The sequence below is a fragment of the Sphaerodactylus townsendi genome, linkage group LG03 (genome assembly GCF_021028975.2).
Source record: "Sphaerodactylus townsendi isolate TG3544 linkage group LG03, MPM_Stown_v2.3, whole genome shotgun sequence".
Lineage (NCBI taxonomy): Eukaryota > Metazoa > Chordata > Lepidosauria > Squamata > Sphaerodactylidae > Sphaerodactylus > Sphaerodactylus townsendi.
The window spans coordinates 14,434,851-14,717,615 of NC_059427.1; the positions used below are offsets into that span (position 1 = coordinate 14,434,851).

The 282,765-nt window shown below is 48.7% G+C and overlaps 10 protein-coding genes, 2 non-coding genes and 1 pseudogene across 16 annotated transcripts; 9 read left to right on the forward strand and 4 right to left on the reverse strand.

The window, feature by feature from the left end:
• Positions 1–2,281: 2,281 nt before the first annotated feature.
• On the reverse strand, positions 2,282–15,574 carry DXO (decapping exoribonuclease). 2 transcript variants are annotated; one of them, XM_048489403.1, is made up of 8 exons: positions 15,423–15,570; positions 13,221–13,304; positions 11,386–11,786; positions 10,646–10,875; positions 8,572–8,791; positions 4,639–4,774; positions 4,022–4,116; positions 2,282–2,630 (listed from the first exon to the last, which is right to left on the reverse strand). In XM_048489403.1, exons 3-8 carry the CDS (start codon positions 11,778–11,780, stop codon positions 2,489–2,491), a joined length of 1,218 nt encoding a protein of 405 aa, XP_048345360.1. In that variant the 5' UTR covers positions 11,781–11,786; positions 13,221–13,304; positions 15,423–15,570; the 3' UTR covers positions 2,282–2,488. The 2 variants fall into 2 exon arrangements, with proteins under 2 accessions (XP_048345360.1, XP_048345359.1); XM_048489402.1 differs by lacking the exon at positions 13,221–13,304 and having other exon boundaries at positions 15,423–15,574.
• Positions 15,575–19,108: 3,534 nt separating this feature from the next.
• Positions 19,109–33,248, forward strand: STK19 (serine/threonine kinase 19). Of its 3 annotated transcripts, XM_048489522.1 has the most exons (9): positions 19,111–19,283; positions 21,818–21,948; positions 22,384–22,485; positions 22,628–22,773; positions 24,251–24,346; positions 24,439–24,578; positions 26,520–26,617; positions 30,488–30,635; positions 32,724–33,248. In XM_048489522.1, exons 3-9 carry the CDS (start codon positions 22,401–22,403, stop codon positions 32,767–32,769), a joined length of 759 nt encoding a protein of 252 aa, XP_048345479.1. In that variant the 5' UTR covers positions 19,111–19,283; positions 21,818–21,948; positions 22,384–22,400; the 3' UTR covers positions 32,770–33,248. The 3 variants fall into 3 exon arrangements, with proteins under 3 accessions (XP_048345481.1, XP_048345479.1, XP_048345478.1); XM_048489521.1 differs by lacking the exon at positions 21,818–21,948; XM_048489524.1 differs by lacking the exons at positions 21,818–21,948; positions 30,488–30,635 and having other exon boundaries at positions 19,109–19,283.
• Positions 33,249–39,871: 6,623 nt separating this feature from the next.
• Positions 39,872–61,627, forward strand: NEU1 (neuraminidase 1). Its single transcript, XM_048489427.1, has 6 exons — positions 39,872–40,180; positions 53,511–53,703; positions 55,001–55,263; positions 56,946–57,131; positions 59,502–59,721; positions 60,855–61,627. Exons 1-6 carry the CDS (start codon positions 40,040–40,042, stop codon positions 61,079–61,081), a joined length of 1,230 nt encoding a protein of 409 aa, XP_048345384.1. The 5' UTR covers positions 39,872–40,039; the 3' UTR covers positions 61,082–61,627.
• A 5,853-nt stretch (positions 61,628–67,480) lies between these two features.
• Positions 67,481–77,451, forward strand: ATP6V1G2 (ATPase H+ transporting V1 subunit G2). Its single transcript, XM_048489579.1, has 3 exons — positions 67,481–67,652; positions 67,868–67,968; positions 76,583–77,451. Exons 1-3 carry the CDS (start codon positions 67,571–67,573, stop codon positions 76,754–76,756), a joined length of 357 nt encoding a protein of 118 aa, XP_048345536.1. The 5' UTR covers positions 67,481–67,570; the 3' UTR covers positions 76,757–77,451.
• A 3,551-nt stretch (positions 77,452–81,002) lies between these two features.
• DDX39B (DExD-box helicase 39B) lies at positions 81,003–93,571 on the forward strand. 2 transcript variants are annotated; one of them, XM_048489411.1, is made up of 11 exons: positions 81,003–81,072; positions 83,989–84,224; positions 84,351–84,478; positions 84,632–84,724; positions 85,246–85,429; positions 87,361–87,479; positions 89,407–89,538; positions 91,240–91,349; positions 91,611–91,755; positions 92,081–92,228; positions 92,776–93,571. In XM_048489411.1, exons 2-11 carry the CDS (start codon positions 84,014–84,016, stop codon positions 92,790–92,792), a joined length of 1,287 nt encoding a protein of 428 aa, XP_048345368.1. In that variant the 5' UTR covers positions 81,003–81,072; positions 83,989–84,013; the 3' UTR covers positions 92,793–93,571. The 2 variants fall into 2 exon arrangements, with proteins under 2 accessions (XP_048345368.1, XP_048345369.1); XM_048489412.1 differs by having other exon boundaries at positions 81,050–81,166.
• Positions 91,405–91,472, forward strand: LOC125430348. Its single transcript, XR_007244135.1, has one exon. It is a non-coding gene; the product is annotated as a small nucleolar RNA SNORD52 (small nucleolar RNA).
• LOC125430347 lies at positions 91,845–91,911 on the forward strand. Its single transcript, XR_007244134.1, has one exon. It is a non-coding gene; the product is annotated as a small nucleolar RNA SNORD52 (small nucleolar RNA).
• Positions 93,572–103,642: 10,071 nt separating the features above from the next.
• Positions 103,643–115,846, forward strand: LG03H6orf47 (linkage group 03 C6orf47 homolog). Its single transcript, XM_048489553.1, has 3 exons — positions 103,643–103,980; positions 111,506–113,685; positions 113,878–115,846. The coding sequence occupies exon 2, from the start codon at positions 112,116–112,118 to the stop codon at positions 112,728–112,730; it is 615 nt and encodes a 204-aa protein (XP_048345510.1). The 5' UTR covers positions 103,643–103,980; positions 111,506–112,115; the 3' UTR covers positions 112,731–113,685; positions 113,878–115,846.
• A 4,197-nt stretch (positions 115,847–120,043) lies between these two features.
• APOM (apolipoprotein M) lies at positions 120,044–140,398 on the reverse strand. The gene is made up of 7 exons (XM_048489557.1): positions 140,228–140,398; positions 133,033–133,175; positions 128,690–128,763; positions 124,433–124,531; positions 124,218–124,316; positions 122,276–122,316; positions 120,044–120,159 (listed from the first exon to the last, which is right to left on the reverse strand). The coding sequence occupies exons 1-6, from the start codon at positions 140,336–140,338 to the stop codon at positions 122,276–122,278; spliced, it is 567 nt and encodes a 188-aa protein (XP_048345514.1). The 5' UTR covers positions 140,339–140,398; the 3' UTR covers positions 120,044–120,159.
• Positions 140,399–142,524: 2,126 nt separating this feature from the next.
• BAG6 (BAG cochaperone 6) lies at positions 142,525–177,692 on the forward strand. The gene is given in 27 exon segments (XM_048489584.1): positions 142,525–142,893; positions 148,183–148,291; positions 149,784–149,901; positions 150,124–150,314; positions 152,855–152,908; positions 153,930–154,004; positions 154,095–154,270; positions 154,482–154,611; positions 155,806–156,003; positions 156,651–156,939; positions 159,273–159,350; positions 159,498–159,605; positions 159,776–159,894; positions 160,056–160,140; positions 162,131–162,160; positions 162,163–162,431; positions 164,957–165,281; positions 167,431–167,600; positions 167,710–167,763; positions 171,357–171,459; positions 171,572–171,696; positions 173,443–173,589; positions 174,400–174,459; positions 175,556–175,702; positions 175,800–175,907; positions 177,119–177,265; positions 177,378–177,692. Coding segments are annotated over 26 exon segments (3,483 nt in total). The 5' UTR covers positions 142,525–142,893; positions 148,183–148,213; the 3' UTR covers positions 177,477–177,692.
• LOC125430368 lies at positions 155,370–155,485 on the forward strand (annotated as a pseudogene).
• Positions 177,693–180,239: 2,547 nt separating the features above from the next.
• PRRC2A (proline rich coiled-coil 2A) lies at positions 180,240–207,919 on the reverse strand. The gene is given in 33 exon segments (XM_048489583.1): positions 180,240–180,959; positions 181,083–181,176; positions 181,750–181,838; positions 181,926–182,138; positions 182,243–182,341; positions 184,086–184,344; positions 184,584–184,681; positions 185,813–185,865; positions 185,952–186,123; positions 187,100–187,177; positions 187,309–187,494; positions 189,203–189,445; positions 189,572–189,657; positions 190,373–190,502; positions 190,903–191,030; positions 191,237–191,440; positions 195,189–195,200; positions 197,018–197,034; positions 197,373–197,583; positions 197,924–198,275; positions 198,523–198,740; positions 200,302–200,689; positions 202,496–202,724; positions 203,169–203,259; positions 203,499–203,638; positions 204,555–204,634; positions 204,899–205,035; positions 205,192–205,201; positions 205,203–205,339; positions 205,746–205,818; positions 207,123–207,222; positions 207,332–207,509; positions 207,800–207,919. Coding segments are annotated over 33 exon segments (4,755 nt in total). The 5' UTR covers positions 207,912–207,919; the 3' UTR covers positions 180,240–180,821.
• Positions 207,920–226,447: 18,528 nt separating this feature from the next.
• AIF1 (allograft inflammatory factor 1) lies at positions 226,448–242,862 on the reverse strand. The gene is made up of 6 exons (XM_048489574.1): positions 242,760–242,862; positions 237,420–237,481; positions 233,105–233,171; positions 229,198–229,239; positions 226,883–227,045; positions 226,448–226,779 (listed from the first exon to the last, which is right to left on the reverse strand). Exons 1-6 carry the CDS (start codon positions 242,770–242,772, stop codon positions 226,692–226,694), a joined length of 435 nt encoding a protein of 144 aa, XP_048345531.1. The 5' UTR covers positions 242,773–242,862; the 3' UTR covers positions 226,448–226,691.
• Positions 242,863–282,765: the final 39,903 nt, after the last annotated feature.

Consider the following 282,765-nt stretch of genomic DNA (forward strand, 5'->3'; position numbering starts at 1 on the left):
CTCCTGATCTCCACAATGCCAGCATTTAGGGCTGAGTCCTTTAATCATATATGCTAGTTGTTTTGGTGTTCGATACCATTTCAATATGTTTCTGAATCATTCTGAATAAGTTGAGGTCACTGCCCACCTGAATCCAGGTCATTTATGGACAAATTAAAATGCACCATACCTGATACGGGTGAGAGGGGGCTGTCTGTTGCCCTATTTTTCTGGCAACAAATGCTGTTGATCAGTGAGTGTCATTGATGTAACACCTGAAGGTGGGACAGCTGGTATCCCAGGGAGGGGCCCTGAATATGATACCAACTTTAACCGCCTGGTTGTGATTTGTCAGCAGAAGGATACCTTCTAGCAAGAGGTTTTCAGAGCTGTACAATTTGTCTCAGAAAAAGATGTCGGTATGGTTGCATATTCCTCTGCCACAGAACTCAATATGCCAGATCTTCTTTGTTGTGGAACGATGCTCTGCCTGCATCCTGACGCCTGCCTAGTCCTGCTCCCCTCCCCATCCCTATGGATAATGCAGTTTGCAAAAGGCAAGTATTGGTGATAGTCATTCAATGAACTATAAGCAGTGGCGTAGGAGGTTAAGAGCTCGCGTATCTAATCTGGAGGAACCGGGTTTGATTCCCGGCTCTGCCGCCTGAGCTGCGGAGGCTTCTCTGGGGGATTCAGATCAGCCTGTGCACTCCCACACACGCCAGCTGGGTGACCTTGGGTGAGTCACAGCTTCTGGGAGCTCTCTCAGCCCCACCTGCCTCACAGGGTGTTTGTTGTGAGAGGGGAAGGGCAAGGAGATTGTCAGCCCCTTTGAGGGATATAAATCCAAACTCCTCTTCTTCTATAAACGGTCTTGTATCACAGTACGATTTTATCACAAATAATTGGCTAAGGGTTCGGATGTCGAATAAACCCTGAGCCAATTGCTGTGCAGGACGCATACCTGCCCAAGCCCTGTGCATCCTGTGTGGCCATTGGCCTGCGCTCAGCCCAACTCCTTGTAAACCTGCCTCCCCGGGCTTTGCATCAGTGGCCGGGAAAGCTTCTGTGGCAGGTGCCCTGTAGGGCACACCTGAAGCCAGCCATGGTTGCCCGCGGCCCACCTGAAGCCTCCACAGCAGCCCAGGGCTCACCTGAAGTCTGCTGCAACAGCCCTGGGCTCGCTGGGCACCTGCTGTGGCCGCCCTGGCCTGCAGTGTGGCTGCCCGGGGCCAACCTGCTGCAGCTACCTGGAGGGCCCAGCAAAGACTCTCCGCCTCCCCCTACCATCCCAATTCCACCCTCCCCCACCCCAATATTCACCTCCCAGCCATCCTCTACCCCAGTACTCACCTTGTACCCCTCTTCACCTCTAGGCACACCTTCCAACCCTCCCCTACCCCAAGCCTCATCTTGCCCCACCAGAACCCTCAGCTTTCTGCCCTCCCCTACCCCAAATCTCTCTGTTCCATCCTCCACCCCAACCCTCACCTTGCTGCCTTCCACCCCGCGCCAAGCCACTCCTCTCCAGCCTCCCCCTATCCTCACCTTCCGACCTAACTCAAACCACACCTCTCCAGCCTCTCACGCCCCCAGCTGCAGACCCGGCACGAGGTAAGGATCATGCCGAGGGAGGGGGGACACTGCAGCTCCAGTAAATCCCACTGGGGGGGGGGGAGATATTTCCTCTTCCACTCTTTGATAGGGTCCATTGCATCTTTCTCACAATGGGCTTCGCTGCTAGCGTTCAATCATGCACCCAATAATGGTTTTGATGAAGGCAGCGTGTAAAAATGATAATTCATTAATTCAGGAGGAAAATTGATTGTCAGCCACTTCGAGACTCTTTCTGGTAGAGGAAAATGGAATATGCTGCCACAGGAGGTGGTGATGGCCACTAACCTGGATAGCTTTAAAAGGGGCTTGGACAGATTTATGGAGGAGAAGTCGATTTATGGCTACCAATCTTGATCCTCTTTGATCTGAGATTGCAAATGCTTTAACAGTCCAGGTGCTTGGGAGCAACAGCCGCAGAAGGCCATTGCTTTCACATCCTGCAAGTGAGCTCCCAATGGCACCTGGTGGGCCGCTGCGAGTAGCAGAGAGCTGGACTAGATGGACTCTGGTCTGATCCAGCTGGCATGTTCTTAAAATAGCGTACAAAGACCAACTCCTCTTCTACAGGGGCAAGCGAGCTATTCAATGTAGTGATGGCTCATAGCCACTGACTGGACAACCTACTCCGACAAACTAAGCCAAAGCGTTGTTTTAAAGTCATTAATGAGACACAGAGAGAAGGATCTTAGTGGGAAACAAAGCACATTTTATTGTCCTGCTCCTTTTTCATCCTGACCGGGGAAGGAGGGGCTGTGGTAGAGGCACCCCCCCCCCCCCCCCCCAATCATCCAACCATCAACCGCCCTTCATTCTCCCCTGGCTCTCCCACCTTGAGTTTCTTTGCCACCAGCTCTCAGTCCAAAAACCAGCTTTCCCCCCAAGGTGGAGCTCATCAGTCTGGGATCTGGGGCGTAGGGGGCTTCTCTGAGCTCAGAGCTTCCACATACCAGTCGGGCAGGAAGGTGTACTCGGAATCGTGGTGCACGCTGAAGGAAACGGGGTGCCCTGGCTCCCAAGCGAAGAGATGAACCAGCCTGTGTGTGAGAAGCAAAGGCTGCGTCAGAAAACCTGGAAGAAAAAAGCTCTGAGCCGAGAGGCAGTTCTCGCTCTGAATTATTCCGAGTCGCACGTCACCTTTTAGGTTCCAGTGTCAATGGACTTGTGTTAACTGCGACCGCACTTGGAGTGCTGTGTTCAGTTCTGGTCGCCACATCTCAAAAAGGATATCGAAGAGATAGAAAAAGTGCAGAGAAGGGCAACGAGGATGATTGAGGGACTGGAGCACCTTCCCTATGAGGAGAGGCTGCAGCGTTTGGGACTCTTTAGTTTGGAGAGGAGACGTCTGAGGGGGGATATGATTGAAGTCTATAAAATTATGCATGGGGTAGAAAATGCTGACAGAGAGAAATTTTTCCTCTCTTTCTGCGCCAATACCTAGAATCGAGGGGCATTCATTGAAAATGCTGGGGGGAAGAATTAGGACTAATAAAAGGAAACCCTTCTTCACACAACGTATGATTGGTGTTTGGAATATGCTGCCACAGGAGGTGGTGATGGCCACTAACCTGGTTAGCTTTAAAAGGGGCTTGGACAGATTTATGGAGGAGAAGTCGATTTATGGCTACCAATCTTGATCCTCTTTGATCTGAGATTGCAAAGGCCTTAGCAGACCAGGTGCTCAGGAGCAGCAGCAGCAGAAGGCCATTGCTTTCACATCCTGCACGTGAGCTCCCAAAGGCACCTGGTGGGCCACTGCGAGTAGCAGAGTGCTGGACTAGATGGACTCTGGTCTGATCCAGCAGGCTAGTTCTTATGTTCTTATGTCACTCCTTTCTCTTCACCCTCCTACCTTCCTGTGCTCCTTTCATTGTGCTATAATGCCAGGCGCCATATACCGAGGTCTGTTCTTTTCTCACACATATCTGTTTTCTATTATAACACTTTCACTTAGGGTTTCCTTTCCCACTAGAAACTGTATGGCTTCATCCACCTCCAAATTTGATTTTTGTAAACCTCTCTCATAAAGCTGCCGTATACGAAGTCAGAGCACTAGACCTCCTATCTCAGGGGAATTTTTTCCCTATGTTTGTTTAACCAAAGCTGCCAGGGATCGAATTTGGGTTCTTTGGAGTGGAAACTGCTAAACCGCAGTCCCTCCTTGGATTATTGAAACAGCAATCTGAAATGGACTCACTCAAAAGAAAGAAGTCCCATTTCAGTCAATGGAGCTTACTCAGAGGAAAGTGTTCTGAGGATCGCAGCCTTAACATGCTTGTTTGCTTATGATCCCTCTTCTAAGTTTCTCAAATTGCCTTCTGTTAGGTTTACTTCAGACTGTAAGCTGGAGAGAGAGATAATCGGGGCAAGGCTGCCTGTTTGCAAAGCAAGACCTTCTGTGGTTGCAGGATGTTTGACTAGTACTCACTTTGGATTGTCCTCTGTCACCACTTTCTTGACAAAGCTGAGAAAGGCTGCGCAGAAATTCATGCACACAGCCGGCTTCCAGCAGCCTGGGTCTTCCTGCCAGAAAAAGAAAAGGAAGCAGAGCATTGTATTGTTGGAGGCTTCCACGGCCGGATTCAACTGGTTGTGGTGGGTTTTCCGGGCTGTGTGGCCATGGTCTGGTGGATCTTGTTCCTAATGTTTCGCCTGCATCTGAGGCTGGCATCTTCAGAGGTGTATCACAGAGGGAAGTCTGTTACACAGACACTGGGCACAGTGTGTAACAGACTTCCCCTCTGTGATACACCTCTGAAGATGCCAGCCACGGATGCAGGCAAAACGTTAGGAACAAGAGCCACCAGACCACAGCCACATAGCCCGGAAATAAAGCATTGTTTAGTGCCAGGTATATCCACCCATTTCAGCCCAATTTATGCCCTTAAATAAATACAGAAAACAGCTTAACATGGTTGAATGGCTGCAATTTCAACAGACTGTGCAATGGAGGTCTGTCTTTCCTAAATCCAAGATGGCAGCCGCAAGTCTCCATGAAGCTTCAACAGAAATGGCGCCATCAGCTGCATTCAAGGTCAGACTCACCCTGATGAGCTGAAATATTTTCATGGTCTCGAAGGTCTCCAGTTCCACCACGCTGCCGTCTGGTCCCCGATAACCAGCCACGATCCGTGACACGCCGGGCAAAAAGGACTGGGCCCACCATTTGATCATCTTGTGCCTAGGAATTAAAGAGGCAATGGCGGAATTAAAGAGGCAATGGCCTTTCCTGAGGGCAAAACATAGTCTTCCATCTCTCCTGCCTGAGAATTAATGAGTCCCATTCCTGTCTTGATTACAGTATCTGACCACACTTGTCCAGCCACAAAGCAGCTCAGTGGCTGAGTCGCTGATCTGCCTGCAGAAGGTGCCAGGTTCAATCACACCGTCGCCAGCTAATTGAGTCATGCAGTTCATAATGTGAAAGACCTTTGCCTGCATCCTAGGAGAGAGCTGCCGCCAGTCAAAGTAGATGATATTGACCTTGGTAGTCCACAGGTCTGGTTCAGCGCAAGACAATTTCATATGGTTCTGGTGGGTTTTCCGGGCTGTGGCGCAGGAGGTTAAGAGCTCCTGTATCTAATCTGGAGGAACCGGGTTTGATTCCCCGCTCTGAGCTGTGGAGGCTTATCTGGGGAATTCAGATTAGTCTGTGCACTCCCACACACACCAGCTGGGTGACCTTGGACTAGTCGCAGCTTCTCGGAGCTCTCTCAGCCCCACCTACCTCACAGGGTGTTTGTTGTGAGGGGGGAAGGGCAAGGATATTGTAAGCCCCTTTGAGTCTCTTGCAGGAGAGAAAGGGGGGATATAAATCCAAACTCTTCTTCTTCTTCTTCTGTGTGGCCGTGGTCTGGTGATCTTGTTCCTAACGTTTCGCCTGCATCTGCGGCTAGCATCTTCAGCGGTGTATCACAAAGGCCCCTTCCGCACACGCAAAATAATGCATTTTCAAACCACTTTCACAACTGTTTGCAAGTGGATTTTGCTCTTCCGCACAGCTTTAAAGAGCACTGAAAGCAGTTTGAAAGTGCATTATTCTGCATGTGCGGAATGAGCCAAAGAGAAGCCTGTTACACACTGTGTCTAGTGAGAAGGGAAAGTTTAGCGGTGTATATATTGTCCATGTCCCAGGGTGGGGAACCTTCACCCTCCTACCTTGTAGGAACTTGCTGTGCAATATATATGCAGGCGAAACGTTAGGAACGAGATCCACCAGACCACGGCCACACAGCCCAGAAAACCCACCAGAACCAGTTGAATCCGGCCGTGAAAGCCTTGGACAATACAATTTCATATGTTCTTCGGGGATGATCCCATTTGGTCCCTGAGAGGACCCAGTGGGGACTTGGATGGGACAACACACACAACTTGGGAGGTACTCTGAGGCCGTGCGTGACGACATTCCTGCCATTCTGCACACCTGTGAGGTGGGGATGTTTTTAAAGAGTGGTTGGGAACATGTGGTCAGATCAGTGATGCACAGTGGCTCTTTTGAGCACCATTCTCCAGTGTAACACCTGCCCCGCTTTTAAAAAAACAAACAGGCAAGGCCTTTGCTCAGTGGGACCTTGTGGTGGGCAGGTGGGTCTCACCTGGAAACAACAGCCACTGAAGGAAAGGGAAAGCTGCGAGGGTCCCTGAAATGCAGGCCTTACACCAGGGTTTGACGTTGATGCGACTCGTTTGGTTGGTAACTGCAGATGTGGCTCTCCACAGAGTGAGTACCGGTGAGACTAGAGCACTCACCTGGGACATGGGGGAGACGCACGTTGAAATCCCTCAGGAAAGAAACTTGCGAAATAAAAACTCACGGACCCAACAACCTTCTTTATACGCACTGAAATATTTTGCCTCCTCAACCTCAAAAACACGGAAGTACTGGCGGCTCTCTCAAGAGAGCCAATTATTACAAGTACTGTTATTGTCTGTGAAATAACTATATTGGCGGTGTGTGATTACACAGCCCCCGACCAAACTTCGGATGAGAGGAAAATTAACAGATGGAGGAGGATGGAAAACTGAAAACAAAGATGAAACGCCAAGCCAGAAGTCTAAGGAACGAAGGAGTCGCCGGCGGACCCCGAAATGGAAAGAGTTACATTAAGGGAATGAGTGGCCGATAGAGGTACATAAGCTTAACAGTGGTCATTAAGTCTAGCACAATTAAATTATGTAGGCCAGTGGCATCCAGAACATTTTACAAGAAGAAGAAAATACCACTTCCCATAACAAACAGGCTTGTTGAGGAACCCCTGGGTGCTTCGCAGAGTTCTGAGGGACAGGTTAGTGCCTCAGGATGTGCACAGTCCACAAGGAGTGTGGTCCAGGCCTGTTGGGTCGCCCTGCCACCACCTGCATGTTGCAGGAAGCCACCTGAACGGGGTGAACAGGCTGTTTTGAGACACAATGGTAGCTAAGGGGAAGAAATCACTTCAGGACCGCATCTCTCTGCCTTTCTAGTTTAATAAACCTGTCGGACGCCACTTATATTTATACTTGTATTTATTATATTTATTATACTTAGCTTTTATTGTTTCTATCGCTGCTTTTAAAGGTTTTTAGCTATCTTATGATTGTACTATGTTTATATGTTGTGCACCACCCGGAGCCCCTCAGGGATAGGGCGGTATAAAAGTCTAAAGAATAAATAAAAATAAATAAAAAATAAACCACTTTGGCCCAAAAGAGGTCTGAAGCTAAACTATACGCCCCCTTTCACCTACAAAAAAAGCAACTTACAGTTCATTTCCTTGGAACTGTAAATGTAACATTCTGGGCGATTCCGCACACGAGTAAAATAGGTTCGACCCAGTTCCCTGAGAAGGGTACTAACCTAGGTCGAAGCCATTGTTGTTCCCCACTGCAACCAGCTTGATCCCAGCTCAGAGGGCGGAATCATCCTGTGCCTCTTCGCTGCTCCGTTCCGATTGGCTACTGTTCTACGGCCATGTTCCGTCTATCCCCACACACGTTATAAAAAAAACTGCCAGAGGAATGGAGGGACGAAGGTGGCGTTTTTTGATTGGCCAGCTGTACGCATGCCCGAAACACTCAGCTGTGATTGGCTGAATGGGGGACTCCTGGCACCAGAGATTCCGCACTTTACTGGAATCGAAGGCTGGCGAAAGAAGGTTCGAGTCGCTGGTTCCCCTTGAAAAGTAGTAGTTCCCAACTGAAGTCGGACATTTGACCATTACATGGGGCGAAGCTGGTACAAAACCACGTCGATCCCAGTGGTTGCGCGGAACACTTAGGTCGAACGCAGCTCGAACTTAGGTCGATAACCCAAGTGCGGAATCGACCTCTGAGAAACTTTAAGACCCTGTGTGTGCAGATCTCACATTCTGCTAAACGCCTCCACAAATCAACCTAGCCTGAAACACCCTCAAGAAAGTCCCCCAAAAGATACCTCGTGCAGAGCCTAGGCTCAGTCCCACCTCTTTAGACTAGCAGCAGCTCTCTAGGGCCAGAGAAAGGGTCTTCCCAACCCCTCTCAACTGAGATGTGTGTTAGCTGGAGTGCAACGACCCTGTGGCCTACAGAATACAAAGCAGGTGAAACTGCCTTGCACGGAATCAAGCCACTGGTCCATCACATTCAACACTGTCTACTCAGACTGAGTCTCAGGCAAAGATCCCTACTACCTGGAGATACCGGGGCTTGAACCCATAACCTTCTGCATGCCAAGCGGATGTTCAGCCACTGAGGCACGGCCCCTCTCAACACTGAGCCTCCTGGTAGAAGTTCTAGTTCTGTCTCTCACCCCTTTCCAAATGCAGCCCGCTGGACTCCGTTTCCCTGCCAAGCATCCAAAATGGGTCCCCTCCCCCTGCAGCCTAAAAATTGTACTTCCTGTCCAAATAGATGGAGAAACGGGGTGAGGATTTCACGGCAGAGTAGACCCACTGCTAGCCACTTGCAATGAACAGGTGAACACAGGAAGAAGAATCTCCGTTGCTTCTCCCTCCTGCTTACCTGTAAAAACTCCTCCTCTGAGCAGGGCTATGCATGACCTTGCTGGTCTTTAGCTCCACGTAACAGCTCGGCGGGTCAGGCCAGGGGCTTCGAGGGTCCGTACAATCCACCTCGCCCGAGAACAGAAGCGAGTGCGTTCCCAACCGGGTCCGGATAACTGTGCAGAAGCCCTCATTCGTATTCACCACCCTAGTCGGGTCAGGAATCCCATCAGGGGTATCTGGGATGGAAAGAGACGTTTAGCGTACGCAGCTCTGCTGAGCAAAGGATACAGGTGAGGGCAGGAGAGAGAGGAGGCTACGACCACGGCATCAGCTTTTGCAAAGGACGGCACAGCTGGTTACAAGATTCAAAAGGGAAGGAATCAAAATATCTTAGGCTCATTCCGCACATGCAGAATAATGCACTTTCAAACTGCTTTCAGTGCTCTTTGAAGCTGTGCGGAATGGCAAAATCCACTTGCAAACAGCTGTGAAAGTGGTTTGAAAACGCATTATTTTGCGTGCGTGGAAGGGGCCTTAGAGACTGGGAGCAAGAAGTTCCAATTCTAACAAATACTTCAATTGATCCAGTAGATTCTTGGCTAAAAATTTTCAGTTGGGGCCCCCAGGGAGGGAGGGCAGCGTAGTACAGCCCCACCTCAGAAGCTAAGCAAGGTCAGTACTTTGAGGGAAGACCTCCAAATAAAACTCTGAAGAGGAAGGCAATGGTAAACCCTCTCTGCTTTTCGCTGCCCTGTTTCCCTGAAAATAAGCCCTAGCATGATTTTTTGGGATTTTTGGAGGATGATTGAAATACAAGCCCTGCTTCAAAAATAAGCCCTAGTTACAGATTCCCAGGCACAACTGATCTGGTCACATGGGGGGTGCAAAATTATGGGGGGGGGGGGAATAAGACATCCCCTGAAAATAAGCCCTAACACATCTTTTGGAGCAAAAATTAATATAAGACCCTGTCTTATTTTTGGGGAAACACGGTAGCCTTGAAGGCCTTTTGCTGGGATTGCCAGAACTTGATGGCATTTTACACACATAGGTGCCCTTGATTAACTGTGCCGCATATCTGTTAAAAGTTAGTCTAAGAAAGCATTGTCATAAAAGAGGCATTCTCTCCCAGATCGGGGATGCCTCTTCTGGGGGATACTTTCTACAACATATATATGCGTCGGGGAGAGAAAAAGGTTTCACTCCAAGCTATTGTTTTTATTCATATTAAATAGTTCAACGCATCGGTCAACTATAAGCCACACCACAAAGATTTATGAAAACGGGTGACGGTTCGAATTGTTATGATGTCGAACAGGGTTTTGTGGGTGAATCAAGGGAGGTTTCAGGTCCTCAGATAGCCATTAAAAAGTGGTCCATGGGGATCTCCAGCCCTCCCCTTTTACTACACTGCTCACTAGTCACACATGGCACGTCAACACTCTAGAGCACAGGTGTCAAATTCGCGGCCCTCCAGATGTTATGGACGACAGTTCCCATAATCCCCTGCGAGCATCATGTAGTCCATAACATCTGGAGGGCCGCAAGTTTGACACCTATGAGTTAGAGCATAGGTGTCAAACTCAGGCCCTTCAGGGGTTCATGGACTACAATTCCCATCAGCCCATGCCAGCAGGGCCAATTGGCCATGCTAACAGGGGCTGCTGGGAGTGGTAGTCCATGAACATCTGGACGGCCTGAGTCTGACACCTATGCTCTAGAGCCACTATTCTTCCTGGTTGCTCCAAGGCGATCTTTATCCACAATGGGCGACTGGGCAAATAAGCAGCAGCTTCTATTTCTGGGCGAGAAGTCAGGCTGGCCCCTGGATCCTCTGAGAGGAGGTTTTAGAGCACAGGTGTCAAACTCGCGGCCCTCCAGATGTTATGGACTACAGTTCCCATCATCCCCTGCCAGCATCATGCTGGCAGGCATCATGCTGGCAGGGGATTATGGGAACTGTAGTCCATAACATCTGGAGGGCCGCAAGTTTGACACCTGTGTTTTAGAGGACAGGGGTCAACAGGAACTCCTGAGAGGGCGGGAACTGCAAGGCTCAGGACCGAGGGAGCTTTCCTGGGGAGGCTCACCAGCGCACATGTACTGCTCGAACTTGTAGCCCATGTAGGTGAGCTCCTTCAGCAGTTCCGAGCGCTGCTCCCGCTGCCTCTTGGCAGACTCGGTCTCAAACTCGCTGACGTAGAGGGTCCCGCGGAAGAGGCTGACCGCCAGAAGCCACCCGTCCTGCTTTTCGTAGGGGGTGGTGAGCACTTTTGTGAGATGCCCCCGCCACGTCACAAAGTCCGTGTTCAGCAGCTGTCTGCAGAGTGGGGAGAGACAGGAGGTTAAAGGAAAACAAGAGAAGGGGAAAGGAAGAGCCTCAGCGCCGGCGGTCGAGTCCGTCCTGGGCACGCACGTCCTGCGGGAGTCACTCTCCAACACTTCCTGTCAACGGGATCTGAGGTTGCAGCCTTCATAACGTCAAAGAGGGCAGGATAACGTGCAAGGGCTTGAGGGAACAAGAGTCACAGCCTTGGCTAAGGTGGGGAACAGATTTTGGAGGTCCGCAAAATCCAGCAGTGACCCATTTTTATTTGGCAGGAATCAAACTAAGTGGGATTTTTGCACGGGGACATTCTGCGATTGCGCCCTACAGTCCTTGCTCACAATCCGTGCCCGCTGCGAACGAGCGGCTAATTCTGCATCTCGTTTAGAGGCTTCTTTTCATTGCTGTCTCTGGGGATTTTCACTGGTTTAGGGTTTCGGTTTTTACGGGACAGGCTCGCTCCTTTTCCTCTCTCTCGGCCAACTCCATCTTGCTTTTCCTCACCCTTTCTCCTCGGCACCCTGCAGCTGCTTCCGGTTCTGAGCGACCCACTGCAGCAAGTGATCCAGTCCCTCGCGGACGTTTTCACTTCGCTGCACGTAGCGATCGAGGTAGCCGTCGCGCAGGTCGAATCCGGGGACGGGGCCTTCCATCGGAGGCGGGGCGTAATAGCGGAGCTGCTGAGCGCTGCCGTGGTAACGGCGCTGGGAGTCCAAGGAAAAGCGTCCCACTTCAGCCGGCCTCCGATAAAAGGGGAAAGGGGCGTCGTACCGAGATGGGGTAACAGGCAGCGTGAGGGGGGGCTTAGCATTGCTCTTTTGGCTCTTGACGGCTCTGTCTTCGGGGGTGTCCTTTTCGTCCCCTCGGTCTCGCTTCTTGAAGCAGACGCCGGGCTCCATTGGTGACTGTGAGCAACAAGGGAAAGGGACTGTGAACTTGGGACAACCAAAACCACATCTTCTACCAGAAAACACTTTACCAGCTAAGATACATTCACAACTGTACCCAGGGCACAGTGAACCATGCCCTTATTTTCCCTGGTTCTTTCAGTCAGAAGAACAGACACATAGATCAACTTCATTACCTGTTGTAGTCGCTCTACAGCAGGGGTCTGCAACCTGCGGCTCCCCAGATGTTCATGAACTACAATTCCCATCAGCCCCTGTCAGCATGGCCAATTGGCAGGGTCTGATGGGAATTGTGGTTCATGAACATCTGGAGCGCCGCAGGTTGCAGACCCCTGCTCTATAGGAAAGGGGCTGTGGCTCAGTGGCCGAGAACCCACTCTGAGGTAGTGCATTCCACTGTTGAACAGCCCTTACAGTCAAGGTGTTTTTCCTAATGTTTAGGTGGAATCTCTTTTCCTGAACTTTGAATCCATTACTCTTTGTTCGAGTCTCTGGACCAACGGAAGACAGGCTTGCTCCCTCACCAACATGACATCCCTTCAAATATCTAAACATGGCTACCATGTCACCTCTCAACTTTCTCTTCACCAAACTAAACATAGCCTCGTAGGCCCCTTCTGCACAGGCAAAATAATGTGTTTTCAAACCACTTTCACAACTGCTTGCAAGTGGATTTTGCTATTCTGCACTGCTTCAAAGAGCACTGAAAGCAGTTTGAAAGTGCATTATTCTGCATGTGCGGAAGGAGCCTAAGTCTTTCCTCATAGGGCATGGATTCCAGATCTTTTACCATTTTGGTTGCCCTCTTCTGGACACGCTCAAGTTGGAATTTTAGATTCTTGACTGATACTCTATCCACAAAATGAAGCGTTTCGCATACCGATTTTTGTCCTGATACTGGAAATGATACGCTTTCTTCTCATATTCTGCTTCAACTGTTTCAGAAAAAATACAACAACCTTAGAACTGATTTGAGAACTGTATTACCAACAGGATTTATGCTCCTTTCTGATAAGATAAAAATGGCCAAGCTTCTAAATAACTCTAATGTTGAAATCTCTGACGCTGTTGCTATATTTTTACTCTGTGTACCGCAAGTTGTGAAATAATGACCTTCTTATTGTATTGGGAATTCTTGACACACAACGGTTTTATGCCTAATAAAGGTTTTGGATTTGGACTGATACGCTAACCACTGCACACACATCCTAATCTGTAATGTGGCATTAATAATACTGATCTACCTTAGAGGGCTGGTGTGTGGATTAAAGAAATAATACACCAGACACTTTTGGGATTCAGAAGGTCTTATAAAATGGTAAAGTAGCGTTTCAAGCACCCACATGAACAGTTTTAACACAGAATACACCTGGGGGAAATGGGGAAGAAGGAACATATTTTGAGATCAATCTGTTTCACTGGGATACTTACTATTTATTGCAGCATGTGATGCAGGCAGACTTGCAAAGATCAAACCAGGCTTAAACACTGAACTTTCCTCCTCTATTTAAACGCCTGGAACCAGCCCCAGTTATATTAAGAGAGAAGAACGCAAGTAAGAGCAAGACCTTTATCGCAAGCATTTTTTAAAAAAAGGAAACGAGTACAATTGTACATGAAAGGCTGTCAGAGATCAGCTTTGGATATTCAAGAACTCCTAGCTCAAGTTATATATCTATCCCAGAGGTGGGATGCAGCCTATTCGCACCTATTCGGTAGAACCGGTTACTAAAATTTTCTCAGTTCGGAGAACCGGTTATTAATGATTAACTCCACTAGGGACAAGGGGGTAATCTCTGTCCCTGGGTACAACAAATCTCATCAAGTGGGGGATGCAAAATCGCCCCCCAGGGCCTCCTGCGCCCCCCCGGCACCCCCCCATGTGTGTATGAACTGTATGAAATAATACTATATATAGTAATTCCATTTTTTTGTTGTTCATTGGTATAACAGTTGGGAAAGTATTATAGGTAAAGATTTTTCATTTTCTTTTTTTCCCCTTGAAATTTATATTGGAAAGAGAGGAGTTGTAACTACTCTTTTAGATTAAGGATTTTGGATCTCTCCCTCTGTTAGTTTTCTTTCAAGTGGAATAGATAAAGTAGTTATAGGAATCTGAAGGGGAACTAGAAAGTAGGGAGGGAAATATGGGAAGGAGGGAGGCAATATAGGATGTTTTAGTTGGGGGGTTGAGAGAGATAGACAATTAGATATGTTTCTAATATGTTTCTAATATGTTTCTAATATGTTTATTATTATTATTATTATTATTATTATTATTATTATTATTATTATTATTATTAATTGGGTTTATAGACCGCCCTCCCCCGGAGGGCTCAGGGCGGTGAACAACATATAAATGGAGCACAATATCAGGTTAAAATTCAATAAATATAAGTTAATACGGCTCTAATAAAAATAAACCCTTCCCCATTAAAATGCAGCACTATTAAATTAACATTTAATGTAACAATTGTAAACAGTTTTTGGTTTCTCTCCTTATGTTATTATTTAAAATCAATCAATATAATTATATAAAAAAGAAATAATACACTACCATACGGTTTATTGCTTTTGTAATACTTTAAACAGTCATTATTTGAATCTAGAGGCGGGGCGAAGGGGAACTGCACCTGGGGTGTGCGCGCCCTGTGTCCTTGCCACAGCCCCGCCCAGGAATGCCCCACCCCTGGAATGCTTGGCCACGCCCCGTCATGCCCCGCCCAGCCCCATTGGCGCTACGCCACTGTTTGAATCCCACCACCATCGGAACCTGTTACTAAAATTTTTGAATCCCACCACTGATCTATCCTCTATCCCCATGATCACTCTGCCACATATGGCCTGTTCTGATGGTGCAAGACAGTCTCCTTGCAGTTAGCTAAGCAGGCATATGGATCTGGTCAGTGCCTGGATGGGAGATCCACCTGGGAACCCTCCCTATGTAAACTGTCTTGAGCTGAGCTGCAGGATGGGGAAAAGACGGGATTTCAATGCCATGCAACACATGTGCTTCCCCTTTAATATTAGCAACGCACCAAGAGCGCGCAGCTCACCAGTACTGTGAAAGGTCACTTTGTAGACCCGTTGATCCACTATGGAACAAAACCTTCCGTTATGAGCCAATAGATAGTCCAGGGCCAGACAGGGCCCTTCTGCACATGCAGAATAATGCACTTTCAATTCACTTTCAATGCACTATGCAGCTGGATTTTGCTATGAGGAATAGCAAAATCCCCTTGCAAACAATTGTGAAGGTGGATTGAAAGTGCATTATTCTGCATGAGGGACCCCCGTACTGGACTGTAATTTGATGTAGCTCCTCAATTTCCTGCTGTAACTCTCGGATAATCAGACCTGTTGCATCAACAATCTTTTCGATCCGACAAGTTAACCCCAATGTACTTGGTCGATTCTCTTGTGCAATAATCCCTGGGTAATTTCAAGGGTTGAAACCCTGTAACAGACCCACTGCAGGTGATGCTGAACCCCAGCCCGTGGACTGACACTCCTTCCTCCCTTCCAAGGCTCTGGAGAGGGCTATACCATCACTGTCCCTTCCAAAGGCCCGCAGCCAATCAGAGGCGAGAGAATCCCCAAATCCCCAGCTCCCGATCCGAACGCTCTACTTACCTGAGGTGACGTCATCGACGCGCGCCGCCGATTCGCGCTCGAAAACGGTGCAGGGTCGGAGCAAAGGTGCTGCGAGGTTGGCGGGTTCAACTCAAGCCTCCTTTGTGTCCTCATCAAGCCGCGACCGAAGCGAGACTGCGCCGAATTGCGCTTCTGAGGCCGGATCGTGGTGACGTCATCTCAAGGCACCGGTTAAGAAGAGGAACCCGCTGCCCTTCCCTGTTCTGGGGAGCTTGCTCATAGAGGTCAAGGCACAGCCAGTAGATGGCGCTCGCGGCCCATTTTTTTTTAGACTGGGCTTAACTGGACGCTTTATTCATTTATTTATTTCTACCCCGCCAATCTCCCAAGGCCGCTTACATGTAAAAACCTATAAAAATAATACAACAGTATAAATAATATAAAAGTATAAACATTAAAACCAATTCCAACAAGATGGCATAGAAAAAACCTACATGGACACGTAGAAGACAGATGTGTGCATGGGTTCCACCCCTTGCAGTTCCAAGACATACTAAACATGGCAAAACTCAGTGGGACCTTGAAGCTTCATTGGATGGCGTACAGAAGGATAGGGGTGCCAACTCCAAGTTGGGCATGCCTGGAGATTGGTGTGTGTGTGTGTGTATGTGTATGTGTTTGTGCGCGCGCGCGTGCACGCGCTTGCAGACGCAGAGTTTGGGGCTGGGAGAGCTCAATGAGATGTAATGCCATAGACTCCATCCTCCAAATCAGCCTTTTTCTCCAGGGGACTGATCTCTACGGGAAATCTGGCATCTGTTATCTGCGTATTTTGCAGAGAAAGATAAATAGATTGAGGGCTGGAGCTGCCGACGCTGAATTGAAAAATTCCTGGACATTTGGTGGTGGAGACAAGAGAGAGTGAAGTTTGGGTAGGGTTGCCAGCTCCGGGTTGGAAAATACATGGAGATTTGGGGGTGGAATTTGAGAAGGCAGTGGTGTAGTGCCAAGGGGTTAGGGGGGGACGTGTGCGTTGGTGCGAGGGCGTGGCAGGGGCGTGGGCTGCATATGTGCCCCGGGCGCAGATCCTCGTTACTCTGGCCCTGTGAGAAGGTCATGGTTTAGGGAGGGAAGGGACTTTAATGAGATATAATGCCACATGGGGCACCCTCAAGAGCAACCATTTTCTCTAGGAGAACTGATCTCTGTTGCCTGAAGATCCATTGTAATAGCAACTGAACTGACAACACTACATTTTGAAAAAGGAGAGACCTCAGTGGGTATATGATGTCAATCTCTTGCAAATAATTTTTATGAATTGTCGAAGGCTTTCACGGCTGGATTCAACTGGTTTTGGTGGGTTTTCTGGGCTGTGTGGCCGTAGTCTTTGTGGATCTTGTTCCTAACATTTCGCCTGCATCTGTGGCTGGCATCTTCAGAGGTGCATCACATAGGGTAACACAGAGGTGTATACACAGTGTGTAACAGACTTCCCTCTGTGATACAACCTCTTTGTTTAGTTTTGCTTGTCTAAAGGCTTATAGGATGCTGGAGAAATCTGTCAAACAAACAAAGTCTATTGTCTGTTCTAATCAGAGTTTATTTAAATAGGTGAGTCAGGTTGCTGAGCTCTTGCAGTCCTTTGAAGAGAGATTGTTCCCTCTCTTCTTGTGAAAGTCACTCTCCCTGATGTCTAGAGGTGACGCCACTGCTGGTTGAGAGACACTGGGGCATTAGCTGAGAAACCGCTAAACAGTCCCTCTTCATGAAACCACAGACCATGGCCCAAGAACCCAAATCGTTTCTGGCGGCATAGCTTGCGAAGCCATTTGTTCACCTCCACTGTTCTTCTTTCTCTCCATGAACCATGTCCTTCAACGGGGAGTAGAGATGAAACGACAACCTGTGCATCCAGATCCTTCAGCTTCCTTCCCAGAGCCTCAAAATCCCTCCTGAAATCTCGAAAGCTACATCTAGCTGTGTCGTTTGTTCCCACGTGGATCAAAAGGAAGGGGTCATGGTCAGTGGGCTTAACAAGTCTTGTCAGACTCTCAGGGACATCATAGATTTTTGCCCCAGAGAGGCAGCATACCTCTTGTGACATCTTGTCAGGCCTGCAACTCGCTGCTTCTGTTCCCCTCAGCAGGGAGTCCCCAACCACCAGTGGCGTAATCCATTTGAGGCAAACTGGAGCCCTGAGTTTGATGCCCCAGTCTGCGTGCCCGGTGCAACGCGCACCCCCCCGGTCCCCTTGTAGCTACGCCCAGTGGCGTATCTAGGCAAACTGGAGTTTGGCGCCCCCCCATGGGCAGCTGCCCTCCCCCACCGTGACCAAGCAATGATTTTTTACACCAGTCGTTTCAAAGTCACCATCACATTATAGAACATGCCCCAACTCACAGCAATGGGCCATGCCACACAGCAGAAATAATAAAAAAAAACATTTTCAAAATGCTTTCAAAATGTTTTATTACAGCTATGAAAACATTTTATGGTGTTGTATCCAGTCCCCCCCCCCCCAAAATTGGGGGAAACAGCATCGCTTTCAATGTTATTTAAACTGGGTGGATTTAAAAGGAGAATCTGGGCTCCCAATGGCCCTTGTGGTTTCTTCCAACTTTATGATTCTATGGTCTCTAGATATACAAATACCACAAACATTAAACCAACAATAGATTAAAACATGGGTCTCCAACTGGGTACTAGGGCACCTGCTGACAACTTTTCAGTTACCTACCAACTGGGGTGTATCTACAGAAAATGGCATTTGGGGCAAGCAGTTCAATCCCACCCCCACCCCAAAAAACTCCCACCAGGGTTGGATTCACCTCAGTCCCAATCTGGCCTGGCGAGCCACCTCACCAGTCCAGGCCCACTCCCCACCCTGCTCCTGAGCTGGCCTAGTGAGTCCACTGCTTGTTTGCCAGTCCCACCCCAATCCCAATCTGGCCGGGCAAACCTGCTGCAGGCTCCCCAGTCTTCACAAACTGGCTATGATAATAAAAAATACTACTGGAGCTGACCTCTGGTGAGCTTGATCTGGGACCAGAGATTATACCCTGGCTGCAGTACATGTTTTATTCTATTAGTACAGAATGCCAGAGTGATTGCAGAGGTAGTCACCTGCAATAAAAAACACAACCCCCCCCCCAAAATCTTACAAGACAAATGTCACTGTGTCACAATGGGATGAAATTCTGACCCTGCCACTATTAATATTCTCCCCTCTAAACTTGGCACGCTGCTTGGACGAACTGAGCTATAGTCCGCCAACCCTTCTGCCGTCACAAATCTTCTAAAAATCTCACAAGATTCCTTGTCATTCTTGTTTTCCCCACTTTCATTCATTCATTCATTCATCATTCATTCATTCATTCTATCAAACTTATATGCCGCTCTCCCCATAGGGCTCAGAGTGGTTTATATTCATGATTAGAACAAATCACATCAATAAAATATATTAAAATTCAGATTAAAATAAATACAGTACCATAAAATACATTAAAATCAAATGCAGTAAAATACAGCACACTATTAAAATCAGTACACTGAAATACATCCCTGCTTGCCCACAACCAAAATGGCCGCCAGGACGGCTTCAATTCCATTTTAGCCATTTCCTGAACAAAAGAGGGCGGCGCTAACCAGGGGAAAAACTCATTGGTTTACGCAGCAATAACGTGATCCGAAAGGAAGACAAATAGGGAAGAGAAAGGGGTGGGCGGTGTCACGTTCCAGCCAGGGGCCAGAGGCATGTTTTGGCGAGACGGGTAACAATTGACAAGCGGTGTGTGTTTGTGTGTGTGTGTGGTCGATGTCATTTCCGGCTGCCAAAAGGGATGGGCGTTCTTGAGAAGGCAGAGGAGGAGAGGACCTGGTAGAAAATCACACAGCCTGTCGGTGAGTGATGGAGGAAATTTATATGATGGAAATGTGGGTTTGAGTAGGAAAGTCTAGGAATGTGGATGGTGGGAAAGCAGAGGGGTCTGGTTGTCCCAGGAAGTCAAGGGGAATGTGCAGAGGAAGGGAGGCTAACCCAAGACCCGATAGACACATTTATTTGTTCGACTGTTTGTTTTCGAGAGGCTCTTTTCATGGAGTGACTGTGTGACACAGTGTTGGACTGAAAAGGCTGGGGTTCAGATGCCTTACCTGCCCTGCTCTTTGTGGCTTTGGAACAGTCACTTTCTCTCAGTCCTACCTTAGAAGGGCGTTGTGAGTGACAGCAGCTGCGGAGCCAGTATTCACAGGCATTGCTGAAAACAGTGCAAATGCATACAGAATCTCAGGAAATTAAGGGACTGTGTTATCGATATGAGTGTCCTTGGCTTCTGATTCTTTTTTGCTAGTCTTGATCTGTGGGTTTGCCTCTTTGCAAGTTCTGACAGGCAGAAATCAGATAGCTGGTGCTTTTCCTGGCATGGAGATGCAATGGTTGGGGAAAGCCTTCTCTGCTTGCCGTTTGGACTAGTGTAGAAGGAGGAGGAGGAGGAGGAGGAGGAAGAGGAGTTTGGATTTATATCCCCCCTTTCTCTTCTGCAGGAGACTCAAAGGGGCTTACAATCTCCTTGTCCTTCCCCCCCTCACAACAAACACCCTGTGAGGTAGGTGGGGCTGAGAGAGCTCCGAGAAGCTGTGACTAGCCCAAGGTCACCCAGCTGGCGTGTGTGGGAGTGCACAGGCTAATCTGAATTCACCAGATAAGCCTCCACAGCTCAGGCAGCAGAGCGGAGAATCAAACCCGGTTCCTCCAGATTAGACACACGAGCTCTTAACCTCCTACGCCACTGCTGCTCACTGGAAACCTGGGGAAGCAAAGGACCTGCGGAAGCAAAGACAAAAATCTGGCAACCCTAAACATGTGTCGTGAGTGAGAGTATATAGCTCCTGCGACTCCATGTGGGTGTTCTTAATATAAGAGGATTGAAGAACATTGGCTAGAGGCCAACAGGATGGAATACAATAATAATGGGAGTACGATCTTGTTCAGGGCACATCCATATAATTAGTTCCAAATGTCCCCCTGAAAGCAGGGTGGTCAGAAAAATGGTCTGGTCCTTTAATAGTGGTTTAATGGGATGTTGTTTGCCAGAGGATGTTGCTTGCCTTTGTGCCCTGGAAAGTTTTACCTGTCTAATTCCACTAATTCAGCCTCTGTTAAAAGGGAAGGACGTTTTTCTCCAGGGCGGCCAAATCCCTGATGCTCCTGTGTTTGAAGTTATCACTGGCAACAGAGGAAAAACTTCTGGCTGTGACCCCAGAGGAGTGCTGCCAGTCAGGGTAAAAAGCACTGAGCTAGATGCTTTGACTTGGGAAGAGGCACCTTTTTATGATCAAGGAATAGATGGATCTCAGGAAGGAGAATGAGTGGGTTGAAGAATTGAAGTGACCTCTGGCCCTTTCCCAACAAAACTGGCTTTAGGTCAGTTGTTTGTTTGTTTGTTTTCTATACCGCCCTGTCCCCGGAGGGCTCTGGGCAGTGTACGACAGAATTCAACAAGGAAATTATAATAACATAAGCACTATCCATTCAGTAAAACACTTTAAAAACAGCAGTTAATACAGTGGATTAAAGTAAAGGCGCCCAGCGGAACCCAAATTTAAAACCTCCCCAAAAGGGAAACGGTTTTATTGATGGGACCCTGATATAAAAAGAGCAGGAGCAGAAGGGGGGGGGCACCACTCAGCAGCTGGCCACTCCAAAGGCCATAAAGCAGTGATGGCGAACCTTTTTGAGACCGAGTGCCCAAACTGCAACCCAAAACCCACTTATTTATCGCAAAGTGCCAACACGGCAATTTAACCTGAATAGTGAGGTTTTAGTTTAGAAAAAGTGGATGGCTCTGAGGCGTGCGTTACTCGGAAGCAAGCTTGGTGGTAGAAGGTGGCTTTGCTTTGAAGCAACCATGCAACTCTTTGGACGGATAAATCACAACCCTAGGAGAGGTTTAATACTCCAAAAGCAAAGCTCTCCCATTGCCTTAGCAACCGAGCTTTACTCCCCAGGTAAAGGATGCGTGGCTTTAGTTCTTTGCACTTGAAAATCAGTGGGGTTTTAACAGTGCTTAACAGGGGTTACCTACACTGCTTCCCCAAAACTAGGTCTTTAGGTTTAATGCCCCAATAATTGAGCCCTATGGCCCAGAGCCAGCCCTAGGATGTGTGTGTGTGTGTGGGGGCGATTTCCCCACCACCACCACATGATGAACTCTGTTTGTGCGTGCCCACAGAGAGGGCTCAGAGTGCCACCTCTGGCACCCGTGCCATAGGTTCGCCATCTACTGCTGCATAAAGAGGTATAGTAAACCAATCATAAAAACCCTCACAGTGATCCAAGAATTCTACATAGATTAAAGAAAACCTGGCTAAAATGGCACTCAGATAATGAAAAAATCCCTCTTATATTGTCCCTCTTATATTGTTATTCCCCATAGGAGGGGGATTGTCCTCCCATGAGTAGAAGTTCCCAAGACTAAGTACTGACATCAAGGGACATCTGGTAGAGACATCAAGGCACCTCTGGTAGGGTCCAGCAAGGAAGGCCAATTGATGTAAAACCACCCAGGTGAGGAGACTGCGAGTTGGAATATTCTTTTGCATAAATATATTCTCCCTGCACATAGAAAACCAGCGTGACAGGCCCATGGCTAGACTGGAACCCTCTCCCCTGTGATCTGGTCTCTTGTCTGGAGGGGGTGTTCTATACAGAGGAATGTTCCATCTCTTTAGAATGAAGGGGGTTGCAAACCCTGATACAGACTTGCTGCCACAGGAAAGCCTGGCCTTGAGGTTGTTTGAAGGAGGGGAGAAAGATCTTGGAGTGCAAGCATCTAGGGAAGGTGAATCTAGTTGAAGGTTGTGTGAAAAATGGAAGACTTTTGGAGAGAGGGATGGAGGAGAATTGGCAGAAATAAAAGCAGGGCAAGGGGAGGTGGAAACACATCAGATAGGCATTAGAAGAAAACGCAGGCCAAGCATTCACCTATTTTTCAATTTGCAGCCCGGTTTTCCAGCCCCATGAAGAGGAAACATCAGCTCATCTCAGATGCTTTCAAGGCCAAGAAGCCAAGGTTGGCTGTAGGTCCAGAGCCGGAGGAAAAAGGTGAGAATGGAGGGCATCTGAGGATATCCCAAGACATTAGCGCTGAATGAGAACTTCTGAGAACGCAATTAGGGTGTTGGAGCAGGAGGGTTGCTAGAAGTCATGACTCGTGGGTTGCAATGCCTTCCGCTTCTTTTCCTAGAGGGCCCCGAAGCAGTGGAATCTGCGCTCCAGTACTTGGCATCTCTCTTCCCTCGCAAATTATTTGAGGATGCGCTGCCGCCCTTGATCCTGAGACACCAGATCTACAGCCTCGTCAAAGACCGCACCACTGTTGATAGATGTCTGGTAGGAAACTCCCATTTTCAGTTCTGATATCTTACTCTGCTGTCCTGACCTTACAGAGCCATTCAATTTGAAAACAGCTACCGTATATACTCGTGTATAAGTCGACCCGCATATAAGTCGAGGCGCCTAATTTTACCACAAAAAACTGGGAAAACGTGTATTAACTCGTGTATTAACTCGTTTATAAGTAGAGGGTGGGAAATTCAGCAGCTACTGGTAAACCCTGATTCTCCCTTTAAATCCACTCAGAAAGGGGGGGTGATTTAAAGGGAGAATCTGGGGAAAATTTGAGGGTGCCTGTCAGGGGAGGAATGTTTATGTTAGAAGTACCAACATTTCAGAGTATCTTTAGGAGACACCCTCCCCCCCCCCCCCGCCCCGATGATACCACCCAGGTTTGGTGAAGGTTGGTTCAGGGGGTCCAAAGTTACGGACTTTCAAAAGGGTAGCCCCATCTACTATCAGCTTCCATTGGAAACAATGGGGGATGGGAGCACCCACTTTGTGGATCCATAACTTTGGACCCCCTGAACCAAACCTCACCAAACTTGACTGGTATGAGCAAGAGATTATCCTGATTATACCACCCAGGTTTAGTGAAGTTTGATTAAGGGGGTCCAAAGTTATGACCCCCAAAATGTAGCCTTTACTATTAGCTCCCATTGGAAACAATGGGGGATGGGGCATTCCCTTTGGGGGTCCATAACTTTGGACCCCCTGAACCAAACTTTACCAAACATGGCTGGTATCATTAGGAGTGTCACCTGATGGTAGCCTGAAATTTTGGTGCTGCCAGCCTAAAAACTGCGCCCCCTGGAGGCCAACAAAGTAAAAACCCTAAAATATTTTTTAAATAAACCTCACTCGCATATTTATTTTATTTATTTATTTATATTTTAGATTTATAGGCCGCCTCTTCCCCGAAGGGCTCGAGGGGGGCTTTTTCAGTCGAGGGGGGCTTTTTCAGCTTTTTCAGTGCTGAAAAAGTCGACTTATATGCAAGTATATACGGTATGTCTGTGGCAGTGATTGGTGCTTGTCTGGGTGGCTCAGAGGCTTGTGTTGAAAAATACAAAATATGGGAGCGGGGAATAAAAATGCATAGGGTTGCATCCTGCCAGCTTTCCTGCTCTTGCCTGATTCCCCTCCTCCCTGCAGCCTCTGTCCCTTGTGGTTTTTGTCCATGTAGTTCCCCCACATGCCCACTTTTCTCTGCATTATTTCATGGCGCGTCTTTGGAGCACAGTTCCACATGTACCTCACCTCCCCCAGTTATCTTCAGGAATTAAAAGGTATGTTTCCAGGACTGATGGAAGAGAAGTGCAGCCTTTATCGGCCTTAAGGAGGAGCGGATCCTGCAAAATGGTGTTTTCTAGCATGGGTTATATGCCTCTATGTCCCTCTCTTTTTACCCAAGGCAAGGCTTTCCACCAGCAGTTTGTTTACAAACTCATGCGTCAAACTCTTTTCTGCGCAGAGCCAACTGAAAGATGAAGGACGGATCCGAATGTTCCAGCAGGGTTTTGATGTAGACAATCTTGTGGTGGCGTTCACGGACAGCTATAGGGCTAAGGTTGGTGTCTGTGTGTACGGCTTGTGAGTTGAGCTAAAACACAGAAGAACTGGTGAGGTTGCAACCGTTCTCTCTTCTTCCTCCTCTCGCAGGTGCTGGAGTTTGTGTCTGGGAAAGAGCTTGCCCGGACAGTGAGGAAGTTCTTGGACTCTGTCCTCCCCTCCTGCACCGATATCAGTTTTGACAAGAAGCGGATGCTGAGAGAATTTGGCTTCAGTGACACCGAGATCACGTGAGCAAATGCAACGTTGCACACAGCCCTTTGGGGGTCCTTGTACAGACAGCCCTTTTTGGTTGCTGATTCTCAGCAGTGGGTTGTTAAAACGAATCCTCGTTCATATAATGGCATGAGATTTAATTGAGCCAATCTATGGATTTTTAATTATTAATTCGTGGTCAGGAGGAAGAAGTGATTATTGAGGCATACCTGCATCACTGGAGTAATGGTCTTAAGCTGTAGTCCCCTGTGTGAATAAGGGAGGAGGGAATACCTCTCCCAAGATGGTGCTCATTGTTGTAAAAAGTACTGGAATTGAACATTTATTTATTTGTTTGTTTATTTATTTATTTTATGTACTGCCCTACCCCCAAAGGGCTCTGGGTGGCGTACAACATAATATATGACAATGAAACAAATAGGACACATAAACAAATACAAATTATAAAATAAACAATATAGGCTCCAATGACCAAAATATTAAAACCCATTAAAAGCAGCATTCAGTACAAAAAAATCAGCATCCAGCATTTAAAACTCACAATAAAACCCTCCCAGAAAAAGAAAAAGAGGGGGAACGGTGGGTCCCATTGGTGTTAGGGGACCCAAGATGTAAGGGAGACCAAACAGAACTTGTTTCGCAAGTTCTTAGAACGCCAGTTCTGTTTGGCTCCAAAGATCAGGAGCCAGGTGGGTTGACAACTGCGGGCCGTTTCCTCCCGTCGTAGCCTCCCACTTTGCTCCTGTGTTGCTTCTGAGGGTCTTCTGATTCTCCCCTGACCAAAAATTCAGGAGGCTTAGTGGGCTGCAGCTGGAGTGGGGAAGGGAGGGGGGAAATCCCCTGTGTGAGTTGATCTAATCGGATACGACCCACTGCTTTAATCTAGCAAAATATTTTTTTTTAATGTTGACTATTAAAAAGGTTGAAGCTGCGCTCAGAGCACTAAATCAGCAGAACAAAATTGAGGGTCCAACAACAACCTGTTGTGCTGTAGACAACTGAATGCTTGACAGTCCATTGTTTATGCAGTTTGAGGTGGGTTGATTGAACTCTGGTGGGCTGCTGAAATTGGCCGGGCAGGGGGTTTATCTTGGTGAGTAACCCACCTTGCACATTGTGGAGATCTTAGCCTGGGTTATATGCCCCTTTGGGTCACAACCTTCCTTTCAATCCCAGGACCTCAAAGCGTGTTTGTTTTATGTATTGTCGAAGGCTTTCACGGCCGGATTCACTGGGGTGCTGTGTGGTTTCCGGGCTGTATGGCCGTGTTGTAGCAGCATTTTCTCCTGACGTTTTGCCTGCATCTGTGGCTGGCATCTTCAGAGGATCTGATGGTAGGAATGGAAAGCAAGTGGAGTATATATACTGTGAGGTCAAAAGGTGAGGCTACAGACATGCTACAGACTTCTTTGTGACTCACATGCCAGGATACTTTTAACAGACCAGGTGATCGGGAGCAACAGCCGCAGAAGGCCATTGCGTTCACATCCTGCATGTGAGCTCCCAAAGGCACCTGGTGGGCCACTGCGAGTAGCAGAGAGCTGGACTAGATGGACTCTGGTCTGATCCAGCTGGCTTGTTCTTATGTTCTTATGTTCTTATACTTCTATTCAGATCCATTCACCTATTGACCTTGCTATCTTCATTGTTACTCACATGCTACAGACTTCTTTGTTACGCACATGCCAGGCTACTCCATTCAGATGGCCTCACCTTTTGACCTCACAGTATATATACTCCACTTGCTTTCCATTCCTACTATCAGATCCTCTGAAGATGCCAGCCACAGATGCAGGCGAAATGTCAGGAGAGAATGCTGCTAGAACACGGCCATACAGCCCGGAAACCACACAGCACCCCCGTGTTTGTTTTCCCCTGAAATCACTGCTAAAGGAACAAGACCTAATAAGGAACTCTGCTCTCCCCCGCCCCTTTCTTCACTATGTTGTATTCAGGCAGCTGGTAAACGCAGGAGTCCTGACTGTCCGTGATGCTGGGAGCTGGTGGCTGGCTGTACCTGGAGCTGGCCGCTTCGTGAAATACTTCATCAAAGGTTCGTTTGCTTCTTGGGGAATAGGGCTGTGGAGATGGGAAGAACTGCAACGCTGTCTAAATTTCACATTCAGTTTGGTGCCAGGTCTAATCTTTTATTCCCACACAGGCCTATATAGGGCCGTTTTGAATTCAAGATCATGATCAAGCAGCTAGGACAGTGGTGGCGAACCTATGGCACGCGTAGGAGGTGGCGTAGGAGGTTAAGAGCTCATGTATCCAATCTGGAGGAACCGGGTTTGATTCCCCGCTCTGCCGCCTGAGCTGTGAAGGCTTATCTGGGGAATTCAGATTAGCCTGTATACTCCCACACATGCCAGCTGGGTGACCTTGGGCTAGTCACAGCTTCTCGGAGCTCTCTCAGCCCCACCCACCTCACAGGGTTTTTGTTGTGAGGGGGGAAGGGCAAGGAGATTGTCAGCCCCTTTGAGTCTCCTGCGGGAGAGAAAGGGGGGATATAAATCCAAACTCTTCTTCTTCCTAGGGTCGTGATTCATCCATTCGAAGCATTGCATGGATTTTTCACCAAGCTTACTCCCAAGTAATGCGTGCCTCAGAGCAAGCCGTTTTTTCTAAACTAAAACCTCAGTTTTCAGGTTAAATTGCCATGTTGGCACTTTGCGATAAATAAGTGGGTTTTGGGTTGCAGTTTGGGCACTCGGTCTCGAAAAGGTTCGCCATCACTGAGCTAGGAAGTCCTCCCTCCCCCAGCCAGAGAGTATAGCCGAAACTCCCAACTCCCCACACAGATCAGCCTATGCCATTGGGCATCCACAAGGAGTACCAGAAGGATTTTCTGGGTTCCATGGTACAGCATAAGAACAAGCGAGCTGGATCAGACCAGAGTCCATCTAGTCCAGCACTCTGCTACTCGCAGTGGCCCACCAGGTGCCTTTGGGAGCTCACATGCAGGAGGTGAAAGCAATGGACTTCTGCTGCTGCTGCTGCTCCTGAGCACCTGGACTGTTAAGGCACTTGCAATCTCAGATCAAAGAGGATCAAGATTGGTAGTCATAAATCGACTTCTCCTCCATAAATCTGTCCAAGCCCCTTTTAAAGCTAAGCCCCTTTTAAAGCATGCAGAAGGTCCCTGGTTCAATTCTCAAGAAGAAGAGTTGGATTATATCCCGCTTTTCTCCTCCACAAGGAGTCTCAAAGGGACTCCACAAGGAGTCTCAAACTTACAAACTTACAAATCCTTTCCCTTCAAGCTTCATGTGTAGGAGCCAGGGGAAAAAATCCAGTTCACCAGATAAGAATCCACTGCTCGTGTGGTAGGGCGGGGAGTCAAATCTGGTTCTCCGGGTTAAAGTCCGCTGCTGAGAAACCTGAACATACTCCCAGCTTTTGATGACTCCTTTAACTAGGGTAAAAAACAGGTTCAACTGCCTACTACAGTGCCGGGTGTTTGTTCACCCGTATTACCTCAGGGAGGGGCTGCCGCTCTTTCGGAACGTTTCAGTCTCTGCTGCTGCAAGTCCAGAGGTCTTGAACTTCTGTTGGAAAAAGCCACTTCTGTGGCTGAGGCCTTGGAGAGCCTCAGCTGCACAGAGTTAAGTTAGGCAGGTAAAAGTCCCATTTCACGGGTTCCTGGTGGGGAGGCCTTTGTGGAAATCAAACTGGGCGTGAGTCTGCACTGCCCAGCCCTGCAGTGTGTTTTTTAATCACGCTGGAGTTAAGTTGGTAAACAGGAAGTCAGCTGTGTCTTACGAAGATACAGCAAAAGAACCAAGGTGATGCTGTCTACTAAAGGCATTTAGAAGAAGAAGAGTTTGGATTTATATCCCCCCCTTTCTCTCCTGCAGGAGACTCAAAGGGGCTGACAATCTCCTTGCCCTTCCCCCCTCACAACAAACACCCTGTGAGGTGGGTGGGGCTGAGAGAGCTCCGACAAGCTGTGACTAGCCCAAGGTCACCCGCTGGCATGTGTGGGAGTGCCCAGGCTAATCTGAATTCCCCAGAGAAGCCTCCACAGCTCAGGTGGCAGAGCTGGGAATCAAACCCGGTTCCTCCAGATTAGATACATGAGCTCTTAACCTCCTACGCCACTGCTGCTCCCTTTAGGCTTATGTGCAAGGTTGGGCTAGATCAGTGGTTCTCAACCTTCCTAATGCCGCGACCCTTTAATACAGTTCCTCGTGTTGTGGTGACCCCCAACCCTAACATTTATCCATTTTACAGATGGAGAACACTGATGCAGAGAGTCTTGGGCGACCCCTGTGAAAGGGTCGTTCGACCCCCAAAGGGGTCCCGACCCCCAGATTGAGAACCATTGGGATCGATGGTTCTCAATCTTCCTAATGGCACGACCCTTTAATACAGTTCCTCGTGTTGTGGTGACCCCCAACCCTAACATTTATCCATTTTACAGATGGAGAACACTGATGCAGAGAGTCTTGGGTGACCCCTGTGAAAGGGTCGTTCGACCCCCAAAGGGGTCCCGACCCACAGGTTGAGAACCACTAGAATATTATTTTTTTATTTTTTAATTTATGATTAAACTTATAGACCGCCCTCCCCTGGAGGGCTCAGGGCGGTTTACAACAACAAATAACTAATAAATTATTGAGAAGCGTTGCTTTTTGTACCTCACCTTTTCTCTGCTTTTAAGGAGTATCAGAGTGGCTTACAATGACTCCCCTCCCCACAAGTCATTTTGTGGAGCCAATAGAGTTCTGAGAGAACTGTGACCAGCCAAGGTCACTCAGTGGGCTTCATGGGCAGGAGCAGGGAAACCAATCCAGTTTGCCAGATAAGAGTTTGCTGCTCGTGTGGTGGAGTGGGGGAATCAAACCCAGTTCTCCAGATTAGAGTCCGCTGCTCTTAACCACTACACCACGCTGGTGTGAAAGACTTTGGCCTGAGACCCTGGGCGGCTGCTGCCCATCGGAGCAAAGAACACTTAGCTTGATAGACCATAGGTTGGTATAAGGCAGTTTTAAGTGTTTGAGGGGAGGGAGCAATTTGGGAATACCCCCCAAATCTCCCTGTTCACAGTCCCCTAAGCTTTCTGGGACTCTCTCGCTTCTGATTCATTGCTGCTCTCAACTGTTTGTTCCTTTGAGCATTTTCAGCTCTCATCAGGCTGATTGCTTTGAGGCGCCGCCCCCCACCCTGCCCCGGTCGGTTTTCAAGATCATATTTTTCACCATAGCTGGGGACAGAGGTGGGATCCAGCAGGTTCTCACCAGTTTCCGAGAGTGGGTTACTAATTATTTGTGTGTGCCGAGAGGGGGTTACTAATTGGGTCCGCTTTTCCGTTAGAAATTCCATTAGGTCCAAAAATCATCAAGTCCTGTTGTTTCCTATGTGGCTGGTTAGCGAAGGTAGAAAACGGGATAATTCTCCCTGTTGGGCTGTTTTAAAAACACGTTTTAGTAATATGGTAAAGTTCCTTGTTTAAGGAAAGTATCCTTCTTTTGATTTCTAGAAACAAAATTAAGTATTTGAAAGTATTAAGTATTTGACAGGCAGTCTGGCAGTAGACGACAGGACTTGCTATAATGAGTTTAAATTATGGACAGAAAGATACCAGCTGGAAATTAGGAACTTTTTTTTTACAGTAAGAGTTGTTTACAATAACAGAGAAATTATTAATGCCCCGCCCCCGGAATGCCCGGCCACGCCCCCGTCGAGCCCCGCCCAGCCCCATTGGCGCTTTGAATCCCACCACCATGGGGACCTGTTACTAAAATTTTTGGATCCCACCACTGGCTGGGGATGTTTCTTGTATCCACACTCTGGTGCCCCCTGATGCACTCCTTCCGTTATCTATGTAAGGGCGATCCAATTTACTTTGAAGCAGAGTTATGCTCAAGACTGGAACGCCCCGGGACAGAGCACCCCCTGACCTGTCACGCTGTCTTCCCAGGAAGGAAAGCCGTGCTGGGCATGATCCAGAAGGCCAGGTACAAGGAAGTTCTGTTGTCAGATTTGCAGACCCGCCGAGCACCAGCCAGTGTCAAACTGGGACTCCCCTACCACATACATGACATCATTGGAGCTCAGTTAGTCGACTGGTATGTTACCTCCTGTTCCTTTACTGTCTTTGTGGCCTTCCCGGGTCAAGTGATGGACCTACCTTCCTTCCTCCCAAGAGACCTAACCAACTTGGATTATCCCTGTCCTAGAACCTTCCTTCAAAATAATACCACTGAACACCATGGGAATTCTGAGTCATCATGCTTAGGATTATTCGTTGTGTCCTGAATTCCATTCCCAAGGGTTTTGGTTGCCTCTCCTCCAGAACTGAGGGATGGGGGTGTAGCTTAGGTCAGTGTTTCCCAACCTTTCCGATGTCGCTGCACCTTTGACCTCGCTCTTCATATCTCAGGGTACCCTTGAAGTTCATTTGATTTTTTTATGCATTTTTAAGGGTTTTTTCCATTTTTGGCCTGTAGTTGGGGGGAGTGGCAATCAGGGGGAGGGGAGGGAAAACCAGCGTTGACAGCCGTGTTGTTTGTTTGCCTAAATTTGGCATGGATTGGGGGATTTAAAGGGAGAGCTCCCTTTAAATCTACCCCCCTCCAATCTGCACCGAATTTAGGCAGATAAAACAATGCTGTTTTTCAATGTTGTTTAAAGGGAGCCCATGAGACTTCCAACCCCCCCTTCAAAATCCATTTGATTCCGGGGGGGGGGCAGGCAGTATCATAGTCGTGGTACCCCTGGGACGTGCTCATGGTACCCCAGGGTACCACGGAACCCTGGTTGGGAATCACTGGCTTAGGTCCTAAGGCCGTGGTGGCAAACCTTTGGCACTCCAGGTGTTACGGACTACAATTCCCATCAGCCCCTGCCAGCATTGCCAATTGGCCATGCTGGCAGGGGCTGATGGGAATTGTAGTCCATAACATCTGGAGTGCCAAAGGTTCGCCACCTCTGTCCTAAGGGCATGAGGTGCTGGAGAATTCAGAGTTCAGATCTTGCCTCTGCTATGAATTTGGCTGATGGCTTTGAATAAGCTGTTTTGTGGCCTCAATCCTTCTCAGAGGTGGGATCCAGCAGGTTCTCACAGGTTCCCGAGAGTAGGTTACTAATTACTTGTGTGTGCCGAGAGGGGGTTACTAATTGGTGATTTTGCCACGTGATTTTTGCCTTAGTTACGCTCCTCCTCTCAGCAGTAGCGCGCAGAACTTGAAGCAGTCTAGCAGGAGGTGCACCGGCGTGCGTGGCAGCCTGCGCCTGCGTGGATTCGTTTCCCGCCCAAGGACCAGCGCAGCGGCTGCGTCCTTGCCACAGCCCCGCCCAGGAATGCCCCGCCCCCGAAATGCCCGGCCACGCCCCTTTCGTGCCCCGCCCAGCCCCATTGGCGCTACGCCACAGTTTGAATCCCACCACCATGGGAACCTGTTACTAAAATTTTTGGATCCCACGACTGGTCCTTCTGTACGCAACATTTTATTTTATTTATTTATTTATTTCATTTTTAAACCGCCCTCCCCCGAAGGGCTCAGGGCGGTGTACATCAGCATAATAATACAAATATAAAACAATCTATAACAATTTTAAATTAATAGAATTTAAACAGTTTAAAATTTACAATTTACAGATGGCGACTTATCCCAACCCCATTCCCGCCCACGGGAGACCAAGATGGTATGGGGGTCAGATGGTCATCCCGGCTGGCCAAAAGCCTGGCGGAACAGGTCCGTTTTACAGGCCCTGCATTCAGTGTCAGCTTCAAGCCATTGGTCTGACTATGTCTGGATGTGTGGAATGAAGGTCAGAAAGGACAAAAAAACATGTTTTGATCACACCACACCTCAGCCGTATGCCATTTCCCAGCCAGGACTATAACAGATGCCCTTCCAAAGGAGGTATTTTGAACAGTCCTTATGTAGAATACAGACTAAAATTTTGCTTGCCGTTAACTGAGGAATCTCTAACATGGGGATAAAGATATTGTCCTGCTTCATAGAGTTGGTCCTAAGGATTAAGGCCTAGTCCGTAGGACTCCAGGGATGGCCTTCCCCTGTATCAGCTTATCAAAATTGCCACTTTGCATGCAGGGAAAACATACCGCTGCCTTTCCAGAGTTCCAAGGAGCCTCAGTTATTGGTTCTCTCTGTCTTTTAACCTGACAGTTTCTTTCTCGCTCCTTGTAGCATACCAACAAGCTCCGGCACCCTTCTGCGACTGTCTGAAGATTAAGTGTTGCTTCACCATCCTGGAGGAGACTTGTGCCTAAAGTGAACTGTGACCCCTCCTGTAGATCTTAAATGATCCCTTTTTATTGCACAGCCACCAGCATCTGCAAGAGCACGAGAAACTTTTTATTTACGGACCAATCTACTTTGAGCTCGCGATACGTGAGAGAACCAGCAGGACTAGTCACTATTGTGACCGGACTGTGATGTGACTTTATGGATTCTGGGAGTTGGATTTTGGATATGTCTTATGGAATGGGACACTGAAGTTTACTCCTGTGGGGTAAGATTATCCCAAGCCAAATATGCCTCCTGGGGGCATCTTAATTCTTAAATGACTCAGGTTGCCTGTTCTGGAGAGGCAGCAAAGATTATTTCCCCCCCTAATTTATTTCTTGTTTGTTCTTTCTGATCTCCTGTCATCTATGCCTTGAAACGTAATTAAAAAACAGCGCCCTTCTGGCTCCGTGGCTTTTTGCTCGAGATGCAGGTGCCTTCTGTCTTTTTTTCCCCCTCTGGCAATAAGAGTGTCCTTGCATGAACAGAAGCAAGTGGTCCTAAGAGTTATGAAAAGCAGGGCACGCTGGCTGTGTGTGTCATTCATGCGACTCTTTAAAATATTCACAAGGCTGGATTTGTTCCATGTTTGCGGAAGTATCTCAGATTGCTTCTCGACTCTCGTGGAGCCAGTGTGGCGTAGCGAGTTCGACTAACGTCTGGGAGACCTAAGTTCGAATCTCTACTTTGCCAAGGAAACTTGCTGGTTGACCTTGGGCCAGTCACATGCTCTCAGCTTAACCTACTTCACGGGGTTGTTGTGATGATAAGATGAAGGAGGGGAGAACGATGGAAGCGGCTTTGGGTCCCCGCTGGGGTGAAAGGTCCCCGAATATAAGCGAAGCAAATAATAAAAATCCTGCTTTGTACAGTCTAGGTCCGTGGTGGCGAACCTTTGGCACTCCAGATGTTGTTGTTGTTGTTGTTGTTATTTATTCAATTTGGTATACCGCCCTATCCCCGAAGGGCTCAGGGCGGTGAACAACATAAAATCATATATAAAACATACTATAAAATAATTAAATTCTAAAACAGGAGCCCCACGAAATCCATATACAACCCTCCCCAGAAAAGGAATGGGTCCCAATGATGTTAGGGCTCTGTAAACAGAGAGGGCCCTGTAAGCGGGGGGGGGGGGCGGGGCGTGGAGGTGTAACCTCAGCTTGTGGGTTCTGTGGGGCAATACTTGGAAGGAGTTGCAAAGAACCAAATTTAAACAAAACAGTTTACTTCTCTTTACAAATAACATTAAACATCAACATTTAACATTACAATTCAAGGTCCTGTTCAGGTTGCATTTCAAGTCCTTCTAGTTACAGTCTACTGATACTGCCAAGTCCAATTCTTCTTTGCAAGGGGGTTGGCTCCTGAAGACTCCAAGGGCTTGATGAACAGGATGCAACATGATGAAGGTTTCCAGGAGAACTCTCACCCATTACAACCACAAAAAGAAACCCTTAACAAGGTGTCAAGGGCTTATACAACCAAGGTCCGAGTCTGGTAGCCTTGTCTTCTCCAAAGAGCTCTGCAGCCTTTCTGCTGCTCTGAGTCTCCACCCCCTTACTGGTTCAACCCATTCTGGGCATGGGGGTTACATAGGCACTATCAGCGGCTGGTCTCTCCAAAGGCCCGGTGGAACAATTCGGTCTTACAGGCCCTGTGGAATTACAATTTGGTCTTACAGGCCCATGCTGGCAGGGGCTGATGGGAATTGTAGTCCATAACATCTGGAGTGCCAAAGGTTCGCCACCACTGGTCTAGGTTGTCTTGCTGTCTCTGTGGCAGACGGAGGTGTTCGGCCAGTGAGAAGAGCAGACTCACCCCCTGTGGTTTTTGCAAACATCGTTGATGCCAGAATTGGAGTCCTTTTAAGGAACAGCCTTTCTCATCCTCACTCTTCTCAGTGTGAGCAAGACAGAAGCGGAAAAGATGTGTTGTCGAGTGGTGTGAACATGGCCAGGGCGGGGTGAAGTATTGAAAATGCCACTGATTTCAGGCATCTGTTTTCATTGGCATCCAATCATCACTATGTCAAACGAAGCAGCCGTGTCAGTCGTGAAACGAGTGTGATTGGACCATTCACGGACAAGGTCTTTATACTTTTGGACTTCCTAGTGGTGGGGGGGAAGAATATAATGTTAAAAAGTGGGGAGGGGCCCTAAAGGCCTGATGAGGACTGAATATGCTGCAGGGGGCACAGAGGGGGCAGTCAGGTGGAAAAAGGGGAAGGGGGCCATTAGCCTCTGGAAATCTTGGAAGCTTAGAAAATCCTAGAGCGGGAGGTCTGGCAGAAAGTGTGCGGAGGTGGGATTTCCCAATTGTTCCTCCTTCCCACAATTCTTTGTGGGCTCCTATCTTGCGATGTATAGATAAGCACACGAGCAGGTCTGTCCTCGGAGGGGGGATATGATTGAAGTCTATAAAATTATGCATGGGGTAGAAAATGTTGACAGAGAGAAATTTTTATCTCTTTCTCACAATACTAGAACCAGGGGGCATTCATTGAAAATGCTGGGGGGAAGAATTAGAACTAATAAAAGGAAACACTTCTTCACGCAACGTGTGATTGGTGTTTGGAATATGCTGCCACAGGAGGTGGTGATGGCCACTAACCTGGATAGCTTTAAAGGGGGCTTGGACAGATTTAGGGAGGAGAAGTCGATTTATGGCTACCAATCTTGATCCTCCTCCTTGATCTGAGATTGCAAATGCCTTAACAGACCAGGTGCTCAGGAGCAACAGCCACAGAAGGCCATTGCTTTCACATCCTGCATGTGAGCTCCCAAAGGCACCTGGTGGGCCACTGCGAGTACCAGAGTACTGGACAAGATGGATTCTGGTCTGATCCAGCAGGCTACTTCTTATGTTCTTACACTTGGACGACAGACGGGGTTGGGTGCATGCATGCACTTTCAGGAGCGTCAACTCCTGCGCTTTTATTATCTTCCACTGGGCTGAGCGGCGGCCGTTCACTTCAAATGGGAAACAATAAAAGGTAATGTTTGAGAAGAGCCTTAGCTGAGAAACCTACACATATGCCCTGCTTTTGATGTCCCCTTTAACTAGGGCAAGAGGCAGGCTCAACTGCCAGCAAAAGTGCGAGGTTTTTATTCACCCCTATAACTTCAGGGAACAGCTGTGGCATATTCAAAACCGGGTTTCAGACACTTCTGCTTGCCTGTGCGAATTACGACAAGCAGGAAGCGCTCTAATCCCGCCCCCTTCCATCTGCCATTGTGGTGTATTCCCCAGGCGGCCATTAGAGCGAATTCTCTAATAGGCAGCCGCCATGTTGTGCTGTAGGTAGTTAGATGGGATTCTTGGCTGCACAGTTAACAGGGAAACACCGTATTTCCCGTGCAAGCCACGTCACCTCCTGCCACTGGGATCCCAATAATCCTGGCTGGCACTCACCAAAGTGGCTGCACAGGTAATATGGGTTCTTTTAGTGTTGTCTGTGCAGAGTTAAGCTAGGCAGGGAAGAAGAAGAAGAGGAGTTTGGATTTATATCCCCCCTTTCTCTCCTATAGGAGACTCAAAGGGGCTGACAATCTCCTTGCCCTCCCCCCTCACAACAAACATCCTGTGAGGTAGGTGGGGCTGAGAGAGCTCCGAGAAGCTGTGACTAGCCCAAGGTCACCCAGCTGGCGTGTGTGCGAGTGCACAGGCTAATCTGAATTCCCCAGAGAAGCCTCCACAGCTCAGGCGGCAGAGCTGGGAATCAAACCCGGTTCCTCCAAACTAGTGTGCAGAATTAAGCTAGGCAGGTAAAAGTTCATTTCACAGGTCCTTAATGGGGAAATTAAGCTGGCCGTGAGTGCATTGCCCAACCCTGCAGTGTGTTTTTTAAAATCACACTGGAGTTAAGTTGGTAAACAGGAAGTCGGTTGTGTCTTATCAAGATGTGGCAAAAGAACTAAAGCAATGCTGTCCACTAAAGACATTTAGGCTTGTGTGCAAGGTTGGGCTAGAATATTGTTGAAGAAGCGTTGGTTTTTATACCAGACTTTTTCTCTACTTTTAAGGAGTCTCAGAGTGGCTTACAACCACCTTCCCTTCCCCTCCTCACAGCAGACACCATGTCAGGCAGAGGGGGCTGAGAGAGTTCTGAGAGAACTGTGACTAGCCCAAGGTCCCTCAGTGACCTTCTTGTGGAGGAATCAAACCCAGTTCTCCAGATTAGAGTCTTCTGCTCTTAACCTCTACTCCATACTGAACTTTGGGGGATTGGACTCAAGGTGGTGTGTGTGTGTGTGTTTTTCCTCTTCCCCGGCGAGGTAGATTGATAGCGAACCCAGGATCTCTTCAGCTATCTTTGTGACCAAGTCGGGGTTTTGACCTGCGTTTGATCAGAGCCCAACGCTTATTTGCTGTCTCTGCCCATGAATAGATTGTGGCCTAATCTAGTTTTTTTTAAAGCTTTTTGACTACAGTTTAGGCTTCTTGACCTGAGAATATCTAACCTGATTAAATCAGAGACATTCGTTGATAATTTAGGATAGAGGTCTGTCCTCAGAGCAACAAGGAGGTTGCTGTGTACACAAACTCAGACCATAGTCCCGTGGTGGCGAACCTTTGGCACTCCAGATGTTATGGACTACAGTTCCCATCAGCCCCTGCCAGCACGGCCAATTGCTGGCAGGGGCTAATGGGAATTGTAGTCCATAACATCTGGAGTGCCAAAGGTTCGGCACCACTGAAGTCTGTAACATGCTAAAATGTCTACGTCAGCTGCCCCCTCCAAGATGCCTGCTGACACTTTCCTTGATGCCCACCAGATGTTTTTAGAATGTGGGTGGGGCCAGGTGGGCATCTTACCAACAGCGCTTCTGATTGGCCACTGAAGTTCCAATTGGCTATGAAGATTACAATGTTTCCGTGGCAGCAGCTGCGACGGTGTTTTATTCTCTCTCGCACATCTCCCACGGTGCTTAAAAAAAAAAAATTACCCCTCCTCACCCAGCATTTGTATTGGTGTTTGGTGATGACTCCCGTGGCAACCATTTTGCGCATGCCACCATGTCAGGATTCCAAAGGTGCCCGAAGGTTTGAAAAGGTTTGGGACTCCTGGTCTAAATGAGACTTGCCGTATCAGTTTCTGCCAAGGTAACATCTTAAAAGGATTTCAGTTGAACCTGAAGTTGAAGCAATATCTGATAGTGAGGCCTCAATTATGCAAAACAGTTTGCCTCAGGGTTCCTTCTGCTTTAGACTGCTACTGATACAGAAGTTCTTGCTAATTGTAATCACAGATAAAGCAGGAAATCTAAAAATCAGCACGAAAGGGAGAAAATTGAGGGCAGAAACCTAGAACCCGAATTCTAGGTTTGAACTCAGAAAAAGACAAAAAGGGAGGGGCAGTCTAGAAATTCAATACACAGTAATAATATAGGCAGGAGATTACTTAATGTATTGTCTTAAAAGGATAGAGATATAGGGCTAATAATTTAGGGCCTTGGTTCCTTACAGCTTGATCCTGTGCATAGATCACGTTAGTCTGAAGCAGTAGAGAAGAGCAAGAGTCCGGAAGCCCCTCACAGACTACCAAAATTTCTGACAGGGCTTTTGAGAGCCACTTCTTCAGGTACCTCTTCAAGCATGATCCAAGTGCATGTTTGTTTGGAAGGGACATTTGATTCAATGGCTCTGAAAAACGCGTGCCCTAAACTGTGGTCTTCATAATCCCTGATGCTAGATCTTGTCTAGAGTCCTGCTTTCCAGTAGCATAACCAGCTGGGAAGTTTATGGAAGAACACTGTACTGTCCAGTCTCAAGTGACGTTTCCTCAGTGCATTAAGAACATAAGAACAAGCCAGCTGGATCAGACCAGAGTCCATCTAGTCCAGCACTCTGCTACTCGCAGTGGCCCACCAGGTGCCTTTGGGAGCTCACATGCAGGAGGTGAAAGCAATGGCCTTCTGCTGCTGCTCCCCCCGAGCACCTGGTCTGTTAAGGCATTTGCAATCTCAGATCAAGGAGGATCAAGATTGGTAGCCATAGATCAGGGGTAGGGAACCTTTAACACTCAAAGAGCCATTTGGACCCGTTTTCCATGGGAAAAGAAAACACTTGGAGCCGCAAATAATTTTTGACATTTAAAATAAAGATAACACTATATATATAGGGTTTTTTTTACCTTTTACTGAGAAGCACATGGATGCGTCCGACCTGCTGCCTGCAGGGTGGGCAAGGATGGGGCCAGCAGCTTGGCCTCGCCGGCCGCCGGGAAAGCGCCCACCCCACTCCAATGGGGCAGGCGAGAGGGGAAGCCCGCAGTGCTGCCCAGCCGGCCGTGGACAGTTGTTGCGCCCACTCTGCTGCCTGCAGGGCGGGCAAGGATGGGGCCAGCGGCTTGGCTCGTGGAGCCGCAGTGCAAGGGCAGAAGAGCCGCATGCGGCTCTCGAGCCGCAGGTTCCCTACCCCTGCCATAGATCAACTTCTCCTCCATAAACCTGTCCAAGCCCCTTTTAAAGCTATCCAGGTTAGTGGCCATCACCGCCTCCTGTGGCAGCATATTCCAAACACCAATCACACGTTGCATGAAGAAGTGTTTCCTTTTATTAGTATGTCCCCTGTTTCTAGTATTGTGAGAAAGAGAGAATTCCAGGTATCAGATGAGCAGAGGTGGTTTGCAATTGCTTGCTGCTACATAGCAACTCTGGTCTTCCTTGACAGTCTCCCATCACTGCCAAGCTCGGGCCAAGCAGGGCATAATTACAGCAAGACTCTTCTCTGCTTGTACCATGATGGACACACTTAGCATTCAGCAGAGCACTGCCCCTAAGCCTGGAGGTTCCACTTAGCTGTTGATGCATCTGTCTTCCCGCAGTTACACTCCCATTTCCCTTTTTTGTTTTCCCTTAAGGTCAATTTAACAAGAACGGGGCTTTGGGGTATCCGTTTCTGCTAATAATTTCCTGTCAGCTCATGTCTTGCTTTCTTCGGTATTGCCCTTTTAAGGGTCAGTCCGGTGGGCGGGGCTAGTAGAACGCCTCGGGTTTTGTTTCCTCGTTTTTTGTCATGTGATCCGTTGAAGCGGACCTCGTCCGTCTCAGCCAATCGGGGACTTGCTGCACAGACCGACCGACCCGGGAGATCCCAAAGGATCTTGACACTTCAAAGCGAACTGGAGCTTAGAGAGGGGGAGTCAAGGGGCAGCTTTTAAAGGGGAAGCGACCCTGGTCGATGCGGGAAACGGGATCCAGGCGGGCGAAGCTATGAAGTCCGGAGTTGATCCCTGGAGGAGATCCCACCTCCGGCATAGGCGACCCTGGGCACGGGGGAATCTCCGTTTCTGGGCTCTGCTGTCTTTGGGCCTCTGCTGCGGGAAGGTGACTGGGATGGCAACACCTGATCAGGTAAGGGGTTGATTTTGTGGGATCTTCCCCCTCCCCGCTAAACCGGGGGCAAAGCATGACCCTCGCAATCCCCTCACCGATCCCCATTTTTAAGGTGGCGAGATGCTCTCTGTCCCCAAATCCTTCCTGGAGGAGGAAAACAGTTCGAAATCAATATTATCCAAAAGGGACAGCTACGACCCAGTAGGGTTTCCAAGGCAGGAGATGTTCAGAGGGGGTTTGCCGTCGCCTGCCTGCCTGCCTCTGCAAAGTGGCATTTCTTGGGGGGTCTCCATCCAAAGAGTGACCGGAGCTGACCCTGTTTAACTGCTAAGATTTGATGAGATCAGGTTGTCCAGATCAGGACTGTCAGTACCTACTACCTGATCTTTTAAAATGGAAAAGCCGGTGATTGGACTTGAGACTTTCTGCCATGAATCGCACAGCCCATCTCCATAAACAAAAGACATTTTAAGAGTTTCAATTTAGCATAACTTTTTTATCCCGCCCTGCCTTTCCTCCTAGGACAAGGGTGGCGAACCTATGGCACGGGTGCCAGAGGTGGCACTCAGAGCCCTTTCTGTGGGCACGCGTCCACAGAGTTCATCATGTGGGGGGAGCGGAAAATCACCCCACACACACACATCTAGGCTGGCCTGGGCACGATCCTTTACCTGGGAGTAAGCTCGGTTGCTGGCAATGGGGCTTGCTTCTGCGTAAACCCTCCTAGGGTCGTTATTCACCCATTTGAAGCGTTGCACAGTTGCTTCACCAAGCTTACTCCCGAGTAACGCGCGCCTCGGAGCCAACTGTTTTTTTTAAACTAAAACCTCCGTATTCACATTGTCGTGTTGGCACTTTGCGATAAATGAGTGGGTTTGGGGTTGCAATTTGGGCACTCGGTCTCAAAAAGGTTGACCATCACTATCCTAGGAGCATGGGGCAGTGTACAGCATTGCCTCTGCTATTTTACCCTCACAACAACCTTGTAAGATGATCGGTTAGTTTGACTGACAGCATGACAGGCCCAATATCACTTTAAGGAACAAAGAGTTTGTGCGCTGTATAAAGAGGTCACCTAAGGGTGCACACTCGACATCTTGAGTACAGGAAAGGGAAAAAGCAGGGGTATGTCTAGCAAAATGATAGGTGCTTGTTGCAGGTTGCTTCTTGTGTGTCCCATTTCTCGTTAGAAGAAGAAGAAGAGTTTGGATTTATATCCCCCCTTTCTCTCCTGCAGGAGACTCAAAGGGGCTGACAATCTCCTTGCCCTTCCCCCCTCACAACAAACACCCTGTGAGGTAGGTGGGGCTGAGAGAGGTCCCGAAGAACTGTGACTAGCCCAAGGTCACCCAGCTGGCATGTGTGGGAGTGCACAGGCTAATCTGAATTCCCCAGAGAAGCCTCCACAGCTCAGGCGGCAGAGCTGGGAATCAAACCCGGTTCCTCCAGATTAGATACACGAGCTTTTAACCTCCTACGCCACTGCTGTTAGGCTAATTGTGAAAGGCGGACTGCCCTTTTGAAAACGCTTCTCCCTCTCCAGATTGCCCCCCCACACACAATGGAACCTGAGGGAACGTGGCAAATCCCATTTGTGCCCATGGAACCAGAGGGAGCGTGGCAGAAACGTGGTGGCACAAAAGTGATGATTTTTGAAAATGGGTTAAAAAAAAATGAACTAGCACATATAATACAACGAGGAAACCATGCCCGTGGATGAAAAGCAGGCTATCACTAAAACTAGCTGTGTGCTGGCTTACATATAAAATGTCCTCTTTTCTCTGAGCAACTGAGCATGTCGGGTGAGAAGCTGTCTTTCAAGTAAGGGCTCTAGATTTTTGTGGGTGAGGGCGAGATTGAGTTAAGATTGGACAACCCTTATCTACCCACAGGCAGGTAAACAAGATTCCGGACTGCCTGTTCTTTATGAAGGCAGAAAAAAATTCCATCCATCTGGCGGGAGCTTAGACGGTTTTTCCGTTTGCACCCAAGGTGTGTTTCTGGAAAGACAAGTTTCCTTGTCTTGTGACTGGTGCACTTCAGTCTGTCATGCAGCTGAGTAAGTGTGTCCGGCAGAGGATGCAAAGCTCACTTCCCCCCCCCCCCTCCAGCAACCAGGGACAGGGGTCAGAAGAGTGTGATTGACGGCTACTTGGGCCACCTGAAAGGGTCAGCTAGATTTGGGTTCAGTAGCTCCCTTCCTCAGTTACCAGGTCATATAAATCTGCATATGAAGTCATATGTTCTGTTAAAGGGTGGAATGCCAATTTCATGCTAATTTTGGGGAACATGTTTTTGTTTTGAATAGAACTGTAGGCAGTGCTTTAACCGTAGTTTAATTATAATGTAGCCGTAGTTATAATGTCATAAATTAAATGTATACAGTATCTTCCTCTATAGACTCAGTGTCCTATGAGCCAATTTGTGGTTTTTCTTTCTCTCCACCACATCCCCTTTACCCTCTCAACTGCTGAGGTAGATTAGGCTGAAATAAAGTGACTGACAAAGGCCGATGACACACAAGGTGTTTGCTGCATGGTGGAGGCGAATATCTGCCGTGGGAAGATTTCTTGTATGGACGTATTTCCTTGAGCCCCGCTTTCATTTTCCACTCTCTCTGCAGCAAGCAAATCCACTTATAGCACAATTTTAACTTTGCTTTGCTGCCAGAGTAAGACAGATTTGCCAGTGGCCGTAGCTTTGCCTTGCCAAGTCTTACCCCTCACTCCCTTGCGCTGTTTTGCATGCTTCCCCCTCGCTCTCCTCCCTGTTGCCGACTACTTCTTTCCTTTTGTCCTGCTGTATAATTTCTATTGCTCATGGCCTCCCTGCTCCTGCATATTTTTAGATCTGTAGATTTAAAAAATAACCATATCAATAGATCGATAAATCAATGCTAACGCTACAAAAAGTAAAAATAATAAGGCTAGTCAATCAATCCAAACATGCAATTTTTTTCCTGAATTTGATCATCAAACTGGGACGTCTCTAGCCTCGTAGTTTTATACACAAGAAATTTCCACACCAGGAAAAGGCCATTGGTCTTGACACTTGGGTTTACAGCACATTGGGAGATGGATGATCGTGAACCTGGGAAGCTTTGCTAACGGCAGTTCACGTTGTCGTTTTGCAGTTTGCATGCCGCCATTACTCCCCCCGGGCCCTCACTTCCCACGATAAAAGACCATCAGTGTTCAGGCAAATTGTACAGATGCCGTATTTAAGACTTTTATTTAATAGTTCGCCTATTCTGTGTCGATCTATAGATTTCATAGATTGATATATCAATCTGTTGATAAGATTAAAGATACAAAATTACAGCTCACATGCGCGATAGAGAACCCGTGAAACGTCCCCCCCCCCCCCCCCCCCGGATGCAAGCAAAAAGCTAGCTGATGGGTAATTCCTGCCCTGCCACAAACAGGGCAGTGGGTAATAATGCTGAACATCCCCTGAAACAAAGACCGCCGGTCAATTCTCTCCGAAATCGTGGGAACCTCACTGTGTAATTTGCGTAACCGACCAATGACATTCAGGGCTGAACAGATATTTGACCTCAGGGTTTGGTTCTACACAGAGATGATTTTCTATTGCTGCTGCAAACTTTCACAGTGGCAATGGAAAAAAAACACAACAGTTTTTATCGCATTTGTTGTTATTCCTCCTCAGCTGTAATTTCTTTCCCTTGTACTGAAGGGTTTTTTAAAAAAAATTGGGATCAGGTAGATGTAACACTATAGAAATCTAAAGAAATTATCTGCTAGTTACCAAATTTTATTTTTTCTTAAAAGTATCCAAACCTTTCCCTTAAATAGTTATAAGGAGAAAGGTGCAGACTGCAGTTTCCCTTTAACTCACCCATTAAAAGGGCTCTATTTTTTTTTAAAAAATGAGCAGTAGTAGATTGCAATTGTATTAGGGTAATCTGTTGAAATAATGGATAAAACAGTTTTAATCCTCATTTGCGATCCCCCCCACACTCCCGCGCGCGCGCTCTCTCTCTCTGTGTTTCAGGTAAAGTGACATGGATACTCCTGAAAACACCACTGCTCTAAGCTAGGAAGGCATCTCCATGTGGACACAGACCAGTTCTCAGATCCAGTGCCTACTTCCTATGCTATACTGGCTCTCAAGTTTGAAAGGATCTTCTTCGTAATGCATAATTTGCAGATAAATTGCAACCCGGTCCTTATCTCATGCTCTCCACAATCCTCTTTAGCGCCTAAAATCAGTCCCTTTCCCACAAGTCTCAGGGATTTTCACTGTTTACTTTTCCCTTCACTGCTTCTGTCTTATCCATCAGAGCAGGACATTTCCTGCTAATTCTCATCCTGTCTCCTGGTGCTGGAATTGTCTTAGAATTGTCACACTAGATAATCTTTGGAGATAGATTTCAGTCTACCACTTACCCTCCATCGCTCCTGCTGACAGAGCCCTGTACCCATTAACCTCACTACTGATTAATCCATACAGGGAGCAAGGATGAGTGTGCTTGCCGGAGCCATTACTATAAGCTGCAGGACTCTGCTGTTGGTTATGGGCTTTCCCCCCCAGTCTGTTTGGTTCCTTTAAATGGGGAACAACAGTGAGGCGAAAGGGTTTACATGGCTTCAATGTAGCCTCAAGTTAGCTAGAAGTTGATGATTCATGTGTATGAGGGGAAAGGGAGTGTCCGTGTACTTATTGTGGGTTGGCTGCCTCTCAAAGCCATTGTATTCTACCGGGTTTAGCTTAACCAAGTTAGGATGTTTTTTATCATTTGATGTGTCATGGTAAGACTTTGCTTCAGATCTGTTTTCAGATATCTGATTGATTCTACAACCTGAATCCTGTTGTATTGTTTACTGAATACTCCATCCTGTCAATTGTTTTGACTCAGTCTGTCTCATCTGGCCTGAGTCCAAGTAAGAGGGGCAGACTAAATGGCATAAGGAGCAGCAGTGGCGTAGGAGGTTAAGAGCTCGTGTATCTAATCTGGAGGAACCGGGTTTGATTCCCAGCTCTGCCGCCTGAGCTGTGGAGGCTTATCTGGGGAATTCAGATTAGCCTGTACACTCGCACACACGCCAGCTGGGTGACCTTGGGCTAGTCACAGCTTCTCAGAGCTCTCTCAGCCCCACCTACCTCATAGGGTGTTTGTTGTGAGGGGGGGAAGGGCAAGGAGATTGTCAGCCCCTTTGAGTCTCCTGCAGGAGAGAAAGGGGGGATATAAATCCAAACTACTCCTGCTCCTCCTGCTCCTGCTCCTCCTCCTCCTCTTCTTCTTCTTCTTCTTCTTCTTCTTCTTCTTCTTCTTCTTCTTCTTCTTCTTCTTCTTCTTCTTCTTCTTCTTCTTCTTCTTCTTCTTCTTCTTCTTCTTCTTCTTCTTCTTCTTCTTCTTCTTCTTCTTCTTCTTCATAAAGAAGTCTCAAACATTTTTCCGCTGCTTCAAACCAACAGAGCTACCCACCTGAATGAATGAATGTGGCAGCCATGTCCCACTAATATTTCCTACATCAAGGGTAAATTCTCTAAACGTTCAGAGAAATTTCCCGGGAGCCACAGTCTGTATAATTTATAATTCATTTAAATATATTCTGATTTTCTCAGCTCTTTGCAAACCCAAATGCAGGGCCTGCCAGGCTTTTATGAAACACCTCCTATTTATTTGAGGTAACAAAAGCCAGTTAGTTTACACTGAGTGAGGACACAAATGGGCAGTAGGAGCCCATTGTTGGGATTGCTGGTTGGAGTTGGGGGGGCCTGGAGGCTTTGAGAGTGGAGCTTGGGGAGGTGGGGCAGAGTCAGTGGCGTTCCTGCCTAGGGACAGGGGGTACCCTCTGTCCCCGGGCGCCCCTCATTTGGTCACATGGGGGGGCGGCAGCATTTCAGGGTCGTTTGTGGGTTTTTTAAGTTTTTAAAGTGTTTTTTCACGTTCCGGCCTGCAGGGGGCGCATTTCTAGGACTAGCAACACCAAAATTTCAGGGTACCATCCAGAGACTGTCCTGATGATACTATCCGAATTTGGTGATGTTTGGTTTAGGGGCAGCAAAGTTATGGACCCCCAAAGGGGGTGACCTCAACCCCATTGTTTTCAATGGGAGCTAACCTGAGATGGGGGCTACCCATTTGGGGGCTCATAACATTGGTCCCCCTGAACATAACTTCACCAAACTTGGGTGGCATCATAAGAATAGTTAACAGATGATACCCTGAAATTTTGGTGTCACTAGCTTTAAAGATACACTTCTTCCAGGCACCCCAAGAAATGTGCCCAAGATTCTTTGTTTTGCAGTGACTTTGCTCCATTGTAGCCAATGGGGAATTTCTGAGTGTGTAGGCAGGCTGCACATTTTTGAAGATAGAGGCACCAGACTTTCAGGATGGCTCCAGGAGGGCCTCCTGGTAATAGCATCCAGGTTTGGAGACCTTTACTTCTGGGGGTTCAATTTTATGGGCCCCCAAAAGGCTTATTTTGTTTCCCCGCTCCTGCACGTGAAAGCCTGTGGCCTGAGTTCTCTCAGAACTATCTCAACTCGCCCCCCACCCCCCACTCCAGAAGCAAAGCTCACCAAGCTTGGATGCTATTACCAGGAGGCCCTCCTGGAGCCACTTTGAAAGTCTGGCGCCTCTATCTTCAAAAATGTGCAGCCTGCCTCAGAAATTCCTCATTAGCTACAATGGAGCAAAGTCACTGCAAAACAAAGAATCTTGGGCAAATTTCTTGGGGTGCCTGGAAGGGGTGTATTTTTAAAGCTAGTGACACCAAAATTTCAGTGTATCATCTATTAACTATTCTTATGATGCTACCCAAGTTTGGTGAAGTCATGTTCAGGGGGACCAAAGTTATGGTCCCTCAAATGGGTAGCCCCAATCTCAGGTTAGCTCCCATTGAAAACAATGCGGATGGGGGCATTCCATTTGAGGGACCATAACTTTGGTCCCCCTGAAACAAACATCGCCAAACTCAGGTGGTATCATCAGAGCAGTCTCTGGATGATGCCCTGAAATCATGGTGCCGTTAGCTTTAAAAATGTGCTCCCTGCAGGCCAAAAAAACACCAAAAATACCTCCCCCCCCAACCCAAATACCTTGCATTTGCATTTTGTTTCATATTTGGGCAGGATTACATGTCGGACAATTTTTTGTCCGGAAGCGTACTAAATTTGCCCAGATTCCAGCTGAATCTGCTATTTGTTTCCATCTGAATCTCCAACTCTCCAAAGAGTGATGCTGTTTCAGGGTGGGGGAGAATCCAACCCCAAACAGCATCACTTTCAATTTTGTTTTAACTGGGGACCCCTGATTCTCCCTTTAAGGTAGGTTGAAAAGAAGAATCTGAGCTCCCTAGTTTAAACACCATTGAAAGTGATGCTGTTTGTGGGTGGATTCAACTGGAGGTGTTTTGTGAGAGATGATGCTGACATTTGTTTGGTAAATGTTTTGCTGGGGGTGATTTGTGAGAGATTTACATGCTTAATACCCACTTGCACTGGCTTGGAGTTGTTTCTCAGGTTAACAACCTACCTCATAGGGTTGTTGTGATTAGGAAATTAGGAAAAGAGTTGGTGGGGAGAGAGCCATGTATGTTTTGACGGGAGGGGGAGGTGTTTTGTGAGCTGGTACAAAAAAATCATTGTTTGGTCATGGTGGGGGAGGGTGGCAGCCCATACGCCGGGCGGGGAGGGGGGCGCCAAACTCAGGTTTTGTCCCCGGGCGCCAGTTTGCCTAGGTACGCCCCTGGGCAGAGTATAAGTATAATGCCATAGAGTCCCCCTCAGAAGGAACCATTTTCTCCGGAGGGTCTGATCTCTGTTGGCAGGAGTAGTAATGCTGAGAGGGCTCAGTGGCGCATTTGGAGATTGGCAACCCAATCTATTTGAAGGGTGAACATAAGAACATAAGAACGAGCCTGCTGGATCAGACCAGAGTCCATCTAGTCCAGCACTCTGCTACTCGCAGTGGCCCACCAGGTGCCTTTGGGAGCTCACGTGCAAGAGGTGAAAGCAATGGCCTGCTGCTGCTGCTGCTGCTCCTGAGCACCTGGTCTGCTAAGGCATTTGCAATCTGAGATCAAGGAGGATCAAGATTGGTAGCCATAGATCAGTGATGGCGAACCTTTTCGAGACCGAGTGCCCAAATTGCAACCCAAAACCCACTTATTTATCGCAAAGTGCCAACACGGCAATTTAACCCCAATACTGAGGTTTTAGTTTAGAAAAAACGGTTGGCTCCGAGGTACGTGTTACTCAGGAGTAAGCTTGGTGAAGCAACCATGCAACACTTCGAATGGGTGAATCACGACCCTAGGAGGGTTTACTCAGAAGCAAACCCCATTGCCAGCAACCGAGCTTACTCCCAGGTAAAGGATTGTGCCCAGGCTAGCTTAGATGTGTGTTTGGGGGGTGATTTTCCGCCCCCCCACATGGTGAGCTCTGGGCTCGCATGCCCACAGAGAGGGCTCTGAGTGCCACCTCTGGCACCCGTGCCATAGGTTCGCCATCACTGCCATAGATCGACTTCTCCATAAATCTGTCCAAGCCCCTTTTAAAGCTATCCAGGTTAGTGGCCATCACCACCTCCTGTGGCAGCATATTCCAAACACCAATCGCGCGTTGCATGAAGGAATGTTTCCTTTTATTAGACCTAATTCTTCCCCCCAGCATTTTCAGGTGTGATGAAGACTAATTTGGGTGGGCCGAATAAATCCTCACTCCTCCCATGAAGCTCACAGACTGAGTCATCCTCTCTTAGCCTTACAATGTTATGCGAATAGCGGGGGGGGGGGGGGCACATAGAGAGCTGCATACATTTGAAGAAGTGGGGTGGGATACATATTATATAAACAGATGGCATCAAAATTTTACATTAAAATGTGATCCGTCAGACCTAAAATTATTCATTAGTTCCGTTTTTAAAAAGTGAAATAGACATACCACCAGCCCAATGCCTCTTTTTTGACAGAGATCCAGAAAACAGAAAGCTTTCTGGATTAAAATGGCAGTGCCATCTTAATGCGTGGGCACGCTGGGCAGTGGCCTGGGGAGCCCCATGCTTATCTATGTACATTGTGACTTGCTGGCAATACATAAATACTATAAACTATAAATGTTTTGTTATTGCAAAATGCATATTGAGCATGTGTTTTATTAAATATAATGAACAATATTAATGTTAGTTTTTGTGATAACAATTGGACATTCGCCTCTGATTTAGTATCACAGTCGCCTCTGCAACCACACGCCCCTGTATGTGTTTATATCTCATGCACTGCTTTGCCCCAGGGTCCTGTAATGCTGTTAAGACGTCCCTGTGAAAGGGTTTTATACCTTTTTTGCTTCCCTAAACATCAGCAATGAGAACACTTCCTCCTTCCTTGGCAAGTGTCTCTTCTTACAGTTTGGTTACGACTGAATTTGGCTGATGATAGTCATTCTGGGATAGTTTATGTATTGTACTTTACGCACACGTTCTGGGATAGTTGATGTATTGTACTTTGCACAAAGAGAAGAGAGGTGGGGTATGTTTTGTTTGTATGTGCTGGTACACATACACCCTGCAAGTCAACCAGACTTAGATTTTGTTTTTTTGAGCCGGCAGCGAAAAATGTCCCCATTCGTCTCTTTCATCTTTCCCTGGGAGGGAAGGTCTGGCAACTTCCACTTCCTCGTGCCTTCAGATCTTGCCAATATGGCTCCTGGTGTGGGTTTTCTTTTGGTTGCCACATCAGTCATTTGGTCTGCCCTGCAGCCAAAACTGCTTCCTGATGGCTGAGAACGTGAGAAATAAAGAAGCTGTGCCTAGAGATCTGTGTAATCCTTTTTCAGAGTTCCCCTGACCTCAGATTTGGAGTTACCCTTGGGGCTAGCATATCCACTGTCGCTGTTGACTGAATCTAGGCCCTACCAAAAGGCTGTTTGGAAGATTTTTATTTCTTTATTGCACTTCCTCCACATAGCTGAGAGGAGAATAATAAAATCTTTGACCCTATTTTTCATTGCTTTCTCAAGGCACATAGTCCTAGTTTTCTCAAGGCACAATACACTGTCCTAGTCCCTCCCACCCACATTTGCAAAGAGTTCTGTCTACCAGACCTGTGTTAGCGGTTCTGTGCTTATAACTGAACTCACAGGTACAAGAAGAAGAGTTTGGATTTATATCCCCCCTTTCTCTCCTGCAGGAGACTCAAAGGGGCTGACAATCTCCTTGCCCTTCCCCCCTCACAACAAACACCCTGTGAGGTGGGTGGGGCTGAGAGAGCTCCGAGAAGCTGTGACTAGCCCAAGGCCACCCAGCTGGCGTGTGTGGGAGTGTACAAGCTAATCTGAATTCCCCAGATAAGCCTCCACAACTCAAGCGGCAGAGTGGGGAATCAAACCCGGTTCCTCCACGAGCTCTTAACCTCCTACGCCACTGCTGCTCCTAGCATTGAGCTTTTGGGGAGAGGGAGAGGCAACATGGTGTAGTGGTTAAGAGTAGCAGACTCTAATCTGGAGAACTGGGTTTGATTCCCCTGTCGTCCACATGAGCAGTGGAGAACTGGGTTTGTTTACTCACTCCTCCACATGAGGCCTACTGAGTGACCTTGGGCCAGTCACAGTTCTCTCAGAACTCTCTCAGCCCCACCTATCTCAAAAGGTGTCTGTTGTGGGGAGGGGAAGGAAAGGTGACTGTAAACTGCTTTGAGCCTCCTTAAAGGGTGAGAAAAGCAAGGTATAAAAGCAATCTGTTCGTAATAGTTTTAAATTCTCCCCGGAAATCATTTCTTCCATCCTGAAGCAGAATTAAGGACGTAAGAAGAGCCTTGCCGGATGCCAGAAAAGGCCCATCAAGTCCCGCATTTTGTTCAGCCAGTGACCAGCTAACTATCTCTAGCATGCTCACAAACAGGAATATCGCAACAGAGTCATCTGCCTGTGCCTCTTCAGCAACTGATACATAGTGGAATACCAGCTCTGCTAGTGGACGAAGCGGATAACCAACATGACTAGTAGTCATGGTGACTAGTGGCCATTCATAGCCTCATCTATGAATATTTCCATTCCCCTTTTCGAGTCTTCCGAGTGGGCGGACATCACCACAGCCTGTAGCCTAGGCTGACCAGACGTCCCGCTTTTGGCGGTACCGTCACGCCTTTAAACAATTTGTCCTGCGTCCCGCGGGTTCTTCAAATTGTCCCGATTTTGGGGAGGCTGCCGCACTGCCTTCTGGGGCGCAAGGCAGTGCGGCAGCCTCCCGCGCGCCCGGCCGCAGGAGCACACTGCCTTCTGGGGCTTGCCGTTTGCCACTCTGTGACAGGGCGGGAAACGGCAAGCCCCAGAAGGCACTGTCTTGCCTGTATTATCTATTACAGCTGCTCTTGCTGCCTGTCTTGTAGCCGACCCGCCCTCCCTCGATCCCCGGATCACAAAGGTGACCATCTGGTCACCTTACTGTAGCCGCAAGTTCCACAATTTCACTTTGCCTTGTCTCTGTGCCTGTTCCGAATCTCCCACACTTCAGCTTCTAGTATTATGGGGAAGAAGAAAAGTCCCTTACTGTCCACTAGTGTGTAGAGTAGGCCCTACATTGGAGTAGTGGGCCTATCAGTATACATAAAAGCACAAGTCTCTGAAGTTGTTTCAGGTCAGGAAAATGGCACAGGACTACCAGCTTCAAGATAGGGTCTGGCATTCTCCTGGAATTACAACTGATCTGCAGACTACTGAGCCATCTGTTCATCTTCTGGAAGAAATGACATCTTTGTAGGGTGGATGAGATGAAGGATTGAAGATGGCCTCCCTGCTGAAACTGAGAGTGCGCTTCACAGTCCCTTGTACTTCAACATCCTGTGGTGATATCTGCCGCAGGTTTACTAGTGGAAAAATCAGGGGGCTGCGGCCTTGGTTAAGCTCCTCGCCTGCTGCTAGTGGCCATCTGTTCCCCTCCCCCACATATACTTGCCTTTCCACCCGCTTCCTGTTTTCTTCTATGCTGAATTATATGTGGGAATGGAAATGTCATGCTCTGAATACTCTGTTTCCTTGCATGTGGCTAAGCTTTTCAAGGCCAACACTGCACAACAGAGCAGAACATCTTCTCATATGAGTTACTGCCATTTTTCAAGAATTCATGGTTTAATACAGAGGCTGGGGTGGATGGCATTACATTGAAAGCCACTGTTTGTGGCAAATACAGGCTGGCTGGGCTTCAAAAGATTTCTGGATTGAACGTAGACCGCTTAATTCAGCTTGGTGAACTATGCCCACATTTTTGCAGAACAGATCACACCGATCACAAAGAGCCGGGTTGCACGGCTGTTTCTTTATTGCACTGTAATATGATTAGAGAAAATAAACCCCAGGATTGGATTCTGCAAACCAGGGGGAATGATTAGTTCTGAGTGGTTTCTACTGACCTTCCACAGGAAAAAATAGGTTAAGGCACAGTTGCAAGGGAAACAGCAAATGTCATATCACCCCCCATCTGATTCTTTGGACTCGAGCACAAGAGATTGAATCTAGGACTTCCTGGATGCAAATCAGATGGACTATCATGGAACGATGGCCCTTCCCCTGGCAAAATCTCTGTGCCACCCCAAATTCTTAAATCAATGACTGAAATTATCTTTAATGTAATTTACGTTTGGCTGTGTCTTAAGCTATATACCCACACACACAGGTGGGATCCAGCAGGTTCTCACAGGTTCTCGAGAGTAGGTTACTAATTATTTGTGTGTGCCGAGAGGGGGTTACTAATTGGTGATTTTGCCCTGTGATTTTTGCCTTAGTTACGCCCCTCCTCCACTCCTCAGCAGTAGCGCGCAGAACTTGAAGCAGTCTAGCAGGAGGTGCACTGGTGTGCGTGGCAGCCTGCGCCTGCGTGCATTCGTTTCCCGCCCAAGGACCAGCGCAGCGGCTGCGTCCTTGCCACAGCCCCGCCCAGGAATGCCCCGCCCCCAGAATGCCTGGCCACACCCCCATCACGCCCCGCCCAGCCCCATTGGCACTACGCCACTGTTTGAATCCCACCACCATGGGAACCTGTTACTAAAATTTTTGGGTCCCACCACTGCCCCCCCACACACATACACACACACACACAAACACACACACGGGGGGGGGGAGAGAGAGAGAGAGAGCGGAGAATGAAAAACTTATTGCATTCTGGAATGAGAAAATAAGTTATGAAACCCATCAGTTTGCTTTTTATTAAACTTTGTAAATTACAAATAATGTCTTTGGGTGGGGAGTTGTTCCTCTTTTGTATACAAATTTGTATAAAATCATGTCTAAAACATTCATCAGCTCTGCAAAGGTGTTTTCTCCCCTTTTCACAATTTACCTCCCAGCAGTTGCCTAACAAACCTTTCTGGCTTTTTCTTGGTAGGTGAAACCAATCATCACCATGGAGCAGTTACTGTGGGTGAGCGGCGGCGTGATCGGGGAGGTGAACACGTTCAGGATACCCCTCATCGCAGCGACGCCTCGGGGCACCCTTCTGGCCTTTTCTGAGGCCCGGAAGCACTCTGCCTATGACACCGGAGCTAAATTTATCGCCCTCCGCAGATCGCAAGACAAAGGTTGGAGAAACTGTGGGTTGTGAGGGAGAAATGAATTGTGCCTGTGTGTAAAATGGAGGGAGCTTTAGCAGACCTTGAGGTGGAAAAATATGGCAGATTCAAAAATATGGTGATTCAGAACAGAAGGAACTGTATTTTCTCTATTAACTTGTAGACTGGTGATTACAGGGCAAGGAATTGATTCTTCATCCTATGGGGCTCCTAGTTTGAGGCAGGCAGCCTCTTCAATGATAAACTACATGCACGCTCTATGACCTTGATTTTGAGTAGACACGTATCAGATTGTGCTGCGTGTCAAAATAAACATGTAACATAGCCACGTAGCCTTAATCTCAAGCACTCAGAGCCAGCTCAGTCAAGGTAGTTAGGTTTCAACTTCTGGAAGATTCTTAGGGGCTTTGGTGAATCTAAGGGGAGGAGGAATTCCATGACTGTTTAGCATTTTGGGGGCTTTCCAGAAACTGCTACATTCCCTTGACTGCCTAGTTGGGCGAAAAGAAAAATGAAGATGCTTGTTGCTAGGCAACGGGTGTACTTCTCTTGGTACATCCAGGTGCCAGGGTTGCTGGTTGTTGCCAATGGGGCAAAGCTGCTCGGGAGACCAGGGTTTAAATCTGCACTCTGTCATGAGGTTCACTAACAGGGCCATCCTAAGAACACTTTCTGGGGAGTAAACTTCAGTGGGTAGGGCCAAGACGGGTTATGAGTAGGCCTGTTTTGGATCGGTCTCTGTGTGACCGACTAGGGCCAGTCTTTCAGCCAAACCCACCTAACAGAGATCAAGAGGGTAGGCATAAGATGGGGAGGACCCACCAGAGTGCTTTGAAAGGAAGTCAGGATAAAAAATAAAACCAATAATAACAACAACAATCACTACCTGACCAGGAGAACCTTGCTGTCATGGCTGACTTGGCCTACAGCAGCAGCTTGTCGTTCAGAAATCAGCAGTTGAAGCTTTTCACACTGAGGAAATAAGTGTCATCGCTTGTTGCTATCTGCAGCTCAAGCTGCTGGTGTAGGCACAGGAGAAAGACCAGTATAAAAAGTTGGCAACCCTATTCCAAATGTGGAAGCCATGATGAGAGAGTTGAAGGGGATATTTAGAGTCACGTTCAGACACCGTGTTCTTCCCTGCTCTGAAGAGACTTTCTGAAGAGAGGCAGAACCCACAGTGACATGGGAGTGTGTTTTCAGGGCAGGCCTGTCTTGCCCGCGACACCAGACTGGAAGGCCTTTCTGCTTTCCTCAGCTATCCCGAGGAGTACGCTGCTCCTGACCGTTTGTGTATCTTTCCCAGGGGCCACGTGGAGCCCTACGTCGTTCATAGTTGATGATGGTTCCCTGGTGGACGGTCTCAACCTTGGGGCTGTGGTGGTTGACTCAGAAGAAGACATTGTGTTCCTGATCTACACGCTCTGTGCCCACTACATCCACTGCCCTGTCTCGAGCACCATGATCATTCGCAGCCGTGACGATGGGGTCACGTGGAGCGTTCCCAGGAACCTCTCTGAGGAGATTGGCACGACCATGTTTGCCCCGGGGCCAGGCTACGGCATCCAAGTGAGTTTGCATTGTGCCAGATATGGGGACTTTTTTTAAAAAGTATTTATTTATTTGCCATTTTTCTTATGACCAGGGCTATATGATTCTGCAGAGGTATGGGGAAAATATGATTCTGCAGAGGTATGGGGAAAATTCAAACATGTGGTATCTGGGGCAGAATGTAAGCTTTCATTTGAGCAAAGAACCAAGTTTCTAGCCCACGTGTCTGTGAAGATGTGCTCAAAAGCCTGTGAGCAAAACCTGCTGATATCTGAGTGGTCCGAGGAGTGAAAACCCATGGGTCTTTGGGGTTCTGCACAGAACTTCCTGCCCTTCCCTGTGACTATGCAAAGCATCAAAAGGCTGGTGATTTTGTTATGAAGAGGGGAGGGGAAAATATGCAAATAGCCTCGATTTACACTAATCAGACAGGTCAGAAAATCCAGCTTTGTGCATCTGTGTGTATAGACTTTTCATTTATTTTAGTGTGGCACACATGCAGCCCTAAAACCCCAAGTAGCAGACAAGACGAGACAAAAATGAAACCTGACAGTTTACAAATCAATACCACTTTAAAGAAGTCTATAAATGCTATATTTGCTAGCTGCCACCCAGAAATATTAAAAGCTTCCCCTCAAAAAGGTTGGTAACAAGAGAGTGTGTGTGTGTGTGTGTGTGTGTGTGTGTGTGTGTGTGTGTGTGTGTGTGTGTGTGTGTGTGTGAGTGAGAGAGAGAGAGAGAGAGAGAAGGGCTGTCAGGTCACAGCTGACTTATGGTAAGGTGACCAGCCGTCCCGCTTTTGGCGGGACACTCACGCTTTTCCGCAATGTGTCCCGCGTCCTGCAGGGTTTTAAAATTGTCCCGATTAGGCAATGCGCTCCTGTGGCCGTATGCGCCTCCTGTGCTGCCGCACTGCCTTTTGGGGCGCTTCCCTGTTTCCTGACCAGGGAGCACCGCAAAAGGCAGTGTGCTCCTGCGGCCTCGCGGGTGCACACGCCCCGCGTTACAGGAGTAAAAATCTGGTCACCTTTAACTTATGGTTAGTCCAGCAAGTAGCTTTGAAGGTAAGTGAGAAGCAGGAATGGTTTGCCCCTGTCTTCTTCTGCAGAGCCTTTTTTGGAGGTCTCCCTTCCAAGTATTGACCCTGCTTAGTTTCCAAGATTTGACAAATTCAGGCCACATGAGGCCTCCTTCCTTCCTGGTAATAACTGTAATATTAATTTCTTACAAAATGCTGCAGTAGTTAGCTGCTGTGTCATTGCTGTATTAAAAACCACCGTCCAGATCATAGCAATAGATCATTATAACATTATAATACTATAGCAATCTGGCAGTAATTGACAAAGGCCTTGGTGGTGCAGATGGGAAACGGCAGCCGCAAAAGAAGTAATATAAGGGAAGTTTGGGGAAAACTGCCTTTTGGGCACACCGCTGCCCCACTGTGAATTACAGAGATAACAAAAGCTACAGATAATTATTATCTCCTTGTGGATGTGTCTAGAATTAGGCATCTATCGGTTCCCATAGGGAGGGAATTCCATAAAACCAGGTCAGTTGCTTCTAACTTCGCCAAATGTTGCTTCTCTCAGTTACAGATCAAAAGCAGGGACATCCCTGTTGCTCTTAACTGAGCAGAAGGGATCCTACAGCAGAATGCACGGACAGGGAGTCTCATTTTGAGTCATTTCTCTCGGTTGCAGAAACGTCACGAGCCCAAGAAGGGCCGCTTGATTGTCTGTGGCCACGGGACGATATCCCGGGACGGGATCTCCTGTCTCCTTAGTGACGACCACGGCTCGACATGGCAGTACGGGCGGCAGCCCCTGCATGGGATCCCTTTTGGTGGAATCAAACTTCCCAGTGACTTCAATCCTGATGAATGCCAGGTGGGTGTGATCCCAAATGCAGGATGATTTGGAGTAAGGAAAGCTCAGGCCAGTCCATCTTTGTATTATTGTGAATTGTTCACCATGATAAATGCACATTAATGGGTGTGCTGAGCGATTGAGAGTCTTGTTGCCATTTAGAGGAAATGTTGATTTACTGCCTTCTTTCCAGAAGGCAAGAATTTGGCTTCTGGCGACATCTGACCCTAGCTTCCTGTCCATTCCAGGTGGCAAGGCATTTCTGAATAAACCTTTGATCGGTCCTTGTTCCAAGGAGAGGAGAGGCTTTCATTACAGATTTTCTTATAACTTTGGGATCATAATTGCACAACGACAAAATTATAATTTAAAAAAATTTATTAACAAAGAAGGAGTTTCAATAACGAGAAAAGTAGTAATTAATCAGTTCTCCTCCTCCACTCCCCAGCAGAAAGGGAACTGTTTGTAAATCAGTTCGGGAACGCCATGTAAGTGCCCAAGAAGTAATTTATTAATTAAGCACATAGAAGCAGGAGGAGCTTAAGATTTGTGCCACGTCCCTCACCAGAGAAGGGTGGACTAAAAAAAATGATTTAAATAAATTTAGAGTGGGGGGAAGAAATGGGGCTTTGGGCCACTGTGAGTCTTTAAGCCCTAACCCTGTTAAGGATTTCCTCTAGGTTCTCTCTCATACCACCTAAATCCAACCCGAACATCATTGTCCAGCGCAATGGATACCCAGGGTGACTGAAGTGCCTGGAATTTTGATCCCCTGTACACTCCTCTTAGCAACCTTAATGTAAGGTGACCAGATGGTCACCTTTGTGAACCGGGATGGGGGGGTAAGCGGCTGCGTGCGCGCGCATGCACACGCAGCCACAGGAGCACACGGCCTTCTGGGGCTTGCCATTTCCTGCCCTATGACAGGGCGGGAAACGGCAAGCCCCAAAAGGCTGTGCTCCTGCGGCCGCGCGCACATGTGCGAATGGCAACGCCCCCTCCCCAATGGACAGAGGCGCCTTCAGCTCCCGGGCCGCTCCCCCCACGGACAATTTGTCCCGCGGGTTATTTTAATTGTTCCGATTTTTGGGAGGCTGCCACACTGCCTTGTGCCCCAGAAGGCAGTGCGGCAGCCTCCCAAAAATCGGGACAATTGTCAGCTCTTTCCGTGAGGCACTGGGGCTAAGTGTTTGGCCGGGGACTGTCCATGTAAAGTGGGACGTCTGGTCAGCCTGCCCTAATCAGGCAGCTCTTGATTCCAAGGAATCATAACCGGAGGATTTTGCTAGTGGGGACGGGCACTGATGTATTTAATGGGGAATAGTAAATCACTGGGCAGAATGCTGTTTTGCCATCAGCTGCAAACAGATCTGGAAACATCCCTCCACCCAGCAAAATTCTCCAGTTTTGTTTCCTTAAGCATCACTACAGGTGTATAATATGAAAGCAAAAGGACTGGATATGATTTTTTTAATGAATGCTGCTCATTCAAAAAGGAGCCTGGGATAGCCTTAAGCAGAGCATCGGCCTCTCTTGTCTCCACCTTGTTTATATGTCACTTTTTAGAATTCAAGAGTTCAAGAATCCAAGACACCCCCCCATCCCAAAGTAGGTTATGGTATCTTCCATGTTTACATGCTAAGTAGCATAAGGAAAAGAAGTGTGGGGAGAACAGACCAAAGGAACATTTGTACTTGCTTCACCTACCGTATATACTCGTGTATAAGTCGATCCGTGTATAAGTCAGGGCACCTAATTTTACTACCAAAAAATGGGAAAGCTTATTGACTTGTGTATTAATCTAGGGTGGTAACTCCAAAGCAAACGGGGGCAGGGAAGAGCCAGGGTGCCCACTCCCCAGCGGATCACTCCCCCCCCCTGCCACCTCCCGGATCCCGACAGCAGCCCCAGCCCTTGGCTGCTCTGGCATTTCCTTGCTTGCAAGACAGAGCATTCGCTTAAGCCAGTGGTGGTGAACTTTGGCACTCCAGATGTTATGGACTACAATTCCCATCAGCCCCTGAAAGCATGGCCAATTGGGAGGGGCTGATGGGAATTGTAGTCCATAACATCTGGAGTGCCAAAGGTTCGCCACCACGGGCTTAAGCAATCTTTGGAGCATTGCCCTTTTAAGAAAATCATAGAGACACCCTGCCCGAGTGGCAGCTTCCCTGAAGCCAAGCCTCAGAGCCTGCAGGGAAAGGAAAAGAAGGAAAAAATGAGTGGGTGAGTGAGGGGGACGACTGGCGGCAGCGGCGGAGGGTGGCTTGCGTATAAGTCGAGGAGGGCTTTTTCGGCACAAAAAATGTGCTGTAAAAGTCGACTTATACGCAAGTATCTATGGTAAATCTTATCCCTGCACCCAAATCTTACCCCTACATCTTCTTCCAGCCCTACGAGTTGCCAGATGGATCTGTGGTGATCAATGCCCGCAACCAGAACTTCTACCACTGCAGTTGCCGGATTGTGGTGCACAGCTATGATGCCTGTGACACCCTTCCGCTGGAGAACGTGACCTTTGACCAGACGTTGGTGGACCCGGCTGTGGCTGCGGGGGCCCTCGTCAAATCCGGCCTTGTCTTCTTCACCAACCCGGCCCACGAGAAAGAAAGTGAGTACGAAATCGGGTACAGGGGAGTGGGGGGTGGACTGCATTTGGTCATGAGCAATAGCCACTGGTGGTCACAAATAATACAAGGCTACAGAGAAGAGTATTTATTTATTTTATTTATTTATTTCTTAGACTTTTATACCGCCCTGTCCCCAGGGGGCTCCGGGCGGTGTACAACATATAGATATAATACAATATAGGATAGCTAAAACCTTTAAAAGCAGAGATAAAAACAATGAAAACTAACTCTAATAAATATGCAATAAATACTAGTAAAAATATGAGTGGCATCCAGCATTCTATTTTCAAAGTCCTCTCCCCAAAAGGGAGGGATGGCGAGTTCCGTTGGATGACAGACGGCCCGGATGTCAGGGGCCAAAGGGGGGGGGGGGCACCATCAGCGGCCGGTTCCTCCAAAGGCCTGGCGGAACAACTTCGTCTTACAGGCCCTGCGGAACTCACCAAGGTCCCGCAGGGCCCGGACAGTCGGAGGGAGAGCGTTCCACCAGGCCGGGGCCAGAGCCGTAAAGGCCCTGGCCCGCGTGGAGGCCAGCCGCATCACCGAGGGGCCGGGAACCACTAGTAGATTGGCCTCGACTGATCGAAGACTTATTGACTTATATACGCATAAGTGCCATCAAGTTGTAACCGTGGCAAGGGGCTTATAAGGCAAGGAAGAAGCCAAGGTAGTTTGCTATTGCCTTTCTCTGCAGAATCTTCTCTGCTGGTCTCTCATCCAAGTACCAATCCTGCTTACCTTCTGAATGTATTTATATACCACAGAATTCACACTTCTAAGGAAAGTTGTAACCAGGACTGTTCTGGTAGCTTGTCAGGAAGAAGAGTTTTGATTGGTTGGCCTATATAGATGGCTGCTTGTTGCCTAGACAACAGAGAGTTTGCCCTTGCTCCTGACCCAGCATTAGTGCCCATTGGTGCAGGAATCTTCTCCGCTCTTCTTCTCAAGCTTTCCATCCTGTGGTTGATTTTTCTGATAGTGAACCTTGGACTGGCTGCAACAAGGGTTGCCAATTCTAGGTTGGGAAATTCATGGACTGTCCCCGCTTAGATGTGATCAGCCTAAGCTGGGCTAGGCCTTCATGAATGTGACTCTGTAATGTCTCCCAACCCAGGGGTTAACATGACACTGCGCTGGAGTTTCACCAATGGCTCATCGTGGTGGAAAGAGGCCTTGCAGATCTGGGGGCCCGGCATGTGGTTACTCCCTCCATGGCCAGTTAGAAGCGGGGCGGACACCGGCTTGGCCGCCCACAGCGTCTTCGTCATTTACGAGAAGGGCCGGGTCGAGAGCACCGAAAGCATCTCTGTGGCCAAGATCAGCATCAACGGGAAGCTGTGACCGCACGGGGTATCCTCCACCAGATCCTCTTTCCCATGTGCCTTTTCCACTCCTGACCCTCGGCAGGGCTAGGACAGAAGGGAATCTGAACTGGAAGTAGGGGAGAGCCCCGCCCCCCCCAGTTCGATGGGGATTCTCTGACCAGGGCTGTAGGGAGGGTGAAAAAGACATTGGCAGCTCGTGAGACCACCACCAGCAGCAGGGGGAGAAGCCAAAGGGGCTCGCGAGTCTGTCCTCCGGTGGTGCCCTCTGTTCTCTGTGGTCCTCCCTGTAGCGACGTCACGACGCTAGCCTTTCCCTCGCCCCTCCCCCATGATACCGAGGCGGCCAGTCTACCTCAGAATCTCTCCTGACTTTAGATGCTGCTATTGAGTTTTTGGGTAGAGGGGCAGAAGCGAAGGGTGGGGCAAACGAGAGATAAGAGGAAGACAATCCGACGACCAGGAGCAAATAGCTGTTCAGCCTGGATTTGCTTATCATAGGTAGAATCAAAACAGCAAGAACTCTGTGAAGATTTGTAATGAATAAACTGATTACGCACTTTTATTTTCTCTTGTGTATGTTTTTTTTTTTAGGAAGCTATCAGAATTAACTTGCTGGCTCAGACCGCTTAATCAGTTAGATCCCTTTGGGAGTTCACCAGCAAGGTGTGATAGGAGCAGAGGTGGGATCCAGCAGGTTCTCACCAGTTCCCGAGAGTGGGTGACTAATTATTTGTGTGTGCCGAGAGGGGGTTACTAATTGGGTCTGCTTTTCCGTTAGAAATTCCATTAGGTCCAAAAATCATAAAGCCCTGTTGTTTTCTATGTGGCTGGTTAGCGAAGGTAGAAAATGGGATAATTCTCCCTGTTGGGCTGTTTTAGAAACATGTTTTAGAAATATGGTAAAGTTCCTTGTTTAAGAAAAGCATCCTTCTTTTGATTTCTAGAAACAAAATGAAGTATTTGAAAGTATGAAGTATTTGACAGGCAGTCAATTAGAGGAGAAGTAGTTGTTTCTGTTGGCAGTAGACGATAGGACTTGCTGTAATGAGTTTAAATTATGGACAGAAAGATACCAGCTGGAAATTAGGAACTTTTTTTTTACAGTAAGAGTTTTTTTACAGTAACAGAGAAATGATTAATGCCCCGCCCCCAGAATGCCCGGCCATGCCCCCGTCGTGCCCCGCCCAGCCCCGTTGGCGCTACGCCACTGTTTGAATCCCACCACCATGGGAACCTGTTACTAAAATTTTTGGATCCCACCACTGGATAGGAGGTAATGATTTGGCGGGCTGAAGAGCTCTTGTTCGCTCCCTCCTCAACTTACCAAGAGCCAAAACACTCCCCGCACAGCGGTTTCAGCTTTTTAAAAGGTGCCGGGGGGGGGGGGGGCAAGCACACTGGACTGTGAACCCTATGTGGGTCAGGCCTTTGAGGCATTTTAAAATCACCTAAAAATGGAATCAGCATCCCTGTGGCGGCCACAAGGACGCCATCTCGTCTCGTCCTAATTTAGTTGGCTTTAAAAAGCGATTGTTTCACTCAGGGCGAAGTCCAGGGCTGCCACCCATCTGCTCGGCTTCTTAGCTAATTATTCCAAGACTCAGCCATGTAGGCTATCTAGCTGTTTTTCTGCCTCATGACATTGAACACACATGAACCCAGTCACTGGGAGGGCTGCTAAAGCCACCCAGGATTACACAATGTTTCCCCCCTGGTTGTCTTTCTCACTTCTTGCTCCATTTCAAGATCACCCTGATATTTGGGGTCAGGTGAGTGACAGATACAGTGGAACCTCGGTTTTCATTGCCTTCGGTTTTCATCGGTTTCGGTTTTCATCAATTTTTTTCAGTGAAAAATTTGTCTCGGTTTTCATTGATTTGCAGTCAGGTGCAGGGGTTTGTGGAGAAAAATCACCCGGACAAAGCTGTTGCAGGCCGTGTGTGCAACTTGTTTAATGACAATGTCTTGCCCCATTTCAGACAAATCTTAAAGAGGCGTCAGAAACAGACCTCTTGGGACAGCTTTCTGGTGCGACGTTGGTCCACTGGCTCTGAAGCTGGTCCTACTGTTATTGTTTGTTCCTGTTTTCAGCATTAAACACTATGTTTATTCGCCAAAAATGTGTTTTTGGTATGGTTTTATTTGAGTGCTTGGAACGGATTAATTGGATTTACATTGATTCCTATGGAAACGTTTGCCTCGGTTTTCATCGGTTTCAGTTTTCATCGATTATTTTCGGACGGATTACCAATGAAAACCAAGGTTCCACTGTACTATGTTCCCAGCACTTTTATTTTTTGGAGATGATATTTCCACCCCTATCTATTTGGTGAGGAAGTTACATTCCTCTTTATTAGACACAATGTCCTGGCTGATATCCATAACCACTGTACCTTGCTTCCTGCCCAGATGTCCTTCCTACACAGTTTATATGCAGGGCTAGGCATATCCCATTTGCCATGCTGACTTGGGGTAAGGTGGGGGAGCTCTTATTTTTTAAAACAAGAAGCTGTTCCCAGCAACTGCTATGCAGGTGCAGGGAACAAGATTTTGGTCTGGGAAACCCAGACCCAGCTCTTTGAAAACTGTAACTTGTTCCCAAGGCTCCACACTAGGATTATACTGTCGTGGATGATCGCAGTGTCATCATGCCCTGGTACAGCTGAATCGTTGCTTAGCAACCCAATTCTCTTCAGAATCCCTCCAAGGACATAAATTTGTCTGTTTGACAACAGAACGAGAGAAATAGGTGCGCATGAAACATTGCATCAAGATTCACCCTGCTCAAAAACAGACAGGTACCTCGTAAGGGAAATTAATTACACAAAACTTGTTGCTCAAGTCTCACATTTTAAAACATTAGAATGACCCTTCTGGACAAGGCCAAAAGTCTATTGGGTATTTTATTTCCCAACCAGATGCTCCCAGAAGGTTTACAAGTGAGGTATGGAGATCTAAGCTTCCACTATTGTCCCCCCGCCCCCCTAGGAACTAGCATTCAGAAGAGGTACACTTTCTCTGATCATGGAGGTTCTGCAGAAGAATATTTGTTTTAGCCGTGCCCCAAGGTCACCCAGAATTGAAGGAAAAATCTGGTTCACCCCATTCGAGTCCATCGCTGTTAACCACTACACCACGCTAGCTCTGATGTGGTTAAAACAGGAGGGGAGGAGGAGGAGGAGGAGGAGGAGAAGCCGTTGCCTTTGCCGCCGCTGCCGCTATCCAGGAGTTTGGATTTATACCCCACCATTCTTTCCTGTAAGGAGACTCAAGGTGGTCTTCAAACTCCTTTCCCTTCCTCTCCCCACAACAGATGCCTGGTGAGGTAGGTGGGGCTGAGAGAGTTCTGAGAGAACTGTGACTAGCCCAAGGTCACCCAGCAGGAATGTAGGAGTGCAGAAACACATTGGTTCACCAGATAAGCCTCTGCCACTCAGGTGGAGGAGTGAAGAATAAAACCCGGTTCTCCAGATTAGAATCCACCTGCTCTTAACCACTACACCACACTGGAAGAGCCAGACCTTCCGATCCACCTGGTTTCCACCCTGGCTTTGCTGTGACCTTTCTCTACACATCACAACAAAGCAGGTATGGAGAAAAAAACATGCAGGAAAACATGCATTGGGGGAAAACAAAGAGGTATACAGAAGAATTATCATTAGGGCTGCCAGGTCTGGGTTGGTAAATACCTGAAGATTTGGGGTTTGGGGAGAGACCTCAGCTGGGCACAATGCCACAGAGTACAGTACACCATCCAAAGTGGCCATTTTCTCCTGGTGAACTGATCTCAGTCAGTCACCAGATCACTTGTAATCCCAGGAGATCTCCAGCAGCCACCTGCAGGTTCACAACTCATGAAAAAAACAGGAAGAAACCTCAAACACAACTTCAGCCTCTCTTTCCTTGTCCTCGAAAACCCAGCCTCCAGAAGAGTTCTGTGCAACGTTGAAGCTTGCAACCGGCATTTGAAACGTTGCCTTTCAGTGCAATCCTATGAAGAGTTACTTCAATCCAAGCCCACTGCAATCGGCAGGCTCTGACCGAAAGAACTCTGCATATGATTACGTTGCTCTATTTGCCCTGCTGGTTCTGTGAGCTCAGCTGCTTCCGTCCCCGTTTTACAAGCAGCATAAGAGGAGGGAGTGATCTGGACCACTCTCCGAAATTTACAGTGCAATCCTACGAAGAGATGCTCAAGCATCTGTCAGAACATGTGTAAATGTTTAGATGAGCAAAATCTAAATGACAGCTGGACCCTCCTAACAGGTGCCACGTGCAGATTAGGACCGAGTGCACAGCTTGTACCGTGTACAAACCTGATAAGGTGAGGGCACCTGATTGGTACCACTTTTGTATATAGTTAGCACAGACAGCAGAGTGATGTGTGCCTGAAAACACCTGTGGTCTGGCGAAGCACTTTGTCAGTAGATAGCAATAAATAGAACTGCACTGGTGACTGTGTGTCTGTCAGTTCTTGTCTACATTGCGTCCTGCAAGGTGGTCTACTCTGAGTAAATCCGCTGCTTCAACAGCATCACTGAAATCAAGGGCCTTAGACTGAAGTAACTCTGTCCAGGATTGTACAGTTAGTCTGTTTGGATGTGGACGTCTGTCTGTTTGTCTAGTGCATGTTTGATCCCACCCTCCCTCCAAGGTGCTCTGGGTGGAACACATACTTTCCTTCCTTGATTTTATGCTTACACAACCCAGTGAGAAAGAGGAGGCTTACAGAACGTGACTGCCCCCTACGGTTACCAAGCAAGGTTCCATGGTGTCTCTCAGATCCTAGTATGGTGGAGTGGTCAGACTGCCTCAGAAGAGTTGCAAGGAAATGGGAATAACAACCTGGAACGTGATGGAAGAGAAGGACTTTGCGCTGTTTTCTGCCTCGACCCACAAAGGGGGCTTTACTAGATAGTCAGTGGCTAGATAGGGACCTAGAGATTGATACCTTTACTCTATTTATTTATTTATTATTTATTTATTATTTGAATTTTTATACCGCCCCATCCCCAGGGGCTCTAGGCGGTGTACAACAAAACTAATACAACGAAACCAGGAGTGAACAATAATTAAAACAACAACAATCCATAAGGCTCCATCATTAAAACATATTAAAACATACTAAATTTTTGTTAAAACAGTGGTAATCATAATAAAAATCTATCATGCTGGTTCCTTCCGCCTTCTTCTTGCACTCTTCTCCATCTTACTTTCCCCATGTCTAGAGGGAGGACGGGTGCTCCGTGCATCCATCACCATCCAGCTAGATTAGGATAGATTAGTGAACCTTTCTATCCAGAATGGAGTTCACTAATAAAGACTCTTTTTATTAGCTTAGAAACTCCAACTGACTCCAACTTTCTTTTGCAAGCTTGCACGCACATGGGATCTTCACACGCACAAACACGAGGTAAGGCTTCTGCTGTGCTCTCAGCCTACCGTGCACTCTGCTCGATGTGAACAGAAATAATCTCCATTATCAAGAGTTATTATTCCAACAGAATGTATCTGGGTGAACATAAGAACATAAGAACATAAGAACAAGCCAGCTGGATCAGACCAGAGTCCATCTAGTCCAGCTCTTTGCTACCCTGTTTCCCCGAATATAAGACATCCCCGGAAAATAAGACGTAGAAGAGGTTTTGCTGAAGTGCGAAATATAAGGCAGGCAGTAACCCCCAAAGAGTAAAGATTGACAGCCAAAGAGTTTTTTTTGTTTGGAAGCATGCCCGATGAACAGAAAACAAAAAATATAAGACATCACCTGAAAATAAGACATAGCGCATCTTTGGGAGCAAAAATTAATATAAGACACTGTCTTATATTTGGGGAAACACGGTACTCGCAGTGGCCCACCAAGTGCCTTTGGGAGCTCACGTGCAGGATGTGAAAGCAATGGCCTCCTGCGGCTGTTGCTCCCGAGCACCTGGTCTGTTAAGGCATTTGCAATCTCAGATCAAAGAGGATCAAGATTAGTAGCCATAGATTGACTTCTCTGCCATAAATCTGTCCAAGCCCCTTTTAAAGCTATCCAGGTTAGTGGCCATCACCCCCTCCTGTGGCAGCATATTCCAAACACCAATCACACGTTGCGTGAAGAAGTGTTTCCTTTTATTAGTCCTAATTCTTCCCCCCAGCATTTTCAATGGATGCCCCCTGGTTCTAGTATTGTGAGAAAGAGAGAAAGGGAGCAGATACAAGAGATGATGTTCTATTGTTATCTTTAGTAGCCGAAGCAGGAATTTTGGCAGGGGCAGCTTCTCTCAGCATCGCAGGATAAGTTGGCGGCTGCCGAAATTCTCTTTGCCGCCCAACAATGACAGTTACACAGGAAACCTTGTGTCCTACTGAATCTGGTTGTTCACAAGCACGCTGTGGAACACTGACAGAACAAGGAAGACGAGGGGCACTAGGACCTTGGGCTGCCTCTGGAAGGATGTGGTACCCAGGTTCGGGGGATGCAGGAGCGTTAGTTGGCTTGGAGCATCCTTGCTAAGCAACCATGGCCAGCCAGACCCAGGGAATCCAGCAGCTGCTGCAGGCTGAGAAGAGGGCTGCGGAAAAGGTGGCCGAGGCCCGAAAACGTGAGCCAAAGTCTCTTGTTATTTATGGGATTGTAATAGCCAGCGGAGGGGGAGAAGGGCAGGGAGCCAGCGCTCCTCTGGAAAAGAAATGTGGAGTCATAGGCTGCAACAGAGGGGAGGAAAAACATGGCTGGGGATGCAGTAGAAGCATACTGATAAGGAAATCTCTTTCTTTCTCTGCCCCTCTTCTGTCTGCCCTCCACCCCACACCCCAGGAAAGGCACGGAGGCTGAAGCAAGCCAAGGAGGAGGCCCAGGCTGAAATTGAGCAGTACCGTTTGGAGCGTGAAAGAGAGTTCCAGCACAAGCAGCAAGCGGTGAGATGCTGGGTTCTAAGCGGAGGCCGGGTCCTGTAAGGGAGAAACAAGAAGGGAACCAGTAAAGCTGGGTCATTTTATTCAGAGATATTTAAGAATGCCCGATAGGAACAGAGGGGTGGGGAGAGACAAGAGAAAGACAGTGAGGATTGGAGACCTAGGAAGAGAGGGGATCACACAGTTCCTCACTCTTTGCTTTTCCCTTTAAGAGATTAAAGGTTTGTTGTTTTATTTGGGGTTTTTTAAACTGAAACTGTTAGGGCAAGCTGCCTTGAACTACAAGGCAAGATAGGATATTTATGTGTTAATAAATAAAAATAGTACTTGTGATTGGAGTAGCAGAGGCCTATGGGAAATGGCCCCACCCTTCGAATAGAGGCCAAAAGGGCAGCTGCACCTTTTCACAGCATGGAGGTCACCTGGCAAATAACATCACATTAAACATTGGAGTGCAGTGTGGTTTCCGGGCTGTATGGCCGTGTTCTAGCAGCATTCTCTCCTGACGTTTCGCCTGCATCTGTGGCTGGCATTTTCAGAGGATCAGATCCTCTGAAGATGCCAGCCACAGATGCAGGCGAAACGTCAGGAGAGAATGCCGTCTAGAATGCAACCCTTATCTCAGGCTCTAACACAATAATAAATTCCGGCCGTGAAAGCCTTCGATAATACATTAACATTGATTAAAGGACCGGGACATATTTTTTTCCTGAAGGTTTCTTGGCACATCTAGAATCCAGCTGAGATATTTGTGTAAAGCAGGAACCTTCCAAGGTAACTCGGGGGTCAGTAGGGTGGTAAGAACCACAAAGGATTGCAAAGAGCTCCAAGTGGACCTTGATAAATTAGGTGAGTGGGCTAAGAAATGGCAAATGCAGTTCAATGTAGCAAAATGTAAAGTGATGCACATAGGGGCAAAAAATCCAAACTTCACATACACGCTACAGGGGTCAGTGCTATCAGTCACAGACCAGGAAAGGGATTTGGGCGTCTTAGTTGATAGTTCCATGGGAATGTCAACTCAATGCATGGCAGCTGTGAAAAAGGCAAACTCTATGCTGGGGATCATTAGGAAAGGAGTTGATAATAAAACTGCAAGGATTGTCATGCCCTTATATAAAGCAGTGGTGCGACCGCACTTGGAGTACTGTGTTCAGTTCTGGTCGCCACATCTCAAAAAAGGATATCGAAGAGATAGAAAAAAGAAGTGCAGAGAGCTGAACAATGAGGATGATTGGAGGATCGATGCACCTTCCTTATGAGGAGAGGCGGCAGCGTTTGGGACTCTTTAGTTTGGAGAGGAGACGTCTGAGGGGGGATATGATTGGGGAAGTCCTATAAAATTATGCATGGGGTAGAAAATGTTGACAGAGAGAAATTTTTCTCTCTTTCTCACAATACTAGAACCAGGGGCATTCATTGAAAATGCTGGGGGGGAAGAATTGGGACTAATAAAGGAAACACTTCTTCACGCATAGCGTGTGAGTTGGTGTTTGGAATATGCTGCCACAGGAGGTGGTGATGGCCACTAACCTGGATAGCTTTAAAAAGGGCTTGGGCAGATTTATGGAGGAGAAGTCGATTTATGGCTACCAATCTTGATCCTCCTTGATCTCAGATTGCAAATGCCTTAGCAGACCAGGTGCTCAGGAGCGGCAGCAGCAGCAGAAGGCCATTGCTTTCACCTCCTGCATGTGAGCTCCCAAAGGCACCTGGTGGGCCACTGCGAGTAGCAGAATGCTGGACTAGATGGACTCTGGTCTGATCCAGCAGGCTAGTTCTTATGTTCTTAGTGCGCTGTTGAGGCCAGAATACAAATCTCTGTTCAACTCACAAGACTGGCAGCAGTTGCCAACCTCCAGGTGAGCCTGGAGATCCCTGGCAATTACAATTGATTTCCAGACTACAGAGAACAGTTCTTTTTTGGGGGGGGGGGGGATGGCTGCTTTGGAGGGTAGACTGCATGTTATACCCCACTGACGGCATCTCTCCCCACCCCCTACCCGGCCTTCCCCAGACTCTCCACAAATTTCCTAACCTGCAGTTGACCTAACCTGGTGCTGATCTTGTGATGGTCACAGGTTGCTTGGTGGTTTTAGGCAAGGTACTCCTTTGATGTATTGTTGAAGGCTTTCATGGCCGGATTCAACTGGTTGTGGTGGGTTTTCCGGGCTGTGTGGCCGTAGGTCTGGTGGATCTACCAGACCACGGCCACACAGCCCGGAAAACCCACCACAACCAGTACTCCTTTCACTTGACTGACCTCTCAAGGTTGTTTTCAGGATAAGATAAAGATTCCTTGCAACCTACCATAAGCCCCTCGGATGGGTTAATGTTTAAGAATGCTCCCTGGCCCTTTTGCTCCCTATCTTTTATAATTTATTTTTGCATATTTATTGTTATTTTCAGGGAGGAGTCCGGCCGCTCCCTTCTTTTTGGGGTGGTTTTAAAGGAATTGGGTTATGGGACGCCATTACTATTGTTATTGTTTTTGACCGCTGTTTAAATGGTTTAAATGGTTTTAATGGATTTTAGTGTATATGGTCACTATTGTGACCCTTGTTATATATTGTATATAGATTAGTGTTGTGCACCGCCCAGAGCCCCTTGGGGATTGGGCGGACTATAAATTTAAATAATAAAAATAAATAAGTAAATAAATAAATAAATAAATAAAATATTAACTATATCCTTGGTTTCATGAGCCACAGTGAGGAGCAAAGGATGTAATCCAAGGATATTGTATTGCATTTATTTCTTTACCTTTTAACCTCTTGCTCAGCGGGGGTCAGGTGCTAAACCATAAATACCATAAAACTGTTATTGGCCCTCATCCATGGTTGTGCCAAGTGCATTTTTGAGTTATTTTACATATACTTTATCTTAAATGCATTTTAACGTTGGGATGCTTGCCGCCTTGCAGACTCAATTTGAATGGAAAGGTGACATAGAATTTTAAAAAAATAAATACATACAAAATTACATAATTTGTCAAATAATAAAATCTATGAATATACATAGTTTTTCTACAATCATTGTGAAATTGCTTACATTTGTTATTGTCTCATTTTACAACATCTTAAGACTCAAAAAAACTTTTGAAATTCAGGCTGAGTAGTTTTTCTTTATTCAGATATTTACAATCTCAAATTATCCAGATCATTAGTTTGATGGTTATATAACTAAGTCATTGATTTAAGCCATCCCAAAAAACTTCCCATCTTCATTCCTACTCTGTGGAAAGTCTGTTACGAACCAGTGATGTTAGCTTTGCCATTGTTGAATATTCTATTAACTTCTTCACCTACTCCTAGAGGTCTGGATATATTTGGTCATTGACCGTAAATAAAGTATTCTATTCTATTCTATTCTAGAGGTCTAGGGTGACAGTCAGCTTTCCATCAAAATTGATTAACATTCATTTGAACATTTCAGTAAAAAGATCAACTTCAACTGACCTTTATTAGGCATATCAGTAAAAATAAAACAAGATACAGGACAGAGCGGGTGTTAAAACAAGACATAAAACCAGACAAAGTGTAACCTACTTATCCTTGACCACATCAATCTCCATTGGAGACTTAGGAAATAATATATGACAGCACCCTGTGGCTTAACAAACAAATATGAAATTGGTCGAACAAATTAACAAACCTTTAATCTTAACACAACTTTCTATCACTTAAGGATAAATAATAGTGAATATATATATGTGTGTGTGTGTGTGTGTGTGTGTGTGTATGCAGCACAACTCAATTGTACAAAATCTGCAGTGCATTTTTAAGGAAAAGCACTCAGAGCAGTTACCACCACTAACAGTGTCCAATAATGAAAGAATAGCAAGAAAGTCCAAACTATTAATCAAGCAGGGCGTCTTTCTCTCTTCTGGCCTTCTGCATCTGATGTAGCTGCTGCAGGTCTTTCCTCAATTTGGGCCTGTAAAAAATAAGTAATTCCCTCAATTGAGCTGTAGGCCTTCCTTCAACTGCAGGCCAGATCAACTCAGGAGGGTGGAGCTCTTGCAGTTGGTAATAAGTAAGCAAGCTTGTTACCAACTGCACATGCTCAGTGAGCTCTTATCCCCTGGGCCCTAAGGCCCCTTCTGCACAAGCAAAATAATGCGTTTTCAAACCACTTTCACAACTGTTTGCAAGTGGATTTTGCTATTCTGCACAGCTTCAAAGAGCACTGAAAGCAGTTGCATTATTCTGCATTATTCTGCATGTGCAGAATGTGCCCAAGATCCAAACAAAACAAGAAGGCTAAAATGGCATGGGTTACATAAGGTTGGTAAGGAAAAGGTGATCAAGCAATAAAAAGATCGCTGAAAGAAGTGGTTTGTTTCTTTTACTGTCTTCTGTTGTCAGGTTACTTTTGGGAAGGTAGTTTCAGAAGGTAGCTGTGTTGGTAGAACAGCTAGACCACAGAGCCCAACAAAATGTTTAGGGTATGATTTCAAAAGTCAAAGCTTTCTTCTTGACACAAGAGTAGAGTAGGAAGGGTTGGAATGGAGATCTGAGTCCTTTTATCCCAGCCTGAAAGGGAAAGTCCAAGGGATGTTGCAAGGAATACTTGTCAAGGATGCAAAGGTAAAATGCCAATTGTAATCAGCTTGATTAGATCAGAGGGGAAATGCTTGGGGTAGAAAATTAGCCTCTGTCCTGAGATAAGAATCCTGGCTATCCCGCTCTTCAACCCTGGAGGAGAGGGGCGTCCATTGTTCTGAACCTGTGAATGAACTCAGCTTCAACAATCTCATGTTGTAATTTCCCCTTCAATTTTTTTTTATTAAAGGACTCCCACTCTTAGGTAGGCAATGGAATGGCCTGGAAGACTAAAATATTCTCCCGCTGTTTTTTGAGAGTCGTGGTTTTTAATGCAGGATTTTATGTCCATTTATTCTTTTGCGCAGGGACTGATCTGTTTGTCAATGTGGAGAGTGGAAGGGCATTGCTGACATTTCATTGGGAAGGTGTTGATAATGCTTTGCCAGTGGTTTTTTTTAAAAACAAAATAGATATATTTTGTAGTACTCCTTGAGCCTCACCGAGAAAGGTGGGCTAGAAATGAAATAAGTAAATTAAGAAATCAGATAAGGCCTTGCCACAAGGATTTGCAGCCCAAATTTACTTCCGAAAGTAAATTTCCTTCCAGGTGTGTACTGTATTGTACGTGTCCTTGGGATCATAGCTTTTGTTTTGGTCCAATCAAATTCTGATCAAGAATTGCTTGAAGATCTCAAGAGATCTGTGAGCTTGCAAAGAGACAGGGGCAATTCCTTCTCAGACTTTTGGAATAATTCCCTTTACTGGTTTATGTTTTTAAAAGATTTTTTAAAATCTCAGATGTATATGAAGTAGCCCCAGTGTGTTTTACCTTAGTAGCGACATATCAATTTTTGGATATGTGTTCTTCTAAATATGTCAACTTCCTTTTTCTTCCAGCAGGACAATTGGGGGAAAGGAATCTGTCCTTCTAGGAATTGCTATAATTTCAGAACAGACAGCAAGGAGAAAGAAAAACCAAATTAGCTCAGACGATCCTTGACAGCATTTTTTAATGCTGCATGCATTTGGCCCCTTCCGCACACGCAAAATAATGCGTTTTCAAACCACTTTCACAACTGTTTGCAAGTGGATTTTGCTATTCCGCACAGCTTCAAAGAGCACTGAAAGCAATTTGAAAGTGCATTATTCTACTTGTGCGGAATGAGCCTTAGTGTAGCTTTTATCCATATTTCCTTGTTGTATAACTCAGCAGAACCCTAGTTACATGGATCCCTCTCTGACATTAGCTTTTCTAGTTGGAGAGCTGGAGAGGGAATTCAAATCTGTAAAAGACAGCACCCTTGTGGTTTGGCAAGCAAACAAAACATTCCATAAATAGAAAAGTTCTGAGCTTTCTCTGCCCGGCTGCAGGCCAGACTGACTGAGGGGTGCAGCGTTTGCAGTTGGTAGCATGTGAAAACTGTACATAGTCTGTGACCTTTTCCTCCTTAGTCCCTAAATTCTAAAGCTTTTAATAAAATAAAAATTTTAAGTGAAAATGACATGGATTATACTTCTACATATGCTACATCTTTGCAGGGTGGATCTGATTTAAATCATGATTTAAATAACTAGTCATTAAGACTAGATTTAAATCATGGTTTTCTACATAAAGACTCAGTGTCCAGTCATCTTTTGATGACCTCCCTTCTCAGTCCCTTTTTTCTGGTGTTAAGATAGGCTGACCAGATGTCCCGCTTTTGGCGGGACAGTCCCGCCTTAAAACAATTTGTCCTGCGTCCCGCAGGTTTTTTCAAGTGTCCCGATTTTTGGAAGGCTGCCGCAATGCCTTCTGGGGCGCAAGGCAGTGTGGCAGCCTCCCGCGCATGCGGCTGCAGGAGCGCACGACCTTCTGGGCCGCCCACCTACCCGCCCATCCCGGTTCACAAAGGTGACCATCTGGTCATCTTATGTTAATATCAACTAAACATGTAACTGGACCATCCCATTCTTGTTGGATCTTATTCTATTTTAAGGTCCCATGATGGATTACTTTATGTTATGTTAGTTTGTTAGGTTACTGTATTATATTGTAATTATGAGGAACCAAGTTGTAAACTGCTCCAAGCCCATGTAAGGGTGTGTGTGTCTAATAATGGAATAATAAACAAATAAAATTATTGCTGTTATAATCTTAATATTTATAGCCAGATGAAGGTTTCATTTTTAGAATAACTTTTCAGATTAGTTTTACAATTATATCAAAAATTACTTATTTAGTTATACTATTAGAAACAGATAGTTCACTTTGCAATAATTTCATAATTATCTATCTTCAATAGATTAATTATTCACGTTTAGATAACTTTTTTGCTATAAATTGGAAGGAGAAAATAATCGTTACCCTAGTAATAATGATATATCCCAGTTTGATATCAGTTCTGTATCTCAGTGTTCCAGGCCAATAATGAAACAGAGAGGCAAGAGGTCAAAAGAAGAAAGCTTTAACTGGAGGACTGTGTTACCTCCTCATTTGGCTCCTCCTAAGTGAAGGGCTGAGATGGTGCACGCTTTCTATTTCTATAGGGAATTTTGTGGGAAACAGAATACATCAAAAGGGGGGGCAATCTTGTTGTAAAATACATCTGAGTTCTTCAGGAGTACACAACAAACCAGGAATCCAAAATAATAGATCACAGGAGGTTAGTTTACTGATACAATCACAACATCTTAGGATAGATAGGATCTTTGGGCTTTGATGTGGAAGAGGCATCATTCCCGGAAGGGGGAATCCCTTTCCTTGCCAAACGTTTGTCACTCTAAGGTCACAAGGTTAGCTGCCTTGTAACTGATAGGTAACATGTATATTTTCCTATTCTCTAGTATTTAACACCTACCAATACCTATCTAACTAGGACAGAATCATACTGGGCAATATTAATTTAGGAATAATCATATGTCCTTGCTAAAACACAGCACCTCTAGTACATGGTTTTGTAGATGTCTTTATAGCATCAAACACATCACTGGGATTTGTATTTTAGCAACAGATGCTATGTAAGGATACAACAAAAACCGGTTCTCAGGTACAATCACTAGGGTTTCAAAGAGAGCTATTTTCATTGCCCCAGGAAAAGGGTCCCTTGAGGGGGAAAAGGGGAAACCCATGTCCTTGATATGCTGGCCTTTTAAGTCAAAGAAGTTCTTTTCCCACATTCTGCTAGTGATTTTGCATTTTACAATGGGACTGTGGCAAATCTGGTTTGTTATCTCTGTTTACAAAATTCAGCGAGCAACTCGGTGGCTTGCTGAGATGCAGAATTTGTTAAACATTGCATGAATAAAACAGCTTCATGCTACAGAATCTAAAAATCTAATCTAATCCTTATTTCATGCTGAATAACCTTTACACTATAACAGTGATGGCGAACCTTTTCGAGACCGAGTGCCCAAATGGCAACCCAAGACCCACTTATTTATCGCCAAGTGCCAACACGGCAATTTAACCTGAATACTGAGGTTTTAGTTTAGAAAAAACGGTTGGCTCCGAGGCGTACGTTACTCGGGAGTAAGCTTGGTGGTAGTCGATGGCTTTGCTTTGAAGCAACCGTGCAACTTTTCCAACGGGTGAATCATGACCCTAGGAGGGTTTACTCAGAAGCAAGCTCCATTGCCAGCAACTGAGCTTACTCCCAGGTAAAGGATCGCGCTTTAGTTCTTTGCATGAAAATCAGTGGGGTTTTACAGCGCTTAACAGGGTTACCTACGCTGCTTCCCCAAAACTAGGTCTTAGGTTTAATGCTAATAATCGAGCCCAGCGGCCCAGGCCAACCTAGATGTGTGGGGGGGGGGGACTCTGTGCGTGCCCACAGAGAGGGCTCTGAGTGCCACCTCTGGCACCCGTACCATAGGTTTGCCACCACTGCACTATAATGTATCTTAAATAGAAAACTATATTTAAATGTTTTTCTTCAAAAAGCATTTTCTTTTTCAAAAATCCAATTGAAATTTTAAAAATCCTTTTCAAATAATCTGATCTTTTACATTATTTTTTATCCACCCTTCTTCTTTGCTGGTGCACTTCATAGCTGTCACACTGCTGGAATGACCTTGCTCTTTTTCCCTTCTAGGCTCTTGGCTCGCAAGGAAACCTGTCCACTGAGGTGGAGGCCCAGACCCGCAAGAAACTGCAGGCCATGCAAGGAGGACAAGCCCGGGGCAAAGACCGAGTCCTGCGTCAGCTGCTCACCCATGTGTGGGATGTGAAGCCTCAGCTACACCCCAACTACCACTTTGCTATCTAGGAGACTCACTGACTCAGCCTGCGGTTACTGCCTGGTTGCCTGGGACACCTCACTGGTCTCCATCTTCCATCATCCTCTCACAGCGACAAGTCTCCTCATCCCTAGAGGTTGAATTTTACCGGCCGCCTCAGAATCTCAGCCTTTATCATCTGCCTGTGGGCCAAACTAGACACAACAGTGTCCTTATGGTGGCCTTGGGGATGCACCACCATTTAAAAGTCATTCCAAAATGTGCAGCTTCTGAGGCACTCTTATTCCTCCAGTGTACCATATCAAGTTCTTACCTACCCTTTGTGACTGATTCGGCACTTGAAAAGGCTTGAGGGGTGGGACAAGAGTATTGTGCTGTGGACTTGATCAGGATTGGGGCCTCCTGGCATTTTTAAATGACTTTAAAATGGCCATAACTTCCCCATGACAACTGATATAGTCTCTGTATTCCATTAAGGCTGTACAGTATTCTCATTCCATGTTAATGTCCCCCAGATGAACTCCTATGTATTAGTTTAGTCTATTTACTCTTTCACCTTTCTCCCCAATGGGACCCAAAGCCACTTATGTCATTGTCATCTCTTCCTCTTTATCCTCTCAACAACCCTTTCAGGTAGGTTGGGATGAGAATGTATCACTAGCCCCAGGTCACCCAGCAAACTTTGCTAGCACAGTCCAACCTGGCACTCTAACCATTACACCACACATTCATTCATTCATTCATTCATTCATTCATTCATTCATTCATTCATTCATTCATTCATTCATTCATTCATTCATTTTATTAATCACATTTATATACCGCCCCATCCCCTAAGGGCTCTGGGCGGTGAACAACAAAATAATATTACATAAACAGTAATAACAATAAACAATCAATATAAATATATAGCATCATTAAAACATAAAATTACTGCGTTCCACTTGGCGTCCAGTATTAAAACTATCAAGAAAAACCCCTCCCAGAGAGAGGGGCGGTAGATCTAGTCACGGCTCCCAAGATGTTAAAAAGGGAGAGACAAAGAGGGCGCTCACCCTCAACGGCTGGCCTCCCCAAAAGCCCGGTGGAAAAACTCGGTCTTACAGGCCCTGCGGAACTCTCCAAGATCCCACAGGGCCTGGACAGCTGGAGGAAGAGTGTTCCACCAGGCAGGAGCCAGGGCTGTAAAGGTCCTGGCCCGAGTGGAGGCCAGCCGTGTCATTCTAATCCCTGGCATCCTAAAGCACCTTTGAGAGCTGGTATTGAGAAAGACCTTTTCCTGCCAATCACTGCACACAATGCTGATCTAGGTAGACCAATGGCCTGACTTGATCTAAGGCTGTGTCTTTTGTGTTACAGACATACACTCCAACCTGAAACATGTCCTTAAAAATACCCAATACTCTCAGCATTCTCTTTTGCCCCAGTTTTATATCTGTGCCTAAGTACCGGTCTCTCCCCAACTGTTTCTGTGCTCCCCAACTCTAGCAGATTGTAGGGGTGCAGAGGGATCCCTACAGATGATCCCTAGCAGAAGGAATCTATTCCTTCCCAAATCATAGTTTTGCACTTCTAACTCTCTACTATTTTACCCCATGGCACGAAGGTGTGTGATTAGGGAGCAGGAGGTTTCCACATACGCCCCTTAGTTTCCTGCTGGCACGTGTATATGTTCTGAAAACGTGGCTCTCGTTTGCTCGGCTACAGCTCTACCCTGATATTGTTGCTTAATCCTTTCCCCCACACCCCAGTTTTGTTGATCTACAACTGGATGTTCAAACAGCCATATCTGTTCTTGATGAATAAAGTTATATCTGGTTAACCTGGTGTGAAAGTAATTGTTATATAACCCCGAGAGTGAGAGGGCATAACATCCTAATTGCGAGATGTCATAGAGGCGGCACCAGGGGCACTGTGGACAGTTCTGGAGGCCTCGCTTCGAAAAGGATGTGCACAGAATGGAGCGGCTACAGAGAAGATTGATGAAGATGATCAGGGGCTTGGAGACCAAACCCTATGAGGAAAGACTGAGGGACTTGGGAATGTTTAGTCTGGAAAAGAGGAGGTTGAGGGGGGACATGATTGCTCTCTCTAAGTAGTTGCGTTGGGGCGGGAATTTTTTTTAAAAAAACTTTTTCATGCAACTACATTGTTATGTAGGCAGAATTTACCCGCCTTCCGATTGGCTATTGTGCTGGAGCAGGAACACTACTCCGCCCTCTACCCTCTGATTGGCTGGAAGGTTCGAAGGGTGGGAACAATAAGCCTCGTCTGTTCCGTTTCTCCCCACTGAACCGGCTTCGCAGCGTGATTGGGAAAAAGATGCACTTCGATGCAGGTTCCGAAAAAACGCGGGATAAGGGGGGGGAGCGTGTGCCAGAACCAGAATGAATCCGTGTTTGGCACTTAAGTGGTGAGGAGTTTTTGCTTAAACCGTGTTTTTTCACGTGAATATCACACGATAAATTGACTGTGGGGTCGCACAGCAAGCTTCCATGGCAGTGTGGGTTTTCTTAGATCCCAGTCCAACACGTTAACCACTACACCACACTGCCTCTTGCTTGCATGTTGTTATCATTGCAAATTTAATTGCATTTAATCACATTTCTTTGCATTTAATGGCATTTATTAGTCACTTATATTCAATAATCTCAATAAATTTATTCCTATGTTATGCTAGTTATTTGTAGTGACACACTTTAAGAAAACCTCTCTCAATCTGAGCTGAATGAAAAGAGCTAAACAACACGGATATTTATTTATTTTATTTATAATCAATTTTATATACCGCCCCTCCCCCGAAGGGCTCTGGGCGGTGAACAACACAATAACAAACAATCACATTAAAACCCCATTTAAAACAGCGGATTAAACAAGATTACAGCGGCATCCAGCATAAAACTTCGTAAAACTTAATAAACCCACCCTGGAAGAAACAAACCCAGAGAGCTGAGGGCCCCATAGAAATTAAGGGCCCAGAGTGTAAAAGGGGGAGGAGGAGGATATCTAAACTTAATGTTGATTAGGCAGGCCCTGAGGGTACAGGTGAAACACAGCCTAATACAAGTCCCTCACAAAAGGAGGCCTTGAAGGGTACAGCAGCCAAACGTTCAGCAGTAAATCCTCCTGACTGAACCAAGGTTGGAGAGAGTTGAGTTAAAGGTGCATATATTATTAGTATCGAGGATAAATAAATAAATAAAACGTATCTAGAGCCCTTCGGGGATGAGGCGGCCTATGAAATCAAATAAAAAAATAGATAGATGGATAGATAGATAGATGGATGGATGGATGGATGGATGGATGGATGGATGGATGGATGGATAGATAGATAGATAGATAGATAGATAGATAGATAGATAGATAGATAGTACTAGGCTTGCCTATATTTTTGCTCTGTCGTGCATTCCTTCTGTCAGATTCTGTGTTCTGCCATTTATCTAAGCTGGCGAAGACGAGAGCACTGAGACAATGTCAGAGGTTCGAGAAGTGGTCTTAACAAAGTGGAAAATTGTTCCAATGTTTTTCTTATAATTAACCCTGAGTTTAACGAGATGTTGTAATGAGCACGTAATAGAAAACCGATCAATCTATAGGACATGCCTCTCAGAGGAAAACAATCTATAGGACATGCCTCCCAAAGGAAAACATCTTTATATCAAAGAATCGATAACCTGTCAAAAATTCCACAAAGTGATATGTGTCTGTCTGGCGACCGAAGGACATTAAGTTTTGCATGTTATCCCAAAGTGTCAAGAATTCTGTGATGTATAGGAATGTAATGACTTATCACGGGAAAATGTTTCTATAAAAGGGGACAGTTCCAAAGCCAAAATTGAGTCTTTCTCCCAGGGTGCCACTGAAACCTGTTTCCCTCTAATAAACTTTCTAAACTTTTTAAAACCTTTGTTCTTGTCAGTGTCTTTGATTCTCAAAAAGAGTTGGGTAACTTGTCCTGTTCCCTCTAACTGGAGTAACACGTTACCTCTCCAAAGTAATTTCCAAGCAGCCAAACCCAAATCACTATCAGCGGGCTGTCTAGTGCAAACGCCTGTCCCAAATATCTCATAAAGAACGATTGAGTATTCCGACCTCCTCGAAGCCGAGTTGAATCCATATAGACTGTTTTCTTAATGAGCTTCCATAACAGACCTCTTTGCTGATTTTATTTTTCTAAGAAGGCTCTGCATTAGACAAACCTGTACAAGTACCCCCCCCCCGCGCGGGGTCCTCACAGCGGCGCCCTTTTCGAACTTCCGTCCCCTTCCCCCTCCCCCGGAAGTTGCGTGCTTTCTACCGTGGCCTTCGCTCAGACCAGCCGTGCAGCTCCTCCCCCTCGCAGGAGGTAAGAAGCTCCGCCGTAATCGTCTCTCCATCCGCGGCCTCTTTCGCCATCTGCTCCGTCGTCGGGGCGATGCCGGTCCTGTGAGCGGTTATCTGTAAGCGGCGGTTCCTGTCGGGGCGGCATTTCCCCTCCCGGGCGCCCCGAAACGGCCTTGGAAGAGCGGGAGAAGCAGGCGCCCCATGGCCGGCATGAAGCAGCGGGAACGGAACGGCACAAACTCTTTACTTGCCGCTGTGGTCCCCGGCCTTGTTCGTAATCCAAAAGCATCGGCCTCGCGCTGCTCTCTGGGCCTTCCCTGGGCGGCCACGGGAGGAGAGCCGGCGCTCGCCTTCTCCTTCGGGTGGAAAGGGGGAGCGGAGAGGGTTCGTTGTGGGGTTCGCGTGACCCCTTTCCAACAGAGCGGCCTCTAATCCCATACAATGCAACTGAGGACAGGGTGGATCTCTTGCAGGCTATAGGAGAGTGGTGGAGGGAGCGAAGTTGCAGATGCATCACCCGTTATTGTTGGTGGGGAGTTGTGCGATGCAAGAAATTGCAGCGCCTAAGTGGGGGTGGTGGTTGTTTTTTTTTTGTTGCATCCTTTCTGCAACCCAGAGCAGTGATGGGGAACCCTTTGGGCCTTTGCGTGTAAAAAACTTGGAAGGGGTCAAACTGTACTCTGCTGGTGGGTCCCCCTCCCGACCAAAGAGGGGCGATTCATTCATTCCATTTTAGTTTTATTTCCAAAGATAAATTCGGCCCAATGGTGTGCAGTTTTAGTATTGTGTAAAGAAATGCCAGATGACTCAGGCTCAAACGGGGAGAATGGTTGGATGTGTGTGAACGCTGGTGTGTCACTCTGAATGTTGTGGTGGGTCAGCCTTGACACGGATTGTCGTAGATTCACCACCGCTAAACTCGAGCGTTGATGCGACGCTGTGGTATTGGGCGTGTGCCGTGTTTGGGTTTATGGGTTGTATTGGAACCGAAGATGAGCGAGAGGCCAAAGCAGGGGTCGTGACTTTTCGATTTTGCTATCTAAAAATGTTCTTCGGGTGGGCGTATATGTGATGTGTGCTTGTTTTCCTAGGACAGCAAATCCATTCTCACGTTGCGTTTCACGAGTGTGTTTTGCAGGAACGGTGACCCACAATGACCCTCGAACTACATTCCCTAAAGCTAAAGGGATTAGGGAAGCTAATTTGGCACCGTGAGATGATGGTGAATTCAGTGGGTGGGATTTATGTAGGTGCGCGGGACCAGCTGCTCCTGAACTGGTCTGGGAAGCGTGAACAAGGGGGTCCTTTGTTGACCTCTGCTGCATTCTGATCTTCCTCCTTAGTTAGGGGAGATCTTTGTTGGAGGATTTCCAAACTGCTGCTGCCTTCTCTTCCACCCCTCTTACCCACTGGTGTAGGAAACAGGGAGGGAACCAGCTCCAGAAAAAAGAGTTCCCAGTGGAAGTGGAATGCAATTTAGTGCTGCCATCTCAGCTTTCCCATTGCTCCTGAAGGAACCTGCTTTCTTTCATTATTTACATTATATCCGAATCTGCTGTTTTTGCTGAGACCCGTGGTGGGTTACAGAACTTTTAAAAAATGCATTAAAAACAGTACAATACGTACAACGCAACTCCCCTGCAGTTTTCATAGGTGTGGAAACATACGCACCTGTTTCCTTTACAAAGAAATCTGCCTGTTGATTGGACTCATTTGCAGGGAGCTTCATGGGCGTGGAAATGCGAGATCTGGCTGTATTTCATTGTGTCCTGTGTCGTTCCCCCCTCCAGTTTCTTTAGAATGGAGGGCAGTGCAACCTTCGTGGGTTGTGAAATGCAGAGAGAAATGAATACTGAGAGGGAAAAGATCAGAAACCTATTCCCTGCACTAGCAGATTTAAGCCCTGTCATGTTTTTTATTTATTCATGTAATTTATAATCTTTTCTCACTGGCAATCCAGGTGAGTCGCATAAACTAATACCATCAACAGGCTGGGCTATATAGACTTTGGAATGTAGAGACCTGGAACCAACCAGAAATCTTGAAGCACCTGAAACCGTGCCTTTTTGGAACTTGGCACATAATTCTTTGGCTCTCTGTGAGATTTAAGCAATTCCAGGATGTTGGTGTCCTGCTTTTTTTTTTTTTTAAGGGTGGGGACGGGAAAAAGAGTGTCACAACCTCTCCAGGGGGTTGTCAGCACAGAGTTGAAACATTTTTCTTAAGGTTTTCCTTGCTGTATTTGAATTAAATGGAAGCAGACAGTGATGGGCAATTACAGTGGTTCTCAGCCTTCCTAATGCTGTGACCCTTTAATACAGTTCCTCATGTTGTGGTGACCCCCAACCCTGACATTTATCCATTTTACAGATGGAGAACACTGATGCAGAGAGTCTTAGGGGACCCCTGTGAAAGGGTCGTTCGACTTCCAAAGGGGTCGCGACCCACAGGTTGAGAACCACTCAACCATATTCTGTTGGTAGTCACAATGTCTACTACCCATGATGGCTGCTTGCTTCCTCCAGTACCAGAGGCAGTGTGCTTCTTTATATCAGTTGCTGGGGGAGGGGATGGTGGGGGCGGGTTCTGTTGCCGTTGTCCTGCTTGTGAGCTTTCTAGAGGTAGCTGGTCAGTTGCTGTGTGAACGGGATGTTAGCTTGACGGGCTGCTTATGATTCTTACAAGGAGCACAGGCCTGCTGAGGAGGGCCATGTTAAGTGAAGTTTTCCTACTGGCTTTCTACAATTTAAAGGTTTTGATCTATGACGGGTTGCAAGAATACAGATTCTCACTTCTGATGATTTTTGTACAGCAGGAGAGAGCGCTTTTTTCCTTACTGTTTCTTTAATGCATCCCGGTTTGAGTTTTCTGATGCTGCTGTGAATCAGGAGTGCATTTTTTCTCTCCTTGAATCTCATTTCCATTCTGCTCTTCTCAGTTCTTAGAGAGAGGCATCGATCACGATGACTGAGAACGACGTTGACAACGAGCTCTTGGATTACGAGGACGATGAGGTTGAAAACCAGGCAGCAGGAGACGGGGTGGACGTCCCGTCCAAGAAGGATGTCAAGGGCTCCTACGTCTCCATCCACAGTTCTGGGTTTCGCGATTTCTTGCTAAAGCCAGAGCTGCTGCGTGCCATCGTCGACTGCGGCTTTGAGCACCCCTCAGAAGGTAGGAAGAGTAGGAGGCTTTGGGAAGTTAGTGGGTGGGGGTGCTGGCTGCAAGGGCTTATGGGGGTTCTCTCCCAGCAGCAGCGACGGCGAGAGAGCACTGACTTTGTTACCGTTCTCAATTTAGTGCAACATGAGTGTATCCCGCAAGCCATCTTGGGTATGGACGTTTTGTGCCAGGCCAAGTCAGGCATGGGCAAGACCGCCGTCTTCGTTCTTGCTACACTACAGCAGTTGGAACCGGTCACCGGACAGGTAGGTGGGCAAAGGGGAAAGGAGTGGCTGCCCAGGCGGGAGGGGAATCAGCCTAAGAAGTTGCCGAGAAAAGCAGGCCTGGGAGGGAGTCGTGATGTGAAAATTAAGAGGAGAGAACGTTTTGTTGAAAGAGATCTCCGCCCTCCTTGGCAGGTGTCGGTGCTGGTGATGTGTCACACTCGTGAGCTGGCCTTTCAGATCAGCAAGGAGTACGAGCGTTTCTCGAAGTACATGCCCAGTGTCAAGGTGAGAGCTGAGTCTTGGGGCACCTCAGGGGCTGGAAGTGTCATAAATCTGGGGCTTCTCCTGTTCTTGAGTCTTGGGCACAGTGTTCACTTGCATTAGCAGATCCTGGGACCCAGGGAATTGTGGGAAAGGACTGGAGGATTTCGGGAGTTGGGCTGGCTTCAGTCCACTTCCATAATAATTATAACGTATGGCCACGTTCTACCCATGCTTCCAGATTGACTTTTTAAATGCCTTGTGTGCTGTCGTGCTGTGTCTCTGTCCTGGCTGTCAGACTCTGTGCGACAAGTTCAAATGCAATTTGCCACCTCTGCGTAATGGGTTAGCCTCCTAGAAAATGTGCGACTCTCTTTACCTCATTCTGCCTCACTCTTTGCTGAGTCGCACCTTGCATTCGACTTCCTTCCCAGAACGGGGCGTGGTGTGGTCAGCCCTGGGAGGGGAACAGGTCTTGCGAAGTCCTTGCTCAGCTCGCTCATCGCGTTTGGCCGCCTCATTCTTTTTTTGCCTTCCCCGACCAGGTGTCAGTGTTCTTTGGAGGCCTGTCCATCAAGAAGGACGAGGAGGTGCTGAAGAAAAACTGCCCCCACATTGTGGTGGGGACCCCGGGCCGCATCCTGGCCTTGGCCCGCAACGAGAGTCTCAACCTCAAGCACATCAAGCATTTCATCCTGGACGAATGCGATAAGATGCTCGAGCAGCTCGGTGAGTTCGGCCGGCGGGAGCCTGAGAGTCGGCCTCTCGGAGGCTGTGTTCTGTGCCCAGAATGAACAGATGGGGTTATCTACACTGCTGCTAAAATGTTCTTTGTATTTGGAAGTCTAGTTTCTCCTGCTGTGGATGGGTGGGGCTTTTCAGGTACCATGACCAGGAGGCAACTCTTGGAGAGAGTTGCACTTGGAGGCACAGTTTATGATCCTTGGAGAGGGAAAGTTTGGATTTATACCCTGCATTTTCTCCTGTAAGGGATTTCGAAGGGGCTTACAGACTCCTTTCCTCCTTCTCCCCACAACAGACACTTTGTGAGGCAGGCGGGACTGAGAGAGTTTGGCGAAAACTGTGCCTGGCCCAAGGTCACCCAGTAGGCTTCATGTGGAGAAGCGGGGAAATGAATGCAGTTCACCAGATAAGAGCCGGCCACTCAAGTGGAGGGGTGGGGAATCAAACCCGGTTCTCCAGATTAGAGTCCACCACTCAGGAATGTGCTCTCCTTTGCCTCAGTAAGAAGGAAGCAGAACAGCCAACCTTTCTTATAGTGGGTTCCCCCACCCCGCCCCCCCAATCTCCTTAATACGGTTCTGCACTCTCTAGATGGGAACTCGAACTCAGCACCGCTGCATCTTGCTATTAGCTCCAGTGTGGTTACCTGACAAAGGGAGCTCCGGCTCTCAAAAGCTTGTAGCCTGGAAATCTTGTTCGTCTTGAAGGTGCTGCTGGGCTTGAATCTTACTAGAGAACTAGGTTGGTCCCCCCACTTTTCTGCATGAAGCCTGCAGAGCGACCTTGGGCTAGTCAAAGGGCCCTCAGTCTCACCTACTTCACAAGGTGTCTGCTGCAGGGAGAGGAAGGGATGGCAGTTGTGAGCCACTTGGGAATTCACTAGACAAGGTAAAAGCTGGGTGCAAAACCCAACTCACTATCTTCTCACTCCTAGCTACAGTATAGCTCTTCCAGTGGTAGGGACATGAAGGGTATCCCAGAGTCCCTGTTCACTTTCCCTTTTGAAGCAGAAGTAACTCTTTCCCTTAGTAGACAGGGCCATGCTGGAATTTTTTTCAATTTATTACGGTCAAAGACCAGCAAATTACAGTCAGGGGCCGACAAATTCTATACAGCAAATTACAGTCAAGGATCAACAAATTCTATACACACTCTCAACATTGTAATTCCCAGTGTAATTGTAATATATAAACTACCCTAAAATCAACACTGAGGCCTAATTTGTTTCACTTGTCCCGTACATACGGTAACTTAACGTTAAAATACATCCAGTCCATAACTTAGCGTTAAAATAAATCCAATCCATAACTTAGCATTAAAATAAATCCAATCCATAACTTAGCATTAAAATAAATCCAATCTATAACTTAGCGTAAAAATTAATCCATTCCATAATTTAGCATTAAAATGAGTCACTCAAGTTAAAATAATTCATATATGTGTGGGCTTGCCTACTTATTGTCTTTCGGCCTGTCTGCACTCCCATTTGTTCAATCCTAGATTAAAATAATAATAGTAATAATATTAATAATTAATAATGATTGTGAGCCATATATTCATATATCTGTATCTCTAATACAATATCAGTTGCCTGCTCACTGGTCTACGTTTCTTTATAACAAATGTACAAAATTTGGCAACCAATCTAGACCAGTATGGAACAAGGTGAAGAAAGACCACCTTTGAATAATGTTCCCATAAGGGACAGTTGAGGGCACAGTTGCGTGTGCATTAAAGAGCACTATGGGCTGCTGTTTCTGCCTTCAACTCCCAAGCCCTGTGAGAGTCCAACAAGGGACCTGTTAAAGGCTACTTAAATGGGAATGCTTCACTTATGATGGCACAGCCTGGGACTAGAAAAGAAGAGAGGCTCCTTGGAGTTCTGGCCTCTTCATCCTCCCTTTCTGTCTTTACAGATATGCGCCGGGATGTCCAGGAGATCTTCCGCAGGACCCCGCATGAAAAGCAGGTCATGATGTTCAGTGCCACTCTCAGCAAGGACATCCGCCCCGTGTGCCGCAAATTCATGCAAGACGTAATTAAATCCCTTCTACCTTCTTTATCCACGTGGCCGGCCAGCCGGCCTCCCTCCCCCTCCAGGGAAGGAGTGGGGGGCGTGGAGCACAGAACGCCACCCTTGTCTACAGTGCACAGGGCCGCACCGCTGCTGCCCATCGCCTCCCCCAATCCCTGTAAGGCACTTGTAGGGCACACACCTTCCGGAAGATCATTCGGGTTACGCTAGCCAGCACACCCACACGCACGAATGACAGGCCTCTCCCGGTAGAGCTGGAGAGCACTCAGACCGTAATCTGGTTCTGCCCAGCCGGCACGCTTAGCTTAGAGATCGACCACACTGTGGCGGGGGGATCCATCCCAGAAGGATCCTCTTGCGCCTCCCACACCTGGCAGGTGGCGCAGAATTCACCGCGCCTCTCCTGCTCTCACGTTTCCCTGCACTCCCTCTGCGTGGATCCATCTGCCTGGTTGCACCGTGTTCCGAAGATGGTGGCCCACATACCCGCATGTTCAGAAGATCCTGGCCCACACACACCCAGGCAAGTGTAGCTCTCGTTTCCTCACCGCCATGCATTCATCAGGTACACACGCCTGCAGCACCCATGTACACGTTCCTGCCCTTCTGGCCCTCCCCACTCGCCCTGGCTGGCACTCCAGAGACCTGCGGCGAAGGACTCCTCCCGAGAGATTCAAGAGAACGGCAGCAGCCAGCGGAGCAGATGTCTGGCGACCCGGAGGAGAAGTTTTATCCTTTTTTCCTTCTGAACTGGCAAAAACCATTTTTATTTCTCTCTGAGCTTATTCCTTTCTCTCTCCCCCACCCCCTTTGGGGAAGTGATTGTTTTTTAATTTCTGGGTTCAAGCTGTGAGGGTGGGGGGAAGCTGCCAGCTCATATGATAGAAGGTAGTTGTAGAGTGAGTTTGTATAGAGTGAGTGTGAGAGGGCCCAAATTAATCAGGGGATCGCTAAGACCGGGGATCTTGTGAAGCAGATAGTGAAGGTTAGGGGTTACTTGGAGGCATGAACTCTTGGGAAGAAGACGGCTAATCAGAAAGGGCTGCTATCCTTTGCTTGGGGCGGGGCAGGCAACACAGTTTTCTTTCTGGTACTTTTCTGCGCCATTTGAGGCAGTCAGACATCAGAAGTCAGGTCACTAGGCAGTTCCTTGGAGAACCTGATGCATGCTGGGAAATGCAGTGTAGAGCAGGTGTTGCAGGACTATGGGAAGAAAACAGACTTGAGGGAGGTTATAGTTAAGGTGGCTGGAGCTGTTGCAAAGACAACAAATCTGTTGACTTTTGTGAGTGCTTTTGTGTGGTGAGTAGGGCAGATTCCTCATGGGCCAAAAACAGTGGTGTGAAAACAGTTTAAAATGGGTTTACACCGTTTTAAAAAGGGTTTACACTGTTCTCCCGCTGCTGTTTTTGATCCATGCGGAATCTGCCTAAGCTAGGCAAAAAAAACCCCGAAGGAGAATGCCACAGGGAGGGAGATTGAAGTTATTTTCATAAGTTTCTGTGGGAGAGATGTCTCCCGAGTTTTAAAACTAATAACCTGGTCTTTAGAATGACTGACAGGTTAGCACTGCAAAGGGGAAAGATTGGACTTGGGCAGCATTGGCCTCTTTCCCAGCATGCTTTGCCCGAGAAGGTCTTAGTTGAATGGGAAGAACATGACTTCCCAGGATGCTTTGCATGAAAGCTCTTGGCTGTTTGATTGTAGAGATGAATGGGTAGGGCATCTTTGCTTTTCTTCTTTTCTGAGGGGCTATAAAATTGGGGTGGGGTGGGGGCGCTGACAGGGCTGTGTGTGTGTTACAGGGCAAGGGTGTGTTTGCAAGCGAGTTCGCTGCTCCTGTGCACTCTCGTGCTGCTTTGCCCCCCTCCCTCGGAGCCCAGGTCAGTCTTGCCCTGGTCTAACCGGCCCTGGGTTTGCTCCTCAGCCCATGGAGATCTTCGTGGACGACGAGACCAAGCTGACGCTGCACGGGCTGCAGCAGTACTATGTCAAACTGAAAGACAACGAGAAGAACCGCAAGCTCTTTGATCTGCTCGATGTGCTGGAGTTCAACCAGGTGCCTCCCAGGAGTAGACGCCCATGCTTCAGGGATGGGGGGAGTTGAGTGGAGGCGGGATGGCGAGAGGGGTCATTGGAACCAGCCTGCATTTTCTGCTGCGCTGAAGGGTTCGTTTGGTCAAATGGGTGGGGGAGTGGGCATCAGTTTGGCGATGGATGGCAAAAAGGTATTGGGACAGTAGCCTCCGCATAAACTCCAAGGGTCTGCATTTATGTATTTATTTATTATTAGATGTTTATACCGCCCTCCCCCGGAGGGCTCAGGTCGGTGTACAAATAAATATATGCAGACAGGGAAAAGTTAAACACCAGTACAAATATAATTCTAGCCCTGTCTCCCTATGGATATGATTGAAGTCTATAAAATTACGCATGGGGTAGAAAATGTTGACAGTGAGAAATTTTTCTCTCTTTCTCACAATACTAGAACCAGGGGGCATCCATTGAAAGTGCTGGGGGGAAGAATTAGGACTACTAAAAGGAAACACTTCTTCACGCAACGCGTGATTGGTGTTTGGAATATGCTGCCGCAGGAGGTGGTGATGGCCACTCACCTGGAGAGCTTTAAAAGGGGCTTGGACAGATTGATGGAGGAGAAGTCGATTTACGGCTACCAATCTTGATCCTCTTTGATCTGAGATTGCAAATGCCTTAACAGACCAGGTGCTCGGGATCAACAGCCGCAGAAGGCCATTGCTTTCACATCCTGCATGGGCCACTGCGAGTAGCAGAGAGCTGGACTAGATGGACTCTGGTCTGATCCAGCTGGCTTGTTCTTATGTTCTTATTAAAACCAATAACAATGATACAGTCAGCATCCGAGAACTAAAACCGACTCCCCCCGGGGAACCCCAAAAGGTCCCCTTGTATTGTAAAATGAAGCAGGACACGACACCCGCCAGGTGCCAGTAGTTCACAGCACCTGAGCTCCTGTAGAGGTTTGCGGGAGCAGGTTTGTATCTGGATTTCAAGTGATTTGGAAATAAATTGAGCGAATCCTCTTATGTTAAAAACTATGGGATCTGTGCCACAGCAAGCCCCGTTTGTGACAGCTGGCTGTTTCAGTGTTACTAGAGTGCAGAACTGTTTGCAGCCACCAGCTAGGAAAGATGATCTCGGGTAGTCTTGTGTGATCTCGGTGAACATCCTATGGATGAATTTTAAAAGGGGCTAGATGTCTGGGCAGGCTGGCGGAAGCTGCAAGCAGGACGGCCAGTGAATTTCTTAAACCTTGTGCCCAGACTGGGCCCTCTTGTCCGGATTGCTGATCAGACCCCGAAAGGGGGGAGGTGGGATCCGAACTGCATGCACAAAGCGGGCCTTGGGAGTTGCTTGGCGCTTGCATCTGTTCTTGAGTCTCTTTGAGAGCCAGCATGGTGTAGTGGTTAAGAGTGGTGGACTCTAATTTGGAAAACTGGGTTTGATTCCCCACTCCTCCACCTGAAGGCTGCTGGGTGACCGTGGGCCACAGTTCTCTCAGAACTCTCAGCCCCACCTACCCCACAAGGTCTGTTGTGGAGAGAGGAAAGGATGGAGTTTCTAAGCTCCTCACGGTTGAAAAAAAGCGGGGTATGAATTCCAAACTGAAAAAAGAAGGGACTGCACAAGGTGGGGACGCATGCTTTCGCATAAAAGGCCACTTCAGTCGCTGCCCCTAGCTATTGAAGAGGAGTGATTGGATATTCCCTTCTCTGTTCAGGTGGTGATCTTTGTGAAGTCGGTGCAGCGCTGCATAGCGTTGGCTCAGCTTCTGGTGGAGCAGAACTTCCCGGCCATTGCCATCCACAGGGGGATGCCCCAGGAGGAGAGGTGAGGAGGTGCCAAGCCCGGGGGGACAGTAGGTGGCTCACTCGGGGGTCTTGCTTGCTGTGATGAGTTTGCTCAGACTAGAGTCTCTGACACCGTCAGTGATGCTACTTTAAGCCCTGAGCAATATGGACCCCACAGGAGCCACTTGGCTGTCGTGGATGCTGTCAGCAAGAGGAGGCTTTATGTCAGCCTGGATAAGCATTGGGCAGAAGGGGACATTGTGAGCAAGGGACATGGTCTTACTGTCTCCGTATCCTGCAGGCTGTCACGGTACCAACAATTCAAGGATTTCCAGCGCCGAATTTTGGTGGCCACCAATCTCTTTGGCCGTGGCATGGACATCGAGCGAGTCAACATTGCGTTCAACTATGACATGCCGGAGGATTCAGACACCTACCTGCACCGGGTGAGTGAGGCAGGCAGGCAAGCCAGCCAGAGGGTTCCAGAGTTGGGAGCAGAAGCTGCAGTAGAAGACGGGTCCAGAGAGCCCCTTGTTGCACTGATGAGTTTGCTCAGACTAGAGTCTCTGATATGCTCTGATGTCTCTTTCAAGCCCTGAGCAACAACTCTGGCCTAGGGGGGTTTGGAGGTGGCCTGGCGTCTCGTAGCAGTCTGAGGTTGAGCAGGAACTAAGGAGCTGTGTCAGTCTTGCTTGGGGTTCAGAGCCAGGATGACAAGAAAAAAGCACCAAGTCTCACCTTTCTTTCCTTGTGTGGGTGTTCTGTGTGTAGGTGGCTCGTGCTGGGCGCTTTGGCACCAAGGGCCTGGCCATCACGTTTGTGTCGGATGAGAATGATGCCAAGATCCTGAATGAAGTGCAGGACCGCTTCGAGGTGAACATCAGCGAGCTGCCGGACGAGATTGACATCTCTTCTTACAGTGAGTTGCAGCAGGGTGACTTTGGGGATAGTGAAAGTGTGTGCATGTGGCAAGGGCATGATTGAGTCGGAAAGCCAGGCAAGCAGAATAAACAGGATTGTATTGTCGAAGGCTTTCACGGCCGGATTCAACTGGTTCTGGAGGGGCTTCCGGGCTGTGTGGCCGTGGTCTGGTGGATTTTGTTCCTAACGTTTTGCCTGCATTTGCGGCTGGCATCTTCTCTGTGATACACCTCTGAAGATGCCAGCCACAGATGCAGGCAAAATGTTAGGAACAAAATCCACCAGACCATGGCCACACAGCCTGGAAAACCCTCCAGAACCAAACAGGATTGTGTTTTTCTATGGGGGATTTGTAAAGCAAACTATGGAGGAAGACAGATAGTAGGCTGCTAGTCTAGTGGGCAGTGCTACTTGCGGAAGGGGGAGGAGTAAACACTACGCATGAAAGTCGGGGGTGGGTGGGGGAGGCGGGTGCTCAAAATGCATAAAACATACGATGTGACCCTTTGACTTATCTGCGTTAACACATTTGTGTGTCTTCACAGTTGAACAGACCCGATAAAGGGGACCGTTCCCCTCTACGTCAACGTTGGTTTCAATTCCTGACCTCTTCCGCTTCCCTGAAACTTCACGTTTAATTTCACTTGACGGAGAATGAAGTGGCTTGGACCATCTGGACAACACCCATTTGCATCACTCCTACGAGGGGGACAGAAGAGCTGTTGTCAATAGGCTGTGGATAGTGGAGGGGGTCAGCATCCAATAACCCACTGCACTGCCCAGAGGCCTAAGGGGAGAGCCTGCTTGGCGGGAGTCCCATTGTCTGTCTGGCACCAGAAAGAGACAGTCTTGGCGCCTCTCCAAGGGGGCCCACCTCCAGATGGATCTGCACTGCCTACTAGCAGGATGCTGGGACTCCACCCCTACCATAGCTTCACTTTGTCCTTACGTTGGCATTACACAGAGATCTTCCTCCATGATGGGAAGCACAACCGGGAGGAGTTTCAGCAAGGGTGCTCTGTAAATCCCTGGCATCTAGAATTGCATTTTTGTTTTCTAGAAAATCCCCTTTTGAGAGGGAAAAAACTAAAAATATGAACCTTCTTTTGTATGCCCATTCATGCTGTTTTTAAGACTGTTTTGTGTTTTCCTGTATGTGCGTGTCCCATTTTTTTAAAAAACGTGTCTGCATGTGAAAATTAACCTGTCCTAGGTGGTATATCTTGGCAGTAAGCTAGTAGTGAAAGACTCATGTTTTAGCTGTGACTTGTTCTATTCTCCCTTGACTCTCCCCCTCTTTTTGTAATAAAGAAGCCCAGCTCTTATGGGTGTCTAATTAAATTAGTCTTGTGACTGACCTGCCGCCAGCTTAGCTTTGTTCTTTGGTCATGGTGAGGGGCGACAGATATACTTCCATGTGATTAGGAAGATCTGTCACAATGTATGGTGACCACCATCTTGTATAGCCAAAGACGGGAACGAGAGGAAGGGAATGAAAAATTATCCCTCGGCGAAGGCACAGAATCAAATTAGAAAATTTCAGGGAAATGAACTTTGCTGTTGAACTGATGTGGATGAAAATTATGGATCCGGAGGGTTCCTTAAAGGCTGTTACCCGCTTGAACAGACCCTTGAGGGTGACCTTCAGAGAGCGAAGGAAATGAGAGAGGTGACTAAATGTTGCGATAGTGGGAGACTGCAGCTCTCCCTACATTGACTGGATAAATGTGGTCAAGTCCTGGTGTGGAAATAAGGTTCCTCGACATCTTAAATGACTGTAGTACACTGGAGCAGTTGGTCACGAAGCCATTCAGAGGGACTCGGTTCTAAATGGGGCTCAAGACCTGGTGAGCGATGTAGCTGTTGCATCAACTGAGACCAGTGATCACAGTGGTTATACGTTCACATTCATGTGAACGGAGAGTTATCTAACATTTGATATCCAAAGGAGTTGTGTGATTATCTACTAGCCTGGAAATTCGCAAACTTGGAGCTTGAGAGCGTCTTTTGAGTTCTGACAAAGAGGGGTGGGTGCAGGAGGCAGCTGAAACATTTGGACAGTTTATCAAACCACCAGTGGTGAGAAGCCAGAACCCTGCCTGCTTTCTAAAGGCACTTGATGGGTGGTAAGAAAGACGTTGATGGATATGCTGTACTAGCAATTCGTGGAAATTGGCTACTGTACCAGATGACTGGGGAGCAGCAAATGTCAATACTGAGTTTCAGAAAGGGGTCCAGGGGGAACCGGTGAATTATAGCCACTTAGGCTAATGTGTGTTGCAGGCAAATTAGCGGGAACTAGTCAAGGGGCACTTTCGCACATGCAGAATAATGCACTTTCAATACACTTCCAATGCACTTTGCAGCTGGATTTTACCTTGAGAAATAGCAAAATCCACTTGCAAACAATTGTGAAAGTGGATTGAAACTGCATTATTCTGCATGTGCGAAAGTGCCCAAGGATAGAATTGTTAGGCACGCAGCAGAACAATGCCTGTGGAGAGGATATGCAACTTATCCCTGAAATCAGGCTCCATCCCTGAAGACTGGAAGATGGCCAATGTCACACCAATCTTTAAGAAAGGATCTAGGGGGGACCCGGGAAATTACAGGCCAGTCAGTTTGACATCTGTTCCTGGCAAATTAGTAGAATCTATCATTAAAGATAAAATTATTAAACATGTAGAAAAGCAAGACCTGCTGAGAAAGAGTCAGCATGGCTTTTGCAGAGGCAAATCCTGTCTTACAAACTTACTAGAGTTCTTTGAGGGTGTAAACAGGCATGTGGATAAGGGGGAACCAGTGGACATTGTCTACTTGGATTTCCAAAAGGCTTTTGACAAAGTTCCTCACCAGAGACTATTGAGAAAAACTTCAAAGCAATGAAGGGAATAAGAGGGGAAGTCCTCCTATGGATTATTAAAACTGGTTTGAGAAACAGGAAGCAAAGAGTGGGTGTAAATGGGAAATTCTCACAATGGAGAGATGTAAGGAGTGGTGTCCCCCAAGGATCCGCTTTTGGGACCAGTGCTCTTAACCTATTCCATAAAATGACCTGAAGTAGGGGTGGGTAGCTGGGTGGCAATAAGTTTGCAGGATGATACCAAATTATATGAAGGGTGGTGAGAACCGCAGCGCGATCATGCTAAGAGCTCCAAGCTGGACCTTTGATAAATTAGGTGAGTGGGCTTAAGAAATGGCAAATGCAGTTCAATGTAGCAAAGTGTAAAAGTGATGCACATTAGGGGCAAAAAAATCCAAACTCTCACATACATTGACTACAGGGGTTCTCAAAGTGCTATCAGTCACAGACCAGGAAAGGGATTTGGGCGCTGCCCTTAGCTGGATAGTTCCATGGGAATGTCAACCTTCAATGCAATGGCAGCTGTGAAAAGGCAAACCTCCTATGGTTGGGGATAATTAGGAAAGGAATTGAGAATAAAACTGCAAAGATTGTCATGCCCTTTGATATAAAGACACACAAGTGCTGCACCGCATCTTGGAGTACTGGTGTTCAGTTCTGACGCCTACATCTCAATAAGGGATATTGAAGAGATAGAAAAGTGCAGAGTAATAAGGCAACGAGGGATGATTGAGGGACTGGGAGAACCTTCCCTTATGAGGAGAGGCTGCAGCCGTTTGGGACTCTTTTTTAGCTCTGAGGAGAGGAGACGTCTCGAGGGGGGATATGGATTGAAGTCTATAAAATTATGCATGGGTAGAAAATGTTGACAGAGAGAAATTTTTCTCTCTTTCTCACAATACTAGGAACCAGGGGCATTCCATTGAAAAATGCTGGGGAAGAATTAGGGATCTAATAAAAGGAAACACTCTTCTTCACTAAACGGGTGATTGGTGTTTGGAATATGCTGCCACTGAGGGAGGTGCGGTGATGGCCACTCACCTGATATTTCTTCTTAAAAGGGGCTTGGACAGATTTATGGAGGAGAAGTCGATTTATGGCTACCAATCTTGATCCTCTTGATCTGAGATTGCAAATGCCTTAACAGTCCAGGTGCTTGGGAGCAACAGCCGCAGAAGGCCATTGCGTTCACATCCTGCATGTGAGCTCCCAAAGGCACCTGGTGGGCCACTGCGAGTAGCAGAAAGCTGGACTAGATGGACTCTGGTCTGATCCAGCTGGCTTGTTCTTATGTTCTTATGTTCTTATGAGAGGGAATTAGCATGGCTCCTGCAGCAGAAAGTTCTTTCTCACCTGCCAGTGAATGAGTTTGATGTTATGGACTTTCAAGAGGCTTTTGACAACATATCCCACTAAAGGCATACGTAAACTCAGCAGTCTGAACAGGAAGACGAGTCTTCTGAATTAAAAATTGGTTAAATTACAGGAAGCAAAAAAACATATATTGACAGTTCTTGCAACGGAAGACTCTAAGCAAGGAGGCTCTACAAGCCACTGCTATTCAGTTCATAAATTATCTGGAATTGGGGTGAGCAATAAAGCGCCTTGAGTTTTATGGGTGCTATCTGAAGCTGAGCAGGGTCAGCCCTGGTTAAAGTTTAAATGGTAAACCACCAAAGAAGTCGAAAGTCTCAGTGCAGAGGCCAACAATGGCAAACCATCTCTGAATGTCTCTTGTCTTGAAATCCTTGCAGGGTCACCATAAGTTGGCTGCAGCTTGACAGCACTTTGAGAACATAAGAACAAGCCAGTTGGATCAGACCAGAGTCCATCTAGTCCAGCTCTCTGCTACTCGCAGTGGCCCACCAGGTGCCTTTGGGAGCTCACATGCAGGAGGTGAGAGCAATGGCCTTCTGCGGCTTTTGCTCCCAAGCACCTGGACTGTTAAGGCATTTGCAATCTCAGATCAAAGAGGATCAGATCAAAGACTTTCTATCACCATTCTTGAGTGCTGTTAAGAGAACTGCAACAAGTCCGTTTAATCACCATTCATCAGCAAATATACTGTTAGGATTTTTTTAATTGAAGAGCATTCCCCTACAAGTGCTTACTCCTGCTGCCCTGAAACATCAAATTAAAGAAAATTGTATTTCCATGGCTTAGTTTATCCAAAAATGTGATCCAGCAATAGGTTTTCAATGTTAGGAATATGAAGAAAAGATGTCAAGCAGCAAATGATAGTCATGCTCGCAACTAGTGCTAAATTTATACAGTCACTCGCTCCAAGCTCATTACCACCTTATGTTCATCATCAGACAAGTGGGCAAAATCATAATGCCAAACCCAGAAGGAATATGCTGAATTACTTGGCAAAAATAGGCAGGGCTGTATCAAGATAACAGTATTTACTCAAACACAGGATGAGATTCTTTCACAGATATGCCATAAAGAAAAGCAAGAAGGAACACCCTGTATTTGCATACAAGTTGGTTATGTCCAGTAATAAGTTTTTGCGTCTAGAAATTTTTGAGGGGATCATCTTACATTAAGCTTGTCATTTTGAGTAAATACGGCAATTGTAAAATGGCAGGTTCCTGTGTGGGTAATAAAAGGAGCACAATGGGTTGTCTGCTGACAAATTAGGTCAATACCTGTTCAAGGGACTCCCTATATGCACACATTATAAATTGACAAAGGCCTTTTCAATCTTGGCTCCAGCCTGGTAGACAACTCTCTGTTGAATGAGACCAGGTTACTGCAGGACCAAGCACAGTTTTTGCAAGGCCTGTAAGACAGGAGAGATTCAGCCAGGCTTATGGTTGAGGATAAGCTGGCCTGCCCTTCTCTTCTCCACTTTTCCTTTCCCTACTTTCCCTACTTTCCCCCTTAATCCTATATTTTGCCCATCCATCAACATCTGGTAACTCCCCAGGTCAGGGAGTTCATTATTCATATCCTTTTTATTGAATTGTAAGTTGATGCTGCCAGCTGTCCCGAAGCCCAGCTTTGGTTGGGAAGAGGAGTATAAACATATAATAATTAAATAAAGGGGAATCCCTCGTCTCCTAAAGTCTAGGCTGGTGAGGACTGAGCATGCCCAAGGAGAAAGGAAAGTTTTAAAACAGGTGAGTAGGTCTTCTAATCCCCCTATTCTATTCCCTGTTAATGGGTTATATTTAATGTAGAGGAAGTTAGGGAGGGAAATTGCCTGATGTGCAATCTGAAGTGTTGGAAATTATGCCAACCACCTCAGCCTTCTGCCATCATGGTTAGGAAAGGCCAGGCATGAGAGCTTTTCACTGGAAATACTAGAGGTTGAGTTTGGGACTATCTGGATGGAAAGCACAGCCCCTTCCAGCTTATGCTGGTACCCTGGAAGACAGGTCTGTTGTCTGCTCCTGTACAGCTCACTAACGGGGAGGTCTACAACTATACTGGATAGAGGTGGAATGCTACGGTAACCAGTAGGGTGAAGGGAATGGATCTAGCCTGATTTATTCTGAACCAACCATGAGTTGGTTGTGACTCAGCGGCGCGCACATTATCGAAAGGCTTCGAGGAGCTGTGTTAAGAGAAAGGGGCCCAAATGAACCATGTACAGATTCCTACTAGTGCATAAAAACAATTGCACAAAGTGCTCCTGTGTCCGACTTACTGCGAGACCTTGCATGCACCAGTTCCTAATACAGGACTCACCAGCATCATTGCTTGGGCTGTGGAAACTAGATTGTTGATCAACTTCCAAATTATCAGTTTCAGCTGTCCTTTAAAAAAAAACTGGCTCTTTGTCAGACTTTTTGCTGTGAATCTTGATGTCCTTTGGCCACAAAAGGTTTCAGACTCCTCCTGCTCTACAGTCTCAGGCAGGATCCTTTCCCTTGCGCTGCTTGAGATCTGTTGAACTGACGATGCCAAAGACTGAAGCTGGGACTTAGCTTGCAGTGGCGTAGTGGTTAAGAGCAGGTGCATTCTAATCTGGAGGAACCGGGTTTGATTCCCCGCTCTGCCGCTTGAGCTGTGGAGGCTTATCTGGGGGATTCAGATTAGCCTGTGCACTCCCACACACGCCAGCTGGGTGACCTTGGGCTAGTCACAGCTTTTTGGAGCTCTCTCAGCCTTACCTACCTCACAGGATGTCTGTTGCGAGGGGGGAAGGGCAAGGAGATTGTAAGCCCTTTTGAGTCTCCTACAGGAGAGAAAGGGGGATATAAATCCAAACTTCTCTTCTTCTCTTCTTGGAACAGATTCATAGTTGCCTTTCAGATGTGTCCACGTGAATTTATTTTGAACTGCATACAGCTGCTTTGGAAAAAGCATTGTGGCCTGAAAAGGGAAATACAAATATACTAAAATAACTCTGTTCCACCTGAAGCTTTGGCTGCCAAATTAACAATTTTTTAAAAGCGCATTACAGAACTCCAATCTTATTTGGAGCAACAAAGGTGGGCTTCGATTGAGACAAAAACAACAACAAACAAACCCAAACCAGATACTTATTCCCGTAGCAACAAAACGCCACTTGTTCCCATAGCAACAGAGTATGCTATACCCAACAACCCTCCCACCCGTTGATGAAAATAATTACCAGCACCAACTGCAAGGCCCCCTCTCCAATTTTGAGGCTGTGGCGGTGAACGCCTGAAGGAGTATTAAATAAATTTTCCCTCGGGTCGAGTCTCCTAATTTCTGCTTTGCATAATATATATAAACCTAGTGAAATAATGTGCTACTCATTAGTGCGCTTTTTTGCTATGAAGGTTTTTAAGTATATTAAGGCATCATTGGAAACAGCTTTGACAAACTGTCTGTAGAACTATTGGTTAGCGCCATGTTTGTCTAGGGAATGAAGCTCCTCTAGACTGTCTGTTTGCCAGTTTAGTGTTCTCTTCCCGTCATGGTAGGAAATAACCCTCATCCGCCATGTTTATTAAGGGCAAAGGCTTCCTTTTCTACCCTTATGCGACGGAACTTACGCCAAGCCGCCAATTTTTAAAATGAGCAGAAACCAGTAGTTATTGTTAAAAGGCAATGATTTAAATCACAACAAGCCGACAGAATTCCAGAATTACTGTTTAAAACGATAAAATTAAACCGATGTAAATCCTCTTGATGCGGTTCTGAGAATTTGAGTCAATGTTTTTCCCCCCTCTTTCCAACTCACGTCTTAAAATATCTTAACCAAGATATAAGGCATATTTCCCTTTTAAAAATGTCCTAGTGAACATCTTTAGCCTGCAGCCTTAGTGCAGTAAGCCAACTCTGACCTTATGGGAAGGACTCAAGAGTTTTTGAAAAGCCAAGATAAAACAATCTGTGGCACTGCAACGGCTAACCAAATATTAATATAAAATATTTATTTTCCTCCATTGATTTACAATTTTTCAACGCTGATAAAGATTTTTTTTAAAAAATACAATACTGCAGATTGAAGCAATCAAATTATACTGGTTGTTCTGGGCTGCATGGTCGTGGTCTGGTCAATCTTGTTCCGGAAAGCCCACGACAACCAGTTGAGTCCAGCCGTGAAAGCCTTTGACAATAAATCAAATTTCAATTTAAAAAAACCCAGCTGAATAAAACTACAGATCAATACACTAGTAGCAACAAATAGTAGCAGAATTCAGCATTTTCAGCAACCAGGGCTCTGGCACAAAACTGCTTGGTCCTTAAACACTAACAGAAGACAAACAACTGGAACTGTTAAGTCTAGCCATACAGAGGGAATTAAAAAGAAAACTTTCCCAGTATAGGGTTGTACTGGCAAGAAAAGCAGCTGTAACTGGAGCTATCCATTCCATGTCACCCTTTAAAGACCTCCCCCCCCCCTCCCAAGGTCTGGCAACTCTACTCTCAACGCTCTCTTTCCAGAGGGTATAGAAGTCCTGACTTAATAAAAGTGCATTCCTAGGAAAATCAACTGTATCCAGTGAGACTTATTCCCAAATAAGTGTGTGTTGAATTCCACTGTAAAAACTCATCTTGCAGGAAGCTGGGTTCCCCTCTTTCCCTTTTTCATTCTGGGAGCTAGCCCTGGCTCAAATATTTTTTTATTTCTGTCTGCCAGGATTCTGGTTGTCAAGGAGGAATAATGGATATTATGAGACTTCATTTGCATTCAAAGGATGCATGGTCTCCATAAAGTTCACTTGGGGCAGTTTCTCTCTCTCTCTCTCTCTCTGCCTAACCAAACAACTGTGAGTTTCAGGGGTTAGTTGTGAGAAAGAGAGCTTTGACTCTCAAAAACTTATACCCTGAAATTCTGGATGGTCTCCAAAGTGTTACTTCTCTCAGATCTTACCATAGTGAGAATATCATGCAATACATACCTTTTTGAGCAATTTGCAGGAAGAAAAGGAGATGGGTGATTGGTGCAGACAGACAGTAAAATAAAACAGGAGTCCAGTGGTACCTTAAATACTAATCCAGTCTATCCCAGTACACATTGATGAGTCAGAGTTCTACATATGAAGCTCAGTTTGAATCCATTAAGTGGATTTATAAAAACAGCAAAGGCTGGGGATGTTACAAGGTTACAGCACTGGACTAGGATCTGAGAAAGGCAGGTTTGAATCCCTGTTCTGCCACAGAAGCTGAGTCACATACTCTGAGCTTCACCTACTTCACAGAGTGGTTGGTAGTAAGGACAAAAGAGAAAATAATGTTAACCATTTTGGGTCCCCATTGGGGAGACAGGTAGTGTACAAAGGAAGGAAATAAATACATAAATTCAAAGATTAATCAATTCACTGAGAGTGGGAGTGACACGTTCCCAGTTGTTACTGGATAGGCAAAATGTAAAACCTGGTTCAGGATGAAGTGAGATAAACAGATACTATAGGAAAGTAGAGATAATATCTGGAGGAATTACCATCTGCAAAGAGTATGATATGCTAGACAGTAGACCTGTAGTTTAATAGGAATGCCAGATCCTTATTAAACCCTGGGGTGGAGGCAGATTGTTTGCCATTGTTCATAAATTGTAATTCAGCAATGTAGGCTTGGATTCTCCCTTTGAAGTTCCTCTGGGAGAGAACTGTAATGTGTAGATCAGCATCAGCAACAGGGTGCCCTGGATAATCATCAGCTGAAACACAGCTTAGGCATTTAAACCTTTGTTAATATTCCCTCCTCTTTGAAATGTAAATTGTGGGTACTGCTCAGGAAGCAGACTGGCTTTGTTATTATTGCCACCATGTAATGCTGCATTATTGATTTAGTGCATTTTCACACAGCGATGGGGCTAAATCAGTGAACAACAGCAGACAAGCTGTGCTCACATCCCAGAACCTGCTATCGCAGTGGTTCTCAACCTGTGGGTCGTGACCCCTTTGGGGGTCTAACGGCCCTTTCACAGGGGTCGCCTAAGACTCTTTGCATTAGTGTTCTACATCTGTAAAATGGATTAAATGTTAGGGTTTGGGGTCACCACAACACGAGGAACTGTATTAAAGGGTCACGGCATTAGGAAGGTTGAGAACCACTGTGCTATAGCAACCAAAGGTTTTAGGCTTCCCTGACCATAGACCAACTTCCTTCTTGCCAAAAAGACGTCTGCGTAAAACAAGACCCAATCCGAAGTCAGGATAACTGGATATTTCCTCCCTAACATGTAGTCATGAAAGATTTCCAGGCAGTGCTCACATCAAACATGTAGTCATGAAAGATTTCCAGGCATTGCTCACGTCACGTGGCTATGCTAAACTCCGCAGCTTCATGTTGATGTGTTTGGGGCTGTGTAGGGATGGGTGGAGGAAGGGGAAAGTGAGGATGGGGTATGAGTCTGAAATTGTGTGCATCGAGGAATGCTGCTGTAAATTTCGTTGTGCGTGCACAATGACAAAAAAAATGCTTATGCTTATGCAAACTCTCATAATTTTTTATTCCAGATAAAACCCATTGCTCTGCTTTAAAAAAACACACCTGGTTATTCACCACATCTGCCTTCACGCAGCCCTCACCTCCAATACCTTCATCGGAAAACCCACCAATCCTACTTCTCAACCTCTCTCTTTATTGCCAGAAGAACCGAGAAATACTAAGCATTTCCTTAGATACATCCATGTTTTGCAGCAGGAAGAATCCAGGAGTTCTGGCCCCCGACCCTTCCCCAGCACAATACACCTGCAAAAACCCAAGAGTCGTGACTTTGTCGCCCCAGTTTCTTTCCTAGCCCTGATCAGTTATCAATGCTCCTGCCTTCAAAGAACATCAGGCTGCAGTCCTGAGGAGGACACTTTCCGGAGAGGAAGCCCCCAGTGAAGAAAATCTGGGCGTGCTTCCTGGTCGACCTGTTTAGGATTGCTCCTTAAGAAAGCCCTGTCCCCTGTCCCAGAAGTTCTAACCCCAACCCCCAGGAGGTACTCAAACCCAGATCATCCCCAGGGAGCAACAAGGGAAGTTTCTGAGCCCTTCCCTTGGGAACAGTCCTGCCTTCCCCATTGCAACGCTCTGCCCTCCAAACGCGGGGCTGCCCCACTCCCTCCCTCGCTCGTCTTCCAGGTCTCTCCCTTCCCGGGTTCATTCCCCTGGAGGCTCCACCCGTCTTTGGGGTGGTGCTTCTTCGGATCCAGTCCTGCCGGAAAAAAAACCCAAGAACATTAACCCCGTTCCCCCGCCCCGCTGGCTGCGTCTGGGGTTGGGCCGGCTTCTCGCCCTTATCTTTTTTTGCATTTCCCTTTTGCTCTGCGGGTCCAGAGATCCCGAACTAAGGATCCCCCCCTCCTCTTTGTTTTTTTTTTTTTGCAGTCGCTCTTATTTTATTGGAAGCCGATCCCAACCCCCTCCCCAACGGGATCGACCTCCCACCCTCTCCGGTTTGCACCCCAGATCTGAAGTCGGAAAGAAGGCAAAAGCGGCGAGAAAAGTTGATCCCCAGGCGCGGTGGTTGGTACGTGCTGGCCGAGTCCCGGGGTGGGGGGTGGTGCGCCGCAGTCTCCTGCAAGGATCCGGGTGGATAATTTGGGGAGGGGGAGGGCGTTGAGTCATGCACGGGCTATTTTATTTGCATGGCTATTTTTAAGGGGGGGGGCAATCGGAAGAACAGCTCTCCTGCTTGGACTTAATAATGTCGTTTTGGGCTTGCAGTTGGTCTTGGAAGGAGGGGAGGGGGCGCCTCAATCAGGTCAGATGCATTTATGAGTTCAATTTGAGAGATGAATGTTGAGAGTGGCAGGGAAGGGAGGGGGGGGGGGAGATCGGAGCCCCCGGTCTTGAATATTGTATTATTTGCGATTTTAAAAAGGGCCGATTGGCAGTTCCAGTCGCCTCCACAGGGAGCCCCGGTGAAGCAGCCCTACAAGACCATAAATAGATTGGCCCTCCCTCGACAGACACCCAAACACTTCAGTTACCTTATGGAGAGGAATGGCTGCAGAGGGGCTTGAGGCAGGGCTAAAAATAACATCATTGTCTTGCACGAACGAGCCCTGCTTTGTAGTACTTAGACAATGAAACAATCCAAGGTGACTTAAAGGAAATATTATGCCTACGGAAGGGCGGTTCTCATGCAGTAAGCTGTGAAATATCATGGGCATGGAGGTGGGGGCACACTATAGATGTGGATAATACCACCATAAATGCCAGCTAGTCTGAATTTGCCTGATTCAAATGTTAAAAAATATCAAATATCAAAAGGGGCATGTCTCCTCTTTATTTATTTTTTAAAAAAATGTGTAAAATTTGCAGCGGCCTGCGTGTACGTCATGTGAAAATTAAACTGTCCTCGATGGTATTAATTTTAAAATGGATTTAGAATTGAGATTTGGCAAAGTAGCGGTGGTCTGTTAGCCGAGACAGCTAAATGGATCCTGCGTTTTCAGAGGCAGTCTACCTTTGCGTACAGAATGTTGGTGTGGGGGTGGGGGGAAGATCAGCGCGGGGAACTTTGGGTCCCGTGCCCCCACTTGGAGTCTTTCCAGTGGCCGGCTGCTGTGGGAAACTGGATCCTGGGCGAGATCGATCCTTTGGTCTGATCTGACAGGTCCCCGCTGAGATTCTGAAATTATTTATTGGCTTCTTTTCCATTCAAAATGATTGAAGCTGTTCACAGTACTAGAACCAGGGGGCATACATTGAAAATGCTGGGGGGAAGAATTAGGACTAATAAAAGGAAAGACTTCTTCACGCAACGTGTGATTGGTGTTTGGAATATGCTGCCACAGGAGGTGGTGATGGCCACTAACCTGGATAGCTTTAAAAGGGGCTTGGACAGATTTATGGAGGAGAAGTCGATCTATGGCTACCTATCTTGATCCTCTTGATCTGAGATTGCAAATGCCTTAGCAGACCAGGTGCTCGGGAGCAACAGCCGCAAAAGGCCATTGCTTTCACATCCTGCGTGTGAGCTCCCAAAGGCACCTGGTGGGCGACTGCGAGTAGCAGAGAGCTGGACTAGATGGACTCTGGTCTGATCCAGCTGGCTTGTTCTTATGTTCTTAATATTTAAAAAAAACACAGAACTAAAATAATCAGTGAGCATGGAGTGAAGTAGTACAGTCATAAAACAGCTTGGAAAAACAGCAATAAAACAATAGCTAACTCTTAGGATTTACTCATCTTCCTACAGTTCTTTCCTGCTCCATGCTATCCACACAACAACCCTGCGAAGTAGGTTAGACAGGAGAGTGTGTGACTGGCCCGTGGTTGCCCAGCAAGCTTCGTTTGGGCCTTCCTGCATTAGTCACAGCTCCATGCCAGATCAGCAGAGGTACAGGATTGTAAAAAACACAAGCCAACATAATGCTTGGCTGCCTAAAGCTCAGTAAATTGCTAGGTCAGTGGTTCTCAACCTTCCTAATGCCGTGACCCTTTAATGCAGTTCCTCATGTTGTGGTGACCCCCAACCCTAACATTTATCCATTTTACAGATGGAGAACACTGATGCAGAGAGTCTTAGGCGACCCCTGTGAAAGTGTGGTTCGACCCCCAAAGGGGTCCCGACCCACAGGTTGAGAACCACTGTGCTAGGTGAACTACTGTAGATGATGCTCTATAGGGGAAAGGGAGCAGCAGTGGCATAGTGGTTAAGAGCAGGTGTACTCTAATCTGGAGGAACTGGGTTTGATTCCCCGCTCTGCTGCCTGAGCTGTGGAGGCTTATCTGGGGGATTCAGATTAGCCTGTACCCTCCCACACACGCCAGCTGGGTGACCTTGGGCTAGTCACAGTTCTTCGGAGCTCTCTCAGCCCCACCTACCTCACAGGGTGTTTGTTGTGAGGGGGGAAGGGAAAGACCCCTTTGAGTCTCCTTACAGGAGAGAAAGGGGGGATATAAATCCAACTCTTCTTTTTCTTCTTATAGTTGAGGTGCCACCACAAAGAAGCCCCCCATCTCTGGTTGCCACCCACCTTAACTCTGAAGGGTGAGTGGCCTACATGAAGCAGGGCCCCTGACCTGTTTGACTAGTCAGGCTGTGACTCTTCTTCCTGCCAACACAGATAATTGGGGCTGTGTTTACATGGGGAGAGGGAGATGAAGTCATTTCCTTTCAGCTCTCTCGGTTTCGTGTTTAATTTTTAAAGGAGCCTGGCATTCACAGCTGTTTGCCCTTTACTTTGTAAGGTTTGTTCTGGAATCTGGAGGCCCGGGTTCCACTCTCTGCTCTACCGTGGAAGTTTGCCGGGTGATCCTGAGCCGGTAACTCTCTCTCTCAGCCTTATCTACCTCATAGGGTTGTTGTGAAGATAAAATGGAGGAAAGGAGAGGTAATGATGTCAGCAGCTTTGGATCCCCTTTGGGGAGAAAAGCGGGGTATAGATACCTACATACATGTATCAAAATATATGCGAGATTACTGGTTATTGCATGGTGACGGAAAAGCCCTCCGCACTGATTTAGGCATTCAGTTTATAATATTTAAAACGTTCTAAGGTGGAGGTGATCCCCTACCTCTGTATAAACCTGTTCTTGGGTGTTGCAGAGTTTATTCTGAGAGATTCCCTTGCCAGACACAATTAATGTATTATTAAAGTCTGTTTTTCTGAGACTCTTTCAAATTAGAGTGCTTGTGCTCTCAGGGGTAGAAACACTGTTTTGACGGCTTGGCCTTCCCTCTGCAGAACAAATACGAGGAGGAGATGAAAACAGGCAGGTTTAAACTTGTTTGCAAAAAGAAACAACCTATGTCAGCAGTGCCTTGGGAATATATATGTTTTCAGGAAGCCGTGACTTGATACCCATCTATTTATTTTTAATCAATTACCTATTTCGTGTTTTTAAATGAGTCCATTAGAGGGGAAAATACCTAAGATGGGAAAGTAAGATTCTGGAGGCAAAAAAACCTCTTGCGGAATTTGGAATAATGATCTTGGAAACCAGTCAAGAGGAAGGCTGCTTAGTCAAGATTTAGGCTTTGAATGGACAGGGGAAGAGGAAATGATTGAGAAATTGAGCGGGAAAACTATGAACAGCCAGAGTATTGAATCAAGCGGTGAAGAGTTCCCCAGACTGTACCACTTCAGTCAAGAACTTGGGGGTGGGATGGTTGTTGGCACGCTCTTCACAACAAGGCAACCATGCACCCCCAAAAACAGTACTGTCAAAGAGAAGATATAGGGCTGAGGTCTAGGCAGGAAGGTTCAAGATACACACTGGGAAATATAATGGACGTTTGGATTGTTCATTAGTGTTGAATCTGGATTTTTATTTATTAGATATTTCTATCCCACTTTTCTCTCCAGTGGGGGCCCAAAATGGCTTCCTGACATCCCTTTTCCATTTTACCCTAACAAAAACAACCCAGGGAAGCAGATTAGGCCCAAGGTCACCTAGCAAGCTTCCATGGCACAGCGGAGATTTGAACCCTTGTCCTTGTAATCCTAGTTTGATGTAGGAGCCACTATGCGCTACTGCCATGCTGGATGTTTTGAGAGAAGATGCATGAGGCGCAGGACAAGGGAAAAAGAAGTTCTGTCCCTTTAACAGAATATTCAAAAATGGGCCATTGAAGTTTTTCATGGCATGGAGATCAATCTCTCTCTGTTTCTCACACTCTCCTACACCCCCCCCCCTTTACACCTGCTGCAGATTGAAGCTGGTGTTAAAGGGACAGCTAGAGGGGCCAGTTTAAAAGCTGGCAAACCTACCTGCTGACCGTGAGAATTATTGACAGTTTTTTTAAAAAAATGATCATCTCAAGAAACATTTAGGAAACTCCGTTAGTCTCAAGTCCTTGATTTTTTTTTAAGTTTGTGGTGTGTTGAAATGACACCCCAACCCAGGCGTTAGTGTAAAAGTTTTCCACTGGGCTTTGTGAATGTTGGCTTTAAATCCTGAATCCCAGGGGTTAATCTCAAACTGTCCTTGCGAGTAGTCAGGTCAGTTTTGCATTTCTGACTCCCATTTCTTGCTGAAGGCTGTGGTGGTAGAAACACACGACCAATACAATAACAGCGAGGCAGGAGAGGTAAGCAATTCAGAACCTTAGAACTTACTGTGAAGTTCTTGCCTCTTCTCTTTCCTCTGTGAATTTACGGTGGGATCTGTGGGTGGAAGTTGCTGAGGCTTGAGGAGAGGGGAAAACATGCTTGGCACCAATGGTGGGATCCAAAAATGTTAGTAACAGGTTCCCATGGTGGTGGGATTCAAACTGTGGCGTAGCGCCAATGGGGCTGGGCGGGGCACGATGAGGGCGTGGCCGGGCATTCCGGGGTGGGGCATTCCTGGGCGGGGCTGTGGCAAGGATGCAGCCACTGCACTGGTCCTTGGGCGGGAAACGAATGCACGCAGGCGCAGGCTGCCACGCACGCCGGTGCACCTCCTGCTAGACTGCTTCCAGTTCTGCGCGCTTCTGCTGAGAGGAGGGGCGTAACTAAGGCCAAAATCACGGGGCAAAATCACCCATTAGTAAACCCCCTCTCGGCACACACAAATAATGAGTAACCTACTCTCGGGAACCTGTGAGAACCTGCTGGATCCCACCTCTGCTTGGCACCCATGGAGACATGGTAGACATTTTGTGGGACTGGAAGAGACACACACAGGTGCATGACCTGAAGAGAGGTGACCAGGAGGAAGCTAAAACTGAGATGAACAGAGCTTGACCACCTGGAGCCACTATTATTTACTGAATTTATAAGCCGCCCATTTCTATGAAGACGGGCTCAGAGTGGTTTACATTGAGAGATTTATTTCCTTAACATCACCGAGATAAGTTTTAGACCTAGGGGGGAAAGGGTTGTGTTTACACCTGTTTGATTCTCCTTTGCTCACATGCTGGCAGTCTTGTGCTGTTTATCTTTATGCTTTTTGACTTGTTTCGTCCACTGATAGCTTATATCGGTGATGGCGAACCTTTTCGAGACCGAGTGTCCAAATTGCAACCCAAAACCCACTTACTGATCGCAAAGTTCCAACATGGCAATTTAACCTGAATACTGAGGTTTTGGTTTAGAAAAAACTGTTGGCTCTGAGGCGTGCGTTACTTGGGAGGAAGCTTGGTGGTAGTTGGTGGCTTTGCTTTGAAGCAACCGTACAGCTCTTCCAACGGGTGAATCACGACCCTAGGAGGGTTTACTCAGAAGCAAGCCCCATTGCCAGCAAACGAGCTTACTCTCAGGTAAAGGATCGTGCTTTAATTCTTCGCATGAAAATCAGGGGGTTTAACAGCGCTTAACAGGGTGACCTACACTGCTTCCCCAAAACTATGTCTTAGGTTTAATGCTAATAATCAAGCCCAGCGGCCCAGGCCAGCCTAGATGGGGGTGTGTGTGACTCTGTGAGTGCCCACAGAGAGGGCTCTGAGTGCCACCTCTGGCACCCGTGCCATAGGTTCGCCATCACTGGCTTATATCGTTTATGATCAGATGTCCTTCTTTTCTGAAATCTTGAATTATTTGGTCTATAAAGCCATGGCCAAAGCCTCATCCTTTGGCTCATGCTTATGAAAGTACAAATAGAGGGAGAGCTTTCCAGGGTGTTTCCCGAGACCTCCATGGTGAGTTGAAAACAAGGAGGGGAATCTGTATTTGGATCGGTGTGGCAACGCTTCGTGTGGCAGCCTCACCGGTGAAAAGGAATTTGTGGCATAAAGCTGGAGAGATGAGCTCCACATTCAGGTCTAGCATCTTTGGATTAGGGCCAGTTGAATAAATCCAATGTTCTCTGCGATGAAAACAAGGGACTTGCCAGATGGTTTCGCCACGTGAGGAGCCATGAATTCTGGCCAGCTGGAGAGAAATATGGGATGAGTAACGGTTTCATTGCCACTGACCAGAGCCTTTTCATTGGCCGAACGCTTTTCATTCTTGAATGGTTTTAGCTTTGACCTTATGAGAGATGTGATACTTACCCTAATAGTAATTTGTCCCCACCCAGTGTGGATCGCTAAAGCACTACAGTGGGGCCATGCACAGGCTAGGTATGGAGCTCTACATGAGAAAGAAGAATGACTTGGTAAATTAATCAAAAACAGGTCTGAATATGCCCCAGGGGGCACCGAATGAGAGTCAGTTAAAGGGAAAAGGCAGAAACGGGAATTAGCCTGGCCAGGGCTGTGAGCTTTTAGAGAGGTTGGGTAAGGATTTTGGATCTGATTACTTCCACCTCACGACTCCTCACGGTTCCTCAGTCATTCCTACTTCGTAAGATACAGAATGGTAAGAGCAGTGACTAAGAGCAGGTGCACTCTGATCTGGAGGAACCGGGTTTGATTCCCAGCTCTGCCGCTTGAGTTGTGGAGGCTTATCTGGGGAATTCAGATTAGCCTGTACACTCCCACACACGCCAGCTGGGTGACCTTGGGCTAGTCACAGCTCTACGGAGCTCTCTCAGCCCCACCTACCTCACAGGGTGTTTGTTGTGAGGGGGGAAGGGCAAGGAGATTGTAAGCCCCTTTGAGTCTCCTACAGGAGAGAAAGGGGGAATATAAATCCAAACTCCTCCTCCTCTTCTTCCTCTTCTTCTTCTTCTTCCTCTTCCTCTTCCTCTTCCTCTTCCTCTTCCTCTTCCTCTTCCTCTTCCTCTTCCTCTTCTTCTTCTTCTTCTTCTTCTTCTTCTTCTTCTTCTTCTTCTTCTTCTTCTTCTTCTTCTTCTTCTTCTTCTTCTTCTTCTTCTTCTTCTTCTTCTTCTTCTTCTTCTTCTTCTTCTTCTTCTTCTTCTTCTTCTTCTTCTTCTAATATTTCAGAACTCTTAATAGTTGCCCTCATGTTAGCCTCAGCAGGTAGCTGTCAGACCTACCTATCCCTTTAACAGCTGCGAAGCAAAATTCTTCTCCATCTGTTTCCTGCTGCTTTGAGAAACAGCCTAATCCTCTTCTCACATCATCCCTTCCATAGGTTGCTAAAAATAGATTTGACAGACCACCAAATGTCGGGCCCAATCACTTTTCTTACCGAAAACAAGCATCCGTCCCTTTCAGCTGAATCTTCTTAATCTCCTCCATTCGTTTATTGAAAATGGCTTTGTTTTAATTTCAGGAGGAGACGGACAGATCTTGTCTTCAACGTGACATTGGATTTTCGGAGCCTTTGAATTGAGAAGAAGCCCAAATTCTGCGTCGGGAGAATTGCAGATGTACACAGAGAAAAACGCTCTGTTTGGGGAGGTATACCGACATGCATTTCTTAAGACCGTGGCTGCTAGTTTGTCTTGGATAAGATGGTGACGTGGCAGAACACTGGATTTTGATATGTATAAGTAACCCAACACTTGCCATATGTATTGCCTGGACTGAGAGAATATATTCTCCACAGCCAAGACTCAGAGTAATTCCAAGGCTGGATGATTTATGGAACAGGCACAGTTGTGGTTTACTGGCCAGCTGAGCCAGCAACCTCTGTCTCCAGTGACATGAAGCAAGCCAAGCCAAGCTAACTCTAGCAGGACCAAAGCACGACACACTTGTGAAACGCTATATTATATCCTACTGTACTATATCCTACTTGTGCAGAGCTGACTGTGGAGAACCTAATGAAGTGTTAGGCTGACTCATTGATCTTCGTTTATAAACACCAGCTGTTTCCTTCTCCCTACCTGGACTGGGGTGATCGCCGAAGAGACCCCCATCCTGACTTCCTTCGCCGCACCATGTTCTTCAGTAAAGTCCGGTCATGGCTTCCTGCGCTGCCGTCGCTACGAGGAAAAGCGAAGCAGGCGGAGGGGCCCGGGGCCTTGTCAGAATCCCCGGCACCTCCCAAGGCAAGGTGGTGGACTGGCCACTGGATTTGGGGGGCCATCAGGTGGAGCCGAAGTTCGGCCCCCATAGGAGAGCATTCCCTCTTAGCCGGGATCCCCCAGCACCTGTCCCCCCGCTACACCCAGCCCACGGAGCTTCCGGAACACTTCCAGATCTGCTTCAACTTCGCCCGCCACCTCTTTGACTTGTGCGTGGTCACGTTGCTGTGCGCCTCTTCGCCGGTGTTCCGGCTGGCCTTGGACATCTTGGGCTTCGGAGGTCCCCTGAAGGTCTGGCTCCACGGGGTCGCCTGTTTCTTGGTCACGGCGTATGGGATGTACTTGGCCCTCTGGCTGGTGCAGGAATACCTGGTGCAGTTTGCCTGCCTCTACGGCTTCCTGCAGACCTTGGTCTTGTGTGTCAGTATGCGGGCTGGAGACTACGAGGACCAGGAAGCGGACCCGGGTACGGCCCCCGACGCAGCCAAGGAAGACCAACAATCAGACGTGGAATTGCACAAACAGTAATCACGGTTCTGCGAAGGAAGAACGCATTGATCCTCCTCCTGCGGCTACTGGGGAAGACGCGGGTGGGACGGAAGCCAAAGAGATCAACCAAGGAGGTGTCCACTGGGACAGAAAAGGGGCGTTTTTCTTACATATTTATAGATGGCGAGGCGGACGAAAGGGAGGTTTGTTGGTATGTGTTTGCCAAAAACGAATGCACAATTACAGGGATTGACTCAGGGGATCTGATACAGAGTCTTAACTTGTGAACGGTTAAAAGACCAATCTGTGAAGGGATGTGAGGGAAGGCCCCGTAAGGCAGGCAGAGAAATCAAAAAAACAGTCGGCCTTTGGAAGCAGAACTTAAAAGAGGGAAGAAAGCCGGGCAACTTGAAACTGCTTTTCCTGTTATGGCCCCTCCCCCTTTTCCCCTGAGGAATCTGGGAAATGTAGTCTTGGAGGGAAGGACGGAAAGGCATGCGGAAGAGTTCTTTGCTAGGGATTCTGAGCCTCTTCTTGGCAGCTGATGGCCAGCAGGTTGGCTGGCACTGTTGACGGATGCAAAAAGCGGCACACGCCCTTCCCTTGCGATCTCTCTGTGCCTGCATTTTCATCCTACTCTGGGCCTTTGGCTTGCCTCCATCTGTTGACATTTCAGGTGAGAAGGCCTGGTACGAGCCATATAGAAGGAGTTGTTGGAACCCCACTGTGAAACTACAAAACAATCCTATGTGATCGTGCAAGCCCAGGCAGGTGGCTGTTATTTGGTCACAACCTTTAGGAGTGGAATAATTGAGCCTATAGCCGTAGTGGCGAACCTTTGGCATGCCAGATGTTATGGACTACAATTCCCATCAGTCCCTGCCAGCATGGCCAATTGGCAGGGGTTGATAGGAATTGTAGTCCATAACACTTGGAGTGCCAAAGGTTCGCCACCACTGGCCTATAGGGAGGTTTGGGAGACTTGGAAGAGCTAGTTCAGGGGTAGGGAACCTGCGGCTCTCCAGATGTTCAGGAACTACAATTCCCATCAGCCCCTACCAGCATGGCCAATTGGCCATGCTGGTAGGGGCTGATGGGAATTGTAGTTGGCCATGCTGACAGAGGCTGATGGGAATTGTAGTTCCTGAACATCTGGAGAGCCGCAGGTTCCCTACCCCTGAGCTAGTTATACTAGTTGCAGCGCAGTTTTCTAGGCTAGATCCGTCCAGTTCTAGAACAGAGAGATGGATGGAATAAATCTTCCCTAACCAGGACCAAAGAAGAGATTTAACTCTAGCTGAGCCACGGTAGACTATAAGGGTGGGTTGGGATAGGATTTGGGGGTCCGATCTAGCAACCTGCCGCAGAGATTGTCTTCAATGGAGTGGGGGTGTAACCCATTGTATATGTGTGTGAAATCTTCTGTGCCCTCCCCCCAACTGAAAACAGGATTGAGATGGAGAATTAAGAAATGGGAAAACAAATGGTAACAATGGGTAAAGGGGGGGGGGGTCTTCTAAAAACATGCTTAGATCTGAATGGCGCTGCTGCTTCAGTAGATGGGCGAGATAAACAGACAAAAGATTCCAGTGGGGTTGTGAGCTGGTCGAAGCAGTTGCGAGGAATCACAGAAGAGAATGCAAAAGTCAGCAAAAAGCCCGTGACTAACTGAGCGAACAATTTTTGCCGCTGTTGGTCAGGGTTGGGATGGCTTTTCACAATTTAACTGAAGTGAAAATAGCAGAGGGTGTCCGGGCCACTGATTTCCCGGTCAGAGATGAGCGATTTTTGAGCCTAGAATTTCTCCTGAATCTGAGCCTAGAATTTCCTCTTCCTGTTCACCAGCATTTAGATCCACCTGCAGGTCTGGGAGGGGCTAAACTCCTCCTCCTGTTCTTTTTTACCTTTCTAGCAATACTAAAATAACCCTGCAGGATCACAGCATATGCTTACTGACGTGGGGGAGTAAATTGCTCTAACCATCTGTGGACAGTGCCTCACTCCGCTCTCCATTATGCACCAGCTATAGGGTAGGTAGCCATTTTACCCTATTACTGAACAGGTGGTACAGGTGACCTAGCTTCCCTGCCTGGGGCAGGTCACTTAGGGACAGGCTGGCCATCTGTCTGTGACTGGCTTTACCTTAAGTAGGAACAAATGTTTTTCTTGGCAGCCAGAAAATCCTTCAGGGACCCTTCTAGCCTGATGGCACCCTGAAATCTAGAGCAAAGGCCCCGCCTTGGTTTAAAACATCCCACCGTTCAGTGGTGGTAGTTCTTATGGCACTTCCAGCTAATGGACTACAATTCCCATCAGCCCCTGCCAGCATGACCAATTGGCCATGCTGGCAGGGCCTGTTGGGGATTGTAGTCCATAACATCTGGAGTGCCAAAGGTTCGCCACCATGGCCATAGTTCAACTACATCTACTACTTCAAAATGATATGGCACGGACATGCTAATTCTGCATCTCGGATATACAGCTACCGGTGCGATGTTTAAAATTAATTCATCCTCCGGCGTCTCTTATGATATAAATTTTGTTGTTCCATTAGAATGTCCACTTATTTGTGTCATCCCACCAGTATGTATGTAGCAAAAAAGGGGGGGAGGGAAAGGGGGGGACCAAACAAAATGCAAACTTCATGGCTTTGAGAAATAAATTGTTATTGCAGCCACATACATAGCTCACCTCAACCCCATTCTAGCAGAAAGTCTGCTCTTTGTTTGGGATAAAACGTCACTGGCTCTCCAAAAAGATCTCCGAGTGTGTTCCTTTCCTGCATCGGGTTTTGCCTTCTGAATTTCCTAGCCCTGAATTAAAACACCCAGGTCATATATGCTGGTGCAACATCCAGCACTCATTTCATAGTCCTCTCCTCCCATATAGGTCAGAATCGATTTTTTTCGGCCCCTGGCCTCTGGCAAGAATCAAACCTTAAACCTCTCGGTTCCAATCTACAGTGTCTTACAAATGTCTGACCTGGTCACTTGACCAGTGTTGTGCTTTTCACTCAGTCAAGACAATCGTGTTCTGACTCGGTCCGAAGGGCAAACCCCCTAGAATTGAGTCACAATGGTTTTTGCTGCGACATCCATCCAATTGGATAGGGTTTGGAAGCATCGAAACATTGTCCTTTCTGTCAGGGCTGGCTCTAACGCTGTGGTGGCGAACCTTTGGCACTCCAGATGTTATGGACTACAATTCCCATCAGCCCCTTCCAGCATGGCTAATTGGCCATGCTGGCAGGGGCTGATGGGAATTGTAGTCCATAAAATCTGGAGTGCCAAAGGTTTGCCACCACTGCTCTAACCTCTTTAGCAATCCAGGATCGAAAGAGGCCCTGGAGGGTTTTGCTAGCTGGAGGTCTGACTCCCCAATTCTGCTGCTTTGAAGGGTTGTGAAATAGTGAATCTCATGAACAACCATAGCAGCCTGCAGGGGCACTGTAGCGAGTTGTCTTTGTTATGTTCCGGTGCCAGTCACATCTGCGATGACTTGAGTCTTCCTCCTTGTGATACATAATGGCGGTCCAAAGAAATAACACACTTCTGGAGTCGCATCACAGTTGTTGTCAGATTCGTTCAAGTTCCAGCCAGACTGTTCACGAATTCTCCGATTGATTGAGGAGGACCACGCACCATCGTTTTTGGGCTTGGGCGTAACTTAGGACGGTTATGTTAGTTGTATTTTAGTACAGTCTAGGAACGCATTGGCCGACGTAAAAGAAAACCGCCAGCGTCCATCCTTACAGCACAAAGTCTTACAAGATTGCTGCCTTGACGGCCTTCGGATGCAATCCTGCCCAAAGCCACATTGCCTTCCTCTTGTTCATTCGTCTTAAAAGGCTGCTGACGTTCTTTAAAGAGAACGGTCTAGAAAACGGCCTACAGGGGGTCCTGAAAGCCTTCGTGCTTCAGAAGCAGGTGGAACAAGGATTCTGAGAACTTGAATGCTTTTCCAGAGCAAGCCCCCACCCCCAGTCACACAAAAGCTCCATATCTGTTGGGTTGGATCCAAACTCCATGACTGCTGGGTTGGATCCAACAGTTCAGGTTGGTTGCACACCGAAGGAAGGTGCCTGCCACTAGCAGAAGGGGCCCACGGGCTCCTACTTGTTATATGATTGACATATAAACATTACTGGCAGGGGAGATAGGCCTGCAGCAAAGGAAAACCTTGCTTATTCATTTGTAAATAACAAGGCTGAGGGGAAGAATATGGCAGAGTAGGAACGGGAGCCTTACACTGTCTTTTTTCTTTTTTTTAAAGCCATGGTCTAGCTAAAGTCAATCGTAAATAAGGCACATAAGGTGGAACTGTGTGTGTTACCACAGTGGGTGTGGATTGCCAAATCCACATTTTCTGATGTAACATAAATGGAGATGGGGTGCAGAGGAAGAATTTGAATGAAAAAACTGGTAGGAGAACTGGGCCCTTTCCCCGTTCTCATCTGCAGACGCTGAACCCTGCACGGTATTTTTCCCTCAGCGAAACCTTTTCCTTTTGAGACACCAACTTAGACTGAGTATGGTGAGAAATAACTTGGACAGTATTTGCAAGGGAGAATTTGCTGGTGTGTGTGCGGGGAAGGATTTGGTATTCTTCTCCTCTGGCCTTCTTTTCCCCATTCTGTGTTTGCTTCTTACCCTGTAGTTCTACTTGAAGGAAACTGTGAATCATTTCTGTTGTTTTCAAGAGAGCTTAATTGTAACCAACATCCTCTAAATCGGGACTTCTCCTAGTGATATGAGCCCTTCTGTGCGGGGGAGGGGGAAGTGAAAAAGCACTTGACCTTTGCTGAACTAAAACTATTTCTCTTAAGGAGCCCGAAGGTGCAGGCATTGGCAGCTGAGAGATTGCACTGCATTAGTGGTAACAACATTGGCACTGGCCAATTGGTACCTGTGGCAGAAATTTAGAAACATGGCCAGATGGCAGAAATGCTGGTTGCACTTCCCATGTATCTTATGTATTTGATATATAGTTTGATTTATGTGGTTGGGGTGGTGGTGATGACAGGTTTAGGATTTTAGCAGGCACCATCTGAGGCATTCTGGAATTCCGAGGTGGGGGTGAGAATATGATTTGCCAATGACGAGAGAGTTGGTAAGATCCGCACCTTGAACATGTGCCCTCTGTACATTTCCTGACAGCCAAAATGTCTCTCTTCTTTGTCCTTGCCAAACGGTGAAGAGGTTGCGATGATCAATGGTGCCTTTTCTAGAGAGAACGCTGCTATCTGTGTGTTTGGGTGCATGGTGAGTATTTTTCTTTTTCAGGGCAGGGGAACCAGAATGTCCCTACTTTTCTGTTATTAATTTAGGAAATTTTGGGGTGTGAATACGGTGGGGGCAGGAGAGAAGCACATTAATAAATCTGTGTTAACTATCTATGTCCTGAACACTGTTCAACAGCTACGCAATCGTTCCAGGATCTGTTAATTTTTTCCTCCAACATGTTAATATACGATATAAATATGTATATTTAAATAAAAAGGGAACCCTCAAAGAAGGGCTTATATGCCACTTGACTTGAACTCGGGGTGTCTGTAAGTATGCCTGGTACTGATCCTCATGCTAGATAGAAGCTGGGGCCCGTGGGCAGCTTTCGCTGAAATAACAAACTTTAAGCAGTTTGTGTGTTGGGGTGTGCGTGTGTTGCACTTAAGGAGGTGTTTCTCTGCTCGGTTCATACTGATATTCTGTGGGCTGGATCCATCCAGCCTTCCCACTGAAGTTTGTCCAGCTTCCTTCCTTACGGCAGCCCCCGTCCCCACGGCTTTTCTCCACGCATGTCCCGCGATCCGCACAACGGAGGAAGTGAGCTGTGACTCGTGCTGGAATAAATGTTTGTTAGTCTTTAAAGCTGCTGTTGGGCTTCTGTTTTATTTTGCTACAAGCATTAATATTTCAAGGTAGTGAGGAGGGATGGGCGGCCAGAATTTGTGCAACCAAAATAGTTATAATATCCATGTTAAATGTCAGTTGTTGCCCAGAGCCCTCTGGGGGTGGGCGGTACAAAAGTCGAAGTAATTAATTAATTAATTAATTAATTAATTAATTAATTAATTAACTAATTAATTACATACATACATACATACATACATACATACATACATACATACATACATACCCTGTTTCCCCGAATATAAGACATCCCCAGAAAATAAGACGTAGTAGAGATTTTGCTGAAGTGCGAAATATAAGGCATCCCCCGAAAGTAAGACGTAGCAAAGTTTTTGTTTGGAAGCATGCCCGACGAACAGAACACAGGAAAAATAAGACATCCCCTGAAAATAAGACATAGCGCATCTTTGGGAGCAAAAATTATTATAAGACACTGTCTTATTTTCGGGAAAACACGGTACATACATACATACAACTTTGGGAAAATTATTTTAAAGGCAGCATGGGGACCTTTAGCTTGTACATCTGCTACCTCTGGTGGCGAACCTATGGCACTCCAGATATTCATGCACTACAATTCCCATCAGCCACTGCCAGCCTGGCAGTGGCTGATGGGAATTGTAGTGCATGAACATCTGGAGTACCATAGGTTCGCCACCACTGAGTCAGAAGCAGGGTTGATCCTGGTTAGTTCTTGCATGGGAGACCACCAAAAAGTCCAGGTTTACTATGAGAGGTAGACAATGGCAAACCACCTCTCGCCATAAGTTAGTTGTGCCTTAACAATGCTTCATGCAGACACACAACTACCAGATTACTTCTGTGTTTCCAGATGGCTCCCTGTGACCATTTCAGGTTGGAGAAATGGCAGAGCAGAGATGGCTTAATGTCCCTTTTGTTAGTGTCGAGGACCCAATTTCATTGTGTATCTGACAATGGCATTAACAAATCTGATGGGCTTTGGTCCCAGTGAGCTTTCACACAATATAATACACCATTTAATACACTCAGCCTGGTTTTCGCCCCCAATAATTCTTGCCCTCTGATCTCAGCCTTGACCATCCCAACAACCACCACCAACAATATACAGAGGAGCAGCAGTGGCGTAGGAGGTTAAGAGCTCGTGTATCTAATCTGGAGGAACCGGGTTTGATTCCCCGCTCTGCCACCTGAGCTGTGGAGGCTTATCTGGGGAATTCAGATTAGCCTGTGCACTCCCACACACGCCAGCTGGGTGACCTTGGGCTAGTCACAGCTTCTCGGAGCTCTCTCAGCCCCACCCACCTCACAGGATGTTTGTTGTGAGGGGGGAAGGGCAAGGAGATTGTCAGCCCCTTTGAGTCTCCTGCAGGAGAGAAAGGGAAGTATAAATACATACTCTTCGTCTTCTTCCTGGGCTAATGAGAGCTGTCCGTACCTTACAGAATCTTTTTAAAGGACTGCTTTTGACCATCAGGAAAAGGAACTTTATTTAATAAGATCAATACAACTGCTTCTCCAGTCGACCAAGGCAAGTAAATTTCAGCGAATGATTCGTTCCTGGCATGGCGGGTCTGAAGCTGATGAGAAAACAAAGGGAGGGGGAGGAGAATGAGGAAACGAAAGGAATGGACGTGACTGAATCTGAGGCTTTATATTTCATCGGTTGAGTGAGCAGGTGGGGAATTTGATCTGGCCAGCAGACAATAGAAAGAATGCAGGGAGCGGCCCACTGGCTGTTGAGTTCTTTCTCTCTTCTGCCTGTTCTCTTGCGTGGGAATTTCCACCCTTCCTTTTTTCAAAGCTAACCATACCGCAGCCTTATGAACCAGTGTGGACTAGAAACTTGGCCTTTTTCTAAAGCAAACAAAATGCAGAATGCCTGAAGCGGAATTTTGTTCCCCGGACCAAATGCCTCGGCTTGCCCCGAGTGCTGATCAGGTAATTGCGTTACACCCACAGCCTTTGACAATTTGTTAGGAAGCAGAATGAAGTGCAGATCAGCATTTCCCTCAGACTTCTTCCCATCAACCTCCTACTCCAGTGATGGCGAACCTTTTTGAGACCGAGTGCCCAAATTGCAACCCAAAACCCACTTATTTATCGCAAAGTGCCAACACGGCAATTTAACCTGAATGCTGAGGTTTTAGTTTAGAAAAAACAGTGGGCTCCGAGGCGCATGTTACTCGGGAGTAAGCTTGGTGAAGCAACCGTGCAACGCTTCAAATGGATGAATCATGACCCTAGGAGAGTTTACTCAGAAGCAAGTCCCATTGCCAGCAACTGAGCTTACTCCCAGGTAAAGGATCATGCCCAGGCCAGTCTAGGGGTGTCTGGGTGGGGGGTGATTCTCCGCCCGCCCCCACATGATGAACTCTGTGCACGTGTGCCCACAGAAAAGGCTCTGAGGGCCACCTCTGGCACCCGTGCCATAGGTTCGCCACCACTGTCCTAATCCCATGGCGAATGTTGTGCCCTGGAGGATTCTGGGCATGTTCCAGGATGCAGACTCAGTCCATATGCTGCTCAGGTCAGGCCTGTTAGGTCTCATTGTTGCCTCCGGAGCGTGACCAAGAACACACCCGACAACATGACCCTGTTGCTGAGTGCTCCAGGGGCGGATCGAGGCAAGCTGCCTTGAAGAGAACCTAATCTGCTATTAGTGCTCTTTTCTTTGAGGAACTGTTTCTAACCTGCGTAGGAATCCCCAGAGTCCCCTGAAATGCAGCTAGGAAGCCCCTGATTTAGATGAACAAAATGTGAAATAATATGGCTGAGGCCACATGGGACACGCCATGGGAAATGACTGCATGAGGCTGTCTTGAGCGAAATTCGACCCTGGATATATCAGCACTAGTACTACACTCATATTCACACCGCAGCCCAGGTCTTTTACCTCCTTCCTGGTCCTTTAAATAGGGTTGTTGGGAAGTTAACCTGGGATTTTCCACTTGTTTACCAGACTCTACTGCTGGGCTATCCCACCACCACCACTATCCAAATTGTAAGTTTTGTTAACAGCTGCCATGGTGGGGGAAAGGGGATGGATTCTGATCCATGCTGCAGTGCTGTGGGCACAATCGCCCTTCCCTTCCCCCACCTCTCTTCCACTTTAAATGATCCCTGTGCCTCCACATTGGAATTTACCCTGAAATTAACAATACACAGAGGTCTATTTACAATAAGAACATAAGAACAAGCCAGCTGGATCAGACCAGAGTCCATCTAGTCCAGCTCTCTGCTACTCGCAGTGGCCCACCAGGTGCCATTGGGAGCTCACGTGCAGGATGTGAAAGCAATGGCCTTCTGCGGCTGTTGCTCCAGAGCACCTGGACTGTTAAGGCATTTGCAATCTCAGGTCAAAGAGGATCAAGATTGGTAGCCATAGATCGACTTCTCCTCCATAAATCTGTCCAAGCCCCTTTTAAAGCTATCCAGGTGAGTGGCCATCACCACCTCCTGTGGCAGCATATTCCAAACACCAATCCCACGTTGCGTGAAGAAGTGTTTCCTTTTATTAGTCCTAATTCTTCCCCACAATGTTTAATAAACTAGGGAGATCCTAATTGCCATTCCCAATCTTGCTTAGCCTTAGAACAGAAAGAATCCAAAATATAAATAAATAAATAAATAAAACTTTAGGATCAGTGGGGGAGATTATATTTGTGTCCTGGGACAGTTTTTGGTGTATTTTACCTAAGAGTGTTGGGTTCCGGATTCTTGAAATTCACAGGTACCTGGGAGAGGAAGCAGAAGTAGAATGATCATTATGGCAGGAATGTCCAGCCTTTTTGGTGTGTCTCTGTCCTTTGGAATCCAGATAAGTGTTTAGTTTGCTTGGCAAAACTGTTTTAACACAGTCACAAAAGACACAGCAGCCTTTGATGCTGTAATCCTATCCAGCATTGCTCCAGTCTAGGTCTAAGCAACGGGCTTAGAGCAAAGCAGGGGGTCTTCAAACTTTTCTGCGCTTGGACCACATCGTATATTTTACCAATACATGAGGGCTGAACATTGAACTAGAGCCGTGGTGGCGAACCTTTGGCACTCCAGATGTTATGGACTATAATTCCCATCAGCCCCTGCCAGCATGGAAAATTGGCCATGCTGGCAGGGGCTGATGGGAATTGTAGTCCATAACATCTGGAGTGCCAAAGGTTCACCACCACTGAACTAGAGGCTTGGGGTCCAGCTTTATACTGCTAGCTCCACCTTCAGAAGTCACCTGGACTTTGGAGGAGGAGCCAGCAGTATAAAGCTAGACCTGGCCATACCTAGCCCTCAGTTTAAAGCTACACCTGGCCAAGCCCAGCCCAGTGTTCTTCTCCCTCCCACCAGTTGTGCTACAGCAGAGATAGGAGGGGAAGAGAGAAAGGAGAAGAGGAGGGCCAATGGCCACAGGCCAAATTACATCATTTGGAAACGCCTGGTCTACAGTAAATCTAGGACTTTTTGAAATGAGGACACAAGGCAAGCGTGCAGCTTTTCTATCAAGTACCAAAGAGCTGCTGCTTTCATCCGAGAAAGGGGGAAGACTTTGTGAAGTCAGTGGCAAAGACCTCTTCTCCAGGCTTGTTTGATGACATCACAGAATCATAGAGTTGGAAGGGGCTGTACAGGCCATCTAGTCTAACCCCCGGCTCCATGCAGGACCAGCCTAAAGCAGGGGTGGCCAATCTATGGCACTCCAGGTGTTCATGGACTACAATTCCCATCAGCCCCTGCCAGCATGGCCAATTGAGATATAAATAAAAATTATTTTTTTAAAATCTGGGGTGCCATAGGTTGGCCACCCCTTGGGCCCTAAAGCATCCCCGATAGCGGATTGCTGGACTGTTAAGTACGTGGTTGGCCAGTGGTGGGATCCAAAAATGTTAGTAACAGGTTCCCATGGTGGTGGGATTCAAACAGTGGCGTAGCGCCAATGGGGCTGGGCAGGGCACTAAGGGGACGTGGCCGGGAATTCCTGGGGCGGGGTATTGCTGGGCGGGGCTGTGGCAAGGACGCAGCCGCCGCGCCATTCCTTGGGCGGGAAACGAATGCACGCAGGCGCAGGCTGCCTCGCACGCCGGTGCACCTCCTGCTAGACTGCTTCCAGTTCTGCGCGCTACTGCTGAGAGGAGGGGCGTAACTAAGGTCAAAATCACGTGGCAAAATCACCCATTAGTAACCCCCTCTCGGCACACACAAATAATTAGCAACCTACTCTCGGGCACCTGTGAGAACCTGCTGGATCCCACCTCTGTGGTTGGCCCGTGAATTTTCCATCTTCCCAGTTTGCGATAAACACTGTTTTTAAAAATTGTGATCGGAAAGTATTTTCAGAACGGCCGGTGCTTGCAGTCCTCCCTCGACTTCTGCCTCCCTGAAGGTTTTCCATCGGCAGCGACTACTCTTTTTAGATTCCGGGTTGGCAATTAGGAGGAGAGGGGCAGCTCATGGTGCTCTTCAAGCGGCTCCATTTCCACCCGGGACCCTCAAACCCTGGCTGCTGGTCCTAAGAGCATTCTAACAAGAAGGCAAAAACAGGATTCACTTTTGTCACTTTGAAAAGTCTAGACTGGTCTTCTGCACCAAGGGAACAGTGAGGGCCCATAAGACTGACCCTGGTCAGTACTGATTTCACCAAACAACTTACTGTGAGTTCGGGGAATCAGCAGGAATTCGCTCATAGCAAGGCAGGAAGCTTGGCTCTTGAAAGCAGAGATACAATTCTCATCGGGGTGGAGGGTTCGGGCTAGTGGAAGGGGGTGGGGAGAAAGGTGTTACTCGGGATTCTTAGCTCCTGACCTCCCAGCGTGTCAAAGTTTACTTCCTGTCCAGTGGACGCAGAAGCCTCGAGAAAGAACTCACAGTACAGGAGGATCCTCTCGTAGTCTTGGTCTGTTTCCTTGACCATGATGACGTCAGGACATTTGGTAGAGAACAACTCTGTCCGCATGTGAGGCCTGCCTGTAGGGTTGGATTGAGAGACAATCGTCTGTCAGGATTTTACCACTAAAAATGCAGAGGGACGGGAAGATGCCCGTTTTGAATTGGGTTTGACAGGCGCCAGGGGGACATGGGGATCTCCAGGAATTACAACGGATCTCCAGACAACAGAGATCAGTTGCCTGGGGGAAAGGTGGACTCTGTAGTATCTGTAACCCTGTGAGCTCCCTCCCCAGAGTCAGCATGCAAAATCTGCAGAATTTTTCCTCAATCTAGAGTTGGCAACCCTAGCTTGAATGCTTTCTCCCCTCATCTCTATCAGGGACTGATCTTGCCTACCAAGAAAATTGCACTATCTTGCAGGGAGCCAGCGTGGTGGTGTGGTTGGGAGCAGCAGACTCTAATCTGGAGAAGTAGGTTTGATTCTCCACTCCTCCACATGAACTGGCAGACTCTTATCTGGTGAACTTGATTTGTTACCCTGTTCCTCCACATGGAGCCTGCTGGGTGACCTTGGGCTAGTCATAGTTCTCTCAGCCCCACCTACCTCGCAAGTTTTCTATTGTGGGGAGAGGAAGGGAAGGGGTTTGTAACCTGCTTTGAGACTCCTTACGGTTGAGAAAAGCAGGGTATAAATCCAAGCTCCTCGTCTTTACTCAAGTACAGTGAAGACTGAGCTATATGGAAGTAGATTTATTGCAAGAAATTGTAATAGAAACCCAACACAGTGAACCACATAGATCTTTTATTTGTTTGGCCCATTTGTACATGTGGAAAAAAATAAGAACATAAGAACATAAGAACAAGCCAGCTGGATCAGACCAGAGTCCATCTAGTCCAGCTCTCTGCTACTCGCAGTGGCCCACCAGGTGCCCTTGGGAGCTCACATGCAGAATGTGAAAGCAATGGCCTTCTGTGGCTGTTGCTCCCGAGCACCTGGTCTGTTCAGGCATTTGCAATCTCAGATCAAAGAGGATCAAGATTGGTAGCCATCAATCGACTTCTCCTCCATAAATCTGTCCAAGCCCCTTTTAAAGCTATCCAGGTTAGTGGCCATCACCACCTCCTGTGGCAGCATATTCCAAACACCAATCCCACGTTGCGTGAAGAAGTGTTTCCTTTTATTAGTCCTAATTCTTCCCCCCAGCATTTTCAATGAATGCCCCCTAGATAAGGGCCGTATCAAACAAAAGAAAAGAAACCCCAAAAAACTGGTGCTTGAGGAAAAATATGTATTGTCCATACACCCTTTCGTGTTTGGCACAAGTTTCCTCAGGGGGAATGCAACAGTGTGCAATGTTCTCTTTCCCCTGATGAAGCTCGTGGGAAACATGCATAGACAATAAATATTTTCTCTCCGGCACCATTGCTTTTTGCTTGGCTTTCCTGTTTGTGTGCATCCCTTTCTGCCTGCGCAGTCGGTGAATGGAAAATGGTCCGTGAAATGCAAAAATATGAATGTTAAAATTAATTAAACACACGGTTCAAGTGGATAATTAAAAAGCAATTAGAACAGATGACAAAAACAGGCAATTAAAATAATGAAGACCAAGCCCATCCCAGCTGCCCCAGGATCTCTTTTAAATAGTTCTGTTTTATAGATTTGCTGGAGGCCAAAGTCCCAGCCTCACCCCTTGCTGGACTCTATCTGTAACAACAGAGCAGCGACAGAAAGGCCTGGACATGGGACATCATATTTGAGAATGAGGGGACAATCAGGAGACTCTGTTGTAAGAAGCAAAATTGCTGCACAGGTTCATATCAGGAGAACCTATTCACCAGGTGAGTCCACGAAGGGCTTTAAAGGTAAACACCAGCACCTTAAGACCCAGAAACAAATGGGGAGAGTTCAAATGGATTTTAGGACTGGTATGATGTGGTCCTGACAGGTAAAGTCAGCTAGCAAAGTGGCATTTTGCACTAGCTGAAGTTTTTGGGTTGTCTTCAAGGGCAGCTCCACGTAGAGCACTTTACAATAATCTAGCCTCCAGGTTACCATAGTATAGCCCGGCCAGATGTCTGTAGAAACAAGGACAACTTCTCAACTAAATGTTGCTGGAAAAAAAGCAAATCTTGCTACTGTGCTACTGTTTTTCTAACAGGAGGTCTGGATGGTGTAGGGCCAGCAATGCAAAGTGATTCAGAGCAGGTGAACTCTAATCTGGAGAACCGGATTTGATTCCCCACTCCAGAGGCGTAGCTACCATGGGGATATCCGGGGACAAGTGCCCCGGGCGCCCCCTTGTGGTGGGCGCAAAAATTGCAGGTTCGTTTGTGGCTTTTTCTGTTTTTCAGGGTTTTTTCCATTTTTGGCCTGCAGGGGGCGCAGTTTTTAGGCTAGCGGCACAAGAATTTCAGGCTATTGTCAGGTGACTCTCCTGATGATACCAGCCAGGTTTGGTGCAGTTTGGTTCAGGGGGTCCAAAGTTATGGACCCCCAAAGGGGGTGACCCTATCCTCCATTGTTTCCAATGGGAACTAATAGTAGATGGGGCTATCATTTTGAGGGTCCATAACTTTGGACCCTCTGAATCAAACTTCACTAAACCTAGGTGGTATCATAAGGATATTCTCCTGCTGCTACCATCCAGGTTTGGTGAAGGTTGGTTCAGGGGTCCCAAAGTTATGGACCCCCAAAATGGAAATGATACCATCCTCCATTGTTTCCAATGGGAGCTAATAGTAAAATGGGGCTACCCTTTTTTGAGGGGTTCATAGCTTTGGACCCCCTTAATCAAACTTCACTAAACCTGGAGTGGTATCATGAGGATAGTCTCCTGCTGATACCACCCAGGTTTGGTGAAGGTTGGTTCAGAGGGTCCAAAGTTATGGACCCCCCCAAAGGGAGTGCCCCCATCCCCCATTGTTTCCAATGGGAGACTAATGGTAGATAGGGCTACCCTTTTGAGGGTCCATAACTTTGGGCTTCCTGAACCAAACTTCACTAAACCTGGAGTAGTTCCATCAGGAGAGTCTCCTGAAGATAGCCTAAAATTTTGGTACTGTTGGCTTAAGCGGCGGAAATCCCCTGACAGGCACCCTCAAATTTTCCCCAGGTTCTCTCTTTAAAATCCACCTCTTTTTGAATTGGATTTAAAGGGAAGAATCCTGAATCCCTAAGGCTAAAAAAACATTGAAATTATTGTTGAAGGCTTTCAAAAACCAGATTCAACTGGTAGTTGTGAGTTTTACAGGCTGTGTGGCCGTGGTCTGGTGTATCTTGTTCCTAACGTTTCGCCTGCATCTGTGGCTGGCATCTTCAGAGGTGTATCACAGAGAGAAGTCTATTATATAAGGAAGAAGGCTGGACACAGTGTATAATGGAGCTTCTCTCTGTGATACACCTCTGAAAATACCAACCTCGAATGCAGGTGGCTAACATTAGGCTAAGATATACTGACCACGGCCATATAACTGAAAACACACAATAACCAACATTGAAAATGATGTATTGTCGAAGGCTTTCACGGCCGGAATCACTTGGGTGCTGTGTGGTTTCCGGGCTGTATGGCCGTGTTCTAGCAGCATTCTCTCCTGACGTTTCGCCTGCATCTGTGGCTGGCATCTTCAGAGGATCTCTGTGGCTGGCATCTTCAGAGATCCTCTGAAGATGCCAGCCACAGATGCAGGCGAAACGTCAGGAGAGAATGCTGCTAGAACACGGCCATACAGCCCGGAAACCACACAGAACCCAACTGAAATAATGATGCTGTTTGGGGTGGGGAATCTGCCCTGAAGCAGCATCACCCAGCTAATGTTGTTTAAACTAGGGAGCCCAGAGTATCCCCTTAAGGTGGATTTAAAAGGAGAATCTGGGCTCTGTAGTTTAAACAACATTAAAAGTGATGCTGTTTCAAGGTGGATTCCCCGCCTTCAAAAATAGCATCACTTTCAATGTTGTTTAAACTAGGGGAGCCCTGGAATGTTCAGATTTGTGTGTTGGGGCATGTTCTATAATGCGATGGTGACTTTGAGATGACCTGGTGCAAAAAATGTTGTGGTGGGGGAGGGACGCTGCCCGGGGGGGGGGGGGGGGCGCAAAACTCAGATTTTGCCCCGGGCTCCATTTACCATAGCTACACCCCTGCCCCACTCCTCCACATGAGCAGCAGACTCTTATCTGGCGAACTGGTTGAGCCTGGGCTCTCCCAACTGCAGGCAGGAGAGAAAGTACTTTACCTTCTGTAGTCAGATGGGCGCTATGTTCAGTAAGCAAGTAAATCCATGAACGGGGAACACACTGGCCTGTCTTCCTGGAAAAGAGACAGGGGAAAAATTAATATGGGCATATGCGTCTTTATTTACTAATTTCTAGATGGCCTGCCCCATATCAAGGGTGCATTGAAGGCAGTTTGCAACATAATAAAAAAAACCAACAGAAATTTCTGCCCTCGATGACATAGGTAGACATAACAAAACATTCAGAGGTGGGATCCAGCAGGTTCTCACAGGTTCCCGAGAGTAGGTTACTAATTATTTGTGTATGCCGAGAGGGGGTTACTAATGGGTGATTTTGCCACGTGATTTTTGCCTTAGTTACGCCCCTCCTCTCAGCAGTAGCGCGCAGAACTTGAAGCAGTCTAGCAGGAGGTGCACCGGCGTGCGTGGCAGCCTGCGCCTGCGTGCATTCGTTTCCCGCCCAAGGATCGGCGCAGTGGCTGCGTCCTTGCCACAGCCCCACCCAGCAATGCCCCGCCCCCGGAATGCCTGGCCACGCCCCCATCATGCCCAGCCCAGCCCCATTGGCACTACGCCACTATTTGAATCCCACCACCATGGGAACCTGTTATTAAAATTTTTGGATCCCACCACTGGGCCTGCCCCCATATCAAGGGTGCATTGAAGGCAGTTTGCAACATAATAATAAAAAAAAAACCAACAGAAATTTCTTCCCTCAGTGACATAGGCAGACATAACAAACCATTCCTATTCTATCATTAAGGCCAATGTTAAAGAGTTGCTTGCTCCAGGTTCAAAATACCTGGGGATTTTGAGGGCAGATCCTGAGGAGAGCGGAGTTTGAGAAGGGAAGGGACTTCGGTGGGGTATAATGCCAGAGTCCGCCCTCCAAAGCCACTACTTTGGCCTAGTGAACTGATCTCTGTCATGTGGAGATGACTCAAGGAGATTTCTAGCCTTCACCTGTAGGTTGGCAACTCTAGCAAGGTACACGGTTCTTCCCCTCTTTTTTTTAAAATCCTCACAACAACCCTGTAAGTTAGGTTAAGCTGAGAGAGAATGGCTGGCCTGGTTGATGGCATTCAAGCCATCAACCAGGTAATCCCCAGTATCTCAAGTGGGTTTCCTGGCACCCATTCGCTGTTTCACCCAAGCTAATAGCCAGACCTGGTTTTCCTTCACTTCACCAAAGAAGAATCCAAGAGGTATATCCTGTATTTGAGGAGTGCCGGTTTTGAAATCACTGGGCGTTTCCCCACTTACCTTTGCTGCCCTTTGCTGCGCACTACTCTCAGCGCGCAGCATCTCTGGCGCACGCCCAGGTGTCCCCACGACCCTGTGCTCCGGGCGGGGTCATCAAAAGGCGCTGTTTCGAGGAGCGCCAGGAATGCCGCGCGCTGAGGGGGCGCGAGAGCGGCAGCGCAACGTAGCCGCCCCTGTAGCGGGGAGTGCTGGGGGACCCCGCGCTACTTGAGGAGAGTAGAGTGGGGCTTAAGGTAAGTGGGGAAAGGGCCACTGCCTCCAACACTGGAGGATGTTGGGCCTGCAACAATGTCACTGGCTTCAGCATGGCAGCCATTTTGTGGTGTTGCCAACTCTGGTGGTTTCCACACAGCCCAAACATAATGGGCTGAGGAAGCTATTTATCCCGTTTTGGAGAAGAACTTTGCACAGGGCTCTCCCCCAAAATGGGTTCAGGCCATTATATTTCCCTCAACCTGGGCTTTACAAAAATTGCTAAACTAGCAATCTTTTGGGAGAAACCAAAGGAGCCACAGCAACCCAGACTGTTCACAATTGCTTCCTGGAGGGGGTGAAATCTCCAGCGCTAAGGCACACAGGGGAAACCAGGCTCACCAATGATGTGTAATACTTGCTCTCCACATTCCCAAAATGCACACAGGACTCAAGACTGAGGATACCATCCTAGTCTAACCTAGTCTAACACTGTCACTCAGATTCCAGGTGACACATAAAGAGGTTGAAGGCTTTTTGAAACAACAAGGAATCCATATTCAATGGAAGATGTTTCTTTCAGCTGTAGCCCCTTTCAGAACAACAGTATAATCATCCCAAAAGCTGGAAAAGGCTGTTCTTGTCCGAACAAGCCTATAGGATAGAACAGTGAGGGCAGTGGTGGGATCCAAACATTTTAGTAACAGGTTCCCAGGTGGTGGGATTCAAACAGTGGCGTAGCGCCAATGGGGCTGGGCGGGGCACGACGGGGGCGTGGCCGGGCATTCCGGGGGCGGGGCATTAATAATTTCTCTGTTACTGTAAAAAACTCTTACTGTAAAAAACAAGTTCCTAATTTCCAGCTGGTATCTTTCTGTCCATAATTTAAACTCATTATAGCAAGTCCTATCGTCTACTGCCAACAGAAACAACCACTTCTCCTCTAATTGACTGCCTGTCAAATACTTAATACTTTCAAAATACTTAATTTTGTTTCTAGAAATCAAAAGGATACTTTCCTTAAACCAGGAACTTTACCATATTTCTAAAACATGTTTTTAAAACAGCCCAACAGGGAGAATTATCCCGTTTTCTACCTTCGCTAACCAGCCACATAGGAAACAACAGGACTTTATGATTTTTGGACCTAATGGAATTTCTAATGGAAAAGCAGACCCAATTAGTAACCCCCTCTCGGCACACACAAATAATTAGCAACCCACTCTCGGGAACTGGTGAGAACCTGCTGCATCCCACCTCTGAGTGAGGGGCAATGACTCAGCTGTAGAGCCTCTGTTTTGCACGCAGAAGGATACAGGCTCAGTCCCAACACATCCAGTTAATAGTAGTAGGTGATATGGAAGACCTCAGCCTGAGACCCAACTAGCTACAGGCTATTCTGATTCTGACATGTCAACGGCCTGGCAGTATTAAGCCGCTTCATCCATGCATCTGACCGGACAAATGGAGTTGGTGCAAAGTGAGGTAGGCCTGTCAATCTTCAGGCAGGGCCTGAGAATCTCCTGGAATTCCAACCTGAAGTTGGCAGCCATAAGGAGAGATGGTCCTTTGGCTATGAGGCCCTCAGGCTGTGTAAGGCAATGGAAGGACCAGAGGTGGGATCCAGCAGGTTCTCACAGGTTACTAATTTTGTGTGTGTGCTGAGAGGGGGTAACTAATTGGTGATTTTGCCACGTGATTTGTGCCTTAGTTACGCCCCTCCTCTCAGCAGTAGCGCGCAGAACTTGAAGCAGTCTAGCAGGAGGTGCACCGGCATGCGTGGCAGCCTGCGCCTGCATGCATTCGTTTCCCACCCAAGGACCAGCGCAGCGGCTGCATCCTTGCCACAGCCCCGCCCAGGAATGCCCCACCCCCAGAATGACCGACCACGCCCCCTTAGTGCCCCGCCCATCCCCATTGGCGCTACGCCACAGTTTGAATCCCACCACCATGGGAACCTGTTACTAAAATTTTTGGATCCCACCACTGGGAAGGACGCGATTGTTGCAGGGTTGCCAACTTCAGATTCGGGATTCCTGGTGATTTGAAGGTAGAGCATGGGGAAGGTAGAATTTGGGGACATTGTTATCCCCTCTTTCATTTTACCCTCACAACAGCAATCCTGTGAGGTAGGCCTGGCAGAGGGAGAGAATGACCGGCCTAAGGTCACCCGACAAACTTGCATGGAAGAGTGGGGATCTGAGCCTAGATCTTCGTCTAACACTTTAACCATGAAACCAAGCTGGTACCACACTGTAGAGTAGAGGCCCCAAAGCTTTTTGAGCCTATGGGCACATATGGTATTCTGACATGCCATGGCGGGCACAGCAACAAAATGGCTGCCACAAAATGACTAGCCACAAAATAGTTGCCACAGTTTAACTTCAGAAACACAGTACAGATCCTTGTGCTGAGGTGACAGCTGCTGCCAAAGTTACATTTAAAGTAAGGTGACCAGATTGTCACCTGTCACAGGGCGGGAAACGGGAGCGCCCCAGAAAGCAGTGCTCCTGCGGCCGTGTGCGCGGAAGGCTGCCGCACTGCCTTTTGGGGCACGCCCCAGAAGGCAGTGCGGCAGCCTTCCAAAAATCGTGACACTTCAAAAAATCTGTGGGACGCGGGACAAATTGTCTTAAGGCAGGACTGTCCCGCCAAAAGCGGGACGTCTGGTCACCGTAATTTAAAGAGATCTTCACAGTCAATCAAATTTCCAGTAGCCTATCTGGGCAAAAGCCCTACCTGTCCCCACTCAGTGGATGCTGGAAAAGGTGTTGTTGGACACTTTGACCCCCACCAGCATTACATTGGGAATCCCTACTGTAAAGAATGAGACATAGCTGTATATATAGGCCAGAAAGAAGATGGGATCGTAAGGGTGGGGGACTCACAGTCGGATGGTGGCTCTCAGCTGCAGCCGCTCTAGGTTGTTGCTCTGGGACATACTGAACATGATGCTGTCAGTAGTGACGAAGATCTCCAGCGAGGAGGGGGATGACGAGGCTGCGGCTATGAAGAACCATGTGCCAAAGTACTACAAAGGGAAACAGGAGGATGCTGTTTAGAGCCGAGCTACAGGAATCAGAAATGAGGTGACTTGCTGAGAAGTGACAGGGAAGGGGTTTCTAATTTTACAGTCGGAGAACCACTAGGGAAAAGACCCTGTCCCATATACTCACTGACCTCACCTCTGCCAGGCTGGGTGCACCAAACAAACAATTATGTGCACCCATAAGGTTAGCAGTCACAGATTTAATAATTTATGAGTTTACTACCATGTTTTCCCGAAAATAAGACAGTGTCTTATATTAATTTTCGCTCCCAAAGATGTGCTATATCTTATTTTCAGGGGATGTCTTATTTTTCTGTGTTCTGTTCATTGGGCATGCTTCCAAACAAAAACTTTGCTACCTCTTACTTTCAGGGGATGCCTTATATTTTGCACTTCAGAAAAACCTCTACTACGTCTTATTTTCTGGGGATGTCTTATATTCGGGGAAACAGGTAAGTGTACAATATATACACTTATGGGTTGTATCTCAGCAATGCCCCAGTACACCTTCAAGTCATTTCTCTCCTACAGAAATAAGTACATTCACAAGTATTAGTCACCACTTCTATAATTGCTTCCTTTATCTCCACAGGGATAGCTATGAACTTAGAATTGAAAACCCAATGTGAGCGACCGGCTTCCAGATACGTTCTGGCTTCAAGAATCTTCAGAGGTTCACAAATGCGTGGTCTTTGGTCAACAGGTCACATATAAGATTGTTCTTACACAAATCAAATTAGACTTCATGTGCCAAGCTTTCTCTTGCTTGGAGAAATACTTAAAGGTAGACTAAGGCATTTCTGAGATACAGCTCCATAAGTGAATATATTGTAGGCTTCGTAAACTCATAAATTATGCAGTCTATGACTGCTAGCCTTATTGTGTGCAAATGATTGCTTGCTTGGTAACTTCAGTTACACCCCCCCGGCCCTTTCTATTGTATATATGATGGGTGTACCAGGCAGGCCACCCGCACCAGATCTCATGTTACAAACCCTTGGCTAAGGAACTGGGTTTGTCTTACTGTCCAATCTAAAGGGTGTGTGTGTGTGAATCCAAATTGGGAGTGGTGTAGGGCCACGCCAGCAGATTCATCCGCCCTAGGGCACTTGCCCTGAAGAAGAAGAAGAGTTTGGATTTATATCCCCCTCCTTTCTCTCCTGCAGGAGACTCAAAGGGGCTGACAATCTCCTTGCCCTTCCCCCCCCTCACAACATCCCTGTGAGGTGGGCGGGGCTGAGAGAGCTCCGAGAAGCTGTGACTAGCCCAAGGTCACCCAGCTGGCGTGTGTGGGAGTGCACAGGCTAATCTGAATTCCCCAGATAAGCCTCCACAGCTCAGGCGGCAGAGCTGGGAATCAAACCCGGTTCCTCCAGATTAGATACACCAGCTCTTAACCTCCTATGCCACTGCGGTGTGGCCCTCTCCAGTGGTGGGATATGTGGGGGGGGGGTTACAGTTGTCAGATCAAATCAAGGAAATACCTGAAGATTTGGGATGGAGCCTGGGCAGGAGTACAGTTCCCTCAGTGGGGTACAAGGCCATAGAGCAGTGGTGGCGAACCTACAGCACACGTGGCACTCAGAGTCCTCTTTGTGGGCACGCATGCTGTTGCCCGAGTTTGGGCACTCGACAGTGGCATAGCGCCAAGGGGGCCGCGATACACTGGGCATGCACCCCTTCAGGGGTGTGGCAAGGCATTCTGGGGATGTGGCAGCGAGGTATTCTGTTTCGAGGCGTTCTGGTGGCGTTCCAGGGCAGGGCGGGGGCATGGGGCGCACGCGTGCCCCAGGTGCAGTTTCCCCTTGCTCCGCCACTGGCACTTGGTCTCTAAAAGGTTCACCATCACTGCCATAAAGTCCACTCTCCAAAGCTTCCATTTTCTCCAGGGAAACTGATCTTTGTAGTCTGGGGACGTGCAGTAACTCTGGATGATCTCCTGGCACCACCCAGAGGTTGGCACCCCCGGATCCATCCCGTCCCCAGTCACAGACCAGGAAAGGGATTTGGGCGTCTTAGTTGATAGTTCCATGGGCAGCTGTGAAAAAGGCAAACCCCATGCTGGGGATCATTAGGAAAGGAGTTGATAATAAAACTGCAAAGATTGTCATGCCCTTATATAAAGCCGTGGTGCGACCGCACTTGGAGTCGTGTGTTCAGTTCTGGCTGCCACATCTCAAAAAGGATATCGAAGAGATAGAAAAAAGTGCAGAGAAGGGCAACGAGGATGATTGAGGGACTGGAGCACCTTCCTTATGAGGAGAGGCTGCAGCGTTTGGGACTCTTTAGTTTGGAGAGGAGACGTCTGAGGGGGGACATGATTGAAGTCTATAAAACTATGCATGGGGTAGAAAATGTTGACAGAGAGAAATTTTTCTCTCTTTCTCACAATACTAAAACCGGGGGGCATCCATTGAAAATGCTGGGGGGAAGAATTAGGACTAATAAAAGGAAACACTTCTTCACGCAACGTGTGATTGGTGTTTGGAATATGCTGCCACAGGAGGTGGTGATGGCCACTCACCTGGATAGCTTCAAAAGGGGCTTGGACAGATTGATGGAGGAGAAGTCGATTTATGGCTACCAATCTTGATCCTCTTGGATCTGAGATTGCAAATGCCTTAGCAGACCAGGTGCTCGAGAGCAACAGCCGCACAAGGCCATTGCTTTCACCTCCTGCATGTGAGCTCCAAATGGCACCTGGTGGGCCACTGCGAGTAGCAGAGAGCTGGACTAGATGGACTCTGGTCTGATCCTGCTGGCTTGTTCTTATGTTCTTATGTTCCCTCCTGCCCAGGCACCACCTCAAAATCTGCAGGAGCTGTGTTGTCTCGGCTGCTGTGAGCAAGTGTTGGGAAAAGCCTCTCTCTGCTTGAGGCCTAGAGGGCTGCCGACAAGCCTGAGCAGGCTGGGCCAGTGAGCTGTCTTGTGGAGAGGCGGCTTCATACGCTGTTGCCTAATGTTCTTGCATCGGGGGCCCCAGGGCTCAGCTGAGCAATTTTGGGGCGGGTCTGGTGACAGAGCTCTGAACAAAGGTGTCTGTTCACTAAAAGTGCGCTGCCAAAAAAAGACGGATGGATCCAGAGGCAGCAGTGGGTTGGGTTGGGGGGTAGGTTTGGCTTCCGCTTTTCTGGCAGTTGTCCAGGGGGAAAAAACCAGCCCCAAAACACGAGTCTGGACTGTTTAAGTGAATGAAGTTTTTGTTTCATTTCGGATAGGAGGACTTCTCCGTGGATTGTGTCCATTGTCCGTTAAGGGGAGGGCAGGCACCATTTGGGTTTTTCTCCTCAGGCACCGTAATGTCCTGGGCCGAACCTTCCTGGACTGACAATGGCCAGGCTTTAGTGGGGAAATGTTATTCAGTCGGTGGTGGAAAGTGCCATTGATTTGCAGCTGACTTGACCTTGAAGGGTTTTCAGGTCAAGAGATGAATGGAGATGGTTTGCCGTGACCTGCCTCTGCGTAAGAACATAAGAACATAAGAACAAGCCAGCTGGATCAGACCAGAGTCCATCTGATCCAGCACGATACTACTCGCGGTATTACCAAACCTTTGAAAGCTCGCGTGCGGGATATTGACATAATGGCGCTTCTGCGGCTGTTATCCCAATCACCTGAATGTTAAGGCATTTGCACAGCTCTTCAGGTAAAGGAGGATCAAGATTGGCAGCCATAATAATCGATTTCTCCTCCATAAATCTGCATCGAAGCCCCTTTTAAAGCTATCCGGGTGAGTGGCCATCACCACTATTTGTGGCAGCATATTCCAAGCGCCAATAACACGTTAGCGTCAAGAAGCGTTCACTTTTATTAGTCCTAATTCTTCCCCCCAGCATTTTCAATGAATGCCCCCTGGTTCTAGTATTGTGAGAAAGAGAGAAAAATGTCTCTCTGTCAACGACCCTACCATCACATAGACTTCAATCATATCCCCATCGGCACTCCTCTCCAAACTAAAGAGTCTAACATGCAACCTCTCCTCATAGGGAAGGAACTCCCGGTCCTCAATCATCACTATTATGCTCTCCACTTTTTCTATCTCCTCAATATCTCCTCAGTAGTGACTTTTATCATGAAAGCAAGCATGAGATTAAGCTTGTTTCAGTAAAACCTGGGTTCTTTTCTCCAATAACTCCAACCAGCTGAGGTCTCAATGATTTTTACTGAAAAACAGAAATCAAAGAAATAAAACATAAATGCAGCAAGAGATTGCTCCACTGGTTACATTCCTTTTGGTTCTTTGTCCCCATTCCGGGAACCCATGGCCCAGAGATGCTTCTCTGACCACGTCTCAAGATGGAATTTAAAACCTTTTGTTTTCCCCTTCTCAGGAAAACTCTGCTCAGGCCACGAGGTAACTTAGGCCTTTGAAGTTTCATCCCGGCACCTCTGCATAGTTTCCTGTCCTCCCTCCAGGAGATCAAAAGGCAAAGATGCTTTTCACAGTCATATGTGACTTGGCTAGTTTTACAGTACTATTCCATCACAACTTTGGACTTCCATGGTGATCTCCCATCCAAGTAGTAACCAGGACTGACCCTGCTTAGCTTCCAAGATCTGATGAGATTGGACTAGCCTGGGCCATCAAATTACTTGGGCTATGGGGAGGAGATAGAAAATACTGTCAACAGGGTTTGTGGGGGGGAGGGCAACTTCAGATGGGATCCATGATGCCACAGTGGTTAGTGCCACTATGACTAGGACAGAGGTCTGCAACCTGTGGCTCTCCAGATGACTACGGACTACAACTCCAGATGTCTATGGACTACAATGTCTATGGACTACAACCTGTGGCTCTCCAGATGTCTATGGACTACAACTCCAGATGTCTATGGGCTACAATGTCTATGGACTACAACCTGTGGCTCTCCAGATGTCTATGGACTACAACTCCAGATGTCTATGGGCTACAATGTCTATGGACTACAACCTGTGGCTCTCCAGATGTCTATGGACTACAACTCCAGATGTCTATGGACTACAATGTCTATGGACTACAACCTGTGGCTCTCCAGATGTCTATGGACTACAACTCCAGATGTCTATGGACTACAATGTCTATGGACTACAACCTGTGGCTCTCCAGATGTCTATGGACTACAACTCCAGATGTCTATGGACTACAATGTCTATGGACTACAACCTGTGGCTCTCCAGATGTCTATGGACTACAACTCCAGATGTCTATGGACTACAATGTCTATGGACTACAACCTGTGGCTCTCCAGATGTCTATGGACTACAACTCCAGATGTCTATGGGCTACAATGTCTATGGACTACAACCTGTGGCTCTCCAGATGTTCACAGCCTACAATTCCCATCAGCCCCTGCCAGAGGGCTTTCAGAGGCTGGCAGGGGCTGATGGGAATTGTAGGCTGTGAACATCTGGAGAGCCACAGGTTGCAGACCCCTGGACTAGGATGTGAGAGATCCATGATCAAATCCCCCAACTGCCATGCATCTAGCATTATAACCTGGGGCCGGAACTGCAGGATACGTCACTGTGTGTGGTATTTTATCTGTTTGTTATATTATAATCCTGTTCCTACTGCATTGTTTTCTACTTTTGTACATTTTCAGCACCGATTCGACATGTATCAAACATTTTTGCTTTGTTTCAAATGTTTGGAATCCAAGTCCTATTGCATTGCTTATTAGATGCTTCACCCTACTGACTGCATTGGCTTACACTGTGTACTCTGCCTTCAGTCTCAGTGAGAAAGGCAAACTGTACACAAATGTCCCCGTCTGAGGCAGTGAATGGTGAGTCGGGGCCCTCTCGATTCCTCCACTTGCCATCTCCCCCCCCCCCCCGAAGACTAAGCTGGGGCCTCCAGAAGCCCTTCCCACCCCCCGCCCCCCTCTCCTCTCCCTGTCCCAAAGACCTGCTGCAAGCACAAATTTATCCATCCGAGGTGACAAAAGGTGAGTTGGGGGAGCACAGAAATGGCGGCTAGAGGGGTGGGTGGAAGAAGTCGGGTGGGGTCTTGGATGTGCTTTTCCTCCACCCCTTTCTAGATGCTTTTCCTCCCCACACTTCTCGGACCCATTTTATAAAATGGCCTTTTACTACTAGTAAATAAAATAAATAGGTAAATAAATAGATTCAATGCTCCGTGATGCAATGATGCCAGTTAGTTCAGACTTTTAAAAGGGATCAGGCAAATTGGATAGGCATGTTCATGTCTCATAGCCATTCATGCAGGCCTCTGAAACATAATGTCTAGACTACTGTTGTACACTCTGCTTGGGGCTGCCCTTAAAAATAACCCAACTTGTATAAAGCATGGCAGATGGATAGTTTGGAGTCAGCTGGCAAGCCATATTGCAGTGGTGGCAAACCTTTGGCACTCCAGATGTTATGGACTACAATTCCCACCAGCCCCTACAACTGGCCATGCTGGCAGAGGCTGATGGGAACTGTAGTCCGTAACATCTGGAGTGCCAAAGGTTCACCACCACGGCCATATTGCATCAATGTTGAATCAGTTGTATTGGGTAACTTTTGGTTCCCAAGCTCTTTTTAAGGTGGCAATTGCATTTGTTGCATGGGGTCCCATATATTGAAAGGACCATCCCTTAAGCGGAGCTGTTTACCAGTTACGTGCCTCTAAACGCCCAACAAACAAGGGATGACGGGTTGCTTCCTCATCCTGCCAGCGGGCTTCCCTGAGGCATCTTTGCTGACACAGGATGTTGGACGAGGGACAGTCCTTGATTCTGATCTACCCAGGCCCTTCCTGTGTTAATGTTCAACCTTATGTTTTGTTTACATTGTTAAGGAAGAACTTTAAATAAATATTCATATAATGAAACAGTCTACCTTTCTCTCCCCCCGACCATGCCGAGTGGATACATTTGCTTTCTGAGATGCTTCAGTCTGTCGCTGACTGAAGAAACCTGGGGGGAAAAAATGAATTTAAGCTGCTCCCGGCCACCCACCTGCAAAGGACCCTAGCATCTCCTCCTGATTTTACGGTGCCGTTCTAGGCAGAGCTACATCCCCTTGCTTATGATGGCACTGTTAGTTACCTGGTCTCGGTCGAGCTCATTAGCATGAAGCTTCACTGGCGTCTCACACCGGGAGAAGGCATCTACCAGGAGTCCACACAGGTACAGGAGAAGGGACCACAGGCTCTGCATGGCTGAAGGATTGCTCGGGGCCTCAGGCTCTGCACTAACAGCCCACCGAGCTCACCTTTGTTCCCTGCTTGTTAAATATTTAGCCCTCCAGGGTCTAGAGTCCACCTGGGGCTGTGCGCTGGTTTCAGCGGCTGGTGAACCTGAAATCCAGGAAGACCCTACCATGCAACGTCCATTGGCTGAAACGAGGGGGGGGTGTGTGTGTTATTGAGTCCTGCACAATTTTGATTATAGAGCTGCTGCTATCACTGGTGGAATAAATAGCTATTGGATTTAGGAAAGGATTTCTCTTAATGTTAGTTTGGACAGTGAGTCTGTTCTTTGGATTCCTTATTTTGTTTGGCCTGCTTGGGCAGTTTCTAGTAATTTATTCTAAATCGAGATGTACCTTTTCAGCAGCCGCACAGTCCTCGTGATCTCCTTCTGTGTCTCTTTGGCCTTCTGCACTTGTCTTGCTTTCTGGCTTCCCTAGCCTTCAAAGCTGCTTTGTCTTTTTCCTTTCTGCCAACAGCACACAGCTCATCCTGTCCCCAGATCCTGAAACACATAGATTCCATCCCCCAAAGCAGCTGTTTCCTCCGGGGGAACTGATGTCTTTAATAGCGGGGGGGGGGGGGGGGGGGGGGGCTCAAGACCCTGCAGTCAATTAAGAGCTATCTCCCAGTGCTCTCTGTGGCCCCCCCTGCATAGGTGAGGCAAGTGGTGATTAAAGACAGGGCTTCTTTGGTGGTGGCACTATATCTGTGAAATGCCATACTTTAGCTTTGAGGATTGCCTTACTATCCTTTAGGTGCTAGGCCAAACCCTTTCTAGAGGAAACTGCTTTATTTGGGAGGGTTGCCCAGTTCTAGAGCATTTATATCTGCTTCACATACAGAAGATCCTGGGTTCAGACACTGGCAACCGACAGTAAGAATCAGGTAGTAACCCTCTACCCAAACACATTTTTATTTCTGATTTCAGAGGGGTAGCCTCATCAGCCTGCTGCAGCTGAATAAAAGATAGAATACATTCATAATGAAATGTACTTTTATGAGCCAGGGCCCATTTTGTCAGAGATGTGTGAAGTGTCTTCTGGCTTAGACAAGTTTTTTGCCACAATAAAGGTGCTGGCTTCATAAAGATTCCAGAGAGGCGGCCATGCAAATCTATTGTAGCAAAATAAAACACAAGTTCAGTGGCTTCTTAAAAGCCAACAACAGCCATTCTGGCATGGGCTTCTGTGTCAGAGTGCTCTGATGCTGGAATTGAATAAATGCTGCTCGTCTTTAAAGGGCCACTGGAATCTTGTCTTTATGATGACACAGTTGTGAGATCGACATTTATTTAGCGATTTCATCAAAGGTAGCTGCGTCCTAAGGCGTCTTCCCATTTTTCCATCGGTTGCTAGGATACAGGCTAAACAAAGATGGCGGCAAAATGATTTGTTCCAGGATGAGGAAACGATTCTAAAAAAATATAGCGGACACGTTTCCCTTTCCCGCCCTCCCCATTCCCAAGATGGCGGACAGTCGCGCTTCAGCACGTTGGCAAAGCGAGAAACTCGCCCTCAGGAAATATGGCGGACATGCGCGTGATCGGGTCCTTTCACCTTTCCCAACAGCTACTACTGCATCGCCGGAAAAAAAAATGCTCCTGGAATGGCTAGTGCGCAGGCGCCCACCCGTCCCTTCCAGCCAGCAATGGGAACTAAAATTATTCTGTAGTCTGTTTTATCAGGAGTGGCTTTTAACTTATTAATAAAAACGTGGATCTACAAAACAAATTAAATTGGATTGACTATGTATAGTAATTTGAAGTTTGTTAGAGAGCAACAGGCATGACTATAGCCACCAATACGGGAAAGCTTGAAGGGGGCAACTAACTACCGAGCGGTCCTGACTTGCGGCGCATGCGCAATACCGAATCGCTTTGGGAACTCCGCGAGATACGGGGGTCGCGGCGGGTGTTTCTCCCCCAAACGGCCGTTTTGGAGCCTCGTGGACTTCAAGAGGTGAAATTTTATCGACGAAGAAAACAAGCCCAACGAATTCGGTTATCTCGCTGTCCCTTTTACGTGCTGTTCCCGAAGGAAGCGGAAGTTCCGCCATCTTAGAATCAAGCGAGTGGCATAGAGATCAACCATAGAGGCAGGAATAGCGGATAGAGTAACCCAGTTACCTTTTCCGGTAAAAATGAATAGCCGTCATTGGCTCATACTGGGGCGTTGCTCTATCAGGGCCCATTTCTGTGCGGCGAAAAGCTCTCGGTAGTTTGTATTGGAGTGGAAAATGGAGTGAAAATTAATCCCACTCCATCCTATTGGCGCTTCCCAACGTAAAACGAATGGGGCTCCTTCTCTACCGCCTTCACCATGGAGATGGCGACGAATGAACAGACGTCACTATGCATCTGTGAAAAATAATTGTCCCCTGGCGAGTGATCCTTACCGGAAGTGTAGGTTGCGCGTCACTCTAGGACATCTATATGTCCATCTGTCTGTGGGAGCGGAAGTGGCCTTCTGTAGCTGAGAATCGGCCCCTCCATTGACGGGAAGTGAAAGGCCCCGGGGCCAGGTTAGAAGAAAATTATGTTGGGGACCCCTGCGTAAAAACGGATAAATAAATAAAAGGGAGGGGGTGGAGGACAGGGGGAAATATATTCCTTTCTGTAGATAGTGGAGATCGGCGGGTTCATAGTATATTGATTAATATATGCATGTTTACATTGTGGGTTAAATCTGTCTTTCAACTGAGGGGGTGAAATTTGGAGGTGGTAGAGGCTGCCTGGGTGTTTGTGGGGAAAAGACTGGACGTACGGGAAGTAAATGGTAAAATATCTCAAGCCAAACCAAAAATGGCTTCTCTTTTTCACCTCCCCCATCCATTTCCTTTAATTCTAGTTCCTTTCCCTGAGCCTTTCGATTTCCCTCGAGAAGGGACCATTGTGCTGGACTGATTAGGGTACTAAGCACAAGCGGAAGAAACTGAGGTTCAAACCCCCCCCCCCCCTCCTGCTGTGCTGCTCCCTCGGTGACCCTGGCTCGGTTTCAGTTTAAACTGTATCGCAGAAATGTTGTAAGGGCAGAACTGAGGAAGAGATAACCTTGTAGACTTTCTTGGTCTCTCTGGAGTGAAAAGGCAGCAGACAAGCTTTTGAAATTCTAGGGTAATCCCTGGCAATTTTATTGATTTGTAGCTAGATCCTGGTAACAAAGCAGTGGTGGAGAGAATTATTTCTCTTTTTCGTTGGGAGGGTTTTTTTGCTGTTGGGTATTTGTTGAGTTCCCTGGGTCATCTTCTGATGAGTTCCCTGGGTCACCTCCTCACATTTAACCTTCTTATGGGGCTCTCCTTCTGGCTTTACCTAATTTAGTCTGTGTTGGGATTGGTGCTGCTTTTTCAGGTAATAGAGAAACTTTGTATGGTCAGACGAGAAATTGAATAGACTTTGTTTCCAATGCAGTTCTGATAGATGGTATAATACTATCAAGATACATAGTGTTCCACAGAGTAAAGGTAGGTCTCTCTGCTAACTGTTGTGCAATCTAAGTTTGGGCAGTAGGAAATAAATATGCCATGTAGAGTGTTGACTTTTGAAAGCTTCGGCTCAAATCTTTGCTTCATGACTTGGGCAAATCAGCATCTTGCTGCCTAATCTAAAATAGGACACCTACGTATCCATCTGTCGGGACAAGGAAGGAAGGAAGATTAAAATTTGGTGTTGACAAATAATTTGCTGTTGATCCTTGCTTCTTCAGCATGACATCCCTGTGTTACCCAGAGGGTTTCTTCTTCTCTGGTCCCTCATTGTGTGTGTTTATAAATTGTTGTGCAAGATGGTACAGCAGTTTGGTGGAATGGTGGTTTTGAGATGGATTACTGTCTTACAGATTACTGTCTTACAATTTGTGCGCTGAATGGGGAGTGAAGGCGGCTGCTGCTGCTGCTGCTACCCTGGAGGAATGTAGTTTTGATCCACAGCGGTTAATAAAATCAAATTCTGAAAATTACAATTCTGTTCATAGAATGTACTCCTAAAAATGGATTTTGCCTCACATCTCCAACACTGTGAGCCTCCAAAGAATACTAATGTATCTGACAAACTGCTGTTTGCCATCATGGATCCGACAGTAGATATGAGAGTGCTTAACGTGGGAGAAGGAGGGACCTGTGTGTATTTATTTCCTGATTTCACACAGATTTTGTCCTAGGAGTGTGGGGTAGTAGTCTTCATTTTAACGGTTTTAAAATACGTTATCTTGTATGTTCTAAGTTGTTAGTCGCCATGGCAGCCCAGAAAGGCAGGTTATACATTCTGTAAATAAATAGATAAAATAAATACTTAGGGGGTATCTCAGTTTCGGTTCAGCTGCAATACTTGCCTAAGGCTGGACAGACATGTAAATCTGGGCACCCCTCACCAAACCATCACACTAGCCATGGATCACGTATGATTTTGGGACTGATGAACTGAATATATTAAGTTTGATCCATCCCAGGACGATACTCCTGTAAAATAGAAAATATATCTGTAATGGTTGTATATTAGAGTTTATGTTGTAAATTGGAAAAATAATACAAAGGTGCCTAAGTGGCAAATAAGGTGCAACGCGTTTTTGTGGTTGTGTGAAATATTGATAAACGTTGCATCGTTGTGCCGTTCCTTATGCAATAACTTGTCAGTGGTGCAGCAAGTAACACAAGTAGATGCTCCCTAATGGAGTGTGAAGTGATGTGTCATGTTACTGCTAGCCCCTCAGACTTGAAAAATTGGAGTCTTTTTTTTCTCATCGAGTCCATGTAATATTGTGGGTGGGTGACTAGTTGTGTTTTTGGATTAATGAAACAATATTCAGAGACCGAGTGTTTAAGAACCTCTCTTAAAAACCAGATAGTGGTGTTAGGAGTTGAGAGTGTCTGCCTTCTTTTGCCTAGAAAGGTCATTACAGTGCCATTACAGTTCCTGTCCCAGAAAGGTCATTACAGTGCCAGGGAACGATCTGGTTTCTGTCTTGAGTTGGAATTCGCTCCAGGTGACGTTGGGGTATGGACTCTTCACAAAAAAGTTGTTTATGGAAGAAGGCGGCTTACTCTGATTCATGGAAGAATTCATGGAAGAAGGCGGCTTACTCCTTACACCTGGTATTGTCTGTTTGAGTCTGTTCCACCTGGTATTGTTCTATTTTGAGTCTGTTCCACCTGGTATTGTTCTGTTTTGACTGTTAGCAAGGCCTCCAGATAGAGGTGTTTTCGAGCTGTGTTGCTTGAGATCCTTTGTGATGCCAGCAGTGTGGCCTGTCATCTTCTGCATGCGACGTGGGTGGCTCTTGCTTAAAGTCGGTTTTCTCGTTCAGGCAACCAGTGATTAGGATAGGTGTAGGTGTATGCCAGCAGGCTAGAGAAGATTTCTGTGGGCTATCAACGCCATTTGGTTTGCCTAATTTACTTGCATGGCAACATCCTTAATCAAGAAAGGGTGTTCTTTATTTGTGGGTGCTTTTTTCTCCACTGTCCAAGGCATACAGGACAACGCAGAGTACAATTTTGTGCCACGGAGTACTTTCTGCATTTTCTTCAGGCGCTGCTTTCAAAGAAAGTATTGGAGCAATACTTTGTGGGAGTAAAACTGATCACGTTACATTTTTAACTCTTAGATGACTGAACTACATGTAGCGGTAAGAAACAGTCCAGTGTCATACATTCTCAGCAGCAGGAACAGCCAAAGAAACATGGAAATATGAACTGTTTTTCAACTTATTTTCCCTTATTCAGATATGTTTAGCATGTTAAAATTTAGCCTCTATTCATCCAGCAACTAGAAATCTGAAATAGAAGCATAAACAGAGCATCCGAGTGAATGAGGCTTCCCAGAATCGGGAGGAAGAAAAGCACGGTGGGTGGAGTTGACAGGTGGCACATGGTCTATTTCACATGCCCAGCTTTGGTAGATGTTCTTGTGGCTAGGTAAGCTTGGGCTGTGAGAGCGGAGGGCCCTTTCCTTCGAGCAGCGGTACTTTTGGGATACGAAATTGGCTCAAAAAATGCAAGCCGCTTTCGTGAGTGTCGTGCGTTATTTTTTTTAATTTGCAATTACTCCCGCATTCCTACTATTTTAAGCAGAATGGGAATGTGCAAATAAAGCTTTGCTTTTTAAAGTGCGAAATAGTCATCTTCTATGGTGTGTTTCTGTGTGCGCGTGCGCGCAGCTGTTTAGGTTGGTGTGCATCCTACCATCCTACCAGCAGCAGTGGCGTAGTGGTTAAGAGCAGGTGTATTCTAATCTGAAGGAACCGGGTTTGATTCCCTGCTCTGCAGCCCGAGCTGTGGAGGCTTATCTGGGGAATTCAGATTAGCTTGTGCACTCCAACGCACGCCAGCTGGGTGACCTTGGGCTAGTCACAGTCTTCTGAGCTCTCTCAGCCCCACCCACCTCACAGGGTATTTGTTGTGAGGCAGGAAGGGAAAGGAGTTTGTCAGCCCCTTTGAGTCTCCTTACAGGAGAGAAAGGGGGGATATAAATCCAAACTCTTCTTCTTCTGAGCAAACTTGGGAGCCTCCCTGCTGCATGGGCTTGGAGTCTTGTGGTACCTTAAAGACTAATACACTTAATTTGTGGCATACCCTTTCATGGCTCAGAGGCCACTTTATAAGGCGCTAGAAGCTTCACCTGTGGTTGGCGTATGTGCTGAGCATGTGGATGTCTGTCCACATGAGGGCAGCGAGACAGAGTGGGGCTGGAATACCATTCTAAAGAGAGGCTCGTCAGTCTATTATATTGTGATGCTGAGCACTAATGAAAGCCAGACCTGTAGGATCCAGACCAGGGGTAGGGAACCTGCGGCTCTCCAGATGTTCAGGAACTGCAATTCCCATCAGCCTCTGTCAGCATGGCCAATTGGCCATGCTGGTAGCTGATAGGAAGTAACAATTCCTGAACATCTGGAGAATTCTGATCAGGCTGAAGTGGGAATATGGAATTTGAGAACAGGTCAAGTGGGATGGAGGAACGTACCAAGGAGGAACTTGCTTTCCATAGTGTTGTTCTTGATTGCGGTCGAGGCCAGGACCCGTTGCCTCAACTCTGCTTGTTGTAATTACGTCACTCGTTTCCGGCTGTCAAAATCTGTGTCTTTTCCTGTGCTTTCGTCTCTTGAGAAAACAGTTCCTGTCTAGCCCTGTTAAATCTTGTCCAGTCATAAACGGGCCGGTCCTTAAGGTGCCGGAAGATCCACTGTGGATTTGGCTGATACGGACTAGCATTGTACACAGTTGTGTTGTCAGTGGTACCTGTGGGAATATACCATGTTCCCCCGAAAATAAGACAGTCTTATATTAATTTTTGCTCCCTATGTCTTATTTTCAGGGGGTGTCTTATTTTTCTGCTCCACAGCTGCATGCTCTAGTGTTCTGTTCGACGGCCATGCTTCCAAACAAAAACTTTGCTACGTCTTACTTTCGGGGGATGTTTTATATTTAGCACTTCTGCAAAACCTCTACTGTGTCTTATTCTCAGGGGATGTCTTATGTTCAGGGAAACAGGGTAGTAGAGCCAGTGCTGTGTAGGGATTTGACTTGGAGTCAGGACTCGGAGCCAAATCCTCACTAAGCCACGAAGCTCACTGAGTGTGGCTGTTGCCAGGATAAGGCAGGGAAGGAATTGCACATGGCTGCGTTGGACTCACGGAGGGAAGGGTGGGATAAAAATAGCTGGGAAGCGTGATAGCTCAAGAGCTGGGCGGGAAGCAAATGGTGCAGATGCATCCAGTCCCTCTTTCTCCCTGAACTCTCCAAACGTCCCTGGAGTTTGGTGGCCTCTGCCTACAGTCTTCGGAGATGAGACTCACCCGTTGTCCCTCCTCACAGCAGGACAGGAGGGACCTTTTGACGAGGCGCCATGGCAGAGCCGGAGACCCTTGAGGTGATGGTGAAAACCTTGGATTCTCAGACCAGGACCTTCACGGTGGAGGCTGAGGTGAGTGTTCCTGGAGAGGCTGCTGGAAGGATGGAGTCTGAGGGCAAGCCCTCTTGGGTTGCTCTAGCCCAGGGGTCTGCAACCTGCGGCTCTCCAGATGTTCATGAACTACAAATCCCATCAGCCCCTGCCAGCATGGCCAATTGTCCATTCTGGCAGGGGCTGATGGGAATTGTAGTCCATGAACATCTGGAGAGCAGGTTGCAGACCTCTGTTCTAGCCCAACAGTCTCTCTCATTAAAAGGTTCAGATCCCATCTTCCCATCCTCCTTGAGCATTGCGTGCTGTGTGTATTTCGTATCTTCTGGGTTTGTGTCTTTTGTGCTCGCGTGAAGCCTATCCAGATCGGGGCTCCTTAATATTTTTTTTGCCAGGAGGTGGGATCGGGGAGTAGATGCAAGTAAAGTGGAGTTGACATATCTCCAGTCTGGTCCTGTAGAATTGTCGTGGACCGTTTGACAGGATCCGAGCAGACTTCTTAGGTCCGTTAATCCATGTCTTCTGGCCTTCATGCCCTGGAGAAGGGTGGTGGTTGTGGTGGGTGTATCGGTGGTACATCACTGCAAGGGCCAGGGAATCTTGCCAAGCTGCAGTCAAGCCCCTGGGCCCTCATCTTCCTCTTCTAGCAGGTTGCGAGTCCTCACTCCCCCTGGCTCTTTTGCCTCAGGTTGCTTTTTGTGGCAAGATCAGAATGTCCTTGGACTTTAGATGGAGGAAAAGGGTATTATTTTCCAATGCATTTCCCTCCTGGGATCCTCCACTGCCATTTAATAGTCCTCCGGTGCAAACATTGTGCTGGTAACTATTCCAGAGTGTATCCCTGACTCCAGAGGGTTTAGAGCAGTGATGGTGAACCTTTTCAAGACCGAGTGCCCGAACGGCAACCCAAAACCCACTTATTTATCGCAAAGTGCCAACACGGCAATTTAACCTGAATACTGAGGTTTTCGTTTAGAAAAAATGGTTGGTTCTGAGGCGTGCGTTACTCGGGAGTAAGCTTGGTGGTAGAAGGTGGCTTTGCTTTGAAGCAACCATGCAACTCTTCGAACGGGTGAATCACGACCATAGGAGGGTTTACTCAGAAGCAAGCCCCATTGCCAGAAACCGAGTTACTCCCAGGTAAAGGATCGCGCTTTAGTTCTTCGCATGAAAATCAGTGGGGTTTAACAGCGCTTAACAGGGTTAACCTACACTGCTTCTCCAAAACTAGGTCTTAGGTTTAATGCTAATAATCGTGCCCAGTGGCCCAGGCCAGCCTCGATGTGTGTGTGTGAGATAGTCATCTTCTATAGTCACCCCCCCCCAACATGATGAACTCTGTGCGTGCCCACAGAGAGGGCTCTGAATGCCACCCCTGGCACCCGTGCCATAGGTTCGCCATCACTGGTTTAGAGGGAGGCTGCTTGGTTGGAAGAAAGGCTTGCTAGGGGGCAGCGAAGGGCCTGGAGGGCTGTCTGCTGGACCTCTCTCTGTTTGGATCCCCGCCTTGCAGATCACAGTCAAAGAGTTCAAGGAGCACATTGCCGGCTCGGTCAACATCCCCTCTGAAAAGCAGCGCCTCATCTATCAAGGGAGAGTCCTGCAAGATGACAAGAAGTTGAAAGAATACAGTGAGGAGGGGGTCACGGAGGAGGTTGTGGGTTTGCCTGTGGGAGGGGTGGTGTCTGGGAGACCTGTGGGGCTTTAGCGTGGGCAGAGGGCATCAAAGGCAAGGTCGGAGCTCTCGTAAACACTGAAAAGTGCCACCAAAACACTTCACTGCCTGCCTTGCGTTTCCACTTTCCCCTTGCACATTCATCTGACGTGCCCTGTTTTCGTGGTCTTCATTCCAGATGTCGGCGGCAAAGTCATCCACCTGGTGGAACGGGCCCCTCCCCAGACTCAGTCGCCTTCCTTGGGGGGTCCCTCCGGAGCAGGCCCCTCGCCCATTCCTCACAACGGCACAGGCTCCCGGGGGACGGGCCCCACTGTGCACGACCGCAACGCCAACAGCTACGTCATGGTGGGAACCTTCAACTTACCAGTAAGCATTATGGACCCGCAGCCGCCGACACAAGTGAGTCTCAGCTAGCGGGTGGTGCTCTGTAGGGGTGAGCAGGAGGCTCCTGCCCCCCTCCTCCACGTGGTTCAAGGCTTTGTGCAGTAACAAGGGGTGCTGCTTTGTAGCTTGCTGCGCGGTGTGAGGTGCAGGGGGAGGGTGGCACTAGCAGGCACAGGTGCTGAGATAGGTGCAAGGCTTCTTGCAGCACGATGCTCTTGCCTGTCCAGAAAGGAGTGGGGAGCAACAGCTGCTGTGCTGGGTGCCGAGTTGGCAGGCGCTCGCCAGTGCATCTTGTAGCGCAACAGAAGAGAAGGCAGCCACGGTCCCATCCTGTGCATCCCCTCTCTGTCCTGTCGCTTGCCTCGCTCCCTTGGCTGCTGTGGGGCACGTCTAGGCACCCATTTGTCGCTACTGATGCGGGAAAAGAGCAGGTTTGGAGGGAGCAGCGATTGCCTTCTTGGTCTCGCTGCTTTGGGAGGCTTCAAGGTACGCATCAGGGCTGGGATTCCTCCAGTCTTTGGCAGTCTCCTGGCTCTTGGAATCCCGAGTGCTTTGGCTCCTTTGGGCAGCGCACACGGCCTTTGCTGGACTCCTGGGTTCTGGAGGTGACCGTCGGCGCAGCGGAAGCAGGGCCTAGAGAGTTCAGTGCAACCGCTACCCTACGTAACGACGCATGCGTGCTAACGGCACCAGTACTTGTGGAGGTGTTCTCTCGAGTTGTGTATTGTAGGTTTCACACCACTTGGGTGCCGCATGATGCCAGCTCCATCTGTCAAAAGAGGCGTCCAGTGATTTGCGTTTGGCGCAAAGGGCGCCATAGCTGGGTGAAGGGTCCTTGTTGGAAAGAGGCTGGTGGTTGTCTCGTCCAGCCGGTCTGTGATCCTGTCTTTGTGTCACTCCTGACATATTTTATGCTGCTTCGTAGCCCGTCTTTCCACATTGCTCTGAGCCGTGGCCAACAAACAGGTGTTTTAACCATAGTCTGGAGCTAAACAGTCTTGCACAAAAGCAGCACAACAGCGCAGCGCCAAAGGTGTCTTGAAAAGCTGTGCTTTGCACATTTGAACATAAGAACATAAGAACAAGCCAGCTGGATCAGACCAGAGTCCATCTAGTCCAGGGGTAGGGAACCTTTAACACTCAAAGAGCCATTTGGACCCGTTTTCCACGGGAAAAGAAACACTTGGAGCCGCAAATAATTTTTGACATTTAAAATAAAGATAACACTGTATATATTGGGTTTTTTAACCTTTTACTCCACTCATTCTGAGAAGCGCATGGATGCGTCCACCCTGCTGCCTGCAGGGTGGGCAAGGATGGGGCCAGCAGCTCGGCCCAGCCAGCCGCCGGGAAAGCACCCGCCCCGCTCAAACAGGGTGGGCGGGAGGGGAAGCCGGCCGCGGGCAATTGGTGCGCCTGCCCTGCTGCCTGCAGGGCAAGCAAGGATGGGACCAGCGGCTCGGCTCGTGGAGCCGCAGTGCAAGGGCAGAAGAGCCGCATGCGGCTCTCGAGCCGCAGGTTCCCTACCCCTGATCTAGTCCAGCTCTCTGCTACTTGCAGTGGCCCACCAGGTGCCATTGGGAGCTCACATGCAGGAGGTGAAAGCAATGGCCTTCTGCGGCTGTTGCTCCCGAGCACCTGGACTGTTAAGGCATTTGCAACCTCAGATCAAAGAAGATCAAGATTTGCAGCAGAGATGTCCCAGCCCTCCCTACTCAGGGCGGCCTTTTTCCGTGATGCCAGTGTAGGGAGATGGCTGCAGAAGAAATCCTTGAACAAGCAGCTACAAGATTCCCCTCCTCAACTAGGGGCTGAGTAAACCTTTCTGGGAGGAACGAAGGGCTAATAGAGCTAAGGTTGTGTCTGTGCCCTGGTTTTGCAGGAACGCATTTGAGAAGGGCAAGGTGGTCCATCAATCTGGTGAATAAGAACAAGAAGGGTAGCAAGTGGGCAGATGTCTGCTACCCGATCATCTCCTGTATATAGCCTTTGGGGCTGCCAGCATCACCTTGAGAATGTGTCATCCGTTGACATTTCAGAAGCCCAAACTCTGGTTCACTGGTTGGCGGTGGAGCTTTAGAGCCCCCCGTTGCCCCTTCCTGGGACAAGCCGAGCCAGAACCAAAGTTTCAAATGCCATTTAAGCACCCACTTCCCAAATATTTGGGAGTGTCTGGCCACAGAGCTTGAACATTTTATTTTAGTGCGGAATACCTACAGTCCCCTGGATGCAACCGCAACAACATCTTAATCAGGAGAGAGGCTTAAATAAGATTGTTTATGTGTAATCAGTGCACATCGTGTTCAAGGGCAGATAGAGAGTGGTATGTCAGAAGGAAGCTTAGAGTGGGGTGAAGGTCCCAGGTGAGATAGCAGTTTGGTCTCCCATGAGTCCTTGCCTTTCTGCTTTGTTTTGTTATCTCTTTCTTTTCTGTCTCATGCGCTCTCTCTCTCTCTTTCCTTTTTTTTCTTTTTAATTTTTTCCCCGGTCTCTCCCTTTTTTCATCCCCCTGCTGCCCAAAGAGCGAAGGATCGTCTGTGGACGTTCATATAAATATGGACCAGGCTCCCGTGCAGGTACCAGATGTGTGGTGGGAAGGCTGGAGTTGGCTGAGGCCAGGGGGTTGGGGGATGGGTGGCTCTTAAAACGTCATTGCGTGATTTAGTATTTCCATAGGATCCCATATATGTGTGCGTGTGTGTGTGTGTGTGTGTGAGCTAGACTTCTGATTGCAGGTAGCTTCAAGCAACGACTAGCCGATAAACCACGAAAAGCGGTCACAAACTGTGTCTCGGGGCTAGGTATTGTGCCTGTTGGCCTTAGGGATGGCACCCAGAGCCAAATCAGCATTACCAAGTGTTCAGTGAAGTCAAAGCACAAAGGTGGCTGAGAACGGAGTGCCTGGATGGAAAGGCTTCTTCCAGGCCAGAAGGCAGGCCCTGCGAGAGAGAGGAGTCCCCACTCAGAGCTCAATGCTCCAAGCTCCACTGAACCCTGGCCACCAGTTGTCTTTCAGTGGACCCTTTCACCTTTTTCTGTGGAGGCTTATCTGGGGAATTCAGATTAGCCTGTACACTCCCACATATGCCAGCTGGGTGACCTTGGGCTAGTCACAGCTTCTCGGAGCTCTCTCAGCCCCACCCACCTCACAGGGTGTTTGTTGTGAGGGGGGAAGGGCAAGGAGATTGTCAGCCCCTTTGAGTCTCCTGCAGGAGGGAAAGAGGGGATATAAATCCAAACTCTTCTTCTTCTTCTTCTTGAAGGGAGTGACAGGCTAAATGGGTGCCTGTTGCTTTAAGGGGGGAAGGAAGTCTTGCTGTGGTCTGGCGCAGGGGTCTGCAACCTATGGATCTCCAGATCTTCATGGACTACAAATTGCATCAGCCCCTGCCAGCATGGCCATTTATATCCCCCATTGTAGTCCATGGGCATCTGGAGAGCCGCAGGTTGCAGACCCCCGGTCGGGGTGTGTGTGGTGGTGGTGGGGGGCAGTGGGAGGAACATCATGCTTCTGACTCAGGAAAATGAAGGCAGGGGGTTGGGGCAGGGTGGAATCCTTCCTTTGATCCCGGCCACGCCCTCTCCCGTTTGTTGCAGAGCGAACCTCGGGTCCGCCTGGTCATGGCCCAGCACATGCTACGCGACATTCAGGGCATCCTGAACCGGCTGGAGGTGAGCAAGCTCAGACCTGGTCGTAGACAAAGGGGCGGGAGCAAGACTTCCGTCCCGGGCCTCGGCCTTCACGGGCCCCTCTCCTTCCAGGGCCACGGTAACAGCCAAGCCACTTCAGGGTCCGAGGAAGCGCCATCGGCCAGCCCCACGGAACGGGAGTTGATGGAGGGAGCCGAGTCCGAGCCTCCCAGCGAGCCCACACCGGCGGAGGAGACGCCCCCGTCAGGGGCTGAGCTTCCCCCGGCAGCTGAGGCGGCTGCCCCCAAGTAAGGAGCAGGTGTCTGTAATGGGAGAGTGGCCCTGGATCCAAGCAAGCCAAGTAGCTGCCGGGTCAGAGTTGTGATCAGTGAGCGAATGGAGGGATGGAACAGAGTCCTGGCAAGAGGGGTCCCCTGGGCAGGCTTCCGTCAAGCAGTGCCTCTTGGGCGGAGGGAAGAAGGCCTTGGGAATGACTGACGGTTGCCTCCTTTCCTCCAGCCACCCATCGCCAGCAGAGTACGTGGAGGTGCTCAGGGAGCTCCGTGGGGTGGAGAGCCGGCTGCAGCCCTTCCTGCAGAGATACGAGGAGATCTTGGGAACCGCTGGCACCGCTGACTACAACAATAATGTAAGGGGTGTGTGTGTGTTTTGTGTGTGTTGAGTTGCACTATGTGACCTCCCAGGATGCTTCATTCTGTCCGGTGTTTTCCTCCTAGAGCATTGCATTGTCAAGAGTCACTCATCCTCTCCAGGCAGTAAACAACACACACAAGCCTTTATTGGCATATAAAACAGGACAAAATTTTAAAACAAAACAAGGTTAAGAAATACAGTTAAAATTACTAATTTCCAGTATAAAATTTGCAACAGTTTCACAAAAGAGCACATCAGAGCTGTTCAGGAGACTGGGTATCTTATAACACTCATGCCACTGAGAACATTGCAAGAAAATGGAATTCATGTATTTCATGCGTATCTTATTGTATTTAGGGCATAGAAACAGAGAATGGTCAAGTGTTTCAACCGTAGTCATATCACATGAACAAACTCTTTCAGAACGTTCCATATTCTTAAATCTTCCCTCCAGCAGAGCTGATGGCAGCACATGACATCTTGCAGTAGCCAAGGCTCTCCTCTGGGTGGGATTAATCAGCAGACGAAAATATGCTGCCATAATTCCACGCTCGCATGGGATTAATAATGTAGTCGGAGAACAGGTTGTCTTGGCAGCACGAGTCAAATTATGAAAATCAAGATCCAAGAGCCTATTCTTAACTAGTCTGAAGGCTTCCACCTTTGTGAGCATAAGGAGTGATTCCAATAGCTTCAACTTTTCTAAAGATCAAAGTATACCATTCTGAAATAAAGTGATCTGATAACAGAGAGGGATACCATACCACCCTGAACACGCCCGATCTCGTCTGATCTCGGAAGCTAAGCAGGGTCGGGCCTGGTTAGTACTTAGATGGGAGACCGCCTGGGAATACCGGGTGCTGTAGGCTCTCCAGGCAGTAACTTATTTGCTGCTGGTTTCTTCCACTCACGGCAAACCAGACTTTTCAGCACCCTGTTCCTCATTTCCCCTGTCCCTTTCTTGCATGCTGAAATGCGAGCTTGCATCCAAGTTGTGTCTTGGGTCCTACTTGATCTGAGGGGGCTCCTGTGGAAAGCCAGGGGAGGCTGCTTTACTTTGCGTCTGAAGCTCGGCCGAGGGTCAAGCTGCACGGCGGGACGAGGGAATGGGATAGCAGTTGCCTTTAGGAATGTGAGGTCAGCAGCTGACGGCTCGCTCTTGTTTGGCTGCCTTTTGTCCGTGTAACAGACAGAGGGCCGCGAGGAGGACCAGCAAATCATCAACCTCGTGGGGGAGTCGCTGCGCCTGCTGGGGAACACGTTTGTGGCCCTCTCGGACCTGCGCTGCAACCTCTCCTGCGACACCCCCCGCCACCTCCACGTGGTGCGGCCCATGTCCCACTACACGGCCCCCATGGTGCTGCAGCAGGCGGCCATTCCAATCCAGGTGAGTGCGTTCCCCCTTCCCCAGCGTATGGTGACGTGGCTGATCCCATGCAAACTTTTGGAAGACTGGCCCAGGGTGAGGTTGTGGAGCTCCAGCTGTAAGCGGGTCGGCCAGGAGCAGAGGCATAGCTGGGCCAAACTGTGCCTGGTGCACAGTGTGTTTTTTCCACCCCCTGTGGCCCCCCCCGCCGCCCTTCCCACACTAACCTTAGTTCCTTTTCTTTTTCTAGTATATTTTCAGGCTGAAAAAAGCGGCCTCTTCACAGTTCAGGCTAAAAACTGCCTGAGGAACTATATTTCCCAGGAGACCTTGTGAGCCCCAAGGTCTCCTGGGAACTGTAGTTCCTCAGGCTGTTTTTTGAGCCTGAACTGTAAATAGGCTGCTTTTGTCAGCCTGAAAAAGTACTAGAAAAAGAAAAGGAACTAACGTGTGGAAAGGGGGGTGGGGGTGGAGGCGCTGGGGGGGGGGCTTCAATGGGGTGCAAGAAAAAGGGGAAGGGGCTGGGGCAATTTTCCACCCCCAGGCGTGCGCCCCGTGCGCAGCGCACCCTCCCGCCCCCTTGCCGCTCTGCCAGTGGCCGGGAGAGAGAGAGAAACAAGGAACACTCTTGTCATCTAAGCCGCCTGCAACTTGCTCTTTTCCCCCAGATCAATGTGGGAACCACGGTCACCATGACCGGCAATGGTGCTCGCCCTGCCTCAGCCAGCATGGAAGCCTCTTCCCAGGCCGCCCAGGCCGCCCAAGCTGCTCCTGCCGCCCAGCCTAGCGCTCCTGCCCCTGCAGAAGCTGGCCGTCCCTCGGAGGGTCCGGCTTCCTCCTCTTCCCCGGGAAGCACCCCGACTCAGACGCAGGCCTCCCAGACCAGCCACCCTCGCGTGATCCGCATCTCGCATCAGACCGTCGAACCCGTGGTCATGATGCACATGAACATACAAGGCAAGTTCTTCGCAGGATCTCCCTTGTGGGGAGAAAGTGTTGATTGTGGGGCCTTGTGGGGGGGGGGGGGGGGGAGGGTAAGGTCATGGGGGCAGGCCTTCTCGCAAGTGCTGGCTCCTTCCAAGCACTGGTTGGGGGAGGGGGGCAGTTCCTCCGTGGAGGGGACAGGAGGTTGGGATCCACTGGGTTTTTCTGACCGCCGTTCTAGCCTGCCAGTCTTTTCTCAGCTGCTAAACTGGGGTATCCCAGTTCAGAGCATCGGAGTGGCTGCTGCACGACCTGGGAGAAAGGGCACTTGGAGTCCTTGCCGTGAAATGTCCACCTTGACACGATGTCGCTGGGTGGTGTTTGGGGTCCTGGGGCTTCAACTCTGGCCTTGGCTTACGTGTGCAACCAGGCGTTGCAGAGGAGAAGGGGAACTCCCGCGCCTCCTGCTCCTCTCCCTGCTTCCTTCCTGGTTTGCTGCAGTTTCTGCTCTTCTCCCCTTACCTGCTGCCCATCTTGTCCTCCCTGCTTGCTTCCTTCCCACCTTTCTTCGACTGCTGTGTTTTGCTCTTCTTCCCTGCTGCTGGCCGGCTCCTTTTCTTCCAGCCCCTCTTGTCTCTCGCAGTTCCTTTGGCTCCTTCACCTGCAATCTGAAGCAACCCTGAATGTCCCCTTTGTCTGCCCTCCCCCCCCCCTCCCCCCCCCGGTATTTACTCATGCACAGCCATAGCTTTTTTTTGCTTCTGGGAAGCTGTTGACTTCCCACGTTTTACAAATTCCTATTGTTCTGCAAAAATTCATCCTTCATCCCCAGGTCCCTTGTGCGTTCTTGTGACCTGCCCCCTAGGAGCACCTGGGGCCATTAGAATACAATCAAGAAGAGGAAGAGTTTGGATTTATATCCCTCCTTTCTCTCCTGTAAAGAGACTCAAAGGGGCTTACAATCTCCTTGCCCTTCCCCCGTCACAACAAACACCCTGTGAGGTGGGTGGGGCTGAGAGAGCTCCGAGAAGCTGTGACTAGCCCAAGGTCACCCAGCTACTGTGTGTGGGAGTGCACAGGCTAATCTGAATTCCCCAGATAAGTCTCCACAGCTCAAGTGGCAGAGCTGGGAATCAAACCCAGTTCCTCAAGATTAGAGTACACCTGCTCTTAACCACTATTCCACTGCCGCTCCTGTCAAGGGGGTGACAGCACCATCCGGTTTGACAAGACCATGATTATGTCTCTTAATACGGGGAAGAAGTTAGCAGTTGCAAGGTTACACAAGTCTATGCTATACAAAGACTGTGAGACTATACAGAACTCTTCAGCAAGAACAAAGTGAACACACACACACACTGAACTTAAACTCTGAACTTAGACTCAGAACTTAGAAATACAATGCTTTGCATCTTACACATTCAACAAGCCGGATACTTTTACCTCACCCCAGCAACAGCCTCTCATTGGTCTAGAGCAGCCATTCTCAACCAGGGTTCCGTGGTACCCTGGGGTGCCGTGAGCATGTCCCAGGGGTACCGCGGCAACACTACCGCCGCCCCCCCTCATTTTTGTGGTGTCTCCCACCGGCGCCAGCAAGGACATGGAGCTGGCACATGGGGCAGGACCTGCCACAAGGTCAGCAGCCACCCCCACCCCCAGTGCTTCCCTTCACCTTGGGAGGGGAAGGTGGGAGGTGTGGCAAGCAGGGGCAATGGGAGGGGAAGGTGGAGGGTGGCGGCAGGGGTACCGTGAGATATGAAGAGTGAGGTCAAGGGTACTCTGACCTCGAAAAGGTTGGGAAACACTGGTCTAGAGTCACAGTTGAATTCACCAATCATGTTAAAGGTTAACTGTAGATACTTCACCCTAGACCAGTGGTGGCGAACCTTTGGCACTCCAGATATTATGGACTACAACTCCCATCAGCCCCTTCCAGCATGGCCAATTGGCCATGCTGGCAGGGGCTGATGGGAATTGTAGTCTATAACATCTGGAGTGCCAAAGGTTCGCCACCACGGCCCTAGACTGACTGTCTCCGGCCTCTTTGTTGGGCAAACTTTTGCTGACTAGAAGATGAACCTTCTGTGAACCTTTCTTTTATATATCATGACATTACTGACCCAGGGAGAGCCGAGGGCTGGCTCTCCTTGCTCGACAGAGCAGTTAGCTGACCTTCAGCTACTTTCGTGATCCAGCCTGGACAAAATGGCAGCCCCTTAAACGTTCTCTGGGGGTGGTGGGGGGTGCTGGCGTGGGGAAGACAATCCAGTCCACGTGGGAGAGTGCACGGAAGCCAGTGCAGTTGCTAAGGTCCGGGCGTTCATTAAATAACTCCTCTGTTCTCTTCTCCTCCCCTTGTTTAGATTCTGGCTCCCAGCTGGGAGGAAGCAGCGCGGGGGGAGCCCCACCCATGGGGCCTGCTGGACCTGGCCAAGGAATGGGTACGAAGGGCGGAGGAGGCGGCTAAGTGGGAATGGATTTATTGGATTTATTGGAATGGCCTGTGGGGAGCGGGAGGTGGAAAGGGGGAAAGGCAGAGGGCCGCTGTGCTCGGCTCCTGGTGTGTGAGTCTGCACGTCTCCCTCTAGGTGGCGCTCCTCACATGCCCCTCCCCAGCCTCCCACCAGAATTCATGCAGGCGGTGGCCCACCAGATAACGCAGCAAGCCATGGCAGCGGCAGCTTCCGCAGCCACAGGTGAGCGTTCTTAAGGGTTTGAAGTGCCACGCACAGGTGTTGGGAAGAGGAGTGGGGAAGAGGAGGAAACGGCTCTTCACCCCCCCCTCCCTCCCGCCTGCCTTGGTGCAATTGATTGTTGTGCCCAGTTCTGCGTGTGATGGACTGCCGTCTTCTGCTTCCTGTCGTAGGCCAGCAAGTCCCAGGCTTCCAGTCCGCCCCGACGCGCGTGGTGATCGCCAGGCCCTCCACTCCTTCCGTGCGGCCCACTCACCCTGGATCCCCCCAGGCGCCAGGACAAGGAACCGGGGTGGGTGGGCGGCTCGCTCTCAAGTTGAGAGATTTGCTTGCTTAGTGCTGCACCTTTCTCACTTGTGACATGAGGCAGACTGCAAAACCGAAAATGTCGCTGCTGCTGCTGCCATTCTCAGCCGATGATCTGCATCCTCTCTCTGTTCCCTTCCCTCACAGGGCCCCGGCATGGGCGGAAATGCCTCCTTGGCCCAGATGATCAGTGGGTTGGTTGGGCAACTCCTCATGCAGCCAGTGATAGTGGGTAGGTGCTGGTTCTTGGATGGAGCGTGTGTGTGTGTGTATGTGTGGGGAGGGGTACAGAACATTGCCCTGTTCCGGGGAAACACTTGTACCCTCTAAGCCAGGGGTCTGCAACCTGTGGCTCTCCAGATGTTCATGGACTACAATTGGCCGTGCTGGCAGGGGCTGATGGGAATTGTAGTCCATGAACATCTGGAGACCCCTGCTCTAAGCAATGGTACACAGTGGAACTTCTGTGCCTGCATTTTACCATGCCTTTCTGGAATAGTGGGGAGGGGGAGGGTGTTGTGTGTGTTGATATGTGAGATCATGGGGTTGTATCCAGTCTCGCATTCTCCAGCAGAATGGCGTTTGCATGCTTGGAAAAGGTGTCTGGGGGGGCGGGATGGGGGATGGGTATGATTTCCCTCCACCCCATTGCAGACCTCCCCCTTGGCCTTCTGTGCTGTTTCAAAGGTCTAGAGCAGTGATGGCGAACCTTTTCGAGACCGAGTGCCCAAATTGCAACCCAAAACCCACTCATTTATCGCAAAATGCCAATGCGGCAATTTAACCTGAATAACCCCCTCGAGCAGGGGCCAGCCTGCTGTAGCCTCCAGCAAGTTTCACATGTGCCGCTCTGTGCCTCTCTAGCATCTTTGCCACCTCTTCCCCCCTCCCCCCCTGGCAGCAGCCACCTGGAGCACAGGCACCAGGCCTGCCACCCTCCCTGCTCACTGGGGTGCACGCACATCATTTCCAGTGGCCCAGGCCAGCCTAGATGTGTGTGTGGGGGGTGATTTCCCCTACACATGACAAACTCTGTGTGCGCGTGCCCACAGAGAGGTATCTGAGTGCCACCTCTGGCACCCGTGCCATAGGTTCGCCACCACTGGTCTAGAGGCACCGAAGGACTAGTTGTGGGGGACTTGGTGGGCAAGAGGAAGAAGTGGGCAGGTGCCTCTTTGTGAAGTCAACGGAGAGCTGAATCTTCTTTTTTTTTTTAAACCGGCATAAACTCAGTTTTTGTGACTGTCACTTTGGCTTTCTGGGAAGCTCTTTGGTGGCCATCCCGTTCTGATTCTGGCCAGTGTGGTGTGGTTGTTTGTGGCCAGACGAAGATCTGGAAGACCTGGGTTTGAATATTCCTGCTGTATCATGGAGCTCCCTGGGTGACCTCAGGCCTGCCTCGCAAGGTCATTGTGAGAATAAAATGGAGGGGAGGATGATGATGATGATGTAAGCTGATTTGTTTCCCCATTGGAGAGAAGGACCGGGTGTAAATGGAGTAAATAAAAATGGTCAAGAGTCTGTTACGAGACCCTGTATGGGTGTTCTCTGGGGCAAGTGGAATATGCTGCCACAGGAGGTGGTGATGGCCACTAACCTGGATAGCTTTTAAAAGGGGCTTGGACAGATTTATGGAGGAGAAGTCGATCTCTGGCTACCAATCTTGATCCTCCTTGATCTGAGATTGCAAATGCCTTAGCAGACCAGGTGCTCAGGAGCAGCAGCAGCCGCAGAAGGCCATTGCTTTCACCTCCTGCACGTGAGCTCCCAAAGGCACCTGGTGGGCCACTGCGAGTAGCAGAGAGCTGGACTAGATGGACTCTGGTCTGATCAAGCAGGCTCGTTCTTATGTTCTTAAGTCCAGGATAGTAATACAGAGGCATATGGTAGGACTGGAGCATCTCCTCCAAGCCCTGTGCAGAAGGATGGAGCATGTGGAATTCTAGGAAGATGGTTAGTCTATGTCTGATGTGGTCGGTCAAATAAAAGGAAACCGTAGGATTGGGGGATTAACTCTTCATTCACACGCTTAGAGGGGGGAGTTGTGTACATTATGCTGGCTTAGTAGGACATCCTGAGGTCACTGATGATTGGAAGTCTCCCCTCCCTCCTCCTACGTGCTCCAGCAGCCATCTTTGTGTCTCCTCCCCAGCTCAGGGCAGCGGGACCACCTCCTCCTCCTCGTCCTCCTCCACCTCCTCGTCTTCCTCTTCCGTCAGCAGCCAGGCCACCTTCAGCACCGGCACCTCCGCCTCCCCTCCCACGGCCTCCGCCAGCGCGGGCACCACTAACACCGCCACCACTGCCGCGGGGGGCAGTTCGGCCAGCGCCCCCGGGGGACCCATCCCCTCCGGCCAGCCTCCGACCGCTGCAGCCGAACTCCAGTTCTCTCAGATGCTGACGAACATCCTTGAGGCACCGCGCTTGAACGTGGCGGGGGTGGCTGGCGTGGGGTCCCCCACCATCACCGTGGCCATGCCGGGTGTCCCTGCCTTCTTGCAAGGCATGACGGACTTCCTGCAGGTGAGCATTTGCCTTTGAAGTCGCCCGGGTGAAGTTACAGCTCCCGTCCTTGGGAATTTTCTACATCTCTTGGGTGTTGATCAACCTGGGACAAAAGCAAGACCTGATAGATTTCGAAGTTGGGAATGTGAAGGGATGCTTTAGGTCAGTGATGGCAGACCTTTTTGAGACCGAGTGGCCAAACTGCAACCCAAAACCCACTTATTTATCGCAAAGTGCCAACACGGCAATTGAACCTGAATACTGAGGTTTTCGTTTAGAAAAATTGTTGGCTCCGAGGCGTGCATTACTCGGGAGTAAGCTTAGTGGTGATTGGTGGCTTTGCTTTGAAGCAACCATACAACTCTTCCAATGGGTGAATCACGGCCCTAGGAGGGTTTACTCAGAAGCAAGCCCCATTACCAGCAACCGAGCTTACTCCCAGGTAAAGGATCGCACTTTAGTTCTTCCCATGAAAATCAGTGGGGTTTAACTGCTTCTCCAAAACTAGGTCTTAGGTTTAATGCTAATAATCTACCCCAGCAGCCCAGGCCGGCCTAGATGTGTGTGTGTGGGGGGGTGACTGTGTTTGCGCGTGCCCACAGAGAGGGCTCTGAATGCCACCTCTAGCACCCGTGTCATAGGTTCGCCACCACTGCTTTAGGTGGTCTCATCCAGAATATCAGACTGTGTTAGTGTCTCCATTAAACCATGGTGGCAAGGTCAGCCTGCCTCCTCATCCTCAAGCCATCGGTTTTTGAGTTTCATGGTGTGTGTGTGGGGGGGTTTCACCACACATGGTGTGTGGTGTGTGTGTGGGGGTTTCATGGTGTGTGTGTGGGGGCTTTTGACACGTTCCTTTCTGCTGAGTGATCCTCTAGATTAGGGGTCTGCAACCTGCAGCTCTCCAGATGTTCATGGACTACAATTCCCAATTGGTCCATCTGGAGAGCCGCAGGTTGCTGACCCCTGCTCTAGGCATTTGATGAGGAACTCAGACATGTGGCGGAGGGTTTTGAGATGCGCTGTCAGTTTGGGCATGGCGCTGAACTCTGATGTCGTCCTCTAGTAACACAGTCTCCCTGACCCAGAACATCGCTGCAGATGTTTGCAGCAGGACAATATCCGTAATGGAGCACAGGGGAGCGCGCCTGCTGTTGGTGATCTACTAGAACTAGAGCTTGTGGGGGGTGGGTAGTTATCCCAGCAGAGCCCCTCGTTTTGTATGTAGAGGGTGCCGGGTCTGATCTTTAGATCTTCTAGTTAGCTGAGTTTGGGTAACAGAGCAGAAGGACAGGCGTGCCGGAAACCTTGTGGAGCTGTGTGTAGCCAGAGGAGATGCTCCTGGGCCAGAGGGACTGGGGTGTGGGGTGTGGGGGTGGGGGGGTCTGGCACTGAGAAAAGGGGACTTGAGATGTTCATGTGTGTCCGAAGAGGAGAGAGAGGGCATCTAGAAGGATGATAGCCCTGCGAAAGGGAGGGTTCCTTTCAGAAAGCAGCCTCTGGGGATAAATAGGAACCTGTGTCAATGGAGTGACAAGCTTTCCATTCTGGCTGGAGGGATCAGGATGCTGAAATCCTCCCAAGTGTAGTGCCTGCAAGCATGCTGAGCATTGAATGTTGGCTGTCCCACACAAGACTTTCTCGCTTGCTCCCTACTTCTCCTAAGGCACAGGTGTAAAACTCGCAGCCCTCCAGATGTTATGGACTACAGTTCCCATCAGCATGATGCTGGCAGGGGCTGATGGGAACTGTAATCCATAACATCTGGAGGGCTGCGAGTTTGACACCCATGTAGGGGTCACTGTAGTTTAGAGCCTCTGGCCTCTAGTGCTTGCCTCCAGAGAGAGAATCTCCTCAACAGTGCTAGACGTTGACAAGTTCTTTGGACGCCATGTGCATCTGTCTCTCTGCCCCTGACCCACAGTGCTTTGTTTCTGTCAGGTCTCAAACCTTAAGCAGATGAACGGGCCCTTTGTTGCTGATCAGTAGCGTTTATAGATTAGGCGACCATGCACCAAAGCTTGGCGAAGCCAGTTCTGACAAACCTGGCCTTTGTCATCCCCTTTATCCCGTGGCAAGTCCCCCCTCCTGCTTTCCCAAGAACTTGTGAAAAACAGTCTCCAGAGTTAAGGTGCCCCAAGGTTGGTGCCAGATAGTAATAGAAAACCACCTGGCTTCCTGCCCGCATAAGATGTAGCTCTGTCTCTCGTGGGACCCAGAGTACCAGGAGCAAGCCTAGTTATCTACAAAGCATGCGAAGCCATAAAGTACAGATCAAGGAAAGAATGCCCCAGATGGCAGTGGTAACAAATAGCAGGCTGGTTACATATATCTTTTATTGGCATTGATTTGTAGCTCTAAGTAGTTACGTTGAGTTAGGAATGCATCTCAGTTACCTAGATACAAACCCCCCTGACAGTTTCTGAGTTGTCCAACATCCGGAGCATAGTAGGCAAGGACCGGAGTCACTCCAGAAGCCTTTGCATTGCAGTTGAGCTTTCCTGTGCTGCACCCGTCTCACCTCCTTCTCTTTCTCCCACCAGGCGACGCAGATAGGGATGGCTCCCCCACATCCTCCCGAGCAGGCCCCACCTCCTCCTGCGGCCTCCCCGCCGCCTCCCCCCTCTGCTCCCCAGAGTGGGCCAGAGGCACCCCCAGCTGGGGCAGGAGGAGGCAGCGGAGGTCGTGGCGGTGCCTCAGCTGCCGTGCTGCCCCCCGAGTTCTTCACCAGCGTGGTCCAGGGGGTGCTGTCGTCCATGATGGGCTCCCTCAGTGCCCAGCAGGGCAGTACAGAGAGCATCGCGGACTTCATCCAACGGCTGAGCGGCACCAGCAACATCTTTGAACCGGGCACCGAGGGGGCTCTCGGTAAGGCATCTTCTAAGGGGCTGTTGCCGATGGCGATCTAGCTAGCTCTGTGCCCCCTGGAGTTTGGTTCTGCCTAGAGGCACTCAGGTGCCCGTCCTCGGGATTCTTGGCTGCCCCTTTTCTGAGTCTCCCGCTTCCTGAATGGCAGGCAGGCCTATCCTTTTTGGGGCTGCTCAAGCATCAGGTCTTCAGCCTTTTGAAGGTGGGGGAGGCCCGCTGCGTTTCAGAATAAGTCTGAGGGGAAGGGCTGCAGATGGGCATCTAGGAGGAGCAGCAGTGGCGTAGGAGGTTAAGAGCTCGTGTATCTAATCTGGAGGAACCGGGTTTGATTCCCAGCTCTGCCGCCTGAACTGTGGAGGCTTATCTGGGGAATTCAGATTAGCCTGTACACTCCCACACACGCCAGCTGGGTGACCTTGGGCTAGTCACAGCTTCTTGGAGCTCTCTCAGCCCCACCTACCTCACAGGGTGTTTGTTGTGAGGGGGGAAGGGCAAGGGGATTGTAAGCCCCTTTGAGTCTCCTACAGGAGAGAAAGGGGGGATATAAATCCAAACTCCTCCTCCTCCTTTTACTACTACTACTACTACTACTACTACTACTACTACTACTACTACTACTACTACTACTACTACTACTACTACTACTACTATTTGGCATGGAAAAGGCCCCAGCTTCAGTCTCTGGCAGCTCCAGTGAAAAAGGATCAGAACTAGGCGAGGTTTGAATGTCAGACTAGTGTCTAGGAGAGCTGGCTTCAGATTCCAACTCTGCCGCAGACCCTTGATGGGGACCTTGGGACAGCCACACTAGCCTTCCTCACAGAGTTGTGGTAAAGAAGAAGAAGAAGAGTTTGGATTTATACCCCCCTCCTTTCTCTCCTGCAGGAGACTCAAAGGGGCTGACAATCTCCTTGCCCTTCCCCCCTCACAACAAACACCCTGTGAGGTAGGTGGGGCTGAGAGAGCTCAGAAGAACTGTGACTAGCCCAAGGTCACCCAGCTGGCGTGTGTGGGAGTGCCCAGGCTAATCTGAATTCCCCAGATAAGCCTCCACAGCTCAGACGGCAGAGCCGGGAATCAAACCCGGTTCCTCCAGATTAGATACACGAGCTCTTAACCTCCTATGGCACTGCTGCTCCTAAAGATAAGATGGGCTGGAAAAGGGAAGAATGCCGGAAGCCGCTTGGGATCCCCATTTGGGAGAAGAATGACATGAAGAAAAGGCCTCTTCCTGACACCACAGAGAGCAGCTGCCAGTCAGAGTCAGTGATGATTGTGGCTCTGGGCATTTCTGTCAGGTTCTTTCTCGCTCATACCTTTGACCTAGTCCTGCCTGCACATTGGGCAATAATTTCTCCAATGATTTCAGAAGCCATTCTTTTATTTCTCCTGTCATTATGGCCGTGGTGTTGAAGTAAAAGCGATCTGTCCTGGCTCCCATGTTCTGTTAGCTTTTGCTGGCCCTTACTGGCCCTTCCAGATACTCTCTGCCCTTTCACATGAGCCCAGGATGAAAGGGGTAGGTGTGTGGATAGACCTGCCTTCTCTGCAAAGGAGCAGCAGTGGCGTAGGAGGTTAAGAGCTCGTGTATCTAACCTGGAGGAACCGGGTTTGATTCCCAGCTCTGCCGCCTGAGCCGTGGAGCTCTCTCAGCCCCACCTATCTCACGGGGTGTTTGTTGTGAGGGGGGAAGGGCAAGGAGATTGTCATCCCCTTTGAGTCTCCTGCAGGAGAGAAAGGGGGGATATAAATCCAAACCCTTCTTCTCTTCTTCTCCAATTGCCCCCTTTTCTCGGGAATTGCTGGTGTTCCAGGGGATCCATCCAGCTGGGGGAAGGGGAAAGACTCAGAGCCGAAGTTATCCAAGTTGTGTGTTCAGTGCCATGGGACAAGGCAGTGTAGGTAGCTGTGGTGGTGCAGGGTTGGATGGAGTCAGGAAGGCAGCCTTCCCAGTCAGTGGAGGGGGGGGATCTAGGCGGGGGGAGGGGGGGGCTCCTCTGCCCAGACCCCTCCTCCAACCACCAAAAGTAGGAAGTTCCTTGGCAAGTCCTGACATCTCTTTCCCGCTGTCCCTTTGCGAGTGGGATGAAGACTTCTGCACGGATGGACCTGATGCCCTCTTTTCTTTTCTGCTCCTTGTTCCACCCAGGCTTCTTCGGGGACCTGCTCTCCTTGATCTGCCAGAACTTCTCCATGGTCGACATGGTGATGCTGCTGCACGGGCAGTTCCAGCCCCTGCAGCGGATCCAGCCCCAGCTCAGCCGCTTCTTCCGGGAGGAGTACCTGCACGGCCAGGAGCCCACTGAGCGCAACGTCCGGGTGAGGCGGGGCCAGGACCCCACCCCATCCCCAGGCTTGGCATCTTCTGGTGCTGTTCTCCCTCTGGGTGTTCGCTAACGACCCTCCCTCTTTCCTCTTCCTCTTCCAGATGGCCACCTACAACTTAATCAATGGCTTAGAGGAGTACATCCGCGAGAGCTTTGTGAGTTGGACCTGCTTCCCCGCCCTCCCTCCCCATTGCACTTTTTCATCTCCAGAGTCAGGGTCTGGGCTGGGCCATAGAATCAGCCCCCACCCCACCATACCACACGTGCACCGTGCTTGTGGAAGCCGGCCTCAGTCACACCTTGCCGGAAGCCAAAATGGAGAAATGCCCAGAGGATTGTGGGAGTGGTGGCCATTTTGTGCCCTTTCAGAGAGCCAGGGCTGAGCACGGCGAGGAAGGTTGAGACGTTGCCCTGAGAAAAGGCTGTTTCTGCATCCGGTACCAATTGCTACAGATGTGGAGACCTGTCTGTTGCACGGTGTGGGTAGGATCCCCCGGGCACTTTTGAGCTGGGCAGAACTTTTGTGCCTAGAATGCTGTTTGCTGTTTTTGATGAATTATTATTATTATTATTATTATTATTATTATTATTATTATTATTATTATTATTATTATTATTATTATTATTATTATTATTAGTTTAATTTAATATACCGCCCTATCCCCGAAGGGCTCAGAGCGGTGAACAACATAAAATATCATACATAAAATCATCACAAAATTAATTACCATAGATACAATTAAAACAACAGTTAATACCTAACACAGCATCCCACGAAACCCTTGCTTAAACCCTCCCCCAAAATATATGTATATATAATGGGTCCTGATAATATAAGAGACCCATATGGGGCAAAAGGAGGGGCAGGGGCAGGGGGCACCGTCAGCGGCTGGTCTCACCAAAGGCTCGGTGGAACAACTCGGTCTTACAGGCCCTGCAGAACTCTCCAAGGTCCCGCAGGGCCCGGACAGCTGGAGGGAGAGTGTTCCACCAGGCCGAGGCCAGAGCCGTAAAGGCCCTGGCCCGAGTAGAGGCCAGCCATGTCATTGAGGGGCCAGGGACTTCCAGTAAGTTGGCCTCTGCCGAGCGCAGAGGTCGAGCCGGGACATATGGGGTAATGCAGTCCCGAAGGTACGAGGGTCCCAGGCCGCGCAAGGCCTTAAAGGTCAACACCCACACCTTGAAGAATTGGCATAATTCTGAACAGTATCGCCTGGGGGAAGGGGGAAGGAGTCCTGCCCTGGTCCACCTGGGTTTTTGCCAGTCTTGCAGCTGTTGGACCTGTGTTTCCATGAGCCTTTGAAACCACCAGAAACCTGTCTTCTTTCAAGTGGAAGCTTCCCAGGAAGCTGAGTTCTGCCCCTGATATCCCACCGTGTGACTTTTGGGGTGCTGTTTCAGTCTGGTGGTAGAGGCATACCCTGTTTCCCCGAATATAAGACATCCCCTGAAAATAAGACATAGTAGAGGTTTTGCTGAAGTGCGAAATATAAGGCATCCCCCGAAAGTAAGACGTAGCAAAGTTTTTGTTTGGAAGCATGCCCAACAAACAGAACACAGAAAAATAAGACATCCCCAGAAAATAAGACATAGCTCATCTTTGGGAGCAAAAATTAATATAAGACACTGTCTTATTTTCGGGGAAACACGGTAGCTGTGGCTGCAGTTCTGCGGGTGAATGAGAGAGGGGGTCGTTGATAGGTAGAGGTGAAAGTGAGACGGTGTGGGACCATGCTGTGTACTGGGAAGAGGGTGGCCGGAGCAGCAGCTGCGAGGCGTCGTGATAGCTGGCTGGGCAAGGCTGTTTTGCCTGCTGCTTGGAGCTCTTTCCAGGAAGCCAGAGGGCGGGGAAGAGGTTTCCAGCACTCTGGCCCTCCACTTCCTTTGCCTCGTTGTGGCCCAGTGATGACCTACCGACAGGGCCAAAGGTCACAGCGGTCATTGTGGCTTCACTGGGCACAACCTCTTCTCTGCCCAACAGTGACCAGCCGTGACCCCGCTATAGTGCCAGGAATCTTTGGGCAGAGGGAGAGAAGGGAAGGCAGATGGCACGCTGGCTGCTTGCTTTCTACCTTGAAGCTGCCTCATGGCATAGCAGGGCTGGCAAAGGCGGCTGCAGAGGTGGGCGTTCCATCTCTTCGCCACTCCCAGACTTTGGCTCACCTGCTGGGCCACCAGGTGGCTTCAGGGAAGGAAGGAAGCCTGGGTTCTCACCCGCCTCCCCTCCCAAGTTGGATGAAGGTTGGAGAGGCCAAGGCCTCCTGCTTGCTCGCTGAACACAAGGGAGGCCTGCGATGCGTCAGGCACGCTCTGCCCCTTCAGCACCTGCTCAAGTGGCTGCAGCTTCCCTGAAACCAAAGGACCCGAGAGCAGTGGTGGGATCCAAAATGTTTAGTAACAGGTTCCCTCGCCAGCCCCCCCTCAGCAAAGGGGGCAGAGGCGCACCTAGGCAAACCTGAGCCCTGGGCAAAACCTGTTGGATGCCCCCCCCCCCATGGGCAGCCACTCCACCACGACCCCCCCCAATTTTTTTTTGCACCAGGTCATTTCTAAATCATCATCCCATTATAGAAAATGCCCCAACTCACAAATCTGAACACAGCAGTGGTGAAACACGCAGGTTCTTTGATAGAGACTGGTGAGATAAAAGGTACGAAAGGCTGAGAATCAATGAATTGCAGAACCTGGAAGGGATTCACCCAGTTCAGGGAGTTACATTATTAGTCGCAATTGCTATATGGAACCTTCACGGTCAAAGGCAGTCTGCCTCTCGGGGAGGCGAGGGCGTGGAGACGGAAAAGCAGACCCAATTAGTAACCCCCTCTCGGCACACACAAATAATTAGTAACCCACTCTCGGGAACTGGTGAGAACCTGCTGGATCCCACCTCTGCCCGAGAGCCATGGCGGGTCACCCTTCTGGGGGCAGAGCAGGGGGTGACACAGCCGAGAGGTTTCCTTTCCCTTCCTCCTGTCAGTTGTGTGTGGAGGAGAGCAGTGAAGATGTCCTGCAGCTGTAAGGCTGAATGCACTCAAACGAAGTCGGCTTAATAAAAAGGAATGAACTTTGTGGAACTATGTCACCCTAGCTACAGGGTGCTGGAACTGAGGATTCTTGTCCTCAGTTCCAGTATTTATTCTATTTACAAAAACAGGTAGTAACCAATCAACTTTTCCCCTCCCCCCAGCTCCTGGCTGCTCATTGGTTTGTTTTCCTGCTCTTTTTGGAAAAAGGCGGGAGCCGGTGCATGCTGGGAGTTGCAGTCCTGAGAGCAGCTTCGTTTATGGACTGGGAGGTGCTGGATGGGAAGTGGGCTGGGTTGGCCTAGTAACTGGTGGTCTGGGGCTGCAGGTGGCCGTGTTTTAGGGCCGAGGGCTCAGAAAGGCTCTGGACTCAGAGGCTGCTGCCTCCGTTGCTCCCTTCCTTCCAGCGGTCAGGATGTCCGCAGCAAACACAGCAAAGCACTTGAAGCTGTGCAAACCTCAACCCTGCAAATCTGCTCCAAATTATTCTGGGCAGTTTCTTTTTTTCCCCCAAAGAGATTTAGGCTTTTAAGTGAACAAATTGTACTTTTGTTTTTGGTCCGGCTCTCAGTGCAACATAGGCACAATTGCAGGCCAGGCGCTTGCTCTGAGGGAAACTCGTGGTGCGTTCGCCCAAATGCACCCTTGGCCTCATTTCTGCATAGAAACCTGCCAGCCCTCCCTTGCCCTCACAGGCTGACCTCTTGTGCTGCCTTCCCCTTTAGGCCTCTGTCCAAGTCCAGGATGGCGTCGACATCACCCGCACCAACCTGGAGTTCCTACAGGAGCAATTCAACCGCATTGCCACCCACATCCTGCACTGCACAGGTAGGGAGGGGGGCGCAGAGGGCACGGGGGCCTCCGGGGGCTTTGCAGAGCGATGTGGGCTTGCTACCGAGTCCCCCCCTTCTAATCCTCTGTGACTCTTCCTCCCTCCCAGACAACTCCTTTGGCTTCAGGCTGCTGGAGCTGTGTAACCAGGGCCTGTTTGAGTGCCTCGCCCTGAACCTCTACTGCTTGCGGGGGGAGCAGGCGGCCCTCACGGCTGTTATCAACGACCGCATTGTGAGTGGGGAGCTCTGCTTGGGCTGCATCTCCGTCCCCCAGTTCAGTGGCTTGGTCAGCTTGAACCCACGGGTGGGGTGGTGGGGGAGGTGCTCGGGCAGTGGTGGGATCCAAAAATTTTAATAACAGGTTCCGATGGTGGGGGGATTCAAACAGTGGCGCCGCCGCACACACGCACCTCCAGTCCCTATTGGGCAGGGAGGTTGCTTTAGTAACCCCTTCTCGGCACTCAGAAAAAATTAGCAACCACTTCTAGAGGAGTGGTGAGAACTGGTTGAAGAAGAAGAAGAAGAGTTTGGATTTATATCCCCCCCTTCTCTCCTGCAGGAGACTCAAAGGAGCTGACAATCTCCTTGCCCTTCCCCCCTCACAACAAACACCCTGTGAGGTAGGTGGGGCTGAGAGAGCTCCCAGAAGCTGTGACTAGCCCAAGGTCACCCAGCTAGCATGTGTGGGAGTGTACAGGCTAATCTGAATTCCCCAGATAAGTCTCCACAGCTCAGGCGGCAGAGCTGGGAATCAAACCCAGTTCCTCCAGATTAGATACACAAGCTCTTAACCTCCTACGCCACTGCTGTTGGATCCCACCTCTGTTCTCGGGCCCAGAGTGTAGCTGGAAAGGGGCCTTCCAAAGCACAGGGTAAACCCGGCCGACGATGCCCTGGCATTCTTCAAATTTTGCATTGAAAATCTAGATGGGGATTCTTCAAATTAGCACAGTCGCATACACGGACAGTCTGAGACTTCCGGAGGTTGCAGTGTGGGAATCACACTGCGGGATAAAAGTTGAGCCTTCCAGTTTCAGATTTTACATAAACGTGCCTGTAACGTGTAATCTCTGGCCCACAGGTGATGTGAGAATAAAACAGGATAGTTCTCGCGTTCAGCAACCTTGTGCAGTCGGCATGGCTACCAGCCAGTGGCCCAAGTTGTTAACTGTTGGCTGGTTGAGCAAGGATTTCAGTTCAGGCCTGCCTAGTCCAAGTTCCATATTCACAGCACTGACCACTGCAACCTTTTTGAGGGGCTCTCCCATTGTGATGGGGAATTGGTGGGTAGTAGCGCAGGGAGCAGCAGTGGCGTAGGAGGTTAAGAGCTCGTGTATCTAATCTGGAGGAACCGGGTTTGATTCCCAGCTCTGCTGCCTGAGCTGTGGAGGCTTCTCTGGGGAATTCAGATTAGCCTGTACACTCCCACACATGCCAGCTGGGTGACCTTGGGCTAGTCACAGTTCTTCTGAGCTCTCTCAGCCCCACCTACCTCACAGGGTGTTTGTTGTGAGGGGGGAAGGGCAAGGAGATTGTAAGCCCCTTTGAGTCTCCTGCAGGAGAGAAAGGGGGATCTAAATCCAAACTCTTCTTCTTCTTCTTCTGTATGAGTATCGGCACTTCAAAAAGAAAATAAAATAGCACTGCGTAGAAACACGTCCCTTTGTGCCACTGTGAGATTTCTGTTGTGCGGCCTACAGCCCGAAAGATTTGTTTATCCCCCACTTACTTAAACGTATCGGCCTGCTCAAAAGCTTTGACCTGCTTCTGCAACTCTCGGGGAGACGAGCTTGCCAGGAAGTCCCCTCGACTTTCCCGGATGGTAGCTGACTTGCAGGGGTTGGGCGGGAGGCCGACCTTGTCGGGTCTCGCGGGCCAAAGACGGCGGCCGAGGCTGGGCATTCACGGCAAGTCCCCCTTTTGCTTTCCGGTCCTGACAGCCCTTTCTTTCTCTTTCCCCGCCCACCCCCGGTGGCAGAGGCGGATGTCGGCGGACATGAACCCATCCCTGGTGAGCTGGCTCACCACCATGATGAGCATGCGGTTGCAGGTCATCCTGGAGCACATGCCCGTCACGGAGGAACAGATCCTGCAATACGTCCGCAGGGTGGGCGATCCCCCCCAGGTAATACCTGGGACAAGAATGGCGCGGCGGGGGGGTGGGAGGTTGGCTGGCTGTCCTCTGTGCCATGGTAGTTCTCTTGCCCATGCTGTGGTGGGCATGTGCTTGTTTCTGACCCCCTTTTGTGCGTGGTGGGGCACTCTAGACTGGTTAGTGTTGCCTTGGAGTATGGGGGGCGGGCGGCGGGACAGATAGGTTCGTGCTGCCTTGCTAAGGTGACCAGCCGTCCCGCTTTTGGCGGGACACTCACGCTTTTCCGCAATGTGTCCCGTGTGGTTTTAAAATTGTCCCGATTAGGCAATGCGCTCCTGTGCTGCCGCACTGCCTGCTGGGGCTCTTCCCTGTTTCCTGACCGGGGAGCGCCGCAAAAGGCAGTGTGCTCCTGCGGCCGCACGCGCGCGCGCCCCGCGTGACAGGAGTAAAAATCTGGTCACCTTATGCCTTGCAGTACTGGAGGGAGCACAGATGCTGGAAAATATTGCACAAAGCTGAATTGGGAGGGTGTTCCCGAGGGTATGTGTATGTCTTTCTCGCTTCTCTTGCAAATCAGGGTGGTTTTTTTTTCATGAGAGCCACCTTCTGATATTTGGAAGTGAAACAATATGGGGGTTTTATGGGCCTCCTCCAGGGTATGGAATCTTGTCAAGTGGCCATTCCTGATTTGTGAAGGTGCTGTTTGTGGGGAGTGTGTGTGTGTTGTGTGGTGGGAGAATTATATTTCGGGTCTCCCTGCGTGGGAGAAATCCCAGGCAGCGCGGCCCAGAAGCGGGGCAGCAGTTTGACGAGCGCCTCTTTTGCCTCCCTCTTTCTCAGCCTGTTCCCGAAGAGCCCATGGACTTGCAGGCTGCTGAGCAGCTTTCTGACGCCCTGCAGGTACTGAGTCAGAGGGGTCTCAGTGGATGCGGTTCTTGTAGGTTTCCATGCGGGTGGGAGGCAGCAAGGCACCCCAAGATGTCCTGGGGTACAAGCGCACACACGTGCATCTGTGACATGATAGTTTTGGAATGTTAACTGTCCGGAAAACCTTTTTCAGCCATTTTGCCAGGTCGGTCAGTATTCTGCCTTTTGATGGGGGTGGGGCTACGCAAAAGGCCACCTCCTTATTTAGTTCTCAGGTGAGACCGTTCAGGGCAGGGATCTGCAGCCTGTGGCTGTAAGGTTGTTTCGGTTTGGTAGCAGCCTGACTCAACCTTGGGTCTACATTCCTCCATCTGGGCGTTGTGCCCAGACCCACCTTTATCTCTTCCCTAACCTTGCTGCGTGCTTGCCATCACTGGCTTCTGTTCTGTGTGAATCTCTTTCTTGGTGGGAATAGTGGGATGGGAAAACCGGGTTGTTTTGGGTTGGGATTTTCCGCGGGAAAACGTTTGCCCGTAAAAGCGGCTGCTGGGGAGAGTCTGGTCAGATTCCGCATTGTCTGTAGAAGATCATGATTGCCAGTCAATAAAGAGCTTTTAGAAGTTACTGTTGTTCTGGACTTTGCTGATTCCTTACAGTGGCTCTCCAGATGTTCATGAACTACAATTCTCATCAACCCCAGCCGATTGGCCATGCTGGCAGGGGCTGATGGGAATCGTAGTCCATGAACATCTGGAGAGCCACAAGTTACAGCACAGGTGTCAAACTCGCGGCCCTCCAGATGCTATGGACTACAGTTCCCATCATCCTCTGCCAGCATGATGCTGGCAGGGGATGATGGGAACTGTAGTCCATAGCATCTGGAGGGCCGCGAGTTTGACACGTATGAGTTACAGAACCCTAGTTCAGGCTTTAACAAAGGAATGGAAACCTAACAATGGGGGGGGGGGGCAGTTTGGTCATTGGTCCCTGTAGCCCAGTGTCAGCTGTCGAGCATTTCATCCCAGTGGGAAAGGTGATGCTTTATGTCCAATTAAAACAGGTGCTGTCCCTTGTGTGTCTGAGCAGAGGCACGAATCCCTCCCTGATGCCTGTCTCCTGTTCCCTATAGCACGAGGGTGCGGCCTCCCCGGCCCCGGCCACCACGGCGGAGGAGGCCATGCCCCAGCAGCAGCGAGGGGAGCCAGAGGATGAAGAGCCGCAGCAAGGAGAACCCCCTGCTCCCGATGCGGAGCCCTGGGCCGCCGCCGTGCCCCCGGTGAGTTTGTCTGGGCGGGAAGATCTGTGTCCAGCGGAGGGGGGGAGGTTTCCCTGCAGTGGTTAATGGAGGCCCCTATGTTTTGCTTCCCTGTCAGGAGTGGGTGCCCATCATCCGCGAAGACATCCAGGGCCAGCGCAGACTCAAGCAGCAGCCGCCCCTCAGTGACGCCTACTTGAGCGGCATGCCAGCTAAGCGGCGCAAGGTAAGAGAGGGCGGAAGGTGTGCCGGCAAAAGCCCCGTGGGAAGGGGCAGCGATTGAGCCAGGAAATCGGACGCGTTTGAGCAAGAAAGCTGGTAAGAACAAACCACTTGTTCTTGCTGGGAGGCTCAGGGAAATTCCAGGCAGAGGGGGGCAGACGCGCTGGTTGATTTCCACTTGTTTGGCTTGAGCAGAGTTCTGATTCTTTCTACTGCTCAGTCCCACCTCGAGAGTCTTTTTAGAGGGGAGATAGAAAATCAGAAGCTTATAGAATGTATACCTTCTGTTGGGGGAATGGACCATATATCACCCCCTCCCTTGCAAAAAAACACACACAGGTGAATTGGAAAAATAGGATGCTGCTTCTGTTCTGTTGAGTGCAGGAAACAGGGATGTCTTCACTCGCTCAGGGCGGTGGTAGACGGTGAATTTTCCCTCCAGAAGGCAGAGAGAGCGACACCTTCTGCTCGTTGCCCAGTTTGGCAAAGGGGGCCGATGCCCTCTGATCTGGGGCCAGAAGCACTTAAGATCTAATTAAGGCAGTTTTAAGTTTTCAGAGGTCATCTGGGGGGGGGGAGGCGGAGGAGGAGGAGAGGGTCCTTCCGTCTAGCAAAAGTCACTCGATGCAGACTGCTGACATGTGGCTGCAGCAGGAAGAGGTTGGGAAATAGTTGTGCCAAAGTAGGCCTCAGCCTCTAAGAACATAAGAACTAGCCTGCTGGATCAGACCAGAGTCCATCTAGTCCAGCACTCTGCTACTCGCAGTGGCCCACCAGGTGCCTTTGGGAGCTCACATGCAGGAGGTGAAAGCAATGGCCTTCTGTTGCTGCTGCTCCTGAGCACCTGGTCTGCTAAGGCATTTGCAGTCTCAGATCAAGGAGGATCAAGATTGGTAGCCTCTGTTCAAGTTCAATAGAACTGCACCCGTGTGGCCCTCAGTAGACTCTGAGCTACCTCACGGGCTTCAGTTGATTCTGGAGTTGTCTAGTCACGCATGCTCATTTACCACTGATTGTGGGGAAGTCCTCTACGGGTGGGTCCGATGGCTGTAGAGGGGCAGGCTTTGAAGGGATCAAAGAATCTGGTGGAGCACCAGCAGTTTCCCCATTTGGGGGTTTGCCTGTTGGGAGCTGCCACCACTGGAGGAGCAGATGGCCTGGGTTTACCCGTGCATGCCAAGGTGGCCCCCTTAATTTCTGCTTCTCCCTCCACAGACCATGCAGGGCGATGGGCCCCAACTGCTTCTGTCTGAGGCCGTCAACAAAGCCGCCAAAGGGGCCGGCGTGAAGCCCCTGACCAGCTCAGAGAGCCTCCACAGGGAGCTTGCGGACCCAGCTCTGCAAGAGGGCTACCGTCAGCAGGTAGGCCCAGCGCTCCCCTTCCTTGGGCCCTGCAGACAAGAGCGCCCAAGCGGCCGGGTGTCGATTTGGGGGAGGAGCCAGTTTCATGACCCTCCTCCCTTTTGTTTTCCAGCTGAAATCTGACCTGCAGAAGCGGCTGCAAGCTGACCCCAGCTTTACTCCCCAGAGGTTCCCCAACGCCCAGCAGGCCTTTGTGGCCGAGGACTTGTAGTGGCCGCCGCCGCCGTAGCCCTCCAGGGCCAGAGGTGGACTCTGTAGCTCGCCTCTTGTTTCCTCTGTGCACGATTCAAAACAGCCACTCCCTTCTCAGGCCAAATATTTAAGTCCCCTTCCCACATGTCCCTTGTCTGGTTGCTGTGACCTCTCTCGGCCAGTGGGAGTGCCCCAGTTGCTGCTGAAATAACAAAATAAAGCCACTTCTCCAGGGGCTGAGAGCATCTGTGTGTGTTTAAATAAAACGTTTTTTAGGGGAGGGAGTAGTAGTCATCTTTTTTGCTGTGTGGTGGTGGTAGAAAGGGCTGCCCTGTTCGCCACTGTCTGCCTCCGCATAGCAGCTCTGCCTCCGTTCGAGCCGTCGCAGGCTTTCTCTGCACCATTGGGTCAGGGTGGTTGATGTTTTTTTTTTGGGGAGACCGTTTAACCCTCCTCTCCAAGGAGGATGTTAATAATTTGAGTCGTGGCAGGTGGCCACTTGCTCTTTTGGAGCGCCTCTGCGTTAGTTACGTAAGAGAATACTTGGGAAACTGTTGTGCCTTCTTAAAATGTAAGTCATGTTGCAGTTGGTGAATGTTTTTCCCCATTTATACCCCATTACGGCGGTTACTGAATTTTACCAATCCACTATTAAATTGACAGCTATGGTTTTTAAGGTGGGGCTAAACCAGTGATGGCGAACCTTTTTGAGACCGAGTGACCAAATTGCAAACCAAACCCCACTTATTTATCGCAAAGTGCCAACCCAGCAATTTAAACTGAATGCTGAGGTTTTAGTTTTGAAAACCCGGTTGGTTCCCTCTTCCTCCGCCCCACCCGCTTGAGCAGGGGCTAGCCTGCTCTAGCCTCCAACAAATCCCACGCGCACCGCTCTGTCTCTAGCATCTCTGCCTCCTCTGCCCCCCCCCCCCGGCTGCAGCCACAGGCACCAGGCCCGCCAGCTGAGTCCTCCCTGCTCACTGTGGTGCGCGCACCTCATGCTCTGTGGCCCAGGCCAGCCTAGGGGTGTGTGTGGGGTGTGTGTGTGATTTTTTGCCCCCCACCCCCCCCCCACATAACAAACTCTGTGTTCGCGTGCCCACAGAGAGGGCTCCGAGTGCCACCTCTGGCACCCGTGCCATAGGTTCGCCATCACTGGGCTAAACAGACCAGGCAAATTGTTCCTGGAAGGGTTCCACTCATTTCCCCAGGAAAAGGCAACGTGGGGGAAGTCAGTGACCTTTTTGAGCCCGTGGGCACCTTTGGAATTCTGACACGGGGTTGGCAACCACAAAATAGCCGTCACAAGAGGTGAAGCCAGCCTTCTCCAGTGGCCAGTCAGAAGCGATGCTTGGCCAGCCCCCCTCTCTTTCTGAAAACACTTGACAGGCACCAAGCTGGGAATGCCTGTCCTCGAGGATGCAAATTCCAAAGGGGGAGGGGCTCTTGTGCTTGTAGGGATGAACGTCTCGTTTTCAATGGCCCAAACCTTTCCATAGGAAAATTGATATGAGGAATTTCTGAACATTTTCAGCCAGCTGTTGTCCTCCCTCCCCCCGGGTCATGGCTGGAAGTGTGCAGGCAAACAATAGCCCCCTTTACCAAGGAATAAAGATTCTGTGCCAAGGTAGGGAGGAAGCTGGCAGCCTTCTTCCAATCCCAAAATTTATGCTTGTGTTGGTACTTAGAGGAAAAAACAGCAAGGGTTTGTTTGAACAGGGAGTTGAGGAACCTACAAAGAATCCCTAGAGCAGAGGTCTGCAACCTGTGGCTCTCCAGATGTTCATGGACTACAATCCCCATCAGTGCCTGCCAGCATGGCCAATTGGCTGATGGGGATTGTAGTCCATGGACATCTGGAGAACCACAGGTTGCACACCCATGTCCTAGAGCAGTGGTTCTCAACCTTCCTAATGCTGCAACCCTTTAATACAGCTCCTCATGTTGTGGTGACCCCCAACCCGAACATTTATCCATTTTACAGATGGAGAACACTGATGCAGAGAGCCTTAGGTAACCCCTGTGAAAGGGTCGTTTGACTCCCAAAGAGGTTGAGAACCGCTGTCCTAGAGTGAGGCTACAGTCTTGCTTGGACACCCCTTCTCTTTTTTTGGAATAGAGCCACCCCCAAGTTAAACCTCATATTAAACACAGTGGTTTAATATATATACCAGTGGTGGCAAACCTATGGCACGAGTGTCAGAGGTGGCACTCAGAGCCCTCTGTGTGGGCACACGTGCACAGAGTTTGTCATGTGAGAATAGTGTAATTATTTCAGGGAGATTATTAGCATTAAACCTAAGACCTAGTTTTGGAGAAGCAGTGTAGGTAACCCTGTTAAGTACTGTTAAACCCTACTGATTTTCATGGGAAGAACAAAAGCACGATCCTTTGCCTGGGAGTAAGCTTGGTTGCTGGCAATGGGGCTTGCTTCTGAGTAAACCCTCCTAGGGTTGTGATTCACCCATTCAAAGCATTGCACAGCTGCTTCAAAGCAAAGCCGCCGACCACCAAGCTTACTCCCAAGTAACGCACGCCTTGAGCCAACCGCTTTTTCTGTACTAAAACCTCAGTATTCAGGTTAAATTGCCATGATGGCACTTTGTGATAAATACGCGGGTTTTGGGTTGCAGTTTGGGCACTCGGTCTCGAAAAGGTTCGCCATCAGTGGTATATACTGTCTTCCATGGAAAATACAGAGAAAATGCCTGTTTGCACAGTGGTAGAAATAAAGTCTGTTGTTCAAACCAAACTCTGACAGAACACACGCACTCTCGCCAGCTTGACTTCTTATTTTATTGTTTTTTTAAACAATTTTTTTTGGTTTTATTTATTAAACAAACCAGCTCGACCACCTTTTAAAAACGCAACGCTTCCTATTTCAAACTCAGGGGAGCAAATGGAGAGGAAGAGGAGGGCAGGCTCCAGCCTAGCCTCCTCCACCCCAACTGAAGGGGGAAGAGGCAAGACCCCACGTGTTCATATTTATATATATTTACACTCCACACCTCGGAGCTCCTCCCCTCGGATCCAAGGGCAACGCGGCCCCCACCAGAAAAAAAAATAAACTCAGGTGAAACCAAAGATAATAAGCAAAAATACATTCAGCTGGAAGCCTCCCCAAATCCTGATCCGTGCCCCCCAAATTCCACTCTGAGCACCCTACTAAGTGTCTAACACCCCTAACTGAGGGGGCAATTCCAGTGTCACCCCTCACATAAACAGGAAGGGAGTTAAGGAGACACCCCATATGTTCAGGATACACCAAGAAGAGAAGAGGAACAAGAGCCCCCCGCAAACAGCCCCCCCCACTTTGGAGGGGAGGGCAACAGAACCAAAGGAGAGGCGGGGTCAGCGTCCTGGGCTAGTGGTGGCCGGAGACCCCGGGGTCTTGTTTGTCGGCGTGGGAGCGGACATCTGGCTCCGGGCGGCGGGCTGGAGGTCCATCGCGGGGTTGAGCCGCCCGTTCCCAGGCACGAGGGGTCCAGCGAAGGACGTCGGACTGGAGTTCCACCAGGAAGGGGAGGACACAGAAGCAAAAAGTCACATTCAGGACTTCAACCCACCCCCCACCCACCCACCCCCTCAACAGCTAAGTCTTTCGGGATGCTCCCCCTCCTCTCACCTGCTGGTAGACCTCAAAGCGCTGTGCACGGAAAATGCCACCATAGCTAGACCCGGGGGATTTCAGCCGGGCATTGAAGCCTCCAGCAAAAGGCCTGTGGGTGAGAAAAGTCTTGACCGAGAGCAAGGTGCCCATGAAGCTATTGGGCAATCCATTGAGGTTCAGTGGTTACAGTGCAGGAGTAGGATCTGGAAGACCCACTTTCAAAACCCCCCACTCTGCCATGGAAGGCTGCTGGGTGATCTTGGGCCAATCATACTCAGCCTAACCAACCACACGGGATCGAGGTTAAAACAGAGAAGAGAATGAACAGAGTCCATCTAGTCCAGCACTCTGCTACTCGCAGTGGCCCACCAGGTGCCTTTGGGAGCTCACATGCAGGAGGTGAAAGCAATGGCCTTCTGCGGCTGCTGCTCCTGAGCACCTGGTCTGCTAAGGCATTTGCAATCTGAGATCAAGGAGGATCAAGATTGGTAGCCATAGATCGACTTCTCCTCCATAAATCTGTCCAAGCCCTTTTTAAAGCTAACCAGGTTAGTGGCCATCACCACCTCCTGTGGCATTGAAGTCAGCCACTTAGGGAGCCAAGGGGAGGAGGGGGGAAATAACTGAAGTTAGAAAAAGGGGAGTGAAAGAGTCTTTTGCTGGTCCCCCACCCACCACTCACCTGCCCCCAGAGGGGGGTCGGGCTCCTGCAGACCCCAGGCCGTTGAGTTTCCTATAGTCCTGCAGCGGCTTCATTTCCAGAGCGTGAAGCTGAGGGGGGGAAAGGGCCCATCAGAAGCAGAGGACGCAAGACCCTCCTCCTGTGCCCTCCCCACCCGCTCTCGCCTCCTTTGATACCTCGCCCCGGCCCACTGCGCCATGAGGAAAGGCCCGCACGGCTGGAGAGACGAGGCGCCCGGCCAACTGCCCCGGTGGCCGCAGGGCCTGGGTGGCCACGGGCATCAAGGGCATGTGTGGAGGTGGCGCGGGGGCAGCGGCTGGTGCTTGCTGCAGGGAGCCAAAGTTCACCACGGGGGGCAGCTGGGGGGGCTCGACCACTGGTAACAGCATCTGGGGGAAGGAGAGTCTTGGTTAAGGATGGCGGGCGGTGGGGGAGGAGAAGAGGTCTGGGAAAGGGCTTCCCTCTTCGCACACAAGATGGGAGATTTGCTCACCTGCTGGGTGGGAGCTGTGGCGGTCAGGAAATTGCTCTGGCTGCTTTGCCCCAGGGGGGCTGCGTAGAATTCGGAGGGAGAGGCAAGCTCCTGGCGTACCTGTCCAAAGCACAAGGCGTGAAAGGTGTCACAGCAGGCTGGACGGGGAGGAGGGAGCTGGTGCTGGACCAAGACGTCATCACTGTTTTTCACAAGCCCTTCTGCCATGGATGCTTCAGGGCAACCCCTCTGCCAGCCCCTCCCCCCCCGATTCAAATAATGCAGACAGCTTTTGTTCACTGCTGTCCCTACAAATTTGCCTAACAGCAGGCAGAGGGAGGCCATGAAATATCCTCACAACTGATTTATTAAAAAGCTGCTCTGAATCCTTTCCTGCCCTAGCAGACTAAGCATGGGGAAGAGAGGGAGGCCAGCCCAGCACGAGCCTGACACTTCTGCAGACAGGTAATGCCACAGCTTTTGGGGGAGAGTTCTCCCAACATGAGAACATAAGAACAAGCCAGCTGGATCAGACCAGAGTCCATCTAGTCCAGCACTCTGCTACTCGCAGTAGCCCACCAGGTGCCATTGGGAGCTCACATGCAGGAGGTGAAAGCAATGGCCTTCTGCTGCTGCTGGTGCTCCCGAGCACCTGGTCTGTTAAGGCATTTGCAATCTGAGATCAAGGAGGATCAAGATTGGTAGCCATAGATCGACTTCTCCTCCATCAATCTATCCAAGCCCCTTTTTAAAGCTATCCAGGTTAGCGGCCATGACCACCTCCTGTGGCAGCATATTCCAAACACCAATCACACGCTGCGTGAAGAAGTGTTTCCTTTCATTAGTCCTAATTCTTCCCCCCAGCTCGCTCTGCCCCAAGCTAGTTGCACAGACCTGCCTTGCAAAAAAGGGACGAACAAGCGGCTTTTGGAAACAATGGAAAGGATGCGGGTCACAGTGATCACACGGACCCGGCCTCTCAAATCTTTCTCACTTTTAGTGCAAATTGCTGCTCTACTTTCCTCTGGATCAGGGGTCTTCAAACTATGGCCCTCCAGATGTTCAGGAACTACAATTCCCATCAGCCCTGCTACTTGGCCATGCTGGCAGAGGCTGATGGGAATTGTAGTTCCTGAACATCTGGAGGGTCATAGTTTGAAGACCTCTGCTCTGGATGGTTCCTAGCAGCCGACCTGCCTCTGCAAACCTTCCAGAATACCAATAAGACTCATGTTTGGAGCAAGCCGCTTGCAGGAGTAAAGCTGGCAACTCTGAATTGTGCAAGGAGTTCATCAGCAAGGAGCCTCGATTGTCTTGCTAGTGGAAAGATGACCCCGTAATCTTGACAAAAAAGCCCTCACGGGTCCAACATCCCCCATGAGTTTTTCTGGCTCAGTGGCAATCCAAACGCCAGTGAAGGACCAAATGCTGTACATAAGAACATAAGAACTAGCCTGCTGGATCAGACCAGAGTCCATCTAGTCCAGCTCTCTGCTACTCGCAGTGGCCCACCAGGTGCCATTGGGAGCTCACATGCAGGATGTGAAAGCAATGGCCTTCTGCTGCTGCTGCTCCCGAGCATGTGGTCTGGTAAGGCATTTGCAATCTCAGATCAAAGAGGATCAAGATTGGTAGCCATAAGTCGACCATAAATCTACATCTCGAGGAGGAATAAAACCCAGGTTACGGCACTGAAGGCCAAATACTGGTCAGTCAACAGTCCACCCCATCACAACCTCTCCCAATTTTGCCCCCACCCCAATTCTGGCTTCAGTGGATGCTGACCCCAGAACACAGCAGTCCTGCCTTAAAAAACAAAACCAAACCCGAGCTCTTTCCACCTGCCCCCCAGTCGCTGCAGTACCTGAAGTAGGGCCTGCTCCGGCGCCAGCTGACTGCCACAGAAGGCTGAGCTGTAGATGAAGGAAGGCGGAGGAGCCTGGTACAACAAGCCCGTGGCTGGCAGCTTGGGGAGCTCAGCGGCCTGCAGGGCGGATATCTCCACATACTGGCCCTTCAGGGCCATCCCGGAAAGCAAGGCGGAACTGGGCAGCACAGCGCCCGCTGCCGTGTGAGCTGGAGAGGTGGGGGCTGGGCTGGGCTGCAGGTAGAGGTGCTGAGACCTGGCAAAAGAGGACCCGAGAATTCAGAGAGAAGAACGAACCAAGGAGACGCTCCCTCACCCAAGGGCAGCGTTCTGGGGGAGAAGCAGCCATTTCAACCAAGGTGCTCCCCAGCAGTACCGGCCTCCTCCGTACCTGCTCCCCATCCCCTCCTCTCTCCCGAGCCAAGTGCAGAGTGGCTCCTGCTCCCGGCCTTGAGGAGAGCCCGTTGCAGGCCACCCTCCCACCCCCGCCTGTACCTGTAAGCGTGCAGAGAAGGGGCGTTCGGGCGGAAGCTACTTCCACCTCCAGCGCTGTGCAGCTGGGACTCAAGCTGGGTGGTGGGGACCTGCAGAGACTGGAGAACACGGAGATTTCAGCCTCACGGCAGGAAAACTTCTTGTCTCACCTCGAACTAGCCCGATTCGCCAGCCCCTAGGCGTCCTCCACGGCTGCTACGGCCTGTCATTTGTAGGTAACCTGCTCCCCCCACAAGCAGTTCTTCTTTTCGCAACAAGAAATAAGTTTACTGTTTTGTATTTAGAAGAGCTCAGTGTTCGGCGATTTGGTGGACATTGACAAGGAAGTTAACAAGTTGCTGGTTAGTACAACGAGGGGCAGCAGAAACCTGCTTCAAGCAGTTACAAGTTCACACACCCACAACTTTACTAAACTGACAGGTTGTTTCTGTCAAAGAGAGAAAGAGAATGATTTTAGAATTCCACCCTGAGCGTCAAGTATCCCAACCTACCGGGAACAGGGTTAGTCTATCTCAGTGGTGGCGAACCTTTGGCACTCCATAACATCTGGAGCGCCAAAGGTTCGCTAGCACGGCTCTATCTCCTGGGATATTTCCTTTAATCCCTTTAGAAGTCTCAAACTTACTATTTCTTTAAGGTAGGACAGGATATCTCATGTCTTCCTGCCTCTCCACAAGCCCCTGAGCGCTCTGCACCTAAACTGTGGAAATCTTTTTCGTCACCAGATGAAGCCTAGCCATTTTCTATCCCATGCTGGCAGGGGCTGATGGGAATTGTAGTCCACGAACATCTGGAGCGCCATAGGTTGGCCACCCCTCCTCTAGGTGATCTCCCTGTTTCTCTGCTGCCTCCTCAAGTCCTGTCTGAGAAGCTGAAAGACTTCCCCTCCACTTTGCTCTTCTGCCATCCAGCCAGGTTCTAGATCAGTGGTGGCGAACCTTTGGCACTCCAGATGTTATGGACTACAATTCCCATCAGCCCCTGCCAGCATGGCCAACTGACCATGCTGGCAGGGGCTGATGGGAATTGTAGTCCATAACACCTGGAGTGCCAAAGATTCGCCACCACAGTTCTAGATCTTCTCACTGACTGATCTGCCCATGTAGGCAGGGATCTGGCTGGAAGGCGTGGAGAGCAAACCCCCCCTGCCACCCCCCTCCACAAGCAGTCCACCCATGCCACAGCTCTCCTCCAGGCCCTTGCCCCAATTGCTCTGCCAAGGTGGGTACCTGGTTCCCATAAAACAGCTCCGGGTACAGTCGGTGGCCCTGGCCCCTTTCACCTGCGGAGAGAAGCAGACAGTCAGGTCCCCACCTGGTCAGAAGCCACACCAGGAGAAACCTCCCCCCCCTCCTTCCCCCCCCATACCTGAGAACACAGAAGTGTCTGCTGGCAGTCCGTGTAGACAGGAGGCAGCCATGGGGGCAACAGGGAAAGGCCTGGGGTCATAGGAGCGGCCAGGAGGTGCCTCAGGGGATAACACCCTGTGGCTGGGCGGCGCTGGGGGGAGCAGCTCCCACTCCCTGGGGGGCGGAGTCAACTGCAAAGGAAGGAAAGGAGATGTGAGGCAACACAAAGGAAAAGGAGCAGCCGAGCGCTTTCCTCTCCGCATCTGTTTTTCACTGACCAAACTGGTGACCGCCAGAGTGGGGGGGAAGGCCGAAGTTCACCAGGGACCTTCCCCAGGCATGAGGCACCCACTGTGTCTTCATCGCAAAGCATGCCTGCCTACCTCACAGGGTTGTCAGGAGGATAAACTGGTGGGGGGACACGTTCAACTAAGATCTTGGAATATGAGAAGGATAAAAGTGCGCTAGACTTACTTCTTTGAGCTGCCTGCCCTGCTTTATAGACTTATTCTGAGCTTTAAAACAGTATCTAACAGACTAGGCTGTCCCTTAAAGACAACAGAAGGAGGAACCTATGAGGAAAAGCCTCTTCTGATTCTACTGTTCTCCAGTATCCACAAAGAGACATTATCAAATTCAGCTTGACGGCTTTTGGAACTCAATCTAAGTGATGAAAGCGGAGCTCCGCCTTCCCCACGTGGCTGCAGCTACTACCCTTCTTCCCTGGGGAATGGGCGTGACCCATGAAGCTTGTCTGCTCCTAGGCCAGGGAACATCAACCTTTTCCACCACTGTGCTGTAGCCAGCATGGTGTAGTAGTTAAGAGCTGGTGGATTCTAATCTGGAGAACCAGGTTTGATTCCTCACTCCTCCACCTGAGTGGCGGAGGCTTATCTGGTGAACCAGATGTGTTTCCGCACTCCGACATTCCTGCTGGGTGACCTTGGGCTAGTCACAGTTCTCTCAGAACTCTCTCGGCCCCACCTCCCCCACAAGGTGTCTGTTGTGGGGAGAGGAAGGGAAAGGAGCTTGTGGGCCACCTTGAGACTCCTTACAGGAGAGAAAGGTATAAATCCAAACTCTTCTTCTTCACTTCAAGCTCCAGGACAGACTGACACGGCGTTCTTGTCCCCCATCACCCTCGGTGGTCTCTGCTTTGTCACTTACCCCCTCCGCAAGTGCCTGGTGCAACTCTTCTTTGTCTGGTTTCGATCCTTCGCTAACCACGAAGCGGAGGTCTGTGTCCTGAAGGGGCAAAAAGCCAGAGTGGGGACTCAAGGCCAGGAACCTTCGGCTCACTCAAAAGCCTTGCTGCAGCTGTGAGGCCTCTTCCCTGCCCTCCCCCCCCACCCCAGGTTCTGGGCTTTTGCACATACCTTGTCGCTGGCTCCAAACTGGATGGGCGGGCCAGCCCCGGGGGGCTCCAGCTGAGGGCTCGTCTCAGATTTGACTGCCCCCATCCCCTCCATGCCGTCTTTGGCCTTCTCAGCTCGCTGGGAACGCTCTGTGCCAATTGCGCCAGGAGGTGGGTGATCGCGGGATGGCTCGGGGGAACTGCTCACCTGTGGCAAAAGGAACGGGGAAATTCATGAGCACGTCCAGACAGGCTTCCAGTACACCCGGCACCTGGGGACCCCTTTACAAGACCAAACTAGGAACCATCAGGACAGTTGCTGAGCTTTGGCTTGGTGCCAACGGAGCACTTGGCATCAGCTCTGCCATTTCTTAACAGCCTTTTACAGTTCACAAACTTTTAGGAGTAGCCAGACAGCCACAGAACGAGACGCTGGCCACAGAATTTGTTACCCTGAGACTTTCAGTCAGACACCCACGTGCCTTTAGACTAGTCCCCATGGGCAGAGGCGTGTTTGTTACTCTGAAGACAAGGTGATGGGGAAGGAGGACTCCCCATGATTTGCCGTGGGGAGGTTGGGGCCCTCCCTGTCTCTTCCCCAGAAATTAACAGAACCTCCTGAATAAGGTCGTTGCAGCGGCAATTTGAGCCAATGCAGACCATGTTGACTATGCCGCTCTCTCTTCATAATGAGCTGACTATGCCGCTCTCTTCTTAACTGGAGCACCTTCCTTATGAGGAGAGGCTGCAGCGTTTGGGACTCTTTAGTTTGGAGAGGAGACGTCTGAGGGGGGATAGGATTGAAGTCTATAAAATTAGGCATGGGGTAGAAAATGTTGACAGAGAGAAATTGTTCTCTCTTTCTCACAATACTGGAACCAGGGGGCATTCATTGAAAATGCTGGGGGGAAGAATTAGGACTAATAAAAGGAAACACTTCTTCACGCAACCTGTGATTGGTGTTTGGAATATGCTGCCACAGGAGGTGGTGATGGCCACTCACCTGGATAGCTTTAAAAGGGGCTTGGACAGATTTATGGAGGAGAAGTCGATTTATGGCTACCAATCTTGATCCTCTTTGATCTGAGATTGCAAATGCCTTTACAGTCCAGGTGCTCGGGAGCAAAGGCCGCAGAAGGCCATTGCTTTCACCTCCTGCATGTGAGCTCCCAAAGGCACCTGGTGGGCCACTGCGAGTAGCAGAGAGCTGGACTAGATGGACTCTGGTCTGATCCAGCTGGCTTGTTCTTATGTTGAGCCCGCCCAATTGCCAACTTGTGTGCCAAACATCTGAAAAGGGTGCTGACCAAAAGAACCGGGGGGGGAGGGGGGGGGGAGGGGAGAAAGAATTAAGTTTTCTCTTCTGTACTAGAACACTGGACAGGGCGCTCCTGAGAGTCCTCCACCGATCCTTGTTGTGGTTCTCAGCCCACCTCCGCCACCAACATAGTCGCTCAGGGACAGCCAAATTGATCTGAGCGTAAGCGCTGCTGGAGCTCGACTCTCCTCCCTTTGGAGCAGAGGGAGCCACTCCCCTCCCCACACTCCTGAACGACAGGCATTTATTTATATTTCCCACTTGTACTGATGGGGACAGAGCAGGAGGCTGGGCTCTGCCCCTGGTGGCATCTCTATCTGGAGGAGTGGTGAAGAAAAGGTCAGAGAAACCAAGGGTCAACCAGGAGGGGAATGTCTCTGAATGTGGGCACCGTGATCAGCTGTGTCAGTGGAAGGCTATGTGTGATCTCTAAAGCAAGGAGGACAGAGATAAAGGGCCTGAGATGTTGCTCCTGCTGCAGCAGAACATGCCGAGCTCTGTGAGGACTATTTCCGAGGTCAAAGAGAAGGCTGGGGGCACAGAGCACTTTCTCAAGGAGCCCAGGAAGGGCGGGCGTCTTTCCCAGCACAAGCCCTACCTGCTTATCCTTGAGCAGGCCGGGATCTCGGGCTGGCAGGCGTCTTCGCTGCTCTTTAGGCTCCGCTCCTTCCGGCCCGAGGGACGCGGCGTTTTCACCGTGCTTGGCGACAGCTCCGCTGCGTTTGGCCCCGGCGTCCGGGGTGGCCTTCAGGCCCCCGTCAGGAGAACTGCGCTGGCTACAGGTGGCCGAGGAGACTTGTGAGTCGCTGCTGAGGTCCACGCCGCTGTCTGACAGGCTCATCTAGGCAAGGACAGCAGGGAGGCACCAAGAGGGTTAAGGTGGAGGAGGATCAGTTCTTGCCGCTTCCTCTCCATCCCATCACAGCCGCCCCTTTGCAGAAGCAGCACGGCCTCTGAGGAACCTCACCTCCGTCCCGGCAGCCTCCTCGAATGCGTTCAGCGGATCAATCCAGGGCTCCACTGAGGCAGGCCGGTAGCTCTTCCGGGAGGAGCCTGTGCGAAGGAGGGGCAACCAAGTTTTCCCTTTAGGGCATTCTCAAACAAACCCCGGGACGTACGTTAATTGTCAGTAGGGGTTAGTATGCTGGAATCTTCAGTATGTGGTTACAGAGTGAGTGGTATTAATTTTTATAGTTTACACTCGATGTCGATTAAATTAGGAGTCCTTATACCAGGGGTCTGCAACCTGCGGCTCTCCAGATGTCCATGGACAATTGGCAATGGTGGCAGGGGCTGATGGGAATTGTGGTCCATGAACATCTGGAGAGCCGTAGGTTGCAGACCCCTGCCTTATACTAAGTGGGTTTTTTTCCAAGTTTGTGATCTTTGCCTTTTGTAAACGTTTTAAGTACTACTAAAATTCAAATAAAGAAAACAGCATTGAGAACTCTGCTTGGCTTCCACTTGGGCAGGTTTTAATCCAAGGCAATGAAACTCCACTCGTTCACAGCGATCGCCTTTCACGCTTCCCACGGAAGCTGCTGTTCCTTCACTGCACACCGCAAAAGGTCCACTGGGTTCAAGCCTACGCCTTCTGCAGGAACAGCCCATCCAAGACCATCTTGGAACTCACCCCCAACATGGAGAGCAACTTGGGCCTTAAATCAGTGCTCTTGCCCCCCCCCCCCTCCAGAAAGGCTCCCTTCCCTTCCTGCCCAGAGGAATGGGCACTGTGAACCCTGCCCTCTGGCACATCTGAACAACTCACTGGAATTCAACTGGCTCCAGATCTGTGGGGCGAGCCCCTCTGCCACGGGGACACTCCTGCTGCGGGGTTCTCCTGGGGCCTCTTCTTTGGGGGCTGTGAAGGCTGAACCACTGGGAAAGGCCAGGGGCTCCTGAGAGACAGAGAGAGAGAGAGAGAGAGGGAGGGAGAGAGGGAAAGGGAGAGAGAGAGAGGGAGGAAGGGGGAGAGAGAGGGAAAGGGAGAGAGAGAGGGGGGAGGGAGGGAGAGAGAGGGAAAGGGAGAGAGAGAGGGAGGGAGAGAGAGAGAGGGAGGGAGAGAGAGGGAGGAAGGGAGATAGAGAGGGAGAGAGAGGGAGGGAGAGAGGGAGGGAAAGAGAGGGAGGGAGAGAGGGAGGGAGAGAGAGGGAGGAAGGGAGAGAGAGAGGGAGAGAGAGGGAAAGGGAGAGAGAGAGGGAGGGGGAGAGGGAGGGAGAGAGAGAGAGAAGAATATTATTAAGAGGAACCTTGAAATCCCCCCTCCCGCCCGCTAAATTGTGGAATCCTCAAGCTCACCTGCTGCAGCAGTTCAGCCTTGCGGGGCCGTTCCCGGCGCTTGGCGGCAAAGCCGCTCACGGAGCTGGCCTCCTTCAGGGGGCTGCCGCTGGAGTGGAGCAGCTGGGTCTTGTCCAAGAAACAATGGTCTGAACAAAGACGGGGAGGGCGGGTGAGCAGGGAAGTCAGGAAGTCACCAGGCCAGCTCAAGGAGGTGCACAATTCAGCCTGAGGCATCATGTCGCTCTGAAACTAACAGCCCTCAGCAAAAAGCCAAGCTCGGACTGCTAAGGTTTCCAGAAATACCTCCCCCCCCCCGCACAGTCTGCTGGCCACCCCAGATACTGAACACTACCTGGACCACTGCTTGTCCTGCCCTCAAAGCGCCCCAATGGAAGGGCAGAGCTCCGGCCTCCAGGTCCTGGGAAGAGCGGCTGGGGTGGACCGGGCGAGGCAGGCTTCGCGTGGCGGCTGCCCAGTTCAGCCAGGGCCTGCTGGATGCTGGCTGGGTCACTGTGGATGACACGGTCCAGGCGGTACACCGTGCTGGTGGTAGGCGCTGGAGGCAGGTTCAGGCCCGGGGAGTGGTCCTCAGTGTTTCGGCTAGTGGAGGAGACAGAAACCATTACACAATGGAGGAGGAGGGCCTACTCCCAACTGCAGAGAGAGTTTAGGAATGGTCTGCAGTCAATAGTTTGCCTCTGTGTGTGTGTGTGTGTTTACAGTGTTGTCAAGTCACAGCAACCCCGTTGTGTTTTCAAGGCAAGAGATGTTCAGATGTTCACTGCATTGCCTGCCTCTGGGTGGGTTGAGACAGTTCTGACCGAAACGTGACTGCCTTATCAGGAATACTGGTGGGATGCCTCAGATGGGATGGCAAAGCTCCCGCAGAGTTGGTACCTTCCTCCCTTGGAGCGCCAAGCAACACCACAGCCACCGACATGCTTGCATGCACGCTCACGTTATGTTTCCTTCTGGATGTACATCTGCACAACGGAAACCAAAATGTGCACACCAGGAAATAGATGCGGAATAGGCAAAAGGGAATGCCACCTTAGGAGCAGCAGTGGTGTAGGAGGTTAAGAGCTCGTGTATCTAATCTGGAGGAACCGGGTCTCCTGCAGGAGAGAAAGGGGGGATATAAATCCAAACTCTTCTTCTTCTTCTTCTTCTTCTTACACAAGGAGTGACTGAAATGCAGAATTCGCTCACAGGGGATGTAGTCCCAGCCACAGACACAGAGTGATTTAAAAGAGATCAGTGGTGGAGCCATGATGACTAAGGAAAACTTCCGCGTCCAGAGGCAGTCTACCTCTGAATCCCAGCGCCAGGAGGCAACATCAGGGGAGGCCGTGGCCTCTGTGCCCTGTTGCTGGCCCTCCAGAGGAACTGCTTGGCCCCTGCGTGAGGCAGGATGCTGGATTACCCGGGCTGCTGGTCTGACCCGGCAGGGCTTTTCTTATGTTCTTAGCATTACAGTGTATGGTGAAGAAATCTTATGGTGTAAAAAAGCCAAAGTGTGTGTAACGTCTATGACAGAGGAACAAGACAGCGCGTCACACACTGAAGACGGAGGATCAATATATTCAATAAATGTATTTATATATTATTATTATTAGAATTGTCCAGTTACTGAATCCAATGATTGTACATCCAGTTTTTGTACATCCAGATTGTACAATCCAATGATTGTACATCCAGATTGTACATCCAGTACAATCACTGGATTCAGTAACTGGACAATTATAATAATTATATATATAATTATTATATATAATTATGTATACACACACACACACACACACACACACACACACACACACACACACACACACATTTATTGAATATATTGATCCTCCGTCTCCAGTGTGTGATGCACTGTCTTGGTCCTCTGAAGAAATCTTATGGGGGAGCTTGGATGGAGAAGGTCTGGACTAGGACGACACCAACGTGCTTGGCTGCTTTCATCAGCTTTATAAGCTTCCTTGGTCCTTAGAGGCCTATCCTGGAGGCTCCTCTCACTAACCAGATAACCCCTTCAATGGTGAAGCAAGGCAGTGCGGGATTCCTCCAGGGCTCCATCCCATCCCTTTTTCCTCACTATGGTACCACCTCCTCAGTACTCAATTCAGGGCTCCGACCACCCGTTTCCTCGGCTCGCTGCGCTGTCCTGGTCTTGACACTGTGGACAGCTGAGCTCTTTCTGTAACGTGACTGTGACATCAGGTGCTCACTACTGAGTGGGCCCCAATGTGGTGCTTAAGAGATAAAGGTGGGTCCTAGATCGGGGCCCCAGCTTGGATCTCAGAAACTAAAGGCCCTGCGACGATGTGGCTGGCCTCGACCCGGGCCAGGGCCTTTACGGCTCTGGCCCCCGCCTGATGGAATGCTCCAGCTGTCCAGGCCCTGCAGGACCTTGGTGAGTTCGGCAGGGCCTGTAAGATAGAGCTCTTCCACTGGGCCTTTGGAGGGGCCCGCTGCGGTTCCACCGCCCCCCATTGAAATCAAAGCTGCCTGTCTGGACCAACCACCTTGGTTGGGCCCTAATTCCATCTTGGGCCCTGCCTATCTCCTCCCTTTTCTTTCTCTTGGGCCTTTAGATCGGGTGCCTGTGTGTATGTGTATGTGTTCTACACAATCTTGTTGTTTTAATCTATTTATTGTTATTAACTGCTGTTGAGTTTTAATGGGTTAAGTTTTATGCTGTATTAATTTGCTGTTTGGAAACAGCCATGTTGTGAGCCGCCCCGAGCCCTTCGGGGATGAGGCGGCCTATAAATTTAATTAATAAAATAATAAAAATAAACAGGGTTAGTTGTGGTGGGTTTTCCAGGCTGTGTGGCCGTGGTCTGGTGGATCGTATTCCTAATGTTTCGCCTGCATCATACGCAGTGTGTAATAGACTTCCCTCTGTGATACACCTCTGAAGATGCCAGCCACAGATGCCAGCGAAACGTTAGGAACAAGATCCGCCAGACCACAGCCACGCAGTCCGGAAAACCCACTACAACCAGTTGAATCCGGCTGTGAAAACCTTCAACAAGACACTAAGCAGGGTTAGCACTTGAATGGTTAGTACCTGAATGGAAGGAGTTTGGATTTATACCCCAATTTTCTCTCCTGTAGGGAGACTCAAGGTGGCTTACAAACTCCTTCCCCTTCCTCTCCCCACAACAGAACCTCGTGAGGCAGGTGGGGCTGAGAGGTTCCTGAGAGAACTGTGACCAGCCTAAGGTCACCGAGCAGGAACGTAGGAGTGTGGAAACACATCTGGTTCACCAGATAAGCCTCCGCCACTCAGGTGGAGGAGTGGGGGATCAAACCCGGTTCTCCAGATTAAAAGTCCACCTGCTCTTAACCACTGCACCACGCTGGCAGCTTTATAAGAAGACCACCAGGGAAGTCCAAGGTTGCCCACGCAGTGGCAGGCAATGGCTAACTTCCTGTTTGTCTCTTGCCTTGAAATCTGCACAGGGTTGCGATAAGCTGGCTGCGACTTGGTAGCACTTTACCCACCCAAAACCTGGAAAGATTAAAGACCCTCACTCTTCACAATGCTTGTTATTTAACACAGCACAGCAGAGAGGGCTTTGCTGCCCACCTTCCCACCTCTGTTTTCCCCCTTCTATCATCCCAACCTTCATTTCTGCTCTCAATGCTACTGCGTGCCCCTGACAGGCTCCACAGAGACCACATTTTACTACTAATTCTGCTCCCAACCACCAGCCCCTACTCGGTACAGCCATACTGCTTGCATGGTTACACCGTACCCACAATACCACAGCCTCTGTTCCTGCATTGCAGGGAGTTGCGCTGGATGGCCCTTGGGGTCTCTTCCAACTCTATGATTCTACGATCCCCTCAAGTTGTCCGCATGCCATGGGCTTTATCACTTGGCTTACAGAGTTACTAGCTCAGGGGTCTGCGCCCTGCGGCTCTCCAGATGTTCATGGACCGCAATTCCCATCAGCCCCTGCCACCGTGGCCAGTTGGCTGATGGGAATTATCGATCCCTCTTCGGAACAAACTAACTCGCTCTAATGGACTTGCCTCTGCGGGACCGTTCTTAAGGAGAGGAGGGCCAGCTCCTCTTGTCACCTCCGCTGCGGTTGCTGTTGCCGCCTCCCCGGTTGGTCTTTCCGCCCCCGCCAGGACCCGGGTTCGAGCGCCGGTTCTGCCGGTCCATGCCAGGCCGCTGACTGGAGAAGCTGCGCTTGGACATCTCCTTGCGCTGGGCCAAGCTCAGCTCATTGTTGGAGGCCCGCCCGCCCATGGAAGGAGCGCCGGAGCAGCTGCCTTTCAGAAACGCGGTGGGGGGAGGCCCGCCAGGCGCCGGCTCCTTCTCGCCACCCCCCCGGCGCTCAGTGAAGTCACTGCTCTCCGAAGCGGTTTCCCACTCTTCATTCGCCTGGTCTGAGTTCTGGTTGGACAGGTCGGGAGATTTGGTGCCGGCAACCCGCCGGGCAGCCGACTCCTCCGGGAGCGGGGCAGAAGGGGCGGGAGAAAACGGCTGGGTGACCCTCTGCTCGCCGTTGAGTCGGGCTGCGTTCTCTCGCTCCTGTTTCAGCCTCCGGAACCGGGGCGGCTTGTCCTGCTGCTGGGAACGCCCGTGGCGGCGACGCCGGGGAGGCCTATCGAAATTGCGGTCTGGGCCGGGACCGAGCTGCTGCTGCTGTTTAGGAGGGCCTTGGAAGGTGCTGGATTCTTCAGGGGCCATTAACGGGGCCCCCGGCAAAACCTTTTCCTTTCCTGATGTCTCCAGCACTGCCTCCTGCTGCTTCTCGGGTTTCCTGTTGGGCTGCGGCTTAGAGGGTGGACTCCACCCACCAGGGGGTGCACGGCCACCGCCTCGGCCCCGACGCGAAGGGACGCCACGAGGAGTGAAGACACGGCCACCACGACTGCTCGGGTCTGAGAGGCGTGGGGGCATCTTGTCGGCAAATCGAGGCAAGCCAGGGTGCTGGGAAGGGTGCGCTGATGTCGAAGTCACTGGGGGACCCCTGTTACGTTGGTTCGGGGCTGGTTCTTTGGTGACTTCCTTGTCACCGGATAGGCCACATGTCGCTGGCGCTTTCGTCGCGTCCTTTCGCTTCCTGTCTCGTGAGCCGCGCTGGTAAAGCCTTTTGGGGATCTCTTAATTTTCCGGGCCCGCCGCTGCGCGTCTCGCTAGTGTTGCGTGGTCGGAAGGTGGAGCCCTGTCCAGGGACTTTGCTGGTGCCGTCGTCCAGTCGGTAAAAAGGTTCCCGGTAGCTACGGAATTCCCGGCTTCTGCCGCGGCCACCTCGCCCGCGCCCGCTGTAGGCGCCCCTAAAACCCCGTCCTCGGGCAAAATACTCTCCTCGGCCCCTGGCTCGACCGCGGCCAGTGTAGCCACCACGGTCATAAGGGCCTTCCCGGCGCCTCCGGCTTGGCGACAGCGCCCCCTGCTGCTGCTGCTGCTGCTCCTTGGGTGGCATCACTGTCCCACCATTCATCATGGGCTTAGATTTGTTCTCTTTGCCTGGTTTCGGAGACTCCTTCGGGGGTTCGGGCTTGCTGTTCGCTGGCTCCCCACCCTCCTTGGCCTTCCCACCAGGACGCACCTCCTCGCTCTCGTCTTTTGTCTCCTTGAGGGGAGGCGGTTTCTTGATGGGTCCAGCTCGCCGCGGAGCCTTGTCCCCGACAATCTCCTCAGCTCGTCGGCTGCTGCCAGGACGGGGGCCCCAGCGCGTCTCTGTCTTGGACTCGCGCCGGGGCTGCTTGTGGAATTCATGCTGCTGCCGGGGCAGCTTCTCCCCTCGGCGCGGGCCTTCCTCTTTGGCTGGAGTCTCCTCTTTAGACGGTTCTGGGGGCAGTTTCTTAGCAACTATGGGCCGGATGACTGGCGGCTCGGCGGTCTTGATCTCTTCAGGAGGATCGCGATGCAGCAGCTGAGCCTCTTCCTCACTCCTCTGGGGTGGCTTTACCTGGGGTTCAGGGCGTCCGTTTCTGCTCACCTCTGCGGGTACCGTCAAAGCCACGCTGCCCTGCCAGGGGCCCCCGGGCCGCGGAGACTCATCCCCCGGGAAGCGATGCAGGGAGGCAGAGTTGCCGTTTTCAGAGAAGCCTTGATAGTTCCCCATATACGGCTGGGGGGTGACGGCCTCACGCAGGCGGACTGGAGGGGTCTCGCTCCTGAAAGGAAAAGGAAGGTTACGAAAATGTCCCCTGTATGCAGTCGAAACCCCTGGCAGCCCTGGGACCAAGTCTTGACCCTCGAGTGCTGCCATTCGACTCCTCGTTGAATTGTGAACCTTCCGGGCACAAATGGCAGCTGGTCTACCTGGAGAGGTGTAAGACTGCCGACACTACAACCCTCCAGGAAAATTAGTTTTCGTCACGACTCCCAAGTCCTGCTGCTCCAGTCCCAGCAATGAAAATGCACATCGCCTCAATTCAGGACTGGCTCATGTTTCTATACTTCAACCAGTTGCCCAGCATGTTTATCAGGGTCCCCTCAAACCACCTCTCACCTCAGCCCCTTCTCCTCCTCCTCCTGCTGCCGATGTGAGGCCGCTTGAGAGCGTGAGTCTGCACCCGGAGGGGCGTTCGCGAAGACGTCTCCGCCCCAGGCCAGCTTGGGATCGACTGGTGGGGTGCCGCGCTCTCGAAGGATGGGAGGGTGACGGTCAAATTGCTCTGAGCTGGATCCCCCGCTGTCTGATCGCTCGCGGGGCAGAAGGCCTGGGGGAGAGTTAGAAGACGAACGAGGGCATTAGTCTGAAGCAACAGCTCATCCAGTTGGTCAAACTCAAGCCCGACTAGATGGACCCAGCCAGCCTTGACTTTCTCACCTGACCCTGGATCAACTTCAGTGCATCTTCTACTACCACTACTACCACCACTACCACCACCACTACCACTATTAATTTGATTTAGTAGACCGCCCTAACCCCGAAGGGCTCAGGGTGGTTTACAAGCCAACCAAACACAATACATTACAACTAGAAAACAATCGAATAATCCCAATTAAAACAATAAATACAATAAAACCAGTAGCAGCAATAACCTTTTCATAACTTACCAGAAGGGTGCACCCCAGGTGGGTAGAAATCCATGGGTGGCCGTCCCTGCATCATGCGTGGGTCCATGTAGGGTGGGATCATCATCCAGCGAGGGTCAAAGTTCATCTGCGGCATGGGCGGAGGCCGTCCAATGGAGCCTGGGTACATGCCTTTGGGCGGAGCCTGTTGCGCCGGAGGCGGGGCTGGGGCCTGCTGCTGCCCTGGCGGCCCAGGCTGAGGGTGGATGTTGCCCGAGGGGCCCACCGCTGCCAGGGGGGCTGCAGCTACCTGCTGCTGAGCGGAGGATGTCATTGGGGTCTGAGCCTGGCTGTGCTGTTGCTGCCACTGCTGCTGCTGCTTCAACAACTGCTCCTGAAAGGGCCAGAGAGGGAGGGGAGAAAACAAGAGCCAGCGCCCTCTTAACTGAGCTGCCTGCTAGCTGGAGATCCAGCTTGCTGTGGTGAAGCAGGCTCCGTGACGACAGCCACGTGTCGCTCAGATAGCTCCGAGGACACGAATGGATGTCATTGCTGCCACAAACACTGGGAAGCCCCTTCCTCATCCCGAAAGGAAACAAGCTTCTACTGCAGAGACGGCGCCCGGCTTGGTTGCCTCGTACCTGCTGCTGCCTCTGGAAGCGAGGAGGCAGGGACTTCTGGTACTTCGAATACCCAAGAGTCTGAGCTGGAGGCGGCTGGCGCGTTTGAAGGACCGTTTCTCCCTTGGGCTCCGCCTTGGCTGGGACCACAGCTGCTGGGGGAGCCGGCCCGGGTAAAGGCATGGCCTCTTCCCTCACCTCGGGCACTTCTTTGGGGGGAGGAGCTTGTGGTGGCTCGGCTGTGGGGCAAATGACAGAAAAAGAGAGAGCAAGATGAACACTCCACAGCAACATTCTGGGATTCTTAACACACACACACCCCACCACTAAGGGCACCTAGGCCATGTTGAGCAACTGGTGGGACTTTGGACATGTGGGGGGGAGAGCCAGCATCGCATGTGCTGTGATGTCCAGCAGCAGTGGCGTAGGAGGTTAAGAGCTCGTGTATCTAATCTGGAGGAACCGGGTTTGATTCCCAGCTCTGCCGCCTGAGCTGTGGAGGCTTATCTGGGGAATTCAGATTAGCCTGTACACTCCCACACACGCCAGCTGGGTGACCTTGGGCTAGTCACAGCTTCTCGGAGCTCTCTCAGCCCCACCCACCTCACAGGGGAAGGGCAAGGAGATTGTAAGCCCCTTTGAGTCTCCTACAGGAGAGAAAGGGGGATATAAATCCAAACTCCTCTTCTTCTTCTTCTTCTTTCCACTTTTCCCAGAGTAGCTCCCTGCCCCTTCCTATCAGCAGCCGCAGCCCAGGCCCATCCACCTTCCCACACTAGGCAAGCAGGAGCCCTGAGATCCCCGAGCTTAGCTTTCGCAGCCAGCGTGTCCAATCCTGCCACTATCAAGACCCGCAACCCCGGTGTTCGGCTCTTTCCACCGGCAAGGGAGGACGTGTGTTCAGGGAGGCTTTCTGAAAGAGCAGCGCTGCCGGCAGGCCACGTCAAGCTTCAAGTTTAAGCAGGTTTTAGCAGATCTCGAAATGTTTACATTTAGCCTGCTTCTCCCGGGTTTTCAGGAGAGAAAAGGCTTCATTCTAGCCCAGGGATGGCGAAACTTTTCGAGACCGAGTGCCCAAATTGCAACCCAAAACCCACTTATTTATCGCAAAGTGCCAACGTGGCAATTTAACCTGAATACTGAGGTTTTGGTTTAGAAAAAATGGTTGGCTCTGAGGTGCGCGTTACTTGGGAGTAAGCTTGGGGGTAGTCAGTGGCTTTGCTTTGAAGCAATTGTGCAACTCTTTGAACGGGTGAATCACGACCCTAGGAGGATTTATTCAGAAGCAAGCCCCATTGCAAGCAACCGAGCTTACTCTCAGGTAAAGGATCGCGCTTCAGTTCTTCCCATGAAAATCAGTGGGGTTTAACAGTGCTTTCCCCCCACATGACGCACTCTGTGCGCACGTGACCACAGAGAGGGCTCTGAGTGCAACCTCTGGCACCTGTGCCATAGGTTCACCACCACTGTTCTAACCCATTTTGAAAATTAAAGCGATAAGAGGGGTGGACTCGGGGATCGCTCCTCGGCCCAAAAGTAACAGGCCATTTGCGAAGACGTCTCCGCCTCAGACCACTTTGGGATCGACTGGTGGGGGAAAGCGGGATATAAAGAGAACTTTTTAAAAATGGGAATTTGGGATGTTTGCTTGGTGACCACAACACTGATAACCTACGGACGTCAGACAGCTATCATGCAACATAGCTAATTCTTCTCAGGGGTTGCTGGGGATGGACCTGCCAAGCAGTACGCAGGCACGAGCGCATGAAGTCACGAGACTAGGCAAGAGCATTCCCTCACCCACGCTGGTCGAGTCCAGGTTGCTCCCGCTAACAGTACCACGCGCCTTGTTAACTAAGACCGGCTCTTCCTTCTCCCTGTTCTCCTCTGGGAGGACCGGCGCGGCTGGTGGGGTGGGGGGCGCTGGCATAGGCGCCGGAGGAGGGGTGGGCGGCTCCTTGGGAGGCTCAGGTTTCAGCCGCTTCTCGGGGGCGCCAAACTTCTCATCCAGCCGCTTGAGCTTCTCAGCGCAGGCAGCACGCCGCTCTTCTTGCATCCGTCGCTCCTCTTCCTCCCGCCGACGCCGGGCACGCTCCACCGCAGCAGAGATCTCCGTGGACGACTGCTTCCGGCGCTGACGCCAGGCTTCGTCCTCATCTTCTGGGGGAGGTGGCCGGATCGAGCGGTCCTGGTGAAGAAAGTCTCAAATCAGTGTCCGTGCATTAGCAAACGTTTTGGGGGAAGAGACAATTCACTCCCCACTTTAGTAAGTCAAATGGAGGAAGCTCAACCCTTGGGGATATCGACCCTCAGGTGGCTGCATTCCCCATTTCCCCCTTCCCCCCTCCAAACAAATGAGCCTGACTTTTTGTTTAAAGCTGAATCAGCTGCTGCTTATTTAAGCTTCCACCAGAAATGCTAGTTTGGGCCTTAGTCGGTAAGCAGCTCATGCCCAGGGCCACGGATACGTGCAATGTCTGGGCTCCCCTGCCATGCCAGCACGGGATTTCACTCTGGGCTCAGAATTCAGCCTCATGAGAATTTGAACTCGTTCCTGTTAAGAGGCTTATGCCTGCAAGCACAAAGCCGGGGGAATTCTGAGGATGCTGGGAAATCAGGCCCAGGGGATTTGCCCAATGCCCTTGGCGGCACCCTGCCTCCAAACCTGCCTCCCCAAGGAAGCCAAGTCCACCGACAGTTGCTTGATTTATGCTGGCTTCAGAATTTATGTTCTCAAAACAAATGCTGCGTGGTTATTTCCCCCAGTGCAGGGCATGCAGGGCCGCTCCTAAGCCAGCATGAGGCTTAAGCTGCACTTCTGCCTCGAGATGGTTCTGCTTCCTGTAGAGAAATCTGCATAGTGCAACAGCCATCTGCTCGCCTGTTTCTCCCTGTGGCCTCAGCCCTACTCAGCTGGGGGGGGGGGGAATTACCTGCAGGCATGACAACTAGACTTACACACACACACACACACAGCACATCAGAAATTCTCTAGATGCTGCACACCTACCCAGGTCTGAAGACAAACGGCTACCAGCTATCTTTATATCCCACTCCAACCCCACGCTTTTAATTTCCTACACAAGGCTCCTTAAAAGGCTTCCCTCAGTAAGAGGCTGGAGGAGGGGGCTTAAGGCTGGCATTTGGGCAGTGGCGTAGGAGGTTAAGAGCTCGTGTATCTAATCTGGAGGAACCGGGTTTGATTCCCAGCTCTGCCACCTGAGTTGTGGAGGCTTATCTGGGGAATTCAGATTAGCCTGTACACTCCCACACACGCCAGCTGGGTGACCTTGGGCTAGTCACAGCTTCTCGGAGCTCTCTCAGCCCCACCCACCTCACAGGGTGTTTGTTGTGAGGGGGGAAGGGCAAGGAGATTGTCAGCCCCTTTGAGTCTCCTGCAGGAGAGAAAGGGGGGATATAAATCCAAAACTCTTCTACCACTTGAGACTGCAATGGGGGCGGGGCTTATATAATCACATGTTTTTTCGTGCACCCCGCCCCCCACCCCGGCAAGATGTTATAGCAGGAAAAGTTCCAGCTTAACCTTCTCCTCCCAGAAAACTGACTGATTAGAAGTTGGAGAGAACCCTGCAACCCAACACTGAAGCTTTCCGTTTCTATCTGGAGGACCACAGGATCTCACGAACCCGCAGTCTGGAGCGTGAAGAGTCACCGCAAAGAAACAGCTTTACGGCTGAGGGGTCCTGTTTTAGGTCTCAAGCACATTGGTTACGAGGACAATTCCTACGCAGGTCACCCGTGAGATGCATTTTCCACACGGAATCAGATTTCAACAATGCATCACCTGGATATTCAACATGATGTGGACTCTAGTCCAATTTACTCTTCACGCTTGATTTTAGCCAAAAGGCTGAGAAATCAAATTACTCTTTTGCCTCTTAGCATGATGCGGGAACTCAGCCTCCCTTGCTCTAATCGCTAGCCTTCTTCCTGAACAGGATATGTCAAGCTTCCAGAGCCCCTGAAAACTCACTGGGAAGTCATTGGGCTGCCCCCAGTTGCCTCGGTTAGGTGGCGGTGGTGGCGGCGGCAGCCGGGCCGCAGGGGAGGGTGGCGGCGGTGGCGGCTCTTTGGTGCCCTCTTGGGAACGTGAGTTTTCAGCCCAGGCCATCTTCACAGGAGGCTGGTCCTCTTTTGGGGTTCCGGTCTTCTTTGCATCTTGGGCTGACAGCTGGCTTTCAGGGCCAGAGGCCTCATCGTTCCTTGCAGGGACAGAGCGGGAAAGAAAGAACGTTAACAAGAACCAACAACAGACGAAAGACGTCAAAGACAGCAAGTAGAAGTAAGAAAAGATGGGGGAAAGTCCAGAAATAGGAGAACAGAAGCGCAGGCACCCTAGCTAGCTGCTTCTCTCCTTGAGGCAGGAAAAGGACTGAGCAAAGGGGATGTTCCCACTCCAATGGGAAGAGGAAGTTTGAAATAATTTCCTGCCTCCCCGACTGCATGGTGGGAAACACCCACAAGATGGCCTCCACTTCAGGGGAGAAGGAGGTTAACAAGAACCAACGACAAAACAGACACTGGGCAGAGGAGGAAAGAAGTGTTCTGAGGGGAGATGTCCCACGCTGCTGAGAGCTCCTCTGACCTTTCTGTGGGAAAGCTGTGCTAAATGTGACCCACAGCTGCCTTGTCAAAAAAATTCTCACCTGTTCTCAGCGGCTTCTTCGTCAGATTCTTTCCCATCTTCTTCATCGCTGAATTTCAGCTTCTCGGTGTAGTCCACTTCTTCGTGGGCTCCTGAGGGAGAAAGACTGGCTGATTCAGACCGAGGCTCAGGACTGATTGACAGCCTCCAGGAAGACAGATAAGAACATAAGAACTAGCCTGTTGGATCAGACCAGAGTCCATCTAGTCCAGCACTCTGCTACTCGCAGTGGCCCACCAGGTACCCTCAGGGAGCCCACTGGATCTGATGGGACGGCAGACAAGCTCCAGAATGCTGGAGCAAGGCTACCCAGGGCACGCCCGCCAGTCACCTGCCCAGCCTTCGTCATTCTCCTGGTCCAGCTCATCAAACTCCTTCAGGTCATCCTGTTTGAGGACGGGCGGCCTGCTCACGGGGTCCGGCATGCGCAGCAGAGGTTGCGAGGGGCGGGGTCCGGCGAGCCTCTGGAACCTGAGGATGGTAAGAATTAGAGGACGTCCCGCCTCCGCCCCTCTGTTGCTACCCAGCCAAAATGCTTCTGGCACAGCATGCCCTAGAACAGGGGTCTGCAACCTGTGGCTCTCCAGATGTTCATGGACTGTTTTCTTTATTTGAATTTTAATAGTACTTAAAAAGTTTACAAAAGGCAAAGATCACAAACTTGGAAAGAACCCCACTCAGTATAAGGCAGGGGTCTGCAACCTGTGGCTCTCCAGATGTTCATGGACCACAATTCCCATCAGCCCCAATTGGCCATGCTGGCAGGGGCTGATGGGATTTGTAATCCATGAACATCTGGAGAGCCACAGGTTGCAGACTCCTGCCCTAGTAGCAGCAAAAGATCAAACAGCACGAAGCCTACGAAGGACCTTCCTTCCCCTCCCAGCCTGCTCTTGAATTAGCTATAAGGTGAGGCAGTGAAAGAGAGAGAGAGAAAAAAAGAGAGGCAGGTTGGGGACTTTAGGGCACAGCAGCAAATACAGGGAAAGTTCCTCTGTAATGAGCCTGGCGTGTTGCGCTACGGATTCACAGCCAATTGCGTGATCTTTTTCCTTTTGGGCTGGCTGATGTGAGAGATCAAAAGAACAATTCCCTACAAGATTACAGACTATCTGGGATCTTTTCCTCCTTACGGGCTCAACTGCCTACTCCACTCCTTTCCGCTGATCTGCTTCTCAAGAGAACGGGTAGGGGCAATGGCTGTTCTTCGCTCGCCTTCCTCAGAGAGGTTCAACGTGGGTGAAGAAAGCTTTGGAATCTCAAGGAACTTTGGCTCCTGCTTCTGCGGCCTCCAGCGCCCTGCTCTCCTCCCACGCTCAGATCTTCCATATATGCCTTCCCCACAACTACTGCATGCCCCACTCCCCATTTATCTTCTTCCACTCACCTCTGTGCTTCCGCTGTGGGGTAGCGGTACGGTCCCTGTGGCCCATATGGAGGCGGGAACGGGAGGTACGGGGGATACATCTGTGATGGGGAAGGAGGAATGGATTTACAGCGAGGCCCAGTTCTCCAGCGCCTGAAGCCTTCTGCCAACACTGCTGCCCTCAAACCCACCGAAGAAGTTCCTCCCTTTCTATCCCTGCGGCCATTCAAATGGACCGCCATCCTTGCTTTCATCCACCACTGTGGCTACTCCAGAGGGCAGGTCTTAAGACAACAAGGAAGGTGGCACTAGAAACTGCCCCCCTCCCCCCCCAAGCAACACCTCGTGGGCCCAAGCACACTTACAAATGGCGGCATCATCCCCCGGTAAGGAGGGAACTGAGGCGGGACATTGGGCTGCATGCCGACCCCGACCCGTCCATCCTCAGGCAGCAGCTCCCCGTCGGCGCCCCGCCCGCCTCCATCCCGCCAATTGGTTGCGTCTGCAAAGAGATGGGGTGGAGGGGAGGGGATTAATGGCAAGCAACAAGGCCTTCTGCGGCATCCTAGTTTAGGATTGTGAGCGAGGCCCATCCCTGCTGCCGAGGGCTGGGAGGAGGCAGAGAGCTCACCACTCAACGCCAAATGCTGCCACTCACTCTTGGGATTTGGAGAGGTTTGGTCCGGGCCCATACGACGCATCGGTAGTGTCCTTTTCTTTGCCAGCTTTGTCCTGGTCGCCAGCTGCCTGCAGGGTCGGAAATTCCTCGCGAGAGAATCGCGACTGTAGGTTTGATCCCTTTCCACCTTGACACCAGAGGAAGGAAAAAAAACCCCATGAGTCTCAATTTCTACCTCTCTGGGGGGGCCACTGCTCTGTTCTTTGTTTTGTCTTTCAAATACAGGAGGCAGCAGCCCAAGACTTGGAGAACTGATGCTGAAATGGGACTGGATTAAAAACGGGGACGGCCCTCCAGCAATTCTCTTAAGACGTAACAATATCATTTCCCTCCTACTGATGATCTGCAAACAGTTCACCACTCAAACCTGAAAATGACTACTGGACTTGCCAGATGGAGGGCCGCAGCAAAGGGCCCCGTGCTGAAAACGGCCACTGCAGCACTGGGCAAAACAGCGGCAGATCCTTGTGGATCTCCTTCCTCACCCAATGCCAGCTCCAGTGCTGGACAAAGCTAGTTTCAATGCCACCTACCATCTCCTTGCGCTCCATGGGTAACGCTGGCCTGTGCCCAAGACTTTACCCCGCTTGCTACTGTAGGGGGATTCTGAAAGAGGAAGGAAACCATGGCTAAGCAACAAACATTCCCGTTGTGTTCCTCCCAACCAGAAGTAATCAACAACCCCACCAGGGACTACAGGATCACAGCTTTCATTAAAAAATAACCCCCCATCCAACCCCCCCCCCCACTGTCCTGCTTTTTGACCTTTATATCCTGCTTTTCTCCTCCAGTGTGGACCCCAAGCAGCTTACATCCTCCTTGCCTCATTTTAATCCTTACAACACAGGTGTCAAACTCAGGCCCTCCAGATGTTCAAGGCCTACAATTCCCAGCAGCCCCTGCTAGCATGGTCAATTGGCCCTGCTGGCATGGGCTGATGGGAATCGTAGTCCATGAACACCTGGAGGGCCTGAGTTTGACACCTATGCCTTACAACATAGGTGTCAAACTCGCGACCCTCCAGATGTTATGGACTACAGTTCCCATCGTCCCCCGCCAGCGCCAAGATCTCATCATCAGTAGATGATGAGAGCGTGTGACTGGCCCAGGGTCACCCAGCAAGTTCCCACGGCAGAGCGGGAGATCCGAACCCGTGCCTCCCAGATCCAGCACTCCAACCCCTGCATCACACGGATGCTTTTTGTGGACTAGGTCAGTGACCACACTGGAATATCCTGAGAAATGCACACAGTGGGCTCAAAGGCATTTCACACAGAGTTAAAGGAGGGACCTATAAATGAATGGGGTGACTGGGGAAGCTATGGCCCCTTCTGGTATCTTGGTGAGCCTCAACCGAAAGCGATGATGAAGCCTTTCTTGCTTTCTGGACTATGGAAGAAAAAAAATGAAACATTCAAATGCGCTTTGAATAAAAAGAGAACTACGCTGCAATAGATTTATGCAGACATTTAGAAACTCCCTTTCAGGGTGGCCAAACCTCCTAATACCTCATGGGCCTCCACAGATAAGAGGCCAAAAATAGGAGCTTCTGCTGAAATCAAAGGCACAACCATCGGGTCCCAGATCAAGGAAAAAAGCAGGATATAAATGTAAAGTAATAATACGAGTGCAGAACACCTGGAAGAGGGGGCTGGTGGCCCTGCTTGTCTATAAAACAAAAGGTCTAGACCACAGGTGTCAAACTCGCAACCCTCCAGATGTTATGGACTACAGTTCCCATCATCCCCTGCCAGGATCATGCTGGTAGGGGATGATGGAAACTGTAGTCCATAACATCTGGAGGGCCACGAGTTTTGACACCTGTGGTCTAGACGCTTATAGTTACTAGGGGAATGTTAAGAAGGAAGAGGGAATTCTCCACCTGGGTTTCCCGAGTTCCCTGGGCTTACCTCGGGGGCTGTTGGGGGTCGTTTCGGTGGGTTTGAGGCAGACGTCTGTGAAGCCGGCGGCGACTGCGATTCCGGCGGCTGAGCTGTCGAGGCATCGGTACTGGAGGCAAAAGGCAGGGTGCGCATCCACATGAGTGACACGGATGGAAAGGCGGGAAGGGGGGGGTCACTTGGAGCCTAGCCCGGCCCCCGTGGCTCCTTCTGCTTACCTCTTTGGGTCTGGCTGTTCCTGCTTGCTTGCCCATCCTGTCCCGTCTTTCGGCACTAGCGAGACGTTGGGGTCATTGCCTTTGTTCTCCGCTTTTAAGCTTGGCAGGTTTGCAGGGGGTGGCATGCGCCGGGCGATGGCAACTTTACCGAGACTCTGCAAGCCATGGCGGGGAGTGACTGCAGGGCAGTGAGGAGCAAGGGTTAGAGGCAGACTCGGGACCTGGCTGCATTCCCCCTTCCCACCCCTCCCTTAACAGCCCCACTGCTTAAGCCTCAAAAGGGCAGGTTAGGATAAACTCGAGATAAGGGGGGGGGGCAAGTGCTCAGGGCGCTGCGAGTGCCATCACAGGGGCATCAGAGACTCTAGTCTAAGCAGGTTCATCACAGCAGCTGCCTCCTCCCTTTGGAGCAGGACGCAAGGAAGTCATTTGCAAGATCACCCCCTCCACACACACCAGCCACCGTACCTGTGGGTTTCTGGATCTCTAAGGACTTGCCCTTGTACGTATCAAACAGGTTGAGCGACGAATACTTTTTTCCATCCTTCCCCTTTGCTGTTTGCCCCAAACGATCTGACATTGCGCTGTAAGGTCATTGAGTACGATGGTTCCTCCTGGCTCCCCACGAAACGTGCCTCTGCTGCAGGAGATGGGGGGGGGGGGAGAGGAGTCACGTGACGGACAGCCCCCTTTTTGACTCAGCCCGCCCACTCCTGATCGGACTCATCCCGACCTCTCGAATCTCTACGGGGTTGCAGTTCATGAGGCCCAGAACGTCTTTATGAGAGCAGCAGCCCATGATTTTACCTGCACCAGGCCATCGCTGTTTGGTAGGAGAGGTTAAAGCATCCGTTTTACACAGGAACTGCCTAAGCCTAGGTACGGTGCTTCCTTTCTCTAACAATCGCCGCTTAAAAGCAAATGTTTAATTTCACTCGAGTATTCCAGTGTTTTCAGCCAAAAAAAGGGCAAAACACACCTCAATCTCCTGAATATTACTGGCACGTATTTGTGGCGTAAGTGATAGCCATCAATGCAATAGTTCAGCTTTTATTTCTTTACAGGTGGCTCTGCAAAGACTGGTCCTATTTGCTAAAGCTTTAAATAGCGTTTGAGCTGCAGGAATTCTGGGGAGGTCCCCCTTTAGTAGGATTTTACTGTGTTACCGTATATACTCATGTATAAGTCAACCCGCATATAAGTCAAGGCACCTAATTTTACTACAAAAAACTGGGAAAACGTATTGACTCGCGTATAAGTCGAGGGTGGGAAATGAAGCAGCTACTGGTAAATTTCAAAAATAAAAATAGATACCCATAAAATTACATTAATTGAGGCATCAGTAGGGTAAATGTTTTGGAATATTTATTTCAAAAAAAAACAGTAAACTACCTCTGTAAGTGGAAAAGAGGGTCAATATGGTATCAACAATAACTTTAAAAGTACAAAAACCTTAGCTTTTTTGTAAGGAAGGGTTTTAAACAATGAATCTTACAATAAAAACTGGAATGAACATGCCTGTTCACTGTGACTCAAAACTACCCTGCTTTTTAAAAGAATAGTTCATTATTTTTAGTGTACATATTTTTTAAATTGCACATGGCAGGTGTCATTTTAGAAGGGACATTCTCACGACCTGTCAGGGGAGGAATGTTTATGTTAGCAGTACCAACATTTCAGAGTATCTTTAGGAGACCCTCCTGATGTTACTACCCAGGTTTGGTGAAGTTTGGTTCAAGGGGTCCAAAGTTATGGACCCTCAAAATGTAGCCCCACCTACTATTAGTTCCCACTGGAAACAATGGGGGATGGGGCACCCCCTTTGGGGGTCCATAACTTTGGACCCCCTGAACCAAACTTTACCAAACTTGGGTGGTATCATCAGGAGTGTTTTGAAATGGATTCAAAACATGCTCAAATGGCCATGTGCCACCTGATCCAGAGTCTGGCATGCTCCCCCTCCCCGCAAGTGTACACGTCAGGCTCGAAGGCTGCAAACAACTCCCCCCTCCCGGTTCTTTGCCCCAGCATCTGACATTTGGAGGGGAACTGCCTCTGTCCAAGGAGGCTCTGTTCAGCTCTTGTTTATTTATATTTGTCAGGAGTGTCACCTGATGATACCCTAAAATCAGGAGTGTCACCTGATGATACCCTAAAATTTTGGTGCTGCTAGCCTAAAACCTGTACCCCCTGGCGGCCGACAAAGTAAAAACCCTAAAATATTTTTAAAATACTCCTCACTCGTGTATAAGTCAAGGGGGGCTTTTTCAGCACAAAAAATGTGCTGAAAAACTCGACTTATACATGAGTATATACGGTACATCCAGAAGGGAAAGGAGTGTTATAAATATTTTCACCAATCAGATTTTTCTGTAAACGTTAATTTACCCTTTAATGTAAATTCCCTTCCATTATGGCTCCACTCAATTAACACTTTAAACACTAGACTAATCTTTGACCAGCCCACTGATAAACTATATTACAATCTCTAATAGATTATCTATAAATGGGATTAGCAGTGTGTCAGGGCTGGGTTGGGATTAAAGGGGTCCCTTTCACTCAGAGGTCCATTGATGTTTACTTATGAAAGATCTGATCTCGTAGCCAAGTATTGCAGCTATACGCAAAGTATCGCACCCCTCCAAAGTCTTGGGAGACTCAAATTGGCGGCAGCACCAAGGGAAGGTTCCAAGCACAGAAGTTAACGTTGGATGCTCTAGCTCAGTGGTTCTCAACCTGTGGGTCACGACCTCTTTGGGGGTCGAGCGACCCTTTCACAGGGGTCGCCGAAGACTATCGGAAAACACAGTTATGAAGTAGCAACAAAAATAATGTTATGGTTGGGGGTCACCACAACATGAGGAACTGTATTAAAGAGTCGCGGCTTTAGGAAGGTTGAGAACCACTGCATCATGGATACAAGATTTCGGATTCCTGACCCCTGAAAAACGGCTAATCCTTTTGAATATGTCCTGCCCTTGACCGGGGCAAACTGAAAGGCCCAGCCCTGGCATCTCAATCTTTGCACCAAGCCCGTAAGTAGCCTGCTAGGAGCGACAGCAAATTAAAAGCATCTGGATTTACGCTGACCTTCAAACTATCAGCCAATACAGCTTTACAACCCATCCAAACTGAAGCTGCGCAACTGACAAATCAGCCAGCTTGCCAAGTTCAGGGCAATAAAGGGAAACCAAATCAGGTAGGTGGGCCATATTAAGCACAAAGAAGAACAGTAAAAAAATTTCTTGGCCCAAACTGAATGAAGGAGGCACACAGAGCGGCAGCAGGGCAATTTAAATCATTACCAAAATCTTACATGCGGGCTGTGCAGATGGGAACCTTCCACCTGGCATAGCTGCATCTTCCGCCTCTTGTCTGCTTTTTTGATTTGCTCAGCAGCCTGAACTCGCTTGCTCACTTCTTTATGCTGTTTTAGTCGGCCTTACTAGAGACGTTTGTGCTTCTGTTTGGCTTCCGTCCCAAAGCTACTCGCCAAAACTGGACTGCACCATTTATTTTAAAAGATCCGTTATCTAACCTGCCTGCATCCGAGGCAACTAACAAGCACATAACAAGAAGATGGAAACTTCAGGAGAAACACGCCTGCTCTGGCTTTTTTACGCTGATTTGGCTTTTAACGGCCCCAAGTCGGTTTTATGTTTCCAAATCGAATGGTTAACTTTTACACTGGTTTTCTATCACCCTGCAAAACAGTTCCACATACACTAGGGCTCATTCCGCACATGCAGAATAATGCACTTTCAAACTGCTTTCAATGCTCTTTGAAGCTGTGCGGAATGGCAAAATCCACTTGCAAACAGTTGTGAAAGTGGTTTGAAAACGCATTATTTTGCATGTGCGGAAGGGGCCTTTGATAAATGAAAGGGGAAGCTAAAAAACCTAAGAGTCCTGAAGTGATGCTGAGGAGCTCTGAAAAAAGCCTTGCACTCCTGTAGAGGCAGGAAGTCAACTGGGGACTTAACCCTGACAAGGGGTCAACGGGAAGCAATCGTTTTAAAAGATCCTGCCTCCTGGTAGCAGAGTACAGGAAGACCCATCAGAGACTTCCTACGTCTACTGGAGAATGGTTAACTTTTACGCTGGTTTTCTATCACCCTGCAAAACAGTTCCAGATTTTCATACCATTGGCTTTTTTAAAAAAACAAACAAACAAACACCTGTTGCACACAGTTGAGTGTTCATTGTTTCATGGTTGATTTATCAGAGAACGTGGGAATCAAACCAGTGGTATGTTACAAGTATTCTAAAAAAAGAAAGAAACAGGTTTAATTCACTGGACCGTGTGTGCATGTCTATATAGGTAACTAGATAAAGCATGTGTGACACTTAGAAGAGCAAGCCCCATATTTTGACCATGGTTAATCTTTGATTGACAGGTGGGGGATATCGTCTAAATAATTGCAGTCCGCAAGCCTCCAGTACTACGCAATTAAATCTGCTCAGAAACTTCGTGAAACTGCGAAATTAATGGGTTTCTGGTTGGCTCTTGGGTTCACATGCAAGGAACGGAAAGCAACCATTATTTATACTCAAGGGCCACAGCCCAGTACAGAGTTAAACGCACTGGATGAAAGGCTTCCCGGCCAGAACTCTGCATAAGCAAGGCTGGTAATTAATGGGGAAAACACCACCTGTCCGCGAGATCAAAAGGCGGTGCTCAGGCCAATGGGCTGGAAGCATCACAAATATGCATAATGTGCCACTACAATAAATATATGACCCTCTGATTTCGAACACTGGCCTCAGAAATCAGACATTTGCCCGGTGGCCTTTTCTTTCACACAGGAAAACCAGGTTTTAATTGAGCATGCCTGATGGAAGGGTCACAAACTGACAGAGATAACCGTGGAATGTCATTTGTTTGTACAAAGCTCGGATTTCAAAATGTTAAGAGGCAACTTGTAATATAATTGAAAAAAATTTTAAGATGGAAAAATGTGATTTAAACTTTTTTAAACTTAAAAATGAACAGATGTTAACCTACCCTGGCCTGAGGCAAACGAGCTCCCACCCGCGATGCTTCCCGTCCAGGATATACATGACTTGGTTTGATCTTTGGAACCTCCATCCATGGAACTGAGACTACGACAGGGAGCTCAGCGCCTCACTGGCAGGTGCAGGATTTTAGCAGAGCGGGCAAGGACAGGAGCCCACCGGCAGCAGCAAGGGGCGTTCGCATTCAGCTAGCGCAGGGGTCTGCAACCTGCGGCTCTCTGGATGTTCATGGACTACAAATCCCATCGGCCCCTGACAGCATGGCCAATTGGCAACAGAACAAATCCTTACAGCTATCAGTACAAAGAGCCCATTTCAAACCACCTGGATCCCGGGTTGCAGCCAAATGACCAAGTTGGGGCAACATGAGCCATCGACTTCGAATATTTTTAATGCTCTGGGGGCCCTTCCCAGCCTGCGACCTGAGCTGCAGAAACTGAGGGCCTCTTCAGCGTTCCAGATGTGTGCTCCAACACTGAGCAATGATCCTCCGCCATGCAATGAATTTGGAGGGAGGGGAAAAGAGGTGAGGAAGGTGACGATTTCAGGGTCACAGAACAGCAAGGATTATTGGAGACTAGTGCATACATGTGAGCCTTTCAGGTCTTTAGTTAACAAAATAATAACCAAAACCTACCACCCGAGTGGCCATTGTGGGTTTCCTGGACTGTGTGACTGTAGTCTGGTCATTTTTGCTGTTGAAGTTTCAACCGCATCTATGGCTGGCATCTTCAGAGGTACAGCCATAGGTGAAGGTGCCAGCCCTAGGCAAGGGTAACCTTTAGCAGCAAAAACGACCAGATCACAGCCAAACAGTCTGGAAAACCCACTACAGCCAGTTGATTCTGGCAGTGAAACCCATTGACAATGCTACTACCCACGGTTTGGAAACATCTGTTTTATCAAGCCACAGCCCATCTCTAACCAGAGATGTACCAGGCAAACTCTAGAAAGCCTCGATCTTCACAGCCTCTGCTGTTGCATTTGATTTCCCAGCTTGCCAGCCTAGCACTACAGGAATGACAAACACACGGGAAGACACGATGGCGATCTGGATTTGTCAAGGCCTGCACACTCACCCCCTGCCTACTCCCAGGTCATATTGATCTGGGCATGCTACAGAACAAACCCTAAGCTGACCAAACCACAGACAGATTCTGGAGGCAGTAACAAGGAAGCGCCCCATAAAGACTCCTGTGGAGAGACCAGTACGCCAGTATCAGACAGCAGGAAACTGCCTCAATTAAGACTGCTTTTTCTTACAGCGGGCAACCTGCAAAGCCGTTACATTTTGCCTTCTCTGGAGCAAATCCCAACTCATCCATTTAACGTGGTCTGGCTATTCTGTGGACATTGCCTGAGCGTACATGTGACAATGCCATTACGCCAAGCAGGCAGAGCTGTATTCACAACAGAAATACTCGCCGAGGGCCCCTGGGAGAAGCTGAAAAACTGCGGCCAATAGTGCAATTTGTCAACATACATGTTACGGATTTCCATGTTCCCTCACTCAGCCAGCAAAGGGCTAGAATATGGTAGGGCTCCATGGTCACTCAGGTCATCACAAACCTGATCACAAATCTTGATCCTCTTTGATCTGAGATTGCAGATGCCTTAATCCAGGTGCTCGGAAGCAACAGCCGCAGGCGGCCATTGCTTTCACATCCTGCACGTGAGCTCCCAAAGGCACCTGGTGGGCCACTGCAAGTAGCAGAGAGCTGGACTAGATGGACTCTGGTCTGATCCAGCTGGCTTGTTCTTATGTTCTTATGTAAACCTAAGAACATAAGAACTAGCCTGCTGGATCAGACCAGAGTCCATCTAGTCCTCCCATGATAACCCTCAAACTGAAGCTTCCTGCAGATGTGTCTAATAACTCTATATGCCCACCGCTCTTGGGTATTAAGGTTGGCAAGCATGAGAAGCCAACCCTCCCACCCCCCCCACCCCCCGGCTGTGGCATCTGTTTTAGAACGTAGGATAGCTTGCCAGAACCTCTCCCTCTCAGCAGCTAGAAAATGCACCAAGAGCCAATCCATTTCAAAAGGCTCTGGGAAGGAATGTCTAATAAGTTTCTACCCTGATGAAGTTATGGCCCTTTTTTATTTTGCTGCTTTCAAGCGGGGCAAACTTTTAATTAATTCTGTTTTAAGGATGCCTGCTGCCAGCTGCCCAGAGGACCATTTTGAGCCACCAACATTGCAGCTGACAGCCACTAGACTGGGGCCCCTTCCGCACACGCAGAATAATGCACTTTCAATCTCTTTGATCTGAGATTGCAAATGCCTTAACAGTCCAGGTGCTTGGGAGCAACAGCTACAGAAGGCCATTGCTTTCACATCCTGCATGTGAGCTCCCAATGGCACCTGGTGGGCCACTGCGAGTAGCAGAGAGCTGGACTAGATGGACTCTGGTCTGATCCAGCTGGCTTGTTCTTATGTTCACTTTCGCAATTGTTTAAAAGTGAATTTTGCTATTCCGCACAGTAAAATCCAGCTGCAAAGTGCACTGAATGTGCGTTATTCTGCACGTGCGGAAGGGGCCTGAGTTTCTCTTACTTTCCATACTCAACATCCCATTAAAGGAAAGCAAAAGAAAGGCACTTCTGAAACAGAAAAAGTAAAGATTAATACTAACAGTAAGATTATCCATTTGTGAATGATTAAGATATAAGTAACCGATTATTAGATGCTAATTGCTGTTTTGGAACTAAAGGCTAGAAGGTACCGAATTTTAAAACTATAGAATGATCTCTCTAAATATTAGTATTATAATTTTAAGATCCAACGTGTTAGAATGTATATAACTTATGGGTAGCTGTTTTTCTTTTTTCTCTTTTTCCTGTTCCATACTTCCTTTTCACATTTGTGAATTACACTTGAGAAAATTAATAGAAATATTATTAAAACTGGGACATTCTCTGATTAATATGCAAACGGCCTCATGTCAGCAGGTACAGACACATACCACGCCAGTAATATCGGCCACCCCTTCACTTTCTTCAAGTTCCCCTGTGCAGAATATCAGATTTCTGTAGACAGATCCGTGGAGATTCTCTTGGCATGGCTTTCTGGGTACCCTGTTGAGGGCCATAACAATTGTGGCTGCAGAAAGTCATTAAGGACCATGTTTTGCAGGGCCTGCAAACAAAACTGAAGAGCTGAAAAGGCAGAGCGTCTGTACCTTTTGTGGTTCCACAGCCTTCCGTTCCCGACCTCCAGTATCACAGGCTCGGGGTAATTTCTGGGCAGACTCTCAAGTCCCAAAGTCCTCTGTCTCCATGTTAAAAAGACTCCACTTGGCAAATGTATAATAATCCCATACCTCTTCGGAAGAACATAGGGGCAGTTCTACACAAGCTTTCGAAACGATCTTGTGAGGTGGGTGGGGCTGAGAGACAGTGTCTGGCCCAAGACCACCCTGTAGTTTGGGGGATCAAATCCAGGTCTCCTTGATTTAAATCCAACCATTATACAACCTGGGCTCAACAGCTGAAGCCCTCTGATTTGTTTACACGGCTCCTGACTTTTCCTCAGAGCTCTCTTACCACCCCCATATTTACAATATTTTGACTCCACTGGCGGTGAAAAGCTATTTTCTGCAAATTTAGAATACGCAGAGCAAAATATGCAAATCAGGCTTAGTTGTCTATTCCCAGGAAAGCCAATTCCTGGTATCCGCCCCATACTTCAAACATTCTCTCACACCCTTACGGGGCCAAAAAGCCAGAATCCATGATAGGGCTGCGCAGACAGGAGCGGACCTCACTCTCTGCAGCTTCCACTGTGCTCTCTGGGGGAGGGGGTGGGAAAAGAAGCCTGCCTGACCCGAACAAAGGGCATGGATGGGGGGGGGGGGGGAAGGTATGCAGCCACTAGCTAGTATCAAATTAGCAGAACTGCAGGTTTTGAGCAGAACAGGTAAGCAGGAAAGAGGCCCACACAAATAGCTAAGTTAGAGCAGCAAGGTTCTCGCACCTTAGACTACAGACCTGTGCATGCATGAAAGGTGCGGATATTTCAAAATGCATCACATTTTAAAGGGAAAAAAAACAAACGAGAATATGTACTTGGTATTTCAACATCATGGGTTCTGATGGTTCTTCCAAATCTGGTCTGTCATTAACACGACCTTGACAGTAGTTGGTTACCTATTGGTGACTGTAACATCAGGGTTTAACCCTGTAACGACACCTGACACTCAGATGCAAAAATCCAGAAATTACACAAGAAAGCAGGAACGTCTGCAATCAGAGCTTGCCAGCCAGTCGCCTCCCTGAATGCTTGGCAAGTAAGGGTTTGCTTTACTGGAAGACCCAACGTTGCGTCTTGACACAGCGGCAGACAGGTGGACATTAAGAAATCTAATCCAGGCCACAGCTAAGTTGCAAAGGAGACACCATACAGCAGGGGTGGCCAACCTATGGCACTCCAGATGTTCATGGACTGCAATTCCCATCAGCCCCTGCCAGCAGGGCCAACCTTGGCCACCTCTGCCATACAGGAATGTGCCACTGGAGTGTTCTTTTGTCCAAGGTCCATTCACTTCTATGGGGCTTGTGCAGGAAAACTTTCCAACAGACTCAACCAAAAGTGCTCAAAGACAAAAACAAGAAAATTCAAAGAATAATTAACAGTTTTCAGAGAAATACAGAACATATAAGAACAGACACAAACAAAACCTCGGCTACCTCCGACATCTTCACCCAGGGTCCCTTGAGTATGCCTAGAACAATGTCCCTGCGGGTGCTATCTAGGCATACTCTGCTCTTCCTTCATGCTAGGATTTGGCCCAGTTCACCGCAACAGGTAGTCTGTACAGCCCAAAGCTGAAGAAGGATTTTCCAATACAAAGACCTCTTCCAGATCTTCAGTTACCAGAAACAATCTCAAGTCAGGCTGTCGACACTGTGGCATCTGACAGGAGTTTTGAGAATGTGCAAACGGTGCAAAGCATGCGCAAGTGTGCAGAAACGTATCTCACAACCATACTTCATCAAGGGCCCCCACAACATTGCCTTGCTGGGCGAACACTATCTAGTTCAGCATCCTGCTTCGAACAGGTGGGCAGCTAGACCCCTCAGGGCGTAGGTAGGCAAGCCCAGCCCGAAAGCCAACAGCTTTCCCCTGTTTTTGTCTCCAGCATCTGGAATGTGGAAGTTTGCCTGCGAACACAAAGGATCCTTTTAGCTACCACCGCTAAACGCGAACCTTCCCTGAATTTGTCCAATCCTTTCTGAAGGACTAGACCACATAGCATGTGGAAGGGAAATGTACACACAACTCACACGTTACACCTTTGTGCTATCAAAGACAGCGCTTGCTTTAGTAACACGCATGAACATATTATCCACCTAAACCAGTGGTGGCGAACCTATGGCACGGGTGCCAGAGGTGGCACTCAGAGCCCTCTCTCTGGGCACGCGTGCACAGAGTTTGTCATGTGATAATAGTGTAATTGTTTCAGGGAGATTATTAGCATTAAACCTAAGACCTAGTTTTGGGGAAGCAATGTAGGTAACCCTGTTAAGCGCTATTAAACCCTACTGATTTTCATGGCAAGAACTAAAGCATGATCCTTTACCTGGGAGTAAGCTCGGTTGCTGGCAATGGGGCTTGCTTCTGAGTAAACCCTCCTAGGGTCGTGATACACCCGTTCGAAGTGTTGCACAGTTGCTTCAAAGCAAAGCCACCGACTACCACCAAGCTTACTCCTGAGTAACGTGCGCCTTGGAGCCAACCATTTTTTCTACACTAAAACCTCAGTATTCAGGTTAAATTGCCATGTTGGCACTTTGTGATAAATAAGTGGGTTTTGGGTTGCAGTTTGGGCACTCGGTCTCAAAAAGGTTCGCCATCACTGACCTAACCTATCAGAGGAAAACCTTCTATGTTGGATGTACTGCTATCTTCTGCAAGCAGGGAATAAATATATGCCATCCTCCAAGAGGCAGACCCCCTTTATATACTCCTCACTGGACTCTTGGGTGTGGTGAGTCACAGCCCCACTGGCTGGTGCAGGTGAACAGAATGACGGCACTGGTCTTTCATGTACAGTAGGAGTCCCCAAGATACCAATTCCTTGGAAAAGGCCATCGATTGCCCCCCTCCCCAATCCAGCCACAACGATCACACATGCACACCTCTGTCAAAGCAGCTTCCGTCGTCTGAAAGGGGCCTCGGTTACACCTGTGTGGTGCCATGGGTGAAAGAGACCCAGTGACAGCTGGCCTTCGTTTGCCAGCAGTTTCCCTTGAACCTTCTAGGACCCGAGCAACAGGTGAGGAGACTGCAGGTCATAGCAGCAACAAGATAATCCCCTGGAAGGTGGCCTACACAGAGCCTTCTGGGATACAATGTGAGGAAGTTAGCTCACTTTGGATGCAATTTCACTAAGCACCCAAGATTCACAACGTCGTCTGTTTTTACCGAGGTGGTAATATTTATATTTATATAGAAAGCTACACACCTCTGGCCAGACATCAAGTCTAAAAATGAAGGAAAGAGTTTTAGGAAGGAGGGAAGAGACATCAGTGGTGGTGGAGGAACCTACTGAATCTTTGAAACATTTGGTGTCAGTTGATATAGACAGGGATATCCTTCAAATTGCAGCTGCAGTTAATCTTCCATTATCAGACACATGTCACAGTCAAAGCCTAATATCCTAATTATGCTTAATTATAAGCTTATCTGCAAAGTGTCATCTTACTGGAATAAAGATCCAGAGACTTTTATGCTATCAGCATGCCATTATATCAAGCACTATTCATAATTACCGATACTCTGGTAACCATAGAAGATCTTTTTCACTCGTAAATATTCTTGCAAACTGAAGGGATGCTCAAACCCTCCCTCCACCAAAAAAACAAACACCCGATTTAAAGATGAGAAATATAAGAAGGCTTCAGAATACAGAACACTACAATTAGAGCTTAAAGTTATTTTTGTCCAAATCAGTAACATGCCAGTTATTCTACAGCATAGGTGTCAAACTCGCGGCCCTCCAGATGTTATGGACTACAGTTCCCATCATCTCCTGCCAGGGATGATGGGAACTGCAGTCCATAACATCTGGATGGCCGTGAATTTGACACCTGTGCTCTACAGTATCAACCGAGATGACAGGTACTGGGCCTGATTCCTTCGCATTTGCACTTCCCAGTCAAACCACCAGCAATAGCGCCGATCGCTTAGTTAGAAGAAAAGGATGTCTCTAGCTCCCCCTTACGAACAATTGATCACCCACTACCTTAGCCCAGCTGGGTCAGGCCTGGAAATACATGGACAGCATCTATTGCATTTCTGAATCAGTTAAAAGCTATTAAAGCACAGGACACACACAGACAGGAAGCGGTTTTATCGTGCGATGCTAAAATGTAAAGCACCTAACACTTTAGTTAAGGATGTATCCCTGTCCTAGGTCCCCAATGAAGAGAAAGGTGGGGTATAAATGAATTAATTAAACAGTTCTGAAAGCAGCTGGAGGTCACCCGTCTTCCGCAAAAGGAGAAAGCCTGCCACCCGCATCTAATCATTTATTCGTTGCTCTATTCGTCTGCTCCATTTTTCCTTATTAAAAGTTGGCTGGTTTTATCATACTGTGCATCTTACCTAGATCCTCTGGGAAGCCACAGCTAAACCTGCACACTAACAGCCCTCTTTGTAATTTTGCTATTTAACACACAGCTAAGATGTCCAATTCCCCCAGCAGCGCACAAGCAGATCTAATGGCACCTGAGCAAAACACAAGCCAATACCAGTTTTAAAAATAGCACATCCTGCCAGCAGCAGCTGCTAATAATTTTTAATCCATTATTTATGCCGTCTTCCGGAATACAAATTCTCCATTCTTCCCTTCCTTGATTGCACACCTCTTTCTCTGCACTGTCTTGTTAATTTGTTACAAATCCACAAGCTCAACGAGTTTGTAAATCGAGATGTTTAATAATGCGAGCAATTAAACCTTCTATTCATTGATTTCCTCTTTTTTTAAGGCTGGTAAGAGAAAAATGCAGGGAACCCCCCCACCCCGCAGATTTCAGTGCCACCCCAATACTGAATCAGCACCCATTAATTATTAATATTGCCCATTTATCTGCAGAATCTCAGAGCTGCATCAGAGAAACAGACTTTAAAGTCACAGAGGAGGTGCTCCTAATTTGAAAGCCAGCTTAAACAGTATTTATATGTGACGACTCACCTTCTCCCCACAAAGATCTGACGTTAGAGGGCATTCTAATGGGGGGGGGGGAGCAGCCCCTTAATTCCATCATTCTGAAAAGAAGGCAGAGTCTTCCAACAACCATTGGGGGTGTGTGTGTGTGTGAGGCGAGCAAGGAAACAAACCACCACCACCTCAACAGCTACATGTTCACAAAAAGAACAGTAAAAACTGAAATCTAGGGTGTTGGAAGAATGAATGGCACCCCTCAGCCATCCCCACAACTATCATCAGCGTTGGTTCGAGCTGGCGCTTGGAAACGCGAGACATGCACGGCACAGTCAAATGAAGAAAGAAATCCATTCCCCCCCCCTGAAACGCAAGCAGTAGATGTAGCTATTTTATCTCCAGCTGAGGACTGAAGCGGTTCTGCCTCAACCTCTCTATGCTCAGCCAATCTGACAAGGCTCCAGTTATGAGCCTCATCGAAGCTGACTCGGCTTTCGCTGTTACCCAGTATTTTAGAGTGTACCTTCAGATGACTGGGGGGGGGGGGGAGTAGAGTACAACCCTACTCCTGCGCCCGCTGCTGCTGCACACACAATTGTACATTTCAGACACCACCCCCATCAGAAACCTGGGGCTCTGAAATAAAAGGGAGCCATATTAGATCTTGATTCTGTCAGCACACTCCCATCACTCCACCCCTCTTGCTACAAGGCTGGGCAACCCAAACTCTGCTTTTATGCTGAATTAATTCAGGCTGTGTCGTTTAAAAACCCAGTAACCCCAAGAGTCCTGGATTTCAGGAGCCCATTAATATTTGCTAACCCCAGATACGGAGAATCTCCCCATTCTCCAAAACCCATTTCTGTTTAAAGTGCCGTAAAAGAAATGCCACAACTCCTCGCTCCCATCCCGGAGGCACACCCTTTATTTCGGCACAGCCCTCAAAGAGAGAGACGGCTCTCCCCTTGGAAGAGGCATTTCTCCAGGGACGGGGTTTTGTCCCCCTCGACGTAGGCAATGAGATGCACAGCATTTTCAGATGTTTACAGCCACCTCTCCTGTACCACGGAAAACCCTGCTTTTTGTTAAAAAAAGGCTTTGCTTTTTAAATTGAAGGTGCCAACATAAAAGCGTTTTTTTAAAAAATGCAAACCTCAGCATCTCGCAATTAACAGGACTCGAGCATCACCATTAGGTTTAATGTGTCTCGATTTAGGGCATCTTTCTCCCCAAAACCGAGGAACAGTATCTCCTGGGCATCGCAACGGACGGTGCGAAGGTAAATCCTCTCCGAATTGTCAAACTGCCTTACATCACTACACAACACCTGCCACACCTCCCCCCGCCAGTTTGGACGTCTCCTCGCATTTTTGTGGTGTTTTCAGCATCGAGGAGAACCAGAACACCAAATACTACTGGATTTTGTCGGCGAGAGCGACTGCCAACCTCGTAGGCACGGCAATCTCAGATTGAAAACACACACACACACCCAGCCATTTCCATCAAACCCTCCCTGTTTGTAAGAGGCTTTGATTCCCTGGTGGCAGAGTCCAATCTTTCTTTTAATGGCCTTTGTAATTTTTTAAAATTTAAAACAAGGGCTTCAACTGCCTTCATTGTATCCATTCCTGCAACATCACACACCCCGAGTGTCGATACTCTACTGAAGGCATGCAGGGAGAGGACGGTTGCCCTCCGCCTTCCCTGTGGGCATTTTGAGTTTGGGGAAGGATCGCCCTCCCCCTCCCCTTCCAAAATACAACTGCTGGGGCAATTATCGTGCAATCCCAAAGGAGAAAGGGATCCTCAGATCCCTCACTCTGAGCCTCCCTTTCTTCTGAAAATCCCTCCTCCTGTCTGCATTAAAACATCATTTCGGAGGGGAACCTTTTAATGGCGTGCAATAAAAATAGGGGGAGGGGGGCGCTTTGGAAGGCCCCCCGCGGTTTCGTGCAAACCCCCCCCCCCCAAGCCTCAATATTGATGAACCGCAATAAAGGCAGACACGGGAGGATTAAATGTCTGGGGTTTTAACATCACCCCCCCAAATTTAAATTTAGGCCCTTTTTTTCCTCCCCTAAATCTTGAACCTGGGAGTGGGGAGGGAAGCCCCCCCCCCACAATAAAGGGGGCATAAATGACATCCATCTTGTCTCCAGTCCTTACAAGGCCTGGTACACTCACCCCCCCCCCCAATTTAATGGCCGTCCAACACCCCACCCCCACTTTTTTCCTTCCACTTGTGGGGGGGGGGAATGTGGCCCGCTTCATTCGCCCAGGAGCCCCCTTTCTCTGCCCTTTCCCCAGAGCTCCCCCTGGGCGAACAATTCGTCTCTCAACTGCCCTCCAACGGGGCAAATACCCACCGGGACCGACAAGGCAGCGCCCCGGGGAAGGGCAGGGCTGAGGCGGGGGAGCCACGGGCGCAGCCCGAGGGCGGATGGCCACGGATTGGCCTTGGAAACAGCCCCAGCCGAGGATGAAGCCAGGGACAAAATGGCGGAGGCCTGAACGTTCTACCGGCTCAACCCGACCCAGTCCCTCTCCTCGCACCAGCGCCGCTTTCTGGCGACTCCAACACGGGCTTCCCGGGGACCAACCAAGCCGATACCCACCTCGTCGGATCGGGCTCGGTCCGCTCTATCCGGCTACGAGCTTCCCGGGGGCGGAAGGGAGTTCTAGACGGAGGATGGAGGCGGATTACACTGTCCCCCCCTCCCCCTGCTTTGTAATTTGTCCAAGGCCCGATGTGGCAGCCTCGGCGTCTAAGCACCGACTAAACGGCCATCCGGGTCCCAGGCCCCGGCGGCGGCTGTGAAGCCACGCCTCCGCACGCAGCGTGAGGGGAAGGCCAAAGGGACAAAACCCGGAGAGGGGCGTTACAAACTGTAAAAGGGGCGGTGCTCGGGGGGTCAAGGGGTGGGGCTAAAGCTGGCCGTTGTATGTAATTTATTCAACGGTGGAAGGGATTTGCGGATGTTGGGAAAGGCTTTTATTTGCATGGTTCAGAAGCGCTAAACCCTTAAAAGCTCCAAAAATACTTTTTCATATTATTCTAAACCCTTCATTATACATTTCCTGAGAGACCTTCATAGCAATATTAAAATCAAGGGTCTATAAAACTAAATTATGGAACAGATGCCTTCCCCCCCCAACTATAATAGTACAATTCAGACATCTAAGGCAGTTACTGGGTAATATTTTATTTGCATTATTTATAGTCTGTCTTTCTGATGAGATTCAAGATGCATGGAGTGCAAATTCACAGGAAGGGGCAGCTGGGAGTGGCAAAATTCAGTATTTCGCATAGTTTGTAGTTAATGTTTGGGATTACCTGCCATATAGAGATGGCTGCTATATAGTTTGGACATTTTTAGCAGGAGATTAGTCAATATCATTTAGGGAATTAGAGTCCAGTACCACTTTAGGGACCCGCATGATTTCTGGCAGAATGGGCTGTCCATACTCGCCAGAAATCCTGTTGGCCTCTGCTGCTAGATTCTAATCTAGTTGTTCTACTGTAGACCCAACACAACGACCCTCTGAAATGAAACTGACCAATGGACTTTAGTTAGGAAGGCCAAATAGAACTTCCATGTTCAGAGACAGTGTACCTTGGAATACCCCCCCCCCCTTTCTTGAATGCTAATCAAAACGGTGCTCCCATTGAAACTGAAAATGCACCCTGGGCGATTATTAGCCCCCAAAGGATAAGAAAAAGACCGGCCCCTCATTCTGGATTGGACACGACCTTTTTAAAGCTGTTTCAAAAGGCAGGAAAGGATCTCCTCTGACCACAAGAAGGGCAGCGTTGGGAACTACAAGTCACCCGTGCCCAAAATACACATGGGAGCCGGGCTCTAATAAGGAGTGGAATTACATAAAGAAAGGAAATGCCCGTGTGGCATGGGTTCTGTAGAAACAGTATCTCATATGCTGTTGAATTGTCCTTTTTATGAGATAGGTAGGAAGAAGCACATAATCCCCTTCCTGCATGGAAGTGAAGGCATTACAGATAAACAGAAGGTTATATATCTTTTAAAGTCATGCCACACCATTTAGCTGTTGGAAGCGGTACAAACCCTGTCGGTGCTATTTTAACTCGTCAGAAGTTAAAAGGCTGCTATTATCCTTGCAATGTTAATGCTAAAACTACTTTATATGCCATTGTGGCCATCTGGAAATTGAGTGGAAATGACATAGGATTGAGGAAAAAATGCTGGTCAGTTTCAGCCTTGTTACTGGCTCCCGCCCCCCCCCCCCCCCCCGCCCCCTTTACCACAACCAATATGAGCCTGTGCAGGGCAGGATTGCAGGTAGGTTTTGATCAGTGCGCCTTATCCAATGCAGCGTAGCCGTTTGAGTGTCAGAGTACGCCTTTGGAGACCTGGGCTCAACTCCCAGGCCTGCGGCCCCTTTACTGCGCGGTGCACTGGTGACCTTTCTGCCCTCCACCAGCACCTCCCTCAGGCCACCCTTCCCGCCCACCCGCTGGGTCCCTCACCCCATATGTCCCTGCACGGCCTCTCCGCCTCGCGGAGGCCAATTTACTAGTGGTCCCTGGCCCCTCAATGATGCGGCTGGCCTCCACGCCGGGCTGCAGGGCCTCTTTATGGCCTCTGGCCCCGGCCCGGTGGAACACCCTTCCTCCGGCTGTCCGGACTCCCCGCGACCCAGCGAAATCTCGCAGGGCCTGTAAGACGGAATCACCTCGTTCTACCGGGCCTTTGGAGGGACCAGCCGCTGAAATGGTGCCCCCCCCACCCCCGTTGGCCTTTAAGCATCTCGGGCCTTTCATCTGCACGGGACTCGCCGTCCCTCTCCCAAGGGGAGGATTTTTAAAATGGGGTTGGTTGGACGCCTTTTATTACTCTGATCGCTGTTTTAAAGGTTTTAGCAACTTATTTATAACTATATTTTATGTTGTACACCGCCTGGAGCCCCTCGGGGATGGGGCGGTATAAAAGTCCAATCAATCAATCAATCAATCAATCAATCAATCAATCAATCAATCAATCAATCAATCAATCAATCAATCAATCAATCAGCGGGAGTTGGGCCATGTGGTGGTCGAGGAGGAACAGACTGTTGGCAGCATTTCTGCCTTCCCCTCTGGGGTGTTGTTCCACAAACCTCTCCCTATGGTCAAGGATCTTGGAGGGAGGTTTTTTGGCCATCTTCTCTGCATGGAGTGTGTTTGTGGGGTAGTTGTGAATTTCCTGCATTGAGCAGGGGGTTGGACAAAGGTCAAATCCCCACTAACCGTCTTAGCCAGGTTTCAGAACACAAACTAACCAGGTTTGAGGGACGACCTCCCCGGTCGAATCCCCACTACCGTCTTAGCCAGGTTTCAGAACACAAACTAACCAGGTTTGAGGGACGACCTCCCCGGTCGAATCCCCACTACCGTCTTAGCCAGGTTTCAGAACACAAACTAACCAGGTTTGAGGGACGACCTCCCCGGTCGAATCCCCACTACCGTCTTAGCCAGGTTACTGACGCCAAACTAACCAGGTGCTCTGGAGTGGAGGACTCTCCCCCGTGGTCGTAATCCCTCACTACCGCCTTAGCCAGGCTCTCAGCAGAACACAACCTAACTAGGTTTGAGGGACGTACCTCCCCGGTCGAATCCCCACTACCGGGCTCTTTACTGTGTCACAGAACACAAACTAACCAGGTTTGAGGGACGACCTCCCCGGTCGAATCCCCACTATCGTCTTAGCCAGGTTTCAGAACACAAACGTTAAATCCGCATCTGGCGGTCATTTGTGTTCCAAAATCCGGCTAAGATTTGCAGGTGGGATTCGACCGGGGAGGCCGGCCCCTCAAACCTGGTTAGCTTCCAGTGTTCTGGTGTCTCCCGGCTAAGACGGTAGTGGGGATTCGGCCTAGATGACCCTGGAGCTCCATTACAACGCTATGTTTCTATGATTCCATGCTCTAAATTATTTTATTGCTCCTTACAACATATAATCATTCCTGATAATTCTTCTCAAGTCTTCCAGAATTTCGTTTTTCACGTAAGTGGGGGTGAGGGGATGGGGTGGGATTAGAACCCTGGTTTTTTATGAGCCCTTCCGCTGGACCAAAGCTTCTGGGGCTAGAGGAAAGATCGAAGTTTTGCTGAGGGGAGAGGTAGGCCGTGAGCCAATCAATCAAACTGAAGCGGGGACTTTTAAGGAAGGTCGGCAATTATTTTCTTGGGAGGAGGCCCTGGTGGTTTCTCATCTTTCTCTCTGGCCTTCTCTTCGTACATCAGGATTCTGCAGAAAGAAGAGGGGTGACATGTGAGTCCACACGGGCAGGGAGCGAAAGGGGGCGCGGATTGGTACTGGGAGGCGGGAACTGGAGGCAAACGACACCTACATTTTGAGGATTGCCGACCGCTTGCCCAGCATCATGCGGACAAAGTCCCGGTAATTGATGGTTTCGCTCATCCCTCCTGTCACCTCTGTGATCATCTTCTTCAGTTCCAGGTGGGTCTTGGCGGCACCCAATTTTTCTAGCATGCGCTTCAAGGCCATGATATCTGGAGTGGTGGGTGAAGGAAAGGACAACAGCAAGTAAGTTCTAGCCAGGGGTTCAGCCATGCTGTCCATCCAAGAACACGAGTTAGTCCTTTAAACAGGGTTGATTAACATGGAGAGGGCTGTCCCTCTGGCCCCTCCCGCACATGCAGAAGAATGCACTTTCAATCCGCGTTCACTATTGTTTGCAAGTGGATTTTGCTATTCCGCACAGGAAAATCCAGCTGCAAAGTGCACTGAAAATGGATTGAAAGTGTGTTATTCTGCATGTGCGGAAGGGGCCTCAGTGCTAGAGCGTCGGCTTGTCATGCAGAGGGACCCGGGTTCAATTCACAGGGTCTCAAGTTTAAAGTTAAAAGGGCATTCAGTAACAGGAAGACCTTGAGATGGGACCCTGCAAATCCTCTGCCAGTCTGAGATGCCATTGTCAATGTCAGCAGGGGCTTCTGCAGGTGCTAACCCAGAGGTGGGATCCAGCAGGTTCTCACAGGTTACCGAGAGTAGGTTACTAATTATTTGTGTGTGCCGAGAGGGGGTTACTAATTGGTGATTTTGCCACGTGATTTTGGCCTTAGTTAATTTTTTCCCTCCTCCCCAGCAGCAGTTTTACAGAACTTGAAGCAGCCCAGCAGGAGGTCATCACCGGCATGCGTGGCAGCCTGCGCTTCCGTGCATTCGCTTTCCTGCCTAAGGACTGCGCGCAGCTACTGCGCCCTTGCCCCAGTCTTCCAGGAATGCCCCGCTGAATGCCCGGCCCCTTCCCCGCCGCAGTTCCAGCCCTATTGGCGCTATGCCACAGTTTGAATCCCACCACCATGGGAACCTGTTACTAAAATTTTTGGATCCCACCACTGGTGCTAACCTGCAAATGGGCAAAATCAGTGACTGCCCATCCCTTTGGTTTTGATCTTGTGGCTCCCACCTTGTGGAATGGTCTGCCTGGGGGTGTCAGGAAGGCTCTTACCCTCCTGCCTTTCTGCAAACTATGCAAAACTGAATGATTCAAGAGGGCTTTTCTGCACAGGAAACAGGGTTGCCACTTGCAACGTGGTTCAAAAGCTTCCTTGGCTAAAGGACTGGAGATTGTGGCCCGTACTGCTATGTGTAGCTTATTGTAAGTAGGATCCTGTTTATGTACGTTTTGTACCACCTGATCAGAGGTGGGATCCAGCAGGTTCTCACCAGTTCCCGAAAGTGGGTTACTAATTATCTGTGTGTGCCGAGAGGGGGTTACTAATTGGGTCTGCTTTTCCGTTAGAAATTCCATTAGGTCCAGAAATCATAAGGTCCTGTTGTTTCCTATGTGGCTGGTTAGCGAAGGTAGAAGACGGGATAATTCTCCCTGTTGGGCTGTTTTAAAAACATGTTTCAGAAATATGGTAAAGTTCCTTGTTCAAGGAAAGTATCCTTCTTTTGATTTCTAGAAACAAAATTAAGTATTTGAAAGTATTAAGTATTTGACAGGCAGTCAATTAGAGGAGAAGTAGTTGTTTCTGTTGGCAGTAGACGATAGGACTGGCTATAATGAGTTTAAATTATGGACAGAAAGATACCAGCTGGAAATTAGGAACTTTTTTTTTACAGTAAGAGTTTTTTACAGTAACAGAGAAATTATTAATGCCCTGCCCCCGGAATGCCCGGCCAGGCCCCGCCGTGCCCCGCCCAGCCCCATTGGCGCTACGCCACTGTTTGAATCCCACCACCATGGGAACCTGTTACTAAAATTTTTGGATCCCACCACTGCTCCTAACCCACTCCATGGTCCACCTAAAATGTAGCAAGCCTCCATAATACAATTTAGCACCTTCTAGCAGTAAGAATTATGGAGTATACCAGCTCAAGCATAGCATTATAGTTGTATTTTATACTTAGGTTCTGTTCCATATTAAAGAGATATCATGAGGAAGTCTGGAATATTGCTCTCATGAGAGGGGTGCATCTTTCTTTTTCCTTAATACAGGAAACTGTGGGCACGCTTTTAACCCTGAATAAAATGCAGCTGAGTTGCCACAGGTTGGATAAAATGACATGGGGGATCATCTGTGTCTCATGGGCCTTTGAGTGGCCTCTTTCTGGTCAAGGAGCATGAAGGACTGTCATGTGCCAAATTGTGTGCGTACACAAGAATGAACCTGACGTGCAAACAAAACTCACCTATGTCGCCCTGTGCATTAAGGTCAAATTCCAGGTATTTCTCTGCAAAAGAGAGTAGATTAACATCAGGACGCAAAAGTTGCATGGCCAGATCAAATGCAGCACCTGTCTAGCTTTGAGCAATGGCCAGCTAAATGCCTCTGGGACATTCAAAAGCAGAGGGCAATGGGGGCATCCATTCCCTTGTCCTGAGCATCTGATACTTTACAGCATCTGAACACAGAGGTTCCACTCCTATCTGTCCCAAAGCCATTGCTATGCCTGCCCCCTTCTGTGGATTTGTCTAATCCTTTAAAAAAGGAAAACCATCTATGTGAGTGGCATTCTGGGCCCGATTACGTCACGCCAAGGCCCTAAGCCTGAGTTGCCAATCTTTTCTTTAATGAGAAGTACTACTGAATAATGAAAACTATCCCAAGCTACCCCTGTCCTCCTGCCTGCTACCATGTTTTTTTCTGCCCCAAATACAGAGCAGTGACTAGGAAGAACACCAGAAATGAAGCTATCAGCACTGTCAGCTAAGCATAGGCTGACCAGACGTCCCGCTTTTGGCGGGACAGTCCTGCCTTAAAACAATTTGTCCCGCGTCCCGCGGGTTTTTTCAAGTGTCCCGATTTTTGGAAGGCTGCCACACTGCCTTCTGGGGTGCAAGGCAGTGCGGCAGCCTCCCACGCACGGCCGCAGGAGCGCACGGCCTTCTGGGGCGCTCCCGTTTCTCGTCCGTCCCGGTTTACAAAGGTGACCATCTGGTCACCTTAGCTAAGCAGCACCTATGAAATAGCAGTGAAAACCAAAACAACCAGTTGTTGTGTCCTCTCGCGTTGTGAGCTGCTCTGAGCCCTGTTTCAGCTGGGGAGGGCGGGATAGAAATGGAATCAAACAAATAAATAATTGAAAACAAGAAAAGGCTTTTTTTCATAGCCTTTTGCTGTGTTTTCCAGGTTGCAATCTGTACTCTGCAGCAGCTGGCAAGATACCAGCGGGAGGGTTAGGAGATGGGGCTGGGGACTGGGCACATGGGGACGTGTGGTGTTAGTGATGTCATTGGCATCACTACATAACTTCCGGGTACAACCTACCCTGTTTCCCCGAATATAAGACATCCCCTGAAAATAAGACGTAGTCGAGGTTTTGCTGAAGTGCGAAATATAAGGCATCCCCCAAAAGTAGGACGTGGCAAAGTTTTTGTTTGGAAGCATGCCCGACGAACAGAACACAGAAAAATAAGACATCCCCTGAAAATAAGACATAACCAGAGGTGGGATCCAGCAGGTTCTCACAGGTTCCCAAGAGTAGGTGACTAATTATTTGTGTGTGCCGAGAGGGGGTTACTAATTGGTGATTTTGCCACGTGATTTTGGCCTTAGTTACGCCCCTCCTCTCAGCAGTAGCGAGCAGAACTTGAAGCAGTCTAGCAGGAGGTCACCGGCATGTGTGGCAGCCTGCGCCTGCGTGCATTCGTTTCCCGCCCAAGGACCAGTGCAGCGGCTGCGTCCTTGCCACAGCTCCGCCCAGGAATGCCCCGCTTTCGGAATGCCCGGCCACACCCTTGTCGTGTCCCGCCCAGCCCCATTGGCGCTACGCCACAGTTTGAATCCCACCACCAGGGGAACCTGTTACTAAAATTTTTGAATCCCACCACTGGACATAGCGCATCTTGGGGAGCAAAAATTAATATAAGACACTGTCTTATTTTCGGGGAAACACGGGTAGGTTGCACCCGGAAGTGACATATAGGTGCAGAGGATGGCAACATTTTGTAAATAATTATTTTTCTCCTGCCGCTGCCTGGAATAACAGACAATCGGCAGGAGGCCTTCCCCTATAGCAGGGGACATGGCATCCTTCCGATAGCGAGGGTTGCCAACTCTGGGTTAGGATATATCTGGCGATTTTGTGGGTGGAGTCTGGGGAGGGAGGAGTTTGGGGGAGGGGAATGACCTCCTTTTGGTTTAATGCCGTAGAGTCCACCCTCTAAATCTCAATTAGTTCTGTAGGGGCCTGCAAGACCGAGCTGTTCCGGCGGGCCTTTGGGGAGGCTGGCTGCTGATGCCCCCCCCCTTGTTAACATCTGTGGATCCTGCCGTCCCTCCCCTCTTTTAGGGGATTAGTTAGTAGGTTGCCTCCTGTTGTATTATTTATTCTCTTTTGATACTAATGCGCTGCTTTTAATGGGGTTTTAATGATTTAAAGTGTATAGAGCCATTTTATTAGGATTTATTTAATTATCTGAGATTTATTGATTTTATTTTGTGCTCTATCCGTATATTCATGTTCACCGCCCTGAGCCCTCCGGGAGAGGGTGGCATATAAACAAACAAACAAACAAACAAACAAATAAATAAATAAATAAATAAATAAATAAATAAATAAATAAATCAGCCATTTCCTCCCGGGGAAGAAGTCTCTGTCGTCTGGAGATCAGTTCTAATTCCAGGAGATCCACAGACTCCCACCTGATGGTTGGTAATCTTACAAATAGCTCATGGGCTACCTGCAGGAATGGGCTGGAAGGGCAAATGGCCCTGGAGTAAGACAAGACAAGCGGCCTTTGTGGTGTTGCAAGCCCTTAGCTCACCCAGAGTATCATCCCTCAAACTAAAACCAGTGTAGGAGGAAGCAGCTGGTGAGCTGTCAGAAATTGTCATGGCTGTCGAGGGGTCAGGGCCAAGGGGCACCGAGGCGTTGGCAGAGTTGCTGGGGCTTGTCTCTGTTTGCTTGGGGCCACCAGGAACACCTCCCCCTCAAGTGTGACAGGTCACCGGGAAATTTCTGTGCAAGTTAAACGGTTAGTCCACTCTGGAGTACGAGTTGGGGACCCTTGCCATAAGCCAGTGGTGGCGACCTATGGCACGGGTGCCAGAGGTGGCACTCTAAGAGCCTCCTCTCTTTTGTGGACCACTTGTCGCAAACAGGAGTGTGTCCCCCCCCCAAATTCGCGATCTAGGCTGGCCTGGGCTGCTGGAGTCTCCGACGGCTTATTGGGAAGCATTTCAAACCTAAGACCCTAGTTTCTCTTCTTTGGGGAAACGAAGTGTAGAGTAACCCTGTTAAGCACTGTGGGTTAAACCCCACTGATTTTCATGCGAAGAACTAAAGCGTGATCCTTTACCTGGGAGTAAGCTCAGTTGCTGGCCATGGGGCTTGCTTCTGAGTAAACCCTCCTAGGGTCGTGATTCACCCGTTGGAACAGTTGCACGGTTGCTTCAAAGCAAAGCCACCGACTACCACCAAGCTTACTCCTGAGTAACGCACGCCTCGGAGCCAACCATTTTTTCTAAACTAAAACCTCAGTATTGAGGTTAAATTGCCGTGTTGGCACTTTGCAATAAATAAGTGGGTTTTGGGTTGCAATTTGGGCACTCGGTCTCGAAAAGGTTCGCCATCACTGTCATAAGCTATGTCAAGTTTAAGAGACCCCATAGCATCATGGGAACAAAAAAAAGTTAAACTGGAAATACAGGGCTTCTTTATTTTGAGTCTGGGATCTGGAACAGTGTGACACGGTAGCCTGATCTCAGCTAAGCAGGATTGGTACTTGGATGGAGGACCACCTTGGATGGAGGACCACCTTGGACCACCAGTTGGCCATGCTGGCAGGGACTGATGGGAATTGTAGTCCACGAACATCTGGAGTGCCATAGGTTTGCCACCACGGACTGCGGAAGTACACAACGACTGACTCCCTCTGCTTTTTGCTTGCCTTGAAAGCCCCTTGCTAGGGTTTGTCACGAGTCGGTTGCAATTTCATGGCACGTACCGCATATAAATTTAGAGGCCCTCGTAATCTGGTGGCATTACGTCTTTTTTTTAAAAAAATACAGACCCTATTCTTTTCACTCTGCTCAAATGAAAAGTATAATTTTTCTTGCCACATGGGATCCAGTCCTTCATGGGCTCCACTCACTTTTAAACATTTCTAACTTTTCAGCAAGGTCTTCATCTGTGCTGTATTTGGGGTCATCCAAGAATTCCTACAACAGACAGGAGAAACCCAGAAATAGTTAGAGGGTTGGACTACTGGAAACTGGGAGAGCTGGATTCAGATTCCCACTCTTGACATGGAAGTTGAATGGGTGACCTTAGACCAGTCACTTATTCTCCCCCTAACCCACCTCACAAGGCTGTTGTGAGGATTAAACGAGAAGGGAAAACGTCCCTGAGCACCTCGTAGAGAGAGAGAGCAAGATAAAAATGTACAAAATGAATAGATAGATACATTTGGACAATATCCAAAGCAGGGTATGCAGTATATCTCCTGCCTGTATTCAGGATTATCATAAAACAGTGGTGGCAAACCTATGGCACGGGTGCCAGAGGTGGCACTCAGAGCCCTCTCTGTGGGCACGCACAGACAGAGTTCATCATGTGGGGGTGGGAATCGCCCCCCCCCACACATCTAGGCTGCTGGGCTTGATTATTAGCATTAAACCTAATACCTAGTTTTGAGGAAGGCGTATAGGTAACCCTGTTAAGCACTGTTAAACCCCACTGATTTTCATGCAAAGAACTAAAGCACGATCCTTTACCTGGGAGTAAGCTCAGTTGCTGGCAATGGGGCTTGCTTCTGAGTAAACCCTTCTAGGGTCGTGATTCACCCGTTCGAAGAGTTGCATGGTTGCTTCAAAGCAAAGCCAACAACTACCACCAAGCTTACTCCCGAATAACGCACGCCTCGGAGACAACCGTTTTTTCTAAACTGAAACCTCAGTATTTGGGTTAACTTGCTGTGTTGGCAATTTGCGATAAATAAGTGGGTTTTAGGTTGCAATTTGGGGACTCGGTCTCCAAATGGTTCACCATCACTGAATTAGAGGGTTGGACTACTAGAAACTGGGAGAGCTGGATTCAGATCCCCACTCTTGACATGGAAGTTGAATGGGTGACCTTAGACCAGTCACTTATTCTCCACCTAACCTACCTCACAAGGCTGTTGTGAGGATTAAGCGAGAAGGGAAAACGTCCCTGAGCACCTCGTAGAGAGAGAGCAAGATAAAAATGTACAAAATGAATAGATAGATACATTTGGACAATATCCAAAGCAGGGTATGCAGTATATCTCCTGCCTGTATTCAGGATTATCATAAAACATCCTAAACAGTTATTCCCTCTGTAGTCAAACGAGTCAATGGCAAATCACTCCCAATGCAAGACTAGACTTTTGTAGTCTGCGATCCTTAATGATTGCACCTACAATATTGAAGATCTGTTAGTTGGGCCTTTTCCAACAAAATATAACCTCCACCATAAATGTGCTAGGGGGACTATGGGGTTTGCTGGTACAGCATATGGTGTCTGTCTGTCTGTCTGTTTGTCTGTTTGTCGTCTGTCTGTCTGTCTGTCTGTGTTTTACATCTACACTTGCCTCTATACTGGATCTCTAGGTGGCTAAAGCATTAAAACACCCCCTTACATAAATACATCCATTAAAAGCACAGCATACAAAAGTTTTAAAAAAACCCAACCCTAACCCCCGCCCTCACCCCCAACCAGCAGCATCATAGAGGGGCCATTAGGGAGACTAACCAAATGCCTGGGTGAAGAGGAAAGTCTTTGCCAGAAGCCTAAACCCATAAAGGGTAGGTGCCTGGAAAACCTCTGAGGAGAGATACTTTCAAAACCTGGGGGCAATCTCAGAGAAAGCTCTCCCATGCCCTCCCTCGTATCTCAGCAGGGCGGGTACCACAAGGAGAGCCTCCCCTTCTTACCTCTGTGTCCGGGCAGGTACATACAGGTGCAGGCGTTCCTTTAGATTGGCGGGGCTCAAGCCACTTAGGGTTTTATACATTAATGTCAACACCTTTTATTGGGCCCGGAAACAAATTGGGGGCCAGCACAGTTCCTACGCTCAATGTACTGGCATCTCCATTTAAAGGATTTCGGGCCCCTGGCTGTCTGAAATCCTGAGGAGCTGTGGCTAAACAGAGCCAACAATTCTAAGTGGGATGGACCAGTTGTCTGACCTGGTATAAACCCTCTTAATATATCCCTTAGGGGATGATCCGGGCCAGGGGTGGGAACCATCATGTGGTGAACCAGTATGCTGCACTGGATGGAGTACTGGACTTAAGTGTTCTACATTCTGCCATGATGCTCACTAGGTGATAGCGTTTCCCAGAGGCGTACCAGGGGTAAATGGCACCCGGAGACAAATTGTCTCCAGGACGCCCCCCCAGTCCAGCTGGCAGGGTGGGAAGGAAGGGAAAGAGGAGTCCAAGGCGGGGTTGAGGGGGCTTGGAGGCAGCAGGAAGTCCTGCTGTCTTGTCATTTTTGCATGCCTCGGACGGGGTCGAGGCACGCGAAACGACGAGACAGCAGGACTTCCTGGTCACGTGGGGGGCCGATTTTGTGCCCCCCCACGTGACCAGAAGAGTGGCACCTGGGGACAAGGGGTACCCCCTGTCCATAGGCAGATACGCCACTGGCGTTGCCACTTACTCAGTCTTGGTGGGCAACCTCCTGCCCCTCTGCCCTCCATTCTCCTGCCCTCGCTTAATGAAGCAGGGTGAGAAAAATGGGGGGGGGGTTGCGTGATGCAGCAATGTCGTTTCTGGGTGATGTCTGAGAAGTGATGTCACTGTGTCGAATCACACTTTGGAATCCCTCCGATATTTATGGTAAGGCTCACAGAGATTTGGGGGATTCCTAGAGTATCACTCAACATGGTGACATCAACCTGGGTCTTCACCTGGAAGTGATGCCACCTCATTACTTCCTCTGCTCCACTCTCAAAAGCTCCCAGGATTTGCCAGGCACTGGTCTGTCAACCTTACTAGGTGATCCTGGGCCAGTCATTTTCTCCCAAATTAAACTATTTTTAAGGTTGTTGTGAAGATAAAAGAAGGTGGGGAAAATGTTGCCCTATATCTCAACCCCCGTCATGCCCCACCCAGCCCCATTGGCGCTACGCTACTGTTTGAATCCCACCACCATGGGAACCTGTTACTAAGGCGCACGGTCCACCACTGGATACAGACATAATATAATAAATAATATTTCTGATTCATCTTATTGTAAGAATCAATGTAATAAATTCTGGATATCACGACCCCCGTCGTGCCCCACCCAGCCCCATTGGCGCTACGCTACTGTTTGAATCCCACCACCATGGGAACCTGTTACTAAAATTTTTGGATCCCACCACTGGATACAGACATAATATAATAAATAATATTTCTGATTCATCTTATTGTAAGAATCAATGTAATAAATTCTGGATACTTTTGAAATATTTACCAAAATATTTACCCATATACCAGACTTTTACCCCACCCTTTCCCCAAGGAATCCAGAGACTCCTCCCCCACTCCCATTTTATCCTTGCGATGATACCGCGTTTTGAGGCCGTGTTTCCTGGAATCTGGGTCTCTGTGGAGCACCACAGATCTGAGGCTGTAAAAGCTACAACACCACACTGGTTCTTTAATGTATCACAAGGCAGTCTGAAAAGTAACTAGTGTCTCTCAGGTTAGTGGAGGACCACTATTGGTCTTCCCTCTTTCTTTGTATTTCATGTTTTAGGTGGGCTGCTCCCCCCACCGTTTAATACATCACATGTGCTTTTGTCTTACATAAGAACATAAGAACATAAGAACAAGCCAGCTGGATCAGACCAGAGTCCATCTAGTCCAGCTCTCTGCTACTCGCAGTGGCCCACCAGGTGCCTTTGGGAGCTCACATGCAGGAGGTGAAAGCAATGGCCTTCTGCTGCTGCTGCTGCTCCCGAGCACCTGGTCTGCTAAGGCATTTGCAATCTGAGATCAAGGAGGATCAAGATTTGGTAGCCATAGATCGACTTCTCCTCCATAAATCTGTCCAAGCCCCTTTTAAAGCTATCCAGGTTAGTGGCCATCACCACCTCCTGTGGCAGCATATTCCAAACACCAATCACACGTTGCGCGAAGAAGTGTTTCCTTTTATTAGTCCTAATTCTTCCCCCCAGCATTTTCAATATTCATTTTCAATATTCATTTACTCAGTTGCAATTTGCAGAACTGGTTTGGGGCATGCATGTTTGCTCACCTTGGTGACACAAGATTTATCATTACCATGGTGACAACTTTTAGTTGGCAATAGTTGGCTTCTTTTGCAAACCCATCCTTTTTTTTAAAAGAACTTGAGCTTGGAGTGGAAAAGGTACGTCTGGCTCGAGCACAGCAAGAATTTTTCAAAATCAGCTCCAATTATTTACAAATCTTAAGTTTGCCTTCCTTACTCCTTACCTTATTGAGAGAGTCGAGGAATTCTTCTTGTTGGGCCTTCAGCATCCCAAAAGCCTTTCCTCCTGGCGGATGGAGATGAAATTAATAGGCATTCTGGAATATTTTTTTCTTTTATGTACTAATTTTTTTAGTTGCTGCTCACTCAAAAAATCTTGTGACTACTTAGAACATTTACAGCGCAATCCGGAGGGGGGACGGGGCGGGACCCGAATCCCCCTTGGGATTGTTAGGCACAGGGCAGAGCCCGGTCTCCTTAGCAAAAGCCGGTTACCAATAACCATCCAAAAGCTTCTTCAGTGTTCAGAGATTTATTGTTTTCTTTCAATTCTGCGCAGAAGAGGGAACTCTCCTTTGTCAAGCAGGACAGAGAGGAGGTTCAAGGGGCTGTTGCTTGTGTAACATAATTTATACCCTCTTACAAACATCCCTCTTTGGGCCTTTCCCCACTTACCGTAAGCCCCGCACTACTCTCCTCAAGTAGCACGGGGTCCCCCGGCACTCCCTACCAGAGGGGTGGCGACAAGCACTTAACACGCCAGCTGGCTGCTGCTGTAAAGCCCTCAGCATAACATCCACAAATGCTGCAAAGGCAACTTTGATAACCAGCGGGGTCATGGGGCTCCGTTTGCGCGGGAATGCTGCTGCGCTGAGCAGCGCGCAGCATAGGGGGGATCATGCTGAGTGGGGAAACGCCCCTTGTCTTCTGACCATTGGTTTGAGTCAAGAAGACGTACAGACCTGGTCCTCTCATCCCACCTTTTACCACACCTTGCCCATTCCCCTACATATTTGGTGAAACTTAAGTCAAAGAAGCACCTTGTGGCCATAAGGTTTCTGTATTAGCAGCAACTACTGTAGTTTTCTATTTTACCTTTATCTGTATTTGTGAGCTTCTGCTAATTCCTTTTCTCCTTGGTGGGGCCCTGTTTTCCCAAACCACCTGGAAAACTCAGTGTCAGGCTGCCCCATGAGTTCCGTGTCTTCCAACTAAAGTAAGCTTCTGAAGTGCTTGGTGCCCAGTGAATTACTCTCATATAACTTGTATGATTAATTACAATGGCTTAAAACATCATAAACTATATGTCTATATCAGGATGTGGTGCAGGCTTCCCTCAGCATAAAATGCACTCTCTGGGGCACTTATGCTGGTGGGAGGGCAAATTTGCTGGTGTTTCGGCGGCTGTGGCGCCCCATTAGACCTGCCTCTGATGCCTAACCTTTTGCTGGTAGTTGCACACCACTCCCAGTTACGCCGGCATTCTGGGTGTGAGGTCACCCTTGGTCAGCCTCTGGACCTCTCTTGACCCCCGTACACTGGCAGTGGTGCCGCTGGTGGAGATATGCCACAATTTTCATGGCGTATCTCTGGCATTTTCCCCACGGACATAATATCCTGAGGGAAAATCTGTCTGGACCACCTTGGTTGGGCCCTAATTCCATCTTGGGCCCTGCCTACCTCCTCCCCTTTCTTCTTTCTTCTTTTTTTTGGCCTTTAGATCGGGCGCCTGTGTGTGTGGATATGCTTTACACAATCTTGCTGTTTTAATCTATTTATTGTTATTGACGGCTGTTAAGTTTTAACGGGTTAAGTTTTAAGCTGTATTAATTTGCTGTTTGGAAACAGCCATGTTGTGAGCCGCCTCGAGCCCTTCGGGGACGAGGCAGCCTATAAATCTAATTTAATAAATAAATAAATAAAAAACCCGGGATCAAACACACTGGGTTGTTTGTATCTTGGTTTCTCCCTTCACACGGCTGCCCCGTCTGTGTGTTCAAGCTGGGAGGAAGGACTCCAGCGAATTATGCATGAGCCCTTGATTTATTTTCATTTTCCACAGGAACGTTTACATTTATGTAGTTTTCGTAGATTCCTGCGCACGTGTGAACATTCCCATTTTTTATGACGTTCTGATTGGTTGTAGCTGTGGGGCAGAGAGAGCAGGTGGCGGCGAGGTGGGAAAAATAAACTGATCTGTCTCCTGCGGGGTTTGCACGGGAGTGGGACTGGCCCGGCCTTTTTAAAAAGAACCTCCGATTTTATTGTTTTTTGAAAGCAGCGGGATAAGGGAACTCTTGCGGGGCAGGCCCGATTTAGGCCTGGAAGCCATGCAGAAGTCATGGCTGAATTGGAATGTTTCACCTCCTTATCCCAGGATATATGGTCCATGGTGAAAATGCCTCTATTCTAAGGTGTCCAGATTGTCACCTTTGTAAACCGGGATTTGGATGGGCAGGCGGCCGCGTAGACGCGTGCGTGCCGCCGCAGGAGCACACTGCCTTGGGGCGCTCCCCGGTTTCCCGCCCTGTGACAGGGAAGGAAAAGGGGAGCGCCCCAGAAGGCAGTGCGGCAGCCTTCAAAAAATCGGGACAGTTCAAAAAACCTGCGGGATGTGGACAAATTGGTTTAAGGCGGGACTGTCCCGCCAAATGCGGGACGTTTGGTCACCTTGCTCTATTCTCCCCATGGGGGAGTTGGAGGTTTGGTGTTTTCAAACACTTTTTCAAGTTTTCCGCACCATGGGAAAGCCCTATGGAGTGGGCAGAGCAGTGTTCAAGCAATGCCGTCCCCATCCTCTTCAGCTCTGGATTGCACTGCCCAACAGTATAAATAAGTTCAAAAGAATATAAAAGCAGATAACAAACATAAAATATTAACATTGAAATGTTAAACTATTACAATACAGGGCTAGCGCCATACCACAAACAAAACAACCCAAGCATATGAATTACGCTCCAAAAGCTGTCCTAAAGAATTCGGCCTTGCATGCCCTGTGGAAACTAAACAAGACTGGCAAGCCACGGGGGTCATTGAAGAGTGCGTTCCACAGTGTAGGGGCCACAACTGAGAAGACCCTTCCCCTGGTGAAAGCTGACTGAGCCATTCTGGGACTAGATACTTGCATTAGGGCTGATTTGAACTCTGAGACTTCCAGATGTTAGGATTGCTACCTTATCAGTCTCCCCGCCAGCATGGCCAATTGACCATGCTGGCAAGGGTTGATGGGAATTGTAGTCCATAACATCTGGAGTGCCAAAGAAAAAGGTTACGCCACTACGGCAATTCAGCAGTGGTGGCGAACCTTTGGCACTCCAGATGTTATGGACTACAATTCCCATCAGCCCCTGCCAGCATGGCCAATTGACCATGCTGGCAAGGGTTGATAAGGGTATAATCACTAACTGTATCTAGTCTCTCTCCCTACGGCCTGAGAATGACCAAAGGGAGTGCAGAGGGTTATAACAGGTATAACGGTCCTTAGGTATAACAGTCCTTAGGTATAACAGTTATAACAGAGGGTTATAACAGTTCTTAGGTATTAGGGTCCCAGATTGTTAAGGGGACATCTTGCGTTCCTGTCCCGCAACATTATTGCATTCCTCTAGAAAGTCCTAGTTTCTGAATCTCTTCTTTGAAGTGCAGTTTTTTTTCCAGCTCTTAACTGTGTTCCATTTGGCGCTCTCTGGATAAACCAAAGAGGAAGTAGACAAAATTTCCTGACTCTGAGCTTTTCTGCCTAATGAGGAAATGAGACAGTCAGTCAGCAATTCGAATGGAGTGGTCGGGCTGAACCACTGGAAGGGGCATTTGTGAAGCAGGATTAGGGAGGGCACAAGGCCGAAGTACCCTATGCATCATCAGCATTATAATCCCACGTGTAGTGAAGCTCAGCAAGAAACCAAAGGAAATCTGCTACCCCAAAGCAAAGGCACAACTAGTCCTGACTTAGTTGCTATCACATGGTACTTTCTGGATCTGTTTTTGGACTGTTAGATTTGTCTATGTGTTTTTTGGACGGATTCACTTTTTTTGCGGGGGGAGTTGTATACATTTTTGTTCTGTGTCTCACATGAAATGCTTATATTTCTGGTTTCTCTGTATTTTTGCTTTTGCCTCGGTGTAGTAGGTTTCATCAGAGTTACAGTCATGGTTTTGAGTGTGGAGCGACAGTCGGAGACCGTGAGGAAAGGCAGAATGGAACTTCAGTTCTCCTAGTGAATTCACACATTTGACCAAAAAAGGCAAACTTAAATAGGTGGACGGGTAGATTTCCATCTCAAATTAGAATCTTGTGGTAAACGTGACAGATTTCATCTTTCAGAAAGAAACCATTCATGGTGTCGAAAGAGAAAATGTCCTCACCCCTGAGAAAGACTATGTCTCTTCTACCTCACGACACCCTTCTTGTTTGCAGTCATCCAATAGGACCCGAATAGGACTGGATTGTTTACTGAGTTGAGCAAAAACTTTCTCCTTTCAGATGCACATGTGAGAAATCTATCTCTGCTTTAGTTATAAATCTGCTAGGGTAGCAGTGAAGCTATAGGTCAGTGATGGCGAACCTATGGCACAGGTGCCAAAGGTGGCACTCGGAGCCCTCTCTGTGGGCAAGCACACATAGAGTTCATCATGTGGGGGTGGAAAATCACCCCCCCACACACACACGCCCATCTAGGCTGGCCTGGGCCACTGAGCACGACGTGTGTGCACCGCGGTGAGCAGGGAGGACTCGGCTGGCGGGCCTGGTGCCTGTGCTCCGGGTGGCTGCTGCTCGAAGGGGGGCGCAGAGGGGGCAGAGGTGCTAGAGAGGTACAGAGCGGTGCACGTGGGACTTGCTGGATCCTACAGCAGGCTGGCCCCTGCGCGCAAGAGTGGGGCGGAGGAAGAGAGAGCCAACCGTTTTTTTCTAAACTAAAACCTCAGCATTCAGGTTAAATTGCCGGGTTGGCACTTTGCAATAAATAAGTGGGGTTTGGGTTGCAATTTGGGCACTCGGTCTCAAAAAGGTTCGCCATCACTGCTATAGGTTAGGTTTCGAGAGACTTCCGCAGACCCAGGACTGAGTGAGTTGAGCGAGGGTCGGAAAGTCGGCGAAAGGGGTTTACTCTTGAGGTCTAAGTTAAACCGTTTAACATAACAACTGCTCATTTACCTCTTTTTAACAGTGCACCTCTCAGCAAAGTTAAACCCTTATCTATTGAAATCAACAGTCTTGGAAGCATGTAGGATTTAATAGCAATTTATTTTAATACCTGCCAGCGTAAAATAGCTTCTTTCAACAAGTAAACTAAGCCACCCAGCCAAAAGCTCATCTGCATTTATTTTTCATCAGGCAACTCACTTTATCTTGCAGTCTAACCTACTTCACAGGGTTGCTGTGGAGGTAGAATTGCATAACTTTCATATAGTTTTATACAGCTGCCTGACACCCAACTCCATTACGTCCACTCGCCTTATACCTGTCTTCACCCTCGCATGGAAAGAAGAAACTACATCCCTTTCAGTAGCCTTTGCTGGTCCAATTTGCTACGATTAAGCTGGGTAACCAAACAGCTGGGTACCTTGTGGATTCATGGGTCCTCTTTTCTTCCTGTTGTCCCCTGATTCCTGAACACTGGATGAGCTCCAGCCGGGGCTGCTGCCGTCTTTGCTTTTAAGCTGGGTTCTTCTCCCTCTCTGAATATATTAGGGGGTTACTACTTCCTCTTTTTTTGTCTCAGAAACGGTCATACATTGAGACTTGACTTAGCCATGTGGAGAAGAAGAGGAACGCCTTAAGTAGCTGTGGCGTTGCTACAGAAAATGGAGCGCGCGCGCACACACACGCACACGCACGAGCACACACACACACACACGCACACGCACACGAGCACGAGCACACACACACACACACACACACACACACACACACACACACACACACACACACACACACACCGGTGAGCATCTGCAGAGGCAGCAGTGAATATACTCAGAGACATTACATTAAATTAGGATTTGATCCTCCTTGATCTGAGATTGCAAATGCCTTAACAGTCCAGGTGCTCGGGAGCAACAGCCACAGCAGGCCATTGCTTTCACATCCTGCACGTGAGCTCCCAAAGGCACCTGGTGGGCCACCGCGAGTAGCAGAGTGCTGGACTAGATAGACTCTGGTCTGATCCAGCTGCCTTGTTCTTATGTTCTTATGTTCTTAGGATTGCCAACATCCAGGTAGAGCCCAAATTACAGAGATCTGTTACCCTGGAAGAAGAAGAAGAGTTTGGATTTATATCCCCCCTTTCTCTCCTGCAGGAGACTCAAAGGGGCTGACAATCTCCTTGCCCTTCCCCCCTCACAACAAACACCCTGTGAGGTGGGTGGGGCTGAGAGAGCTCAGAAGAGCTGTGACTAGCCCAAGGTCACCCAGCTGGCGTGTGTGGGAGTGCACAGGCTAATCTGAATTCCCCAGATAAGCCTCCACAGCTCAGGCGGCAGAGCTGGGAATCAAACCCGGTTCCTCCAGATTAGATACACGAGCTCTTAACCTCCTACGCCACTGCTTTGGAGAGTGAGCTCTATGGCCCTTTCCGCACAAGCAGAACAATGCACTTTCAATCCACTTTCAATGGACTTTGAAGCTGGATTTTACTGTGCAGAATAGCAAAATCCACTTTCAACCAGTTGTGAAAGTGGACTGAATGTGCATTATTCTGCATGTGTGGATGGGGCCTGTGACAGTGTTTTCCTGCTCGGCTTCCTTTCATCCCGAACGCGCACACACGGACGCACGCACAGCTGAATACCTGGATCTTCAGGAATTTCCCAGCCCGCCTTTCTTTCCAAAAGGAACCAAAGTGGCTTGCATCATGCTCCTCTGTTCCATTTTACCTTCACAACAGCCCTGCAAGGTAGGTTAGGCTGAGAATGTCTGGCCCAGCAAACTTCCATAGCATAAGTGGGGTGGGGGACAGAATGCGGGGGAAGGGGGATAGAAAGAAAGGGTGCCAAGAAGTATTTAGGGAGAGAGGTGAGCAGCAGTTGCAGGCAAGCAGGGCGAGCTGGGTGCCTTTGCTGCCGCAACAGTGCAACCTTAATCTACTGGGCAGGAGCCACACATGGAGGGACTGGATGGGCTGTTGTGCATGTGGTGTGCCTGCTGGGCCAGCCACAACCCAGTGTCTTTGCTGCCATGACCCAGTGATGCTACCCTACCCCCCGCTGTGGTGGGCCCTGCTTGCTGGGCAAGACGGAAGGTCAGATTTGGGGTGCTGTGCTGCCAGTGGGCCCTGTGCTTCTTACTCCTGGAGGGAAAGGCATGCGGGGGGGGGGGGATGCCAAAAATGCACCCTTCACATGACTTTTAAAAACGGCACCTAGGTCGCGAGACACACTTGTCCCCCCCTCAAATACGCCTCTGTTGAGTGGCCCAGCAATGAAACAAATAGTGTGTAAGATACAGTGACCAGACATCCCACTTTTGGCGGGACAGTCCCGCCTTAAGACAATTTGTCCCGTGTCCCGCGGGTTTTTTGAAGTGTCCCATTTTTGGAAGGCTGCCGCACTGCCTTCTGGGGCGCGCCCCAGAAGGCAGTGCAGCAGCCTTCCGCGCATGCGGCCGCAGGAGTGCGCTGCCTTCTGGGGCGCTCCTGGTTTCCTGCCCTGTCACAGGGCGGGAAACGGGAGCGCCCCAGAAGGCAGTGCGCGCATGCGCAAATGACCACCCACCTACCCGCTTGACCCAGTTTACAAAGGTGACCATCTGGTCACCTTAGTGTAAGAGGAAGTCATTTTCCCACTCAGCAGAAAGCAAATTAGCAGCTCTGCACACATACTGAAGAAGTAACCAGGAGAGACTCCAGAAGGGCTGAACATAAGAGAAGGCGCCTCCTTTATACCTCTTCAGATTTTGACTCTTTCAAGTTGCCTCTTCTAGCTACCTATATTAAAAATGGCTCTTTAGGAAGTAGCTTGGGAGGAGAAATCATAGAAGTGTAACCCGACTTAAATCCCAAGAGGGATATTATTCTCAACTGAAAACTAAAAGAGTTCACTTTTTTGACAGTGTGATCCTGTAACCCCCATGCTCAGAATGGGTTGACCCAGAAAGGGGTGGAGACTCAAAGCAGCAGGAGGCTGCAGAGCTCATGTAGTTTGGAGGAGACAAGGCTACCAGACTTGGACCTTCGTTTGTATCAGCCCTAAACACCTTGTTAAGGGTTTTTTGTGTTTGTAATGGGTGAGAGTTCTGGAAAATTTCATCATGTTGAATCCTGTTCACCAAGCCCTTGGAGTCTTCAGGAGCCAACCCACTTGAAGGAAGAATTGGACTTGGCAATATCAGAAGACTGTAACTAGAAGGACTTGAAATGAAACCTGAACAGGACCTTGAAGATGTTAAATGTTGATGTTTGATGTTATACATTAAGAAAGTAAACCATTATATTTTAAAAATTTGGTGTTGCAAACTCATTCCAAGTTCTGCCCCACAGAACCCACAGATAGAGGTTACAATTCCACCTTGAGACACTCCACACGTACAAATATTACAGTAAACAATTTTCCAACTTGTTTTTTTCTCTCTTTTTCTTTCATAAGAAATAACGTACAGAACAGCAATCAAATATAGAAAACAATAATTAGCATGTAATGGTTCAGGCCTGTTGTGCACATACAGACTAGCAGAGTCTCAGTCCCTTTCTTGCTTTCGTCTAGCAGGGTCCCTTGGAGATGGACGGGCTTTGCAGCTTTGCTTTGCCTTCGCTGAGCCATCTGTTCTTCTGTGCAAGGGTTCCCATATAGCCCTGGAATATCAATATATAGTTCATAATCAGTGGTGGGATCCAAAAATTTTAGTAACAGGTTCCCATGGTGGTGGGATTCAAACTGTGGCGTAGCGCCAATGGGGCTGGGCGGGGCACGACGGGGGTGTGGCCGGGCATTCTGGGGGCGGGGCATTCCTGGGCGGGGCTGTGGCAAGGACGCAGCCGCTGCGCCGGTCCTTTGGCGGGAAACAAATGCATGCAGGCGCAGGCTGCCACGCACGCCGGTGCACCTCCTGCTAGACTGCTTCACGTTCTGCGCGCTACTGCTGAGAGGAGGGGCGTAACTAAGGCCAAAATCACGTGGCAAAATCACCAATGAGTAACCCCCTCTCGGCACACAGAAATAATTAGTAACCTACTCTCGGGAACCTGTGAGAACCTGCTGGATCCCACCTCTGGGTTGAAGTCCTTTTGAAATGCCCCTTTGTTGTTCCAGAGGCTTCCATTGGTGTGCAAAACTCCGTAGCCTAAGCTGGGACAGTTTTCCCACCTTGCTGCTCAGGCCTGCCCCACCAATGGACAGCCGTTGAGAAGGGAGAAACCTTGGTTTTTATAAAGGAGGGAGAAATCTTAGGCAGAAAAGCGGCACGTGCAGGCGCCATGAACAGGAGGGCTAAGCATTACCGGCTTCACACACGAAGGATTTCAGGATTTCATATTTTAGACCGTGGGTGGGAATGGCGATCCCGTCGCACATGCAAGGATTTAGGATTTACATTTTAGACAGGTTTGTGTGTGCAGGACGGCAATCCTGTCGCACACGCAAGGATTTTAGATGGGAGGGGGGAGGCAAGAGTGCCAATTCTCAGTGCCTGTTTTGTGTTCAAAACTACAATAGTGAATGTGAGTGTGTGTGGGGGGGGAATGGGGCGAAATTCAGCCAATCTGAACGCAGGAAACAGAGGCCAGAGGCCTCCAAGGGGGCGGCGGGGTGGGTGGATGCGTGATATACCGGGCGCGTGCCCAGTGGTGGGATCCAAAAATTTTAATAACAGGTTCCGATGGTGGTGGGATTCAAACAGCGCCGCCGCCGCACACACGCACCTCCAGTCCCTATTGGGCAGGGAGGTTGCTTTAGTAACCCCTTCTCGGCACTCGGAAAAAAATTAGTAACCGCTTCTAGAGAAGTGGTGAGAACTGGTTGGATCCCACCTCTGCGCATGCCCCCTGTGGGGTGTGTGGCGAGGGCATTCCAGGGGCGTGGTGGGGGCATTTCGGGGCGTGGTGCGGGAGTTCTGGGGCGGGGTGGGGGCGGAGGACGCACCTGGTGCACTGGGAACTTTCCCCCCTTGTTATGCTGTTGTTTAGTCTGCATCTGTAACATCTGTATAAAACAATAAGGACAGTTTGCTTATGGTCCTCTAGCTGATTGCATGTCAATATTTTTTCCAGTCTCATGATTAGAAATTTAGTTAAAAATTAGAATTTAGTTGTTTTGTTATAATTATTGGCAGCCAGGATACAGGGGTTCTGTTCTCCTACCTATCTTTTACATAACCGTACCATAATATTAGCTGCACCTTCCTTGTGCCTTGCAAATTAAATGCATCATAGTAACATTGGCCTGGACAATGTCCTAGCCCAGTGGTGGCGAACCTATGGCACAGGTGCCAGAGGTGGCACTCAGAGCCCTCTCGGTGGGCAAGCGTGCACAGAGTTCGTCATGTGATAATAGAAACAATTCAGGGAAATTATTAGCATTAAACCTAAGACCTAGTTTTGGGGAAGCAGTGTAGTTAACCCTGTTAAGCGCTGTTAAACCCCACTGATTTTCATGCAAAGAACTAAAGCGTGATCCTTTACCTGGGAATAAGCTGGCAATGGGGTTTGCTTTTGAGTATACCCTTCTAGGGTCGTGATTTGCCCATTCGAAGTGTTGCACAGTTGCTTCAAAGCAAAGCCACTGACTACCACCAAGCTTACTTCCGAGTAACGCGTGCCTTGGAGCCAACCATTTTTTCTATACTAAAACCTCAGTATTCAGGTTAAATTGCCATGTTGGCACTTTGCAATAAATAAGTGGGGTTTGGGTTGCGGTTTGGGCACTCGGTCTCGAAAAGGTTCGCCATCACTGTACCTAGTCAGTATTGAAATCATTAATGAAAGGACCCTTCTCTTTAAAAGCTCGTTTTAAAAACATATTGCAAAATTACAAACTTTTTTTTTCAATTAAAAAGCACAATCTGGCAAACTACAAAGTGTAAAACGAGAATGGAAACCTTTCTGCAAAAAGAGCTGATAATTTATAATAGATTAGTGAATGCAAACACACTGACCCATCTTCAGGGGGTGAGTGTACCACCACCTGTTTGAAGGAAGGGGCAACCACCCACGCTCTTCAGGCCTTCGCTGTCTCCGGGGCCCAGTCATCCCCCCCACCCACCTCGCATATTCAAGCAACCAAATTGGCACAGATGCAAGATATTTCATCTGCAAAACAAATTGGTCACAGCAGGCCACCAATAGATTGCCAACTTGGCTTCAGTTCTGTTTTTAAGACTTCTGGTTGGTTCTACTGTTGAAATCCCATTTCACTGTTTATTGAATGTCCCACCCTGTTGATTGTATTGACTCCCTCTGTGTAACCTGCCTTGAATCTCAGGGAGAAAGGCAGACTATTGTAAATAATGTAAATAAATAAGGATTCATAGGTTTAGCCAGACAGATATAGGCACCCTGATTTCTACATAAGGGGAAATGAAAACTAATTGGAGTATATACGTGTGTCTAGTTTGGGTTATGATTGTTTAAAGAAAGACTTGTAATAGGCAGTGGAACAGTGGGAATGAGGGAGAATAACGCCGCGTTACAGTTCTATAGCACTCGTAAGTCTTCAAAGTACTTCAGTGATTATTTTGTAATCCTTTTAGCAACTCTGTAATGTGTCCTCTTATGGCCCTACTGGGAGGCGGGTCATGGAAGCCATTTCAGGTTCGAAAGGCAGCATGGAAAGGGAAAGCTTAAATCCCTTCTGCCAGCCCACTGCGTTCCAAAACTAAGCCATACCTGTGTGTATCTAAGACCCCTTCCGCACATGCAGAATAATACACTTTCAGTCCATTTTCAGTGCATGTTGCAGGTGGATTTCACTGTGCGGAGTAGCAAAATACACTTGCAAACAATCGTGAAAGTGGATTGAAAGTGCATTATTCCGTACGTACGGGCCTAAGGAATCATTCCTAGTGGAGAACTCCCAATATACCTCTGACAGAAACACTTCAGATGCAGAGGCAAAGCAAGGGGGAAGTGCACCCGGGGCGCCCTTGCTGCAGCTCCATCCGCCCCGGAATGCCCCCTCCATGCCCTGGCCACGCCCCCACACCAGGAAGCACACCGAGCGTTGTGCTCCCCGCCCCGTGGGCGCTACGCCACTGATCAGATGGGTGCAAGGATGTGTGAATTGGCCCCAAGAGTGTGGGCTTTTCTAAGGCTAGTTAGTGAGTTCATGGCTGATGTGAGATTAAAAAAGGCCCCTCTCATTCATGGTTCAGCCTCCTGGCAATTACATTAAGGTGACCAGCCGTCCTGCTTTTGGCGGGACACTCACTTACGCCCGCTGGTTTCGGGCAAAATTGTCCCGACAGGGTAATGCTTCCTGTGGCCGTGGTAGGCATTCCTGCTGTCAAAAGATTAAAATTCTCAGCGCTTCCTGTTTCCTGACCAGGGAGCTGTATGCAAAAGCTCTGTCAGTTGCAGCGCTGCGGTGCGCTGCTTCCGGCGATTACAGGAGGCATAAATCTATCACCATTATCATTAGCTGTACACTTTGAATATATGTAGTAGCCACATACAGTCAGGTATTGAGGTTTACTGTGGAAAGATGGGGTGAATGTTGAACAAAGAAGTCTTATGTGCAAAGCAGTTGTCTGATCTCAGGCGCTTTTAAAGTTGGAAAGTTACTTGATTTTTGAAATCAAATCTGTGAACTGGCCAGCTTGAAAAGAACCAATAAACAGGAGCTAGAATTCCATGTCTCGGGCAGTCCCACTGCCCCGTCTGGTTTAGCACTGGCCATGAAAGCCAACCTTGATTAAAGGGGTTGGGTTCTGTGTTTAGCAAATCTCAAGAGAAACAAAATGTGAGCAGAGCTGCGGAGGAAAATTCTCCACACACCGTCCCATTATACATAGAGTCAGGGGTGGAATCCAAAAATTTTAGTAACAGGTTCCCATGGTGGAAGCGTGGATTCAAACAGTGTATGTAGGTTTCAATGGGGGGCTGGGCGGGGTATGAGCACGGGCATGGCTGGCATTCCAGGGGCGCGTATCATTGATTTCTCTGTTACTAAAAAAAGAAAAACAGTCTTGAATTTTACTGTAAAAAAACAGTTCCTAACTTCCCCAGCTGGTATCTTTCTGTCCATAATTTAAACTCATTATAGCAAGTCCTACCGTCTACTGCCAACAGAAACAACTACTCCTCTAATTGACTGCCTGTCCAATACTTAATACTTTCAAATACTTAATTTTGTTTCTCTAGAAATCAAAAGAAGGATACTTTCCTTAAACCAGGAACTTTACCATATTACTAAAACATGTTTTTAAAACAGCCCAAGAGGGAGAATTATCCCGTTTTCTACCTTTGCTAACCAGCCACAGAGGAAACAACAGGACTTTATGATTTTGGGACCTAATGGAATTTCTAACGGAAAAGCACCCACCAGTAACTCCCTCGCAATACACACACATAAATGATTAGTATAACCTAATTTCCTTGTAAACTGCAGAACCTGCTGGATCCCACCTCTGCATTGGGGTTACAAGATCTGCATTGGGGTCTTCTTGTCCTTCTGTTTACATGTGAGGAAGTGCCCTACTACCTGCTGTGAGGCTTGCCTGCTCCTACTTCTGGGTTGCTCCTGCTTGGTGACAAGATTGCCGTTTTTTAAAAAGCCCTTTCATTTTTTATATTGCTGTTTTTAATGTCACTACATCAAAGGCTTGTTGTTGTTTTGTTTTGTTTTGTGGGAAAGCTGGCTGTTGATTCCCCCAGAGATGCCTGCAAGGAGTGGGGGTGGGAGGATTGGAAGGAGCAGAAACCCTGAACCCAGGGAAAACATCGGGTTTTGCTCGCTCTTAGGAACTGTGGGGCTTTTGGAATCTGCTATGTATCGGTAATCAAAACTCTGCCCCAAAGGAGACGCGCCCTGGGGCAGAGCACCAAATTATCAGCCATCTTTTCTACTGGATTTTGTTGAACTGATAAACACAAGAGGGCGCTGTTGGGTTTAAGACTGCTTCAAGAACGCTGGCAAGGCGCTCCCCATATGGCTAACACTTGCTTATAAGGAAAAAGCTTAGATCATAAGAACATAAGAACTAGCCTGCTGGATCAGACCAGAGTCCATCTAGTCCAGCACTCTGCTACTCGCAGTGACCCACCAGGTGCCTTTGGGAGCTCACGTGCAGGAGGTGAAAGCAATGGCCTTCTGCTGCTGCTGCTGCTCCTCCCGAGCACCTGGTCTGCTAAGGCATTTGCAGTCTCAGATCAAGGAGGATCAAGATTGGTAGCCATAGATCGACTTCTCCTCCATAAATCTGTCCAAGCCCTTTGTAAAGCTATCCAGGTGAGTGGCCATCACCACCTCCTGTGGCAGCATATTCCAAACACCAATCACACGTTGCGTGAATAAATGTTTCCTTTTATTAGTCCTAATTCTTCCCCCCAGCATTTTCAATGAATGCCCCCTGGTTCTAGTATTGTGAGAAAGAGAGAAAAATTTCTCTCTGTCAACATTTTCTACCCCATGCATAATTTTATAGACTTCAATCATATCCCCCCTCAGACGTCTCCTCTCCAAACTAAAGAGTCCCAAATCTTGTTTCCCGGATCTTGTTTCAATAATTAGACTTCGTTGTATTGCTCAGTAGCCTTTGTTATGAATACAGGAAAAAGTGCAGGAAAAGAGATCCCACCTAAACATTAGGAAGAACTTTCTGACTGTCAGGGCTGTTTGACAGTGGAATTCACTGCCTCAGAGAGTGGTGGCGTCTCCTTCTTTGGAGGTTTTTAAACAAAGGTTGGATCAGCATATGTCGGGAGTGCTTTGATTGTGTGTTCCTGCATTGCAGGGGGTTGGACTTGATGGCCCTTGTGGTCTCTTCCAACTCTATGATTCTATGATACAGGTATACAGCTTCAAAGTCAGTTCTGAAGAACATGGCTAACTGACACACATTTATCCCCACCAAATCCCCCCCTCACATTTTCTCAGAGCAGAACATCTGGTAACCGTTACTTTCGGTTGTACCTGGCACCAAGTTTATTCTATCAGTAGCAGATGACAGTATGGAGCCACCTGACTGCCAGCCCAGAGACAAGATAACAACAATTATTCTGTCCCATGGTGCCTGACACGTCAGGGGAGGCCTAGTTGTCTAGAAGCAGCACAGAAGTCATAAATTCAGGTCAAGACAGGATACCGTTCAGACAGCAATGGTCTTTTAGAAAATGGAAGTCCAGTTCGATTGATGAAGAACATGAGAAGGTGTAGCCCCCATCTCCTATTAGCTCCCATTGGAAACAATGGGGATGGGGCACCCCCTTTGGGAGTCCATAACTTTGGACCCCCTGAGCCAAACCTCACCAAACATGGGTGGTATCATCAGGAGAGTCTCCCAACAAATCCCTGAAATGTTGGTGCTGCTAGCCTAAAACCTGCGCCCCCTGTAGGCCAAAAACAAAAAACCCACTAAAAATACAAAAAAACCCACAAACGGGAGGCGGAGCTTCGGACAGGTTTGAACCTGAGAACCCCGCCCCTTACCTACGTCCTTGATTTATATCCATACAACAATACCCGTGTTGAACAAAACCATTTACTTAGTGAGGTGAAAAAGTAATTAAGGTGCCTTGATAATCTTGAACAGTAGAAATACAAAACCTTCCACCATACAAAAGTACACAACACATGTGTGAATCAAACAATTCCCTTAGTAACTGTCTTGACTGTAACGGTAGGGAACTAGAGTGATGCTGCACTTCTTCTTTGGAACACAAAGTATTCAGCAGAAGGCCATTCTATCTATAACGCTGTTTGCGATAGCAAAGCGTTTTCACGGGTTACTTCCTCAGTGGATGTAAACAATCCGCTGCACTGTGATAAATAAACCAAAATATTATGCAATTATCCACACAAAGGAATTTTAACTCCTAAACGTTATGCACAAACACTTACAATGGATAATTTAGTATCTCATTTACCATTCTTAAGGCACAGACTTCAGGACACGATCAGGTGAACCATAGGGAATTATCCAAACATCCTTTGTTTACAGAGGCAGGAAGTGGCAAACCACCTCTGAATGCCTTGACCCTGTGGGGTCACCATAAGTCAGCTGTGACTTGATGGCAGACACACACACACACACACACACACACACACACACACACACACACACACACACACACACACACACACACACACACACACACACACACACACACACACGGTAAGCAACTATTTTGCAACAACTACTGTGGTTTTGAAATGCCCTTTTGTTACCGCCCAGGAAAATAAACAAAAATATTTTCCCGAGTCAGGTTGCCTGACTACACTGGTTCCATGTCAAGATGCAGAGACTGGTGTAGTTCAGAAACCTCCACGAGGATCACAAAGAGCGTATATGTATGTTTGGGCCAATGTGATATGGTTTCCCTCTTGTTTATGCCCATATGGGATGTAATAAAAGCCCCTTTCGAGTTGAATTTATGATTTGCCAGCTGTTTAGGATTTTAGTTTGACTAGGTTCCCCAGTTAGCTTAAGGTTTGGTTACTGTTAATTTAGGAGATTCTTATGTGTCTGTATTGTACTATGTTCCCTAATGTTTAGGTTTAAAATGTTATTTTTAAGATTTGTGTTTGTCAGCAAAAACAGTAGCTTGTAGAGGCTGATATCAAGGGACAAGGAAGTTGACTCTGGAATGCTGCTTAGACCAACACCCAGCCGACTCCTTAGCAAAGACAAAGACCCCTTTGGACTTGCAAATCAATCTGCTGGCAGCACCTAGAGGTCCCCAGCCGTTGGGAGACGTGCAGGGACCACCATTGGACAGTTTGAACTTTTCTTTGTTGCAAAGATGAGGAGCGGGAACCTCAGGGCATTACTGAAGGAAACAGCCATCTGATAAAGAAGATAGCTGGGTGCAGTAGCAAGCCCACCTAGATTTCCTGAATGGACCTTATCGGCTTTCCTTTCAGCACCATTGCCTTGCAGATCCTGCGTGGGACCTCACTTGGATTTGACGAAAGGCCAGGATTTAAAGTGGATCCTATTCAAAGTTGTAATTGTATCCTGCGTTTGTATTGTTGTTTTCTTATTGGTGTTTGGTGAGCGACTTGCCCCCTCACTTCCCTTTTCTACCTGCCCCTTTGCCCAGTTGAAGTTTGGGAATAAAAGTCCTTGCGCTTGTTTGCAAGGCGCGATTCTCCTGCCCGAGCTGTGACCACCATCTCCGAATAAAATCCTTTTGCTTTGAAGACCATCGGCTTCCTGCGCCTCATTAAGTTGCTGAGCTGAAATCACTTATTGTTACCCGAGCAGCAGCGGTAACAATTTGAACTCCATGTAGCAATAATTATTCTCTGTAGTTGTCAGAGCAAATTATCTGGGTCGAGCTACACTAGGCCTGGGTTTCCCAAGCATGTGCAGCTGAAAAATGGGGCAAGTAACTTTCTGTGGCTTGGGAAAGGGGTGTTCTTGTGTGTGTGTGGGGAAGGGGGGCACTGTGCCGTTGTCCAGAGCCGAGTTTTTTTTATTTAAGCAAGCCTTTATTGGCATAGACAACAGTACAACAATAATAAAAACGGATTAAAAAGCATATACAAAACAGGAAATAAATGTTAGGTCGAAGGAAATCTACTGGCGTTTGGTAATTTCCAGGAGAAAGTCTGCCACTATCATACAGAGAGAAGGATCAGGGTTGTCCAATAAGTAGTGTAATCTAATTAAATCGGGGAGATGGGATAAATGTAAAGGAGTAAGATTCACATACTTGGATCTGATTTCCTTGAATCTGAGACAGTGTAGTAATTGGTGGGCCAGAGATTCAACTGAGCCATCGTTACATGGGCACAATCTTTTAGCCTTTTCTTGCTTATTAAATCTGCCATGCAACAAGGCAGAAGGCATAACATTAAACCTGAGAGAGGCATTATGGCTCTCCTTTGAACGGGGTTTATTAAGCAATACAGGTATTGTGCCAAGTGGCCCCGTTCAAATGGGAGAGAAAAATACAGGGGGGAGCACGTTTTCTTGGCTGCGGTGATTAGGGTAGAGAACTCTCTATCCAATAGTTGACCTTTTAATTTCCTATAAGCTTCTGAATAGGACAAGGGGCAAAGTGAATCCACTGACAGTCCAATAGAGGCAATTTTTTCTTCGATTATGGAAAACCAGGGGTTGGAATGGGTGTCTGAGAGCAGACGGGGCCACTGTGCCGTTGTCCAGAGCCGAGCTGGGCCTTTGCAGAGTTTCAAAAGAACATTCCCTGCAGGCAATCCCTAACCCAACTTGTTATTCTCAATCTTCAGAATGTAACACGGGACTAACAATAAATCTACTTCCTCATCGGTTTCCTGTGAAAATAAACAGTGTAAAGATTATTAAACAAGCTGAAAGTTCTAGGTGCCAGAAAAATGTTTAACGAGATAAGGAATGGAGAATTTGTTATTTTGAGACACGAGTTCTGAACTTTCCACTGATTATGTCTGCGTAGTTGCGTGTTCATATATATCTGTACTACAAGACACAGTTCTGGCATGGATGTGATCTCAGCACTGAACTGTGAGCCAGAATTTACATGCTGCAAAATTAAACAGGAAAGCCTTTTTTTAAAAAAATGCTGTTTTATTTGAGGAAGAAGGGTGGGGGTGGATTGCAGTTTTCAATTTTTTTTAAAAAAAGTCTGTCATGACAGTGCAAGTGCACACCTTTACCTGCTTGCATAGATCACCTTTTTCCCCCCCAGTATGAACTCTAAACTTAAACAGACAAGACAGAAATAATGTATTGGGTCCATAAAAAACATATTGCATATTGTAGGCTCATGCAGTCTCAATTGCATCAGGGCCGTGCAGGGAGAGGGGTTATTCTTTAACTTCTCTTTGGGTTGGTATTCAGAACTGGCTCTCTGTCAGGGGAATGTTATCTAGTTGATTGAGATGAATTCCCGGAACTATGTACCTGCTTAAAATAACAAATTGCTGCTGCTATTAAGATATATGTAACCAACCTGCTATATATTACCGCTGCCATCTGCACATTTTTCCTTGATCTTTGCTTTATGGCTTCACACGCTTGTAGACAACTAGGCTTCCCCTGACTCTCTTGTCTCATGGGAACAATGTTGCTTTCGTTATCTCGTGGGGCAGGAAGCCAGGTGGCTTTCTCTTGCTATCTTCTGGTGACCTCAGCTCTGAAGGCTGTTTTTCACAAATTCTTGGGAAAGCTCGCTTGGGGAATAAAGGGGACTGCAAATGCCAGCTTCGTCAGAACTGGCTGTATCAGTGTGGTGCTTCGATGCCTTCTCAATAAACACTACTGATCAGTACTTCAGAGTCTGTTTATTGGCTTAAGGATCCGAGACCTAACACTTTCCTCTTATACTATTAGTGCTGTAAAGAAGGAAAAGGTGTCCTTTATTATTGTGAATAAGCACAGCTCTGCTTGTCCTTGCTGAAATCCTTGATCTTTTCGCAATGTTTTCAGTCTCTCCTTCACGATCTTGCTGCCCGCTTTAAGCTATACAAGCAATTTGTACACAAGCTGGCCACTGTTGGATTGTGCAGCTCCAGGTGGTAATTCCAGGTAAATTTCCTCTGACAACTCTCCATTGAGAAAGGCTGTTTTTACATCTAGATTCTCTACGTGCTTCTCTCTTGAGGCTGCAACGCATAGCAGCATCCTGATGGCGATGTAGCTGACAACTGCGACATTCCGTGATTTCTGAACAAATCCTTTCTCTATCAGACCCACTTCGTATTTTTCGCTTCCATCAGCGTGGCGCTTAATTTTGAACACCCATTTGCACCCCGCTGCTTTCCTGCCAGATGGTAACTTTGATGAGTGTCCAAGTCTGATTCTTTTGCCAAGTGTCCAGTTTTTATTTCACTGCTGCCATCCACTTGTTTCTTTCGTGTGTGGGTAGCTGCATCATTTCAAACACAGTCATCAAGGCCATTCACGGCTTTCTTCTGGCAACTCTGTTTCCTCCCAAACTGGAAAGGCCGGGCGTAGGGATCCAGTTGGCACCCAGCGCCCCCCACACCATGAAATGGCGTGCGCCCGAGGACATGGGTTACCCCTATGTCCCCATTAGCAATATGCTTCTGCTTCCAACACTAGCTAAAACTTAGCAACTTGCCTCCTCCAAAAACAGGCCCTTCTCCCTCTTTTCTGTAGAGGATGCTACCTGGGCAACGTAAACTTTGTTGGGATATGCTTATGGACCTACTTAGTTAGTGTAACCCCTATGCTCAGAATGGGTTGACCCAGAAAGGGGTGGAGACTCAAATCAGCAGGAGGCTGCAGAGCTCATGTAGTTTGGAGGAGACAAGGCTACCAGACTCGGACCTTGATTTGTATAAGCCCTTAACACCTTGTTAAGCTTACTGCAATGTTGTTGGGAACTACTGGGAAGATAGGTTATAATGCCGTAGAGCCCATCCTCCAAAACAGCCATTTTCTCCAGGGGAATTGATCTCTCCAATTTGGAGATCAGTTGTAATTCTGGGAGTCTCACCTGGAAGTTGACAGTCCTACTTCCTGGTTCCACATCCTCCGAACAGCCGAGCTCAGGCTGCTTTGGTGGGTGAACTCTGTGCCATTTTCCCTCTCCGAGCCCCATTCTTTCAAGGCTCTACCCACAATTCTCCCAAGAGTTTCCCAACCCACAGTTGACAACACTAGCTGGAAATGAAGCTGTGAAAATAGCCAGCGTGTCTTTTTCCAAAATAAACTGCTTGAAGCATATTTAAGGCCAAGGAGGTGGCGGAAGTCGAGCCAGTGTCCAGTTCCGCGCGTGCCTCGTGAATAGGTCTGCCACTTTGTAAAAAAAAAAAAAAGCAAACAGATGCTGTGGTTTGGGAGGAAACGGAGCTGCCAGAAGGCAGCCGTGAATGGCCTTGATGGCTATGTTTGAAGGCCTTGCGTGTGACCCTCCGTGCAAAGAGGCCTCCTGCCTTTAGCGGCCACCACAGAGCTCTTGGCGATCGTGGCTCTGCTGGACGTGGGGCCAGGCCTACACGAGGGCCATCGCTCGAGCCCCAAGGTGTTCTTTTTGTGGTCTGCAGAGGCCCATTCTGTGACTCCCTGTGGTTTGTTCTGAGGCCGCTTTGCAGGCCCTGCCTTTCTAGTGCAGCTACTCGAACGGTCTCTGTTATATCTCTGAGGGTGGGCTGGTGGACGGAGGGACAGTGGTCAAAGCAAACAGTGGAAGCTGGAGAGAGAAGAGCTGGCGGGCCCTGCGATTGATTCAGGGAGCCCTCAGATCTTTGCCTAGGATTGCAAGAAGGAATGGAATCAAACTGAGCGAGCCGCTGAACCTGGCAACGTAAGATTTTTTTTTGAGGGGTGAGCTCAGGAGTCCATCTACTTCACCATTCTCATGGCCAGCAAGAGGAATCTGGAGACTCACAGGCTGGGCATGCTGATCCCTTGCTGCTTGATCCCAGGGCCAGACACTGGTGAGAATAGCTGCCTGCCTGCCTACCTGCCTGTCTACCTACCTATCACAGGAGACACATGATAGAAATATGCTAGAATGGGGATCTCCAGAGAGCAGCAGTGGCGTAGGAGGTTAAGAGCTCGTGTATCTAATCTGGAGGAACCGGGTTTGATTCCCCGCGCTTCCAACTGAGCTGTGGAGGCTTATCTGGGGAATTCAGATTAGCCTGTGCACTCCCATACACGCCAGCTGGGTGACCTTGGGCTAGTCACAGCTTCTCGGAGCTCTCTCAGCCCCACCTACCTCACAGGGTGTTTGTTGTGAGGGGGGAAGGGCAAGGAGATTGTAAGCCCCTTTGAGTCTCCTGCAGGAGAGAAAGGGGGGATATAAATCCAACCCCCCCTCCTCCTCCTCCTCCTCCTCCTCCTGCTGCTGCTGCTGCTGCTTCTTCTTCTTCTTCTTCTTCTTCTTCTTCTTCTTCTTCTTCTTCTTCTTCTTCTTCTTCTTCTTCTTCTTCTTCTTCTTCTTCTTCTTCTTCTTCTTCTTCTTCTTCTTCCAATATGCTGTTCATGGGCACCATGGGTGCCCACCAGCACCTTTCCCGGTGCCCACCAAATGTTTTTACAAAGTGGGCAGTGCTTTTGCCCAGGGGGGCTTCTGAATAGCCATTGGAAATATGCTTGGGGCTTTGCTTTTTTTAAAAAATCGATTCAGCAGCTGCTACCACAGCCAAAGATCTTCACTGTGCGACAGAAGGTAAGCTGCGTTGTACCGAAGACAGTATTTTTTTAACCACATGCTCATTGTGAAAGTTCATCAAGTGTTCATTTTAAACAGAACTTCAGCCTAAAATGTTGAAGAGTTACTACGACAGCTATGCCTGACCTCACAGTCTCTGACATTTTGTGGGTGGCTCCATCTCTAGTGGCAGCCATTTTGAGACTGTGCTGACAGGAATTCCAAAGGTGCCCTCAGGACCCCAGCACTGGAAATTTTGTTTCTCTTTAAGGTATCAGTGGACTCCTATTTTAATTGAAAAGTGGATTAGGTTCAGAAGAAGATAGATAATTTCCAACTTGCATGTTTCGATCTATGCATCCCCTACCTCGATAATTCCTATGAAAAGAATTACTACTACTACTACTACTACTACTACTACTACTACTACTACTACTACTACTACTACTACTACTACTACTACTACTACTACTACTACTACTATTGTAGATTTCACAGCTGCCAGATCTTTAGCTAGTTGTTGGCCTTCATTACAATTCGAGCCTCACCCAGAAGCCTAGGAAGTTGTAATGTATCGGCGTAGTATTGTGCGGATCCCGGCAGGGGTGCCTTCTGAATTTGACAGATGTTAATTTTGTCAATTCGAAGATGTTTCAAGTGCTGCCCTAGTGTTTTTGGGATGGCACCCAGCATGCCGATTACCACTGGGACGACCTCAGATGGTATTATTATTATTATTATTATTATTATTATTATTATTATTATTATTATTATTATTATTATTATTATTATTATTATTATTATTATTATTATTATTATTATTATTATACACATAACAACACAGCACAAGTGTCTGGAATTCATCTCTGAATATCAAGTCCTTCCCAAGGACCTAGGATATTAGAGGTATTTGCGTAGAATATGTGCAGTTCCTAGAAGTGCTGCTTTTTGCAGAATGTGGACTGATGTTCTGTCCAAGTTTAGGCTTTCCAGATGTTTTTCAAGATTTCTTGGGATTCCTCCTAGAGCACTGACTACTAGTGGGATTACTGTTGTTCCTTTTTTGTCTGTCGTTCAACTTCAATTTGTAGTGGTCCTTGTATTTTTTGTGATCTTTTCCAAAACTTGTTTTGTTGTTGTTGTTTATTTGTTGTTAAGTATATTATTTTCAACTTAATGAGCGCCGCTCAACTTGAGAAGAACTCTGAAGGCGGTGTACAAGGCCATATGGGCAATAAAACAGCAGTAAACATAAATATAACATTAAAACCCTTAAAATTCTATAGCAGCGTAAAAACAAATCCAATGATGTTGGGATGAGGACAATGTATGCTGTAGGCTGGGGTCTGTGGATGTCCAAGAGACTGTGGATTTTAGCCTTTGGGGAAATTACATGTAGTACTGAACCGTTTTAATGTTTTTAACTATCTGTGTAAGCCACACTGATCCTGGCTTTGGCCAGGAAGGATGGAGTAGAAATGTAATAAAACGAACGCACAAACAAATAAATAATGGGGTTAAATATCCTTCAGAGACGAATATATCTTGGTGATGAAGCCCATGTTTTGCTGCAAGCCGTTACTGCTTGGCGCCCTAGGGCCCGGAAAAAACCTCGCGAGCACTTGGAAGCTCGCAAGGCCACCAGGGAAGGTGGCAGCCACCAAGGAGGCTGTCCCTTCCCCATCAGCAATGGTGGCCATGGTTAGTCACGGCTGCTTCTTTCTAACGGAAAAGCAGACCCAATTAGTCACCCCCTCTCGGCACACACAAATAATTAGTAACCCACTCTCGGGAACTGGTGAGAACCTGCTGGATCCCACCTCTGGCCCTGTTGGAAAAAACAGCACTGGAAGAATCCTCTTCTACATCCATTCCATGGTCCCAAACAACTACCAGACATGTGATTCTCTGAATGAAAGCATGGGTGGACACTATGGCAGGACATCTCCCACGTGCTTGTCCCCTCTCAGTAGTAGAAGAAGAAGAGTTTGGATTTATATCCCCCCTTTCTCTCTTGTAGGAGACTCAAAGGGGCTTACAATCTCCTTGCCCTTGCTCCCTCACAACAAACACCCTGTGAGGTAGGTGGGGCTGAGAGAGCTCCGAGAAGCTGTGATTAGCCCAAGGTCACCCAGCTGGCGTGTGTGGGAGTGTACAGGCTAATCTGAAGTCCCCAGATAAGCCTCCACAGCTCAAGCGGCAGAGCTGGTAATCAAACCCGGTTCCTCCAGATTAGAATGCACCTGCTCCGAACCACTACGCCACTGCTGTGGGATGGCGGCGAAGGAAATGGGGATAAATATATGTTGACATCACTTCTGCCACGAATCTGGCCTTCATAACATCGGAGCACCATTCTAGGATTCCTGCCAAAGACTATGGCAAAACCCACAGGGTTTGGGGAAATCCTGGAACATTTTGCCAGCTTGGCCATGTCTGTTCTGGGTACAGCTGCCAACCTCCAGGTGGTGACTGGAGATCTCTATTACAACTGATCTCTAGGTAGGGTTGCCAGCCTGCAGGTGGTGGCTTGGCATCACCTGCTACGACAACTGACCTCCAGGTGATAGAGATCAGTTCACCTGGGGGAAATGACTGCTTTGAAAGGTGGACTGTATGGCATTATACCTCTCCCCAAACTTGGCCTGTTCAGTCTCCAGTCCCAAAATCTCCAGGGTGGCTAATTTAAATAACCTGCGGGCCTGGAGACCCTATCAGCTCTGTCAGGCATGCCAATTGCCGGTAGGGGCTGATGGGAATTGTAGTTCCTGAACATCTGGAGAGCCGCAGGTTCCCTACCCCTGACCTAGATTGTGCCGAAAGTGATGTCGCAGCATCGAAGCAAGGCCCATTTAGCATGTTCCAGGTCTCCCAAAGTTTTCACTGGTTGCTACTGCTAGACTGGCAGAACTACACGACGTGTAACGAATCATAACACGTCGCCTGGCTGTTATGATTGAGAGGGTGGTGGCGGATCAGCTTCAGGGGTTCTTGTAGGACAGTGGTGGCGAACCTGTGGCACGGGTGCCAGAGATGGCACTCAGAGCCCTCTCTGTGGGTACGCACGCACAGAGTTTGTCATGTGGGGGGGGAATCGCCCCCACACCCCACACACACATCTAGGCTGGCCTGGGCCGCTGGACTTGATGTGCGTGCACCTCAGCGAGCAGGGAGGATTCGGCTGGTGGGCCTGGTGCCTGTGCTCCAGGTGGCTGCTGCCCGGAGGGTGGGCAGAGGTGGCAGAGAAACTAGAGAGGTGCAGAGCGGCGCATGTGGGACTTGCTGGAGGTCTACAGCAGGCTGGCCCCTGCTTGAGGGGGTTATTCAGGTTAAATTGCTGCGACAGCTGCGTTGGCACTTTGTGATAAGCAAGTGGGTTTTGAGTTGCAATTTGGGCATTCGGTCTCGAAAAGGTTCGCCGTCACTGTTGTAGGATAACTGACTCGTCTACCCTTAACCCATATCACTGAGGCTTCGGGCCAAGTTTTGAGACAGATGCTAGTGGTTCTCCTGGCCGATCTCTGCATCTGGACAAGAGAAGCACGTCTCTTCTGATCTTTCTCCTGTGCTGTTTTTAACACAGTCAGTCACTAAATTTTGCAGAGACAGTGTGGTGGAGTGGTTAAGAGTGGTGGAGTCTAATCTGGAGAACCGGGTTTGATTCACTCTAATATCATTATATATAAGTTGACTGAGCAGAAGGATATATATATATGTCTGGAGAACTGCATTTGTTCACCAGGCCCTTACCTGGTGAACTAGATTTATTTCCCTGCTCTTCTGCATGACGCCTGTTGGGTGACCTTGAGCTACTCACAGTTCTCTCCAAACTTTCTGAGCCCCGCCTACTTCACAAGGAGTCTGCTGTGGGGAGAGGAAGGAAAAGAAGTTTGAAAGCCACTTTGAGACCCTTTGCAAGAGAGAAGACGCAGAGGTGGGATCCAGCAGGTCCTCACAGGTTCCCGAGAGTAGGTTACTAATTATTTGTGTGTGCCGAGAGGGGGTTACTAATTGGTGATTTTGCCACGTGATGTTTGCCTTAGTTACGCCCCTCCTCTCAGCAGTAGCGCGCAGAACTTGAAGCAGTCTAGCAGGAGGTGCACCGCGTGCGTGGCAACCTGCGCCTGCGTGCATTCGTTTCCCGCCCAAGGACCGGCACAGCGGCTGCGTCCTTGTCACAACCCCGCCCAGGAATGCCCCGCCCCAGAATGCCCGGCCATGCCCCTGTCATGCCCTGCCCAGTCCCATTGGCGCTACACCACAGTTTGAATCCCACCACCATGGGAACCTGTTACTAAAATTTTTGGATCCCACCACTGAGAAGACAGGGTATAAATCCAAACTCTTTTTCTACTTCTCATGCAAATACAGTCTGCACTGCTATGAATGTGCCATCCAGGAATGGGAAGTATTTTCCCTGGTACAAAATATTGCACAAAGGAAAATAATATTTACCAAGCAAAAGAGGCATGCTCAAGGGAAAAGACTGTGTGTCCAAAACAACTAAACAAACATGCACTGAAATACATATAAGTTGACTGAGCAGAAGGATGAAGTGTCTGCCGTAATGCCTCTTTAACCACCGTTTTTATAGTTTCTCAGGCTCAAGATCTCCTGGTCTCCCAGCCCAGCTCTGCTCAAGGCACTGAAGGCGGCTCCGTCACACTGCGTTGCTCTTTCAGCTCTACCTCCAAGCTAAAGGTTGGCAGCTACCAGTGGGTGAAGGATCCAGGCGTGGTGGTCAAAAACACCACCCCAGAATTCATGGGAAGAGTGATTTGCACCTCCGACCAGCTCTTCCTCTCGGACAGGAGAGCAGATTTAGAGATACGGGATTTGAGACATTACGACTCGGGGATATACCGATGTGAGGTGAACATCCACGGTCTACAGGAAGCCGCAGGGAATGGGACTGAGCTTCAAGTGGTGAAAGGAGCAGGTAAGATGGTTAGGTTTGGCAGAAGGAAAACAAGTGCTTAGACTGGAGAAAGGAGCTAGCAGGTGGACTGAGGCTATGGTGATTTCCTCACTAGCGACTAATCCTGGGATAGTTACCCAAAATATCCAGGTTCCCTCAAGATCTCCTCACAGCCGAACCGGGGAACACAAATCAGTTCCGTTTCTTGTGCTCCCCGCCCCCCATCACAGGATTTTCCTGGATTTGCTTGTATATAAGGAGCAGCAGTGGCGTAGGAGGTTAAGAACTCGTGTATCTAATCTGGAGGAACCAGGTTTGATTCCCCGCTCTGTCACCTGAGCTGTGGAGGCTGATCTGGGGAATTCAGATTAGCCTGTACACTCCCACACACGCCAGCTGGGTGACCTTGGGCCAGTTTCTAGCTTCTCGGAGCTCTCTCAGCCCCACCTACCTCACAGGGTGTTTGTTGTGAGGGGGGAAGGGCAAGGAGATTGTAAGGCCCTTTGAGTCTCCTGCAGGAGAGAAAGGGGGCATATAAATCCAAACTCCTCCTCCTCCTCCTCCCTCCCTCCTCCTCCTCCTCCTCCTCCCTCCTCCTCCCTCCCTCCTCCTCCCTCCTCCTCCTCCCCTTCTTCTTCTTCTCTTCTTCTTCTTCTTCTTCTTCTTCTTCTTTCTTTCTTCTTCTTCTTCTTCTTCTTCTTCTTCTTCTTCTTCTTCTTCTTCTTTCTTCTATATGTACACCTTTTTGAAAAAAGTCCCACTCCAATGGGAGCTATTAGGAGATGGGGGCTACACATTTGAGGGGTCCATAACGTTGGCCCCTCAGGAACCAAACTTCACCAAACCTGGATGGTATCATCTGTGAGGGTCTCTAAAGATACTCTGAAATTTTTGGTGCTGCTAAGCTTAACAATTGCAATTTTGACACTATAAGGCACTTCACTCGCCCCAAGGGGCAGCTCTAGACGTCTTCACTAGAAACATGCTGCAGTGAGGATGTTGGAACCTGGATGAAAAGGTGCCGATTCTTTTGAAACTTGGTTATATCTAGATTGAATTTTCAGTGGGAATTCAGTCAAAGTGTGACATAAGAGATTTATGTTCAGGACTCCCAGTGTTTTATTTTGACTTGAAAAGCAGCTGTGGTGGAGAGAGTTTGAATTAGATCATAACCGCAGTGCTGGGAAGGACTCTTGTAATCCTTTTTCTCACACCCTCTTCTCGGTTAATTTGTTGCCCATTCAAATCTGTCCCTTCGGAGGGAAAGTACAGGTATATGTGTTCACTGAGGGAGGAATGGCCTGAAACATGAAGTTCTGGGTGGCATATTTTTACATTTCTGTAGACTGGCTGTAGACTGGAAGGAGATAAACTGACCAATTAGTATGTGTTATTGAAGAAGAAGATGCCTCCTGTTGTGTTGAAGCAGCAGAGTTAAGAAAGGATTTATTTGGGATATACCAGAAGCAAAGGAATGACTGGTACTCCTTAGCTAGCCAAGAGCAGAGTTGCACACAGTTGCATACATGCTGAATAATCCCATCACAGGATGTTCACTAACAGACCAACTTCTGAGGAAAAGTGCAAGTTCCATACTGTTGATGGCCAGTGCCCCTACCATACATGAAACAGAAAGTGGATTGGTTTAGTTGGGAGAAAAATAGTTCGGGATAAAAATATTACTGTCCGTCCCTTGGATACTAGAGAGGCTGTGTGGGTTAGCAGGACTGAGTTGGGTGAGGATGAGTTACCCTATCTTGAAGAATATTTGAAGATACTGAATTTAATTTGGAACATTAGCTGCAGGTCTCTAGGATCTGGTCTAAAATTTGCTTGTACATTTTGTTGTCTGGGCAGAAGGGGATTATATGGTATCCAATTTGGATCGGAGGTATCAATCAAGAGCAGGGACGAATTAATGCAGTGTCTCTCTGTCAAATTTTGGACATTCCTAACACAGTTGGCAATTTCACCCTTTGCTCTGAGACTGGACAAAATCTTACTGAATGTAGGGCAAGGACTCAAACTGTAATGTTTTGGTTGCGCCTTCATTCCTGACTTTTGGCGTCTTAGTAGATAGTTCCATGGGATTTGGGCGTCTTAATGGATAGTTCCATGGGAATGTCAACTCAATGCATGGCAGCTGTGAAAAAGGCAAACTCTATGCCGGGGATCATTAGGAAAGGAGTTGATAATAAAACTGCAAGGATTGTCATGCCCTTATAGAAAGCCGTGGTGCGACCGCACTGGGAGTACTGTGTTCAGTTCTGGTCACCACATCTCAAAAAGGATATCGAAGAGATAGAAAAAGTGCAGAGAAGGGCAACAAGGATGATTGAAGGATTGGAGCACCTTCCTTATGAGGAGAGGCTGCAGCGTTTGGAACTCTTTAGTTTGGAGAGGAGACGTCTGAGGGGGGATATGATCGAAGTCTATAAAATTATGCATGGGGTAGAAAATAATTGACAGAGGAGAAATTTTTTCTCTCTTTCTGGGCCACAATACTAGAACCAGGGGGCATACATTGAAAAATGCTGGGGAAGAATTGTAGAACTAATAAAAAGGAAACACTTCTTCAATGCATAACGTGGTGATTGGTGTGTTTGGAATATGCTGCCACAGGAGGTGGTGATGGCCACTAACCTGGATAGCTTTAAAAGGGGCTTGGACAGATTTATGGAGGAGAAGTCGATCTATGGCTACCAATCTTGATCCTCCGTGATCTCAGATTGCAAATGCCTTAGCAGAACAGGTGCTCAGGAGCAGCAGCAGCAGAAGGCCATTGCTTTCACATCCTGCATGTGAGCTCCCAAAGGCACCTGGTGGGCCACTGCGAGTAGCAGAGTGCTGGACTAGATAGACTCTGGTCTGATCCAGCAGGCTAGTTCTTATGTTCTTATGTCCTTATGTCCTCATTGTCAGATAGCATTAATGCGTACTGACCTGTATTGTGGCAGATGGTCTCGTCATGTACGCCAAAAAATCACCTCAGTTGACATAGACCTAAACACATATGCTGATTCTGAAGAAAATCACCCGTTCTATGTGATTAAGAGGGGTCTTAAGGACATAGAAAGACAGACAGAAGACTTGGATGGATGAGAAACTTGCTCACCTCTTCATCATGGGCTGATATCTTTACAAAGATCTATGGCTCCTTATTTCGCATCCTTAACAATCCCACCCCAGCCTTTATGCAGGCAAGATTGAACATTTTTCCCGCTGCAGTGACAACCGACAGATATAGGCAAGTCCCACATGAAGACAGAATATGTCCATGTCAGCTAAGAGTACCCAAAACCATAAAACATGTATTATTATATTGTCGAAGGCTTTCATGGCTGGAATCACTGGGGTGCTGTGTGGTTTCCGGGCTGTATGGCTGTGTTCTAGCAGCATTCTCTCCTGACGTTTCACCTGCACCTGTGGCTGGCATCTTCAGAGGATCTGAAGATGAAGATGCCAGCCCTTCCGAAGATGCCAGCCACAGATGCAGGTGAAACGTCAGGAGAGAATGGTGCTAGAACACGGCCATATAGCCTGGAAACCACACAGCACCCCATGTATTATTACATTGTCCAAGATATGATGGCAGGCGAATTCAACAAATTCTGCCATTGTTACAAGAAATGCACTGGTCAGTTGAAAGAAAAAAAATCAGATTTCTCCTATCAGATAAGATCTCTGAAATAACAACGAAGGTGGCTGATTTTTTAGCGTATGTTGTTGTACAACGGAACCTGAATTAGCGTACTGTATTACTTTGTGTTTTATACTGATTTTATATGTGTCTGTTATGCCATTAAAGGCAGAGATGGGATCCAGCAGGTTCTCACCAGTTCCCGAGAGTGGGTTACTAATTATTTGTATGTGCCGAGAGGGGGTTACTAATTGAGTCCGCTTTTCCGTTAGAAATTCCATTAGGTCCAAAAACCATAAAGTCCTGTTGTTTCCTATGTGGCTGGTTAGCGAAGGTAGAAAACGGGATAATTCTCCCTGTTGGGCTGTTTTAAAAACATGTTTTAGAAATATGGTAAAGTTCCTTGTTTAAGGAAAGTCTCCTTCTTTTGATTTCTAGAAACAAAATTAAGTATTTGAAAGTATTAAGTATTTGACAGGCAGTCAATTAGAGGAGAAGTAGTTGTTTCTGTTGGCAGTAGACGATAGGACTTACAGTAAAAGTTTTTTACAGTAACAGAGAAATTATTAATGCCCCGCCCCTAGAATGCCTGGCCACGCCCCCATCGTGCGCCACCCAGCCCCATTGGCGCTACGCCACTGTTTGAATCCCACCACCATGGGAACCTGTTACTAAAATTTTTGGATCCCACCACTGATTAAAGGTATTTGTTGTGTGCACACAACACGACATTTGTTGTTGTGTGTACACAACACGACTAAGCATATTTGAACCTGGCAGCTTTTAGTTCTACTCTGAGCCCAGTTCTAGAAGAAGAAGAAGAGTTTGGATTTATATCCCCCCTTTCTCTCCTGCAGGAGACTCAAAGGGGCTGACAATCTCCTTGCCCTTCCCCCCTCACAACAAACACCCTGTGAGGTGGGTGGGGCTGAGAGAGCTCCGAGAAGCTGTGACTAGCCCAAGGTCACCCAGCTGGCGTGTGTGGGAGTGCACAGGCTAATCTGAGGCCGTTTCCCCACTTTTAAAAATGATGTCAGTTTCATCCGGCGTGGACCTTTTCAGCACGGGGATTGTGTTCCCCGGCTTCCCCACTGCCCCGCGCTCTGTGTGGGGTCATCAAAAGGCGCCATTTTCAGCAGCGCCAGAAATGACATGCGCTGAGGGGGCGCGAGAGTGGCAGAGTTGGGGCGGCTGCGTTGTCGCCGCCCCTGTAGTGGGGAGTGCCGCTGGACCCCGCGCTACTTGGCAAGAGTAGCGCGCAGCAAACAGTGAGTGGGGAAAGGCCCTGAATTCCCCAGAAAGGCTTCCACAGCTCAGGTGGCAGAGCTGGGAATCAAACCCGGTTCCTCCAGATTAGAATGCACCTGCTCTTAACCACCACGCCACTGCTGCTCCTTTTCCAGCTCTACGCTTCTATACCTTCAGTTTTTAATTTATTCTTTTCCCTAACAGATCAGAATGTTAACAAAAAAGAAATGACTGTCTCACTGATGATAGGGCTTGGGGCAGGCCTTTGCTCTGCCCTGGCAGCCTCTGCAGCTGTTCCCTTGATAGTTATCTACTGTAAAAGGAGACAAGGTAAGAACGGAGAGGGGAGGCCTTAACGGTTTGTGGCTGCTCAAAGAGTCTCTGAGCCTGCTCACCGGGGAACGACTTGAAGATGATGCCATGGGGGTGAAGGAAGGAGCACCCACTCAACAGCCAAAGAGCAGCAGTGGCGTAGTGGTTAAGAGCAGGTGCATTCTAATCTGGAGGAACCGGGTTTGATTCCCCGCTCTGCCACTTGAGCTGTGGAGGCTTATCTGGGGAATTCAGATTAGCTTGTGCACTCCCACACAAGCCAGCTGGGTGACCTTGAGCTAGTCACAGCTTTTCAGAGCTCTCTCAGCCCCACCCACCTTCCAGGCAGAGGTGGGATCCAGCAGGTTCTCACAGGTTCCCGAGAGTAGGTTACTAATTATTTGTGTGTGCCGAGAGGGGGTGACTAATTGGTGATTTTGCCACATGATTTTTGCCTTAGTTACGCCCCTCCTCTCAGCAGTAGCACGCAGAACTTGAAGCAGTCTAGCAGGAGGTGCACCGGCGTGCGTGGCAGCCTGCGCCTGTGTGCATTCGTTTCCCGCCCAAGGAGGGGTGCAGCGGCTGTGTCCTTGCCACAGCCCCGCCCCAGAATGCCCCGCCCCGGAATGCCCTCCCCCGCCCCCGTCGTGCCACGCCCAGCCCCATTGGTGCTACGCCACAGTTTGAATCCCACCACCATGGGAACTGTTACTAAAATTTTTGGATCCCACCCCTGCTTACAGGGTGTTTGTTGTGAGGGGGGAAGGGCAAGGAGATTGTAAGCCCCTTTGAGTCTCCTGCAGGAGAGAAAGGGGGGATATAAATCCAAACTCTTCTTCTTCTTCAAAGGGCAAGGTTAGCAAATTGAATGGCTCCCGTTGCCAACCCAGCCCTGCCAGATGGGTCCTTCCGCAAGCAGGCAGCACAGTGCACTCCTGCCAGAACATGGAGGCTTCCTGAAGAAAAACCAGGCAAAGGCTGACCCTGGGGGTGGAGCAAAGAGTTTTGAAGGACAGGGGGGACGCAGGGGAGAGCCAACCAGAGGCTGGGATGCAAGACACCGGGTGGGCCCAGGGAGCCTGATCAGGGGATCAAAGCCAAAGGGGAGGGGCAACACTATTAAAAGGGCACCGGTCACGGAGGAAATGGGCTGGAGACGGTCTTTTTGCTTCGAGGAGTCTCACAGCCACGGACGGAGATGAGACCTGTTTCTCATCTCCTGAGCCCAAAGACCACCTGGGGAAGATGGATGAGGGAGAGAATGCAGTGAAGGCCGACGAAGCATTCAGCAGTGCCCCAGTGGCCATCTCCAGCTTGGGAAACTCCCGGAGATTTGAGTGCGGTGCCCAGGGATGTGTTGCTATGGCAGCGATGGCGAACCTTTTCAAGACTGAGTGCCTGAATTGCAACCTAAAACCCACTTATTTATCGCCAAGTGCCAACATGGCAACTTAACCTGAATACTGAGATTTTAGCTTAGAAAAAACAGTTGGCTCCGAGGTACACGTTACTCAGGAGTAAGAAGAAGAAGAAGAGTTTGGATTTATATCCCCCCTTTCTCTTCTGCAGGAGACTCAAAGGGGCTGACAATCTCCTTGCCCTTCCCCCCTCACAACAAACACCCTGGGAGGTGGGTGGGGCTGAGAGAGCTCCGGAAAAGCTGTGATTAGCCCAAGGTCACCCAACTGACGTGTGTGGGAATGCACAGGCTAATCTGAATTCCCCAGATCAGCCTCCACAACTCAAACGGCAGAGCTGGGAATCCAACCTGGTTCCTCCAGATCAGAGTGCACCTGCTCTTAACCTCCTACGCCACTGCTGCTCCAGGCAAAGGTGAAGCAACTGTGCAATGCTTTCAATGGGTGAATCACGACCCTAGGAGGGTTTATTCAGAAGCAAGCCCCATTGCCAGCAACCGAGCTTACTCCCAGGTAAAGGGTCATGCCCAGGCTAGGCTAGGTGTTTGGGGGGGGGAATTTTCCACACACACCCCATGATGAACTCTGTGCACGCGTGCCCACCGAAACAGCTCTGAGTGCCACCTCTGGCATCCGTGCCATAGGTTCGCCACCGCTGTGCTATGGAGTCTACCTTCCAAAACTATCCTTTCGCTCCAGAAAAACGATCTCTGCCATGTGGAGACCAGCATAATTCCAGCAAAACTCTAGGCCCCACCTGGACGTTGGTACCTCTAGCTGAGGGCTAAATTGCCTTCTCCCAAGAAACCATCCGGATCTTGGTTGCCCTGTATAGTAGTAAAAAGATGTGAAACTACAGCTGATTAAAAAGGGTATTGAAGGGGCGGGGGGAAGAGGAAGGAGAATCTAATTTTAATTGGTAGAGATGATGCACTTTTCCCTTCTATATCTCATCCTGTAGATTTTGTGCATAAGGTTGCACCCTGCTTTGCTGAATATTGCATGACCCATTTGTCCATAGCAGTCATTCTCACCTGGGCGATCTTGTTCATACAGGGGAATCCAGTTGCAAATGACTGCTACCGTGCCCGGACAGGTGCAATATCTGACTGTGGGTGGCTGCTGCCTATGTAATGTCCTGCCTAAAGCATAGTAGTGGAGAAGGGGATGGCTTTGCAGTTTGGAAGTCCTTATGGGTCCTCGTGCCATCGTGCAGAGATTAGCGGGTTTACAGTATAATCCTAAAAAGAACTGTGCCTTCCCAAACCCACTGAGTTTAGTAGAATCTGAAGGGTGTAACTCTGCATAGGATGGCATTGTTTGAGAACGGAGACCCAGGTCTCCATAATTCTGAAGAAACATCTTTATATCATCTGTTTTCATCTTGGGATTGATAAACTCTTGAACACATATTATTCTCTTTATCATGCAGTTGGAAAACTCTTTAGCAAACATTACTGTGTTAAAAACCTTTTGCCCTTTTAACTCCCACTGCTCTTGTTCTAGTAAACACATTTCTCCTATTTCACAGACCCAGCTTCTTTGGGCAACGGGTCTTGTCCATTGCTTTCTGTCCATTTTTTGAGACATAACTCTTCTCAGTATAATGAGCCCACTTTCGGCTACATAATTTCATCCCTTTCCTGTGGGATAAGCCTGAATTATATTGTATTTCTGGGTCTCCCTAGAGCAGTGATGGCGAACCTTTTTGAGACCGAGTGCCCAAACTGCAACCCAAACCCCACTTATTTATCGCAAAGTGCCAACATGGCAATTTAACCTGAATACTGAGGTTTTAGTATAGAAAAAACTGTTGGCTCCAAGGTGTGTGTTACTCAGGAGTAAGCTTGGTGGTAGTCAGTGGCTTTGTTTTGAAGCAATTGTGCAACGCTTCGAACGGGTGAATTGCGACCCTAGGAGGGTTTACTCAGAAGCAAGCCCCATTGCCAGCAACTGAGCTTACTCCCAGGTAAAAGATCACACTTTAGTTCTTCCTGTGAAAATCAGTGGGGGTTAACAGGCTTAACAGGGTTACCTACACTGCTTCCCCAAAACTAGGTCTTAGGTTTAATGCTAAAACGCTGTGTTTTAATGTGGACCAGTACTAAATGTACAGTGTTTGTTTATTTATTTGCCTGTTGTTCCGTTTGTTTGTTGTGAACTGCCCTGAGCCCTTCAGGGGAGGGCGATATATAAGTTTAATAATAAACAAACAAACAAATAAATAATCTACCTGAACTATTACACTATTACCACATGACGAACTCTGTGCATGCGTGCCCACAGAGAGGGCTCTGAGTGCCACCTCTGGCACCCGTGCCATAGGTTCGCCACCACTGCCCTAGAGTGTCACATACAGATAGAGCCCAGAAGCTGTTGTAAAGGTGGAGGGGACGGCAATGGATCGTATCGAATGTCTAGACTGCATCATACTGACTGAATTAATCTATTGAATCCACAGGTCGCCGAGCAAAAGAGTCCAGAGCTGAACGCCAATCTCAGGTAAACAAGGCATGGTCTTCCACCATAGTACACGGACAATGCTGGGTGGAAATGTGATTGGTGGTACTTGGTTAAGTACAGTAAAATCTGGGAAGGCGATGCAGATGTCACTAGTGCGACTTGGTTTTAAAAGTGCTAATCATCTGGGGATGGAGGACATAGAGAGAAAGGATAAATTCCACTGCCTCGCTACCATGAATGCAATTCAAACCGGGGACCTATACTAGCTGATTTTTACTATCCAAGTAATCACATACATTTGGTCCTCAGATAAAGTGAGGGGTATTTCAGCTCACACGCTCGGCTGCTTTGCTTCCTTGGCTTTCAGTGGACATCTGTGGTTACCCCCAGAGGTGGGATCCAGCAGTTTCTCACAGGTTCTCGAGAGTAGGTTACTACTAATTATTTGTGTGTGCCGTGAGGGGGTTACTAATTGGTGATTTTGCCACGTGATTTTTGCCTTAATTACGCCCCTCCTCTCAGCAGTAGCGTGCAGAACTTGAAGCAGTCTAGCAGGAGGTGCACCGGCGTGCGTGGCAGCCTGCGCCTGCGTGCATTCGTTTCCCTCCCAAGGACCGGCGCAGCGGCTGCGTCCTTGCCACAGCCCCGCCCAGGAATGCCCTGCCCCCGGAATGCCTGGCCACGCCCCCGTCGTGCCCCGCCCAGCTCCATTGGCACTACGCCACAGTTTGAATCCCACCACCATGGGAACCTGTTACTAAAATTTTTGGATCCCACCACTGGTTACCCCTTCCCCAAGATCTGTTGATTTGCTGAAGTTTTTTTTCCTGTAGGACCCTGAGGCAAAGGTGGAGGGGACGGCAATGGAAGACCTGAATTATGTGGAACTCATTGCCATTAAGAGCATGAAGAAACCCAAGACCCAAAAAGAAACAGTCACATACGCTTCTGTGAACAGGCACAGTGAACATATCCCCTCCATTCATTCTGACTAGTAGGGCCTTGAGGTTGGATGGATTGGCAGTAGGGCACAGGAGGGAAGAGGATAGACCAAGTACCCATTTCTTCCATTTTGTTCCTCTGGAAAGTTTTGGGTTTTTTTGGAGATTTTAGTATTACTTCATAACAATTTTTCCCTCAGAAGGTATGGCTTAAAGCTGTAACATTTTTCTTTCAGATAATTTTTTTGTGCTTTCCTGTTTTAATACAGCTTGCTTTCAACAGTACTGGACATTTTTAAAAAATCAAGCATACAAGTTTCTATATACTATATAGATGAGGAAAGGACATGTAATGAGTTTCAGGTGGGTAGCCATATTGTTCAGTAGAAGAGCACGATTTGGCTCCAGTAGCACCTTGAAAACCAACAAGGTGGTTCCTGGCCCCTCAATGATGCGACTGGCCTCCACACGGGCCAGGATCTTTACGGCCCTGGCCCCGGCCTGGTGGAACACTCTTCCTCCAGCTGTCCAGGCTCTGCAGGACCTTGGTGAATTCCGCAGGGCCTGTAAGACTGAGTTGTTCCGCCGGGCCTTTGGAGTGTCCAGTCGCTGAGTGCCCCCCCCCTTACACATTTATTTTACCATCTTATTTTTGGTTCCATCTATGCTACCCTCCTAGGGAGGAGTCCGGCCGTTCCCTCCTTTTAGGGAGGCTTCTAATAAATTGGGTTTTGGGACGCCTAATATTTTTGTTCTGACCGCTGTTTTAATGGATTTTACTGGATTTTAGCAAATGTAATGATTGTTATGTGGTCACTATTGTGAACCTTATGATATATTGTATACATGTGGATATTGTTGTGCACCGCTTAGAGCCCCTTGGGGATGGGGAGGTCTACAAATCCAAACAATAAATAAATAAAATACAATAAGATATTCAGGGTACAAAGTTTAGAGAGTAAAAGTATTTAATGAAGGGATCTTTGACTCCATCTTGTTCTTGTAATTAGTTTGTATTACGCACAGTTTGTAGTTGAGACATGTACAGTTTGTAGTGCTTTTGCTGTTGAAATGACAGATTTTTTTAAAAAAATGTACAACAATTAAAATATTTGTCGCTATTTCAACAATGCTTTAGCAATTTCCAGAAGTTCACAGTTGGCTCTTCATCTTAGCTTGCGGTTCTCTGAATACCTCATCTTTATTTGTCATCACTCCATAAAGGTGTTTTCCTTCTTTGATCATTAACTAGTACATCCAAGGCCATTCTTTCCGTAAGAAATAAAAGGCTCTTTTCCGCCTCTGGCCCTGACCTTCAGCCTGTGGATGCCATTAATATCTTGGCACTAAAGCCACACTTCAAGATGTGTCTTAGGACATGGGACTTAAATATCCACATCTATAAAGGCAAAGTCAAGTACAGCTCCTGCAAACAGGGATAGAACTTTTTTTTTAAGCCAGTAGAGGGTGCTGCCTCCCTGCCAAACAAATTCTCTTTTTAACAGGGTGGGACAATGCTGGCTGGAATTCTAAGTTGCCATCACCAGGTGGAAATCTTGCCTTGTTGGAACGAAAGCCGTGTGGCCTGGTACAGAAAACTAAACCCAATAGCATCGGACAGGCCGGGCTGGAGAGTGCCCGAATGTGGTACACAGAATCTGTTCCATAAGAACATAAGAACAAGCCAGCTGGATCAGACCAGAGTCCATCTAGTCCAGCTCTCTGCTACTCGCAGTGGCCCACCAGGTGCCTTTGGGAGCTCACATGCAGGAGGTGAAAGCAATGGCCTTCTGCTGCTGCTGCTCCCGATCACCTGGACTGTTAAGGCATTTGCAATCTCAGATCAAAGAGGATCAAGATTGGTAGCCATAGATCGACTTCTCCTCCATAAATCTGTCCAAGCCCTTTTTAAAGCTATCCAGGTTAGTGGCCATCACCACCTCCTGTGGCAGCATATTCCAAACACCAATCACACGTTGCGTGAAGAAGCGTTTCCTTTTATTAGTCCTAATTCTTCCCCCCCAGCATTTTCCATGAATGCCCCCTGGTTCTAGTATTGTGAGAAAGAGAGAAAAATTTCTCTCCATCAACATTTTCTACTCCATGCATAATTTTATAGACTTCAATCATATCCCCCCTCAGACGTCTCCTCTCCAAACTAAAGAGTCCCAAACGCTGCAGCCTCTCCTCATAAGGAAAGTGCTCCAGTCCCTCAATCATCCTTGTTGCCCTTCTCTGCACTTTTTCTATCTCCTCAATATCCTTTTTGAGATCCTTTTTGAGGTCCCCTTGTCAGCTTAATGGCAACGTAGTGATTTGAATTCAGGTCCCTCCAGTCCTATTCTGCCATTTCAACTACAACACACTGTCTTAAAAGCCTGCAAAACTTTCTTTGCTGGAGATGCCAACATGACCAATATGGTCCATGTGACAAACAGAGTGGGTACTCTGTGGGCAATTATGACTTGGTTATAACCACTGTCAGCAGCTCTCTTAATACGTATTTTCTGAAAATGTCTATAACAGTATTTACATTATTAATTTAATTTGATTGCCATTTCCTTCTTCCTAGAGAATGCGAGTCCTCTGTTTCCAAGCTGGGCCTTCTGTTCATTTCAGGTTACCAGCCAGTGGCTGGTATCCAGTGGGACACTGGGATGCAGGGACATGGGACAGAGCTATTGTGTTGCTGGTGTGATGTCATTTCTGGGGAAACCCACGGAATTATGTCATACCTTTGGCATGAGACATAGAATCCACTGAAACCAGAGTTTCTGGTAAATCTCAGAGCACATGTGCATACTAAGTGCGAAAGGTAATTGAGTGCCAGATCATCCCCAATTTACATCCTCTTTCCTTTGCTGTCCCATCAGAAAAGAAGAAGAAGAGTTTGGATTTATATTCCCCCTTTCTCTCCTGCAGGAGACTCAAAGGAGCTTACAATCTCCTTGCCCTTCCCTCCCCTCACAACAAACACCCTGTGAGGTAGGTGGGGCTGAGAGAACTCCGAGAAGCTGTGACTAATAAGAACATAAGAACATAAGAACAAGCCAGCTGGATCAGACCAGAGTCCATCTAGTCCAGCTCTCTGCTACTCGCAGTGGCCCACTAGGTGCCATTGGGAGCTCACATGCAGGATGTGAAAGCAATGGCCTTCTGCGGCTGTTGCTCCCGAACACCTGGACTGTTAAGGCATTTGCAATCTCAGATCAAAGAGGAGCCCAAGGTCACCCAGCTGGCGTGTGTGGGAATGTACAGGATAATCTGAATTTCCCAGATAAGCCTCCACAGCTCAGGCGGCAGAGCTGGGAATCAAACCCAGTTCCTCCGGATTAGATACACGAGCTCTTAACCTCCTACGCCACTGCTGCTCCTGACACATAGCAGTACATACAGCTTCTTAACAGGGAAGTTCATGGGCAACTCTGTTATTGTCCAACTTTGGGGAGAAGGCATTTCCCAATACTCGAAATGATCCACACTTTCAAAGTTTCCCATTCCATGGAATGAATTTGCTCCCCTAAGCGGTATACCATTGCGGTTTTGGACTTTGACTGTGCATCCAACTACATTTTCCCTTCCTTCCTTTGGATTACTTTTTTCCTCTTCAGACCATGATTGGATCACACTACTTTTGACCCATCCGAATGTTAGCCCAGGATGTCCTGTGTCAGAAGATGTCCATTGGCTGGCTATTCATGGTAGGAACCTGAACTTCAAGAAGCCGCTCTGTTCACAAACTCTCTACTGCCCTGGAGGACAGAACTTACGTACAGTTTTCCTTACTCAGGATTATCTAAGTGCCTGGAATTTGGATTTACAAAATATCGCAAAGGGGGAAATGGATTTTACAACTGGGATTTACCGGCCATCGTGCCAGAAAAATAGGGAAGAGTGGCAGGAAGGCATTTTGCTAGCAAATTCTATGAGGATGATTTCTTTGTTTCGTTTCCTTGAATTTCCCCTGGTAAAAAATTTTTGCCCCCAAAGAGTGAACTTTTGACTCTCGGCTGGTATCTTCAGAACTTCCTTTCTCTTATAAACAGAAGCTCACCAAAAGGTGCTTTTGTTACTTTTTTGAGAGTTATAAATGACATCTTTTAACCACTGAAGAAGGAAAAATTGTGAAACTAAGGCCTAGTCAAAGACGAAAAATAACAAGCACTTGGTTTCTTCCCAGCTCGGTAAAACCAGGGACAGCCTGCGGAATGGGATTCCCTCAAGGGCAATGGGCACCGCACAGGAACCGCAGAGCGGGTTGCATGTGAGGGTTTGAAAATCTCTTATTTTGTTATAGATTTTACAGTTTTCAGCTCAAATGTTGCTGTGATCTTTCCCAAAAACACTGCAGCAAAGCAGGTCTGGAATAGATTGCAGGGGAGAAGGGAGGCGGGAAACACCAGGATCCTTTGAAGAAATGTGGGGTGGCAGAATTCAGCAAAAACCAATCAGGGCAAATAGGTCCAAGGTCGAATCCCCACTATCATCTTAGCCAGGTTTCAGAACACAAACTAACCAGGTTTGAGGGACGACCTCCCCATTGCTTGTTATTGGCGAATTCGTTTCTGGCACTTGTTCTCCCGTTCGAAAATCCTCGTTCTGGCAGGACCTGGTTGCAAAATTGGCACAGACCCCATTAACTGCGGTTCAGAGCTGACTCGAGGGAGGGATGAGGGTTGAAACCCTGACTCGTTCCAGCCCTGGGTGTGAACGCCAGAATTCAGGCCAACCAATCAGCGCTGCGACGCGGCAGCCTTTCCTTCAGTTTCGTTTCCACTTTTGCGATTGGCCAGCAGAAGGGGACGCAAACATTAAACAGTCAAAGCGTGTAACTCCTGGTGTTAATGGTTTACACAGCGAGCGATTCAACTGTTTTTTGCACAGTTAAGCGTTAAACTTTTACACGCTGGTTTTGGATCACGCCCTACAATGTAATGCGTTTCCGCGCCCGGTGGGGAAAAAGGTCCGCCCCATCAAGGCACGCCAGCCAATCAGGGGAGAGTGAATTGAAGCGAGCTCGCCTGGTAGTGGGGAGTTGCTGGGAGTTCTGCAACCGGGTGTGTCTGCTGTTGTTAACTCGCTGCGGTGGGGAGGGAGAAACTCCGATGAAGAGGACACGGTTTCACCACGAACAGGTTTGGATCTGCGTGCAAATTTCAAGTGGGGATTCAACCAAAGTGACCTCTTTCTCTGCAGGAGATTTTCCTGCTGGCTCTTGGTTCAGAGCCGAAAGCCAAGCCCTCACCTGGACCTTCCCTTTAGGCACAACCAAAAATAAAATATTTTGAGGCAGAAAATAAAACATTTCCTCTGAAGAGGTCAGAATAGTTTTTAGCCCCAAACATTTTATTTTCAGCCTCAAAACATTTAATATGCGTCCTCAAGTTTAGTGATTCTTTTTGTGAAAATGTTTTCAAAAGCGGAGGTCTTTAAAATGTTTCCTACTGCTCTCTGAAGTCCCTGGACTTCTCCCTCGTCCTCATTTTCTGAGCTTGCTACATTATCTCCTGTGTTTAGTTTCATCTTTTTTTGGGGTGGTGATGTTGGTGGTGAATATCTTCAAAGCTACACAGACACATATAGGAATTGGGATCAACAGGTTCTCAGGTTCCAGTGGGTATTGACTAATGATTTATTGTGTGCGAGGGGTTAGTGGTGATTTGCCACTGATTTTTTGCCTTGGATTCGCCCCTCTCCAGCAGTAGCGTGCAGAACTGTGAAGGAGTCTAGCTGGGGTGCACCGTTAAGCCTGCGTCGTCCTGCATTTGTTTCTGCCAGGACCGAGCGCCGGTGGCTCGTCCTTGCCACAGCCGCTTCAAGGAATCCCGCCCGAATGCTTATTTTACCCGTTGACGTGCCCGTAACCCCATTGGCCTCGCCACCAGTTTGAATCCCACCCACGGAACTACGGTACTAAATTTTTGGATTCCCACTGGACTTTACCAGAGGTGGGATCCAACGAGTTCTCACAGGTTCCAGAGTAGGTGACTAATGATTTGTGTGTGCCGAGAGGGGGTTACTAATTGGTGATTTTGCCACCTGATTTTTGCCTTAGTTACGCCCCTCCTCTCAGCAGTAGCGTGCAGAACTTGAAGGAGTCTAGCAGGAGGTGCACCGGCGTGCGTGGCAGCCTGCGTCTGCGTGCATTTGTTTCCTGCCCAAGGACGGCGCGGTAGCTCGTCCTTGCCTACAACGCCCCCGCCTAGGGAATCCCCCCCCGGAATGCTTGGCCACACCCCCGTTGTGCCCCGCCCAGCCCCATTGGCTCTACGCCACAGTTTGAATCCCACCACGCTGGGAACCTGTTACTAAAATTTTTTGGATTCCACCACTGGACACAACCCATGAAGAATCACAGCACAAGGCTTTGAAGCATCAAAGCTATGAATCCATGGAGACATAAAAATTAAACGGGAGAATCACAAAATCACAGCCAGGAAGTCTTATTCAAGGGAACAAGTGTGGAAGAACGGGGAGGATTGAAAAAGTTCTGCAAACATTTTTAGTGCCTTGTGTGGAAATGACCATAAACTCTCTGCCTGGATCTTGCAAGCTGGATTTTCCCCTCCTGTGACATTGAGGCTTCAAAAGTGGTAACATACAAGGCAAGACAGCATTTTGAGATCATGTTCTGCTTGGGGTCTTCCTTGCGGGAAACCTCTTTAGCTCTGGTCGTCAGAGCCTGTGCCGACCTAGAATGACCAGTGATCTCAACAAGCACAGGCATTCTGAAGGCCTTCAACATGGATTCCTTTTGCACGGGCTTGATGAATGTGAACTTCACGTTTTTGTTTTCATGGTGGAAAGATGGAGATCAGTGACGATTCCTTACCTCAACATATTGGTCATCAGCATGCACGGAACCTCACAGGCTGCCTAACCCTGCTACTCTGCCTTGTGGTCTCTGAGAGAGTTTCCGTGGCTACATCATTGCAGAACGGTGTAAGATAAGATTTTAGATATACCTGACCTGATTCTGTGAAGGGATGGGGGTTTGGTTCTTGTGAGCATTTCCCGGATGTGTGAGGTCAGAGATCTGCAGGGTCCACACTAGGCAACGTGACACAAAGAACAAACAAACAACTGTTTAGCTCTTAATTGCGGGGGTGTGGGGAAGCGAATGCAGGGATAAGAACACAAAATGGCCGTTTGGATCTCAGAATTTGAGGCAGTTGTCTCTGGAAGACGGAGTGTGGTTTCAGGACTTTGGTCAGAGGTGGGATCCAGCAGGTTCTCACCAGCTCCCGAGGGTGGGTTACTAATTATTTGTGTGTGCCGAGAGTGGGTTACCTAATTGGGTCTGCGTTTTTTCCATTAGAAATTCCATTTGGTCCAAAAAAATCATCAAGAATCCTGTTGTTTCCTATGTGGCTGGTTAGCGGCGAGGTGGAAAACGGGATGAATTCTCCCTGTTGGGCTGTTTAAAAAAACTTATGTTTTAAGAAATATGGTAGAAAGTTCCTTGTTTAAGGAAAGTATCCTTCTTTTGATTTCTAGAAACAAAATTAAGTATTTGAAAGTATTAAGTATTTGACAGGCAGTCAATTAGAGGAGAAGCAGTTGTTTCTGTTGGCAGTAGATGATAGGACTTGCTATAATGAGTTCAAATTATGGACAGGAAGATACCAGCTGGAAATTAGGAACTTTTTTTTACAGTAAGAGTTTTTTTACAGTAACAGAGAAATTATTAATGCCCTACCGAATGCCAAGCGATATACCCCGTCAAGAAAGACCCAGCACAGCCCCATTGGCGCTACGCCACTGTTTGAATCCCACCACCATGGGAACTCTTACTAACATTTTTGGATCCCACCGCTGACTTTGGGGCTCCTAGACCAAAGACCACGAAAAGGATCATGAGAGGGTGGGAGAATGCACCTTCATCCAGGTGACTCATGCAACAACCCCCCTTCCGAACCTACAATGACAAATAATAGTCCCCTGTGCAAGCACCGGTTCATTTCTGACCCCACTGGAATGACATCACATCACAATGTGTACTAGGCAGAGAATTGTAATGGGGTGGTTTGCCAGTGCCTTCCTCACAGGACTATGGTTGCCAACTTCCAGATGGGGGCTGGAGTTCTCCCAGAATTGTAGCTGATCTCTACACTATAGAGAGCAATTCTGGAAGAAGCGTCAGGTTCAGAGAGTGGAATCTAGGGCGTCCTGTCCCCGCTGAGTGACCCTCCCTTTCCTTTACCTCCCCAGAATCCACTTTCACCAGGCACTGTCTCCAAATCTGCAGGAATCTCCCAAGTTGGAATAGACAACTCTGAGCAACCGTCTCTTTGGTCGAATCCCCACTACCGTCTTAGCTAGGTTTCAGAACACAAACTAACCAGGTTTGAGGGACGACCTCCTCCCCATGGCTTGCATGGCAGATTCCGTTTCTGGTGCTCGTTCTCCCCGTTAATCC

Bases quoted from the DNA above. Each gene is read 5' to 3' on its own strand.
- DXO (XM_048489402.1), bottom strand. From the start codon at position 15,536: ATGAGGACACAAAGGAGGCTTGAGTTGAACCCGCCAACCTCGCAGCAC. The intron at 11,787-15,422 runs GTAAGTAGAGCG...TGTTGCTCACAG, and splicing joins CGTCGATGACGTCACCTCAG to TCACCAATGGAGCCCGGCGT. The intron at 2,631-4,021 runs GTGAGTACTAGT...TCTCACACACAG, and splicing joins GTGACAGAGGACAATCCAAA to GCTGGTTCATCTCTTCGCTT.
- STK19 (XM_048489522.1), top strand. From the start codon at position 22,401: ATGAAGAGGAAACATCAGCTCATCTCAGATGCTTTCAAGGCCAAGAAG. The intron at 24,347-24,438 runs GTTGGTGTCTGT...CTCCTCTCGCAG, and splicing joins CGGACAGCTATAGGGCTAAG to GTGCTGGAGTTTGTGTCTGG. The intron at 24,579-26,519 runs GTGAGCAAATGC...TGTTGTATTCAG, and splicing joins TTCAGTGACACCGAGATCAC to GCAGCTGGTAAACGCAGGAG.
- NEU1 (XM_048489427.1), top strand. From the start codon at position 40,040: ATGAAGTCCGGAGTTGATCCCTGGAGGAGATCCCACCTCCGGCATAGG. The intron at 53,704-55,000 runs GTTGGAGAAACT...TATCTTTCCCAG, and splicing joins CCGCAGATCGCAAGACAAAG to GGGCCACGTGGAGCCCTACG. The intron at 55,264-56,945 runs GTGAGTTTGCAT...TCTCGGTTGCAG, and splicing joins GGCCAGGCTACGGCATCCAA to AAACGTCACGAGCCCAAGAA.
- ATP6V1G2 (XM_048489579.1), top strand. From the start codon at position 67,571: ATGGCCAGCCAGACCCAGGGAATCCAGCAGCTGCTGCAGGCTGAGAAG. The intron at 67,653-67,867 runs GTGAGCCAAAGT...CCCACACCCCAG, and splicing joins GGTGGCCGAGGCCCGAAAAC to GAAAGGCACGGAGGCTGAAG. The intron at 67,969-76,582 runs GTGAGATGCTGG...TTTCCCTTCTAG, and splicing joins TCCAGCACAAGCAGCAAGCG to GCTCTTGGCTCGCAAGGAAA.
- DDX39B (XM_048489411.1), top strand. From the start codon at position 84,014: ATGACTGAGAACGACGTTGACAACGAGCTCTTGGATTACGAGGACGAT. The intron at 84,725-85,245 runs GTGAGAGCTGAG...TTCCCCGACCAG, and splicing joins AGTACATGCCCAGTGTCAAG to GTGTCAGTGTTCTTTGGAGG. The intron at 87,480-89,406 runs GTAATTAAATCC...TTTGCTCCTCAG, and splicing joins GCCGCAAATTCATGCAAGAC to CCCATGGAGATCTTCGTGGA.
- LG03H6orf47 (XM_048489553.1), top strand. From the start codon at position 112,116: ATGTTCTTCAGTAAAGTCCGGTCATGGCTTCCTGCGCTGCCGTCGCTA.
- APOM (XM_048489557.1), bottom strand. From the start codon at position 140,338: ATGCAGAGCCTGTGGTCCCTTCTCCTGTACCTGTGTGGACTCCTGGTA. The intron at 128,764-133,032 runs GTGAGTCCCCCA...TCTCTTTTCCAG, and splicing joins CTGAGAGCCACCATCCGACT to GAAGACAGGCCAGTGTGTTC. The intron at 122,317-124,217 runs GTAAGTTGTTTG...TTCCTCTCCCAG, and splicing joins GCTGATTCCCCGAACTCACA to GTACCTGTGAATTTCAAGAA.
- AIF1 (XM_048489574.1), bottom strand. The intron at 229,240-233,104 runs GTGAGTGGAGCC...TCTCTTTTGCAG, and splicing joins AAAGTTAGAAATGTTTAAAA to AGAAATACCTGGAATTTGAC. The intron at 227,046-229,197 runs GTGAGTTTTGTT...CCACCACTCCAG, and splicing joins TAATGCACAGGGCGACATAG to ATATCATGGCCTTGAAGCGC.